Source organism: Neovison vison, chromosome 12 (genome assembly GCF_020171115.1).
Source record: "Neovison vison isolate M4711 chromosome 12, ASM_NN_V1, whole genome shotgun sequence".
NCBI lineage: Eukaryota > Metazoa > Chordata > Mammalia > Carnivora > Mustelidae > Neogale > Neogale vison.
Window position 1 is genome coordinate 34,000,392 of NC_058102.1, and position 288,358 is coordinate 34,288,749.

The 288,358-nt window shown below is 34.8% G+C and overlaps 2 protein-coding genes, 2 non-coding genes and 1 pseudogene across 6 annotated transcripts; 2 read left to right on the top strand and 3 right to left on the bottom strand.

Moving 5' to 3' along the window:
• Nucleotides 1-13,783: 13,783 nt before the first annotated feature.
• On the bottom strand, nt 13,784-209,103 carry LRRIQ1 (leucine rich repeats and IQ motif containing 1). Its single transcript, XM_044228184.1, has 25 exons — nt 208,957-209,103; nt 207,534-207,645; nt 202,793-202,884; nt 201,070-201,187; nt 200,032-200,255; nt 195,122-195,196; nt 189,931-191,529; nt 183,007-183,159; nt 180,850-181,000; nt 164,497-164,690; nt 163,867-163,994; nt 157,825-157,898; nt 151,554-151,647; nt 134,178-134,357; nt 131,562-132,008; nt 129,611-129,821; nt 122,914-123,033; nt 110,376-110,465; nt 109,604-109,725; nt 108,988-109,083; nt 108,679-108,761; nt 99,538-99,639; nt 25,827-25,959; nt 23,882-23,942; nt 13,784-13,936 (listed from the first exon to the last, which is right to left on the bottom strand). Exons 1-25 carry the CDS (start codon nt 209,101-209,103, stop codon nt 13,784-13,786), a joined length of 4,959 nt encoding a protein of 1,652 aa, XP_044084119.1.
• On the bottom strand, nt 35,860-35,965 carry LOC122892798. The gene has a single exon (XR_006381484.1). It is a non-coding gene; the product is annotated as a U6 spliceosomal RNA (small nuclear RNA).
• On the top strand, nt 49,223-49,328 carry LOC122892824. The gene has a single exon (XR_006381503.1). It is a non-coding gene; the product is annotated as a U6 spliceosomal RNA (small nuclear RNA).
• A 3,948-nt stretch (nt 209,104-213,051) lies between the features above and the next one.
• Nucleotides 213,052-237,718, top strand: TSPAN19 (tetraspanin 19). Of its 3 annotated transcripts, none has more exons than XM_044226799.1 (9): nt 213,052-213,150; nt 221,089-221,181; nt 221,265-221,337; nt 223,974-224,098; nt 227,614-227,688; nt 232,236-232,346; nt 234,327-234,470; nt 235,703-235,786; nt 237,049-237,718. In XM_044226799.1, the coding sequence occupies exons 2-9, from the start codon at nt 221,116-221,118 to the stop codon at nt 237,115-237,117; spliced, it is 747 nt and encodes a 248-aa protein (XP_044082734.1). In that variant the 5' UTR covers nt 213,052-213,150; nt 221,089-221,115; the 3' UTR covers nt 237,118-237,718. The 3 variants fall into 3 exon arrangements, with proteins under 3 accessions (XP_044082734.1, XP_044082735.1, XP_044082736.1); XM_044226800.1 differs by lacking the exon at nt 237,049-237,718 and adding an exon at nt 236,278-236,526; XM_044226801.1 differs by lacking the exon at nt 237,049-237,718 and adding an exon at nt 235,897-235,926.
• A 408-nt stretch (nt 237,719-238,126) lies between these two features.
• LOC122892700 lies at nt 238,127-238,281 on the bottom strand (annotated as a pseudogene).
• Between the last annotated feature and the right edge of the window lie 50,077 nt (nt 238,282-288,358).

Genomic DNA, 288,358 nt, shown 5'->3' on the forward strand with positions numbered 1-288,358 from the left:
TTAGAGCTAGACCTACTGATGGGCTCCTGGAATAAAAAAATGACTAAAGGACCTTTAACAGTTTTTGTCTCTTTCCTGCAACATTATTGTTATAGATTTTATGTTTCTTTAACAACAGTCTGCTGCATATTTGCAGGTGATCATACAAATTATCCAATCCATTTCTTACATATATGCTGAAAGTATGTCTTGATAAGTATACTCTATCTTCCAATAAGTCACTTCTTTGCCACATAATCTGTGTTCTGCTAAAGATTTGTTCTGGTTTTTAAAAAAATTTTTTTGGTTAAATCCTTGGTTCTTTAACAAATGTCAAGGTCTATATATGCTGTGTTTTGATAAGTAATTTAATATGTAAAATGCTTTGAATGACTCTTCTGGTATGTATAAAAAAAACTTCGTTAAACCGGTCAAAATAGAAATTTCATGATGTATAGTAATACGTCATTGGATTTTCATCAATACACCCAACACTGTGTGTCTGGATATAGAAATCCTTTCAAAGTCCTTCCCATATTGTACTGCTTAACAGCAGATCCAGCACAAGTAAAGCATGGAGAAAAAAAATTCAGCATTTTAATGAAAGTGACCAGAACAAATTTTTAGCAGCAAAGCGTTTACATCACTTTAAGTGCTATGAATGAGTTACACTGGGTAAGTTTGAGGTTGAAGTAGTTACCACAGTGTTCAAATAACAGTTGCTTCTTAAGGTCATTGCTATGTCCAACCTTGAATTACAATGACCACTTACAGTAAACTTCAGTTAGTTTGAAGTCTAATGCTGAGAATGAAAACAAAACAAATAACAAGTTTTCTGTATTATATTCAGATTTCCTCAATAAATCATGGTGATTTTGCTTGTTTCTCAAATTGTTTTCAAGCTTTTTCAGTGACTATAATTTTTTTCTATAACTTATAAAACTATTAATAAAATTTCTGTTTCTCAGTATTTCAATTGGACAATGACATTTACAATTATTCATCTTACCCAATATTTAAGTGACACATATGTCACAAAGAAAATCAGTTAAGTCTGGTACATTTGATAGAAAATAACCACATTATTTGTTATTATTGGTAAAAATCATGATGCCTACTATTTCTTTTTTTTTTTTTTTAGGTTTTTTTTTCCCAATTTATTTATTTTCAGAAAAACAGTATTCATTATTTTTTCACCACACCCAGTGCTCCATGCAAGCCGTGCCCTCTATAATACCCACCACCTGGTACCCCAACCTCCCACCCCCCAAACAGTCTGAGGGGTTTGAAGTGGCGGGGGGGATGCCTACTATTTCTAAATCAGACACATATAATTTGCCTTGGCTATATGTATTTATTAAAAAACAGTTCTTAATGAGCATCGAAGCTAGTACATATCAAATAGAGTGAGGAATTTTATTTTGATAGATACTGTATAGATTTTTACTTTTGTATTTTGCCTATTTCTTAATTTTGTAGTAGCTATGCTTCATATTTGATCTAGAATTTTTAAGCCCTCCTTATTGTACGCACTGTCTGCCAGGTTTTACTATTTGTAACACACTATTGTGTTGATTTCTTCTTGAAGATACCTAATGGCTGTCTCTACACACACAAAGATGGATACAATGTGCTAAATATATTGTCTTATTTCTATAACTTCTGTGGTTCTCATACTAATATTGTTCAATATTATTTTTTTCTAGAGGAATGTTTTTGAGTGATTTATTTTTGGTTGTAAAATACAAATAGATTTTGTGATTTTTTTTTTCAGAACTGGGTTTGCTTTCTGACATGTGGCCTTTAAGTTAACTTAAACTCTTCTTTCCATTGTAACTATTCTATGTAGCTTTGATTAATGCAACTTTATGGCTTCCTACTACACTGTAGATACTTATTGTTTAAATTTCTAAACTGACTAGGAAATAAAAATTGTAACTCATTGAGGACTTAACAATTTAAAAGCTACCCAACTATCCACTTTCTACTGCACACTGTTTCTTCTAAAAATCTTCTATAAGTCATACTAACAAGGGACATATGATTGGACATATGACAAGGGACAAATTGACTCTTGTCAATTCAGGTAAGGTCTATTCCCAACTCCTTTAATAGTTCTTTTTATTGCTCTCTTCAGGACTTTATTCAATTTTATTATATTTACAACCAAGTGTCCATGGTTCTTTGTAATTAAAGTACAATGGCATAAATGATGCTAATAATTGAGAGTAATTTCTAGCCTTAATTGATATGTATACTCCTTTGAAATAACCTAGTTCTTATGTAACACTATTTTAGTTTCTAATAATCTTTTCTTACCTCTCACTTTTTCGTGTTAATTAACTTAGCCAAAGTAAACTTTTAGCAAGAATATGCATTTTAGGGGCACCTGGGGGCCTCAGTGGGTTGCGACCTCTGCCTTTGGCTCCAGTCATGATCTCAGTGTCCTGGGATTGAGTCCTGCATCAGGCTCTCTGCTGGGTGGGGAGCCTGCTTCCTCCTCTCTCTCTCTCTCTCTCTCTCTGCCTGCCTCTCTGCCTACTTGTGATCTCTGTCAAATAAATAAATAAAATCTTTTTAAAAAATGTATTTTAAGTAAATCTTCAAATGTTTATCAGTAAGCAGTTATCCTTTGGAATTTAAACCTTTAAAACCCAAATAAGATTTTTGAGATCACTTGGGGTCTTTGAAAGTTTTAATTTAAAATCTTTGTTTTAGGGGCACCCAGGTGGCTCAAACGGTCAAGTGTCCGACTCCTGATTTTGGTTCAGGTCATAATCTCAGGGTCCTGGGATCCAGCCCCACCTAAGGCTTGGCACTCAGCGGGGAATCTGCTTGGATTCTCTCCCTCTCCCTCTGCCCTTCCACCCTGCCCCCTTACAGAGCTCTCTCACTCTCTCTCAAATAAATAAATAAATCTTAACGTTGTCCTTTTATTTACACAGTCATTCTACATGTCTTTATTAGGTGCCCACTATATAGCACGTATTGTTCTCTTCTGTCTTACAGTGGACCTTCCCTGTCAATTTTCTTCCATGTGCCAAATCATATTAGTAACTATCACACTGTAGCTGCTTTCCATTTTACTCTATTCTAATAATTTCATCTTTACAGTCCTCATATGGAACTTGTATAAAACAAATACTTATTTCCACATTCCCAGATAGTGAAGACTTGTGGATAGATTTCCCAAAAACTTTTCATGGAAACTTTCATTATCCCTTTTCATGCTTATTAGTTCTTAGCAGCGAGACATTTGGCAACAATAAACATGACTAGCCTGAGGATTTATTGTATTATGGCACTTCAGTTTCATTCATTTGACAAATGCATTTCACATTTGACCATACCCATTTATTTACTCACCAATTTAGCTAGTGTAAGAAATTGGTTTGAAAGCAACAATAATAACAACCCCCCCAAATTCAGAGTATCGCAGTTTATTTTAAAAAAGGAAATGAACATAAAGGAAAGGCATAAGAACTATAATAGTACAGTTAGAAACATGATGCTTTAATCTAATATCAATAGAGCATACATGGATCCTGTCCTCAAAAATATTAAAAATGTATGTTTTTTATTTGTTTTTTTTTTACAACAAATAAATGTAATTGACATATGTACAACTAGTTTTCTCACACAAGTAGAGTTGAAATTTGTCATTCTCTGGATAATGTCAGATGCTGGTGAAACTACTGTTGTAGATCTGTAAACACTGTTCTGTGGTTACTAACTGTGTAACTGTGGAATCTTTGTTGACTGTTTCATTAAATTGTCTTAGGTTTGGAAATACTCAGTATCAAGCTGTTGAAGGACATTAAATAAAGTTATTTATTATGTGCCTACTTTGTACTAGACTTTTAATACATATGTATTAGATGATCACCAACCATGTAAATATGGTCTTGGTATAATTGAATTTGATTATTAGTTCAGGTTGTGGCAATGTTTTAAGAGTTAAAGTGTTTAAGTGTTTGATTTATTGTCAAAGTTCAGGAACAACAACAACAAAAAGACCTATAAAATTTGAATTTTTAAAGCTTCTGTCAAAAAACTTGAGACCAAGAAAAGTCAGAGTTAATGGTTTAAGCAATAATAAAAAGAACCTTAAAATTTGCAACCTTACATTGTTAGAGACCAACTCTTGCTGAACAAAAATTTTTTAAAATTCTATGTGATATATCTCTAGCTTTTTTATTGACATATTACTTTAAAGCAAACACTTCAGATTAAAAAGAAAAGAAGAAGATAAGCAAATCCAGATTTTGTATATAGAACCAAAAAAGCTTAACTTGGTCATAATTGTTTATAAAGTCTTATCTTCACCTTCTTTTTATCTGGAAAATATATATCATCTATAGTGGGATGGAAGGTTGAATAATTTAAATGGACAATATGATAGTTTTAAGTTCTTTTACAATGAATTTTTGCAATAATCAGCATAGACAGTGGTATCATGGAATTATTTTATTAGAAGATTTTGTAGATAGAACACTATCACTTATGCCATTTTTTGTATAGCAGATAATTAAAAGTGCACATATTTAACAGCTCTTCATTATGCATTTAGCCTAATAATTTTTTTTGCTTGAGCACAGTTATATTACTTTTTCTTCTCAAAATTATTATGAGTATTAGGTAGCCAATGTGAGATACATATCTGTTTTTTTAATGCCTTGGAATGGAAAAAACTGTCCATTACCTGGAAATAAGATCTATAAAACTAAAAATGAATAAAATGTATCAATGAAAAACAATATGATCTTCAATTTCTGTAAGTGAGGAAATACAAGAGAAAGATATTTCTATACATGTATCCATATCTATGCCCACCTATATTTTTATATGATTTCATAAACCCTAACATGCTTTTTAAATTTAAGAATTACCGAAAGTTTTTTCAGACTTTCTTATCCTTTACTTATGCTACTGTCTCTCTGTTTACCCCTCAAGGCATTGTAGATGAGTTGTTACCAGAAGTTTTGAAGTTGCTCAAAGAATACTCCCATATTTGAGTTTTTTTGGCTTTACATGAACACATATGTTAATAAAGTAATATTAATGAGTAGTGTCTCCTTCGAACTTAGCAAAATTTGATATGTAATACTAGAGACTACATTTTTTTTTCAAGATAGTATATGAAGAAATATATCAGAATGATGTAACTATCTAGATTTTTTTAAAGGCCAGGTACAAGTAAAACCAACATGCTAATTAATGGACAATTGAACCAAAACTCAATTTATTCTTTTTATGTATAATTTCAGCTTATGCTGAAAAATATACAAATATGTACATGATTAAATGTAACTTTTGCTCACCTTTGACCACTCTAGGTGACAGAAAATAAGTTACGTGTAAAACATTTCTAGACATCCAGTGAGAAAATCCACTGATTTGTAAATTTAAGTGACACAATGTAAGGGATCAGTAGGAAGTAGCAGGGCTGTCAAAGACGTCAAAATGTGAATTAGAGAAGAAGATGTGGTATATACTACAATGGAATATTACTCAGCCATAAAAAAGAATGAAACCTTGCCATTTGCAATGATGTGGATGGAGCTAGAAAGTATTATGCTAAGTGAAATAAGTCAGTCAGAGAAAGACAAATACCACATGATTTTATTCATATGTGGAATTTAACCTACACTTTTTAAAGCATTTGCTATATCAAGTATAATTCTAAGGTAGAGAGGCTGACCTGCATTTTTAAAAAGTTCAGAATTTTGATATTTAATTTGAATTAAATTAAATTTGAAATTATACCTAAATAGCATCCTACCTAATATATATTAAGTACTCAATAAATGTTCATTGACTAAGACTGCCACAAATCACTTCCAAGGTACAATTCATTCAAAGTTAAAATAAAATATTATTAATATTAACCTCATCTTCAAAAACAGAACCCTTAAAAAAAAAGATACTGCCTCTTTCCTTCTAGTTCTGGACTATAAATATACTAGAGTTATCTTCAAAACATACTTCAGAAGGGACTACAGCCCTGGTTCTCTCATATTCTGCATGAAAACAATCAGATTTAAAAACAAGGCCACAGTCTTATAAATGAAAAAATTGACATTTTTCCTATAAAGGACAGCTGCCTAACATGTTATTCCTTTGTTTTTCCTATCATAACATTTTACATTGGTACAAAACATCATAGATTTTATTAATTACTTTCAGGATAACCTATTCATTAAATTATCTTGTAGCTGTATGTCTATACCTAGTTTCCTCTTTAGTGTCTTCAATATTAAATTAAATTTACAAACAACTTCTTTCTAAAAAGTAAATATCTAGCTAAGGATTAAGCTAAAAATCATTTCCAAGTACACCCTATGAAATGCTGTCCGGGTCCTTATTAGGAATTTTTTTTTGTCTTTTCTCACATTAAAAAAAAAAAAAAAGGTAGTAGGACATCAAGATACCCACTACTAAGTATTTATAGCACAATATCCTTAAGCCAAATTTTTACAATAGGCATGTTGAGTTTCAGAATCACTTCTAGCTTTTTAAGATTCAACTTGACTTTATGAAATAGCTGTCATTTCTTATAAATGATGGGGTTTTCTGATCTTTCTTGGAAAACATTCAAAGGAAAACATTTTTTTTCCCATCTCAGTTGAGTATACTTAGCTAAACTAATAGGGACAATTTGAAAACATTTGAAAACATTTGAAATCAGAGTCATAAGTATTATGGTGTGGAGAAAATTTTCAGTTGCAAACATGATTTTCATACTACAAAATACCAGAAATAATAGCTTTTGTTGTTTTTTAACTGGGAAATTGTCACAAAGTTTTATCATTCTATTTGTGAAATTATGGAATTCTAAAGCTATCAGGACTCTTGGGTCTCTTTTATATTTGTTTTTTCTTTTTCCATCTTTTTTCAAGTGAGGGCAAAAATACATAAGAATATATTTATCTAATTTTTCATGATATTTTCTAAATGGACAAACCGAACCTGAAATATCTCATCCAAGCTCACAAAAACAAAAGTGTGAGAAATGGAATTCAGATTCAGATCTGGCATACTCCAAATTTCTTTCCTTTATCCCAGGCTGCCTTTTACCTACTAGATTTACAAAGGAGTTGTAAAGGACTTAACTAAGGTCACAATCTGGTAAGGAGCCATGACAGGATTAGAAGTCCGTTTCCCTGTCTCTTAAAATATACTCTTATCAATGCCACATTCTCTCTCGCTGTGTTTAAAAATGCAACTGGAATATTAATGTTTTTTACTCTGGACTTCATCCTTCTAGTTTAGCAAGGGCTATGTTACACTTTATTAAAGTGCCTGGGGTGCCTGGGTGGCTCTGTTGGTTCAGGGTCAGACTCTTGGTTTCTACTCTGCTTGTGATCTCATGGGTGGTGAGATGGAGCCCCACATGGGGCTCTGCCCCTTAGCAGGGAGTCTGCTTCAAGATTCTCTCCCTCTGTCCCTCCCCCATGGTCTCTCTTTCTCTGTCTCTCTCTCTCACACAAATAAATAAAAAATCTTAAAAAAAAAATAAAGTCATTCCTTAGTTAATTATTTTCCCTAGTTAATGACATAGTTTTACAGGCTGGAAGTAGCCTCTAAAATTTAGCAGAAAGAAAAAAAGAATGATGGAATGACATTCTCTTAACAACTTGAGGTCTTCTTATGCTTTTCCTCAATTCTTCTCAATTGTGAAAATTTTTTACGATTTTCCTCACCCAAGCATATTTCCTAGCCTAAGATGCCATGAGTAAAATAATACTAGGCCATAATTTGGTCCAAGCTGTGATTGTTTTAAAGAGAAGAACAGTGAGTCCAATTTTCTTTTGTAAAGATTTTTTATACATATAAAATATATAAAATTCACACAATTATATATGATACATTTGCATATATAAATACATATTTGTATATATAATTATATATAATAATTTATATCCTATAATTAATAAAATATGGATAATTCATATACCTATATAAGTTATTATATTCAGAAAGTAGTAATTTAGTGCATGCATATATGTCCATTATCAATTTAAAAGCAATGAATACACCTTTCATTATGTTTTGTGATAAAAGAATTTAAGCATTTCTCCTTTAAAGTGAGAAAAAATGTTACGCTTTCTCAATAGAGGGTGCTGAAGAAACACTACTAGAAGAAGGGTTTTGTAATTTCTGGCATAGATGGGGATGGAGTTGGCCTTGTGGGTTCAGGACTTCTGATGCAGCTTTCCTGAGCCACTGTCCCAGAACATGATTCCTCTACAACTCCCCAGCTTCATCTGAGCAATAATCAGCATGCTCTCCTCTCCACAGGGAAATCGAAGGGAAACCACCTTCTGCCTTATCAGTACCATTCTCCTTGCATGCCTATGCTCCCATTTGCTCATTACTTACTCCCCCTCCCCTATTCCAGAGAATTGCCTATTGTTTGCCCAGTAACTCCAGACCATCTTTGGTCTAGCCAAACTAGGGGACTTGTCTGCTATCTGGTGGCTGAACCACACCTTCTCCAATGAAGTCTGAACCCCTTCCAAGTTTGTCCTTCCTTGGGTGCTCTTCCTCAGCCCTAGGGTACCATATATTTCTTTGTATTTCATAGCCGAAATCGATAATACTTCAGTACAGATAATAAGACTTAAACTTGCCCTGTTTAACCTACTGTATGATAGCTGTCTTCTGACTGGACCCAGACTCTTATAGCATATGTTTATATAAATCATAAACTCCATGAAGGCCAGAGATATACATGCACTCTCTCACCTGTGTGATGCACTGAGACTTCAAGAGCATTCATAAATATTTTTGATTGAACAGATGACAGGATTTACTTCAAGTCGGTTGGATCCATGGGAATCTGAATCTCATGATCGGTTGTTTGAAAGACTTACTTGCAAGAGATCCCTTAGTGTTTGATAGATTGTACATACCAGGATCAGGTGCTTTTAGAAGCTTTGGCAGATACTGTTGAGGTCTACCAAACAGTTAATCTTTTACTCTCCTTTGTCAGAACAGCCTGCCTCTTGCTATGGAGTAGTAAAATGTCAAATACTCTCTTTCTAGCAGTTATCTGACATTTCCTGCTTCACAGTGGAGCATATTCATTCATTCAGTCAGTCAGTCAGTCAGTCATCCATCCATTAATTCATTCATTACATACATATTATGGGCCTGCATGCCAGGGAGCTGTTCTAGGTACCTAGGATTCTACATTAAATTCCCTGCCTCCTGGAACACACACATGCTAGCAGGGGAGAAGGAGAATAAACAATAAACATAAAAAAAATCAGTATGATACTGCTGTGGCCAATAAAATCTGAAAGGAAGTCTGATTAGTACTGCTGAGAGAGATTTTTGTCCCTGCAAGAGAACAAGCCCTTCAAAATTCTACTTTACTTTCAAGCTTACCTGAAACTAGGTTTCATCTTTAATTAAATCTTAGTTTGTGTTACTTCAGTGTATACAAGCTCTGGTCCAGACATACTATTCAATGTTCAACAAACATATATTCATATTTTATCCTTTGCTTTTGTTAAGATGGCTTTCTTCTACTTCTTTCCTTACTTACATCCCAAATGTCATTCCAGGTACAAATCAAATATTTTTTCCTCTGAGAAGACTTTCTCATGCACTTTAACTACATTAGCCGCTTCGCTTGTAAAATAAATACATTTTTCCATACTCAGAAAACTTAGTACCATATTAAAAGGTATTATATTCAAGAGAATTTAGATACACTTAAAGAAAAAATTGACTTTGGGATGATTATGAACTATTACAGGAGTACTGTAGATTCTCAATCCCTAGCTAACTCTGGAAATGGAGTTCGTCCTAGAATATGCAGAAATTATTGGGAGGAGACAACCGGGAACCTAAACTAGGTATATAGTGAGCAGTGATCATTTAGTAAATGTGTAAGAATTACATTAATTATGTTCTATTGTTACAGTTAAGCTATTATATGTTAGTGCATGGAAGAAAGATAGCACTAGCTTTGGAATAAGAAAACATAGGTTCAAGTTGTGGCTTTTCCTTGCTAAATTTTTTGGGCCAAAGGCAGAGTAAATAAACTCTTGAGACTTATTTATATTAGCTGTCAAAGAAAAATAATTAGTATAAATAAGAAAAGCTCATTAAAATAAATGTGTAAAGCTATAAATTATTATAGCAGTAAAATTATTATTATTATTATGCATCCTTTAAGTATAAAAATGGAAAAATTAGTTGAGAAAACCAAAGTCATTTAAGGAAATCAAATATTTTGTCTAAATATTGTCTAAATGAGGAACTTATTTGCATACTAATTTTGTAAATGGCATTTTAAAAATAAGAATGTGACCTCTTCTAACTTTTAGATTAGAAGGCCATATAGCAGAAGACTGTCTTGGCCTTTTATAAGAAAGCAGAAAGACCTAAAAGAAAAGGAAGAGAACTTAGGAAATTCTCTAAGACAATTTTGCTTGAGATGACTGGCGTGATGCTGAAAGTATGCTGTTCGGGTGTTATCTGACACATAGAGAAGACAGACCATTCTACTTTAAAGTTGTTTAAAATTATGCAACAGCAACATAATACATGTAAACAAGTACTTATTATATTCTAGGCAATATATCACATACTTTGTCTATATTTTTACTCATTTCTTCCTCACCCAAACTCAATGAGATAGACATTATTATCCATTTTCCCAAGTTAGTTTGTTCTTAGAATTAAGGTCACACAACTTATGTGTGATAAAGGAACTGAGAGTTTAAACCTGACTTTATCTGATTCTATAGAATACCTGATACAAATATTATAACAATAGAGAAAGAGAAATATCTAGAAAAGTTCAGAGGTCGAAAGAGTTTTATAGCTGCAGTCCATAAACTACTCTCTAGATTTGGCTTGGAAAGCTAAAAGAAATACTTGAGTTTTAATAAGGTGACAAGTTTTTTAAGAGAGAGAAAAAGCTGGAGGAAAAAGAGCTTTCAAAATACCAAAGCTGTACAGGGTTGGCCCAGGGCCATGGAGGCCTAGGAACCAAGGATATTGATGGTTAAAGTTTTCTGTGGATAATAGGCTATCCAAAGTTTTTTAGTTAAGTAACTATTAAGAGTAGGTTTCTTATAAGGTGAGCTAGTTAGGCCATGCACTTAGATAGTAGTGACTTTAATATCTTACTTCAGATTATTCTTCTTTATGCCTGTGTGTAAGTGGCAATTATAAAGACTATTAAGTTGTGCCAGATATTGTTTTAAATGCTCAACATTTTATCCCAACAACAACTCTTCAAGGTAGGTACAGTACTTGACTTAGCATTCTTGTTTTAAGGATGAGGAAATTGTCATGGTACAAGTCCAAGCAAACTGATGTCAGGGCCCACACTTTACCATTATATTTATGTAGATGTTGTAGTAAACTAGTAACTATAATAATTCAGTAAGTGGTATTTTATTCATAATCATTCTTTTATTGGATAAAAACTCTGTTTTTCTAAAATCGTTTATCTTAAAATGTCACTTAGTGAGCAGATTTAATGATTAGTAGTGTTTGTTATAATGTCATTTAGTGACAACCAGTTGGAATCAGTGAGGATAACCATATTACAGTTCCTTAGAGAATGTGTTGTTGAATCACTATATTGTATGTCTGAAACTAATATAAAACTCTATGGTAATTATACTGGAATTAAAATTTAAAAAGAAAATAAGACTTTAAAATATTAATTCCATATAATCTTGTATTCTCTAAAATCTGTAATTTGATATCACGTGAGAGATAAAGCTTGTACATTTTAGCATGGTTGCTGATTTATTGAGCTATTGATTTTTTTTAAAGACTTTATTTATTTATTTGACAGAGAGCACAAGAAGGCAGAGAGACAGGCAGAGAGAGAAGAGGAAGCAGGCTCCCTGCTGAGCAGAGAGCCCGATGTGGGGCTCTATCCCAGGACCCTGACATTATGACCTGAGCCAAAGGCAGAGGCTTAACCCACTGAGCCACCCAGGCGCCCCTGAGGTGTTGATGTTTTAATAGTCATATGATACATTATATATAGAAACTTTGATATTCTGTAATGTGACAGGGCAATTCCTTTGTTTTATACAGTGCTCCAAAGTGATATGAGTTCATAATATACAATTCTTAAAATGGAAATAACATTATTCATTATTATGTGTAACACAGCTTGATCACTTCTGAATATAATATATATTTTAAAAGTTGATATAATTAATAAATTATATTAATAATGAAAAATTTTTATATTAGATCAATAATTAGTGAATTAACCTAAAACATAAAATGTTTCTTTCTTAACCATATTGACTAGGGCAAAATTTTGTGATCAGATTCTGTAACCAAGTAAAGAAAATTCAAGCATTCTAAGAACTTTGAAGCTTGGAAATATTTTTAAATTAGATATATTAAAATCATTATTTCAAGACCAAATTAAAATTTATCAAAATCACCTGGTATATATTAATTGATTTAAATGACTAGACTTTTTTTAAATTTTATTTATTTGTTTGACAGAGAGAGAGAGATCACAAGTAGGCAGAGAAGCAGGCAGAGAGAGAGGGAAGGAAGCAGGCTCCAGGCGGAGCAGAGAGCCCAATGCGGGACTCGATCCCAGGACCTTGGAACCATGACCTGAGCCGAAGGCAGAGACTTTAACCCACTGAGCCACCCAGGCACCCCATGACTAGACTTTAATAATGCCACATGTCTGGATAAAAAGTGAAAGGCAATCATTTTTTAAGTTTTCATTTACCTGTAGAGCACCCATTTGGATAATTTGAATTTCTCATAATGAATCAAGTATTAACTTTGTGGGGTGTCTGGGTGGCTCAATTGGTTAAGTGTCTGCCTTTGGCTTGGGTCATGATCCCAGGGTCCTAGCTAGGGTCAAGCCCCACCTCAGGCTCCCTGCTCAGTGAGGAGCCTGCTTCTCCGTCTCCTGGCCCCTGCCCCTGGCTGTGCTCTGTCTCTCTCTCTCTCTGTCAAATAAATAAATAAAATCTCAAAAAAAAAAAAAAAGTAAGTGAGTAATAACATTTTTTTCAAAAAAAACCTTAATACCTAGAGCAAAGTGTAAGTTAATATGTGGATTTTTGAGGTTCACTATACTTTGGGGAAAGTTAAAAAAATATGATAGCAAATAAAGCATCTTTTATACTAATATACCAAAACATTTTAGCAGATATTTCAAAATCTCTAGGGTATATGAAAAGTTTGAAAAAATTAGACTCTATATACAAGTATTTTCAAATGTTTATTTTTTTTCAGAGTTAATAACCGCAATGCAATTCTTATTGAAATCATATTAAGGATAATAGATGTGTGTGACAAGTTTACAAGTGTAAAAAGTCATCATTAATAAATATAAACTGCCATCTACTTAGCAGAAATAGTATTTAAAGCAGGGTTTTGACAGTATAGTATTATTATCTAAAATCTGCTATTTTAAAAGTTTCCTTTAAAAGTTAAGGTTACCTACAATTAAATCGATGAAAAAAGGCCAAAATATACTAGTCTGATATATAAGTCCAGTCCAATTTACAATTAGCCAAAAAGTTCCTTTAGAATTAAATGATCATATGATTCAATATAATTCATGGCTGGTAGGGAAGTAGAACACTGAGTTACAGAATATAATTTTAAAAATTGATGCTGTTAGTTTTGTAGATAATTTAATTTGGTTTATATCAAAAGAAGACATTTAAAGAAAAAAAAATTCAAACACACACTTTGAGGCAGTTCTGGTTGCTGGCATCCTACCCCTTATCTATAAAAGAATGCTTGTTGGCATTATGTTCCATCAATTCGTTTGTGATTTCTAAATTAATTCTGAAGGAAACCACAACTTACTTGAAGATCCCGCTGAGTGTCTGTGTGCCTGATTTTTTTTCTCTCTCTTCACAGACAAAGCACTTCCACTGGTCATGGAAAAAAGGTCTAAATCCGTGTCTTCTCTGCTTACAAGTCTTGCCTGGGAGCAATGGGAGAGAATGTATACAATCATGAAACAAAATATGGCATTTTCTGAATGCAGCTCACATTACCCCAAATAAACAAACAGGCTCTGTCAAACAACCTTCTTCAAAATGATACCACAATCCTTTACTGCTGCCCAGGCAGAACAAATGCACTATGTCAAAGCATTTTTTGCAAATAAGAGCCGATTTTAAAATTGAGGTTTGCGATTTGAGTGTGTACAACAAAAGAAAACCTTTTACTACAGCAATTTTGATGAAAATCAATCTTAAAGGCAACTGATGAAACTTTAAACAGCTTAACATTATTTATTTACCAAGAATATTATTTAACTCTTAATTGAATGTTAGAAATGTCATATTGGATTATTTTCTGCAAAATTTATATTTTTACCAGTGACAAGTATTAGTCTTCTCAACAATATTCCTCAAAGGGCCTTTCATCTCATGTTTATATACTACAAAGTCACAAAAGATCTCTACCTTCTCATTAAAACCATTTTTAATATAAAGTATTATACATTAAGTCTAATTTAAGGGTGATTATAAATATAAAAAAATTTCAAGATATATTATTTTAAGAACATAGGATTAAATAATTGATCACGTCTAAAATTACTATCTGAACTTTTTTTTTTAAAGATTTTATTTATTTATTTGACAGAGAGAGATCACAAGTAGGCAGAGAGGCAGGCAGAGAGAGAGAGAGGAGGAAGCAGGCTCCCTGCTGAGCAGAGAACCCGATGCGGGACTCGATCCCAGGATCCTGAGATCATGACCTGAGCCGAAGGCAGCAGCTTAACCCACTGAGCCACCCAGGTGCCCCTATCTGAACTTTTATTACTACATGGGACTGAATTTAACAGTTGAAGAATCACTTCTTGCTTATAAAATATTATTTTACTTAATGTTTAATATCATTAAGTACTAATTTATCAGGATTCAACCCTGAAGTAAGGGAAAATGTCATGATGGAAAGCAAAGCAGCCTTAAAATAACTGGGATTTAACCCAAACCACAGGATGCTTGAAATCCTGTGAGAAAACACTGTCCTAATGTTTGATGTGAGAAAAATTTAAGTAGGGCAAAATAAAGCCATAAAACCATCACTGTACTTAAAAAGCTATCTCCATATGATGGGCTACAAAATCCCATGAAAACAGAATCTAAAAATCATTCTTTTTCAAATTCAGATCTTTGCCCTTCTCCTTTACGTTCCCCTTCCCAAATTCTTCTCACTGTCACAAGCATGGACTTCTCATTGTTTTGTTTTTTTTTTTTTCCAATTTATTTATTTTCAGAAAAACAGTATTCATTATATTTTCACCACACCCAGTGCTCCATGCAAGCCGTGCCCTCTATAATACCCACCACCTGGTACCCCAACCTCCCACCCAGCCTCCACTTCAAACCCCTCAGACTGTTTTTCAGAGTCCATAGTCTCTCATGGTTCACCTCCCCTTCCAATTTACCCAAATTCCCTACTCCTCTCTAACGCCCCTTGTCCTCCATGCTATTTGTTATGCTCCACAAATAAGTGAAACCATATGATAATTGACTCTCTCTGCTTGACTTATTTCACTCAGCATAATCTCTTCCAGTCCCGTCCATGTTGCTACAAAAGTTGGGTATTCATCCTTTCTGATGGAGGCATAATACTCCATAGTGTATATGGACCACATCTTGCACTCCTGGGTATTTACCCCAAAGATACAGATGTCGTGAAAAGAAGGGCCATCTGTACCCCAATGTTTATAGCAGCAATGGCCACAGTCGCCAAACTATGGAAAGAACCAAGATGCCCTTCAACGGATGAATGGATAAGGAAGATGTGGACTTCTCATTGTTAAGTAAGCAAGTTGGCTATTGCTGAATTCAGAATAGAAACCATTTTATGCCAGTCGTTTGTTTGTTTGTTTGTTTGTTTATCAGTCAATTGATGTACCCGGCTAAGTGATACAAAAAAGACCTCAGTAGAAAACTTGTAAAAATGAAATAAAAAAACAGTTGGCTTCCACTTTATACTTGTGATTGGTATGAAAAATATTATACATTTTTTCTGAACTTTATTTCAATTAGTGTACAAAAGCACATATCTATTATTTCTATTACAATAGCTCCATCAATACTAAGACTTAATAAGAGCCAGTCAAGAATAAGGGGGATATACTTATTCTTGTAGTGATACTACAGTTTTGGTGAGATCAGTTACAAAACAATGAAAAACAAGGTAACAACACAGGGACCCTCCTGCTAGCTAAAGAGGCTTTAACTACAAGACTCAAGATTTGAAAATCAATAAAACTACTGTGAACATTTGTGTGCAGGTTTGTGAGTGAACATAAGTTTATTTCTCTAAGAAAAATGGCCAGGAGCCGAATTGTTGAGTCATAAAAGTGTATATTTAACTTTATAAGAAATTGACGGGTTTTTTTCAAGTGGCTGTACCATTCTCAGCAAATGTATGAGAAATCCAGCTGTCCCACATATTTGTCAGCACTTGGTACGGTATTTTATTTTAATCACTCTAATAGGTGTATAGTGATATTATATAGTGGCATTAACAATTTTCCTAGTGATTCATAATATTTAACATCTTCTCATATGCTTATTTCTATATGGATAATCTCTTTGTTCATTTTGTTCATTTTCTAATTTCACTGTCCAATTTAGTTATTTTTTACAGATGGCTACTGTGATAATTAATTTTCTGTGTTGACTTGATTGGGTCACAGGATACGGAGATATTTGGTTAAACATTATTTCTGGATGTGTTTTCTAGGGTGTTTCTGATGAAATTAGCATGTGAATCGGCAAACTAAGTATACCAGATGGCCCTCTCATGCATCATCTAACCCACTGAGATACTAAATAGAACAAAAAGATGGAGGAAGGGAGAATTCACGTTTCTGCTTGACAGATGAAGCTGGAACATAGGTCTTCTCCTGTTTTGAGACTGGAACTTAACACAATCAGCACTTCTGGTTCTCGGGCCTTCATAGCCGGACTGGATCTTAAGCTATCAGCTGTCTTGATTATCAGGCATTTAGACTTAGACTAGAACATATACCATTGGTCTCCTGGTTCTCAGGCCTTCGGAGTCAGACTGGAGCTACACCACCAGGGTAGCTCCAGGGTCTCCAGGGTCTCCTGGGTCTCCAGCTTGCAAATCATGGGACTTCTTAGCCTCCATAATCAAATGAGCCAATTCCTTATAGTAAATAATACATAATTTCTTATAATAAATACATAAATCTATAAAATCTCTTTATACATATGTATATACATCTCTCTCTCTTTCCCTCTCTCTCTCTCTGTCTCACACTCTCTCTCCTCTTTCTCTCGATTCTACAGAGAGATAGACCAAAGGGCCAATGGTGTAAGTTTCAGGCCAAGTCTGAACGTCTTGAAATCAGGTAGTATGACTCTTCTTTGTTGTTTTTCAAGGTTACACTGGCTATTATAAGTTCTGTTTTCATATACAAAGAGATTTTGTATAAGATTTTATATATTAGATATAGATAAATACAGTTATAGCTCTCCTGCTGATTCTGTTTCTCTAGTGACCCCTGCCTAATATAACTAGCAGATGATTCCTTTGTACCTCTTTCTAGTAATTTATCCTCAGAAGCAACAACTGTTCTGATTTCTTTTACCACAGAGAAGTTAGTTTTTTCTGCTCTTGAACTTAACATAAATACAATCATACAGTATTTTCACTCACTCTATTGTTTTTGGTATTCAATTATGTTGCTGTATGTAGCAGGAGTTCATTTCTTTCCATTTCTGAGTAAGTATGCCATTGTAAGAATATACCACAGTTTATCCATTCTGCTGTTGATAAACATTTATGTTGTTTGCATTTTTTTTGTTTTTATCAATAGAACTTCTATATAATTTTCATATAGGTTTTTATGAAGACATGTGTTTTCATTTCCTTTCAGTAAACATCTAGGAGTAGATAATGGGTCATAGAGTAGAAGTATCTATAACTTTATAAAGTGCCTATTTTCCTAAATGGTTTTATCATTTTTCACTACACCAGTAATGCATGAGAATTCTAGTTATTCCATATCTTTGCCTACATTTGTGCTTTCTGGCTTTTAACTTTTAACAGTTCTAGTGTTGTGTAGTAGGGTTTCATTTTGTTTTAAATTAGTGTGCATATTAACCATTCAATTATATTCCCTTGTGAAGTCTCTCAAAGCTTCGCCATTTTAAAATAGCTTGAAGTATTTGTCTTTACATTGTTGATTTGTGGGACTTTTTTCTACATATTCTGGATACAAGACCTTTATTAGATGTGTATATGTGGGGGAGATGTTTGTATGCAGAGGGCTGTGGAGGGCAGAGAGAGGGAGGGAGAGAGAGAGAAAGAAAAAGAGGAGAGAAAGAAAATAAAAATTTTTCTCCCAGGATGTGATTTGACTTTCATTTCTTTTTATTTTCTGAATTATGACTAAGTATAAATACTTTAAATCTAAAGTACAATTTATCTTTTTTGATTTATGCTTTTTGCGTTCTATTTAAAAAAAAATCTTTGCCTTCCCCAGGTTTTTGAAAATATCTTATTTTCTTGGAGAAATTTTGGAATTTTAGCAGTTACATTTAGGCCCATAATTCATCTCAAATTCATTTTTAGGATGCAAGGTAGGAATCAAGATTCACTTTTTTCCATGTATATAGTTGCCCAGCACTATTTGTTGAGAAAAAAAAAATTATTCTTTTCCTCTTTTGTTTTAGTACCTTTAAGGAAAATCAATGAACCTTATAAGTGTGGTATTTTCTGTACTCTCTATTATGTTCCATTAATTCATTTTTCTGTCTTTCTGCACATAACAAATAGTTTTGGTTACTGACTGGGGCTTTATAGTAAGTCTTGAGATCAGGTAGTGTGAGTCGTTTTTTTCAAGATTATATTGACTATTCTAGATCTTTTACATTTCCATACACATTTTAAAATTTGTCCATTTCATGAGGTGCCTGGGTGGCTCAGTGGGTTAAAGCCTCTGCCTTCGGCTCAGTCATAATCCAAGGGTCCTGGGATCGAGCCCCACATCGGGCTCCCTGCTCAGCGGAGAGCCTGCTTCCCCCTCTCTCTCTCTGCCTGCCTCTCTGCCTACTTGTGATCTCTGCCTGTCAAATAAATAAATAAAATCTTTAAAATAAAATAAAATAAAATTTGTCCATTTCTGCTAAAATGCTTTCTAAGGGTCTATTGAATTTACAGATCATTGAGAATTGGCATCTTACAATTTGAGTCTTTATACTCATGAGTATGATATATCTCTTTGATTTATTTATTTTTCTAATTTTAATTTTTTTAAAGATTTTATTTATTTGTTTGACAGAGAGACACACAGGGAGAGAGCGAACACAAGCAGAGAGAGTGGGAGAGGGAGAAGCAGGCTTCCCGCTGAGCAGGGAGCTCAGATGAGGGGCTAGATCCCAGAACCCTGGAATCATGACCGGAGCCAGAGGCAGATGCTTAAGGACTGAACCACCTGGGAACCCCTCTTTGATTTTTTTAAAGCAACATTTGATAGTTATCATTATAGGAGCCTTGCACAACTTAATGTTAACATAATCCTTAAATATTTTAATTTTTTTACGTTGAAGTGAATAGAATATTTTAAATTAAAGTTTGTTGCTAATACATAATAGGGTGTACAAAGGCCTATTTTAATTAATTATGACACATTTCTTTCCAGAATGACTGTACCAGCTTTTACTTTGGCCATACATCAGTGTTTCCACATTATTGATAGCACTTTGCATTACCCAGTTTTCTAATTTTTTCTGTTCTGACGAGGATAGTCACGCAACTTCTTAGTTTTAATTTTTATTTCTCTGGTCATATAACTGAGCATCTCTTTACATTCTTTTATGCATTAATCATAATCCCTGTAAAATGTCTATGTATATTTTTTCTTTTTTTTTGTATATTTTTTCTATTGTATTTGTATTTCTTTTTCATTAGGTTACCTGACTTTATATTATTTATTTTCAGAAGTTGTTTCTATATCCTGATATTAAGCTATTTTTGGCTTTAGGCACTGAAAATAATTTGTTCATGTCTGTAATCTGTCTGTTAACCTTTGCTATAAAATTCTTCATAGGAAGTAATAACTAATTTAAAACAGTCGAGTCAATCAAAAAGTTTTTGCAATATAACATATCTTTTAAGAGAGTATTTCTTTACTGTGAATTTGCAAATATATTCTCAATTATTTTAGTTGATCAATTTTATAACTTTACGTTTCACACTTGAGTCTTCAAATCTTGTAAATTCCACTTGATTATTATAGTGTGTATGGGTTATATACAGCCCTGCTTTTCAATGCAAGTTTACTGAATTCTATTTACCAATTTGACCTTTCCCACCTTTGTTATATACCTTATTCCAATATAGTCACAGGTCTATTTCCAAACTAACTAATCATATCCATTGGTCTATTTATCTGTACCACAAAGTTTAGTTTTATACTGTCTTTATATCTTATGATGCAAGTCAGCTCTTCTTTTTCAAAGGACTTGTATAATATTGTTCTTATTCAACAATACACATTTTAGAATGAGATTTTTCAGTTTCCTAAAAAAGAAGCTATAATTTTAGTTCAAATTGATTTTACTTTATAGATTTATTTGGAGATAGTTGACACATTTTATATGCTAAGTTGTATCTATGAACAATAAGCTTAATGAATATAGTGGATATTATCATATGCCACTCAGATCACTTTAAACAAATGAGTCAGATTCTCCCAGCTGCTGAAAAGTATGGCTCTTAACTGAATATCTCTCTGAAAACTGTCCTTAGCTAAAGATGGCTGTCTTGCCCAAACCATACACTCTCCTGAGGAGATGCAGGAGAATAGGAGCCCGATCCTCTTGCCTCAAGCTGGGACAGCTTAGAAGGGCTTTCACACCACTGGAGCTCACTTCCTCTTCTGCAACTCTATTGAATTTTACCTTTTCCCTCTGCTCAATTATGCTTCTTTCACCCCTCAAAGGAGTTGTTCCTGAATGCCTTCTCCAACAAATGTTCTGCACTCAAGTATAAGAATCTCAGAATATGTTTCCTGGAGAACCTGAACTAGGACTGTCTTCTACAGAAAAATCCTGGAGTTTTGGGGGATAAAGTTAATCAGCAATACAACTGTATGGCTCTATGGCATGTCTTCTGATAATATATTTGGATATAAGTAAAATGATATCTTATTTTCATTTTTCTTATTCCAATCTGCCACACAAAATACTTTGATCTTACACAGAGATGTTATTTACTAGCTTCTTTAAAACCCAGAATTTGAATGTTTTATTATATCTTATTCTTACTCTTGAAGGTTAGTGGAGAGTATTCTGGATAATATTTATATCTATCTCTGTTATTAAGAAGTGACTCCACTCTTTTTTGGTATGCATTGTTTCTGCTATAATGTCAGCTGTCAATATAATTATTATTCCTTTGTAGATAATGTTTCAATTCACGATGTCTCTCTTTTATGATGCCCAGTCCATAGTTTATTTCAATGGTAATATTTTATATAGATAGAATTTTTTTTAAAGATTTTATTTATTTATTTGAAAGAGAATGAGTGAGAGAGAGCATGAGAGAGGAGAAGGTCAGAGGGAGAAACAGACTCCCCAAGGAGCTGGGAGCTCGATGCGGACTTGATCCTGGAAGTCCGTGATCATGACCTGAGCTGAAGGCAGTCGCTCAACCAACTGAGCCACCCAGGCGCCCTAGATAGAATTTTTAGTAGGCTTATTAAAATATTCATAATTGTTTTAATTAAAATGTGATCATTTTTGTTTCATGATTTTTTGTCCTTTATTATGGGTGTTTTCCTTATGTCTTGGAGGAAAAGTGGCAGCAGTTGCAGATTTTTTTTCTTTAATTTTACTTTTAGTTATGGCCTGGTCCCAAATGTGCAATTATCTGCCTCCAGTTTCCCAACACATTCCCACGACTCTGCAAGATATCTATTTTGGGCATTCAATTAGTCCAGTATCCTTTTGACATAAGTCTTTAATCCCTTCTCCTAACTCCATTTACATGAAAACAGAAACAAACAAAAAACTATTTCTGTTCTACTATCATTTACTTTGTTTTTGTATTCACCTGTATCTCTTCAATATCAAAAAAGCATTTATCATTGCTATGTCATTGTAATATATTTGGATATAGTATAATACAGTGGAATACAGAAGAAGGAGATGGATGTCAAAGCATTAATCTCATAGAACCATCTTTTTTTTTTTTTTTTTTTTTTTTAAAGTAGGCTCCATGGCCAGCATAGAGCCCATTGTGGGGCTTGAACTCATCACCTGAGATCAAGGCCTGAGCTGAGATCACGAGTAGGATGCTTAACCAACTGAGCCACCCAGGCACCCCTCTCATAGAACCACTTCAATTAGAAATCTACCCAGTCTGTTTGCATTCAGTTTTGGAAGTATAATCATTCAATGTTAATATCAGTTTCTTTATCCTGGCATTCCTTGGGACTTTTATATTCCCCATTCTTGCTCCAAAGTGGCAACTCAACACTCTGTGTGCAATTGTTAGTAATATGCATGGTGTTCATTGCTTGAAATATCAATTTTCCTAGGGCAATCTACATGCCACTCTGCCAGAGGAGCCTGCATTAAAATGCAAGGAAATATTTGTTTAATGATTATTTCAAACTTGTGCATAGGTTCTATAAATATTTTCATAAACACATTAATTTTAGCTATTGCTCTAGTTTTGCTCCCTTTTCAGGAAGATACATTAATATTAGCTACTGCCCTAATTTTGCTCTTTTTTCCCGGAAAATTCCTTGAATGAATTGTTCATGAGAATTATGAATATAACTGCTCTGGATACCATCATACTAGATGTATTAGAAAGTGTATTATCTTTTTATGCTAAATTCTACTTGGCAACCTAAATTAAAATCAGTTTTTTGGTGAATGTAGAATCTGAGCAAGGAGTATTAATTGGTTGATATAAAGGGAAGGTATCATACAGTTAGGGTCACCTGAGGCATCTATTTTCAACTGCTAAGGAGGCTGTACACTTCTATCATTGGTTAGGGTACCCTCTTCTCTGGAAATTTCTGGAAACACACTGAAAATTTCTTGCTTTGTGGACTCCATTTCTCTAGACTCCACACTGGCCATTGTTCTTCTATTAACATAGTCTTCCTTCTAATAGCCTACAGTACAATTGACTTTAACAATGCACATACAGTTATATTGTCTAGAGTTTTACACTCTGGTCACCACGTTTAGAACTTGGTTGTTCCTAAAGCTTCAGTAATTTACACTTTATTACTTAGAGTGGTTGAGTTTATAATTACTTGTTAATTTTTATCTGCTTTGATTTTCTAAGTTGTGAGAGTGTATTTCTCTCAGTATCCTACTCTTTTAAAATATTCAAGTAAATAAGTTCATTATGCAATTCCTGTTCAGAGTCACGTTATTTTAAATATGGTAGCAAGTTAATATTTTTAAATCTACCATATAGAATCAATATTTTAAAGTAATAGCAGATTTTAAAGTTACATTACAAATCAAAAGAACATGTTATTATTACAGGTTATTATTTTAATATATAGTATTTTGAGATTACCCCAAAAAGATTGAGTTGTGATATATTTTTTTAAGATTTTATTTATTTATTTGACAGACAGAGATCACAAGTAGGTAGAGAGGCAGGCAGAGAGAGAGGAGGAAGCAGGCTCCCTGCTGAGCAGAGAGCCTGATGTGGGGCTTGATCCCGGGACCCTGAGACCAGGACCCGAGCTGAAGGCAGAGGCTTAACCCACTGAGCCACCCAGGCGCCCCCAGTTGTGATATTTTTGTAATTTACACTAATTATGGACATATTTTAAAGTGTCAGTTACTGAGGACGAGCGTGTACAACATTTTTCTGTAACTTTAAGCATATTTCTTACCACAAGCTGGACTCTTCCACCATTACGTACATCTGGGTCTAACTCAGGCAAGAAGTGATTGCTGCAGAGTGAGAAAAACAGAGATTATATTATTATATAAATGTAAAAGAAGAATATGAAAGAAATGCCCACCGAAAAGTTTGGGAGAAACTTGTAATCTATAAAATGGAAATAATAGTTTTATTAAATATATAAAATAAATATACTAAAGTATAGGCAAAGATATATACCAATTTCCATGTTTTCATTTGTTTATAGTTCTAAGGATTTCATCTTATGAATTATACTAAAATGATTTATACCAACATAAAAGAAATTGTGCTTGTATTAATTGGAGTACTTAGTAAAATAAAAGTTCACAAATGCTGATTGCTTTACTCCTACTTTCTTTGCTCACAATTAAATAATACAAAGTAATCCAGATTATAAAATGTTTTAATTTCACTTTCATTCTTCACTTCCTTTTCCATATTTTTAAAGGAATTACATGGATGGAATTGACCACATATGAAAAATCTCAATATATATATATATATATATATATACTATAAAAAGAGATTTCATTTTTTACATATTTTAAACTGCTTCTAAATTAAGTTTTAACCTTCATAATTGTTGTATCTTATTTGTTAGTCATTTAAATTGTTATTACATTACATCATACGTATTGGAGATCATATTCTATAGAATGCCCGGAAACATTCCAAAGCATTATCTACATTTAGATTCAATATTGATTTATATATGTAGTTAGTGTTTATAATAGCACTTTTTAATTTTTATTTTATTTTTATTTTTTATTATTTTATGGATATATGTAGATAAAATGAAAGTTTTGAAAATTTATGCCAAAAATATTATTATTTCCAGACTTTTATTTCCCTAAAACTTTGGTTCAGTGGTTATGCATATATATTATACCACATTATGCTGATTTTTAGCTTTTATGCATTTTTAGCATTATGTATTATACCACATTGCTGTGGGCTGAATTTCGTTTCATCAGAATTGATATGCTAAAGTCCTAACTCTCAATACCTCATAATGTGATGTATTTGGAGATAGAACCATAAAAGAGATAATTAAAGTAAAATAAGGTCATATGGGTAAGCTCTAATTCAATATAACTAGTGTCTTTATAAGAAGAGGAGATTAAAACAGAAAACAGAGATGGAAGGATGATTGTGTGAGGGCACAGTGAGAAGGTGGCCCTCTGCAAACCATGAAGACAGACCTTCAAAGAACCAAACTTGCTAACTCCATCTTGAACTTGTACTCTCCAAAACTGTGAGAAAATAAATCTCTGTTATTTAAGCCACACAATCTATGGTATTTTGTTATGTGGTAGCAAACTAGTACAAACATTAATGTAACAAAAATTAATTGATTACCTATTATATTCATGTTTCCTTGTTTGTTACTAAGGGATATAAACATTTGACATCCTCAACCTTGTGATCGTACCTCTACCTTGTGAGATAGATAAGATACTACCATCTCACTATAAAGGAGAGGAAACTGAAGCATGGAGACATCATTGGAAATTAGTTACATGACTGGTAAAGTGGAAGCACAGTGCTGAATTATAAATTTAACTGTCAAATGTAAATGATAGAAATGACACAAAACAAAATATAACCTCCCATATGTACTATGTTTATAAACAGTTTATTGATACCACGCATTTTACTTTATAAAATAGAATCATTTGTGCGTTTCATCTGTTGGTTTTAAGCATTACAGAAACAGAACTCTCAAACATTTTAAGATGAAAAATATAAAGAGTGATTAAATCTATTCCAAAGAAGAGGCCTTTTATAACCTGGCAATGGGTGTATTGGCCTTAGGCTATAAAGTCATGTTTGTTTTAGCACAATTAACCTAGGTTTCATTTTTCAAGGTATGTTTGCAATACAAAAATCTAATTTAAAGGAAATGACCTCACCATTTCATATTTCTCGAATTAGTTGTTTCATGAATCCCAACCTGTGTGTGAAGCCATTGGTATGTGTATTCTTTACTCCTTTCTAATTTTTCATTCGGAGTGGCATCCTTGTAGATAAGTTCTTCTTTCTTACCTGGGGAAAAATATGGAAATTCTATTTGTTATTTAAAAGAGATCAAATTTTGGCTAAGTAGATCAGTCTAGGCAAACAATTTCATCAAAAGAAAAACAAACTAATTCATGAGAGCATAATCATCTGTAAGAAAAATGTCTGTCACTTAAAGATTAAGTAATTTTTCTGCTTGAGTTTCAAAATCACCTATTTTTAAAAATGAAGACAATGGTTCAATGTAGCCAACATCTTTCAGGACTTGCTTTTTTTTTAGCTTTTAAATTAAAAATTCAAAGAATTATTTTTGGTAGATAGTAAAATTCTAGTATAAAAAGAGTATCTGTCCACTATGATGTCTTTTGACTGACTGATGGTACACCATAGACAGGCTCCTCTTGAAAACTAATGCATGGTAATCAAACTAAACAAGAATCCTATAATTCAAAACCTAATATTTTATATGTTAATTTATTAATTCTTTCACTATAGATCTTTGTACACTGCGTACTTTCAAGTTGTTTGGAAAACCAATGAAGCGTGGTGCAAGGCCTGCTTCGAATGCTTGGTGCATGTCCACACACAGTCATACATATCCTTACAAGGTTAGCATTTGTCATTCTGAACATGCCAGGGGTGCTACATCTACCATGTAGATTTTTTCCTTAAAAATTGCTGCTGAAATTAATAAAATGACTCTAGTTCAGAGATATTGTAGCCAATTCTTAGAAAAGCTAAAAATCAGCATGTTTTTTTCTCTAGACTCCGTGTTACTTAGCAAAGTTAACTTGCTGTTGCTTCTCATGCCACCTTATGTTTCTAAGATGGCCATATCCTTTGTATCCTGAGCTTAAGCCAATCCCTCCATACCTGCTATATTGAAGGAACAATTACTTCACATGCAAAGGCTGACCATTGAATCCATGAGCAGACACCATTCTGGTAAGTGGCCAAAAAGGTTTACAGAAACTATAAGGAATCCAACAGAGGGAACCTTTGGCATTGTCGCTCCCCATTACTGCACATCATTAAGTCTTTTCCCTGGCAGAGTCCCAGTCTTTTACCCATCTTTCTTGGTTGACCAGACCAAATGTTGGACCCATAAGTGCAATGACAGAAAAAAGTGAGTGGCCACTGATAATCAACTGAGCCCATAGCTAGAAACTTTACTCTTGGTAAGTAGAGAATCCTTTCATAACGATTTTACTCTCTGATAACACTCCATAAACCTTAAGTGGTTTTACATCAGAGTTCATCTAAGGTTCTAAAAAACAATCCCTGAGTAAAGATGAGAGATTTCACTGTAAGGATCCAGTTCATATTAACCATTTTCACCCTAAGGCATAGATTGGTAGATTGGCATGTGCTCAAGTGTAATAACAGAACAAGCATATTGGTAAAGTCGGCTGGATGCACTTGAAGATGCTGTAATTTACATACTGAAGAAATTGATTCCATTTTGGCTAAACCATTTCAGGATTACTCCTGTCATTGAGAAGAGGAAAATAAGATTAACTCTTAAACTTGTATAAGAAGTTCTGTTTTTAGCATCTCACATAGGAAGAATAATGGCAATTTGGATTACTTAATGGGCGCTTGTCATTACTTGGGCTGTCCAGTAAAAGAGGCACCATTTTACCTGCAGAACTCAAACCACTTTACTTCCTGTCCTTTCCTACTTTTCTGAGTCTTGCTTCATGAATTTCTGGAATCATAACAGAAGGAAAAGTTTCTTTCCTTTGATTCCTGCTGTTAGCCTAGTTACTGCTCTCTACATTTGCTCCTTTTCTTCAAAACACAAATTTGAGTAATTTTATTTAAACAAATTGTTAAGCTTTTCTTTATAAAATTAATACATTCTTATTACAGATAATTTAGAAAATTCAGAAAAGTAAAAAGTCAAAAAAAAAAGGAAAGAAAATCCACAAAAATCCCACTATCCAAAGATAATCACTGAATAATATTTTTAAGGCATTTACTCATAGTTCTTTAATAGATTTTTTGGGTTTTGTTTATATAAAATTATGTGTATTCTATGCATTCTATTTTTCTATTAGTATATATCAAATGTATTCTATGTAATGGAAATCTCATCCTAAACATAATATTAGTGTTTATACACTATGATGTACCAGCCTTTTACATGATAGTTTTCTAATTATCTATTTAATTGACCTGTTTTTCAGGTGGAATTAAAGATAACATCTCTAAAACTAGAAATATTTTGAGAAACTTCATATAATCTATATGGTCAAATAGTTGTAAAAGCTTTCACCAATTTACCATAGATTATATGAGATTACTCATTTCACTGAGTCCTTGGTGAACACTGGGATGTTAAATATTTTAAAGTTCTTGATAATATGACACAAATATTGTCCAATGTGGCCTTAATTTATACACTTGTTACTGCTAGTGAGATTGAATGTTATTCCACAATTACTTATTAATTATAAATCAAATAATGTAAACTACTTTCTTTTTTTAATATATATTTTTTTATTTATTTTCAGCATAACAGTATTCATTATTTTCTCACCACACCCAGTGCTCCATGCAATCCGTGCCCTCTATAATACCCACCACCTGGTACCCCAACCTCCCATCCCCCTGCCACTTCAAACCCCTCAGATTGTTTCTCAGAGTCCATAGTCTCTCGTGATTCACCTCCCCTTCCAATTTCCCCCAACTCCCTTTTCCTCTCTAACACCCCATGTCCTCCATGCTATTTGTTATGCTCCACAAATAGGTGAAACCATATGATAATTGACTCTCTCTGCTTGACTTATTTCACTCAGCATCATCTCTTCCAGTCCTGTCCATGTTGCTACAAAAGTTGGGTATTCATCCTTTCTGATGGAGGCATAATACTCCATAGTGTATATGGACCACATTTTCCTTATCCATTCGTCCGTTGAAGGGCATCTTGGTTCTTTCCACAGTTTGGAGACCGTGGCCATTGCTGCTATAAACACTGGGGTATAGATGGCCCTTCTTTTCACGACATCTGTATCTTTGGGGTAAATACCCAGGAGTGCAATTGTAGGGTCATAGGGAAGTTCTATTTTTCTTATTCACCCCAGTTCCTAGCATTTCAATTTCCATTTTTAACTGACTGTTCATAATCCTTTATCTATTATCACTGGTGCACATATTTTCTTCTGCTATTGTTTGATTTCAGTTCCTATTGTAGTTTCAAAAGGGGGAACTTTCTCTCTAGGCATACAAATTTATTGTTAAATATCTTCTAAACTACAAGTCATTTTCCCCTAGGTTCATATCTCCCATTTAATAAACTCATAAAATAAGATATAAGTTTTTGGGACAAATTCTGTACTCTTTTAAAACTTCCCCTTTCACACTAAAAGCTATTGGTTAACAAAATTCTTTTAAAAGAAGTCTACTCCTTGTTTTTACTTCTTCACTTTCCAAATCCACCTTAATTTAATCCAATTGAAATTGTCCTTACTAAGAACTGTCTTAATCTAACAAACACAATTATTTCATCTTAATTGACCTCTCTGCTGAATTCAACTACATGGGTCATTTCTTTTGTCTTAAAACTCTCAAATTTCCCTTTCATGCTTCTTTATAGGACCCTCACCGCCACCCCACTCTTTGCCTGGCACTGTGCTGACTTCTGATGATAGTCAGCCAGATAGACATTGTGTATTACCTGATGGGACTGGCAGCTCAGAGGACTAAATACCAGCAGCCTCTATTTTATTCCTATTCTCATATTAAGCTGAACTTCAGAATCACAACTTGTGTTTAACCATCATAATTCTACTAAGTAAATTTTGCCTCCTGAATTCCCAAGTCATCCAGACCAGGTATTCTGGAGTCAACCTTGGCTGCTCACTCCCTACAGTACCAACTTCTAATCAGAAACTAGATCTAGTCTACCTGCTGGGTATGTTGCTAATAACTGGCTCCTCCTTTCCATCCCCACTATCCACTTTACTTCAGGCTCCATTTTGAAAGGAGTGAACAGGCTTCTTTGTGGTGATGTAAATGCAAATGTACCTTTCTCACCTACCACAGTGGAAGAAGCACACTTTCTCCTAAGCACAGTGCTTTCAACTCTGCTCTGAATCTCAAACTTTTTATAGAATCTAGGATCTCTTATCCCTCAGTACTTTCTTTTCCTCTGTATTTCTAGTATCTGTCAAAATGGCTTTTAGCTTCCCCTTTAGCTACTCTTCTCTCTCCTTCCCTAATCAGACAAACTTCTTGAAATGGTAGACAAAGACCAGTTTCTGTTGATTTGTTACAATTCATGCTTCAGCTCATTGCAAGATGCCTCCTCTTTCACACCATTTCACTGGAACTGTTCACACCAAGATCATTAGTATTGCTAAATCTTTGGGACTTTTTGAAGTTATTATCTTACTGACTCCTCTTTAATATTATTATGCATTGTTGTCCACTCCTTCCTCCTTAAAAGTCTTATTTCTTTTGGATTTTGTTTCATTGCACTCTTCTTGGTTTTTCTGTTTGTTTTTTCTTTTTACACCTTTTGTCTAAACCTGTCTCCTTCAGGGTCTCCTTTCCCCTTGCTATCCCTTCTAATCTCGTGATTCTTTTCTAGGGTTCAAACCTGGCTTCATTTACTCTTGGGCTATACTTTTCCCGTATGAGGATATTCATTCAATTTCTTCAATCACTTCCATTATTTCCTTTTGAAATATGTATCCAACCAAAGCTTTGCCACTTAGACATCCCACACGTAATTTAAACTGAGTTTTTAAAAAAGCTGCACTCGTGTATTATCCTACCTTTTCCAAGGTCCCATAATGCCACCACCATTGTCAATGTGTAAGTCAGAAACCAGAGTCTTGTATGAACCAGCATTCATCCTCACCTTACGACTGCATACTTTTCCTCCTAAATTCTTTTCAATCTCATATTTCCTGGATTTCCTTTGTCACTAATTTATGTCAGACAACCATCATTTTTTCTAAATTACTGTAAGAGCCCTCTCACTGTTTTTTGTTTTTGGGATTTTTTGTTTTTGTTTTCCTTTGGTCTTGTTTCCATGGATATATCTCCATACTGCAAATGGCCTTGCTAAAATACAAATCTCATTACACTGCTTCATATGCTAAATTCTGGATCTCCATTTCCTCTGGATAATGTTCATTTTTTTGTAATAACTTCAGACACATTTGTTAGGTTCTTGCCTCAGTCATTCAGATATGTTAGAATTACTCAAAATGGTCTCTTCTGCCTATAGGCTTATGCTTTAGATTACTCACTTTGCCAATGGTGTTTTTTTTCTTCATATCTTCATGACATGAGAGTTTGGAAATTATGTTCTTTGTGTTAAGTCATTGATTTCCCAACACTGCATTCCTTACTCAAATTAAGTTGCAGATGCCCTCTAAAAGTTCCTATAGAGACTCTGTATAGCATTTATTACATTATATTTTATTTTCCTATTCATGTGTCAGTTTTACCTAGTATAAATAAGCTCTTTAAGGTGTATAAGTAGGATGGTGTTCAAAAATATTTGTGAAATAATGGAATAATTGTCATAATTGGTTAATGGTCTGTCAGTGCCCTGACAAATGTAGAGCTAGTAATTTAGATTTTTAGTGTGTAGACAGACCTGTGCATTATGGAGAGTAATACATTCCTATTTATAATTAACTTAATCATTATAATAGAAACTTCAGCTCTGAAAGTCAGAACTAGTTTGGGATAAAAATTGACAACCAAAGATGGCAAATTAAAACAACAACAACAAAACTACTCCATCATATAAGGCTACTTTATAAAATGTTCACAGTATACACAATCCTAGAGGAAAGCAGTTCAGCTTTAAGAAGTTCACTAAAAGAGATGAAGTCTCTTTTGAAATTAATGGAAATATTATTCTTTTCTTCATGAAAAACAAAATAAGTGTTCATTAAACCCATATGCATCAAATAAATGTTTTCTAAAATTTCAGTATAGTATAAATATCCTACACAGAGGGAGATTAGGATTCAATTATCATTTGGGACACACACAAAAAGCTAATTATTTATATTTTAAATACATATGGCAATTTTCCCATGACTATTTTCTTTTCCCTTAATGGCCTTTCTTAGTAATATAATAAAAATGTATCCTTGGTTTCACAGATAAAGATGAGTTCATCTTTTTACCAAAAGCTTTTGGAGGACATAGTTGCATCATGAGCAAAATGCTATGTGCAATGGAAATATTTTTGGTAACTTTGATAAAGGGCTGATTCTATGTATCTCATGCTGGAAACACTAAAAATATGTTTCCATTTTAAAGTATAAGCAGTCTGTACATGTTTATTAAAAGAAGTTATTGCATCATACCTCACAAATAAAGCACAAATAAAATTGGAGTTTGGCATAAATGTTACACTAACAGAATTTTAAATTCATTAACATCTGTATAAATACTTGTTGATAGGGTGTTTATGGCTTCTTCCTTAACCAATCCAATCTGTTGCTGGGAAGTTGATGGCCTTGGCATGGAACCAGTAACTCTCTAAGATCCATTTGTGTGTGACAAGCTACATTCCTATTCTTTTAAAATATATCTAAATATATATGTAATTGATCATTAAGGAAAATGACTTCATGAATAAAGAAGATTGTTGTTACAAAACTCTAAAAACAGAAATTTTGGGAATAGAGCCAAAGCTGTATGTAAGGGTCAAAGGCTAAATGCAGCACTAATCACTCCTTTACATATTTCATTATATTTTATGGTAGAGAGGCTTTTAAAAAAAGTACTAGAATGAAAAATACTTGCTAGTTTCTGACATTTAAATTAATTCTCAAAATTTGTCAATTTGGGGGTTGGGTGATACATAAATTATATGAATGACCTTTAGGAAAGCAAAGAAGAAGTTAGTTACTAAATTGTCTTTTAAAATCTATAGATTTTGCAGATACAATTTTCAGTATTATCGAATTGCTCTATTTAAGTGACTCCCTCTGGAATAACAGAAACATTCTTTCACAAAGTTGATGTAGTTGTGTGTATTAACCAATTATAACAAGCCTTTTGTATTCAACTTGCATATAATTCTACTTGAAAGGATATGCTTTGCCATTTGTATTGGCCAGTTGAATTGAATCTCCTCACTATCTTTACAGTGGAGCACCATATAGTACATAAAGAGTGGTTCCTTAATTTCTTCTGTGAAAGCCACATAAGTCAAGAAAATTGCAGGTTGTTAAAGTGATATAGTCATACGTATAGTCATATTAATGCATAATGTGTCTCCATGTTTACTGTTAACCAAGACCAGGACTAAGGTAAGTCAAGTGGGGCAAATGAAACATTTTACTTTGGGCATAAAATTTAAGCGGGTGACAAAAATCTCAGGAATCAAGGTAAATAATATTTGATGTAATATTTTAAAATAAAAATTAATGCAAAAGATCCATGATAAACAAAATGTAAACGTTTTAAATGACAGGATCAGTAACACTGCTATACCAAGCTGTATTGGAACCTGAGATAAAAGGAAAAATCTATAATACTCATCCTTCACTGTCATGACATTGGAAGATTTACCCATTTCGAAGTTATTAATAAGTGTTAACAGAATATTGCTTTTAGAACTACCTGGTAGCCATTGTCTAAGATTGCTTTCTACATTTCTGATGAATCTAGCACACCACTTAGTTTTTCACTAGAAAAGCCTCTAAAATTGTGACATACAAGAAGTTAATCCTAGGATAAATCAATTCAGCTTGTATTAAAGAGTCTACACTTTAGTCATTTACTTGCCTAACATCTATCTTGCACATAGTAAGTTGGTGTTTTCACTTAACTGTGCAAAGTTGAGCAAATTATCTACCTTCTCTTTGCCTCAGTTTTTTTCTCCTAAAATGTGTATGATAAAATAAAGTAACAGAACACATATCATACCTGACATGTATTAAGGATTTAATAACTCTAGCAATTTTGCTATTTTTTAAGTTAAATGAACCTAATTATATATCGCCTTAATGCTATCTCAGTTGCCATGGGCCAAGACTTAGCTATCCTGGAGGTGAGACTATCTTTAAGAGTCTGTAAATCCAGGACAAGATCAAGGTTCCAGGGAGTCACTGGAAGGATCCCAGGATTAACCACAAAACTAGACAGAACAATTTTCTGGGGGAGTCCAGGAAGTCCTTGTTCAAAGAATTCTAAATCTATAACAGGTATTTTTTAATGTATTCTATTTCATAATATATGAGGATTTTAGTGTGTCTTTAATAAAGAAAAGTTAATTTTCAAAAGATAACAAGGACACATAGTCCTAATTGATTTCAAGTTATTTCAAATAATTTTTAGCAATTGCTCAGTAATAACCATGAAGGAGGTTCCATTAACATGATTCTCTCCTGTTTCACTCTCTTGATTTAATTACTCTTGGAAAATATTCCCCTATCCAACCTGGACTCCCTTAGGGAGTGTTAATACAGTAGGTCATCCAAACTCGGGCCCACCCAAAAGAATAATGCATAGGCTGGTGATGTAAGCAGGTTGGCTTTCAAAATAACATGGTCATAGTGGCCAAATAAATATTACTGTGACATGTTTTCTGTTTGTTTGTTTGTATAGTTGGACTTCAGGTTCTTGCCATATATAAAAGCTTCTGCTCTGGTAAAAAGATACCACTAATTCTATTCATTTATGTATATTTATTGATCATGGTCCAATATATGGTTGAGTTCCTTTACTAGTTTTATTTCAAAAGAACCCAGTAAGTGGTATTATATGGATATACTAATGATAGAGGCTTGATGGATACGATTAAATACTTTTTGTATCATTGTAATCATTTTTATAGCTATAAAACAGAAATACTTATCATATATATGTTTATACTTTCATAATGCATTTCTCACTGACTTAATTTCTGCCTCTAATGATTTCTCTACCTGTCAAATAGGAATACAGATATGCTTCTGTTACAGACAGAGCTAACATCACATAAAATACTGAATATATATTAAAATATTGCTTGCTCTATAACAAAACTAGTAAATATAAGTACAAATAATTTTTCTTCACAATCATTTTTAGAGAGAGAGAGAGAGAAGGCGGGGAAGGGCAGATAGGGAGAGAAGAGAGAAAAAGAGAGAGAATCTTAATCAGGCTCCACAACCAGCATGGAACCCAACTCCATGCTCAATCTCACAACACTCAGGGCAAAGCCTAAATCAAGAGTTGAATGCTGGAGCACCTGGGTGGCTTAGTGGGTTAAAGCCTCTGCCTTCGGCTCAGGTCATGATCCCAGGGTCCTGGGATCGAGCCCCACATCGGGCTCTCTGCTCAGTGGGGAGCCTGCTTCCTCCTCTCTCTCTGCCTGTCAAATAAATAAATAAATAAATCTTAAAGAAAAAAAAAAAAGAGTCGAATGCTTAAGGGACTGAGCCACCAAAGTGCCCCTCTTTCACAATCTGAATGACAAACATATTAGAGACTAATAATCCTGGCTCCAAACATATTGTTTTCCATAGGTAATCACTTAAACAAGTAGGCCTATAGACTGAATATTTTAGAGTCTTCTAAGTGTATACTTTATTAATGCAGAATTTTTATCTTTCATTATATTTTGTTTAAAAAGATAGATTTTTATTTTATGTAGCAGAAATTCATTTGTAAATGAATCAGGGCCTCCATTCATTGATTTCACTTTCAATTGGAAAGATAGGTTAAGTATTATTGATCTATTTCTACTCTAGTGAGGAAAAAAAGTCAAGATAGGCATTACCAGTCTTCCCTACATAATTAAATTTTGGCTTTAACCTACTTATATAAATATCGAATTGGGGAAGATTTTTTTTAAGGGAAAAAAAAAGGGGGTGGGATTTGCAGCTGGAAGGGACTTCAGTTGGTTAAGTCACTTTGCTTATTAGAGACAGTTTTGTCATTGCTCTACATTAGAAAGGAAAGCAAAATATGGAACACTTTATGAATCTGCATTTTGTCCTGGTGCAGAGGCCATGCTAATTTTCTCTGTATTATTCCATTTTTAGTATATGTGTTGTCAAGTGAGCACAGAAAGCTCTTTTTATCATTTTTATTTTGTTATGAGATATACAATGTACCCAAATATTGCATATAGCAGGTGTTTAGAATTTCAAGCTTTATAAGTTATTTAAAACATGTAAAGATTATATATTATATAAATTATGCATACATTGTTTAAAATTATTACATAAATACACATATAAACACATGTTCCATGTAACCTCTGATCATTCAAAAAGCAAAACAAAACAAAACAAAACAGAACAAAGCTTGCACATGAGAAGTCCTGTTCAAAGTTCTCTTCTCTTAGGGATAACCAATATGCTGAATTTTATAACATTGATTTTCTTGACTTCCTTTATAAATTTTCCTACCTATATATTAAGCAAGCTTTGCTTGCTACAATTCTGCAGGTATTCTCTTGTGTTCATTTGTTCAGTATTGTTTGTGAGATTCATCTATGTTGCTGTGTATTCATGCAGCTCATTATTTTTCAGAATCATACTGTATCCCACAGCACAGATGTACTAGAATTTATTCATTCCATTGTTGTTGGGCACATGGGCTGTTTCCAGTTTTGGACTATTAAGAAAAACGCTACTCTATCCTTGTACAAGTTTCTGTAGGGCAAGCATTTAGGAATGTAATTGAAGGATCATATGAAATGCATATCTTCAAATCCACCACATGCTTTCCAAATGGTAGTACCAAAATGTAGTTCCAAATGCTGCTTTCCAAATGGTAGTACCAAAATGTAGTTCAATCAGCAAAATATGAGTCTTATTGGCTATGTGTTTTCCAACAATTAGGTTTTTGAGGCTTTTTTTTTGTACTTTTCAGATTTAATTTGCATTTCTGTGCTACAAAATGAGATTAAGCACCTTTTTATATGTTCACAAGTTACTTGGATTATCTTCTTTGGTGAAAAATATGTTAGAGCTTCTTGGTTTTTTTTTTTTCTATTAGGTTATTATTTATTTTTTTAAACAAATTTTAAAAATTTAATTTTTTTTTAAAAATTTAAAAAAATATTTATTCTATTAGGCTATATTTTATTGACTTTCAGGAATTATTTATATATTTTGGATATGAGACCTTTGTTGGATATATGTAACAAATACCTTTTCCATCTCTATAGGCTATTGTTTCACTATTATATTTTTGGATTTATAGTGCAGAAGTTTTTGGTCTTGATGAAGTCCCAAAAGTTCATTTTTGCTTTTGTTCCCTTTGCTTTTGGAGACAGATCTTGAAAGAAGTTGCTGTGGCCGATGTCAAAGAGGATACTGCCTATGTTCTCCTCTAGGATTTTAATAGATTCCTGCCTCACATTGAGTTCCTTTAACCATTTCGAGTTTATCTTTGTGTATGGTGTAAGGGAATGGTCAAGTTTCATTCTTCTGCACATAGATGTCCAATTTTCCCAGCATCATGTATTGAAGCAACTGTCTTTTTTCCACTGTATATTTTTTCCTGCGTTATTAAAGATTATTTGACCATAGAGTTGAGGGTCCATATTTGGGCTCTGTATTCTGTTCCACTGGTCTATGTGTCTGTTTTTGTGCCAGTACCATGCTGTCTTGGTGATCACAGCTTTGTAGTAAAGCTTGTAATCAGGCAACATGATGCCCCCAGTTTTTTTCTTTTTCAACATTTCCTTAGCAATTCAGGGTCTTTTCTGGTTCCATACAAATGTAAGGATTGTTTGTTCCAGTTCTTTGAAAAGTGTCAGTGGAATTTTGATTGGGATGGCATTGAAAGTATAGATTGCTCTAGGCAGTATAGACATTTTAACAATGTTTATTCTTCTGATCCATGAGCATGGAATGGTCTTCCATCTTTTTGTGTCTTCTTCAATATCTTTCATGAGTGTTCTGTAGTTCCTGGAGTACAGATCCTTTACCTCTTTGGTTAGGTTTATTCCCAGGTATTTTATGGTTCTTGGTGCTATAGTAAATGGAATCGATTCTCTCATTTCCTGTTCTATATTTTCATTGTTAGTGTATAAGAAAGAAACTGATTTCTGTGCATTGATTTTGTATTCTGCCACATTACTGAATTGCTGAATGAGTTCTAGTAGTTTGGGGGTGGTCTCTCTTAGGTTTTCCATATAAAGTATTATGTCATCTGTGATGAGAAAGAGTTTGACTTCTTCTTTGCCAATTTGAATAACTTTTATTTCTTTTTGTTGTCTGATTGCTGTTGCTAGGAATTCTAGTACTATGTTGAACAAGAGTGGTGAGAGTGGGCATCCTTGTTGTGTTCCTGATTTCAAAGGGAAGGCTGTCAGCTTTTCCCCATTGAGGATGATATCTGCTGTGGGTTTTTCATAGATAGATTTTATGAAGTTGAGGAATGTTCCCTCTCTCCCTATACTTTGCATTGTTTTAATCAGGACCATTTTGGTTATCTTGTCAAATGCTTTTCTGCATCAATTGAGAGAACCATGTGGTTCTTCTCTCTTATCTTATTGATTTGTTCTATTCACATTGATTAATTTGCAAATGTTGAACCACCCTTGCATCCCATGGATAAATCCCACCTGGTCATGGTGGATAATCTTTTTAATGTACTGTTGGATCCTATTAGCTAGGATCTTGCTGAGAATCTTGGCATCCATATTTCATCTGGGATATTGGTCTGAAATTCTTTTTTTTGATGGGGTGTTTGCCTGGTTTGAGGATAAGGGTAATGCTGGCTTCATAAAAAGAGTATGGAAGTTTTCCTTCTGTTTCTATTTTTTGAAACCGCTTCAGTAGAATGGGTATTATTTCTTCTTTGTATGTTTGGTAGAATTCTCCAGGGAATCCATCAGGTCCTGGGTCTTGTTTTTTGGGAGGTTTTTGATCACTGCTTCAATATTGTTAGTGATTCTCATATCAGATAAATTATATTTTAAACTAAAGACTGCAGTCAGAGATAAAGAAGGGCACTACATCATTCTTAAAGGGTCTATCCACCAAGAAGGCCTAACAATTGTAAATATTTATACCTCCAATACGGGAGCAGCCAACTACATAAGACAACTGTTAATCAAGATAAAGAGTCACATTGATATGAATACATTAATAGTAGGGGACCTTAACACACTACTCTCAGTAATAGATCATCCAAGCAGAAAATCAATAAATCAGTAATTAATAAATCAATAAAAAATAAACAAGAGCTTTGAATGACACATTGGACCAAATGGACCTAAAGATATATACAGAATATTCCACCCTATAACAGCAGAGTACCCATTCTTCTCAAGTGCACATGGAACTTTCTCCAGAATAGGCCACATACTGGGTCACAAATCAGGGCTCAACCAACACCAAAAGACTGAGATTATTCCCTGCATATTTGCAGACCACAATGCTTTGAAACTGGAACTCAACCACAGGAAAAAGTTTGGAAGGAACTGGGAAGAAACTGGAACTCAACCACAGGAAAAAGTTTGGAACACTGGGAAGCTAAGACCACCCTGCTTAAGAATGTTTAGACCAACCAGGAAATCAAAGAAGAACTTAAACAATTCATGGAAACCAATGAGAATGAAGACACATTTGTCCAAAACCTATGGCATACAGCAAAAGTGGTCCTAAGGGGGAAATACATAGCCATCCAAACCTCTCTCAAAAAAACTAAAAAATCCAGAATACACCAGCTCTCTTTACACCTTAAGGAACTGGAGAAACAACAACAAATTAAGCCAACCCCACAGAAGAAGGGAAATAATCAAGATTAGAGCAGAGATACTAGAGATACATTAAAACACATCAACGAAGCTAGAAGCTGCTTTTTTGAAAGAATCGATAAGATCCATAAACCACTGGCCAAACTAATCCAAAAGAAAAGAAAGAGGTCCAAAATTAATAAAATTATGAATGAAAAGGGAGAGATCATGACTAACACCGAGAAAATAGAAATAATCATCAGAAATTATTATCAACAATTATATGCCAATAAGTTAAGCAACCTAAATGAAATGGATGCATTCTTGGAAACTTACAAACTTCCAAAACAGAATCAGGAAGAAACTGACAACCTGAATATTGCCCACTGATTTAGAATACGATCTGTCTTATAGTACCAATGAAGCATATATGCCACTATCAGTTTTCATTTTCTCTACTATTTTACTTTACCCTACCCTGCCCTATCTTAGAATTACTACCATTCCATCCTATCTCATGTCATCCTATCCATATATAGCATCCACACCATACTATACCATACTACACTACAATATATTCACTGTCTTATTTGCATCAGCTCTATAATTAGAGTTTATTAATAATAAATTATGGTGTTTGACAAGTTCTCCCAATTTATTCACCCTGTTGAGTGTCTCTTGGCTATTTGCAGATTTTGACTTTCTATAAAAATCATAGATTCTGCTTGTCAATACCCATAAATACTTCTTGTGATTTAACTGTTAATTTTGGAACAATTTAAACCTTTGAAATTTAGTCTTTCAATTCATAATTTATTTAGTTTTTCTTTAACATTCTTGATAGAGTTTTACAATTTTCCTGATAAGGTCTTGCACATTTTTTGTGAGACACATTCTGATTTTAAAAATACTGTCACTAAAAAAAATAAATAAAATAAATAAAAATACTGTCACTTCTAGGGGCAACTGGGTGGCTCAGTGTGTTAAAGCCTCTGCCTTCGGCTCAGGTCATGATCCCAGGGTCTTGGGATGGAGCCCTGCATTGGGTTCTGCTCAGGAGGGAGCCTGCTTCCTCCTCTCTCTCTCTCTCTCTCTGTCTGCCTGCCTCTCTGCCTACTTGTAATCTCTGTCTATTAAATAAATAAATAATATCTTAAATAAATAAATAAATAAAAATACTGTCACTTCTTTACCCATTCATCAGTTGATGGACATTTGGGAGAGAGGTAAAAGCCATAATGACTCTTTTTTTTTTTTTTTAAGATTTTATTTATTTATTTGACAGAGAGAGATCACAAGTAGGCAGAGAGACAGACAGAGAGAGAGAGAGGAGGCAGCAGACTCCCTGTTGAGCAGAAAGCCTGATGAGGGACTCAATCCCAGGACATTGAGATCATGATCTGAGCTGAAGGCACTGATCCACCCAGAGCCACCCACTGACCCACTGAGCCACCCAGGCACCCCATAGTGACTCTTAATGATAGAGAACAAACTGAGGGTGGATGGAGAGAGATAGGTGGGGTGGATGTTAAAGAGGGCACTTTTGATAAGCACTGTGGAATCACTGAATTCTACTCCAGAAACCAATATTGCTCTGTATGTTAACTAGCAAAGTTAAAATTTAAAAAATACTGTCACAGGTCAAAAATTTTTTCCTTCCTGGTTGCTTGCCTATAATGTTAGGTTTAAGGGTAATTTCAGTAACATATTTTTCTAGGAATTGACCATTTTCCCCAAATTTTCAAATATACTGTTGTAGGGTTGTTCACAATATTCCCTTACTATAGTTTTAGGCTGTATCATTTGTCATTCTGCCTCATTTTCATTCCTGATACTGGTTATTTGTGCTTTCCATTCTATTTTCATAATCAGATTTGCCAGGAATTCATAAAATTTCTTTCAAAAAATTTACCTTTTTGATGAATTTTTTTACTTTAAAAAGATTCATTGCCTATTGCTTTTATATTATAATATATAGATTTTTATTATTCAATTATTTTAAAAAATATTTATGATTGACTCATGAATTTTTCAGATATTTCCTAATTTCCAAGAGGGTAAAGATTATCTAGTTATCTTCATTTATCATTCATTTACAGCTTATTAGTATCATTACTAGTACTACTATTGTTAGTATTATTGATATCATTCATTTATAGTTTATTAGCATTATATTCAGAAAATATACTTACATGATTTTTTTTTTTCACTCACATGATTTTAATCCTGAAGTTATTTTTGAGATCTGACTTAAGGCCAGCAGAAGTTAAAGTTCTATAAATGTCCTGTGTGTGCTTCCTCTAGTTGAGTGTTTTATTTATGTCCTTTAAGCAAGTGTTATTAAATCAATTTATCAAACCATGTTCTTAACTGATTTTTTGAGTGCTTGTTCTATAAATTACTAAGAAAGATATAGTAACTCTCAATATAGTTCACAATTTTTGACTTCTCTTTGGTACTTCTTTAGTGTTTGCTTTATATTATTTAAATTTACATCTTTGCTTTATATTATTTAAAAAATAATAAAATTCATTTTTAGAGCAGTTTTAGGTTTAAAATAAAATTTTATCTTATAGAAATTTCTCTATATACTCTCATTCTTTATATATTCAAAGTCTCTCCCATTATTGACATACTTCCACTCCCCACCACAGTAGTACATTTGTTATAATCTATGAACCTACATTGAGACTTCATAATTATCCAAAGTCCATAGTGTACATCAGGGTTCACTCTTGGTGTTATACTTTGTTAGTCTGGACACATGTATAATGACATGTATCCAACATTATGGTAACATATAGAGTAGTTGTCACTGCTCTAAAAATCCTCTGTGCTCTGCGTCTTGACCCCTTCCCCCAACCCTGGCCCCTGGCAATACTGACCATTTTACTATCCCCATAGTTTTGCCTTTTCCAGAATATTACATAGTTGGAATCATACAAATAGCATTTTCAGGTTAACTTCTTTCACTTAGTAATATGCATTTAATGTTCCCCCATGTCTTTTCATGGCTTATCTCATCTGCTTTCCTTGTTGAATAGTATTCCTTTGTCTGATGTGCTGCTGTTTATTCATTGATCTGTTCAAGGATGTCTTGGTTGCTTTCAAATTTTGGCAATTATTAATAAAGATGCTATAAATATTTGTGTGCCAATTTCTGTGTGGATGTAAGTTTTCAATTCATTCTTTTAAAAGATTTTATTTATGTATTTGAGAGAAAGAGTGTGAGCGAGAAAGAGCACAAGCATGGGGAGGGGGAGAGGGAGAAGCAGACTTCCTGTTGAGCAGGGAGTTCATTGTGATTCCAAGACCCTGGGTTCATGACCTGAGGTGAAGGTAGATGCTTAACTGACTGAGACACCCAGGCACCCCAAGTTTTCAATTCATTTGAATAAATACCAAAGAATGAGATTGCTGGATCATTTAGTAAAAATATTTCTAGTTTTATGAGAAAGTTCCAAACTGTCTTCCAAAGTGACTGAATATTTTGCACTCCTATCAGCAATGAATGAAAGTTCTGTTGCACCATGTCCTTGTCAGAATATGGTATTGTCATCATTTTAGATTTTAGCTCTTATCATAGTTACGTAGTGATATCTTGCTGTTGTAATTTGCATTTCCTTGAGGACATAGAATGGTACATCTTTTCATATACTTATTTGCCATTTGTATATTATCTTTGGTGAAGTGTCATTAAGGTCATTGGCCTATTTTTTAAACTGGGTTACTTATTTTCTTTTTGTTGAGATTTAAGAGTTCTTTATTTATTTTTGATAGTAACCATTAATTAGGTAAATGTTTTGCAAATATTTTTGTCAGCCTGTCTTTTCATTCTCTTGACATTGTCTTCAGCAGAACACAAATTTTTACTTTTATTGAAGTCCAACTTACCAATTATGTCTCCTGCATCTTGCCACTGGTATTGTACCTAAAAAGTCATAGCTATGCCTAAGGTCACCTAGATCTATATTTTCTTCTATATTACATTCCAGGAGTCTAGGAGTTTTCCATTTTATATTTAGGTATGCAATACATTATGAGTTAAATTTTGTGAGTGGTAAAGTGTCTGTGTCTAGATTCATTTTTTTTTAATTATGAGGATAACCACTCTGTTCTAGCACCATATGTTGAAAAGACAGTCTTAATCTGTTTTTATTATCTTTGCTCCTTTGTCAAAGATCAGTTGGCCATATTTGTATGGGTCTGTTTCTGGGCTGTCTATATTCTGTTCCATTGACCTATTTGTCCCATTGACCTATTCTTTTGCCAATAGCACAGTCTTTACTGTTAATATTGAAGTTACTGTAGGTTATAGCAAATCTTGAAGTCAAATATTGTTGGTCCTTTAAATTTGTTCTTTTCCTTCAATATTGTGTTGGCTACACTGGGCATTTTGCCTCTTTATATAAATTTTAGAATCAGTTTGTTAATATTCACAAAATGACTTGCTGGGATTTCATTTAACCTATAGATCAAGTTAAGAAGCACTGAAATCGTGCTAGTATTGAGTTTTTCTAACCATGAACATGGTATATTATCAATTTATTGAGGAGGAGGGGCAGGACAGAGGGAGAAGAAGACTCTCCACTGAGCAGGAAGCCCAATGTGGGGCTCAATCCCAGGCCCCCAGGATCATGACCTGAGCAAAGGCAGACACTTAACTGAAAGTCACCCAGGTGCCCCAAGATTTTGAACGTTTAACCAGCTTTACATACATGGGATAGATCCCTATTGGTCATTAGATAATGTATAATGTGCATGATTCTCTTTATAAATTGTTGGATTTGATTTACTAATTTTTTTGAGGATTTTCTGTATCATGTTATTGGAAGTCTGTAGTTTTCTTGTATAGTCTTTGTCTGTCTTTAGTATTGCTTAATTCTGTCCTTACAGAATGAATTAGAAAGTATCCCATCTGCTTCTATCCTTTGAAAGAGATCACAAAGAATTCGTATAATTTCTTTCCCAAATGGTTCATAGAATTCACCAGGAACAATTTTAGGCCTGGCCCTTTCCATTTTTGAAGCTGATTATTTTTGGTTTCATTGATACTCTATTTAATTTCCATTTACAATTTTATTGATTTCTTCTCTAATTCTTTTTTTTTTCTTCTGCTTATTTTTTTATTTAATTTACTCTACTTTTCCAAGTTTCCTAAGGTAGAAACTTAAATGATAGATTTTATATCTTTCTTCTTTTCTAACGTATGCAGTTTTTGCTATAAATTTCTCTCTAAGCACTGCTTTTGCAGCATCCCACACGTTTTTATGAGTGGTGTTTTCATTTTAATTTCATTGAATTCAAAACTTCTATTAAGTTAAAAATATTTTTAAATTTCTCTTAGTTTAGTAAAGCTTTCATTTCTCCCTAGAGACTGTGTTTTTCTCTTACCTAAATATAAGGATTCCAGCTTTATTTTGGTGTTTTTGTGATCTATTTTTCCTATCATTTTGCTTTCAAGCTCACTGCACCTTTAGAATTTAAGTTTGGCTTTGGTGAATTAAAAAAAAAATCTAGAAGAAACTATTATTTGCTAACTAAGTTATTTAAGTACATGTAACGTAAGTACTGGTATATTTGAATTTGTATATATACAGATGTATCTTATATATACATACTTAAATGTGTGTGTGTGTGTGTGTGTCTTATTTTGTGCTTTCTATTTGCCTGAATACACTGTATTCTTTTCTTTCTTTTTTTCCTTTTTTTTTTTTTTTTTTTTTTTGAGAGGGAGAGAAGTGGGGGAGGGATGGAAAGAGAGGGAGAGAGAATCTTAAACAACTGTCAGAGTCTTAAGGGTCAAGACCCAGAGATCATGACCTGGACCAAAATCAAGATTCAGACACTTCACCAACTGAGCGACCCAGGCACCCCTGGATACACTATATTCTTTTTCTTTACTTTCTTGGCTTCATTTTGGATTCAGTGCTTCTTTTATTTTATTGTTCTGTTTTGTTTTTTTCTTGCTAGTGTGGAAATAGCATTGTTAATATATATTCATTTTAGTTTTTCTCCTGGAAATCATAATACACACGGTTACCATAATCTAAAATTAACCAATTTTTCCTTCCTGCTAGGGAATACAAGAGTCATAGAATATTTTAACTCAATTTTACTCCATTTTGATTTATATGTAAATTTTCTCTGATTTGACTTGTGACATTTAATTTCACAAGATGTGATTATTGCTATTCGTATTGTCAACTTATATTTGATTTTACCAACATATTTCCTATTTCTTATTTTTTCTTTCTTCTTGCCACATGGATATTTCATCTGGGATTTTCTTGAGAAAAGGACTGTGCCCTTAAATAAGTTTGTTTAATAACTGCCTACTAGTAGCAAACTCAGTTTTTGTTAATATGAAAATGTCTATGGTGAGGTCAGCTGGGAAGATGGCAGAGTAGGAGGACCCTAAGCCCACCTCCTATCATGGATACAACTAGATAACAATAATAATCGGCATAAATAATCTGGAAAACGACCCAAAGACTGGCAGAACAAACTCCAAAACTAAAGGAAGAGTGAAGACACAGTGAGAATGAAACTGACTGTGGATGTCCTCATTGGAAAGGAAGCTGGTGGCATAGAGAAGGGTAGAAAACAGACTCTTGCACCAGAGAGCCCACAACACAAGGAAGACCAATCTCCGTAATTTTGCCTTTGAAAGTGAAAGGGGCTGAAATTTTGAGGGTTCCTAAAATGAGTGGGACCTAAATCTTGGAAATTTAAAAATCACTGGGCTTGGCTCTGGGAAAGTACAGATAGCCTTAGAAAGGGGAGTCCCCACACTTAAAAAGATAGCATGACAAACAGTCCATGCAGTTACAGTGTAGACCCAGCATTTGAGAAACACCAGGGGCAGATGGGAGGGAAAGTGATTTGCTCATCTCAAGGTGTGGCCCAGAAAGACAGGGACCATGGGGACACCTCTCCAGGAAAAAAAGAGCTGGCAGGTGCCATTTCCCTCCCCTCTCCTCCAGCATAAACAACAGTCACCTGTGGAAATCAGCATGGTGCTAACACTCAATACATACCTTATTTGCACCAGGCCTTGACCCCTGTGCTTAAGTGGATCAGCCCTTCCCAGTCATGCTCCCTTCAGCCCCAGTGCTACAGGTCCCATCTTCAGAAGACCAGTGCAAACCCTATTAACCATTTATCCTGACCCACATGTTGTGCAGGACCTCGTTTCCAAAGATGGCAGGGGCAGATCTTTCATAGACAGACCACCTCACACCCTGCTGGCCATAAGAGGCAAAAAGAGTCTCTATAGACCACTGACTTGAAGAAAAAAAGGGGCCAAGACTCAACAGCAGAGCACATGCAACACAGAAAGGAGACACTCCATGCAACACCAGGCCCTGGGGAACAGGGAACACTGTACTACTACAGGGCACTATGGGACCTCTTCTTCATAAGGGTGTTATCAATAAGAACAAGAGAAATGGCTGGCTTTCCTAACACATAGAAATAGAAAAAGAAAGTCAGGCAAAATGAGGAGATACCTGCAGATTGAAAGTGAAGGGATGGAGAAATATTTTCATGCAAATGGATGCCAAAATAAAGCCAGTGTAGCAATACTTATGTTGGACAAAATACATTTTTAAAAAAAGACTGTAATAAGAAACAAAGGACACTATATAATAATAAAGTGGACAATCCGAGAACAGGATATAACAAAGGTAAATATTTATGCACCCACCATGGAAGCACCCAGATACATAAAACAATTAGTAACATAAAAAATAATTGATAGTAATACAATAATACTAGGGGACTTCAACACCCCACTTACATTGATGGTTGGATCATCCAAGTAGAAAATCAATAAGGAAACAATGGCTCTAAATGACACAGTGGACCAGATGAATTTGACAGACATATTCAGAACATTCCAACCTAAATCAGTAGAACACATATTCTCTTCAAGTGCACAAGAAACATTCTCCAGAACAGGTCAAATATTGGGCCAAAAATAAGTTTCAACAAATTTAAAATATTGAAGTCGTACCACACATCCTTCCTGACCACAATGATATGAAACTAGAATTCAACCACAAGAAAAAATCTGGAAAGAGCACAAACACACTAAGGTTAAATAACATGCTACTAAACAACCAACGGGTCAACCAAGAAATCAAAGAAATAAAAAATTACATGAAAACAAATGAAAATGAGAACACAATGATCCAAAATCTTTGGGATGCAGCAAAAGTGGTTCTAAGTGGGAAGTTTATAGCAATACAGGCCTAACTCAAGAAGCAAGAAAAATCTCAAACAAGCTAACCTTACACCTAAAAGAACTAGAAAAAGAACACAAAAAACCCAACCCAGCAAAAGGAAGAAAATAATCAAGATTAGAGCAGAAATAAATGATAGAGCAACTAAAACAAAACCAACCAAACAAACCAAAAAAAAAAAAAAAAAAAACAATACAACAGGTCAAGGAAACCAGGAGCTGGTTCTTTGAAAAGATCAATAAAATTGATAAACTTCTAGTGAGACTGATCAGAAAGAAAAAAGAGAGAGACAGAGAGAGAGAGAGGACCCAAATAATCAAAATTACCAATGAAAGATAAGAAATAGCAAACAAGACCACAGAAATACAATTGTATTTCAATATTGTAACAATATTATGAAAACCTATATGTCAACAAATTGGAAAACCTAGAAGAAATGGATAAATTCCTAGAAACATATTCTCTACCAAAACTAAAGCAGGAAGAAATACAAAATTTAAACAGCCCAATAACTAACAATGATTGAATCAGTAATCAAAAAGTTCCCAACAAACAAAAATCCAGGACCATATGGCTTCACAGGCAAATTCTACCAAATATTTAAAGTAGTTAACACCCATTCTTCTCAAAATATTCCAAAAAATAGAAGAGAAAAAAACCCCTCCAAATTCTGAGGCCTATATCAAATACCAAAACCAAATAAAGACACAACAACAACAACAACAACAACAACAAAAAGAGTACTATAGGCCAATATATCTCATGAATATAGATGCAAAAACCCTTAGCCAAATATTAGCAAACCAAATCCAATAATATGTTAAAAAAATTATACTCCACAATCAAGTAGTATTTATTCCCAGGATGCAAGAATGGTTCAATATTCACAAATCAGTGTGATATGTCACATCAATAAAAGAAAGAATGAAAACTATACGATCACTTTGCTACTTTATCTGTTTACCAGGGACAGGGAAATTTATATTTAGTTTTAGATCTTATATGATGAGAATAGACATTAATCTTTGCAGTAAACACACCTCTTACTTAGGGTTTTCTAAATCCCACAGTTGGCAATTGCAGGATAAATTATATCTATAAACAATCATTTGCTGAATAACAGCTACAAGGTGAAATATAGTCTCTTAAAGAATCCAGTTCTAAAAGATTTTATTTATTAATGTGACAGAGAGAAATCACAAGTAGACGGAGAGGCAGCCAGAGAGAGAGAGATAGGGAAGCAGGCTCCCTGCTGAGCAGAGAGCCTGATGCGGGACTCGATCCCAGGACCCTGCGATCATGACCTGAGCTGAAGGCAGAGGCTTAACCCACTGAGCCACCCAGGCGCCCCAAGAATCCAGTTCTAAATGCTATGTTAATAGTGCTTGCTTCAGCAGCATATATATACCAAAATTGGAATGATATAGCGATTAGCATGGTCCCCACACAAGGATGACACTAAATTATTAAAAATTCACAAATTAATACTGATTTTTTATTTTTTTATTTATTTTTAATACTGATTTTAATAACAATCAAATATGATTTGACATAAACCACAGCCATGCATTTTGCCTTACTAATGGATGTGCCCCCCCAAAAAAAAAATATTTGGTAAAATAAAATTCTGTAAGCCAAGCATTTTTTTTCATTTTTATCAGTTTTTGGACAAAAATAAGGCATAAAGTCCTAAATCTTAAATTAATAAAATTTTGTTATATTATTATTTCAGAGTTATCATTTCCTCCAAACTGTCTTTAATTATCTGTAGTTTCTAGCACTTCTAATTTCTCTGCCCCCACAGAGATTTATAAACCAACAGTTAGCAGACACCCTCTCGGTTAACTGCTAGCCTCTCCTTTCTGGGTCTTCCCCCTTCCCTCCATATGCACATCGTAAAGAGAATTCCAGTGGGCATGTTTACTAAAGAGTCACTGGGACTCTGGGACTCTGGATGGGAAGCATACTTGCCAAAAAAGTTATATAAGGTAACCCAATCTTCTGGAATGGGTAGAGTTGGAACCGGAATCAGAATTGATTCCTTCTGTTGCTCTGATGGCTGGAGCATTGACATCTCTAAATCTGGAACTGTTGGGAATAGTATTTTTGACCCTGGGGCCTGGGAAGCAGAGAGTCAGTCAACAGTGAGAGGGAAGAGTAAAGCTGAGACAAGTGAGAAAGAAATCCTGAGGTATAGAAGGCTCTAACTCTCTTGCTTCCTTAAGTTCAGTTGCAGCGCTAATAACCCTCCCCCCATTTTTAATTATGCTAGTTCAAAAAGGTACCATAATTGCAGCTCCAAAATTCCCAAGTTTGTATTATTAGGGAGATGATGCATATAGCTCTGGCATTCAGTTATCTATAATTTCTAGCACCTGAATTTCTGCTCCCTAAAAGTTAAGATTTAAATATAGTTATAGAGACCTGTAGTAGAGTAGTATAAAATTTTCATCCCTCAGATTACTGCTGATGTTATGAAGCTTCACTTAGATATGTTGACTATTTGTATAAAGAGATGAAATCTGTCACCCACCCAGTAACATTCTAAAGCCCTGACCATGTGTCAGGCTTTCACCTAAATATGTTAAATGCATTATCTCGGTTAATCTTCACAAACACTCAGTGAAGTAGATACAGTTATAACCAGGGATGAGAAAAGGGAGGCACAGCAAGAGTTTGGTGACTTGCTCACAGGTAGTAATGCCGGGTCAGGCACTCAGACCTAGTAGTCTGACCAAGGCATTTTGTTTTTTGGGTTTTTATGGAACAGCAAATTTCTCCCATATATGTATTTAATTATTTTTAGTTGAAGTATAGCTGACATATAATATTATATAAGTTTCTGATGCATAACATAGTAATTCAACAATTATATGCATTATAAAATGCTCACCATAGTAAGTGAAGTTACCATCTGTCACCATAAAACTTCTTACAATCTTATTGACTACATGCTCTATGCTGTACTTTACATCTTCGTGACTTTTTACTGTATAACTAGAAATTTGTACCTCTTAATAGCTTTAACCTATTTTATGTATTCCCCCTCTGGCAACCATCAGTTTGTTCTCTGTATTTATGAATCTGTCTCTGTTTTATTTTGTTTATTTGTTTGTTCATTTGTTCTGTTTTTTATATTCACACATAAATGAAATTATATAGTAATTGTATTTCTCTAACTTATTTCACTTGGCATAATGCCTTTTCGGTCCACCCATATCATTACGAGTGGCAAGGTTTCATTGCTTTTTATGACTGAGTAATATTGCATTGTATATATGTATTTATATATACTTTCTTTATACATTTATCTATCAGTGGACACTTGGGTTGCTTCTATATCTTGGCTATTATAAATAATGGTATAGTAAACACTGGGGTACATATTTATGTAAAAAAAACTCCATATGATCATTCCAATAGCTGCAGAAAAATATTAGACAAAGTACAACATCCATTCATGATAAAAATGCATTGCAAAGTAGGTCTAGAGGGAATATATCTCAACATAATAAAAGCCTTATATGAAAAACCCACAGCCAACACCATACTCTATGGTGAAAAACTGAGGGCATTTCCTCTAAGGTCAGGAACAAGACAAGCATGCCTTCTTTAACAACTTTCATTCATCATAGTACTGGCAATTCTAGCCACAGCAATTAGACAATATAAAGAAATAAATGACATCCAAATTGGTAAGGAAGAAGGAAAACTCTCAGTATATACAGATGACATGATATTCTATATAGGAAATCCTAAAGACTCCTCTACTAACTATTAGAACTGGTAAATGAAATTAGTAAAGTCGCAGGATACAAAATCAATGTGCAAAAATATGTTGCATTCCTATACACTAATAAGGAATAGTAGAAAGTGAAATTAAGAAAACTATCCTATTTACAATAGCCCCCAAATAATAAAATATCTAGGAAAAAATTTAACTAAAAAGGGAAAGATTTGTACTCTGAAAATTATAAGATACTGATGAAAGAAATTCAAGATGACTCAAAGAAATGGAAAGATATTCCGTGCTCATGGATTGGAATAACAAATACTGTTAAAATGTCCATACTACCCCAGGCCTCCCGACTGCCTTCGGCTTAGGGCGTGATCCTGGAGTTCCGGGATCGAGTCCCGCATCGGGCTCCCAGCTCCATGGGGAGTCTGCTTCGCTCTCTGACCTTCTCCTCGCTCGTGCTCTCTCTCACTGTCTCTCTCTCTCAGATGAATAAATAAAATCTTTAAAAAAAAATGTCCATACTACCCAAAGCCATCTACACAATTATTGCAATCCCTTTAAAAACACCAATAGCATTTTTCACAGGACTAGAAAAAACAATCCTAAAATCTATGGAGCCACAAAAGACCTCAAATAGCCAAACAATCTTGAAGTGAAACACAAAACTGGAGGCATTACAATTTCAGAATTGAAGTTATATTATAAAGCAGTACTAATTAAAACAGTAGAGTGCTGGCACAAAAATAGACTTATAGATCAATAGAACCAAGTAGAGAGCCCCAAAATAAGGCTACAGTTATATGGTCAATTAATCTTTGATAAAGGAGGAATTAAGACACAATGGGAAAAAGACAGTCTCTTCAACAAATGATGTGGGGAATACTGAACAACCACATACAAAAGAATCAAACCAGACCACTTTGACTACACACAAAGATAAACTCAAAATGGAATAAAGGGTTAAATGAGAGACCTGAAACAATAAAAATCCTTAAAGAGAGCACAGGCAGTAATCTCTCTGACATCAGCCATAGCAACATTTTTTAGATAGGTCTCCTAAGTCAAGGGAAATAAAAGTAAAAATAAATTATTGGGACCACATCAAAAATAAAACGTTTCTGCACAGCAAAAGAAACAACAAAACCAAAAAGCAACCTACTAAATGGGAGATGATATTTTCAAGTGACATATCTGATAAAGTGAAAGTATTCAAAATATATAAAGAAGTGATACAACTCAACACCCCAAAACCAAATAATTCACTTAAAAATGCACAGGAGACATCAACTGATATTTCTCTGAAGAATATATACAGATGGTCAACAAAAACATGAAATGATGCTCAACATTATTTATCATCAGGGATATACTAATCAAAACTAAATGCAATATCACTTCACACTTGTCAGAATGACTGAAATCAAAAAGACAAGAGACAAGAAGTGTTGACGGAGGTGGAGAAAAAGGAACTTTTTGTACTGATAGTGGGAAAGCAAAATGGGGCAGCCACTATGGAAAACAGCATGGAGGTACTTCAAAAAATTAAAAATAGAACCACTATATGATCCAGGAATCACACTAATGGGTATTTACTCTAGAAATACAAAAGCACTGAATCAAAGGAACACTTGCACACTTATGTTTATTGTAGCATTATTTATAATAGCCAAACTATGGAAGCATCCCAAGTGTCCACCAATAGATGAATGGAGAAAGAAATTATTGTATATACACACAATGGAACATTACTCAGCTATAGAAAAGAATAAAATCTTGCCATTTGCAACAACACAGATACAGGCAGAGTGGATAATACTAAATGAAAGAAGCCAGAGAAGACAGATACCATATGATCTCACTTATATATGTAATTTAAGAAACAAAAACAAATGAGCAAAGGGAAAAAAGAGAGAGAGAGAGAGAGACAAACCAAGAAACAGACTCTTAACTATAGAGAACAAACTGGTGGTTACCAGAGGGGAGGTTTGTGGGATGGGGAGAGATGAGGGAAACAGGGTATGGGGACTAAAGAACATATTTATGGTGAAAAAAATGAAAAATAAGTAAAAATATACAATCGTGATTGAAAACAACAACAAAAAAAGTAAATATTAAAAAATAAAAAATAAATAAATAAATAAAAATTTTAAAAAAAAGTAAATATTTAAACTTGTAACTCAAGAAAGAAAGAAAGAAAGAAAGAAAGAAAGGAAGGAAGGAAGGAAGGATAGATGGACGGAAGGGAGGGAGGGAGGGAGGGAGGATGAAGGAAGGAAGGAAGAAAGAAAAAGAAAGAAAGAAAATGTCTCTGTTTGCTCTTATTCTGGTGAATTTCAGTTTGACAGTAAATTTCATTCATACAACTTTCAGATCCTTGAAGATACCCTACTCTCTCCTAACTTCTCATGTTGGTTTTAAGACATTAGCCGTCAGTCTATCTGCAACTTCACTGCTAATGTGTGTCCTCTTTTTCTCAGTAAGATTTTTTTTGTGTTATGTAAAATTTTACACTGATGAGTAGCTCTGGATTTTTTTTTTAATTTATCCTGCTTATGACTCAATTTCTTGAATGTGTCAATGATGTTTGTTATCCATTTCATTAAATTGTTCAGTCATTATCTTACTGGATATGGCCATTGCCTCATTCTATCTTGCCTATATTCCAGAATTCTATTTAGGCATAATGAAACCTCCTCTAACTTTCTCTCTGTATTTTTATTTCCTAATTTTTTTTCATATATTGACTTCTCTGCACTAGATTCTAGATAATGTTTTCTCACATATTTTCAAGTTCATTATTTCTTCAGCTTTGTTTGATCTGCAAGTAAACCCATATTATAGATCCTAATTTCAATTATTTTATTTTTCATTTCTAAAATTTATATTGTTTTCTCAAATCTGCTCTCCTTTGCAGGTATTCCTGCAAGATAGCTTCTATTGCTTAAAGTAAGTATATTTATCTTATAATCAGTGCCTAATAAAACAAATATAAATTATTTGTACATTTTTTGTGATGTCTATTTTTCTATTGGTTTGACTCATAGTGCCTTATTTTATTATAAATAAAAATATTTTTTCCAGAGATTATATGATTTCAATTCTATCAGCTATGTAGAGATACTATCAGGTTGCCATCATGTTACAATAAATTTATATGTAAGATTGTTCTTAAATTAAATTATGAATTTATGTTTGTTTCAGAAAAAAAATTATCTATCCTTCTTTATTCCCCCGCATGCAAGTTTTTTACCATTTGTTAGCCCTCTAATTCTTTCACTTTTTATTTATTCCAAATTTATTCCTCTATTCCAATATCATAAAACTCATATAATGCTGCTTCATCCAAAAACATTTCTGCACCTTAAGTTTTAACAATTCTTTATCTTTTGTTTTCTATGAACTCACTGTTAAGTACAAGTCAAGGCATCACATACAACTAAAGGATTCTCAGTCTATATACAAGAAATATTAACCATAGATGGCTTTTAGTGTATTTCACTAAGTTGGAAAAATAGATTATTAAAATACTGCTCATCTTTTTTGAATGATGCAAATTTAATATAGTTTGGTGTGGTGGAGAGAGAATTGAATTACAAATACAAATCACTCCAAATCTTAGTTTCATCAATTATAAAGTGGGACTAATACATGTCTTGCCAATCTGTGAGGAAAACTTATGAAATTATTTATGTACTGTAAATAAGAAACTACTATCATTTTCTTGTTTCTGGTGGATAAAAACCTTAGAAATGACAATTTTGGTTTTTGAGCCAAGGTTTGCATGATTTCAAGACTTTTTCCTCTCTCTGTAAAAGAATATTACATGTTTCCTGGGATAAAAAGTTTGTGCTAATTCACATAACACCTCAGTTCTAAAATATTTTATGTTAGTGTTTTTTTTCCATTTTATTATTTTTTTCAGTGTTCCAGCATTCATTGTTTATGCACCACACCCAGTGCTCCATGCAATATGTGCCCTCCATAATACTCACCACCAGGCTCACCCAATCCCCCACCTTCTCCCCTCCAAAACCCTCAGTTTGTTTCTCAGAGTCCACAGTCTCTCATGGTTTGTCTCCCCCTCCAATTTTCCCCAACTCACTCCATCTCCCCATGTCCTCTGTGTTATTCCTTATGCTCCACAAGTAAATGAAACCATATGATACTTGACTCTCTCTGCTTGACTTATTTCACTTAGCATAATCTCTTGCAGTCCCGTCCATGTTGGTACAAAAGTTGGGTATTCACCCTTTCTGATGGAGACATAATACTCCATTGTATATATGGACCATATCTCCTTTATCCATTCATCCGCTGAAGGGCATCTTGGTTCCTTCCACAGTTTGGTGACTGGCTATTGCTGTTGTGAACACTGGGGTACAGATGGCCCTTCTTTTCACTACATCAGTATCTTTGGGGTAAATACCTACTAGTGCCATTACAGGTCATAGGGTAACTCTATTTTTGTTTGAGGAATCTCCACATTGTTTTCCAAAGTGGCTGCACCAACTTGCATTCCCACCAACAGTGTAAAAGCGTTCTCCTTTCTCCACATCCTCTCCAACACTTGTTTACTGTCTTGTTGATTTGGGCCATTCTAACTGGTGTATGGTGGTATCTCAATGTGGTTTTGATTTGAGTCTCCCTGATGGCTAATAATGATGTACATTTTTTCATATGCCTGTTGTCCATTTGTATGTTTCTTTGGAAAAGTGTCTGTTCATGTCTTCTGCCCATTTTTTTGATGTGATTATCTGTTTTTTGTGTGTTGAGTTTGAGGAGTTCTTTATAGATCTTGGATATCAGCCCTTTGTCTGTAGTGTCATTTGCGAATAACTTCTCCTATTCCCTGTGTTGTCTCTTTGTTTTGTTGACTGTTTCCTTTGCTGTGCAGAAGCTTTTTGTCTAGATGAAGTCCCAAAAGTTCATTTTCACTTTTGTTTCCTTTGCCTTTGGAGACATATCTTGAAAGAAGTTGCTGTGGCTGATGTTGAAGAGATTACTGCCTATGTTCTCCTCTAGGATTTTGATAGATTCCTGCATCACATTGAAGTCTTTTATCCATTTCAAGTTTATCTTTGTGTATGGTGTTGTTAGTGTTTTTTAAAACTACTCTATAGTTGATAAGCAGTAAGTAGACACTCATGGTTACTGACAGCATTCCTCAACACAAATCAATCAAGAAGGTGGGATAATGTTTGCAATTCATTTCTTTCTTAAATTGAAAAATTAATGTTTTCCTATTTCCAGAACTCTGAGGGTTTTGCAATTTGATCACACTTTCAGGTAGAAGACTAGCCTGATACTGTTTTATGAATATTGCCACACGGTACAAGACTCCTGGGTCAGGGACAAAGGGCTTTATTATTCAGAGAATAGCAAGCAACCTGAGTATCAGCACATTTCTGGTGGTTCCCTTTGATCCTTAATTTCCACAAGCGTGAAGTGAAGGAAGTCCAGGTAGATACTAAGCTCAAGGTAGGTTTGTGTCACAGCTGAACTGTCCTAAGTATAGGGAGCTCAAGTATCTTATAATGGGTTATAAATTAGCTGCTTTTGTACTGGTGAGAAAACATTACCTCTGTTCTATTGGACAGCAAGCAAATCAGCCATTTGCTTCAGAGTAGATATCAACTTAATCTCATAAGGCTGTTTAATGTATAAACATTTTTTAAAAGGTAGTTAGTGCCACACTTCCAGAACATTTAGAAATGCCAGAGAATTGTCTCATGACATTACCCCTGGTCAATTTTGAATGTGAAGCCAGTAACACCTCTCCTTTCCTTCTATTAGAATTCAGACTAAAGTAACCCTATAGAAATAGTTAATCTATCAAATACCTCTTCTTAATATCTATGATTGAGTATTCAATTTGTAAAATTTTACTCTTTACAAAAGTTTTCTTAATTTGAAAAACAAATAACTAAGCCAAACCACTTATACTTAAGTTTTAAAAGGAGAAAACAAAAAAGGGAAAGAATAAAATCAACAAGTTCTACTATCTTCAGGTTAAAATATGCTGTTTTGTCTTTTTTTGGAGGGGGGCAGCACAGAAAGATAAGTAGCTAAAAATTATTTGAGTTTTTCAGTAAGCATAGATAAGAAGTATGCTTTTATCATAAATTTACTCATTCTCCAAGTATATGAAAAAGCTATTATTCAGAAAGTATTTCCCATAATAAAGTACAGCATTACAAAATTCTGTGAGGTTTTCTTTTTTTAACAACTCATACATAATTTTTATGGCAAGCATGCTCATTGTGCTTTTCCATAATTTAATATCTGAATAGGTTTAGTAGAAATTTATAAATTCCTCCGAGACAAAATATGGAAAACTTTATTTCAAAATTATTCCTTATTTTCCAAAAGCTATCCACAAGAGAAAAAGAAACTCTGTGTTTTCTATTACAGCTGGTATATTAAGAACATTTGAAAATGTCATTCATTTCCATATTCAGAAATATGACATTAAGAAGTATTTTGTGGGAAAATATGGCTTCCTGATAAAGAGAAGAAATACTGTGGCTGACTGTGGAGTCAGCCAGATATAGGTTCAAATTCATACTATTCTTATATAAGTTCAAAACCTTAGCTTCATTCTCTAAAATAAATAAATAAGGGGATAATTAAATTTTTCTTACAAGGATGTGTGAATATACAATGAAATACATAAACTCCCTAGAGAGTATTCTGGTTGTTCAACAAATAACATTCTATTCTCCTTTCTCCTGAAGCTGCTATCTCAAAATATGAAGACTGAATCTTAGACATTAATTCCTTGGGTACAGATATTTATTAGAGCTCCTTATCATATTGTCCAATTACTAACCTAAGGATAGGGAATTAGTCTTTATGTATTTACTTAGTTGTACTCCAAGATAAATTCATAAATGAAAATGTATTTCTTTCTTAATAATGAGAAAACAATCACTTTATTTCAAATAAGAAAACTAAGATTCAGAAAAGTTAAGTGATTTACTCAGGATGCAACAGCTGGTTAGTGACAAATCAGGAACCTTCTTCTAAGTCTTATACTTGTGCCCTTTTCCTTGTATTGTGAATACCAAGGCAATTGGTGAGTTTTGAGTTGTTTGAGACCACGGCTGAGTGTGTTCCACATTTATATAGGTCAAGAACACTCACTAATATATTTTGAGTTGCAGAGCCAGAAGACAGAAAGAATTTCTTAAGCAAGTTTATAACATTAGATGACAATCCAAAATAGGGGTGCCTGGATGGCACAGTCAGTTAAGCTTTCAGCTCAGGTCATGAACTCAGAATCCTGAGATTGAGCCCCCAGTCCAGCTCGCCATTAGTGTGAGTCTGCTTAAGATTCTCTCACCCTCTCTCTTCTCCAACCCCCACTTTCTCTCTCTTTCACTTCCTCTCTCCATCTCTAAAAACAAACAAAAAAATTGAGTGTGCTATCTTTGAAAATTTTTAAAGATTTTATTTATTTGAAAGATAGGGAGCACACATGAGTTGGGGTGGGGCAGAGGGAGAAGACTTCTCCCAGAACACGGAGCCTGACACAGGGCTGAATCTCAGGACCCTGGAATCATGACCTGGACCTAATGGCAGCTTAACCAACTGAGCTACCCAGGCACCCCTTGTCTTTAGAATTTAATAGCTAATTGTATAGATCATGCATAACAACAGTACACCATGTTCAACAATTTTTTCCTCAGTTCATCTAATTTTATGTTCTATCCACCTATTAAATTTACATCAATTTTAGTTAATTTTTATGATTTTATCATATTTCATCTAGAATTCCTACTCAGGTTTTTCAAAACCTCCTAATTTTACCAATCTTTTGTTGATTCATTATGCTTTCAAATCCGTTTTTAGTCATAGAAAGACCAATTATTGTATGTATTTCATCAAATTAAAGATGGCTATTTTTATTTATTTCTATATCTGATAAATCTACTACCTGCCTGGATCAATGGACTAATTTTGTTGTTTGCTTTTTTTGTTCATTTTCACTCTAGTAACTTGTATTCCAAGGAGTTTAGTGATTTTGTTATTGTTTTAGTTTATGTTCTTTAAATCTATATTAATGAAAAGTTTTAGAGGTCAGAAAGATTTCCCACTCAGAAAGATTTCTGACTGCTTCTGCCAATTTCTGAAGGATACATATCCCTCACCCTGGAAAGATAACTGTAGCAATTACTTGCTACATCTATATATTTGTGTTTTCTTTCCTTTTATCACTTTTTATAACTTTTAACATTTTTTATTTTATTTTTAATAATAATTATTTATATATAATTAAGGTGTACAACTTGGTGATTTAATATACATATATGAAGTGAAATGATTACTAGAGACAATTAATGTATATCTTCACACATTTATCATTTTTTGTGTGTGTGATGAAAGCACCTGAAATCTACTTTCTCAGCAAATTTTCAGTATTCAATTCAGCATTATTATCTATAGTTATCATGCTGTACATTAGATATCTAGACTTATTCATCCTTTGTCTTTTCTGACTTCTGAGGAATTTTCTACCTTTTTTGCCAGCTTATACTTTATTTCAAAATACCTTTTGGAGAATTGATGCTACCGTAACTTCAAAACCTACTATAAAGCTACAATAACCAAGATAGTGTGGTATTGATAAAAGAACAGAAAAATAGATCAATGGAACAGAATAGACAGCCTCCAAACAGACCCCACACAATACAGCCAATGGAACAAAGGCAATACAATGGAGGAAAAAAAAAATCTTTTTAACTATTTGGGCTAGAAAAACTGGACATCCATATGAATGAGGGGGGGAGTGGGGAGAGACAGAGACAGAGAATCGTAACACAGACCTTACACCTTCATAAAAATTAACTCAAAAAGGATCATAGACCTAAATGCAAAACACAGTGGAACAGAGTAGAGAGCCCAGATATGGACCCTCAACTCTATGGTCAATTAATCTTTGACAAAACAGGAAAAAATATACAGTGGAAAAAAGACAGTCTCTTCAATAAATGGTGCTGGGAAAACTGGACAGCTATATGTAGAAGAATGAAACTCGACCATTCTCTTACACCGTACACAAAGATAAACTCAAAATGGATAAAAGACCTCAACATGAGACAGGAATCCATCAGAATCCTAGAGGAGAACATAGGCAGTAATCTCTTTAATATCAGCCACAGCAACTTCTTTCAAGATACGTCTCCAAAGGCAAAGGAAACAAAAGCGAAAATAAACTTTTGGGACTTCATCAAAATCAAAAGCTTCTGCACAGCAAAGGAAACAGTCAAAAAAACAAAGAGGCAACCCACGGAATGGGAGAAGATATTTGCAAATGACAGTACAGACAAAAGGTTGATATCCAGGATCTATAATGAACTCCTCAAACTCAACCCACACGAAACAGACAAACACATCAAAAAATGGGCAGAAGATATGAACAGACACTTCTCCAATCAAGACATACAAATGGCTATCAGACGCATGAAAAAATGCTCATCATCATTAGCCCTCAGGGAGATTCAAATGAAAACCACATTGATATATCACCTTACACCAGTTAGAATGGCCAAAATTAACAAAACAGGAAACAACATGTGTTGGAGAGGATGTGGAGAAAGGGGAACCCTCTTACACTGTTGGTGGGAATGCAAGTTGGTGCAGCCTCTTTGGAGAACAGTGTGGAGATTCCTCAAGAAATTAAAAATAGAGCTTCCCTATGACCCTGCAATTGCACTCCTGGGTATTTACCCCAAAGATACAGATGTCGTGAAAAGAAGGGCCATCTGTACCCCAATGTTTATAGCAGCAATGGCCACAGTCGACAAACTATGGAAAGAACCAAGATGCCCTTCAACGGATGAATGGATAAGGAAGATGTGGTCCATATACACTATGGAGTATTATGCCTCCATCAGAAAGGATGAATACCCAACTTTTGTAGCAACATGGACGGGACTGGAAGAGATTATGCTGAGTGAAATCAGTCAAGCAGAGAGAGTCAATTATCATATGGTTTCACTTATTTGTGGAGCATAACAAATAGCATGGAGGACAAGGGGCGTTAGAGAGGAGTAGGGAATTTGGGTAAATTGGAAGGGGAGGTGAACCATGAGAGACTATGGACTCTGAAAAACAATCTGAGGGGTTTGAAGTGGCGGGGGGTGGGAGGTTGGGGTACCAGGTGGTGGGTATTATAGAGGGCACGGCTTGCATGGAGCACTGGGTGTGGTGAAAAAATAATGAATAATGTTTTTCTGAAAATAAATAAATTGAAAAAAAAAACACAAATTTTAAAAATTCTAGGGAGTGACAGAGTAAAAAGTCTAGGTGATCTTGGGTTTGGTTTGGGTGATGACCGTTCACATACAAAATAATGCAGAAAATAAATAATTAAAAACTTCTGCTTTGTGAAAGACACTGTCAGAAGCATAAGAAGACGAGCCACAGACTGGGAGAAGATATTTGCAAAAGACACGTCTAATAAAGGACTTTTACCTGAAATATAAAAAAAAAAAACCTCCTAAAACTCAACAAGAAAACCACCTGATTTTAAAAATGGTTATGAATTTATAACATTGAGATATCACTATATTCCAATTAGAACTAAAAATATGAAAAATCCTATTAAAAATTCAGAATATTGACAACATCAAATGCTGGTAAGAATGTGGAACAACAGAAGTCTTATTCATTGCTTGACAAGAATGTAAAATGGCAGACACTTTGGAAGACAGTTTGGCAAAACTGTCTTTTTCTTACAAAATTGAAGAGGCTCCTACCATATGATTCAGCAATCACTCTCTCTGGCATTTATTCCAGAAGTTGAAAGCTTATGTCTAAAACCTGCACATGGCTGTTTACAGCAGTTTTACCGATAATTGCCAAAACTTGGAAGCAACCAAGATGACCTTTAGTAGGTGAATGGCATGTATTCTGTTTGTTTCCAACTATGTGACATTCTGGAACAGTTAAAAATTTTATAAAGTAAAAAGATCAGTAGTTGCCTGAAGTTAAGGTGGAGGGAAAACAGGTGGAGCCCAGAGAACTTTTAGAACCTTGGAACTGTCCTGTAGGATACCATACTGATAGATACATGTAAAAATACAGATTTTGTTTCTACATTTCATGCTGCCTTTCTGAGGCTACATAGTATTGGAAAGACATACATTTACACTTCTCCATAACCATAATCATAAACCATATAATTGTGGCATTTTGCTTTTCAGTATTTTTCTTCATTCTTCAATTACGTCCTACTTTGTCTTTACTCATTTTCTATTTTCACCCCACCTTTACTTCAACTGTCTCTATTCTCTTCTACATTTTTCTCAGTGCTCATATTATGGCACGAATACAGACAACATCTCTGGCAGCAGGGAAAGATGCTGAGGTACAGCTTACAAAGTCATTTCTTGAAAGGGTAATTCCTTTTAGAGAGCAAATGTCAGAACCATCAGGAGTGTGCTGATATTCAGTGTGTCTCCTCACTCCTACTGAATCTAGACATTTGCTTTATCTTAGCTTCATTTGTAGGACCCAAGCTAACTATTCCTGAGTATGAGCTACTTCACTAACAGGAAGCATACACCGGCATTCTGTGGTGATGGAATACCTTTGAATTAGTTGTCTGTTTATCATTTACTGAGATTTTGCCTATTTTAACTTGATCTTTCAATCTCACAAATTTTGAGCCTGTGCTTGCTTGGTTTGGAGATTAGCCACCTTGTTCTGTCTCTATTTCTTAAGGCATCAGCTCCAAATAAGGTTTGCTATGCTGAGTCTCATTTCTCCATATATAAAATTTGGGGATCACAACAATTCCTTTGTCTTGTTCTCAGGGTTGATACGTATTTTTAAAAAAGATGTATAATTGGTATGATAGTAACAATTTTTAAACTTTATGCTATGGGCACTGATAATTAGAAAGGAGACTAGCTTTGAACTGGAGCAGAGTACAGGAGAGTCCCTACTACACAGGCAATTAATTCTATATTTGTTAAATATCATAAGCTTCGGAGAGGATTTCCAGGGAAAAAGCGAAAGCCGCAGTGGGGTGGGTGGCATTAGTGAGAAGAGGCTCAAGGAAGTAGCTTTTTACCAACTGGTTAAGAATGTATTTCAGTATTTTAACAACTGCTTCATACTTGCATATGCCAGTCTTATTTTATGTCAGCTATTAAAAGGCTCTCCAAATTTTAGAGCACTATATTACTTCATCATACGTATCATGCTTTGATCTTGATCTTGCTGGAAAATGACAATTAAAGATATTCACATCACGTGTCAGCCGACACCTGGCTAACAGCAACTTTTAAACTTCCATTTATTATGAGATGCATTCTAAGTTCAGAGACTTTAAAATGCAAAAAAAAAAGATATGTTGGAATCAATGAAATGCTGAATAAATTATTAATATTTTTGTTAGCACACTGTATTCTATGACATGAAATGTAATTTTCCATAACAGTCAATATTGGATTATTAAATTGTCCTACCCAGAACAAGAATGATGTTACATGATTTTTGATTACTACTCTAATATAAACTTGTACATTTTATGTGAATTGCTTAATGCTTTTATTGTCTACTATTGCCAGGCATTATTCTAAGAGCTGAGGATCTAGTAGCAAACCAACAGTCTTGAGCTTCAGCATACAGTATAAAGACATTTTAATTATAGTTATTAAATATATACTCCCACTGAGAACAAGTCAGTCAGTCTTAGGTTCAGCGGGAAGGGAATTAATCTTTGGTAAAAGGTACATTTCTTTATAGTGTGATCTGAAAAGCCTTTTAGGCTTTTCAAATGCATCTCAGTGGCTGCTATGGGAAGTAGCCAAGAGATCAGACCCACTTCCTAAACCGGAGCAGATGTACTTTTAGCTGTTTTACACACTATATTGAATTTAGAGTAATATTTCATTTGAAGAAAGAGGTTTTCTGCTAAAATATAAAGTTTGAAAACCATTGATCTGGTGGACAAAGTACTAGTCTCAGCATGAAAATGTTTAAATTAAATTTCCAACTACACTGCCCATTTATAATTTGACTTCAAGTAACCAAACCACGTCTAAACACTTGACTGACAAACAAATGATTCCGAATGATTCTGATCCTAGCTTTCATTTAAACTGTGAAGAAAGCTATGCAAATTATTCTATTTGGGCTGCTGTACATGGGACAGCCTTTATCCCATGCTGTTATTACAAGAATTCTGAAACTATCCTTTGTCTCTTATGTGTAGGGATAACCATGTTTCTCTCTCCTTTGGGGGGCATATTAAAAAAATATATCACCATAATAACAATGATAATATGTGCTGAGATTATGACATGCCCTTCACATTACATTAATTTTCATTTAATCCTTATAAAACTCTTGAGGGATGCTCCCCATTTTCAAAGTGATAAAAAGGAGGTTCAGAGAATTAAGTAGTTTGCCCATGGTGACAATGATGAAACTATAACTTAAAGTCAGTGGTCTGTCTTTTCTAATCCTTATTCTCACCACACTATACCATGCTTCTTTGCTACATCAATTTTCTCTACCCTACCTATGGTTAGAGGAGGGAGATGGGGGATGAGAAGCAGTTTGTACTTCTCGGACCTGGGCAAAGGTATAGACATAAAACTAGAACAGTAAACCTGCTTGAAAATAAATGAGCATTTGTTCTAAAAAACTAATACATCATATGGACTTCTTATTTGGAAAAAATGTTTTTCATTTTGCATATTTCACTAGTTGTGAAACACCCCAATTAAAATACTCAGGTATATATACTCAAAATAGTAGTTATATATCATGGGTGGATAGACAGCATAATGTAACTCAGAATAAAGGGCTGACATGCAGGCAGATCAACCTTCCTGGCTAAGAACCAGGAGTTACGCTTGTTACATAGAACTCTCAAGAGTACCGTGCAATCAGAGGTCACAATCGAGGCAACAGAAGCAATGTCACCATATCAGAGAATGGGCCAATTCAGATCTGCTCCTTGACAGTCACTGAGGTCAAGGCTTGCGGCAAATAATTGTATTAAACAGGAGTATTCCCTGCACACTTTTAGAATTGTCATCTGAACAAACAACTCCAGGTCATCTCCAGGTTAAATCTGAGTTCTTTTTCCTGGTACTTATAGCGTACTTTCTAGGCTTAATCCCTTACAGTTTTTAAATTTACAACTGTAATTTTCTTTAGATCAAGTAAATCCTTAATATTTTTTTGTTTTCTGACCTTACTTAACAACAACAAACCTTCATTTAAATGCATGCATTTGTCATTTAATTCATTTTGTTATTTGCTCTCAAATGCAATTTTCAAATTTTGACTATAATAATAAATTTAAATTTCATATTGTTAATGTATAAAGTCCATTGCATTTAAATAACAAGGAAAATAGCCTCACATTCAAATTAAATAATTTCAAATTTTATCAGCTAATTACCATTTAGTTATCTATCATGGCATGTACCTTACACAAAAGCAAGTAAATTCAGAATAGTAATTTTGGATAAAAGATGCAAAATTTACAAATAGTAATTAATATATAACAAAAGGTATATTTGTAAATAAGTAGCTAAAACATGCATTTAAATCAAATATGATAAATAAAATATATATAGGATAGAGTTGCAGTCAGGTTTATATGAGATACATGGTGTCCAATAGTAGTTCATATTTTCCAGCAATTTAGAATTTATGAATTATTACTACTACAACCTAAGTAAAATCAAATCATAATTGAAAATTTACTTGATTTTTAATTTTAGTCATTTCTAATTTAATAATGTTTAAAACATCTTAATCATGCTACCATTTTAGTTATTGCTTAATTTAAATAAAAGTTTTGAGAGAATATTTTTACTATAAGTTTTACTTCTTTACATATTTCCCACAAATCATGCTTGAAAAATCATACATTCTTTGGATTTCTTTTGTTCACATAAATTCCAAGAAATAAGAAAATCAAGGGCTTGATGATTGGCTTTATTTTATGTTAATTTATATTTCACTCTTGAAAACTCTTATATCTAATACTCAAATTATATACACGCAGACACAACATCCACACAATTCCTACACATACACATACACACAACTCCTTGACATGGTTCCAAATAAAACATACAATAAAACAAATTATAAAACTGAAAGATTAAAACTGGCAATCGTTCAACATTCAACTGAATAAGTGAAACTCGGTTTTTTCATGGCTGTATGATTAGTATATTAACAATACAAAAGTGTGTTCCTTAAGGATAATGTGACACATCACATTCTAAAACAAGATCTGAGATAATACTTTTCTGTTTAATAAACCCTATAGCATTTAGTTGGTTAATTTATAATGATTCTTCAGAATGTGTGAGATCAAAACTTAAAATTTATATTGTCTGATAACTTGTATGATCCCTGTGAGAAGTGTAAATCTCAGTTTAAATAGCTCAGACTGAGTGTCAGTTTCAGAGACTTTTCTCAATATTTACTTGTTAGAAATCATATTTTTAAGTTTAGTTCTAATATATTTTTAATTCATAAGTTTATTAACTGTACAAGGGGAAAAGTATCAAATGTATGTTAAACATTAAAACTGTTATTTTAAGGAAACACTTCTTGACCTCATTAAAATAATTAACGTTTCATAACATTATATTTTACATCCAACTTATGGAAAAGCAAAAAAAAAAATTATCAAAACAAACTATAGTCAATTACATTTTCAGATCAGCAAAATGCACTTGTAAGAGTCTTCCTTCCCCTAATCCAATTGCCAAAGGCATTTTAGCAGCTCAGATAGGTGAATAGAAACATTCCTGCCATACTTTCTGAAATGTACTTGGTTTTTGTTGTTGTTAATCTTTTATGATTTTCTCCTTTCTGTAGCTTTAAATCCTAATAAAAACAGAAGATTACATTCATATATACACATACACATACACACACACACACATACATACTCCACACATATACATCTAACTGGAGTTAATTTTTAATGTCACCCTTCTCAAACTATTCTGGTGAGGTACTGAAATAATATTATTTGCATTTTATTTACTTAATTACTTATTTTATAATCTGAACAACTTAAAGGAATAGAAAGTGAAATTATACTATAATCTTATAGAAACAGCTCATGATTTTCCATCCTAATGGCAATAAAATCAATGGTTTTGGTAGTTTTAAATATGATGAACAAATAGAAGGTAATATATTTCATTTTGATTCTTTCATATTCAAGATACCTAACTCCACTTTAAAAGGAAGAATTTTAGTTAAACTGTCTTCTACTCCTTTAATTCTATGGCATTTGACTTGTTTCTAAAATTATCTGAGTTTCGCACTCTAAGACCTGGGTCACAACCTTATTTAGGGACAGGAAATAGTTATCAGGTCACTGAGTGGTCAAATGAAAAAGGATTTGAAATGCTTCAGCACTTAGGACCCTATTCACTGAAATGATTGACTCCTATGTTGTTTAAAGGTTGAAGTTTCTTTACTGGAATTAGTCAGCTTATGCCTATATGATTACAACAATTTTAAGAAAAAAATCTACAGAGTATAAACAGAAAGATTATAAAAGCATAAGAGTGTACATGAACAGTCTTATACATTCACAAAAAAGGAATAGTCTTTAGGATATGCACAGATATTTTATTTAACAACTAACCTGAGTCCAGGGCTAATATAACTCCTTGGCAGTAGGGTGCTATAAAATGGAGGAGGGTGGCAAAAGCAAAGGGAACATAAAAGTTGCTCCTCTATATTATTTTTCTTCTAAAGCACACTTAAAGCTTGCCATCCAAGTTTGCAGCACATTTTACTATCATACAGGACAAAATTGTATAATTACTCCTATGTAATAATGTTCAACCCAAGCCCATGACACACTTTCTGTTTTTATATTCACCTGATATTATTTCAAATGAATGCAATGTACCTCTGATGATGGAAATAGACAAAATAGGAGGAGGTTGATGCAAAATGAGTAAATATTGGATTTGAGTCATTTAGCATTAGATCAGTTTCCCTAGAGTCGATGATCATTACTTGAAATCAAAATTATCATTTTGCACAGTTTCCAAAGCCGTTAGTATTAGGGATTTTAGGCAAAGAGAAGCTTGTGGTTGGAAAAAACATATATTTTAAAAATGGATGAAAACTGGTAGAAGAGAATGGAGCCAAAGTATTGCTTGAAAACCCCACTTTCTAACGTTCAGAAGCCTAAGAATAGGACATTATGAAAATTGCACCAGATAAAGGTATTCCATATTTACATAACTTTTATATATGATCACTAAAACTAGAGAAGTCGATGTTTTCTTCCACAAATGTTAAAGGAAGCAATCCTATCACTGACAGACAGAAAGTTGGAAAATTAGGCACAGATTTTATTTTTAAGTTTTATTTTATAATAAGAAACCGGGCTATTAAAACTATGTAACCAAAGCTGGAGTGCGTGCACTGAAGGCCCCTGCAGTCTTTTACAACTTTTCAGAGGCCTCGGTTGTGAACTGGGTTTGCACTCTGCCAGCAGAGCAGCTCTGACCCATGGAGAGCACTCCTTCAGATCAACACTGCCTCAGGCCTTTCTGCTTTCTCCAAGAAGTCTTACATTTCAGGCATCAAGTTGAATTTCTTCTGGAGATGATTAACCCAAACCCATGACAGATTTTTTCCAAGATATCCAACCCCTTATGTTTATTTTATCCTGGCTCTTTTTTGGATGTACTGGACACAAGTAACTTACTCATTTTACATGTTAAAGGGCTGGTGGAGAGCCATTAATTCCCTTAAAAAATGAGAAAATACTTCAGTGCACTGGGCTCTATTGTGAGAACGCACATTAAATACATGATTTAAAATTTTAAGAAAGGTGTTTCTCCTCTACTGTAGAATTTTTAAAAGCATTTCATCACATCCCAAGATAGGGATCTTAGACTTTTCGGGAAATGCATTCTCGTGGTGTATTAAAAAACATAATGTTAGAAGGATCAGTTACTGTTTCCATAAGCCCGTTTGTAGGGGGTTTCAACTAACCTAAATCTTGGCACACACAAATTTAGTTAATAGTCAAATAAAAAGATATAAAAAGGGTCTATTCTCCTTCGTATACACCAACCCCTGTCATTGTTTCTATTTCTACATTTTCTTATTATTATGGGTGAGATGAGTTAGAGGAAAATAATTCAGGTGTTTTTACATACTTCTCACAGGAAAATATTTTAAACTCAGAGGTGACTCGATGACATTTTTAGAGATGACTACTAGTATTTTTTTAAAGAGGAACATTTTTTCTTCTTTGAAGAAACAGTGAGAAAGAGTAAGATTTTTATAGATTTTTTTTGAGAACACATGCAACTCTCTTTGGACCTAAGTTTCCAAATGCAATGGCATTTATGAACATTCAAGTTAAAATTAAAATATTTTAAACATTAAAATGTTCAAATGTATAAATTATTAACACATACACATAGCAATAGAAAAGCTTACTCAGTAATATATTTAAACATTTACTCTCCTAAAATTGATAGAAATATCAAAGAAAAAACACATAAAGTTAAATTTAAGGGATATAGTATCTGTTAAGACAATTTAAGGAAAAATGTATAAATTCCAATTTAACATTGCATGCTAAAAATAAAAACTTATTTTATCTGATGGAAGTCTGTATATATGAACATGTACAAATATATGAGAATGGAAACAAGTACAACATGAAATTGGAAAGCTTCAAGGTACACACCAGCACAAACACAAATAATCCATTTAAACATAAGCATCTCATTCATAAGTGGCAATTTTGAGAGATCTTTGAGAGAGTGGCAACTTTGAGCTTGATAAAAACTTTGAGTTTAGCATTTGGATGGTGATAAAATGCTGGCTCTACAGTAAATAAGTTTTAATTTCTTAAAATTAAGTTAGATGTTATTTACCATAGTAATTTATCTAATTAATTTGTAAATAGTACTTGATATGATCTTTTCTCCTTACATAGGAAAATCTCATATAGAACTTAAGGTCACTGATACAAAGAATTACAGCATATAGTTTAGAAAACTATGAGGGATAACTTATTTCTATGTAATATTGATAACACCTCAAATTTGTGAAAAATTATAAATCTTAGGATCACAATAATTACAGAAAATCAATTCATTGTTTCAGTTCAGCAATTCTGTTTCTTCTATTCTTCTTGAATAAAATTGCAAAATAAATTTTATCTTTATAAAGCATGTATCAATACCTGAATCAAAATATTTGATCTCCAAGTGGGGGATAAAAACTAAGTTAATTTTTATAATTAGATTTATTACTGGAATGTTTAAAGATATCAGTTTCTTCTTTAATTCATGCTTCAATAGGCTACCTAAGTTCAAGACCTTATACAGAGTGAAGAAAAGAAATGACAAGAGATAGCATATACATTGGGGGTGGGAGGTTAATGCCAGAAGTGTGACTGATTGATTGATTGACATCACTTGAAAAATCTGGATTAAAGCTGCCTATCAAGTCTGTCCAGCTAAAACTTAAGAGTAAAATGAATCATTGCCCAGAATCTGTACCTTGTCTGTTCACTCAAGTATATGTGTTTACCTTCACCTGGAAAATCCCTGTCCACCTAAAAGTGATCAGCTAAGCAGAATAATACATTTCCCCTATACATATACCCCATATATTAAAGTATAATGTTTCAAAATGTATCCAGTTACTATAATCAAATTCTAACTTGTACAAATTTCATTGTAATGGCTACTGTTCTTGATAATAACAGCAGTTAAAATGTATTGAGCTTACTATACATTAGGTACTATTTCCAGCATTTTACATGTACTGATCAATTTGCTCAACTCTCAGCGATAGGCATAATTTAAATCATTATGCCAATTTCATAAAGGAAAGAGACATAGAAAAGTTAAGTGGATGACAGTCATACCTCTGGCAAGGGGTGGAGTTGGGGTTTAAACCTAGATAGTCTGGCCCTACTCTCTTAACCATTAGGTTGAGTATCATTTTATAATTAAAATAAAGATTTGTAAAAATCCTGCAGAAGGTAGTGAAGCTTTGGGGAAAACTCATGGGAACTCACAATTCTATTAAACTACTATAAAATCTTGATGGAAAATAGAATTATTTAGTTTTCTAGAAACATTAAAAACATACCTTGACTTTAATATATTACTCATCTCTATCCTTCCAGAAAATGTTAAAAAAAAAAAACCTATGAACCTTAAAAATGAAGGGATACTGTTTATAATGATGAAATTTTTCAAGATCCAAAGCCTCACAGCTGGTGAAGCTTAAGTAGGAAATGATTAAATGAATTCCAAAGTTTGCTAAATAGACCCAAAGGGTGGCTGAGGCAGTGGGACCTAAAGCTTGAATGTGAACACTGAATGAGTTGTAAGTTTAAGTTGGGAACAGGCCAATATCTGACTTTGAGTAATAGCAATTGGCAGGAAGAGTGTTTCTGAGAATCCAAAGATATTTTTTTAAAGTCAGAACTGTTTATTAATTCAACAAATACTTACTGAGTGCCTAGTATAGTTGAATCTAATACTGCTGCTACATTTTGGGGATGGGAGGAAACAGAAATATGACTAAGACTGGATCCCTGACCTTGGAAAGATTTATAGTCAGGGGAGGAAATAGATAAAAACATATAGTTATAGGACAGTATTAAAGAAACATAGGCAAAGGCCTACAGAAGGTGGCATTAGGAATGATGTGCAGATGAAATGACATTTATCTGAGTCATGAAGGATAAGAAGTCTGAAGCTGCAAAGGTGATAAAAAAAATCCAAGTTATATAGTAGAGATACAGTACAGAAACAGTTCAATATGTTTAGAGAATATTTTAGGGAGTATGGAGATGATACAAGGTAGTGCTGGCGAGGTAGACTGGGACCTGTATATAAAGGGCACTGTATGCTTCAGATTTTGGAATTTGTTCTAGAGGAAACAGAAAGGCATTGTAAGATTTTAAACAGAGGCGTGCTCTAGCAGAATTGTAGTTTTTTTTTTTTTTAAGCAGAATTGCAATTTAGAAAGACATTGCAATACAAACTGATGACAGCATTTACAATACTGAAAGATTGTGTGGATATTAAAAAACGGGCTATCACAATATTTCAAGGCAAGAGACACTGAAGACAGTAGCTGATGTGGGGTGGTGTTCATATTCAACAAATAAGAAGGATAACAGAATTAAAAATGATTCTGATTTTTCTAAGTTGAGTAATTCTAGGTAGAGTGGAATGAATACACACACTTCGTATTAGACCTGCTAGGTTTGAAAATCAACAGGGGGAAGGATAGAGATAGACATTTAGTTGTTACTGCCTCTAAACATTATAATGTACATGAGAGGATTAGGTGTTATATCTTTTTTTTTAACTTTATTTTTTTGTGAGTGTGTTCCTTAAAATTCATTGTTTATGCATCTCACCCAGTTCTCCATGCAATACATGCCCTCTATAATACCCACCACCAGGCTCAACCAACCCCTCACCCCTCTCCCCTCCAAAACCCTCAGATTGTTTCTCAGAGTCCACAGTCTCTCAGGGTTTGTCTCCCCCTCCGATTTCCCCCATCTCACTCCTCCTCTCCATCTCCCAATGTCCTCCGTGTTATTCATTATATCTTGTTCATTTCATTATGCCATTGGACTAGGTCTGATTTATACTTTGATGATGTTTGATTTTGCATATTTATGGAAGTATAATATCTGACAAAGTATACATAGGCTATAGAAGTAAATACATATGTGGCTTGAATATATGGTAAGGTCAGAGACAAAATTTCATGAGATACTGATACTTATGGAACAGGAAGAGACACGGAAGACAACTAAAAAGGAGTGGCCGAATAAACGGGAGATCCAGGAGAGAGTGGGGATGAAGATGAGAGGGGAAAAGAGAAGCTCCAGGGAGAGAAATTCTGGAAGAAAGGCCTAGTAAAGTGAGGGCAGAAAAAAGGTCCTGAGGTTAATAATTGAGAGGTAAACATTGATTAATGTATGGAATGTAGTTTGAGGGGGAATGTTGAAGATGTATAGTCTGCATAACTTTATAAAAGTATCGTTGGTATATGAGATGATACATTTCAGTTTATTCACTATGCTTGTGTCTCTCACTAGACTGGCCTTCCAAAGCAGGAACTGAGTTTTACTTGTGCCTCCAGTCTGTACAATGAAAGAAAATAGAAGCTCAAAGATGCTTATTGAATAAATGAAAAATGCAGAATGACTACAAGGTGGGGAATAAAGTCCCTGACTAGAACTGTCTATGGAGGCTGCTAAGTTAGAAAGAGAGATGGGTGGGGTAGTAGCTTGAAAAGGGTAGAGTCACATTTTTGGTGGCAGACATGCAGCTTGTTCATATGTTGATTTTGAAGAAGTTGGTGGATACAGTAGTAGACAGAAATCTAAGAAACAAAAGACAGGAGATAAATAAACAGAGTATCATGGGATCAGGCAGAATAATATCCAAAGCAGGGGCGAAAATTTTAGCCTTGGAAAAGATGTAGGAAACCACTTATTGAGAGAAAGAGAGAGAGAGAGAGTTATAGTGTTGAAGTTTGAAATTGCTAATTGAAATAAAAATAATGACCTGCCGCATACTGAGGACTGTGCTAAGCAGTGATTTCACTCCTCACAACTACTCTATGAGATAGGTGTTATTCTTCCCATTCAATAGATAAGAGGTTAAACTTACCCATACCTTGTGGCCACTATTTCTTTGCCTTTTCTCCCTACCTTACCGTGTCCACTGTATTTACTCCAGTCTAAGCTACTGTCTCCATGCTGCACTACTGCAGTGACCTTTTAACTGGTCTTACCATGTTCACTTTATTTCCTTTCTGTCTGTTCTCCACAACGCATGGTTCACAACCACTACTTAAAGAACAAATCTGACCATTCCATCTTTTGCTTGCATTGACTGTTGTTCTTGGAATATGGAAAGCCAAATCCTCAACGTGGACCAGATGGGACAGACTAAAATTGCTCTGTGCCCTGCCAGCTTCATCTCATTCCTTGTTCTCTGGCCATACCAGCCTTTGTTCAGTTTCCTGATGGCATAGGCTATTTTTGTCTTCAAAGTCTTTTAGTAGGCCTATACCTTGGCCTGGACGACTTGTTATATACAACTTCTCCATTTGCCTAGTCGCTCCTACTTGAACTTCAAATTCAGTGTCACTTCTTCCCTTAGATGATTGGGCTAGTTTCATAAAGAGTACCCCTTACTTTCCCTCATAGAACTTTATTCAGTTTGTCATTATATATGTACAGGGATATTTATTAATAAACCTTACTCCCATCTCTGCCAGATAGTGAACTCTATTACCCATTGTCTGTGTTTATTTCGTTCACTACCATATCTTCATCTCTTTGTACAATGCCAACCTCATGGTGGATATTCAGTAAATATATATTGGTGGATTAAATAGGGAATATAAGGAATTTAGTCTTAGTCCACACATTCTAAAATCTAGGATATTCTTACATCTTCCAAGCATTTTTATTCAATGTATCTAATGACTTATGTGGTATATATTATTTGCTCCAATTAATGAATGAGAAAATTTAGTATAGTAAGTTAAATATCTTCACCAAAATTACATGGGTTTGGACAGGATCCAAACTTAGTTCTACCTAATTCCAAGCTAGAGTATGTGTTTCTGCTGGGATGGAGAAAACAAAAAGAAACAGATGAATTAAAGACTCATAAAACAAACAAACAAAACTAGGCAAATGATTTGATACAGAGTCATGAAAAACAAAGCATAAATATTATTTGTGACCCATCTATGAATATTTCAAACTAACCAGAAATTACTGTCATTGTTAGATCTCCTGGTCTAAGTCAATGTTCCTTTAGATTTACCTACATATTCATCCTACCTCACTCCTCATTACTTCTTATATCTCCAAGATTTCAGCTGGAATCCTTTTCCTGTTGCTTGAAGAATATCCTTTAGTATTTATTTGGGCTTGGTGTATCAGTGAAGAATTCTGCTTTGCTTGTTTAAAAATTCTTGTTTTACTTTAATATGTTTTCATTTATTAGCTTTTCATTAAAAACCAGACCCTTTAATATATGATTTAAAAAATATCTCACTTAATCATTAGGAAAAAGCATCAAGGTTATATATGACATGTTTTTAAGAATGGAAAATGGTTACCCCAGTTCTGCTCCTCTCCATCCTCAATTTACACTCTTAGAGACAAACCTATGCAACCATCTTTGTCATTTCTTTCACTACGGGCTTGCATGAATTTTGATGTCCTTATTTTTGTGTTTTCATATTACCTATTGACTTCACAGTAGGAAAGAGGAAGATTAAGCACTTTTACATGTCTACTATACACATATATACCTTTTCTTACCATTTCCTAAAAATCTCGTAATTTTTGTTTAGAACATGATTCAGTGTTTATCTTTTTACAACATGTAAATACATTTACAGCTCAGCCATAGATGGTACTGGAAAAGAAGGGTTAATAGCTTGTACTATGGTTTTCCTCTAGGTAGGTATGAGGATTTGAACCTCATGTCAAGAAATTATTAGAATTTAATCAATGCAACATGAAAGATCAATGGGAATGCAGCTGTATCAGACCAAGGACTTTTACCTCACATCTGAGATTGTTTACTGAGCAAAAGCAAGTAGTATGAATGAGATGCAACTGAACCAGAGAACGGGGAGCTAGCTATATATCCCTAAGTGGACTAGGTTATTAGTTGAGAAGACTATATGACTGATTATAAAAACTGTTAGGAGAGCTGATGGCTTCCCTTAACTGAAGCGTCCACAGATTTACAGCCTCATCATTCATGCCCACGTGTTTCCTAAGTGAAGGCGTAGGACACTAGATGCTCTGCCAAGGTGTCACAATGTCCTCTTTATATTAACCATGCTTTGTGGTTTCCTCTCCTTTGTCCTTCCTTAAAGCTAAGTAAATTTAGTGTTGCGTGAAGCCTATTGTGTTTCACGAATTTAAGTGTTCACTTGAACTCAAACAGCTGCTCATAGAAAAAAGTAGCACAGCAGTTACAGATAACATCTTACATCTTGTACAAATTATTTTTTGTTTTCTCACATTTAGTTATCTCATTTTTTTTCCCAATTTATTTATTTTCAGAAAAACAGTATTCATTATTTTTTCACCACACCCAGTGCTCCATGCAAGCTGTGCCCTCTATAATACCCACCACCTGGTACCCCAACCTCCCACCCCCCCGCCACTTCAAACCCCTCAGACTGTTTTTCAGAGTCCATAGTCTCTCATGGTTCACCTCCCCTTCCAATTTACCCAAATTCCCTACTCCTCTCTAACGCCCCTTGTCCCATTTTTTTTACATTTAATTAGTCTTCTATGTGTACTATCATTTCCAAATTCCCTATTAGAAGGCTACAACTACTATACTTTCATGCATTAGTATTCTATACACTTATCCATAGGTTACTCCCAAACTCTCTTCCTGAAGTATATATCTCCTTTCAAATACATTTCAGCACATAGACAATCAGAAAGATTTTTTTTTCTCTGAGACATGGTACATGATGTTTTCTTTCATCTTGGAATATTTATTCTCTAAACCTGTATAAGTTGTCATCCCGAATCTCTCCTCCCATCACTGTAAATAGTCCCTTGTCTCTTTCTTTGCTAGATTTCATGAATTCCTTTTTCATGGTTGACCTCTTCATTTTTATGGAGTAGTTCCTCCAGTACTTACTGAGCAAGTTTGCAAGGGAGATAAATTAAGACTTGGCATGTTTTATATTTTTAAATTTATTAATAGTTTGTATGTTTACAGAATTCTAGGTTGGAAATAACTTTTTCTAAGAATGTTGAACATACTGTTCTATTATCTTCTGGATTCTGAGGTTAACTTTGGGAATCCAATGCCTTTTAGATAACTCATTCATTGCATGTTCTCTTTTTCTTTCTGGAGGACTTTTTGGCTCTTACCTTTGTCCTCAGTTTTATGACGTTTTTCAAAGACATTCTGGAAGGATGGGTTTATTATCCTTCATTTTCCTAACATGCAATGGGCTCTCTTGTTATAGAAACTGGTATCCTTTAGTTTGGGGAATTTTTTGGAATGATTTCTCTGATTTCTTTCAATCTATTTGTTGTTGAATGTTCTCTCTTTTTGGATCTCCTATTATTTATCAAGTGTTGGACCTCCTGGAATAAGTCTCTTCTCTACATTTTCTCTCATGTTTCACATCACTTTGTATTTTTGCTCCAGTTTCTGGGAAATTTCTTTTAACACTATCTTCTAATCTTCTGCCAAGTCTTCATTTCTGATATCATGTTTTTATTTTCAAAAAGATATTTTTGGTTCTCTAACCTCTCTTTCTTATTATAGCATCTCATACTTATTTCATGCATGCAATCTTTTTTTATGTCAGTGACAGTATTCATGGTGTATCTGAAGAATTTTTCACCTGGTACATGTCTGCTCAAGTTATTACATTTATTAGCTTTTTCTCTATCTTTCATGTTTTAAATTTGCTTCAGACCCTCATTTGTGTGCTTATATTTTAGAGTGGTGGTCTATAAAGTTGATAGGAAACTCTGTACTAGTAAATGAGAACTCTTCTGACTTTCACCTTAAGATGACTTACCCGAGTCTTATATTGGAAATACCTAATGTCAATATTTAGATGTTTCCTCTTGGACTTATAAGAATCTCCAGAAACACTCTTGCAATCTCTTTCTTGGAGGTTAAAAGCATGGTGCTATGGAATGAATGCTGTGTCTCCCCAAAATGTCTATGTTGAAACCCAATTCCCAATGTGATGGTATTTGGAGTGGGGTCTTTGGTAGGTAATTCAGGCTAGATTAAGTCAAGAGAATGGAGCATGATGGGATTAGTGGTCCTGTAAGAAGAGGAAGAAAGAGATCTCCTCTCTCCAAGGGGAAGCCTTATGTGTACATAAGAAAGTGGCCATATGTAAGCCAGAAAGAGAGCTCTCAGTAGGAACTGTATCAGCTGGTATCTCGATTTTGGACTTCCCAGCCTCCAGAACTATGAGAAATAAACTTTTGTTTTTTTAATCCACCCAGAGTATGGTATTTTGTTATAGCCACTTGAACTGACTACAAAACATGATTATCAGAATTTTGAGAGCTGAGTAGGGGAAAGGGCTTTAGTACTTAACATGTATAACTACACTTTTGCTTCTTAGTTTTAGCAAGGTGTCAAGGATGTTCCTGAGTTACAGATTCTGTTTTATTCTACATAAAAAATTTAACTTCAAGAATTTTGCACAGGTAACCCAGGTCTCTTCACACTACTTCCATTGAGCCTGATATCGTCAATTCCTAAACTTTTGAGTCTAAAATAGTTCTCATATTTTATTGCTGCTTTGAGTTTTTGTTATTTATTACTCATATATTTATGTTCTGATCTAAAAAAATTATATTGCTGCTGCACCTTCCTTATATTCCTATATTTGTTAGTATGCATCATAAAAATTATCTTTGCTGAAGTTTTAGTGAGGGCTTTCAGATCCATCACTTTTAGCTAGAAAGCCTTATATTGTCATTTAATTCTCAAAATATCATGAGAAGTAAAGACTGGTGTTCCCAGTTACAGATGAGAAACAAAGATATGGATCATACAGCTAGTATCTACACACAATTCAAACCTGACTTCTCAGTCCAAATCCATTGCTAATCTCATGAAGCCTTCTTTAGATAGAAGATGAATCTTCTTAATGATGAACTTTCTAAGGTATTGTAATACTTCTTTGAAACTTTGAAACTATCTCCAAAATATAGAAATTTTCCTATGTAGCAAGTACGTCGATATCCAATACAGATGGGCGGAGATCCCCCTCCCCCCCACCGCCATGGAGCAAGGGACAATACAGATTTAAAAAAAAAAAAGAAGAAGAAGAAGAAGGAAAGAAAGAAAGAAAAGGTTGCCATGGGCCTCCTCTCCCAGAACCATTACTGTTGTCCACTTTTTTGTGAAGTTATTTATTTATTTATTTATTTAATTTTTTAAAGATCTTATTTATTTATTTGTCAGAGAGAGAGAGCACACAAGCAGAAGGAGCTGCAAGCAGAGGCAGAAGCAGGCTCCCAGCTGAGCAAGGAGCCCGATGTGGGACAATCCCAGGACCCTGGGATCATCACCTGAGCCGAAGGCAGACTGAACCAAGCGAGCCACCCATGTGTCCCTCTTTGTGAAGCTTAGCTCAGGAATCCAAGTGTTTTCCTCCTCCTTCCTTGTGGCTATACAAAGAAACAGCAGGTGGGGAACTGGGTGTCATGAGTGCATTACTTTCATTTTTGAAGATAAAAGTTTTGCTGGGTATAGACCTTTATGGTGGAACTTACTTTCTTTCTTCTTCCTTTTTTTTTTTTAAATAACATTTTTTTTTAAATTTATTTGACAGACAGATCACAAGTAGGCAGAGAGGCAGGCAGAGAGAGAGGAGGAGGAGGCAGGCACCCTGCTGAGCAGAGAACCCAATGTGAGGCTTGATCCCAGGACCCTGGGATCATGACCTGAGCCAAAGGCAGAGGCTTTAACCACTGAGCCACCCAGGTGCCTCAGAACTTTCTTTCAGTACTTTGAGGATATCATTACACTTATATTAGTCAGCCTAGGCTGCCATAACAAAATACCACAGACTAGATGCTTAAACAACAGAAATTTATTTTCTCACAGTTCTGAAGGCTAGAAGTCTGAGAACAAAGTGCCAGCCAGTTTAATCTCTCAGATGCCTTTCCTTGGCTTGCAGATGGCCACCTTTTCACTGCATTTGCACTTACCCTTTTCTCTGTGAGCATACACTCTTCATGTCTCTTCCTCTTTTGATAAGTATACCAGTCCTACTAGATTAGGGACCCACTCACCTGACCTCATTTAACCTTATTTATCTCCTTAAAAACCTTATCTCCAAATATAATCAGAGGTTTACGTCTTTCAACCCCTGAATTTGGGGAGGGGCACAACACAATTGTGGGGCAGAACAACAATTGTCTTCTGGGTTTCATTGTTTCTATTTAGAAACCAGTTTAATTATTCATTATGATTGCTCCTTTGAATGATAATAAGTATTTTTCTCTGGCTCCTTAAAGAAAGAAATGTTCTCTCCCCCCTCCCTTTTTTTTTAGCAATTTTACTATGACGTGCTGTAGTGTGGTTTTCTTTGTATGTATACATGTTCTGAGGTTCATGGAGTTTCTTAAATCCACAACTTGAAGTTTTTCATCACTTTCAGTAAATTCTCAACCATTAACTTTTCAGATATTACTTCTACACCATTCTCTCTCACTACGGCTCCTTGGACGGTAATTACACATGTATGAGACATTTTTGATGTATTTCACATGTCTCTTCTCTTTTCCCTATCAATTATTCTCTTTCATTTCATGCTTCTATTCAGATATTTCTATCAGAGCTATTTTCCCATCTAGCAGCTCTCTTCTCAGTTTTTATTAATCTGTAGTTCAATCTAATTAGTGAGTTCTTAATTTCAGTTGTTGTGATTTTAAGTTATAGACTTTCCTCTTGAATATTTTTATAGGCTTAATATCTATTGAAGTTCTCAATTTCTTCCATATCCCTAACATTATTATGTATATTTCTTTAAAAATCTCCATTATCTGAAATCTTGTTGGCTCTATTTTTGTTTATTATTACTCAATTATGACATCTCATATCCTTCCATACCTATTTTTTTAATTGTGTGCCAAATATTGCATAGGAAGAAATGTAGAGATAAATGTAAGTGTGGGTTGATGTTATCTATTTTTGGAGATGGCTTATGTTTGTTTCTGGCAAGAGGCTACTAGAAAGTCTATTTGCAACTCACCTATACTGATGACATTATCAAAAGCTTTGCTCAGCTTCTCACCTCTATGTATTTCTTCCTTGACTTACAATTCTCTACTTACTTGTTAGTTCTCCAATGACTTCAATTAGATTCTTTAAAAATAATTTTTCCAGCTTTTTAAGTTATTCTCTTCAGGAGGATTGGTTTGGATTTCGTAGTTTCCTATTAGTAGAAGTGGAAGTCCTCTTGTATTTTTTGAATGGAAAATACTAACATCTCATAGCCTACATATCATGGTTCATTTCAAAGAACGCTACGAGCTCTTTGAGAACTCCCTTCCCAATTCTTTTATTTTCTTGAAGATTTTATCTATTTATTTATTTTAGATAGATAGAACAGGAATCCTTGCAAGCAGAATGGGGGAGGGAGGGAGTGACAAGCAGACTCCCCACAGAGACCAAGCAGGACCTGGAGCTTTATCTCACAACCCTGAGATCACGCCCTGAACAGAAATTAAGAGTCCAAGGCCTAACCAACTGAGCCAACCAGGCACCTCTCCCATTTTTTAATTATATATCCAATATCTATCTCTCTATATAGTATGGCAAATATTGCATTGGAAGAAATGTAGAGATCATTTGAGATAGACAGATAGATAGATAGAATATATATACACACACGAAACATATATAACGTGTATACATACATGTAAATGATATATACATTAGATATGTGTGTGTCTATACACACACACAAACACACACTCACACACCCCCCAACCAACACACACACTGTAGAATATAGAATAAATATTCTCTTTTGGCTGAATTTGGGGGGAAGCAGAAAATAGAAACCATTCATAACTAATTGTATAAAGAAGAATTTAATCAGCTTCTCTCTGACCCTGGATGACTACTTCCTGAATCCACCTTATCCATAAGGTAATTATGGTAATTTTGAAAATTTTAATAATTTTTTTAAAATTACATAATTTTTAAATTTTTACAGTTTGTTTCATGCTTTACTGGACTGAATTCCTAATCAAATTTTTTTTCCATAAAAATTAAAATAATTCTGAACCTTATATTTAAAAATAGCATGATAGTATCTAGAATACATTTAGGGAGTTTTAATTACAAGCATGTCACATACACATATTTTCTTTTTTATTGAAATATTTATTGACTACTAAATATATACTTGGCTATATTCTAAGTGCTGAGGATAAAACTGTGAAATGTCTGCCTGACATAGTTCTCCCTTCATGGAAATTACATTCTATTAGTGGAAAAAACAACATATAAGTAACTTTTTTTCAAAGATTTTATTTATTTATTTGAGGTTAGGGGGAGAGGGAGAAACAGACTCCCACTAAGCAAAGAGCCTGATGCAGGGCTTGATCCCAGGACCGTGAGATCATGACCTGAACCAAAGGTAGATGCTTAACCAAGTGAGCTACCCAGGTACACTATATGTAACAGTTTAAATTAATAAATAGGACAATAGCATATAAACGCCATAAATGGAGCAGGTGCTGTGTGAGAGAGTAACTGGGTAGAGAGGAAAAGGCTACTTGGGCAGCGTTGTAAGAGAAAGCTCTCTTATGGGAGTGGAAACATAAACTAAACAATGAGAGAGTCATTTGTGCAAAGTGTGGAGGGCAGAGTTTCTAGGCAAAACAATGAAATACAAAGCTTCAAAGTAAAAAGTTTCTTATCATATTTGAGGAACTGAATTAAGGGTCTGACATTTACAGTCAGGTGGGCCATGATATGGAAGATTGCTTTTGTTCTAAGAGCAATGAGAGGTCATGGAAAGATTTCAGATGCTTAGTTATATAAAAAGGTACCATATTAAATTTTTTAAAAGGAGGTTAAAATTGATCTACAATTATCTCCAAGTTGGGCCTCCCACCTACTTTTCAATTTTATTTTATTGCTTTTGACTTTACCCAAATCCTCTTCCATTAGTCATCTTAAGAAATTTTTTTTAAAAAGTTCATACAAGGGGCGCCTGGGTGGCTCAGTGGGTTAAAGCCTCTGCCTTTGGCTCAGGTCATGATCTCAGGGTCCTGGGATCGAGCCCCACATTGGGTTCTCCACTCAGCAGGGAGCCTGCCTCCCCCTCTCTCTCTGCCTGCCTAACTGCCTACTTGTGATCTCTCTCTGTCAAATAAATAAATAAAATCTTTTTTAAAAAAGTTCATACAAAAATTAGACAAGATGTTTCTAGATAATCTTTATCTGTAAGTCCAGAAAGATTTTCACTTTTCTAATAAGAATAAAGTTATAAAGTTTTATTTCCTACCTCAAAATGTTGTTGTGAGGATTTCATTACTTGTTATAGACAAAGCACATAGAATAATGCCTCATATAAGCAGTAAGTGATAAGCAAAAGTAAAGAGGCTATTATATCATATTACATATTATATCATATTACATTTTATATCATATTAAATTTTATTCAGGATATTGTGGGAACACAAAGAGTGGTGTTCTAAGCTGAAATCAAAAAAAGTTTTCTTAAAAGATTAATGTTTGAAACCCACTGCAAATATCATTCTCAATGGAAAAAACAGAGCTTTTCCCCTAAGGTCAGGAACACGGCAGGGCTGTCCATTATCACCACTGCTATTCAACATAGTACTAGAAGTCCTAGTCTCAGCAATCAGACAACAAAAAGAAATTAAAGGCATCCAAATTAGCAAAGAAGAAGTCAAACTATCACTACCGCAGATGATATGATACTATATGTGGAAAACCCAAAAGACTCCACTCCAAATCTGCTAAAACTTGTACAGGAATTCAGTGAAGTGTCAGGATATAAAATCAATGCACAGAAATAAGTTGCATTTCTTTACACCAACAACAAGACAGAAGAAAGAGAAATTAAGGAGTCAATCCCATTTATAATCGCACCCAAAACTATAAGATACCTAGGAATAAACTTAACCAAAAAGGCAAAGAATCTATTCTTGGAAAACTATAAAGTACTCATGAAAGAAATTGAGGAAGACACAAAGAAATGAAAAAATGTTCCATGTTCATGGATTGGAAGAACAAATATTGTGAAAATGTCTATGCTACCTAAAGCAATCTACACATTTAATGCAATCCCTATCAAAATACCATCAACTTTTTCCAAAAAAAAAAAAGGAACAAATAATCCTAAAATTTATATGGAACCAGAAAAGACCTCGAATAGCCAAAGGAATATTGAAAAAGAAAGCCAAAGGTGGCGGCATCACAATTCCGGACTTCAAGCTCTATTACAAAGCTGTCATCATCAAGACAGTATGGTACTGGCACAAAAACAGCCACATAGATCAATGGAACAGAATGGAGTCCAGAAATAGACCCTCAACTCTATGGTCAACTAATCTTCGACAAAGCAGGAAAGAATGTTCAATGGAAAAAAGACAGCCTCTTCAACAAATGGTGTTGGGAAAATTAGACAGCCACATGCAGAAAAATGAAATTGGACCATTTCCTTACACCACACACGAAAATAGACTCAAAATGGATGAAGGACCTCAATGTGAGAAAGGAATCTATCAAAATCCTTGAGGAGAACACAGGCAGCGACCTCTTCGACCTCAGCTGCAGCAAATTCCTCCTAGAACATCACCAAAAGCAAGGGAATCAAGGGCAAAAATGAACGTTGGGACTTCATCAAGATCAAAAGCTTTTGCACAGCAAAGGAAACAGTTAACAAAACCAAAAGACAACGGACAGAATGGGAGAAGATATTTGTAAACGACATATCAGATAAAGGGCTAGTATCCAAAATCTATAAAGAGCTTAGCAAACTCGACACCTAAAGAACAAATAATCCAATCAAGAAATGGGCAGAGGACATGAACAGACATTTCTGCAAAGAAGACATCGAGATGGCCAACAGACACATGAAAAAGTGCTCTACATCACTCGGCATCAGGGAAATACAAATCAAAACCACAATGAGATACCACCTCACACCAGTCAGAATGGCTAAAATTAACAAGTCAGGAAATGACAGATGCTGACGAGGATGCGGAGAAAGGGGAACCCTCCAACACTGTTGGTGGGAATGCAAGCTGGTGCAACCACTCTGGAAAACAGAATGGAGGTTCCTCAAAAAGTTGAAAATAGAGCTACCTTACGACCCAGCAATTGCACTACTGGTATTTACCCTCAGGATACAAACAGTGATCCGAAGGGGCATGTGCACCCAAATGCTTATAGCAGCCATGTCCACAATAGCCAAACTATGGAAAGAACCTAGATGTCCATCAACAGATGAATGGATAAAGAAGATGTGATACACGCACACACACACACACACACACACACACACAGAATACTATGCAGCCATCAAAAGAAATTAAATCTTGCCTTTTGCAACAACGTGGATGGAATTAGAGGATATTATGCTTAGCAAAATAAGTCAATTGGAGAAAGACAACTATCATATGAGTTCCCTGATATAAGGAAGTGGAGATGCAACGTGGGGGTTTTGGGGGTAGGAAGGGAGGGAGACAAACCATAAGTGACTCTTAATCTCACAAAACAAACTGAGGGTTGCTGGGGGGAGGGGGGTTTGGGAGAGGGTGGTGGGGTTATGGACATTGGGGAGGTATGTGCTATGGTGAGTGCTATGAAGTGTGTAAACCTGGCGATTCACAGACCTGTACCCCTGGGGCTAATAATACATTATATGTTAATTTAAAAAAAAGAAAGAAAGAAATGTAAAATGCCTAAGCACATTGATTGGTCATATTTGAGCATCACTAATACATACTATTAAAGTGAAAAAAAAAGATTAATGTTTGAGATGATAAGAATTAGCCAAGTGAAGAGATTTCCTGCAATGCACAGGACAGTGAATCTAGCCCATCAAAGGAAGCAGCACATTCAAGGACATTATATAAGCATCCTTCAGTTCCATCTATATTTGAAGCAATTTAAAGGACCTTTATGTTTTTATTCATCAAAAAAGTTTATAAAGCATCAATTATGCATAAGCTAAGGGCCATGAATACTACAGAGCTTAAAATTTAGTAGGAAAATAGTAATTCAAAGAATAGTCATTGTTGCAAACTGAGATATTCATAGACAGATCAGATTTTAATGAATATTCATACCCTTGTCTACTTTGACTAATATTGAGTCTTGCTTAGCAGAAATAAGATTACAAGCATCTCTTCTTTAGAGCATGACTTTCAGGTATTCTTTGGTTGCTTGCATTTATTCCACCATTCTTAATGTTTAATCACATTGGCACTTTTAGCAAGTACTCTATACAGGGTTGGAAATACAAGACCTACATTTTTTTTCCCAATTTATTTATTTTCAGAAAAACAGTATTCATTATTTTTTCACCACACCCAGTGCTCCATGCAATCCGTGCCCTCTATAATACCCACCACCTGGTACCCCAACCTCCCACCCCCCCCGCCACTTCAAACCCCTCAGACTGTTTTTCAGAGTCCATAGTCTCTCATGGTTCACCTCCCCTTCCAATTTACCCAAATTCCCTACTCCTCTCTAACGCCCCTTGTCCTCCATGCTATTGGTTATGCTCCACAAATGAGTGAAACCATATCATAATTGACTCTCTCTGCTTGACTGATTTCACTCAGCATAATCTCTTCCAGTCCCGTCCATGTTGCTACAAAAGTTGGATATTCGTCCTTTCTGATGGAGGCATAATACTCCATAGTGTAGACCTACTTTTAAACAATCGACATCATGTACCTCTGTGCCCTAAGCTGGTATTAAAAGGAAGAAAGCTGGAGAAGAAAATGCTTGTAATCATACAATAAAAAATACCACAAAGGAAGATGGATTAGAAATGCTCTGAAGTAAAAATTATAGAAGTTAAAGGCTTTTAATGTCTTCAATGCTCAAAAATTTAATACAAAAATATTTGAACATCTATGATGTAAAAGGACATATGGTATGTGTAAATCTCCAGTTTTATAAGAGGAGAAATAGAAAGCATGCCAGTGATGACAGCATCAGACGGGGAATTAAGAAAACCTGACATTAAGATCAAGTAAAATGTCCCAGGGAATGGAGGACCTAAGAGAAAAATTTGCCTTTCTGAGAAGGTTGTTGGTCCAGATCTAATTCTTTTCCTGACTTGTCTAGCTTCTTTCCTTGGCTAAAGCCCAAGTCTGAATTTGGCATTGATTTAAAAGTAGCAAATTTTAAAATTTCAGCAGAATAGGGAAAGAAATCATTTAATTTATGTATAAATAAGAAGAGTAAATGAAGCAAAAATATAGGTTTATTTTGGGGCTATTTGGAGATGTCCTCATCCATCTGAAAATTAAAATGGGTGATTAAAAGTATGATCACTCTTAGAGCCTAATAGATTTGGTCCTTAACAATGCTGGGTTATCATAATAACATTAAAATAATATTAGGTAAGACAGGAGCTAATTACAAGGCACAAATCAGATATATATCACCATGTTGGTACTAAACTGTTTCTTAATTTATATTAATACAAGCTATGAGAAACCACTAAAGAACAAAATTGATTATTTGTTTTCCAGAGTTTTACCTAATTTAATAATTAGTCTTTATTTTTTTCCTAAATATTTTTATTCTAAGTTTGTATATACATTTTAGGGTTATCCAAGAACCTTCGCCCTTCAGTGTCTGCATCTTATTTGATTTTCGCTAGCACTGTTTTGATAAAGAGATTATCTCCATTCCCTTCCAGCCACTTACTCTCTGTATGACCTTGGGCAAATCACTTCTCAAACTCTAAAAGCCAGTTTCCTCATATTGACAGTTTTAATACATTCTTCAGAGTTTCTGAGAAGATTGAATCAGAGAATTTAAGTAAAACTCTTAGCACAGTACTTGGCAAGAAATACAATCCTACCAATCGCAAACAAGACAAAAAAAATAAAGTTATACTTTTAAAACGACTGTTCCCTTTGATTACAAGTTTTGAGCATTTACCTATGTATTTATACTGTGGATTCAAACATTTCACAAGTAGGAACTCATGTAATACTCTCCAACAATCAGGTACTATTAGTATCCAATTTTACTTGTGAAAAACAATTCTAAACAAGGAAGTTAAATGATGTCCTCAAGGCCAGAAACCAATAAATGGTGGAACCAAGATTCAGACTGTGTTAGACTAACTTAGAAATCTAGATTTACATCCATTAAGCTAGGCTTCTTTTTATACCAGTGATAGCTATAGAAGAGTGATGTCAGGTTCTAAATTGAGCATTTTAACATAGAAAAGGAAACTTGTGGGATATCTTTAAGGTAATAATCAGGAACGTGTTTCAAATTCTAAGGTAGGATCAGATATTGAAACCTAACTAGAGATTATGGGTGATACAGAGTAAACCAAAACAGTTATCCAACATTTAATAAATTATAAATAAACAAATAAATCAAGTAAAACAATGCTGAATCTGTAAAACCCTCAGGCTCTTAGTCATGTCTCACAGGAATAACTGACTGATACCTAACACCCAGCACATGTATGATGTTACCTGGGGAACAGGTGTTGTCAAAGGTTCCTTAGCCTTCATTAGGCTAAAGCTCTAAATTTGGCAGCTAGACAAAAACTGTCAATATTTCATGAATGTAAAATATTCAAGATTATTTGTATAGTTTAGAGTTTAAATAAGACCAACTAATAAAAATCTTATAGTAAGCTTTATGTCTTCTTCATAAATAATCACAAGTTATATAATTTAAGTGAATAAACAGAAAAACATGGACAAAAATATAGTATTAATTAATATCACCTAAGATTATTAACAAGGATAGAATTACAATTAAGACGGAAATGATTAATCTGTTGAATTAAACTTAAAAAATATATTCACAGAGCTAGAAAAAAGAATCCTAAAATGTGTATGGCACCACAAAAAGTGCTGAATAGCCAAAACAATCTTGGAAAAGAAAGTTAAACCTGAAGGTATCACAATTCTGGACTTTGAGCTATATTACATAGCTGCAGTCATCAAGATAGTATGGTACTGGTATGACAACAGAACAGACACATAGACCAATAGTACAGAAAAGGAAACCTAGAAATGGACCCACAACTATACAGTCAACTAATCTTCAACAAAGCAGGACAGAATATCCAGTGCAAGAAAGACAGCCTCTTCAAAAACTGGGGTTGGGAAAACTGGACAGCAACATCCAGAAGAATGAAATTGGACTACTTTTTCACACCATATACAAAAATAAATTCACAACGGATGAAAGACCTAAATGCAAGACAAGAAACCATCAAAATCCAAGAGGAAAACACAGACGTCTTTGACATTGGTCATAGCAACCTCTTACTTAACAAGTCTTTTGAAGCAAGGGAAACAAAAGCAAAAATAAACTATTGGGACTTCATCAAAATAAAAAGCTTCTGCACAGTGAAGGAAACAACCAACAAAACTTAAAAAACAACCTATGAATGGAAGAAGATATTTGCAAATGCATATCTGATAAAGGGCTAGTGCCCCAAATCTATATGGGGCACCTTGGTGGCCTAGTCGGTTAAACGTCCACCTTTAGCTCCAGTCATAATCCTGGATCCTGGGATCCAGCACCAAGTGGAGCCCCACATGGACTCCTGGATCAGCAAGGAGTATGCTTCTCCCTCTCCATCTGCCCCTGCCCCCACCGGGCTCGTGCCTGTGCTTTCACTCTCTCACTCTCAAGTAACACCGTAAAAAAAAAAAAAAAAAAATCTATAAAGAACCTTATCAAACAACACCTAAAAAATGAATAATCCGTTAAGAATGGACAGAAGACATGAATCGATATTTTTTCCAAAAAAGACAAACAGTTGGCCAACAGACACACAAAAAGATGCTCAACATCACTCATCATCAGGGAAATACAAATCAAAACCATGATGAGATACCACCGCACACCTGTCAGAATGGCTAAAATTAATAACACAGGAAACAACAGATGCTGGTGAGGATGGGGAGAAAGGGGAACCCTTTTACACATCTGGTGGGATTCCAAACTGGTGCAGCCACTGTGGAAAATAGTATGGAGTTTCCTCAAAAATTTAAAAATTGAACTACCCTATGACCCAGCAATTGCACTACTAGGTATTTATTCAAAGGATACAAAAATATTGATTTGAAGGGACACAAGCACCCCAATGTCTATAGCAACATTATCAACAACAGCCAAGTTGTGGGAAGACCCCAAATGTCCATCAACTGATGAATGAATAAAGATGTGGTATACATACAACAGATTATTACTCCGTCATCAGAAAGAATGAATTCTTGCCAATTTGCAACTAGGTGGATGCAGCTAGGGTATATTATGCTAAGTCAAACAAGTCAGTCAGAGAAAGACAAATAGCATATGATGTCACTCATATGTGGAATTTAAGAAACAAAACAGGTGAACATAGGGAAAGTGTGGGGGAAGAGAGGAAAGCAAACCATAAGAGATTTAACTAGAGAACAAACTGAGTGTTGCTGGAAGGAGGTGAGTGTGATGGGGTAAATGGGTGATGAGTATTAAGGTGGGCACTTGTGATGAGCACTGGGTATTACATGTAAGTGATGAATCACTAAATTCTACTCCTGAAACCAATATTATGCTATATGTTAACTAACTAAAAATTAAATAAAAACTTGAAACAAAATGAAAGGAGATATTTTGTAAGGCATGGTCTATTAAAAGGGAATAATTCTTAACCTTACATCATTTAATATAATTTGATATTTCATTAAGTATTCCTTAAATTTAAGTGGTTTTTTTTTTTTTTTTTTTGCCTACTACAGGATGTGCACCATCCTTTTTGTTCTGCTGGTGACATTCAGAAAAAAGCAGCAATAATAAGTAAAGAATTTTAGTACTGTTTATAAGAAAAATCATGGAAACTCCTATAGATAATATTGCAAAGTAGAGAAGAAAGGGTTTTTAAGTTCAGCTTTTATTTTTTTAAGTTCAGTTTTTAAAAAATCAGATACTGTTATTATAAAATGGGAATAGAGAAAAATAGTCAAATAATACTATCATCTAATTTCAACAAAACAAAAGGGAATAATACTACATTGCTGGCATGCCTTTGTGCTGAGATACTGTGCCACATAGACTCATTCAGTCTATGATTATCATTCAATCTAAACCTACAGTCAAGTTTAGTTCTGATCTCCCTCACTTTGGCGGGGAGTAGGGAAGATATCCAGCTATTAATTTTACTTGAATTTTTTTTAAATTTTTCCAATTTATTTATTTTCAGAAAAACAGTATTCATTATTTTTTCACCACACCCAGTGCTCCATGCAATCCATGCCCTCTATAATAACCACCACCTGGTACCCCAACCTCCCACCCCCCCCACCACTTCAAACCCCTCAGATTGTTTTTCACAGTCCATAGTCTCTTATGATTCACCTCCCCTTCCAATTTACCCCAACTCCTATCTCCTCTCTAACGCCCCTTGTCCTCCATGATATTTGTTATGCTCCACAAATGAGTGAAACCATATGATAATTGACTCTCTCTGCTTGACTTATTTTACTCAGCATAATCTCTTCCAGTCCCATCCATGTTGCTACAAAAGTTGGTATTCATCCTTTCTGATGGAGGCATAATACTCCATAGTGTATATGGACCACATCTTCCTTACCCATTCGTCCATTGAAGGGCATCTTGGTTCTTTCCATAGTTTGGCGACCGTGGCCATTGCTGCTATAAACATTGGGGTACAGATGGCCCTTCTTTTCACGACATCTGTATCCTTGGGGTAAATACCCAGGAGTGCAATTGCAGGGTCATAGGGAAGCTCTATTTTTAATTTCTTGAGGAATCTCCACACTGTTCTCCAAAGAGGCTGCACCAACTTGCATTCCCACCAACAGTGTAAGAGGGTTCCCCTTTCTCCACACCCTCTCCAACACATATATGGAAGACCCAAAAGACTCCACCCCCAAACTACTAGAACTCATACAGCAATTCACCAACGTGGCAGGATACAAAGTCAATGTGCAGAAATCAGTGGCTTTCCTATGCACTAACAATGAAAATACAGAAAGGGAAATCAGAGAATTGATTCCATTTACTATAGCACCAAGAACCATAAGATACCTGGAAATAAACCTAACCAAAGAGGTAAAGGATCTGTATTTGAGGAACTACAGAACACTCATGAAAGAAATTGAAGAAGACACAAATAGATGGAAGACCATTCCATGCTCTTGGATTGGAAGAATAAACATTGTTAAAATGTCTATACTGTCTAGAGCAATCTATACTTTTAATGCCATTCCGATCAAAATTCCACCAGTATTCTTCAAAGAGCTGGAGCAAATAATCCTAAAATTTGTATGGAATCAGAAGAGACCCTGAATCGCTAAGGAAATGTTGAAAAACAAAAATAAAGCTGGGGGCATCATGTTACCTGATTTCAAGCTTTATTACAAAGCTGTGATCACCAAGACAGCATGGTACTGGCATAAAAACAGACACATAGACCAGTGGAACAGAGTAGAGAGCCTAGATATGCACCCTCAACTCTATGGTCAATTAATCTTCGACAAAGCAGGAAAAAATATACAGTGGAAAAAAGACAGTCTCTTCAATAAATGGTGCTGGGAAAACTGGGCAGCTATATGTAGAAGAATGAAACTCGACCATTCTCTTACACCATACACAAAGATCAACTCAAAATGGATAAAAGACCTCAACGTGAGACAGGAATCCATCAGAATCCTAGAGGAGAACATAGGCAGTAATCTCTTCGATATCAGCCACAGCAACTTCTTTCAAGATATGTCTCCAAAGGCAAAGGAAACTAAAGTGAAAATAAACTTTTGGGACTTCTTTTGATGGCTGCATAGTATTCCATTGTGTATATATACCACATCTTCTTGATCCATTCATCTGTTGATGGACATCTAGAGAAACGAAATCTTGCCATTTGCGACAACATGGATGGAACTAGAGCGTATCATGCTTAGCGAAATAAGTCAAGCGGAGAAAGACAACTATCATATGATCTCCCTGATATGAGGGAGTGGTGATGCAACATGGGGGCTTAAGTGGGTAGAGAAGAATCCATGAAACAAGATGGGATAGGGAGGGAGACAAACCATAAGTGACTCTTAATCTCACGAAACAAACTGTGGGTTGCTGGGGGGAGGGGGGTTGGGAGAAGGGGGGAAGGTTATGGACATTGGGGAGGGTTATGTGCTTTTGGGTAAATTGGAAGGGGAGATGAACCATGAGAGACTATGGACTCTGAAAAACAGTCTGAGGGGTTTGAAGTGGCGGGGGGGTGGGAGGTTGGGGTACCAGGTGGTGGGTATTATAGAGGGCACAGCTTGCATGGAGCACTGGGTGTGGTGAAAAAATAATGAATACTGTTTTTCTGAAAATAAATAAATTGGAAAAAAAAAAGAATACAAACAAACAAACAAAAAAAAAATAAACCCTTTTATCTCTGAAAAAAAAAAAAAAACTTTTGGGACTTCATCAAAATCAAAAGCTTCTGCACAGCAAAGGAAACAGTCAAAAAAACAAAGAGGCAACCCGCGGAATGGGAGAAGATATTTGCAAATGACAGTACAGACAAAAGGTTGATATCCAGGATCTATAATGAACTCCTCAAACTCAACCCACACGAAACAGGCAAACATATCAAAAAATGGGAAGAAGATATGAACAAACACTTCTCCAATGGCTATCAGACACATGAAACAATGTTCATCATCATTAGCCCTCAAGGAGATTCAAATTAAAACCACATTGAGATATCACCTTACACCAGTTAGAATGGCCAAAATTACTTGAATTTTTTAAGGAAAAGTCCCTCCAATACTCTAAAATGAAATTGTGGTGATAGTTGTATAATTGAAAATATATTGAAATGGATTGTACTCTAAAATTATGTAAAATGTGCATTTTATATAATTGATATTGTATCTCAAAAGACCTAATTTTAAAATGTACCCTCTACTGGGAAACTCGAGTGAATCAAGCTACTAATGTGGAAGATGACTGGCTTTCCTGGCCAGTTAGGAAATGGTGTGAATCTAGAAGGCTTGTGAGCCACAGCAGCAGGTAAAGATACCATGGGATTCAACCTGGCCAGCAATGATCAAATAACCTTTGCCTCACTCCTCTTACCTCTTCAAAAAAAAAAAAAGCGACAGAAATAAACATACTGGTTGAAGAAAAAAAGTTCTTCTGTGTACAACTGTTTTTGCCAAGCCATTCCTTCAAAAACAACAACCCTGAAAATAACTATCAGTCACTAGAATATCTGGTATACACATAATGACCATTAAGTGAAATTAATGAAATGCCAAATGTACTTGAGGTTTCAAAAAAAAAGTAAACTAAACACATTTCGTATGGAGAAAAGTAAATAAAAAACATACAACTTCATATTATGAAGTACAGATAGAAATGTTCCATGTTCTATCAGGCCACTTTCTTTCTATTGGTATTTGAACTATTCCTCATATATTTTATATTAGTACACAAATCTGTAAGTAAACCATACATTCATATATACTATTCTAGATGATAACATGTCTTCACATGTCACAGAACAAGAGATAATGCAGTAGAATATGCTGGGATAGATTTCTCCCTTCTGATTCTGAGATACATGCTAATTTAAAGGGCAAAAAATGCCAATTATTTTTCTTCCTAGGCACTGCCTTTCTAAAGTAAAAATGCTTTTTATTTAACAGGTAATAGCTGTGCAATTGTTTTTGATTTAGTAGACTTACTGTTCTTCTTTTTATAGTGAAATGATGAAATTAAAATTATAATGAGATAATTGTTTAAAACCCAAGCTATATCTTCTATTGAAAACATATTTTAATTGTATTAAAATACTAATTGACAAGTGTTTTTTTTGAAATATTAGTTTTTGACACCTTTAATGTCCATCAAATTTTTAAAATGTTTTTCCAAGGAAAAATTTTAATATTAAAAAAGTAGAATGGTAGAACAAATCTCCATATACCATCATCTATTGATCCAACAGTTTCAATACTTTGCTACACTTGTTTTTTATCTTTTACATACATATTTATTGTTAATACTTTGAAGAAAATTCTAGACCCCATGTCTCTCACTGCTACATATTTAATAGGCATCTATAGAATTGTATAAAATTGGTGTTAATCAATTTTTTCTTTAGTTTGAGACATTACTGAATAGAAATGTTAAAGTGTCTACTTGCAACCATGCTATAATAATGCATAAATTTTAAGATTTATTTAAAACGTACAGAAGACAAAATATTAAAAATTCCAATTGGTCCACTTCCATTCAAATATATTTTTCTTATTAGAAATTATAATCCAAAAGTATAGATAAAATGATGGACATTTTAACATTAAAGAGAAAGCAATTGCAAACTTATGTCATGTTTATTTCTGTGATACATTTAAATATTTGTTTGATAATATAAGTCCATAATTCTTCCAAATGCTGAAATCAGAAATATAATCTTCTATTTGTTTTTTTTTTATTAACATATAATGTATTGTTTTAGGGGTACAGGTCTGTGAATCATCAGTCTTACACAATTCACAGCACTCACCATGGCACATACCCTCCCCAATGTCCATCATCCAGCCACCCCAACCCTCTCATCCCCCTCCACTCCAGCAACCCTCAGCTGGTTTCCTGAGATTAAGAGTCTCTTACGGTTTGTCTCCCTCTCTGGTTTCATCCCGTTTCATTTTTTCCTCTCTTTCCCCATGATCCTGATCTTCTGCTTTGTTTCTCAAATTCCACATATCAGCAAGATCATGTGAAAATTTCCTTTCTCTGATTGACTTATTTCGCTTAGCATAATATTCTCTAGTTCCATCCATGTTGTAAAAGGCAATAGTTCATTTTTTGATGGCTGAATAATATTTTATTGTATATGTATACATCACATCATCTTTATCCATTCTTCTGTCGATGGACATCTGGGCTCTTTCCATAATTTGGCTATTGTGGACAATGCTGCTATAAACATTGGGGTGAACATGTCCCTTTGGACCACTACATTTATATCTTTGGATATAATACCCAGTAGTGCAATTGCTGAGTCATAGGGTAGCTCTATTTTCAACTTTTTGAGGAAGCCCCGTATCTATAGTGGCTGCACCAGCTTGCATTCCCACCAACAGCGTAGGAGGGTTCCCCTTTCTTCTCATCCTCGCCAACATCTGTTGTTTCCTGACTGGTTAATTTTAGCCATTTTGACTGGTGTGACGTGGTACCTCATTGTGGTTTTGTTTGTATTTCCGTGATGCCGAGTGATGTTGAGCACTTTTTCATATGTCTGTTGGCCTTGGATGTCTTCTTTGCAGAAATGTCTGTTCATGCCTTCGGCCATTTCTTGATTGAGTTATTTGTTCTTTGGGTCTTGAGTTTGATAAGTTCTTTATAGATTTTTGGATACTAGCCTTTTATCTGATACGTTATTTGCAAATATCTTCTCCCATTCTGTCGGTTGTCTTTTGGCTTTGTTGACTGTTTGCTTTGCTGTGCAAAAGCTTTTGATCTTAATGAAGTCCCAGTAGTTCATTTTTGCCCTTGCATCCCTTGCTTTGGCAATGTATCTAGGAATAAGTTGCTGTGGCTAAGGTCAAAGAGGTTGCTGCCTGGGTTCTGCTCAAGGATTTTGATGGATTTCTGCCTCACATTGAGGTCTTTCATCTATTTTGAGTCTATTTTTGTGTGTGGTATAAGGAAATGGTCCAGTTTCATTCTTCTGCATGTAGCTGTTTCTCAACATCATTTGTTGAAGAAACTGTCTTTTTGCCAGTGGACATTCTTTCCTGCTTTGCTGAAGATTAGTTGATCATAGAATTGAGGGTCTATTTCTGGGCTCTCTATTCTGTTCCATTGATCTATGTGGCTGTTTTTGTGCCAGTCCCATACCATCTTGATGATTACAGCTTTATAATAGAGGCTGAAGTCTGGAATTGTGATGCCAGAAGCATTGCTTTTCTTTTTCAATATTCCTCTGGCTATTTGGGGTCTTTTCTGGTTCCATATAAATTTTAGGATTATTTGTTCCATTTTTTTGGAAAAAGTTGATGGTATTTTGATAGGGATTGCATTAAATGTGTAGATTGCTCTAGGTAGTATAGACATTTTCACAGTATTTGTTCTTCCAATCCATGAGTATGGAATGTTTTTCATTTCTTTGTGTCTTCCTCATTTTCTTTCATGAGTACTCTGTAGTTTTCTGAGTACAGATTCTTTGTCTCTTTGGTTAGATTTATTCCGAGATATCTTATGGTTTGGGGTGCCATTATAATGGGATCAACTGTTTAATTTCTCTTCCTTCTATCTTGTTTTTGGTGTACAGAAATGCAACTTATTTCTGTGCATTGATTTTGTATCCTGACACTTCACTGAATTCTCGTATGAGTTCTAGAAGTTTTGGGGTGGAGTCTTTTGGGTTTTCCACATAAAGTATCATATCATCTGCAAAGATGAGAGTTTGACTTCTTCTTTGCCAAATCAGATGCCTTTTATTTCTTTTTGTTGTCTGATTGCTGAGGCTAGAACTTCTAGTACTATGTTGCATAGCAGTGGAGATAGTGGGCAGCAATGCCATGTTCCTGACCTTAGGGTAAAAGCCCTCATTTTTTCCGCATTGAGAATGATATTCACTATGGGTTTTCCATAGATGGATTTGATGATATTGATGTACAAGGCTGTACTTTCTCAAATGCTTTTTCTGCATCTATTGAGAGTATCATGGCTCTTTTCCTTTTTTTTATTATTATTGTAGTGTATGACACGGATTTGCAGATATTGAGCCAACCTTGTAGCCCAGGAATAAATTCCACTTGATTGTGGTGAATAATCCCTTTAATGTACCATTGGATCCTATTAGCTAGTATTTTGGTGAGAATTTTTGCTTCTGTGTTCATCAGGGATATTGGTCTGTAATTCTCCTTTTTGTTGGGGTCTTTTTGGTTTTGTGATCAAGGTAATTTGGGCCCCATAAAATGAGTTTGAAAGTGTTCCTTCCACTTCTATTTTTTGGAAGAGAAAAAGTATTAATTTTTCCTTAAATGTTTGGCAGAATTACTCTGGGAAGCCATCTGGCCCTGGACTCTTGTTTGTTGGGAGATTTTTGACTACTGCTTCAATTTCCTTGCCGGTTATGAGTTTAATCTGCCCTTTTGATGTGTAAATCCTTTGCCCCAAAAGTAAGTAGGACAGGCTTCAAATATAGTAAAGTATTTAAAATTCAAGTTTAATTTATAATATATAATGCAATTTGTATATATTGGCAGTGAAGTAAATATATTAGACTATCCTTTCCACATGAGTTCACTTCTACTGATAGTATAAAATTTAAATACAATTAGTTATATGATGAAACAGCTTTATAAGACTTTCACATAAAAATGTAAGAAATTTAAAGTTATATAAGCACTGATACAAATACTAAACTACTATGTGAATGAATCAATGCACTAAATTAGTATTTTAGCTCCAAGAACTGCATTTTGACTTTTATTAATTATATTTTATATATAATTTTTTCATGTGTACTTTAGGACTATTGAGGATTTAAAAATTTTATTTTTTTTTAAAGATTTTATTTATTTGACACAGAGAGAGAGAGAGATCACAAGTAGGCAGAGAGGCAGGGGGGAAGAGGGGGAGGCAGGCTCCCTGCTGAGCAGAGAACCCGATGTGGGGCTTGATCCCAGGACCCTGAGATCATGACCTGAACCGAAGGCAGAGGCTTAACCCACTGAGCCACCTAGGCGCCCCCCAAAAATTTTATTTTAAATATAATTTTTCATCTTCATCTTTTAATCCTATAAATCTCTTTATTTTTTTACTTGTTTTGAGATTTTATTAATTAATTTATTTATTTGTCAGAGAGAGAGAGAGCAAGATCATCAGGCAGAGTGGCAGGCAGAGGCAGAGGGAGAAGCAGACTCCCCACTGAGCAAGAAGCCCGATGTAGGACTCGATCCCAAGACCCTGGGATCATGACCTGAGCCAAAGGCAGCTGATAAACTGATTGAGCCACCCAGGTATCCCTTATTTTTTTAAAGCCTTTTGTTTTAATCCCAGTTAGTTAAAATACAGTGTTACATTAGTTTCAGGTGTATAATATTGTGATTCAACAATTCCATACTCCATTTTCATCTAAAACCTTTCTACATATCTATGATTATACCATACCTTCAAAGTAACCATCTCTTCTGGGTTGTGCCATCTTTGGTGATTTTGTAACAGAAACTTTATTTTCATTGTTTTTTAATAATGCTAGGCAAACCATGGGATCTAGACAAAAAGCAAGATAAGACAAAAGTTCAGCTATGGCTAATTCCTTCTCTGAAGTGGCTATAAATTTTTATGATACTAAATAGTAATAAATCATTCATACACTTTTGGTTATCTGATTAAGTACATAGCTAATACTTAATATAAAGAACAGAAATACTAGTAATGTGAAAAAATTACAATAAAATTTTCTAGTTATGGCATTTTTATTTGAAAAATTGCTTTACTATTTATTATTATAGCTCCTTTCTTTAATTCTTAAATATATCTGCTGGAATAAAGAAAAATTTCCATAAATGCATAGTAGGTAAAAGGTATTATTACAGGAAAAATCATATACTCTACTTTTCTCTCCTCTGCATTTGAGGAGCTGGAAAGAAGATGTAAGCAAGACAAATGATAAGACAAGAAATAGAAAAAAGATCATTTCACTAATTCTACAAATAAATTAATGGTTTCTCTTTTGCCTTAAAATCTTATATAACAAAGAAGTTGTTCTATATACATTTTATAGCCAAGAGCATTCTAAATCTATTAATTTTATGAAATTAATAGGATGATTGTAAACACAGAACCCTATGATTTATTGGTAATGGGGGATTGGTGCAGTTGCAGTTTGTGTTTGTTGAAGAACTGTAAGAAAAGAAAATAGTGATGTACATAACAGGGGATAGAAGAAAAAGCAGAAAGTTATGCATTTAAAGTAGGTTAACATGAAACCACTAGTTAAGGCAGCATACATTTTCTTAATATCTTACATTATCTTGCAAAAGGAGACTTTAAGAATCTTTGCTTAACTAGTATCTAATGCAATATATAATTGAATATGCTAAATGGAAAATTTAAATTTAAATTAAATTTTAATTTAATTTAAATAGTATAAATCCCAAATTATATATTTTAATTAAATGCTAAGGTAGTATATTTTTAGAATGTTAATTAGAAAAGCAGAATAGTAGTCAAAAAGTTATTTTTCAAGCATGAGGATACCTAATATTTCCATTAGTCTAGCAACAATTTATCATTATTAAGCATGATTTACATGGTTCACAGAGATTATATTTCTCAAGATTAGGGAAAATAGTTGTCAATATTTGGGCATACCTCATAATTATATGTGACCTAAGGTATTTTAAGAGTTGGGTAGTTCTATATGAATTCAACATGACATCAATAAAAATAACAAATATTTTAAAGATTTTTTTTATTTATTCATTTGAGAGAGATACAGAGACAGAGAGAGCACAAGCAGGAGGAGAGGCAGAGTGAGAGGGAGAAGCAGACTCCCCACTGAGCTTTCCTCATTATTATCAAGATTAGATAATATATATAAAATATTTAGGAGAGTTATCTAGCTCAATTCACACAAAAAGATAATTTTATTCATCAGGGGCACATAAAGAGTGCTACATTTTCAATATCCTTTCATTCTAAAACATTGTGATTGCAACCTTAAATTTATTAAAACTTACAGTAATGCAAGTTGCAAAGGGATAATAATAAGAAGCAAGAAAAATAGTAATTCTAGATGGGGAAAAAAAATCACTTGATTTTGATAGTCCCTGGAAATATCACTGTGAAATAAGATCTACGCTAACCCCCAAAAATATAGTCAAGTAGACATGTCAAGGGACAAGTTTATTGTAAAGAGTACAGCCTGTGGTAGTTTTTTATTGCATTACAAAATCAGTTTTATACATTTAAATCTACTCCTTTGATTTCTTTCATGAGTGTTCTATAGTTCCTCAAGTATAGATCCTTTACCTCTTTAGTTAGGTTTATTCCCAGGTATCTTATGGTTCTTGGTGCTATAGTAAATGGAATCAATTCTCTAATTTCCCTTTCTGTATTTTCATTGTTAGTGTATAAGAAAGCCACTGATTTCTGCACATTGACTTTGTATCCTGCCACGCTGCTGAATTGCTGTATGAGTTCTAGTAGTTTGGGGGTGGAGTCTTTGGGTTTTCCATATAAAGAATCATGTCATCTGCGAAGAGAGAGAGTTTGACTTCTTCATTACCAATTTGGATACCTTTTATTTCTCTCTGTTGTCTGATTGCTGTTGCTAGGACTTCTAATAGTATGTTGAACAAGAGTGGTGAAAGTGGGCATCCTTGTCTTGTTCCTGATCTCAATGGGAAGGCTGCAAGCTTTTTCCCATTGAGGATGATATTTGCTGTGGGTCTTTCATAGACAGATTTGATGAGGTTCAGGAATGTTCCCTCTATCCCTATACTTTGAAGCGTTTTAATCAGGAACGGATGTTGGATTTTGTCAAATGCTTTTGACTCTATGGTCAATTAATCTTCGACAAAACAGGAAAAAATATACAGTGGAAAAAAGACAGTCTCTTCAATAAATGGTGCTGGGAAAACTGGACAGCTATATGTAGAAGAATGAAACTCGACCATTCTCTTACACCATACACAAAGATCAACTCAAAATGGATAAAAGACCTCAACGTGAGACAGGAATCTATCAGAATCTTAGAGGAGAACATAGGCAGTAATCTCTTTGATATCAGCCACAGCAATTTCTTTCAAGATACGTCTCCAAAGGCAAAGGAAACAAAAGCGAAAATAAACTTCTGGGACTTCATCAAAATCAAAAGCTTCTGCACAGCAAAGGAAACAGTCAAAAAAACAAAGAGGCAACCCGTGGAATGGGAGAAGATATTTGCAAATGACAGTACAGACAAAAGGTTGATATCCAGGATCTATAATGAACTCCTCAAACTCAACCCACATGAAAAAGACAAACACATCAAAAAATGGGCAGAAGATATGAACAGACACTTCTCCAATCAAGACATACAAATGGCTATCAGACACATGAAAAAATGCTCATCATCATTAGCCCTCAGGGAGATTCAAATTAAAACCACATTGAGATATCACCTTACACCAGTTAGAATGGCCAAAATTAACAAAACAGGAAACAACATGTGTTGGAGAGGATGTGGAGAAAGGGGAACCCTCTTACACTGTTGGTGGGAATGCAAGTTGGTGCAGCCTCTTTGGAGAACAGTGTGGAGATTCCTCAAGAAATTAAAAATAGAGCTTCCCTGGGACGCCTGGGTGGCGCAGTTGGTTGGACGACTGCCTCGGCTCAGGGCGTGATCCTGGAGTCCCGGGATCGAGTCCCGCATCGGGCTCCCAGCTCCATGGGGAGTCTGCTTCGCTCTCTGACCTTCTCCTCGCTCATGCTCTCTCTCACTGTCTCTCTCTCTCAAATAAATAAATAAAATCTTTAAAAAAAAAAAATAGAGCTTCCCTACGACCCTGCAATTGCACTCCTGGGTATTTACCCCAAAGATACAGATGTCGTGAAAAGAAGGGCCATCTGTACCCCAATGTTTATAGCAGCAATGGCCACAGTCGACAAACTATGGAAAGAACCAAGATGCCCTTCAACGGATGAATGGATAAGGAAGATGTGGTCCATATACACTATGGAGTATTATGCCTCCATCAGAAAGGACGAATATCCAACTTTTGTAGCAACATGGACGGGACTGGAAGAGATTATGCTGAGTGAAATCAGTCAAGCAGAGAGAGTCAATTATCATATGGTTTCACTCATTTGTGGAGCATAACCAATAGCATGGAGGACAAGGGGCGTTAGAGAGGAGTAGGGAATTTGGGTAAATTGGAAGGGGAGATGAATCATGAGAGACTATGGACTCTGAAAAACAGTCTGAGGGGTTTGAAGTGGCGGGGGGTGGGAGGTTGGGGTACCAGGTGGTGGGTATTATAGAGGGCACAGCTTGCATGGAGCACTGGGTGTGGTGAAAAAATAATGAATACTGTTTTTCTGAAAATAAATAAATTGGGGGAAAAAAAAATCTACTCCTTTGAGATCATCAATGGGAGGATGGTGTTGCAGTTTTTAAAATCTTTTATTTCCCAGTATGACTTGCTCAGTGTCTGGGAAATAGGTTTTAAATACATTTTTATAAAATATTTAAAGAAACCCATAAGGAAGCTGAGTTTCTATTACACATATGACTCTGTACTTCATTATCTCATTTAAGTAACATAACCTATATAGGCATTAGAATATTCTTAAAATTATTTCATCCCCTGTATAATCCCTTTTCAGTTTCTAGAGTCCTAATATTAGCTCACTGGTTGATACTCTTGTTAACTTCATACATAAAAACCTTATTATCCATTTTTGTATGTATAAGTACATACAAGTACAGTAGTGCTGTAAAATAAGTTATAAGTCAAGGCTGGATGACTAGATGTACTTCATCATTTTATTTATTTATTTATTTATTTTTGAATTTTTTTTTTTTAAGACTTTATTTATTTGTCAGAGAGAGAGGGAGAGAGAGCAAGCATAGGCAGACAGAGGCAGAGGGAGAAGCAGGCTCCCTGCCGAGCAAGGAGCCCGATGTGGGACTCGATCCCTGGACGCTGGGATCATGACCTGAGCCGAAGGCAGGGGGAGGGCCAGAAAGGGAGGGGCAGAGGGAATCTTAAGCAGGTTCCACGCCGTGTGGATCCCAAAGCGGGGCTTAATCTCACAACCCTGAAATCATGACCTGAGCTGAAATCTGGAGTTGGACACTTAACCAACTGAGGCACCTAGGCATCCCATATTCCATTTTTCTAAGGAGTGCTATTTACTAATTTAAATTTGTCTTGCCAAATAGAAACAAAGACTTAAATGACTGCAATACACACACCCAGTCATACACGTACACACAACCAAAAGCATTTAGTGACTTTTATCTAATTTACTGCTGACTTAGTTAATAGTTATTTATTGAACATCTACTATATGGCAGGCATGGTATCTCTCAGGTTCTGGGAATTCAGTGGGGAATAAGGAGAGTCTTAGCCCTCCAGGATCTTACTATTTAAATCGCCTTTATTATTGTTTTGTTGAAAGCACATATGATCAAAATTCTTATTAATTATTTTTGGAAATCACTGAAATAAACAAAATAAATCATCAACAAACTTTATTTTGCCACAGTTTTGTCTATACTCTTCCCTTTCGATCCTTAACACTCATTGTTTAGTTATCCTATCATTTTGCAACCTGATCTCTTTGCTATAGCTCATGAAGTACTCAATTCATATTAAAAAGTTAGCCTAACTTATTTTCTACTTGGCTTCATTCTGGACTATAACTCAATGTTAACATCATAGTCTCAAGCTATTTTCATCACTGAAATAAAATAAACAAGTATTTATTAAATGCTTAATATGTATTGAGTGTATTTTAGATATTATAAACAGCTGCAAGATAATTCTTATCCCTAGTTGTGGTCCTACCTTTATAACTAAATTAACCTTGTTTGCTTCATTCTACTCTTTCTTCACTGTCTGAAATTTGAAATGTAACATGTATAAATATGATAAATGTTGGAAAATCATATTGTGTTTTTGTCCTTATATTCTTACCCCTCAAACTTCTTATCATTGCTCTCTACCCAAACCCCTATACTCAGAATTCATCCTAAGGAGAGTTCCACATACACCCCAAGCATCTATTCTCTTCCCCATCCTGTTCCTCTCCATCTTTCTACCAGTTATGTTCACTACTTTTAGGTTATTGACTCGTGTTTTCAATAAACCAGCAATGCTCTCCACTGCAGTTATAAACCTTAAACTTCCCTAGGTATCTGCTAAATTCTAACACAGATCACCAGGTTCTAAAATTATTTCTGTTCATGAGGCAACAGTAAAAACAAAAAGACAAAATAAAACCCCATAAAAACAAGACCAGTCATTACCTGTTTATGCTTATGTCCATCATATTTATTAAGCAATAACTTACTAAGGATAACAACAGTCAGAACACAAACTCAAACTGAGTAAATATAACTCCCCACAAATTTAGATTTCATCCTATGGCTTCCAAGCAATTCCTCTTCCCACTTCCTGTCCTCCTCCTGTTTTTTTCTGTTTAAAGCAGATGGCCTCATTTATCCCAATAGAAGTCATCAATACTGAGTCTCCCCTGATGATTGCCTATACCATATGTCTCCCTGGCCCCCTTCTTCTTCACTAATCAGCAAACTCAGTCGTATTTTTCCTCTATCTGCAGCTTTCTTAAATAATTAACCCTCTGCCTTTGTCCTGTTTTTATTCTCATCTTAAATCAAATATTGCTATGCGGACTCATACCCCTTGGCTAATAAATACATGTGTAAGATACAAACAGGAAGTATGTGTTTGCAACTAAGCAACTTGTGCTAAAGTTTTTCATGGGAGAAATCTGAATTAAAGCTTCCATGATATGTGTAATTATGCCCCACCCCCACAAGCCTTGTTAGACTGGAGATCTTAACTGATTCCACTTAATTAAGTTTCTCTTCTCTGATGCTCCACCCTCCCTACCCCCTACCCCCAGAGATGGCTAGTCTCCAGCAGTTTTAAGGACAATGTTGCCCTCTGGTGGCTTACGATTTTCAAGTTGGCAGGTTAGCCATACAAGATATAGATAGATCAATCGATCTATCTCCATGTATATTACTAGCAAATTTTTAAGGTTTAAGTATCTAAAATATCATTTTAATTTATTAGTAAGTAAAAGTTTAAAATTATGGCCATTATTTTAGGCAGATTTAAGTAAGTTCACATATTGAAATGTAAACAGGAAAGATACTAGAAAGTTCTTTTTCTGTAAGAAGAAAACCAGAAGTACAGAGTCTTAAATGATTCAGTCACAGATACAAAGTGACATAAGTGCTACATTATTAGCCCAATAGAAATTAAAGTATCATAATTGGAGAGGATCCTACTGATTTTCTTTATCATGACTTCATCCTTAACCTTACTTTGGATATTTCTATTCTGAATATATGTTGTGAGGGGGCAGTAGAGAAAAAGAATGAGAAGAATTTAAAAGGTCATCATTAAGTTTGACATTTCAGAATTCAAATTTTAAAGAAAAAATTTGCTTTTATTTTATCAATCTAATATTTTGATCAAACAAAAGTAAAACAAAAACGTAACAGAGACATAAAACCTCCCACAGCAGTAAGAATGCAATTTGGTTTACAATCATGTAATTAAAGTAATGATCCCTATAAAAAATTATACAGCTGCCATTTTGGATTTTTACCCAACAGATACACATAATGACTATTGTCAAAATGTTAAATTTAAGATGTGGTTGTTAACTTGTATGTCTGCTTGTCCTTTTACATTTGTTACCCTACCATGCCACCTTGTGACAGATAAAAATGGGCTTAATTTTTGCCTGATGATGATTATGTCTAACTTTTGTCCATTAAAACAATGATTTGGTTTTTATGTATGAACATAAATTCCTTATTAAAATTTTTGCTAAAATCTATTATTTATTGTGCTGATTTATTAAAAATGAGCTCAACAACAACGAAAATCCCTTAGTTATAAGAATTAGCAAAAAAGACCTATATATTTCAAGAGACAGAGTTTAACAAAATAAACTTTGCTTTAGCTTCATTATCAGAAACTATTACAAACATTGTAAATATCTTTAAAAAATAACTATTGAACATAAATAAGTAATAATTATTTGTTGAACTTCGGCTGAATCAGTACTTAAGCCACTTCTGATATTTGAACTTCCCCCAGGAGCTTCAGAAACTTTCGTTGTTCTCAAAACAGCTACTTATAGAATGTTTGTTGCACCCACTATTGTTAAGAGTTTGGAGTTACTATTTCCCTTGTTACTACTCCCTGAGATAGTACTCAGTTAACTGAGTTCTGATTAACTTAACAGGAGTTTACATCACAGGAGTATGGGAAGCACAAAGAAAGTTGAATAGAGCACATATTCACATTTTCTTTAAAAATGCCTAAAATTTCACTCTCTCAAACCTGACATATGCAGTGAAAAATACCACATTATCTCAAAAGATAAGGGGTGTCACTAATATAACACTAAAAAAGTAAAGTTGAACATTTGTGAATATAAAATTAAATCATCAAGAATTTATCAATAAAGTGCTATGTCAAAAAATATCAGCTATTTCTTGGAAACCAGTGGTATTTTGGTTATTTTTATTTTTGTTTTTAAAAAAAATATATATATATACATTTTTTAAATTCTATGGATTAATGATTAAAATAATAAGTGGGAAAATTAATAAAGAAAAATTAATCTTCTGAATGCTTCTTTGAATAATTATATAAGCTAGAACTATAAAATAGATTCTCTGTTTTTCTCAAGACTAATGGTACTTTTATGAAAACATTTTACTGATGTCAAAATCATTGTAAATTAAGAAGCTGTTGAACAAGAAAAACTCAAAACAGCTTTTAAAAAGAGGTCACATTACTTATATTAAACCTATGAGTCCATGAGTAAATATAAAATTACAAGTAAATGCTAAGTTATATACAATATGCAAATAATTTTAAGTAGTTTTAATCATAGACATAAAGTCATAATGGCGAGCTATTTTATGCCCTGAGACTATAAACTACTCTGCTATTAAGTAATGATACTAAAATGATTACAGGTATCCAAAGAAGCAAATGATTTGAAGAATCAAATGGGATAGAAAAAAGGATACTTCTGAACATTTCCCAAGTTCAGCATAATCCTGAATATATACATTGTATTTCTTTCAAAAAGTGAAGCTGTGAAGCCCTCACAGCTAATATTCATGAAGCTAACAAGTTTATAGAAATAATTTATCAAACAATCAAGCAATTTAAAAACACAGAAAGGAATAAGCACATGAAGCACTCTTTAGAATCAACATTTGTCAAAGTGAACCAATTTAGAAATAAATTACACCATAATCCTCAGTGCACAATAGACAGAATTATCAATAACAAAATAAATAAGAAATAGGGGGAAGTGAAGATAAGAATTTAAGTGCATAACCAATCATTTAATGTAATAACATAATTCTTGTTACGTTTTAAGTTTTCAGAATTATTACCTTATATATACTCATATCTGTAAATTTTATTTCTGTTCTTATTAAGTATTATTAAATATGATTTGGGAAATAATATTTTAAAAGAATTTATCTTCAATATCAGACACAAAATTATTATTCAAAGAGCATTCATCACCCACCTAATTTTTTCCTTAATTTCTTTGACTTCATCTTCTGTGCTCTCTTCAACATTTGCTGAGCAGTAGCAATATCCTTAAAGCCCCTATTAAAAGATTAAATTTAATAAAGGCAAAACAACTATCCAGACCATATTAATATATCTATATGCATATAAACATACATATCTGAACTATATAGGTTCCCATTTAAGAATCTGTAACATGCATAGTTTCTTAAAAAATAATTCATAAAGTCTTGAAAAATAACTGCCCTGAACACTTAAAAGTCTCTCAATTTCTTCATATTTTAGTGTAAAATAGACCACATACCATTCTTTTGAAATTTTTTCTTCTTTTTCAGTTTTTAGCAAACTCTTTCTGCTGGTCTTTGATTCAGGAGTCCAGGATAAAGTCCCATTTTGTGATCTGGCAATAGAAAAAAACTATACTAACTGAATCAACACAAGTATATCAGCACTTTTTAAAACTACAAGCTGTTTATGTTGTCTCAAACTTGGAAATAAAATCCATTTAACTTACAGAAAAACTTTATCTTGAAAAGTAATAAAAGTCTGCCATTAATTTAAAATGTTTACATTTCAATTACTTGAAGCATATTTCAATCCTTTTGTCGAAAGAAATGCGGCACTGGAATTTTTATTCTAATCCTTATCTCTACCTATATAGTAGTATTTAAAAGTTCACTTGTTTACAACCATTAATGACATTATTTCACTGACACTTTTGTTGTTGCTTTAAGGAAACTACCTCACACTTTTTTTTTTTTTACTGAAAACCCTATAAAATGATTACACTTTTAACATTAAATGCCCTTCCATCTTCTATACAAGCAAATTTGTGCCTACTTTTCATCATTTTACTACTTTTGTAGTAAGTGTAATACCCTACTCATGGGTTGATCCTCTAAAAGAGTACTGTAGCTTACCTGCTATTAAACTGTGCATGTTCTGATGAAAACAAATCTTCTTTCTTATTACATAGCCATGCTTGAGCTGGATGACTTCGTAAATTCAGTGAAGTATCATCATATTTTAAGGTTCCAGAGAACTTATCAGGAGAGTAATGTATATTAAGTATAAAATAAATTGAAAAATTCCAGCACTTATATATTACTTTACATGCATATTGTTGAGCAGTCTCCCAAGGAAAACACATATAAAAATTGAAAATTATAATAAATTTATGTAATACACATAAAAATGTACTTTATTGTAGTGGTGGGCGATATGATTTTTGGTATTGTTTGCATATACATAATGATTAATTGCAAAGATCTTAAAAAATATCAGAAAACAAAAACTTCAAAGATTATCAAATAAATAACAGATATTGCAGTCCATTGACCTCTGACTGAGAATCTTCAGCTGTTGCCCTCTTAATGCATATTTTTGTATTTTTAAAGTGCTGTCAACTAGTGATTTTAGTCTACTGCCAAATATGCAGCTGAAGTATATCTTTTTTTTTTTTTGCTACTGTGAAATAAAGTGTTGAAAGAAATCCAAAATAAAGAAAAAAATAGGAGCAAATGAAAGAAAAGCTATATGAAAAATTACATCTGGGGATGAGGAGGAAGTCAGAGGCTTCTAAAAGTAATTGTGTTTTTCAAGTCAATAAATTGCATTATTAATCACTGCAGCACAGCATAACCTTAAAAATGAGAAAAGATGGAGCACTAAGAGATTTCCATGACATGTTACCTTTGGCCAGTGCAGCTGGTTTGGGACAAGCAGTGTTTGTGAAGGAAAGCGGGTGGAATCTAAAGTTAGCCATTCTTTCTCTAAGGCAGCCTGCACAAATAATAAACAATGTATATAATTCAGTTGCATCATGTTTACAAAGAGCCTTTTAAATTGTCTTTTATACGACAAATGTTAAGAGAATATGTCGGAGTTTTTATTTACAGGAAAATATGCTACTTGCTATTGTGGGATGTTATACACCTGTTTAATGCAAACATTGTAAAAAAATAAAAAACTTCTCAACCCTAAGTGGGATAAAGTGAGAATGTGAGTACTTAAGTGTTCCAAAAAATAAGAGGTGCAGATTGTTCAGTGTATTTAACTATTTCATAACCATGATTCTGAGCCAACTCCGGATGTCACTGAGGGAAATAATCTTTAATCTCTTTATAATGCAAATTTTAATATTTTCCACCAAACCTCACTATTGAGAGTTTATGGTATTTTAACACGTTAGTATCAGTTTTTCCATAAACAGTGTCTATATGATAGCTTTTACTTAATTTCTTCAAAAATTTCACAAATTTTCTGAAGAGGTGGAAAACAAATTTTGTGGCAACATAAAAATCATGGATCCTAATATTAGAGTCTCTAAATCAAGTGTGTGAATGATAAAAAATGTAAATTTAAACTTTGAAATGATACTTTTGTAAGTCCCTTCACTTTTTAATCTTAAAATATCTTTATTCCATTTATGTAATTTATTTTACCTTTTGACAGAGGACCTATACTAAGTATGCTATTGTTACAGCATTTAGGATATAATTATCTAAATTTCATTGCCTGTATTAGCTAATATGGTTTAAAATAAACTTCTCTGGTTCTATGAAGTTTTTTGAATCTTTACAAAAAAGATCAGAATGCCCATGAACTTGTTTTTTTTTAAGCTCTAAAAAAATCAGATATTTGTCACTTTTATTTTTAAAGATTTTTAAATTTTATTTATTTAGATTGTATTTATTTATGAAAGAGAGAGAGAGAAATTATGAGCATGAGCCAGAGAGGGGCAGAGAGAGAAGGGAAGGAGACTCCCACTGAGCAAGGAACCCTATGTGGAGCTTGATCCCAGAACCCTGGGATCATGACCTGAGCCAAAAGCAGATGCTTAGTAGACTGAGCCACCCAGGTGCCCCTTTTTTAAATATTTATTTATTTATTTATTTATTTTGGAGAGAGGGAGAGCAAGAGGAAAGGGGCAGAGGGAGAGGGACAGGGAATCTCAAGCTGACTCTGTGCTGAGCAGGAGCACTACATGGGGCTCAATCACATGGCCCTGAGATCATAACCTGAGCCAAAACCAAGATTTGGTCACTTACCTGACTGCACCTCTCAGATGCCCCAATAGTCAAATATTTATGATTTAAAAACTAGAATGATTATATTTTGAGGAGAACTAAATGTTATTTTCCATTTATACAATTTTCAGTGTTTCTTGATTATGCAGTTGTTTGACAAGTACAATGTCCAATTTTTTCCAGGCAGACATTATTAACATACATATCACAGTTATATATTTTTAAGAATAAATATATGGTTTAAACTGTGCTATTTGATGCAAACAGGATCCAAGGCTCCGATTTTTTAATTCTTTATTTTATGTGGCAAATAAAGAAAAATCCAGTTCAATCCCAGGAAAGACTAAGGCCCATGGCATAGCAATGATCATCAAACTCATATTCTTACTCTGATGAAAACTATTAAAGTGAAGAGAGAATGTGAAAATGTGGAGACAATACAATGAAAGGCAATGTGGCAGAGGATTCTGGGAAAATGGTGGAGGAGGAAGAACAGGGACCCTGTCTCCCAACCTAGAAAATGATTGCACTTGCAGAATCCATCTGATGTAACTATTTTGGAACTCTGGAATTTACTGATGGCTTATAACTTCCAGGGAAAAACTTGGATGGTAAATTGGGGTTAATTTTAGTCAATTTCAGCTTTTGGCACAGCTGCCAGCTCTACCCTTTGGCCCTGAGTTAGGCAGCTATTCAGGAGTAGCCTGTACATAGCTTGTACAGCCAGGGTGGACAATAAGGACCCTGTCCTCCAAATGTGATGATCTGTGCACTAATCACTGATTACTTCCGATACAGAGGTGCAAAGACGTGGGTGTCCTTATACTTCCCGTCTTGTTGCAAGCCCCTGCCCTGCCAGCGAAGTGATTTCCAGGGGTTTTAATGGGTTGGTGTCCTTCCCTTACCCCTTTACTTTTCTCTTTTTCATCTTTTGGGAGTGAGATATCTAAGACTAGGATGCTCTTTTTTTTTTTAAGGCAAGAATGGGGTACCTGGGTGGCTCAGTTATTAAGCATCTGCCTTTCAGCTCAGGCCATGATCCCACGGTTCTGTGATCAAGCCCCACATTGGGCTCCCTCCTTGGTGAGAAGCCTGCTTCTCCCTCTGCCACTCCCCCTGCTTGTGCTCTTGTTCTCGCTGTGTCTCTCTCTGTCAAATAAATAAATAAAATCTCAAAAAAAAATTTAAAAAAGACTAGAATATTCAAAAGCATCTGCATATATGTGGGAAATTAGATTGTCAACAAATATATATAGGGGAAGGCACAGGCTCAGAAAAGACCTGAAGAGACCTTAAGTTTATATAAAACTCAGGCTGATACTCAGCACAGAGACACACTACAATAATATAGAAACAAACATAATAAAAGCAAAAACAAAATCCCAGCAAACCCTGCGAAGAGAATCTAATTTCTAGAGTCACCATAATCATTACATTCAATATCCAATTGTAAATTTTAAGATTTTTTATTTATTTATTTGAGAGAGAGAGAGACAGTGAGAGAGAGCATGAGCGAGGAGAAGGTCAGAGAGCGAAGCAGACTCCCCATGGAGCTGGGAGCCTGATGTGGGACTCGATCCCGGGACTCCAGGATCACGCCCTGAGCCGAAGGCAGTCATCCAACCAACTGAGCCACCCAGGCGTCCCTCCAATTGTAAATTTTAAAAAAGTCACAAAGCATTCAAAGAAACAGAAGTTTATGGCACACTCAAAGAAAAAATAAATAAATCAACCAAAACTATCCTTAAATAAAGACCTCATGGCAGATTTACCAGACAAAGATCTTTAAATAATTGTTTTAAAGATATTTAAAGAACTAAAAGGAGGGGAAATGATGTATAAACAAAACAGAAATATCAATTAAGAGACAGAAAATCTACAGAGAAATCAAGAAGAAATTTTGGAGTTCTTAAGTGCAGTAGCTGAAATGAAATATTCCCTAGTGGGATTCACTAGAGAGATATGTCTCTGAGTAGGCAGATAAAAAATTAGTGAGCTTGAAGATAGAACAATATAATTACCCGTTTGAGGAATAGCAAAAAAAAAAAAAAAAAGATTGAAGAAAAGTGAATAGAACCTAAGGGACCTGTGAGATACCATCAAGCAGACCAACATATATACCATGGAAGTCATAGAAGGAACAGAGAAAGAAAGAAGCAGAGTGCATATTTGAAGAAATAATGACCAAAATTTTCCCAAATTCAATGACAAGCCTGAATATAAACATCCAAGCAACTCAAAGAACTTGAAATACAATGAACTCAGAACCCACACTGAGACACATAATCAAACTTTGAGAAGCCAAAGACAGAGAATCTTGAAAGAAGCCAATGAGAAGTAACTTATCACATATAAGGAATCCTTAATAAGACAGCTAGCAGATTTCTTACCAGAACCTTGAAGCCCTAAGGCAGTGAGCTGATGTATTCAAAGTGCTAAAAGTTAAAACAAAAAACAAAAAAACAAATAACTGTCAACCAAAATTCCTGTACTGTCAAAACTGTCCTTCAAAATCAAGAGAGAAATTAAAATAGTCCTAGTCAAACAAATGCTGATAGAGTTCATTACCTTTAGGTCTTCCTGAAAGAAATGCTAAAGAGAGTGCTGCAGGTGGAAATGAAGACACAAGAGGCAATTGGAAGTCGTGTGAAAAAAAAAAAAAGTGAAGATCCCAGTAAAGATAAATACATGGGAAATTATAAAATCCAATATTATTGTAACAACAGTTTGTAACCCTACTTTTTGTTTCTACATGATTTAAAGAGACTAATAGAGGAAAAAAGAAACAACTATAGCTTTAAAAACTAGTATTATTGTGACTTTGGTTTATAACTCCTCATTTAGTTTCCTACATAATTTAAGGTATAATGCATTTAAAGGAATTATTGGTTTAGTATATAAAGAGGTAATTTTGTGATGTCAACAACTGAAAAGGGTCGAGAATGGAGCTGTACAGGAACAAGTTTTGGGGATGCTATTGAAGTTAAGAGGGCATAAATTCAAACTGCAGTGTTACAACTTTAAAATGTTAAGAAAGATTGAGAAGTTACTGTTTAATAGCTATATAGTTTCAGTTTTACAGGATGAAGAGAGTTCTGAATATGGATTAAATGGCAGTGATAGTAAAACAACTTTATGAATGTATTTAATACTATTGAATACACACAAAAATTAAGACAGTAAATTTTATACGTATCTTACTAAAATTTAAAATATTGGAAGAAAAATTTGAAAGGTAATGAGGACTAATTGTGGGAAGGACCAGTATTGCCAGGTAAGGAGCCTTATTTATACACTGTTGTGTACACACACACACACACACACACACACACACCTTTTCTTCTTTTAAACACCTGCCAACCATCTCCTGTTTTATATTCTCTGGGACTCAAGTTGTTTTCTTTCTACAGCAGGCTAAAGACTCACAAAGAGTGATTTCTCTGTCATAGCACATAGATGTTGATGAAGTCTCTTTCTTAAGCTATACAAAGTCTAGGGAAAAAAACTTAGTCTTTAAATTGATATCTAAAAGTGCAGAAAACATTGAAAATAGTTTTTCTTGGTTTTTAATGCAAGGTCACAAACTTTTGTAAGATTCCTGAACAGGGGCACCTTGGTGGTTCAGTGGGTTAAAACCTCTGCCTTCAGCTCAGGTCATGATCCCAGGGTCCTGGGATTGAGCCCCACATCAGTGCTTTCTGCTCAGCAGGGAGCCTGCTTCCTCCTCTTTCTCTGCCTGCCTCTCTGCCTACTTGTGATCTCTGTCTGTCAAATAAGTAAATAAAATCTTAAAAAAAAAAAAAAAGATTACAGAACAATTCTTTAACCACTATCTCAGAAATTTGTAGAAGCATAAAGAGAGGGCTTAGTATAAAATGCTAAAGATAATTTTAGTGATTATGTAATCACAACCAAAATTGTTACTAAGACTACTGATTTATGGGAGTTCAAGCTTATTAATATCTAGTATATTTGGCAGTACTTTGTTGAAAAATAAAACCTCAAAATGTCAAGAGAAATTGGCCAAGATTATAAATATACTACTGTTTTAAAAATGTATATTAATATATCATGCTTACCACTGGACATTTATATAAATTTCAGTTATTGCTTAAGAAAACCTTCTGTTCAGATATTCTTTAACTTACAACTGAGGATCTGGAAAACTTCCTGGTTATCAGAAGACTACTAGCAAATTTACTAGCATATTAAAAATGAACCTGAATTTAGATAGATCTGTAACTTTGTGTTCAAAATTGAATGTTTGAAGTGGCGGGGGGGTGGGAGGTTGGGGTACCAGGTGGTGGGTATTATAGAGGGCACGGATTGCATGGAGCACTGGGTGTGGTGAAAAAATAATGAATACTGTTTTTCTAAAAATAAATAAATTGGAAAAAAAATTGAATGTTTGATCAGATATATATGTATTTGGCTTTTGACCAGAGAAGAAATCATTCTACAATTCAACTTTGAGAATCTAGAATATAAAGCTATCATGGAGAAGAGCTACAAATAACATTCATGTCTATTTGGGTATGTATATGCAAAATTTTTCAGGCCATCTACTATAATATTTTCATTTGATGCATGAAACTAGTATCAGACTTGCCCTAAGTCACAAGTCAGTGAAAACTGAACAAGTCCTAGAAATCCTAAAAGCCATGACTTGATATTTTTCTTTCTCCCTTAACTATCCCCTCCCCTGTCCCAACACTTTCCTCTTCTTCTGCCCAAGTTGCCTCTTACTATCCCCAAAGTAATTCTTTCTAATACTTCCTGATAACTTTTGGAGCATCTTAGGATCCTTACAGTTTGAAAAATTGACCCATTATTAATCTCAAATCTCACTCTCTAAACCTTCTCCTCTGGGGTGCCTGTATGGCTCAGTTGGTTAAGTGTCTGACTTCAGTTCAGGTCATGATCTCAGAGTCCTGGGATTGAGCCCCATATGGGACTCTATGCTCAGTGGAGAGTCTATAGATTCTCCTTCCCTTTCTGTCTGCCCCACCGCTGGCTTGTGCTGTCTCTCGCTCTCAAATATATATATATATACCTTTTCTTCCATCTTCAGTGAAAAATCATGGTGGCTCATATTCTTGGAGACTGTTATACTCCATGCATACCTACTAAATTGATATCTAAAAGTGCAGAAAACATTGAAAATAGTTTTTCTTGGTTTTTAATGCAAGGTTTTTCATCAAACAAAATATCACTTAAGTCTTTTTCTTTGCCTGTAATTTAGGTTGCATTTGTTTACTTTGCCATAATGTACTGGTGTATGTAACACTCTGTGAAGTTAATTTGAGATCGGGATCAAACATGAACTCCAGAACTGAAAGTTGTCCAGCTTGACACATGTGTCTCCTCAAAAATTATTCCTGAAAACTTACTGAATTTTACTTTGGTCTGAGAAAAAAAAAATCCAAATTTGTTGTGGTTTTCTATATTTATATTATATTAGCTTTTCTCATCTTCTCTAGGTTTAGGGACTCTTAAGAGGACTTGTAATGTTTAAATTTAAAGATAACTATTTTTTTCATATATTGTCTTCTATGTAGTATACTTTAAGTAACAGAGAAAATAAACCTTGTTAAATTAAGTCAACAATTAAAAGTATTATCTAAAATTACCTTATAATTTAAAGGTACAAATAAAAGTGCAACTGTAGATCACTATGCCATATTAGATTTAACATATCTATTATTTAGATATTTATTTGTTATTGCATATACTTTATGGCAAGGTGGCAAAAATCTCCCCTAAAGGAAATTGAGACCTAAGTTTATTAAAACTTCTGCTAAAATAATTCTTTTAAAAAGGTTATTCACCTTGAATTGTGAACTCAAAGCCCACAAAAATGCCTTATTCATAACTGCTTCCAAGGTTTATTATGAGTAATATATAATAGTTGCTTAATGCCAGGAGACAATACTCCATGGGTCTCAATTTCTGCATGTCTTGTGACAACTCTCTTTCCAGACTATCTTTTCAAGGATCTTTATATAGTTAACACCCTGGGAAGACAGAGATAGTGTTTTCCCCCATGTTGGAGGGCACTATGCTTACCCAGGACTCATGTAGCGTGAGTCACGTTGATTCAATTGATAGGGTTTGGACATTGTTCACAGTGGAGGAAAATGCTAAAGTTATTTTGTGAGTAGGACATTTTAGGCTAGTTCAAAGTACTGTTGTTGTTGCTTCTATATCTAAATTGTAAAGTAGAAACTGATGTATTACATGTTTCACTTTTCTACCCCTAAGTGCCAGAGAGGCTTATCCCAAAGGGGAAGAGTTGCAGGTAGAGAAGTGTTGGTGTGAAAAACTCCTGTAATTTGATACTAGTTGGATGATCAATGGGTCAGGATTTAGTCTGAGTACCTCTACCCTGTGATGTTTTAAAATGTGAACACAAAATCATGTAATAAATTTTCCTTCAGGTGTTTTCCAAGTCCATGTGGAATATGTGTAGGAGAGATACCTAGAATCAAAAGACAATAAGAACACCTGGAGTGTTATAAAGCTAAGAAGAAACTTTATCAGTCACTAGATCCTGTGGATAAAGGGATTAAAATTGAGGGATAAACAAGGTGAGGATAACCTGGTACACGTGCCACTTTTAGATGAGAAACCATTTTAGCTCAGCCTATAAGAGGAAATAACAGCATAAAGCTTGAAATAATAAAGCTTTGAAATAAGCCTCTAAAGAATGTCTGCTCATATGCTATCTGCCAACAAGATTAATTAAAATTCAATACTTTTTAGAGAAAGAAAACATCTTGCAGGGTCTTTACATTTTTTTCCATATATTTTTGATACTTCATCAAAGGTTAAATGCTGAAAGAGAGAACTGACTGACTCGAAATGCAAGAAACATACAGTCAATAGAAATAAACCTACAAGTGATCCAGGTATTGCAATTAACTGAGAAAGCTTTGAAAATATCATATGTGGTATGATCAAGAAAATATAGGAAGTGATAGAAAACTTCAAGATAAATGGAATTTATAATAAATAATCAAACAAAAATTCTAGAACTAAAAAATAGAATAACTAAAATTAAGAATTCAAAATATGGGCTAAAAATAATTAGGTAACATAAGAGAGATGGTTAATAAACTATAAGATGTGTCAGTAGGAAACAACCATATTAAAAGACAGAAGAAAAAAAAAGAACAATTCAAAAGAGAGTCTAAGAGACACATGTGAAATGGTGAGAAATTCTAACATACACAATTTTGGAACCACTTTACATCAAAGAAGAGAAATAATGAAAAAGATTAAATTTTTGAAATAAATGGCTAAGAAATTTCTAAAACTGATGAAAGACATAAGCCACATATTCAAGAAGCCATGTGGTCTCCTTAATATAAGCAGAGCAAATACAAATAAAATTACACCTTTACAGAAAAACACAGAAAATGAACCTTAAAAGTAGGCAGGGGAATGGGGGTGAGATGATATCTTTAGAGAGGAAAAAGAAAAACTTTTTACTGACTTTTCATCAGAATCCATGAAAGTCAGAAGCTAATGAAAAAGCATCTTTAAACACCAAAATCTTACCTAGAATTCTATACCTAGAGAAGATATCCTCCAAAATTTAAAGTAGGAGAAATGTTCAAGCAATAAAAAAGACTCAACCTGAATTAAATAATTACTAAAGAAAATCCTCAGGGAAAATAAAATGAATCCAGATGGAAGCATGTTAATGTAGGGAGAAAAAAGTACATGGAAAAACAACCACAACTTAATAAGCTAATGAAGGGGGAAAAAGAAAAAACAAACAAAAAACTTAATTCATGCACCGAAGGCAATAAAAAACTAAAAGGGAATATAGAACACATGAACAAACAAAAAGCAAATACAAAGATGGCATTTATAAACCTAATTATACTCTTATTAAAATAGTCTGAATATATTAATGAAAAAATGTCAGAGTAGAATATAAAAATAAGCAAATCCAATTATATGCTCTTATAAGAGTCATACTTTAAATATAAAACAGAGAAATGTTAAATGGGAATGTTTAGAAAAACATATACTACTATAAAATTACTAGCCAAAAGAAGCCTATAGGTATGAAAATATTGGAGGAAGTAGCATTTAGTTAAAGAGGAAAACTATATGAAAGAAGGGAATTTTATTATGATGAAAGGGTCAATGACACAATGTCTTAACTATTGTCTTAACTATACAAAATATGTATGACCTAATAATGTAGCCTCAAAGTACAAAGCAAAATTTGACAGACTAAAAGCTCATTTAGAAAAACCCACATAGTAAGAGATTCTAGCATTTTTCTGTCAATAACTGATAGAATTCCTCCCCCCCAAATCACTAAGCATTAAGAAGATTTTTAAAAACAATAAACCTGAAGTATCTGAGATTTTAATAATAAAATACATATATTCCTTTCAAGTGCACATGGAACATTTCTCCAAATAGATTATATGCTGAGACACACTTTTTTTTTTTTTTAAATCTCACATCAAACTCTTCCAGAAAACGGAAACAGGGGAAATACTTCCCAATCAAATGTATAAGGCTAACATAACCTTGACACCAAAATCTAGATTAGGAGTTTTATAAAAAAGAAAATTTACACATCCAACTTCTCTAATATAAATGCTAATCCTAAACAAGTATTAGTAAATCAAATTCAGAGATATGTAAAAAAGATAATACATTATAGCTAAGTTGGTTTATTTGAATATGAGATTTAGTGTTTGGAAAATCAATGTTATATTCATAAAAAGTATTTGATAAAATCCAACTCATTTATAAAATCATCATCATCATCATCATCATATTAGTATCTTGGAATGGTAAAAATGTGTTAAGGAAGGTAACTTCCTGAATCAAATATAGAGTTACTATAAGAAACCTATATTAAACATCTATTTAGTGAAAGCTTATTTATTGAAAGCTTTCGCTCACAGACAAAAAGCTAGAAAATGATGTCCACTATCACAACTACTCAACACTTTACTGGAAATAATAAGGCAAGAAAAACAAAAGGCTTAAGAATTGGAAAAAAAGAAATAAAATTATAATTATTTTCAGATTACATGATTGTATATACAAAATACAAAATCCCTGAGAGATAACCTACTAAAATTAATAAGTGATTTCAGCAAAGTGGCTGAATATAAGGTCAACATACAAAAATAAATACAATATTAGAAAACATAAAATATCTAGAAATAAATCTAACCAAAAATGTACAAGACCACTGTGAAGAAAACTACAGAGCATTGTGGACAGAAATTTTAAATGGCTTACATAAGTGATAGGACAGTCTGTGTTCATGGATTTAAAAAAGTAATAGTCTAAAAACATCAGTTCTTCCAAATTGATTTATAGATTCACTTGACCCAAGGGAACATGACCCCTTCTTCACACTATACACATAAAAATCAATTCTAGATGCACCCAGACTTAAATGCTGAAAGTTAATAAGGTTTCTAAAATATCTTAATGATCTAAGAGTAAGAAAAGATTTTTCATATGTCACAATTAAAATTATTTGTAATTTGAAATTAGAAACATTCTGTTCATTAAAATTATCCATAAAGACACTGAAAAGGTAAGCTCCAGAAGATATTTGCAAGGAAAAACAGGGTAGTATTCATAATATATAAAGAAGTTCTACAAATCAACAAGAAAAAAAGATGTACAACCCAATGGAAAAATATGCCAACCCTTGATTATATCACAAAAGTGGCTAAATGGTCAATAAGCATGCTAAAAGGTATTCAACTATTAATTATGACAGAAATGTAAATTAAAATAATAAGATAACACCACAAACTTACTGAAATGTAAGAAAAAGACATGAAAGTACATTGGTGTACATAGAGCTTCCTCTGAAACCCTCATATTCTGCTGATAGGACTATATCCTGATACATTCACTTTGAAATAAGATTAGGCATTATCAACTAAACATAGGTAAATGTTAAGGCTCAGAAATTCTCTTCCTAAAAGAAGTATGAATATCCACACCAAAAGATATGCATAAAAATGTTCATAACATTTGGTCATAAAAGGCAATACTAGAATAATTCAACAAAAAAATATCTTCCAAGTAGTATATACTTTTAAAAAGTGGTATATTTAAGGGGCACCTGGGTAACTCAGTGGGTTAAATCCTCTGCCTTCGGCTCAGGCCATGACTCTAGAGTCCTGGGATCAAGTCCCACATCAGGTTCTCTGCTCAGTAGCGAGCCTGCTTCCTCCCCCCCCACCTCCCTCTCTGCCTACTTGTGATCTCTGTCTGTCAAATAAATAAAATCTTTTTAAAAAGTGGTATATTCAACCTGGTACCAGGTTGTGGGTATTATAGAGGGCACAGCTTGCATGGAGCACTGGGTGTGGTGAAAAAATAATGAATACTGTTTTTCTGAAAATAAATAAATTGGGAAAAAAAAGTGGTATATTCAAATAATAGATAAAAAGTGGTACTGACAAAAGAGCGATATATTTACACTCAATAACACAGATAAATCTCACAGAATATTATTACATGAAAGAAGAGTACATGCTATAGGATTCCACTTACAGCAAGTTCAAAATTAGGGAAAACTACTCTATGATGATGGAGGTATGAATACTAGAGAGGCATGAGGAAGTCTGGAGGTGTTCATATGTTCTATATCTTCATCTGAGTGGTGTTTATGTGGGTGTAACTGCCTAGAGAAGAGGAAGTATGGGGAGTAAAACCAGAATGTGAAAGGTAAGTGCTTTATACAATAAAATCGAGCTCAATTTGGTTGGAGCATATAGAAGCCATAGGAAAGAAGTGGCATAGATGTCTGGAGAGTGTGCTACCTTACTATGGAATACTTAAATAGCAATTTAGAGAAGATGCTCTCATTTCCTAGGCAACAAAGAACTACAAAATGCTGTTAAGCAGGGCATGAATTAAGCTCAGAGTTATATTTAGTGAAGGGTAACTGATAAACAAAACATGGCATAAATTTGGTCAAAGAACATACAGAAACTCTTGTAAATAATCTATGACTACGTTCTGCACACATCTGTAGAGTACAAAAAGAAGATACTAAGAAATTAGAAGCATACTTTTTCAAAGGTTATTTTTTAAAAATCCGTAACATAGTGTGAATCTTAGAAGCTGAGTTAGCTCCAAAGTAGTATGCTAAAAAAAATTAAAACCAATATTTATATTTTGTAGTTGGTACTTACTTCATCAAATGTAAAATCCTCTAAGTTTATTTCTTCATATTCTTCTTCAGATTCTTCATTCTTAATAGCCTCTAAAGCTGTTGTCAGTTTCTTTCTCAAAAGAAAGCCCTTCCAAACTGCCTAAACAAAAATTTAAAGCATGTTATACAAGGTTATAGATCAAACTACAAACCAGATTCTCTGTGTTATCCCATTAGGAAGATAAAACATCTAAGACCTTAGTTTAATGGCTCAATAATCTGTTTTTTGAACTTTATGTGACACTTAAAACTGTAAGATAAATTAAACAACTGCATGTGTCTAAAGTTCTGAATCTCAGGAGACTTTCCTTGTGGTAAGCAGAAAAGAATCTCTAAAACTCCCTCAAATGCACATGTAGGTCAACCAATCAATTATCTGACAATTCCACCCGGACCCATTCTAAACTAAGAAGAAAGAGATACAAATGAAAAAACAATTTTTCTAATTTTCAAATAATTAGTTATAAAATAAATGAACACACATTTAGGAAAATTTCAACATATACAAATGGCCATATTAGAAAGGTACTATCCTGGCCCATAACTATTAACTAATTTCATTTTAAAATAAACTAAGCACGTATAATAGAATTAAATCCATTTAGGTTTCTCAATAATATTGGAGTAGAGAAGCTTTTCTAACTATATCTCCAAGAACAAAGGAACTTTTAAAGAATAATTGTATGAGGGAGTGAGTTCCAGGATACATTAACTGTAAAAAAAACAAGATAGAATTAAGTGTGTTTTGCATGCTACCATTTATCTATAAATGACTGTATATAAATACATAATAAACAAATACATTATATGAACATATATTTAAATATATATGTGTTTGCTAATATTTAAAAAGTAAAAGTGTAACTTGTAAAATTAATTTTAAAAATTAAGTATAGAGGTAGAAAATAGAAGACTCAGCTACAGAAGCCAGACTTCTCTGGATATACCTTTCTTAGATTTGACTTGGGAAATGTGCACATGCTTAAGATAATCATAAAATAAACATGAAATAAAAAGAAATTCCTGAAGAAATAGAAAAACTATGTTTCATGCTATGCACACAGAATTTTTCTAAAGTGACTTTAAAATAGATTTATTTGACTATCTTCCTAGTGAAATATACTCAAAAGAAAAATTTCATTACAAAAGATACCTTCAAAATGTTTTCATATTCATATTGTTAGTAATAATATAGGTATTGTTATTACAGAAAATATATATATTAAGAAGTAGAATATGTAAGACAATAGCCAGATCATATATAACAATAGAAGTCACTCACAATCCCTATAGCAATCAACCTAGAAAGCTAAACCACAACCTTGGCAACAATGAGCTAAGAATGGTCAAGCCTTGGTTAATCAATGACTGTCAGCCTCCCTATTTTTGTCCTTACTTCTAATTCAGGACCAATCAGAGTTACAGATATACTTCCCAACCAATCACAGAAAACCCCACTTCTGGCTGCCCGCTTTCTACCTTCCCCATACAAAAACCTCTAAATAGACCATATCTGGAGACCTCTCTTTCCACTCTAAAGATCTCCTGCTCCCCTCCCTGCCTTTGAGCTTTATGCCAAAGGCAAGTTGATGGTGGCTGACTCCGTTGCCACAGCACTCTCTGAATAAATAACCTAGTTTGTTTTATCTCCTCATCTGTACGGTCCTTGTTTACTTCCACTATGTATGCACATGTAAACACAGGCACGGACACACAGAGACACACACATACACACAGAAGGTGAAGTGAAAAGGAGGGGCAAAAAAAAGAACAATTATGTTAATGTCGTTCATTGGAATCAGAACTTTCCATAGAAGAAAAGAAATGTAAATATAAATCAAATAAATAAAAGTCTTATCGTCCTAAATTTAACTTTAAAATATCATCATGAACTCATGGCACATTTTTTTCTTAAAAATATGTATTTGTGGGGCGCCTGGGTGGCTCCGTGGGTTAAAGCCTCTGCCTTCAGCTCAGGTCATGATCCCAGGGTCCTGGGATCCAGCCCCGCATCCGGCTCTCTGCTCATGGGTGAGCCTGCTTCCTCCTCTCTCTCTGCCTGCCTCTCTGCCTACTTGTGATCTCTGTCTGTCAAATAAATGAATAAAATCTTTAAAAAATATGTATTTGTAAGCTCATCACTACAATGAAAAAATTTTAAAAACAATGACTTTACCAGTCATTTACCATACCAACAACATTCCTAAAATCCTAATGCATTCCTAAAACCCAGACTGGTCTCTAAATATTCCCACTAAAGGAATCAAAGATCTTCAGAGCAATGACTGGGCTCAGGCTTGAGTCAAAAATATATACAAAATGAACCTGAAACATCATGGCACATTAAAAAGCAAGAGAAATTTTAAAAATGAATGAATTGTGTCACAAAAGCTTAACTTGAAGCTAACTTGGCCAAACGGGACAATTTGAACATCAGTAAGAATGAAACTACAATGGAATTTAATACATCATATATTTTAAAAATTTATGTGTACATTATGATAGACCATATTATGGTGACCTCTGGAGGATGCTAGGAAACCTCATTAATCTAAAAATTGGTAAAATGGCATTAAGCATTTAACCTACCTTTCCAGTATGAGCTGTACCTCAAGGTAACTAAATAGTCCGTTAAACTAAGTTGCTCTTTACTGACGTATTTTAGTTAATAAAAGAAGAAATTATATGTAGAGTATCAATATTTTACAAACTGTTAATACAAGAATCGATCTAGGCAATGATTATCAATGGTCATTAGTATTCCGAAAAGAGAGGCGACTAGACATTATGTTACCTCCTCACTGTAATACATACCACCACTTAACGAGATATTCTTGACAAAAAGCCAAAACCAAATCATATGAAATTTTAGAATCTAATGTCAGCTTACAAAAAACAAGGGAACAAGAAATATGTAAGTGACACCATGGGAAAGCATCTGGCAAAATTCAGAAAGTAGAAAACTATAGAACAGAGATCTGGTTTCCTTAATAAATAAATTGCAAGGAAAAAAAGACGTTACTATATATTTAAAAGACTTAACATTTAAACTGAAGGCAAGGTAATGACCTTATTTATATTTTGATCAAGAAAGATCTATGAACAAAAAAAAAAAAGAAAGAAAGATCTATGAACAAATATTTATAAAAGAGAGAAATTTGAATATTGATATTTGGTGATAATGAAAAATAATTTTTAATCTCTAGGTTGATACTATAGTTATACTTAAAACAATAGGCCTTACAGAAATTCATACTTAAATATTTATAAAGGAAGTGATATCTGGAATTTATTTCAAATAATCTGGTGATGAGTGGGGAGAAGTGGGTTGGTTATGAAGAGTTGGTTATAGAAGATAACAAGGTGATGTGCAGACCTCAGAAAAAGAGGGTCTAAAGGGAACTCTTTAATCAGGCCTTCAACAAAGATTGGCTCCCTAAGGTTCACAATGGATCCAGCATGACTCCTCAGGCATAGGACTTCTACAAAGCTCTAGAATGCAATACACAGTGTATGTCATTCTAGTGTGATCCATATAGATACTTCCCTCCTAAATCTGCAATAGGGTCAAGAATTCAAGTTCTAGTCATCTCTATTCAGTTTATGAGAAATAATGGTAATATATAATATGTTCAAATTCTTCTTCTAGTTTATTTGTTTCTGTCGAGGTTTCAACTTTTCACCAGTAATCCATCTACAATTAATTCATCCTTCTCCTGCATTCAAATTAATTCCCTGGCCAGGCAATTCTACCTATATTAGACATATCTGACATCTTTTTTTTTTCTCCAACTATCAACCCCCACATCCAGAACATACCATATATCTGTTCCCTGTTAAAATCCTTCACATATCTCCAGCCATGTTCATTCTATATTTTCCAGCTGTTATGGTAGTCCAGTTTCACTGTAACTTCTTATTATTCCAATAATATAAAATTCTAGGTTCTTTTATTTCCACTATCCTTTATACCTAGAATTCCATTCTTACATATTTATAATGAACCCTATCTATGTTTCAAGGTGTATCCTATATCCTTTATATTAGTTGGGGCAAGCTAAGTATGATAACAAAAATATCCAAAAATGTATAACAACTCAAAAAATAATAGCTTATTTCTTAATTACCTAATAAATATGGAGAGTCTGTAAAGGCAATGGGGCAGCATTTTAAGATAAAGTGATTCTGGTATCTAGACTTTCCCAACAGACAGCTTCCAATGATGCCTCAGAAGCTGTCTTCATTTCAACTAGCCAGAAAGAATAAAGAATATTAAGGAATGTCTGTGGTACATTTAATGAGCCAGCTATGGAAGTGGTGCATGTATCTTTCATTCATCTTGTATTGACTGGAACTCAGAAAAAGGGCCATGTTAAAGTGCAAGGGAAGGTCGGATATCTAATCTGGCTGTATACTTGAAAGAAGAGAAGAATATGAGGTTTGGTGAGCAGAGAGCATTTTCTGTGACATCCACCATAAAATTTCTATTTTGCTCCTTCTAAAGTCCAGGTTCTTTCTATCGTATCATGCTCTGCTCTCCAGGATAATCGAGCAGTCTAGAATTCATATTTTAATATGAATGGTTTAAGAAACTAGATGATTATACTCAGGAAACAAGAAAATAAAATTGAGATGACTTCAATAATTTTAAGTACCACATTGTACAACATAAAGACTCATTCTAAGTCTCAGACAAGGGCTGGATTATGCTTACTTTTGTTACAGATACACAGAAGATCAACAAAAGAACATTTTGCAGAGATATTAGTCACAGAACTAGACTGTTTCACAAAGTAGTGAACTTTTCTTTACTGAACAGAATGAAGCAAAAGTTGAACATCCAGGTACCATCAAGGCTGAAAAAAGTGTAACACCTGATAACAGTAGGGAGTTTGGTCTGCATGATATATTCATTCCTCGTGTAGCAGAATAATATCTTGAAATGGTAACTGGGGTTCTTTCTTTTCTTCAGAGTTTCCTTGAATCCATTGCCCTACCCTGACTCCCACTACCATTCAGGCGCCAGTAAAACCTTTGCCTATGCTTTGCCTTTAGGAGTACTGTTCAGACAAATTAAGTCAACTGAAATACTCAGTCTGATTCTAATATTCATTAGAACCACAGCAAAGATAATTTTGAAAACTATGCTTTTAATAGTGAAAGCCAGCAACTTAATTTGAGGGCTCTTCTACTTGCATATGCCAATGCCTTGGAAGCACCCATGACTTCTAGCTCTCATATAGCACATCCCCATGAACTGATATCATCACTTCTATTTTCAAAGGAAGTATGCCTGAAAATAAACCAAAATATACTTTGGAATGTGATTTTCTTACCACTTCTACTTCAACACTCTGATCCTAGCTACCATTATCCCTTGTCTGAATTACTGTAATAGCTCCTAACTGATTTTTCTGCTTCTACTCCTGCCTTCCTACAGTATAATCACAACATAAAGTAAACTTGATCATGTGAGTCCATTGCTCAGATTCCTGTCATATCTTCCCATGTCATTCAGAGTAAAAACCAAAATCTCTACCATGACTTATGATTTGTAAGTGTCACCCTTCTCCCTTCCATCACTGTCCAGTCATACTGGCTTCTCGCTGCTCTTTAAACACTGTAGTTTGCTCCTAAATCAGATATTCCATGGTCTGGAATGTTTTTCTCCCAGGCATCCAATGACTTAATCTCTCATTGCAATGTCACCTTTTCCGGTCTTCCCTCTCCATCATATCTGAAATGAAAAACTTTCCCTTGACACTACTATCCTGCTTTTCCTACTTGATTTTTCCTTTTAAGACTTATCACTATCTAACATACTTATTTACTTAACTGCTCATTCCAACAGAATACAAGCTAGTAAGATTTTTGTATTAAGAAATATTTATTCAAAAAAAGAAATATTTATTCAATGAATGAATAAAGGGAAATGCTAAATTGTTGGTTACTATCTTTCAATTCAAGCACAGTACCATGAATTTCCACAGACCTTATTTTATGTATTTATTTAGTTTATATTATATTTATGTATTTATTTGATTCTGCATCTCCCATCAGTATGAAAACTCCATGATGGCAGAGAACTTGAATGGTTTGTTTAGAGTTAGGGTTCCTGAGCCCAGAACAGTCCTTGACAAATACTAGGTTCTAAAAAATATCTTACAAATAAATAAATAAAAGGATGAATGTGATGTTGGAACTTCATTTCAAAAGCTGATCTTGGTGACTCTTTGGTTGAATCAAGTCTATTCACTTCTTGATTTCTAAATTTTTAATTTGAATGTTTATTTGAAGGCCTTTAACAATTACTTTAGTAGATTTTTAAACATTCTTCTAAAAAGAGCTGTAGATTAGGCCAAATGAGAGTTGCTATGGCTAATAAAAATGTTAGCAGATGTGGCAAACGACATATCTGAGCAGAAGCTTTAAATATGATTGTGTGGTTCAGTTTGGCCCTTGATCACGAGAATAGTATTTCTAAACTACGACTACTCCTTCAGCCTAGATACTAAGCAGAGGCAGCCAACCTGCAGCCTTACATATCACCTGAGTAAGAAATACATCCAGTAGTTGTAAATCACTAAGATTTGGCGGTTGTCTGTTATACAGAATAACCCGGTGAAAGATGAGAAATACATCTCTCAGAACTATTTCACCAAAAGATTAAAACTAACCTGAATAAGAATAGCAGCCTTCTCCCTCTGTTCTTGGATATTCACAGTGTTTTCTCTTTTTTCTTTCTTTAAAATAGTTTTATTCTTGATGCAGTAATTTGGCTTGGATATCAGGGGTCCTATTGCAGCGGGTTGTAGCTTTGTAGAGAAAAGAATATGTCTGCGCACGATGTAACCACGCCAGTATGCCTGGATTACCATAGCTGCCATACTGTTAAGAAGAGAAAATACACGTTTAGTAATCCATGAAAACACAGCTGTAGGTGAGAGGTCCTCATAAACTATTTTTGTAAACAGGAAATATGTAAGGTATTGGTTAAAAAAAAAAACTTTTGGCTTAACTATAGGCATATATGTAAAAAAGGAAAACCTTCAAATCTGAAGGAGAGAAATGCGCCAATAACTTAGCGAAAAGAAGCATTCTTATCTGAAGATGAAAGGATGACAAGAAGAATCTGAATAAACAGGCCTTGCTAAATTTACCCCAGTTTACTATGCTTAGCTCATACTCTTTGCCCTAATCATATTTTCCACGACCTTCTACTTTTCAACAAACTTAATATAAAAGTGCTCAGGTTTAACTATTTCTTCAGGTCTTTATTTCTTTATGAAGATTCCCATGTCATGTAAAACTTATATTAAATACATTTCTTTTTTTCTGTTTTATTTTTTATTATTGTGTTCAAGTAGCCAGCATATAGTACATTTCTATATTTTTCTCATATTAATCTACCTTTTGTTACAGGGATTCCAGCTGAGAACTTAGAAGGGTGAAGTAAAACCTATTTTTCCTCCCCTACAGAGCAAAAGTAATCAATTAAATAAATTAATGAAATATAAATTAGGAAGTGTTAGAACTACTTTCAGCAAAACTTTTTAAAATGTTTTTGCCTTAGGGAATACATACAAGTTTCAGCATATCAAACTTTTTAACATGACTTTCAGAAAAGAAATCACCATTCATACAGACAACTTCTAAAAGAATAAAGACTAGGAAAAATAAGATTAGCTACCGTGATACTCTGCATTCTGCCCTATTCAGCACCTGTTACTGTACGAGAAGCTGAGTTTAACCAATTTTAATTTTGTTGGCTTGACATTGAGGCCAAAAGTAAAAAAAGAAAAAGATTTTGACAAGCCAAAGTAAAAAGTAATCTTTGCTGGCTCAATAAAAAATTAAAGCCATTAGCTTTATAGTTTTTTAGAAGATTTATCTAATTTTAGAGAGAGAGAAGGATGGCATGTGAGCAGGTAGAGGGCAGAGGAAGAGTGATAAAGGGAGAATCTTCTAATAGACTCCCATTGAGCAGGGAGCCAGCCCTGTGCAGGGTTAGATCCCAGGACCCTGAGATTGAGATCAAGATCATGACCTGAGCCAAAGTCAAGAGTCAGATGTTCGTAGCAAACTGTGAAACAGACAACTATAAAGAACAAACTGAGGGTTGCTAGAGGGGAGGTGGGCAGGGGGATGGGTTAAATCAGTGATGGGGATTAAGGCAATGGGGTGCCTAGGTGGCTCAGTCAATTAAGTGTCTGTTTTCAGTTCAGGTCATGATCCCGGGGTCCTGGGATTGAGCCCCACATTAAGATCCCTGCTCAGCGGGAACTCTGCTTCTCTCTCTCCCTTCTCCCCACTCCCACTTGCGCTCTTTCTTGCTACTTCTCTCAAATAAAAAAATAGAATCTTTTTTAAAAAAGAAAAAAATAATTTTACATGTTCTCATTTTTTAATAAAATACTAGTCAATTAAATCAGAGTCTGCCAAAGTTCAGTAAAGTTAATCTGTACTATAATTAATGATTTGTACACGTCATATTATTAAGAGAATTAGCATAACGTACAATCGTTATTTAAATCCTTCACCAAATAAGCATTTAGAAAATTACCTAAGACTATCCATTAAAAATAAAAGATATACAAGTGTAAAAGAAAAATGTTCTATAAATCTTACATTTTTTTATGATGTTCAGTATTTTGGCAATTCCACAGCAGAGAACTTGTCATTACTGTTTCCATGAATGGGATTCTTTCCATGGAGATACTGTTTGATTTGCTGTCTTCTCTTTTCAGGTCTACTATTTCTTCCTGATTTCTTCCTTCTATATCTTCACATAAGGAGTTGGTAAATGTGGAATGACTAGAGCCAGAGTTCATCCATTTCTCAGAGGTGTCTAGTGAGTCCAGTTTGTATTTGTCTGCACAGGAGTGGAGAACTCTATTTTGCAGTATGCTATCACTATTTGTAGGGGTCAAATGATTTTGCTGGGTGTTAGAGTCTTCTCTCTGGGTGACACTTACGTTCCCATGTTCATGTGAATATCGGCATTCATTACTAAGTGTCATTAATTTATTAAAATAATGGCAGAGATTTTCTGCAGCATCCAAGGTGACAAAATTTCTAAACAACCAAAACATTTAATAAGAATTATATCAGCAAATATTAAAATTTGTGTAGGTTCTGGAAATTTCCCTTGTGTTTACAGTAAACATGAAAATTAAGCTTTATTACAATATTCATTAAAACCTTATTTCTGGTTGTTTATGTAAAAATGTATCTCATTTCTAACAAATCTGAAAATATTTGTTTAGCTAATTTAGATTTGTTAATCCAGACAAAATGTCTGGATGTTTTAGAACCATTTTTATTCTAGGTATTTTTGGTACAATTGAATGAGAAAAAATCCATGCTTTTACTACCATAAACATGAGAAATCATGGCTGCCTAAATTTGGAGAAGTTATTTATGAAACACAGTTAAAAGTGCTTTCTACATTGACTCTTGCCATGCAAAATATTTGTATTGGACTTTTGAACAAAGAACTTATATTATGGGAAAGTTTTTATTCCCATTTTTCGCTGGAAAAATTATCCATTGCGAAGAGAATTCAAATAGTTGAAGGTATAAATGGTTGTGATCCTCTTAAACAACTGTTGAATTTCTATCTTATTGAGGTTATAGTTTTCATAATTAATCAAACTTTCTGTTTGCCAGATTTGGGGATCTTAATAGCAAATGTAAAAGACTCTGCACCTATATGAGCCTTTTTCTTGGTACATTTTACTTATCTTCCCTTGTTTTATTTTTAAGAATTTACTTACTTCAAATCTATATTTTCTGACAGTATTTAATATACAGCTACAAGCTGCCTTATTTTTTTTTCTGAAACATGCAGCATATAAATAAACATAAAATTTTTGACCATATATATATAAGCATATATATAAATATAAAACTTTTAACCATACAAAATGAAAGTAAACTATGGAGATAAACAGTCCTGTGTTCAGAGAAGTAATATTAGACATTAGCATAGGCTCCTCCAATGTACTTTCAATATTTTGTATTTTATTCATTTTGGTGGCTAATAATGCAGAAAAGGTTCAACTTGATATTAGAATATTTAATGTGTAGGATTGGTGTTGAATTCACCACCATTTATTATTAATGTAAAATATAGTCTATTTTCCATGATCAATGCCAAAATGAAACATGTTGCAATGACAAGAGATTATACAAAGGAATTGAGGAATCTATGTTTCAACATGAGGGATATTAGGGTCATCTTTACACAAAAAAATTCTACATTACCACACATATACAAAGAAATGTAAGTTTAGTTTTTCCACAAAGATAAATGTAAATAATCTTAGTATTTGTTAAAAGCAAACATTAATTATATATAACAATTGGCATTATTTTTAAAGCTGTGAGATTTGTTTTTAATCTGAATAGATTATATTAAAAACATTTAAATGGAAAACAAATCTTATATAGATGAACAAATATAAATATGTGAAGAGCAATATTAAAGACTGCAATTTAAGATTAAGTTTAGGTATTTGGAAGGACATATTACAGTTACAATTCAGTTATAATGAAGGGTCACCATAAGTGAAATATGAAATTAATTTCTTTTTTTATTTGTGTTTTCTGGAGTAATGCAAATTAGAAAATACAGTTAGAGAAAGATCACCTGTAATTCTTTCACACTAACACATTCCTAATTTGGGATGGGGAGTGGGAAGTTCTCTTTCTTTTATATCTGATTAGGTCTCTACTCTTAGCTTCTGCTCCTCTGAGTATGTGCATCTGTTGACTGCTTTTCTCTACTGTGCTCACCTAATATTTTAATATATAAATATAATATTTACAATATATCTTAATATGTAATAAATGTTATACTTATAAAATTTGCCTTGCTCCATTGTAACTGTTTGTCTAATTTTCTCTTATGTTAATCTGTGAATTAAAGATAATGTGCAATACTTAGCTTATTTTTGTGTCTTGCCTACAGTAATTGTCAAATTTATGACTGATTAATTGAATGAATGACTGAATGGATGTTTGATTCTTGTCTTGAAATTATCCTTATGACTTCACTTATTCTAACTAATACTTTGGCATTTAAACTATAATTTAAATTATGATTTTAAGGGAGAATATCCCTAAAACACACAGCCTTAATCCAAAAAAATGTGTCATTGTGTTAATCAGAGTATTTTTAAATTATATACATATATTGAATTATTTCTTTAAATTATGACTTGGAGAAGTTAACAGTCTTACCCTTTTCCATTAATATAGCTTTCAACCAGTGAGTTGAATTCTTGAATCTGAGAATGACAAAGTATCACAAAACGTCCTAATTCTGGCTCATAGTGTTCTTCAGTGTGCCTTTCTGAATAAGAGTTTAGCATTTCGCCATTGAGGATTCTTAGAGCTGGTAACACTTTAAGTAGAAAATCTCTATTGAAAGCAGGAAAAAAATTAATCATCTTGGAAAGGAGAGTTTATACCTAAAATAACCATGTACCTATTACTTAAACAATATAAGAACCGGGTATATCTCAGAAAATGCTGTTAACTTTGTAGAGAAAATTATACTCTTAAACTTGTTTAAAAAATTTTATAGTATCATATCATGTATAAAGTTAGGGTTTAGAGATTTAACAAACATTTAACAATTTTCTTCTTAACACAAATGAAAAATTTAAGCAGCTGGAAACTGGGGCTGGGAGTAAATAAAGGTTTACACTATATAAAGAATAATATCAGATACACTCTTTTAAAAAAAATGGTAATATAATAATCTAACTGAAATTTGATGTTTATTTTAGAAGTAGAAGAAAATTCTGATTGTTTCTCTTGGTAAAATATACTTAAGAATAGGGCTAAAACGAGATCAGTAAGAGATCACCCTGTTTATCATGACTGAAAAATATAAACTTATATTCCTTCCTGAGTCTTGCTAAGGATTATAATAATACAAATCTTTGCGGTATCAGCAAAAGTCTGTTCAACTTAAAAGCCTAATTCTGTGAAAAAACAAGTCAGATAGCAAAAGCTGTCCACCAAACCTAGCCATTTATAAGTACTTGCCAAACCTTTCACAAGGGTACTGCGGGCCTCTTTTACAAGGCCACTAATGATCACAGGGGTAAAATGGAATTCTTAAATGAATAAAACCCCTCAGTTAAAAACTTTCATTTTCTAAAAGGAAAAGTAAAAACCGATGAAAGATATAAAAGAAGTAAATAAATGGAAAATATCCAGTGACGATATTTTCAGAGATAAGAAGTTCAATATTGTCAAGAAATCAATTCTTCTCAACTTGATCTATAGACTCAATGTAATTCCACTAAAAAACTAGTAAGGTAATATTTTGCATATCAACAGACTGATCCTAAAGTTTATAAAAAGAGGCAAAAAAAAAAAAAAAAACCAGAATAGCCAATTCTATATTTAAGAAAAAAGAACAAAGCTGGAAGACTAACACTTTTTTTTTAATTAATTTATTTATTTTCAGAAAAACAGTATTCATTATTTTTTCACCACACCCAGTGCTCCATGCAAGCTGTGCCCTCTATAATACCCACCACCTGGTACCCCAACCTCCCACCCCCCTGCCACTTCAAACCCCTCAGATTGTTTTTCAGAGTCCATAGTCTCTCATGATTCACCTCCCCTTCCAATTTACCCCAACTCCCTTCTCCTCTCTAACACCCCTTGTCCTCCATGATATTTGTTATGCTCCACAAATAAGTGAAACCATATGATAGTTGACTCCCTCTGCTTGACTTATTTCACTCAGCAAAAATAAAGCTGGGGGCATCACGTTACCTGATTTCAAGCTTTATTACAAAGCTGTGATCACCAAGACAGCATGGTACTGGCATAAAAACAGACACATATACCAGTGGAACAGAGTAGAGAGCCTAGATATGGACCCTCAACTCTATGGTCAATTAATCTTCGACAAAGCAGGAAAAAATATACAGTGGAAAAAAGACAGTCTCTTCAATAAATGGTGCTGGGAAAACTGGGCAGCTATATGTAGAAGAATGAAACTCGACCATTCTCTTACACCATACACAAAGATAAACTCAAAATGGTTAAAAGACCTAAATGTGAGACAGGAATCCATCAGAATCCTAGAGGAGAACATAGGCAGTAATCTCTTCGATATCAGCCACAGCAACTTCTTTCAAGATATGTCTCCAAAGGCAAAGGAAACAAAAGTGAAAGTAAACTTTTGGGACTTCATTAAAATCAAAAGCTTCTGCACAGCAAAGGAAACAGTCAAGAAAACCAAGAGGCAACCCACGGAATGGGAGAAGATATTTGCAAATGACAGTACAGACTAAAGGTTGATATCCAGGATCTATAATGAACTCCTCAAACTCAACACACACGAAACAGGCAAACATATCAAAAAATGGGCAGAAGATATGAACAGACACTTCTCCAATCAAGACATACAAATGGCTATCAGACACATGAAAAAATGCTCATCATCACTAGCCCTCAGGGAGATTCAAATTAAAACCACATTGAGATATCACCTTACACCCGTTAGAATGGCCAAAATTAACAAAACAGAAAACAACATGTGTTGGAGAGGATGTGGAGAAAGGGGAACCCTCTTACACTGTTGGTGGGAAAGCAAGTTGGTGCACATTGTTCTCTTTGGAGAACAGTGTGGAGATTCCTCAAGAAATTAAAAATAGAACTTCCCTATGACCCTGCAATTGCACTCCTGGGTATTTACCCCAAGGATACAGATGTCGTGAAAAGAAGGGCCATCTGTACCCCAATGTTTATAGCAGCAATGGCCACGGTCACCAAACTATGGAAAGAACCAAGATGCCCTTCAACGGACGAATGAATAAGGAAGATGTGGTCCATATACACTATGGAGTATTATGCCTCCATCAGAAAGGATGAATACCCAACTTTTGTAGCAACATGGATGGGACTGGAAGACTAACACTTTTGACTTCAGACTTCTTGTGAAGCCACAGTACTCAAGACAGTATGGTATTGACAAAAGAATAGACAAACAGATGAGTGGAACAGAAGAGAGAGCCCAGAAGCAGATCCCCATGAACAGACTAGTTGCAACTAATCTTTGACAAAGATGCAAAGGCAATACAATACAAGATAAATGATTCTGGGACAATTAGACATCTATATGCCAATAAATACATACATATATAGACAGACAGACACAGACTCTGTACTCTTCAGAAAATTTTACTCAAAATGGGTGACAGTCTTAAACATAAAATGCAAAACTATAAAACTTCTAGAGGATAACACAGGAGAAAATCTAGATGACACTGGTATAATGATGAAATTTTAGATATAACACCTAAGACACAATTCAAGAAAGAAATAATTGATAAGCTGGATTTCTTTAAACTTAAACTTGTGAAAGACAGTGTCAAGAGAATGTGAAGACAAGCCAAATATTAGGAAAAAATATGTGATAAAGGGGTTGTTATCCAAAAATATAAAAAGATTTTTTAAAACTCAACAATAAGAAAGGTGCCTAGGTGGCTCAGTTGGTTAAGCATCTGTCTTAAGCCCCACATGGGGCTCTCTGCTCACTAGGAATCTGCTTCTCCCTCTCCGTCTGTTCATGCTCTCTCTCTCTCTCCCTCAAATAAATAAATAAAATTGTAAAAAAAAACCTCAACAATAATAAAATAAATATACCAATTAAAAAATGGGCCCAAAACCTTAACACCTCACCAAGGAAGATATACAGATGGCAAATAAGCATATAAAAGATGTTCAACATCATTTGTCATTAGACAACTATGAATTAAAATAAGATATTAATAAAAAATAAAATAAAATAATAAGATACTATTATCTACATATTAGAATGTCCAATCCAAAATGCTCATACCACCAAATGCTGGTGAGGATGTGAAGAAACAGAAACTCATTCACTACTAGTGGAAATGCAGAACCAGTGTAGCTACATTGAAAGACAGTTTGGTGGTTTCTTACTTTTACTTTAATCCAGCAATGTGCTCCTTGGATATACCCAAATTAATTAAAAATTATGTCTGCTCCAAAATCTCTGCACAGACATTTATAGCAGCTTTACCTGAAATTGCCCAAACCTGGAAATACCCAAGATGTCCTTCAGTAGGTGAAAGAATAAATAAACTTTTACATCCCTATGAAGGAATATTACTTAGCGCTAAAAAGAAATGAGCTATCAAGCCATGAATACACATGGAGGAATCTTAAATGCATATTACTAAATGAAAGGAGACAATCTGATAGTTCACATGCTGTACAATTCCAACTATGTGAAATTCTTAAAAGAAGCAAAACTATAGAGACATCCCTAGTAGTTGCCAGGGATTAAGGTGGAGGGTGGGATGAATAAGCAAAGCACCAACCATTTTTAGGAGAGTAAAACTATTCTATATAATACTGCAACATAGTGGATACATGTCATTATACATTTGTCAAAACCCATAGAATACACAGCCCCAAGAATAAACTCTAATGTAAAGTATGGACTTCAGGTGATAATGATGTGTTGGTGTGGGTTCAGCAATTATAATAAGTATACAAATTTGGTGCAGGATGTTGATAGTGGGGGATGTTGTCCATCTGTGGGGACAGGGTGTATGTGGGTATTCTCTATATTTTTTGTTTAATTTTGATAACTTGACCTTCTCTAAAAAATAAAGATTTTTAGGGGTGCCTCAGTGGCTCAGTCGGTTAAGTGTTTGCCTTCAGCTTGGGTCGTGATCCCAGGGTCCTGAGATGGAGCCCCACATTGGGCTCCCCACTCAGAGGGGATCCTGCTTCTCCCTCTTCCACTGCCTGCTGCTCTCCCCTGCTTGTGCATTCTCTCTCTCTTTCTCTGCCAAATAAATAAATGAAATCTTAAAAAAAAAAAAAAGGTTTCTAATTAAAACAAAACAAAACAAAATAAGCTTACAGTTTCTAAAAACTAAATGAAGGATGGCAAGATAAGATTACTAAAATGCTAAGGTTTGGGGCGCCTGGGTGGTTCAGTGGGTTAAAGCCTCTGCCTTCGCCTCAGGTCATGATCTCAGGGTCCTGGGATCGAGCCCCACATCGGGCTCTCTACTCAGCGGGGAACCTGCTTCCCTCTCTCTACCTGCCTCTCAGTCTACTTGTGGTCTCTGACTGTCAAATAAAAAATAAAATCTTTAAAAAATAAATAAATAAATAAATAAAAATAAAATGCTAAGGTTTGAGAAGGAAAGCTCCAGTCAGTTAATCCTTCAACCTAGATGGTATAGTAAAGATGGACATATCCATTTATATAAACACAGTTGTAAAACATAATTTTATATATCTATATAGATAATTCATATATAATTTACATTTTGATATATTTATGTATAATTTATATATAAATGAAGGATGTAGTCCACTAAAGGCACAAATTCGAAAAGTTGACTAAAGTCATAACACATCGCTACATATAGTTACAATCTTGCTAGTGCTTAATAAAAGATAATCACAAGAAAGGTATAAATATATCTCCTTAAATTAAAGCAAAAAGAGAGAAGAAAAACAGCACAGTTTTTCATTTACTGGGGACGCATGATTAATTTCACACCTTCACCTCCCTTCACTCTCTGAGAAATAAGACCTTTTATTCTTACAGATATTTAAATAAGGAAAGAGGGAACACAAATAGATTTTGTTCTTCAAGGTAATTATTAGACATTTTACAATGTTAAAGAGGTTAAGCTAGTTATGAAAACTTGGGTCCATCATTTCCTGGCCTCTTGACTAAGATCGAGTGAAAATTTGGGTCTGTATATTTTGAACTTTTTAATGCTTTTTTTAGGCTTGAAGCTATCAATATTTCTCCTATCATAAGCTACCACACTTACCACAAAGGGTTAAATAAGCAACATATATTATATTTCTGTTTCAATTCATTTTAAGATGTTGTTCAAAAGAAGAATGCTCATTAAGATAATAGCTATTCACCGCAGAGGTAATGAAGTAATCAGAGGTAATAAAATAGGTATAACATTAAATATAACAAAGTCTTTGACTGAAGTTATCATTAATGCAAGAAAGGTTAATCTCTAAAACTGAAGCTGATAGGGGCGCCTGGGTGGCTCAGTGGATTAAAGCCTCTGCCTTCAGCGTAGGTCATGATCTCAGGGTCCTGGGATCAAGCCCCGCGTCCGTCTGTCGGGCTCTCTGCTCAGCAGGAAACCTGCTTCCCTTCCTCTCTCTCTGCCTGCCTCTCTGCCTACTTGTGATGTATGTCAAATAAATAAATAAAATCCTTAAAAAAAAACACCTCAATCTGATAATAATTAAAATATAGAGAGATTAACTATCCATATTCTATCCTACCAAATTATTTATTACATTACTAATGAAACTACATTGCATTCTAAATCTCCCTCAAAGTACCCAATCAAGTTTTCTTCAAAACATGATTATAATGTCAAACTTATTTAAAGCTATAAAATGCCAGGTATTAAGTAAAGATGCTTTAGAAATGTGGTAATAAAGGGTATTAAAAATTAAAACTATATAGGTATTCATGACAGTTTTAAAAAGATGCTCCAATCCTATTAATGATCTTATTTCTTTAGATCATATCTCCTCAAATACAGAAAGCAAACATAAACCTTCAATAATTTGATGGAACTAGCCCTAGACAATAACCAACAGTTCTAATTCTTTGTGTACCAATCAAATTTCTGTCTGATACCTTGGTCTCCAGAATGGACCCAGCCAGCAAAGGAATGAGGTATGCTAATAGCGGGCTTTGGTCTTTGAATAGGTATATCTTACAAGGAAAATTAGATAAGGCAGATTTCCTTACTGTAAATTGAATTTTTTAAGAGTTAGTTAAACCTGATTTGTTTATTTCTTTTGTTCAGTCATTTCTGGTTAAATAGCAGTAAGCTGTTGGACCTATAAAACTTTTCAACAGGACCCTGGGCCCACAGTGATTATACAGATGAAGTAACACTAAGACCCTCTTGAACAGCCATCTTTCAGGTCTTACTTTGCCTATTTAATGAGGTGTCAACAAAAGGAAGAAAATATTCCTGCTGTTTTCATGAGAGCCACAGGGTCTCAAACATTTATTTTTTATCTTAGTCACTCTCTAGTTCCACTAGAATGGGAATTCAAGGCTAGATCCCTCTGTGTATCTTCAACCCTGCAGGGCAGTGTCTCTGAAAAGACTCTCCTTCAACTACTGTATTAGTGGTATCTGGGATGCTTTTTTAGATTCAGTTATGCTCAAAGACCTCTGCTGGTGGGATCTGGGGAATTTGCATTTTTAAAATATAGCCTTTCTTATGTACCTTAAAGAATTAAGAACCATTGCATTGGGAGGAAAATAGACTACAAGGAGTTGTGCTAAAATCAGAGATGCTCAGGGCGCCTGGATGGCTGAGGGGATTAAGTTAAGCATGTGACTTGGTTTGGTTCAGATCAGGTCATGGTTTGAGATTCAGCCCCACATCAGGCTCTGCACTCAGCAGAAGTCTGCTTCCCCTCTCCCTTTTCCTCTGTTTCCCTCAACCCGCCCTTTCATGTGCATATGTGTGCATGTTCTCTCTCAAATAAATAAATAAATAAATAAATCTTTTAAAAAATAATGAAATCAGAGATGCTCCAGGTTGAACTGAAGTTCTAATCATTCATAATTGTTTTAAATTTTCAAGAAAAATATAGCTTACTTGAAAACTTGTAGCATGTCCTATATGTCAGAGAATTTACTAAAATAAGAGATATTGTGGACCTGGACAGTTATATTCCAATAATTTGCTTACTGATCAACATTGCCATTAGTTTTGTGTAAATGATATGAAACTGTCTTGGAAAAGTATTCTTGTGACACTACAGTTACAGAGTATGTATCACATATACAGAGAAATCAGCTTTCTATTCAGAAATAATTGCTGACAAAATAAGGAGTCATTTTAACTAAATAATCTAATATAATCTTAGAAGCAAAAATATAATAATTTGCTTTATCAGATTAATGGAAACATCAATATTTTACTACCAGCATATTGTATTTAATACAACTGTTTGTGCTCTGGACAATTAAAATAATGAAAAATAAGTAAATCCAAAGGCAATATAGGACATTAGGTTTGTTTCTAGATATTACAAATGGCATTATGTGGAAGCTGTTTGAATGTTAACTAACCAGATCAACAAGGGGAAAAAATGATAATTTTGCCATCAAATACTATATTTTAGATATGGCTATTGATATAGATATCATTATGTACAATATTATAGCTATAGGAAATAATTATAGAGAAGTGGCTCAACAGGACTTGAATTTTCACATCGAAAATATTTTGATGTTATAATTCATCACCTTTATATAAAAATGTTCCCAGTTTGAGTCAGAATATTTGAAATTTCTTTGGATGTAAAAATTTAGCTTGTTTAGATATTCAAGACTATGACAATATCTTGAAATTTGTGATTTATATGATAAATATAAACATTTGACTTAGTGTTTCATGTTCAACATATTTTTTTAAATAATTTATTTTTTTTAAAGATTAGTTCTCAGATCTGTATAAATTAGTAGTGCCATGGGTTGGCCTTAAGTTCAAATGTAGCCTTATAAGAGTCTATGATGAATATATTAGAAAGTGCTGTAAAAAGTTGACTCATATTGGAAATGAAGTATAAGAATACTGTGAGATCTCAACATTAGTTTTTCCAGCTGGGCTCCTCCTAGCAAAGGGCTGAATCAATATTTCATTTAGTGAAAACTTCCTGGTGAATACTCTGTCACTTAAGAGACTCTATTCATCATTAATGAACGAAACACATTCCCAAAGGAGATTCCAAACTAAGTCTGTAGATTAAGTTTTAAAAAGAGAATTTTTTAGTACATCAGTTTTGTCCATGTTATCACTGGCCAGACATAAAAGTAAGAAGCCAATTGGAAAAATCTATAACTAATCCTTTTGTTGGTATCAAGGGGTTATGTAAAGTTCATTGGAACATACTGCTTAAAGTTTGACTCGATCCTTTCATTAACAAATCCATATTTTATGGATTACTGGATTTTATACCCTTTAGATAACTAAATCTCTTCTTGAAATTATGAAAGCTGTATTAGGCCAACTGATCAAAGTGAAATTTGATAAGCAAAATTTTCAAGTTGGTATGAGTCTAGTCTAATAAAGTTCATTTAAACATAAAAATTCTAATACTTAAATAATTGTACATCTATAAGTACTAATTTTTTCTTTCAATATTATTTCTAACTAAATATTTTCTTTAAAACTGTAAAGTATATATATTTAGTTAGTATATTATGTATTAGTTTAGTACTAAGTGTGTATATATATATATATTTAGTAGTATAGTAGTAAAATGTGCATATTTATCTTTAAAATATAAATAGATTTATATCAATATATTTCTCTATCAGCCTATTTGATTCAACAAACTGTTTATTCTTGATGCAAAAAAATAAATAAATTCAAAGATTATTCAGGATATATAGGTTTGTTTCTAGTTACTGCAACTGACAACATGGCAGCTGTTTAAATGGAACTGATATCAAATCAGCAAGAAAATTCATGTTCTATTTGCTCAACGCCTAATAGAAAAACCATGCTCCCCCGCAAAACAACTTGCTCTGAATAATGGGCACAACCACTTATTTCTGTTTGTCATCGTAGATTTGGTCTATATAGCTACTGAGGGAAATTAAGACATATACTAAAAACAACCCACCAGGTATTTTCATTATAAATAAAATGGCCTGCCAAGCAGAGACTTTTGAACATAGTTACACCCACTTTTTGTAAGGGAAGTTTCACTCTAAGGTTTGCTATCTAAAAATGAGGACCCAAAGGGGCACCTGGGTAGTTCAGTTGGCTAAGCATCTGACTCTTGATTTCAACTCGGGCATGATCTCAGTGTCCTGGGATCAAGTCCCATGTTAGGTTTGGTGCTCTGCCTGATCCTCTCCCTCTGCTCACTCCCCTCGAGCATTCTCTCTCTTTCTCTCTCTCTTGCTCTCACTTTTTTTTTTTTAGATTTTTTTTTAATTTTATTTTTTTAGTGTTCCAAGATTCATTGTTTATGTACCACTCTACCTCTCAAATAAATAAGTAAAATCTTAAAAAATAAAATAAAATAATAAAAATAAATGAAAATGAGGAGGTCTAAACCTGGGGATTAGGGTTTTAAACCCTAATGTAAGAAAAACACAGCCCCAGAACTTGAGCTAGTATATCTAGATGGAGATCTTTACTACTTCTATGCCAAATGAGAGAGTCCTTTTCCCAGCTGGCAATAGAAACATATTTAGGGGGCCCTTAGTAATTTGTCCTGAGATCAGTTTTTCAGGAAACATGAGAAACTTGACAAACATTATAGATCCCTAAAAGTCAAAGAACCCTAGCTGTAGAACTGACATTGATAATTACTACAAATCAATAATAAAATCAATTGTCAATTTATAGGTAATAACACTTTCAATCACTAAAGTGAAATTTAAAAAATTCAATAGAAAAATGAGAGGGTCTTAAACATGCATTTTTTTTCAAGTTTTTACACATTATAGTGTAAACTTCTGTAATGTATTCCTTCAATAAATAATTTTGGTCATCTATGACATATATATGTCATATATATGTATATCATATACATATATATTATACATACATATACTATACACACACACACACACATATATAGTTACCTAGGAAAATAAAAATATCTATGTAAAAATAAACCATCAGATACTTTCATTATAAATAAAACCACCTGCCAAGCAGATTATTTAGTAATTATTTAGACACAATTACTCTTCCTTGTGCATGGAAATTTTCACTCTAAGGTCACTCTTCTAGCTCTAAACTAGAAGAATCTGTACAATAATCTGTGACCACTTCCACTACTTAATTTTAGCCCTCCTTTTTTTTTTAAGATTTTATTTTTATTTATTTATTTTTCCTAGATCATTATTATTATTTTTTTAATTTCTTTTCGGCGTAACAGAATTCATTGTTTATGCACCACACCCAGTGCTCCATGCCATATGTGCCCTCCATATTACCCACCACCTGGCTCCCCCAACCTCCCACCTCTTGCCCCTTCAAAACTCTCAGATTGTTTTTCAGAGTCTATAGTCTCTCATGGTTCATCTGCCCCTCCAATTTCCCTCAACTCCCTTCTCTCCATCTCCCCATGTCCTCCATGTTATTTGTTAAGCTCCACAAATAAGTGAAACCATAGCCCTCTTTTAATGCCTGGACTCTCTAACAACATTTAATTTGGCTACTTTCCCTAATCTCTTATCACTTTGTTGCTGAAAAAAAAATCTTCCCCAAGCACTATTTTCCTTTTCAAACAACTATTCAAAATTTCTCTATAGGTCCTTAAAAACAGTGGCTAACATTTGCCAACTGTGTTTATGCTAGGCACTACTATAAATTGCTTTTATGCAGCAACATATTTAGTCCTCACAAAGACTACTGGCATACTCTGGTGGCTGTGTTCTTCTCTACATTTTCTGGCCTCTTCTGCAGTTAGTTAGACCTTATGACTGGTTACAGCTAGTAGAATATGAGAGGAGAGATCGACGCCACTTTTGAGAGCAGACTGGTTAAATGTCCATTATTCTTTCTTTGTGGCCTCTTTCCCCTCCCTCACCAGAATCTACTACCTAAAAAAGTCAGATTACATTGAAGTTACAGGACACAGAGCCACAAAATGGAAGTATTCTAAATTTCCAAGTCTGCTTAGATTAGAGAAGCCAAACTTACATCAGATACAATATAAGCAATAAATAAGCTCCTATTTATGAAACCACATAAATCTCTGGGTTCGTTGTTGTGTGGTACAACATATATTACCTTAATGGATAAATCCTGAGGTAGCTACTATTATTATGATTATGAAGACACTGAGACACAGCTAGATTAAGTAATTTGTGCAAGGCAAACAGCTAGGAAGTGGTGGAACTAGATGCACCTGACCAGTTTATTCGCAAGGCCCATACATATTTCTAGTATGCTACAGGCTCTCTACATGACCACTGGATAAAGGAGACTTGTTCACAATCTAGTGGCAATATATCATGTGGCACAGTAAAGTATTTAAATTTCAGGCTTTAGAACTCAGATCCCTTCCCTGACACTTACGTCACAGCTGGGCAAATCACAAGGAATCCAAGCTTCAGTAAATACCTCTGTAAAATCGGAATAATAATTACAGAATCCAACTCAGAGTTGCTGTGGAGTAATATGTCTAGATAGTAGGCCATTCTCTGACCTACTGTAAATGCACGCACTTGATTTCTTATTTCCTTCCAAAGATATTTCCCCCTATGTCTGTCTCCTTTACAACTGAATAGACCACAGCCTAACCTTGCCCTTTGCATTCCCTCCTTTTCATTGATATTTCCTCTATCGGAAGTGGAGTTTTTTTTTCCTTTTGAATTTGATTTTTAAATCTTATCAAACTTTTGATGTTTAACCCAAAGTCTGACTCTGCAGCAAAGATATTTTTTTCTTCATCACAGTAAATTAAAGTGGGATTTCTAAAGCATATGTGTTGCCTACAATAATCATCTGACTTTGGTGTTAGGTACTGAAATGTAAGAGTCAAAGAGCACAAACTGAAGTCAGATTTCATGGGTTTGAATTCTGGTTCTTCCATTAGCTAGCTGTGAGCATGTTATTTAGCCTTTTCATGACTCTGTTTCCCCTGTAAAATGGGAATACTACCTAGCTACTTTATCAGGCATATTGTAAATATTAAATGAGAACAGTGCTGGGCACAAGGTAAACACTATGACAGGGTTTGCTGTCACTATTAGTTTTCATGGCTATCATTTGTCACATACATTTTATATCCTATCAAGATTATAAACATGGTTTAAAATCATGGAGTGCACAGAATTTCCTTTATAGTGTCCAAAATGTTGGGACAATGGCTGGATATAGTAGGCATACACTGAATATTTGGTGATTTAATAAGAGCCTATATAGTGTGGTTAGCCTTTGCATGGAAAATAGATTTCTGAATGTTTACCATGTTCCAGGAATTGTGCCCAACAAAATATGTGTCTTATCCCATTCAATTATCATAACTACCCCCATAAGATAGGTACTATTATTATTTCATTTTACCAGTGAGGTTCAGAGACATAGTTAAGTTGCTACTTGTCCAGGATCACACAGTATATGGAAGGAATAGGATGTCCTTGTTTAAAAACACAGTGATTTCCAAACTTTAGTGTGCATCAAATCATCCAAAGGGCTTATTTAAACACCCATTACTGGGACACCTTGGTGGGCCAGTCATTAACTGTCTGCCTTCAACTCAGATCATGATCCCAAGGTCCTGGGATCAAGCTCCCTGCTCAGAGGGAAGCCTGCCTCTTCCTCTCCCACTCACCCTGCTTGTGTTCCCTCTCTCATTGTCTCTTTCTGTCATATAAATAGAATTTTTAAAAAAGAAGAAGAAGAAGAAACACAGATTACTAAACATCATCCCTAGTTTCTGATTAAATGAGTATGGACAATGTCCAAGATTTTGCATTTCTAACAAGTGTCCAAGTGATGATGATGAAGCTTGTCTAGAGATACACTTTTGAAAACCACTTCACTAGGTGATAGTCTTTCCTCTATACTACACAACTTAAATGGCACCTAGAAGCAAATGTTTCTAAAGTAGAAGTTGACAAGTTCCATTTAAAACATGTAAAAACACACCAGGTTTCCCTAAAAAATAGTGTAACTTTAGAAATTTATGTAGAAACTGAGCTTTAAAGAAAACAGAAAAACCTTTTCTGGCAAAGATAATAACTCTACACAAGCTATCAAAAAGTAGCAAATTACACAAGTATTTGACTTGGTATAAAAATGCTATTTTCTTTAAAAAAAAACTGTTTTCTTAATGAAAGACCAATTAACAAATTCAGGAAATCAATACTTATGGAAAGAGAGTGTCAGAGGTTTGCAGTGGCCTCAGAAAAGGGAAGGAAAGAGACTACTTCCTAGACTCTCTTATCTTGTTCTACAAGTGGATTAAGTCAGATATAGGAATTTTAAACATGACCAGATCATTGGCTCTACCATAACATACATTCCTTTGGAAGTCTTCAGAAAGGCAAAGGAAACAAAAGCGAAAATAAACTTTTGGGACTTCATCAAAATCAAAAGCTTCTGCACAGCAAAGGAAACAGTCAAAAAAACAAAGAGGCAACCCACAGAATGGGAGAAGATACTTGCAAATGACAGTACAGACTAAAAGTTAATATCCAGGATCTATAATGAACTCCTCAAACTCAACACACACGAAACAGGCAAACATATCAAAAAGTGGGCAGAAGATATGAACAGACACTTCTCCAATCAAGACATACAAATGGCTATCAGACACATGAAAAAATGGTCATCATCACTAGCCCTCAGGGAGATTCAAATTAAAACCACATTGAGATATCACCTTACACCAGTTAGAATGGCCAAAATTAACAAAACAGGAAACAACATGTGTTGGAGAGGATGTGGAGAAAGGGGAACCCTCTTACACTGTTGGTGGGAATGCAAGTTGGTGCAGCCTCTTTGGAGAACAGTGTGGAGATTCCTCAAGAAATTAAAAATAGAACTTCCCTATGACCCTGCAATTGCACTCCTGGGTATTTACCCCAAGGATACAGATGTCGTGAAAAGAAGGGCCATCTGTACCCCAATGTTTATAGCAGCAATGGCCACGGTCGCCAAACTATGGAAAGAACCAAGATGCCCTTTAACGGACGAATGGATAAGGAAGATGTGGTCCATATACACTATGGAGTATTATGCCTCCATCAGAAAGGATGAATACCCAACTTTTGTAGCAACATGGACGGGCCTGGAAGAGATTATGCTGAGTGAAATAAGTCAAGCAGAGAGAGTCAATTATCATATGGTTTCACTTATTTGTGGAGCATAACAAATAGCATGGAGGACAAGGGGTGTTAGAGAGGAGAAGGGAGTTGGGGTAAATTGGAAGGGGAGGTGAATCACGAGAGACTATGAACTCTGAAAAACAATCTGAGGGGTTTGAAGTGGCGGGGGGTGGGAGGTTGGGGTACCAGGTGGTGGGTATTATAGAGGGCACGGATTGCATGGAGCGCTGGGTGTGGTGAAAAAATAATGAATACGGTTTTTCTGAAAATAAATAAATTAAAAAAATTTAAAAAAAGAAACAGGCTCTTCCTGCCTGTGGCCACATATCATAGAAAAACCAATTCAGGACAAAGAATCAACTGCTTCGGCCCTAGGATCAGATATCACAACTTTCTTTTCAATGATGTATCCTTCCTTGTCTATATTTTATTCATAAATGTCTTATTTTTACTACCTGATCAAACTGATAAGAGTAACAGATTTGATCCGAACTCTGAGGATTCTGAAACAGGTTTTCCACCTGAATTTCAGTACATATTTGCCTTTCACTATACTTAGTGTGTTACCAAACTTATCTTGCTAAATTAGGTTGTAAGTCCTGTCTATTCTTGACTTCTTCTGTCTTCATGTACCCATAACTTTATATGATACAAATGTCAAATGTATAATAAATCATGTTAAACTGTTTTACAAATGAATGCTGCTAGACATAAAAAGAGAGAAGATCAGATCAGAATCATCAGTAGTACTAGAGGAGGGGACATATGCAAGGTCTTTCAGAATTCTGGGATTTAATTCATCTGGACCTGGGTAAATGAGTAACGTTCTGAGGATGTATAAGAGAAAACCACATAAGGCCAAGGACAAGAACCAGAGAGAAGCAAGAGGTAGAAAATTAACAGGAATCTATATAGGGCCGGGAATAATTCTTACCAGCCAAAGATGAAAGGATATCTATAAGAGGCACCAGGGAGTCAGTTCCAGAGCAGAAAAGCTAAACTGGCACTAGTCTAAAGATTTCTTTGAGACTTCCCTAACAGAACTTAAAAACAAGCTTTAAAAGCATCTCACTAATTTCAAGTAACTTAGCTGCTGTACATCAGAAGCAAAATAGATGTTGCCTAAAGAAAAAGAACAAAATTAAGAAACCAACAGTACCAAATTTAAGGTGTCCAGAATACAATCATAATTGACTAAGCATGCAAGAAGCAGAGCAACATGAGCCAGAATTGGGGGGAAAAAATCAACAAAACTAGACGCCAAACGATACAGATAATGAAACCAGCAGACAAGGATTTTGAAACAGCTATTACAAATATTCTTCATATGTTCAAGGTGATTCAGGAAAACATGAGCATGATTAGGAGAAAAACTGCAGATATTAAAAAAATAAATAAATAAAATTTTTACATGAAAAACAGTAACTGAACTCTGAACGTATTAAGTTTAACAACAAAATAAATATGTTAGAGGAAAATATCAGGAAGTTTGAAGATACAGCAATAACTGTCTAGAGTGAACTACAGGCAGAAAAAAAGGCATAATATATAGAAGAACAGAACAATAGCAACTTCTAGAATATATCAAGTGGTCTGATATTGGTGAAATTGGCATCCTAGTTGTACAAGAGAGGAAGGAGGCAGGAAAAATGTGTGAAAAAATAATGGGTGAAAAATTTCTAAATTTTATGGAAATGACAAATTCCTCAGATTCAAGGGTTCAATAGATCTTAAGAAGAGTAAATCTATATAAAACCACAGCAAAACACATTATAATCAAAGTGCTGAAAACCACTGATAAGATAAACTTTCGAAGTCTCCAAAGAGAATGTCAGCAGACTTCTCATCAGAAACAATGAAATCCATTAAGGAGCAGGGAGATACTTTTAAAGTCTGAGGGACCCAACTGACTGCAAAGGGGCATGACATAATTTTTTTAAGGTGGTACAAATGTTAATATCTTACTTGTGGTGGTTTATATACCATATTCATACTCATAAATAAAACTGACAAAGTTTGTTTTATGAAAGTTATCTCAAAAATGCTCATCAGGAAAAAAAGATGCTGGTCAATTTGGGGGAAAATGATGTTAGCACAGTATGAGAATTTCAGTTTAGAAACATTTTTTAAAGAAGAAAATTCATCTAAAATATTACAAAACATTTTATTTTCTATTACGACTAAGCACTGCAACATTTCAAAGAGAGGCATGGATTCACATAACCTTACAAGTCATACTTTAATAGACATCAAGTCTCTTTTGAGTTACAGAGAGAAAAAAATAATTTTAATCACATAGTGAGCTATGTGATTTAGATAACATGTAAAAAGTAATTCCCAATAAATGCATTTTCTATAAATACAAGCCCCAAGTTAACCTTATACTAAAATTGTCACATAATCAATGGTATGGATCAAAATAATCATTTTAAATTTGCATAGCTCATACATTTGCAAAAATTATTTTAGGTTGAAGATATTTTTAAAAGTAATATTGCATGGAGCACTGGGTGTGGTGAAAAAATAATGAATACTGTTTTTCTGAAAATAAATAAATTGGAAAAAAATACAAAAAAAAGTAATATTGCAAAAATTTCTCATTTTGAGTAACTTTTAAATTATTTTTGTTACCTTTTCCCAAGCAATGAATATACATGAACAATTTTCATCAAACTGTGTTCTCTGCAACTATAATAAAGTATATAATAGGGTGCAACAATATTTCTCACCTCCAGTTTATTTCTTGAAGAAGTGGGTTTCCAGTGATAGACAATTCATGGAGAGAATAGCATGCATCAAACCACCTAATGGCACTTGTAAGATCTATAGAAAATAAACAATAAAAATCATTATAGAGGGTAATTACAGAGAAAGAAAAATAATCATAAATCAATGACCACTTATTTACTGGCTAGGTATTAAAGTTATAAAAAATATTTATTTTGCAGAATACAATATGCTTTTAAAAAGAGACTATGCTAAGAACACAGATTCTGGGGGCACCTGGGTGGTTCAGCCATTAAGTGTCTGCCTTTGACTTAGGTCATGATCCCAGGGTTCTGGGATCCAGCCCTACATGGGGCTCCCTGTTCCGTGGGAAGCCTGCTTCTCCCTCTGTCACTCTCCGTGCTTGTGTTCCCTCTTTCATTATGTCTCTCTCTTTTTCAAATAGATAAATAAAATCTTTAAAATTACATATATTTTTTAAAAAATTAAAAATTAAAATAAAAGAGCACAGACTCAGCTGTTAGAATATATATTTCTCCCATTTAGCAGCTTTGTGAACCTATGCAAACCATACAATTGCTTTGTAATTCAGGCTCATACCTATCTTATTGGATAAGGGTTAAATGAGGTAATGTGTGTAGGGCTTAGAAGAGTTTTTGCCAGAGTTAGCATGAAATCTGAAAAAGTGAAATCTGAAGTAATAAGTGGTAAAACTGAACACATACTTAGAGTTACATGGACCTATTTTACTTTCAAAAGTAAGAATAGTGGGTCAATCTAGGGTACAATACAGAGTAATTTATAATAAATTGTTCTTCCACAGAAAAATATCATAAAACTAGACAATACATAGGAAGCACTTGTTTTTAAACCTTACTCTGAGAGAAGGGAAACATACCTGGTGAGCCTACAATCACAGGGGTTTTCTGTCTGAATGCAGTTTACCACTTCAGAGCAGTGAGACCAAATAAAGAATCTCTTTTGCTGACTGAGGAGGCAAATATTAGAACAAGCGGGAATTGATAAGGAAAAGTACTGACAAGAAGCTGTGTATATGTATATTGTGAGGAGGGAATTGGGGAAGAAGTCTATGTGAAGATTCACCACAGGTCCACAGACAAGTGTGAGGTGTCACACACACAGGGAAAGGTCGAAAAACTGAGCAGAAATCACCAGCTGTAAGGCTGAAGGCTGAATGATGACAATAAGTTCAAGTAGTAGTAGAAGGCACTGGAGTCTCAGCCTAGCCGAAATGAGACCTAATTGAGTATCTCACAGATTGAGCTACAATCCAGAAAGACTATGCAGTAGGAGTGAACACTTTGCCTTGGGGTAGGGGCATGAACTGAGTTAAAAACTAAAATGGCTTGTCCTAAGAGTGAATGAAATTAAAGAAGACAGGAAAAAAAAAAAAAAAACAATACCCATAAATGCTTTAACTGCCTGCCAGAACTGAACATAACTACCTTTAAAAGGAAGACAACAATTTCTACTCACTAAACTGTATTATATGCAACGTTCAATAGATAGTTAAAAACTACTAGACATATCAGGGCACCTGAGTGGCTCAGTTGGTTAAGCATCTGCCTTTGGCTCAGGTCATGATCTCAGGGGACCTGGGATGGAGCCCTCCACTGGGCTCCCTATTTAGTCAGGGTCCTGTTTCATGTGGGCTCCCTGTTCAGCTTCTCCCTTTCCTTTTGCCCATCCCCTGTGCTTGTGCTTTCTCTTTCTCAAATAAATAAATAAAGTCTTTTTAAAAATTACTAGACATATCATACAAAATGGATTTTACTTCAGACAAAACACACTTTAAAACAAAGACCGTAATAAGAGACAAAGAAGAATGTTACATAATGATAAAAGGGGTCAATCCAACATGAGGATATAACATTGTAAACATTATGTACCCAATGCAGGAACATCTAAATATTCAAGGTGAATATTAAACAGCCTTAAAGGGAGAAATAGAGAGCAACACAATAATCATAGGGGACTTTAATATTCCACTTACATCAATGAATAGATTATCCAGACAGAAAGTCAAGAAGGAAACATCAGTCTTAAACAACATGTTAGACCAGATGGACTTAAGAAATCATGTCAATGAACAGACATTTCTGCAAAGAAGACATCCAGATGGCCAACAGACACATGAAAAAAGTGCTCCACATCACTCTACAAATCAAAACTACAATGAGATACCACCTCACACCAGTAAGAATGACTAAAATTAACAAGTCAGGAAATGACAGATGCTGGCAAGGATGCGGAGAAAGAGGAACCCTCCTACACTGTTAGTGAAAATGCAAGCTGGTGCAACCACCCTGGAAAACAGCATGGAGGTTCCTCAAAAAATTGAAAATAGAGCTACCCTATGACCCAGCAATTGCACTACTGGGTATTTACCCTAAATACAAACATCGTGGTCTGAAGGGGCACATGCACCCAAATGTTTATAGCAGCAATGTCCACAATAGCCAAACTATGGGAAGAACCTAGATGTCCATCACCAGATGAATGGATAAAGAAGATGTGAGATAGATACACACACACACACACACACACACACACACACATACACACAATGGAATACTATGCAGCCATCAAAAGAAATGAAATCTTGCCATCTGCAATGACATGGATGGAACTAGAGGGTATTATGCTTAGCGAAATAAGTCAATTGGAGAAAGACAACTATCATATGATCTCCCTGATATGAGAAAGTGGAGAAGCAATGTGGGGGGCTTGGGAGGTAGGAAAAGAATAAATGAAACAAGATGGGAATGGGAGGGAGACAAACCATGAGACTTAATCTCACTAAATAAACTGAGGGTTGCGGGGGGGAGGTGGGGAGGGAGAGGGTGGTGGGGTTATAGACATTGGGGAGGATAGGTGCTATGGTGAGTGCTGTGAAGTGTGTAAACCTGGTGATTCACAGACCTGTACCCCTGGGGCTAATAATACATTATATGTTTATAAAAAATTTTTTAAAAAGACTAAAAATGACCACTTGCTAAGAAAATAGAAAGTATCAGTTTAAAAAAAAATCATGTCAAGCATCTTTTCCAACACAATGATATGAAACTAGAAATCAATTAAGAAGAAAATGAAAATTCACCAATATGTGGAGATTAGACAATATACTATCAAACAACCAATCCTTCAAAGAAGAAATCAAGAGGAATTAGAAAAGATACCTTGAGGCAAATGAAAATGGCAATGTAATATACCAAAATGTATGGGATGCAGCAAAAGCAGTTCTAAGAAGGAAGTTCACAGTGATAAATGCCTTCCTCTAAAAATAAGAAACATCTCAAATAAACAATCTAACTTTACACTTCAAGGAACCAGAAAAAGAACAAAGCCCAAAGTTATTAGAAGGAAGAAATAGTAAATATTGGAGCAAAAATAAATTCAATGAAGACTAAAAAGACAAAAAGATCTATAAAGCTAAGAGCTGGTTCTTTGAAAAGATAACAGAAACGACAGACATTAACCAGACATAGGGGGAAAAAAAAGACTCAAATAAATAGAATTAAAAATCAAAGAAATGGTACAAGTTTTACCACAGAAATACAAAGGATCATAAAAGACTACTAGGAAAAATTATATGCGAAAAAATTGGAACAACTACCTGAACAGATCAATTACTGAAGATGATTGAACCATCTTAATCAAAAACCTCCTAAGGAACAAAAGTCCAAGATCAGACAGCTTCACTGGTGAATTCTATAAAACATTCACAGAAGGATTAACACTAATCCTTCTCAATCTCTTCCAAAAAATAAGAGAGCAAGAACTCTTCTAAACCCATATTATGAAGTCAGGATTACCCTGATACCAAAACTAGACAAGAACACCACAAGAAAATTATAAGCCAATATTCCTGACAAACATAGATACAAAAAAATCTTCAGTAAAATATTAGCAAACTAAATTCAATTATATATTAAAAACATATCACCATGATCAAGTAGGACTTATCAACATCCACAAATCAGTCAATGTAATTTATCACATTAACAAAACAGAAGATAAAAATCATATTATTATCTCAGGCAATACAGAAAAAGCATTTGATAAAATTCAGCATCCACTTATGATAAAAAATGCTCAGTGAAGTGGGTATAGGCAGAATGTACCTGAACATAATAAAAGCCATATTTGACAACCCCACACTAACCAGCTATTATCATCCTTAATGGTGAAAAGGTAAAGCTTTTCCTCTAAGATCAGGAATAAGACAAGGATATCCACTCTCACTTTATTCAACACAGTTTTGGAAGTCTTAGCTAGAGCAGTTATGTTTTAGAAAATAAAATAGAAGTTATCCAAATCGGAAAGGAAGAAGCAAAACTGTAGCTATATGGAGATGACATAATATATAGAAAATCCTAAAAACCCAATCAAGAAACTTTTAGACATATAAGAAAATTCACTGAAGTTGAAGGATACACAATTAATACACAAAAATTTATTGGGTTTCTTTACACAAATGAGCCATCAGACAAAGAAGTTAAGAAAACAATCCTATTTATAATTGCATCAAAAAATAAGATACCTAGGAATAAATTTAACCAAAGAGGTGAAAGACCTATATATTTAAAACTAAAAGATACTAATGAAAAGAACTGAAGAAGACAAATAAATGGAGAGCTATGTCATGTGCTAGATTGGAAAAATACTGTTAAAATGTCCATACTGCCCAAAGCAATATATATATTCAATGTAGCCCCATCAAAATCCCAATAGCATTTTTCACAGAAATAGAACGAGCCTAAAATTTATATAGAACCACAAAAGACTCTGAGTATGCAAAGCAATCTTGAGAAAGAACAAAGTTGGAGGCATCATGCTCCTTGATTTCAAACTATATTACAAAGCCATAGGCACTAAAATGGTATGGTATTGGCGTAAAAAGAGACATAGAAATCAATAAACAGAGACCCAAGAATAAACCTACACATATATGTTTAATTAATTTATGACAAAGGAGTCAAGAATATACAATGGGGAAAGAATAGTCTCTTCAATAAGTGATGTTGGGAAAACTGCATAATCACATACAAAACATGAAACTTGACCATTGTCTTACACCATATACAAAAATTAACTCAAAATGAGTTGAAGACTTGAACATAAGACCTGAAACCATAAAACTCAGAGAAGAAAACACAGGTGGTAAACTGATGATTTTTTTTAAATCTAACACCGAAAGAAGCAACAAAAGCAAAATATGAAGTTAACCTATGGTGACAAATTTAGAACTATGATTGTTTCCATGAGGGGACTGACTGAAAACTGAGATGTGTAAATTTAGGGAGGGACTGGCCAGTTAAATCAGTTGATCGTTCTTTAAGTTAATAAACTTTTAATGGGTGTTTGTACATGTTAGGAGCCAACAAGTTAGACAAATTAATTTACTCCTCTTCATTAGGCTATTTACTTCACAGGTAAAACATACATGAATTCAAATGAAAATATAATTGTTGTATTTGCCCAGGTATACCAGAAAGATATGGAAATAATATGATTTTATTTTATTTCTTTTAAAGATTTTATTTAGGGCACCTGGGTGGCTCAGCTGGTTCAGTGACTGCCTTCGGCCAAGGTCATGATCCTGGAGTCCCGGGATCAAGTCCTGCGTCAGGCTCCCACCTCCATGGAGAGTCTGCTTCTTTCTCTGACCTTCCCCCCTTCTCATGCTCTCTCTCACTCTCTTTCTCAAATAAATAAACAAAATCTTAAAAAAAAAAAAAGATTTTATTTATTTGTTTGTTTGTTTATTTGACACTGAGAGAGGGAGAGAGAGAGTGCAAGCAAGGGGAGCAGCAGAGGGAGTGGGAGAAGCAGGCAGGACCCTGGGATCGTGACCTGAGCTGAAGGCAGACACTTAACTGACTGAGCCACCCAGGTGCCCCAATAATACGATTTTAAAAGTGGAAAGAAATTTAATGGGACAATTTTACCATGCCTTTGAAGGAAGTAGAGGGCAAGAAAAATATATACAAACAAACCTGCGGAGAAAAAAAAATAACAAGTATTCTTTTTTTCTAAATCTGTGTTGTATCAGTTTAATTCTTAGGCCTAGTCTAATATCTTAAGAGTGTGCAGGATAAATTTTTCCTCATCTATGCCTTATTGTATGGATATGTTATTTGTAAATGCCATTAACACATCTATCCAAAACAACTCCCTTACCACATTTGGAAAAGAAACTCAAAAGCTCATTATATACTTATTAAAAATTATCTATTTTTCTAAACTTACCAGAAAGACAATTGTTGCTGACATCTAGTTTTTCCAAAGAAACAAAATGAAAAAGCGGTATGATTTTGGTCAAGCTGAAAACAAAGAAATAAAATTCATAAAAATTTTAAATAGGGATGTCCTTATTATGATGTAAATACATAATAACATATTTACACAAGCATGTGATAATATTCAATTGTATGTAATTATATACATATATAATTATACAATAAAATACAATTATGACATTAATAGTACTAATTAAAAATGTAGTCATTATAAAATTCCAAGTATTTATTCTATAATGGAAGATTTATATTCATTTTTAAAAGGAAATTACCATGGACTTTCAATTTCAATGACCAATATCATTGAGTTTAATGTTTACTGGCTATTTAAATAAAAATAAATATATTTTTATTGTTATTGATTTTGTTTTGCTTTTATAAAAGGCCTAATTTATAGAGAATTTATATTATCTTAATAATGTTTCCTGGCTCAAGCACAAAACTTAAACCATTAAGAGATAAAAATTTTAAAAAATATATTTTTCACTTTTTGACAGTTAACAGCTTAGAGTTACTAGTTTTATTTTTAATTAAAAATTTTTTTTGTTTACCAGATTGAAAGTATTTTAAGTACTACAAGTATCCAAAGTTACACTAAGATTATTTCTAAGTTAGAAATATGCTTCCAGGGCCACCTGGCTGGTTCAATGTGTTAAGCCTCTGTCTTTGGCTCAGGTCATGATCGCAGGATCCTGAGATTGAGTCCCACATCAGGCTCTCTGCTCATCAGGGAGCCTGCTTACCCCCCTCCTCTCTCTCTCTGCCTGCCTCTCTGCCTACTTGTGATCTCTGTCAAATAAATAAATAAAATCTTTAAAAAAAAAAAAAAGAAATAAGCTTCCAAGGAATGTAACAATAGAAAATACTTTATATAGATAGAATAAGCAAGTTTGGCAGAAATATGCTAATATTTTAAAATAAAACTTATTGTTAATGCATATATATTTAAATTCTAGTAATACTGACTTTTCCTCCTACTTTTTAAAAGTTTCTAACATTTTCTAAGATATAATTGTCATTAAGAACCCAAATACAAGCAAGGAATGTAAGTGATATTCAAAATATTCACATCATTGGGAATAAAAGCCATGAAGAAAAAATTAATTTAGTTTGATGTGCATTTCCAACTAAGACAAGTCTACACTTATTCTGTAATATAATATCCCATTACCATAGCTATTTGGAAATAAAAATTAAGCCAAGCCTTCTAAATCTTTAAACAACAGAAAAATTCCTTTGCTTCAAATATAATCTCATAACGATCACACATCTCTTGAATCAACCCCACCCCTCTAAATGTTGGAACTCCATACAGTTCAAAATATGCCTCAACTACAGAATATTTCTGGTACCAAAGGAAAAAAAAAGTATGCATTAATTTCTACTTCTTTTGTTTTCTTGTTTTTTATGCTGTCCTTCTAGTTGTCCTGGCAGATATTTTTACATCTTTATTTCTAGCATCTCCCTGTCATGAAAAAAGAAAATCTATTATTCTGAGGTCAGAAGCTTATAGAATAATACTGTGACTGGGAAGCCTCATGGGGTCTGGCACAAAACTAACCCTGGTTCTAACCTTGACTCCTTTCTTGTACTATCCTGCTCTGCATTAGCAGAGAGATAGAACTACCCATGAAAACCAGACCAAATAATGAGACTGGAAAAAGTTCTCTCTGACTGTAGTTAAACCTAAATACAATATTACTATTTATATCAAACCTATACAACACCACTTTGTAAATACAATTTCTAGGAGGAAAACACCCAAGGTAATAAAAGAAAAATGATAAAATATTGGCGTTACATTTTTTCATTATTTTTATATATACTACCAAATAGTAAAATTTACTGAAATGTCACATGTACACTGAAAAAGAAAGAAGGAAGGAAGTGAGGGAGGCAAGGAGGGATGGAAGGGAGGAAAGTAGAAAGGAAAGAAGGGAGGAAGGAAAATTAAAATTTTGTTGATACATAATTAATGAATTTAAGTCCTAGTTTTATGATTTTCCTACTCGGGCATACTTTGGATCATTATTATTATAAGTAAGAAATTTAAGTTTTTCAATATAATTCTAATACATTTATCAAGAAGAAAATTCTTACTTGTTTTGTAGCTTTAATTAATTAATTTTCTAATACTAAATCTGTGTCCTTCTACTAAAAAGGTTTTGAAAGATAAACAGGTCAAGAGTTTTCCTCTTTTTTTCAGATGATTTCATGGTTTTAACCAGTAAGTTATATATGGCAAAGTATAGGTAACATATAGGTTATATGAAGACAACCAGTAAAATAACCAGTAAGATAACCAGTGAAATTCTCTTTTCAACAATCAATCCAAGTAAAGAAATATTTGGTTTGACAAAATATTTTACATTAAAATTTTATCTTTTCAGATAACCCTTCTTTTAGAATCATGTTCTTTTTCTTTTTAATAAAATTTTGATCTAGAAAACTGGCTATTCATTCACCTTTATGACTATTCATTAGGAAGGTAGAAACCTAATAGTAGCATTCCTTTTTTTAAATCTCTAAAACTTCCTTTTACTGACAATCTGTGTATATTTTTTTCCAAGAAAATTCAAACCAGAAAGACAAAGGACATTAGTGAAAACCTAATACCATTTGACCTTGTCACATTAGCCCTGGGCATAAAAAAGATATAAATTTCAAAGACGACAAAAAGCAAAAGATTTGTACAATGAGCAGCCAATGGGTAATAGTTTCCACTTTCTGCTCCTACTTAGACTACTTAGAGTCTCACTGGAAGTAGAAAGACATAAAGCCAAGAGTCTTCCAGTTAGGACTCCGCGGAGTCAAACTTAAAACAGTCATATGTCCTAATGAAAATTTAAAACAGAAGTCAAGATGAAACATGGATTTCAAACAATATGTACTTAGTATCATTCTTTATTATATTTCACTTTGAGGGGAAAAAGCATATGGACACATAATTTCTTTCTTGTGACGAAAGTATCAGAAATTAAAAGAAAAATATATACAATTTAAAAGACACACCAATCACAAATCCAAATATCACATTTATAAAACTCATCTGAGGTTTGCAAAATGTATTGACATATATTTTCCTTTTGGATCAATATTTGGTATTCCATCAAATAGATAAGATATGTGTTACCACCCCTTTTACATGTAAATAAAAAACCCAGGCTCTGGTGGTACGAAGAGAGTTATTCAAGGTCAAGTGACTGGTAAGTTGTAGATTCAGCATTCAGAGTTGCTGATCCTGAGTTTTACCAAAGCTGATATAGTTGTGAAAAAGTCAATGCACATGTAAAATCTTAATGTACATTGGATAATTCCTATAGTTAATGGTATTAGCTTATTGTGAAAAATCCCAAGGTTGAAGATCATTTTTACACTATGATTTCAAGAAATGATTTTACTACTCTCTATGTCCATTTCTATCAATCATATTTCCCTGCTCAGCAGGGAGCCTGCTTCCCTCTCTCTCTCTCTCTCTCTCTGCCTGCCTCCTCTGCCTACATGTGATCTCTCTCTGTCAAATAAATATATAAAATCTTAAAAGAAATGATAGAAAATTAAATGTGCAAAGAACTATGAGAGACCATAAAGAATATATTTAAATGACAGTATTCTTAAAAAATTTAGTGTTTATAGCAGCAATGTCCACAATAGCCAAACTATGGAAAGAACCTAGCTGTCCATCAACAGATGAATGGATAAAGAAGATGTGGTGTGTATATATAATGGAATACAATGCGGCCATCAAAAGAAATGAAATCCTGCCATTTGCAACAACGTGAATGGAACCAGAGGGTATTATGCTTATTGAAATAAGTGAATCAGAGAAAGACAACTATCATAAGATCTCCCTGATATGAGGAAGTGGAGAAGCAACGTGGGGGGCTTGGCGGGTAGGAAAAGAATAAATGAAACGAGATGGGATCAGGAGGGAGACAAACCATAAGAGACTCTTACTGTCACAAAACAAACTGAGGGTTGCTGGGAGGAAGGGGGGGGAGAGGGGGAGGAGAGGGGAGGAATAAGGGGGGAAGTGTGTAAACCTGGCAATTCAGAGACTTGTTACCCCTGGGGCTAATAATACATTATATGTTTATTAAAAAATTAAAAATTTTTAAAAATTTAAAAAAATTTAAAACACCATATATTATTATATAATAAACTGACTCCTTTTTTGCATAGTAAAATTCAAAAGATTAAGTTCTTTCATTCTTGCATTTTTTAATAATTTTTTAATGATTTATTTATTCAACTGAGAGGGAGAGAGAGAGAAAAAGCAGGGATGGGAATGGGCACAGGGAGAGAGAGTCTCAAGCAGACTCACCCTTGAGCATGGAGCTCCATGCAGGCCTCGATCTTAAGGCCCTGAGATCACGACCTGCGCCGAAACCAAGAGTCGAATGTTGAATCCACTGCACCATCCAGGCAACCCTTAAAGAGTCTTTTTATGCTAAGGACATATATTACTTAGTTCTATGCCCCCCAAATAGAAAACATGACATCAATATCCAAATGTTACAAGGTTAAGCAAATGTCAACTTACAAATAAGGATTATTTGGATTAAGTACCCCAAAGAAATGTCTAGTGATCTAGTTGATCTAATTCTTAGTCGTATCAGATTGATATGAGAAATAAGTCCTATCAGACTGATAGGGCAAAAGCCTATCAACTAGTATTAATTTTAACTATTAAAAGATTTCTTTGATAGTTTAAATTGTCCAAAGAAATTAAAGGCATTATTTCTCCAAAAAAAAAATGGTATTGATTTGAATATTTTCAAATCTCTTTTAATATTATTTTTGCTCAGTAATGTGGCTTGAGATCCACTTCTATAAAATGTATGAGGTATGTCAGTTACTGAGTGATTTATTGCATATTTCCAAACCATAGCTAAGCATTTCTATTGAAATTGTGTTTCGTACCTGGAAAATACTGTAAAAAGATCCAATAGGTTTGTGGATGCCCAAATTATTTAAAGTGTTATCTGATAGAGCTGCCTCTACAATAAATACCCCTTTTAAAACCAAATCAACTTTCATATGTTAGATCATTGAAATAACTAGAGGGAATTTTTGAATACAGTTGCAGTTTTTGCTTTGTCAAATAGTGGAATAGTTTAATAGGTGGAAGTTAAATCATTTGGCCCATACCTGCTCAATGGATGAGCACTACTGTGGAGAGACTGTGAGAAAATTTTATGGTTCTTTTAGGAAAAAAAAAGTATGCATTAAAATCAGTTTATACTTGTTCACTTGTTCTGTAAGAGTTGTATAACTCAAAAAATCAATTTCTTGTTAAAGGTGGTTTCTTTCCTCTACTCCATGTGCCTTTGATGAACAAATTAATCATATTAGAGTGAATAGGTTTCAATAAAATATTAAGCAGAGGGAGACATACACATATTGTGCTCCTGTTTTGGTTTTAGACAGTTATTCTCTGCAAAGATCCAGATGTTTGGTGGTTTCAAATGAATCTTCTGTGTCAGGTACCCATCTCAGTTTAACATTAAGGTATTTTTTTAAGTGTTACTTTATATCCTTAGGGAAATCGAATTTAAATCAATCTTAACAGTTACAAAGACATGCAAGTTGAGAGCAGATTAAAAATCGTTCTTCCAGGACTTAATAAATACCACTTGAGAGAATGAGACATCCTTCTGAATTAAATTAACTACCTCCTGCATTTTCCAAGGACTATATTCTTTACAAATATAAACAAACCAGCTCTGGGAGATTTCTACAAGTATGTCTTTGAGAAGTAACAAAATGAGTAGGATAAGTAACAGTTAAAATTCTACTAAAATTTGAGGGTTTGCCAATATACTACTTTTTCAAATCCTATAAAAATATTTTTTTAATTTATGTACTAATTTATTGTGATGCACTTCCACTGAATTGCTGGTAAAATCTAATAACCGTTCTACTTGTTATGAAGATCAAGCATTTACTTCAGTCATTCAACGCATTTAGTGCTTATGCAGTTTGTTTTTACCTGTTTTGAGAGATAGTCAGTTTCTGTAGTAAAGGCAGCCAATAGGAAGAAAGTGCTTCCACAGTTGAAATGCTGTTATCATCCAAGTGCAATTCTCTTAGTAGAACATGATTCTCCAAGGATGGAAGCTATATTTAAATTTGGGTCATTAGCTTATAATATTTTTGTCATTCAACAAAATTTAAAAACATAAAATCTATTAAAACTAACAAAAGGTATAGTCTGTTAAACTGTATATCTAAATCAACGTATAATGTTATGAGAATTTTAGGATGAATAAAATTTATAAGAATTAACTTTATAATTAGAATTTTTTAAATAAAAGTTACTTCATGGTAAATTTTATTTAGAATTTCATTACAGATACATTTGGCTCCACTTACATATGAAAATATAACTGAAAATTGTGATTTATTTTAGTGTTGTGAAAAACTTACATTAAATTAGTTTTTTACAAAATATTCTATGTTGAACTTTTTTTAACAGAGATATGTGACAGTTTTAAGTAAACTGGAAGTCACATACAGATGAGAAACAAAAAACAAAGAAAAATTAAAGTTCCTTTTAATTTTTTCTATCAAAAGAAAAATGTTGTATTAATCACAGAAGCCAATAATTCAAAGAAATTACCTCACTTAGATAATTTCCCTGTAACTTCAGTACCTGGAGCAATCCACAGTTTTCAATACCTTCAACTTTAGTTAGATGATTATGTGAGCAGTCCAGGTATATAATGGTAGGAGTATCACAAAGACCTTTTGTACTAATTAACTGATTGTGATCCACAATTAGTTGTTGAAGATTCCTCAAAGATTCTAAACCACCTGGAATAAAAATTTTCTAAGATCACTTATATCAAACATTCTTCTAGAATCTAAGATGCAATTTCTAATTAATTGTACCTATTTTCCAATCTTTCTAATTACAAATAAAGATTTAGCCCCTATTCTTGTGAAAAATGTGTAAGTGTAAAAAGTATTCCTTTTTAAACTTGTACCTAAGATATATTTTTGAATGACATTATTATATAACAATTGAAAACTGAACAAAATACTACAAGGTATACATTGGGCGGGCACTAAATGTTATATTTTCAAAAGGCAACAGAACAAGGAAGAAACAGAAGGACTTGTTTTCTTTAAAAAAAAAAAAAATGTTTCCAATTCAGTTTCAGGGTCTTTGAAGTTTGATTACTTCCTTAAAGTTGAATATATAATGTTGGAATGCTATTTTCCTACCATCCCATCAAGATAGCTATCTTAAATTCCCAAGTGAAGAAGGTGCAACCATATTAACAACAATGAAATATTAACATATTCTTCAGGTATTTCAAGATTGACACATGTATCCTCCTTATTGCCCAGATAAGGTTAAAACCAATATGATAGTATATAAAAAATATAAAATACCAGAGGAATCTTCGTCTATAGCTCAGCACTTATAAGGAAAAAACTGAGAAGGTTGTTCAAGTAAGCCATCAGGAATTAGCACTGGAAAGAAATGCTGAGCAAGTCTGTAAATATTTCATGAAAGATATTAAAAATCTAGAAAATGTTACTTAGATTGAATATTGGACTAGATATGATACCTTTAGGTACCACACTATTACATGAAATAGGCAGTTCTAGAAACTGGAAATAAGGTTTAAGTTCTAAGGTAGGTACTGGTAAGCAGACTGTCTTCAGTGAGTATTGTACATATGGGAGTCATTGAGCCTGACCTTGGAGAATCAAGCTTCATTGTGATTTTCTTGTTGAGCCCCAAAATATTTTACTCAATTAAATGTTGGAATAAATAGGAGTTTTTTGGCCAAAAAAAGTTATTTGAAAAAAACTGAAAGATAATCTTGAAAGAAACATATTAATGTATAAAAACAATATCTAGAACTTATGTAATGAATTTATCCTGGAGAAATTTAAGGCATTAACTCAAGGCTTGTTCTTTTGATTATACATTGTAACTTACAGAAGGAAAGGGCAAACAGTTGGCTTATATGAAAATGGAGAAATAAAAAGAAGAATCAAGTAATATTACCAAGATTTCACAAGAAAACTTATTGCTGTATCACATTTTAAAAGTTTAGATAATAGAATTGAGCATATTGTATCAATATTTCATAGAGATACATTGAAGAAAAATTATATTTCAAAATTTCAGTGTTTCTAATAGTTTGAGTCAAAAGAACTTAATATTATGGATGCTTATTCTGTACAAAAAGGAATACATTTTTATGCTAAAGAGTTAATTTTCTTTTAATGATAAATCACACATTATCTAGGAAAATACATAGAAAGATCCATAGAAGAGAGGGACTTAAATTTAAATTTAGGATGTAATTTTACATTTTTTAAGTTCTTGTCTAGGATTGATGTCCTGGTATTTTCCTGTAATGTAAAATAGCAAGTGACTTAGAAAAAAGTGACTTAGAAAAAAAGCAAATGACTTAGAAAAAAATTGTCATCTGTAATTATTCAAGGAGTGAATAGTTCTGCCCAATAAGATAGTTGACTAAGTTTAAATAACAGAATCAACTGTCTTATATATATTATATATTATACATTATCAATTCCAAGTTATTAAAAATAGAATATTACATACAATAGTATATATTAGCTAATCCTGGATGACAGCTTGACTGCAACCTCTGGAGAGATCCTGAGACATAACCATCCCGTTAAGCCACCAAAGATTCCTGATCCAAAGAAAATATGCAAAGTGTTTGTGATTTTAGATTGCTGTTTTAGGGTACTTTGCTTCACAACAATATATAACTAATACAGTAAAGATTCAATTTGAAAGAAAATATGAGAAAGAAGAAAATATGTTGAAAATGCTTTGGGCAATAGAAGGATAATTAAAGAAATTTAATGTAACAAGAATTCAAAGATATTAAAATAACAGATATAGGTAAACAAATGGACCAAAATAACACCATGACAGAACTAATAAATAATTTAGAAACAACATTGTACATTAACAGAGAGCTACAGCTTGGATTGCCTACAAAAAAAGAGATCATCACACTGAGAATAAAATATGAAGAAAACCAAAAATAAAAAGACATAGATTAAATTAATTAAATAATAATAGACATGAAAGACAAACTCAACCAAAATATGGATCATCTATGATTGAAAAATAGAACCAAAACAAAAAAGTTTTCAAATATATGAAAACCAAAATTTTCCAGAAACAAGAAATAACTTAATCTGTAGTTTGAAAGGTACATTATATTCCAAAGCAATTTTATGTGGATTTATTGACTATAAGATGTTTCTTGGTTAAGTTACTGACTAAGGACAAGGAGTATTATTCAGGTATCTTCATAGAAATCAGTTTTAAGGACAGAAAATCAAGTTAGCCTCTTACTTGCAATAGCAATACATATCATGTATGCAGTGAAGCAAGGTCACAAAGTACCAAGTGAAGTATTACCTAAAAATAGAACACAAGTTGGGAGAAGGGGGGTAGGGTTATGGACATTGGGGAGGGTATGTGCTTTTGGGTAAATTGGAAGGGGAGATGAACCATGAGAGACTATGAACTCTGAAAAACAATCTGAGGAGTTTGAAGTGGCGGGGGGGTGGAAGGTTGGGGTACCAGGTGGTGGGTATTATAGAGGGCACAGCTTGCATGGAGCACTGGGTGTGGTGAAAAAATAATGAATACTGTTTTTCTGAAAATAAATAAATTGGAAAAAAAAAATTCTAAAAAAAAAAAAAATAGAACACACAGCTTTCTTCTCATCCAAGAATGAAGGCAACTGACAGATGTTCTCAAATGTGAAAGAATTCAGAGATAATAGGATCCATCTTTCTTTGAAAAATAAGATTTAAAAAGAGCTAATGAACTAGGTAATCCAGATAAGCAGAGGATGAAAGGAACAGTTGTAAAAAGCACTGGCACTGGTACTAACCCATTGTCATATAGATCTAATGCCACTAAAGGATATGTACATAAAGTCATAAATCCCTATGTGAATAATAATTGTGGGAGGAAAAGGAGATTGTGAAAAGTATAAATATTCTAATTTATTTTATTTTCTTAAAAAGAGTTAATATTGTCTAAAATACATGAATCAAAAGCACATGTTTTAAAAATTTACTAAGCAAGAATATAACTGGCAACTGGAAGGTGGAGATGGTAGTATAAAGGAGATAATTTTATCATCTTTAGCTTGAGAAGCCAGTCTAAAATTCTAAAGTCAAAACAGTTTCATATACACTCTTGCTCTATTGTTTAACAATGCTTTTGAGTTTTTAAGTATGTCCCATCTTAGTAAACTGTTTGTAGAAAAATTGACTGAAAAGGAGTGTTCCCAACCAGTAATTCACATAGGGATGATTTTTGTTTTTGTTCATAAGATTATTTTACATATGTTAATATATTTCAACAAATGCTCATTTTATAAATCATGGTACTTTTTTTTTAAACATTCTTATTTAAGATTTTATTTATTTATTTGACAGACAGCGATCATAAGTAGACAGAGAGTCAAGCAGAGAAGAGGAAACAGGCTCACCGCTGAGCAGAGAGCCCAATGTGGGACTCGATCCCAGGACCCTGGGATCATGACCTGAGTCGAAGGCAGAGGCTTTAACCCACTGAGCCACCCAGGCGCCCCTAAATCATGGTACTTTTTGTTAATAAAAATTACATGCCTAGAGCTTATCTCTTTATATGTACTGTAATAATGACAGGTACTATTAAAGTTTATCTACTGTTTAGTTAAACTTTACTTAGTTAACTACCTAAACTTTTTTTAATTAAACTTTACCCTAAATACACTTATTTATATAGGAAAAGTAAGCACAATGGCTGAAGAGTTACCACATTTATTTCAAGTGATTTCTTATTTTGATTACTTTGTTCTTTCAAATAAATTCATCTTATATATAGAAGGACATTTTGTTTACCATTTTATATTTGTTATTCCTCAAAGATTTTTGTATTTCTATTTAGGCGTGAGCTGTTTTTTACAGTTTTATTTTCTTAATACAGGTATATGACAAAATTTTCTATGATTTTTTTGAAATAAACAGAGTAGCTTACATAAACACATATAAATCATTTATATTTTCCACATTTCTATTATTTTTGCAAAACAAACTTTACTCGTAATATAAAATTCATCAGAGATCCATTCTATTAGTTTCAGCCCTGTGTTTATGTCCACATGGAAGTAGAAAAATAATATAGACAGAATTTCTCCTCAAATATCTCTTAGTTTATCTACTCAACTACTATTTTTTAAATTATAACATGTAAAAATGTTAACAATTTATCGTGAACTGAATAAATTACAAAACAATATTATTACAGTAGAGTTCTTTTAAATGGCAGAAAACAATCTGAAAGGACAGCAACTATGCAAGAAATTTTTTTAAAAATCCCATTTATAACTGCATCAAAAAATAAAATAAAATTCCAAAGAATAAATTTAATCAAGGAGGTGAAAGATCTATATATTGAAAACTATAAGACACTAATGAAAGGAATTTATGAAGACAAATAATTGGAAAGACATTCTGTACTCATGAATTAAAAATTTAATATCATTAGAATGACCATATCCAGAGCAATCCACAGGTCCAATGCAATCCCTTTCAAAATCCCAATGGCATTTTTCACTGAAATAGGACAAATAATTGTAATATTTATATGGAACCACAAAAGACTCTGAATAGTCAATGCAATTTCAAGAAAAAAACAAAATTGGAGGTATCACACTCCCTGATTTCAAACTATACACCAAACGTATAGTAATCAAAACAATATGGTATTGGCATAAAAACAGACACATAGGTCAGGAAAACAGACTAAAGACCCCAGAAATAAACCAATTAGTTTATTGAAATTAGTTTATGACAAAGAGGCCAAGAATACAAAATGGGGGAAGAACAGTCTCTTCAATAATTAATATTGCGAAAATAGACAGCCACGTGCAAAAAATGAAGCTTGACCACTGTCTTACAACATACACAAAAATCAACTCAAAATGAATTGAAGACTTGAACATAGGACCTGAAACCATAAAGCTCAGAGAAGAAAACATAGGTGGTAAACTCCTTGACATGGGTCTTTGGATGATTTTTTAAAAATCTAACACCAAAAGAAAAAGCAACAAAAGCAAAATAAACAAGATAAAAGCTACTGCAGCAAAGGAAACCATGAGGGGCACCTGGGTGGCTCAGTGGGTTAAGGCCTCTGCTTTCGGCTCAGGTCATGAACCCAGGGTCATGGGATCGAGCCCCACATCGGGCTCTCTGCTCTGCAGGGAGCCTGCTTCCTCCTCTCTCTCTGCCTGCCTCTCTGCCTGCTTGTGATCTCTCTCTGTCAAAAAAATAAATAAAATCTTAAAAAAAAAAAAAAAAAGGAAACCATGAACAAATTGAAAAGGCAACCTACTGAATGGGATAAAATATTTGCAAATCACATGTCTGATAAAGGTCTAATATCCAAAATTTATAAACAACTTCAACTCAATAGTGAAAATCCTATTTGATTAAAAAATGGGCAGAAGGTCTGAATAGACTTTTTTCCAAAGAAGACATACAGATGGCCAACAGGCACATGAAAAGATTCTCAACATCATTAGTCATCAGGGAAATGAAAATCAAAATCACTATGGGCTATCACTTCACATTTGTTAAAATACCTATTCTCAAAAAGACAAGAAATTAACAAATGTTGGCAAGAATATGGAGAGAAGAGAACACTCTCACAACTGTTGGTGGGAATGTAATTGGTCCAGCCATTATGGAAAATAGAGGGGGGGTCCTCAAAAAATTAAAAATAGAACTACCTTATGGCCTACCATTTCCACTTTAGGATATTTAGTTAAAGAAAAAAATGCTCCTGACATGAAAATATATATTCATCCCCATGTTTATTTGTTACAGCATTATTTCCGCGTTGGGTTCCCTGCTTGGTGGAAAGCCTGCTTCTCTCTCTCCTACTCCTTCCCTCTCTCGCTGTGCCTCTGTCAAATAAATAAATAAAATCTTTAAAAAAAAAAAAAGACAAATGTTATATTATCTCTCTTATGTGGAATTTAGAAAAACCAAACGAACAAACCAAAACAAAACCCATATATGCAGAGAACAGATGGAAGGTTATCAGAGAGAAAGGGGGTAGGAGGGCAAATTGGGTAATGGGGGTCAATTGTATAATGGCAGATGATAACTAGATGTACTATGGTGATCACTCGTAGAGTATATATACAAAAATCAAATGATGTACCCCTGAAAGAAATATAATGTATCGATTTCATCTCAAAAAAGAGAAATATTTCCAAACACAAACACACCAAAAAAGGGTGGCTTAAAAAGTGGGTGAATCTTTATGATATGATATTATAAAATAATACTGTCTTAAGCCATTCCAAATACACACACATACAATAAAATGCATGACAATAATAGCATATTAATTTGGGAGTGAGTAAATAAAGTTTCTAGGACCCTAAACTACTTTGAAAAAATACCAAATAAATTTATATTTAGTAAATCAGGAAGGCATGCCATATTTATAGTAAACAAAAAGAATAGTAAAATAATATATAACTGATAATAGAAAGGAAAAAGGGAATAATTTAAAACCTCAACTAAACCAAAAAGAGGCAAGAAAAGAGAAAAAATAAAACAGGCAAAACAAATAGAATCAAATAGTAACATAATAGATTCAAACTCAAATATATTAATAATTGCACTTAAACTTAATTCGTTATTAGAGACCAAAGGCTAGAAACGAAGCTAAAATTTGTCAGGCAGCCCAGATAAAACAATAACAAAAGCAACACATTTTTACATTACATAAAGAAGCCAAAAATAGAACATATAGAAATACTGTAAGTAAAAGGATAGAAAAAGATATGTTACGGGCGCCTGGGTGGCTCAGTCATTAAGTGTCTGCCTTCGGCTGGGGTCATGATCTCGGGGTCCTGGGACCGAGTCCCATATTGGGCTCCCTACTTGGCGGGACGCCTGCTTCTTCCTCTCCCACTCCCCCTGCCTGTGTTCCCTCTCCCTCTCTTGCTGTGTCTCTGTCAAGTAAATGAATAAATTCTTAAAAAAAAAAAAGATACGTATACACTAAAGTAGTGATTCTCAAAGTGTGGTCTAGAAACCAATCTCATACAGGCACTTTTAAAGGTTCCATGGAGTCAACACTATTTCATAATAATTCTAAGATGTTATTTGCCTTTTCACTCTCATTTGCTCAAGAGCTTATAGTGGTGTTTTCCAGAGGCTACATGAGGTGTGATATTGTAGCAAATTGAATGCAGAAGGAAATACGGAAATCCAGCTGTCTTGCGTTAAGCTAGACATTAAAGAGATTTGCAAATACGTGTAACAATAACCCTCTTCTCACTATATCTTTTAGGTAAAAACTACGTTTGTTATTTATAAAACTACTACTAAAGGAAAAACTTTATTATCATAAGCTCTGAATTACTAAATAAGAATCAATTTTTTCTCATTTTTTTTCTATAGAGTAAATACTGACAGCATAAATGAAAGGTGTTTGAGGGCAGGTACTCAATAATTTTTAGGAGCGTAAAAGGATCCTGAGTCCAAAGGAAACCTGGTTAGGGTAATAATCAGACACAGAAGACTAAGGCAGAAAGCTTTACTACAGATGAAAAGGGACATTTAAAAGTGATAAAATAGGTCAATTCAAAAGAAATATATAACAATTTTAAATTTATATAAAACAAATAGCATGGCCTCAAAAATATTTAAAGCGAAAAAAAAATGGGCTCTAAGAATAAAGATCTACAACCTACAATCATCTTGGGAGTCATGTATATAGCTTTTTTCTACGACTATGCTAATAACATGGTCAGTGGCACATGTTGATTATAGGCAGTACGGTATAATAAAAACACAAATAGGCTCTAAGGCAGACAATCCATGAATTTCAGGTCTATTCCAAAACTAGCTGTATGAATATAAACACATTACCTAACTTCTCTGAGTCTTTGGTCCTTTATTTGGAGTGAGGGTGATTGGGAGGATTAAAAATAATATTTGAACGCAGCTTGTACAACGCTTTCACATATTGGCTACTAAAAATTGTTTCCTAACAATTATCCTCAATGAAAGGAGTTAATAACTGTTGTGACCAAATAAGACTTCAAAGACAAATATTTGAGCTAAACTTTGAAGAAGAAATAGGATATTAATACACACTTTCAAAAAAGTCTATATACAATTGATTAAACAGTAATTTGATCCAGTCAATGCATTTGGCTCAAAAGGGGGAATCTAGATGGGAAGGAAGTTAGAATAAGTTGCCCTTTCCTCCTTTAATCTTACAAGTTCTTTGCTATCAAGTGAAGGAAAAATAACCGAGCAAAATAGACTTAGAGCAAGCCTTACCTTAGAATACCATTACTTTCTCAACATCTCAAAGAAAATGATTCTCTCCCAGTCAACTTTTCTATTTTGTCCATTCCCCATCCCAAACAAAACAAAACAGTAGCCACAAAAATATTCAAGAGCTTCTTGCAAATTATGTAAATATAACAAATATAAAGTATCACTTAAATATTGAGTCCACTGCTTCAATATATTCTTTATTAACTCTTTAAAAGTTTCCTACATCCCACAAAATAGAACTGAAGCCAAGTGTGTTTATCCCTCAAAGGGCCCTTGCCTGTGGCAAAATTAGCATTTGGCTATACTTGCTACAAATATCTATTTCAAAGAATTCCTCCCACAGAAATGAGCCAATGGTCTAATAAAACATTCCTGTCACAGTGGGGGGAAAACCTCTCCTGAAAGGAACAGCAAAACTAAAAATGTTAAATTAGGCTGGAGGTTTTCACTAAATAAGTGTTTGGGAAAGGTCTACCTCCTTTAGCTACTCAATGATTGCTATGTTTGACAGTTACTACAAATATGCAGAGCTGCTCTTAAGATTTTTAATTTCAATGCAAAAGTTCCTCAGAATCATACATGTCGTGTGGAAACAGGAATGGCGAAACAGGAATCAGAAAACTTGGATTCTAGCCCCACCTCTGGTCGGAGTTTGAGGAAAATTATGTGAGTCTGTTTTTTCATCTGTAAACTTAAGAAGCCTAAATTGGCAGATCTGTAAAATCCCTTTCAGCTTTGTACTGGGCATTGTTGCACTTCAAAACTGTAGAGTAAGCTAGCACCATCTAGTGGAATACAAGAAATTCACTAAGTATACAGCCGTGAAAAGCATTGCTACAAGCAAAATATCCAGAGCTTTATTTTATTTTACTTTATTATTTTTTTTCTACTGTTCCAAAGACAACATTGGGTAACAATAATTAAGCCAAGAAGATTTCCCCTATGAGTCAAGACAGCAAATAACCTTATGTGGAAAGGCTGCATTATTTCAGTATCTTTCATACTTTTATTAGTGTCACTTTTCCAGAAAATGGTATTATCTGAAAATAAAGCATCGGGGGAAAAAAGTCTCCTAATACTTCTACCTATTTATAATAGTTTCTAGGAATGTATCACCTGAAATTTATAAATTAACAAATTAATTGCTGGCATTAAAGAAACATGTTTTTCCAGATAAAACTTTTCTTCACGTAGCAGAGATAGAAGCTTCATGAATGAGAAGATAAAAAATAATTATTTGTTCTTGGGGCACCTGGGTGGCTCAGTGGGTTAAAGCCTCTCTGCTCGACGGGGAGCCTTCTTCCTCCTCTCTCTCTGCCTATCTCTTTTGCCTACTTGTAATCTCTGTCTGTCAAATAAATAAATAAATCTTTTAAAAAAAATAATTATTTGTTCTTACACATTAATCATACTTATTTTCGTTTTTACTCAATAGTCAATAAATGAAATATAGCAATTTATTCCGATTCTCTTTTCTTTATATAAATATCACTAGATAATCTTGGTGAAAGTCAGGATACTCATTTGTTTTGTTTATTGCTGCATCCTCAGCAATATTCTAGTACTGTGTTCTAGTGACTGGAAAAGTGCTTATACATAGTAGGTGCTCAATAAATTTGTTCATTATCAAATTTATTAATCAATAAACCTTAAAATGTTTACTTATTTCAGCATAAAGAGTTTTAATATGCTCTAATAAAATAGTAATAATCTTAAATGTTAAATGCATATTTATTGCAGAGGCAGTGGAATGAGGCAATTAAAAAATAAGATACTAGAAATAGACTTGAGTTTCAAATCCTGACTCTATCATTTACTAACTATATGATCTTAGATAATTTATTTAACCTCTCTGTGCCTCAATTATTACCTGGGGTGTGGGAGAAGCATTTAATAGTAACTAACTCATTGCAGTTATATGAAAAGCAAATGAATTAAATGTATAAAGCACATAAATATATGGTGGTTAAAAAAGTAATCTATTACTGTATTTATCATGTTAAGTTGTATTTTTTTCTATAAATAAGATTCATAAAACAATTCATCATAAGGCATGAATTTTTTTCAAATTAATTCACTTTTTTTTTTAAGATTTTATTTATTTATTTGACAGAGAGAAATCACAAGTAAACGGAGAGGCAGGCAGAGAGAGAGGGAAGCAGGCTCCCTGCTGAGCAGAGAGCCCGATGCGGGACTCGATCCCAGGACCCTGAGATCATGACCTGAGCCGAGGCAGCGGCTTAACCCACTGAACCACCCAGGCGCCCCTCAAATTAATTCACTTTCACGTTTCTCTTAGAAAGTCAATAAAATCCAACATAAAAACAGAAAAAAAAAACAAAAAAAATAGATAAGTTATAAATCACCTATTTTTCTTTCTTTTTTTTTTTTTAAAGATTTTATTTATTTATTTGACAGAGAGAGATCACAAGCAGGCTGAGAGGCAGGCAGAGAGAGAGGAGGAAGCAGGCTCCCTGCTGAGCAAAGAGCCCGATGCGGGCCTCGATCCCAGGACCCTGAGATCATGACCTGAGCCGAAGGCAGCGGCTTAACCCACTGAGCCACCCAGGCGCCCCATAAATCACCTATTTTTCATTTGTTTTGTTTATTTGTTTAAAAACGAAGTCAAAAAATACTATCTCAAAATATGAAGAATTTCTCACAGATATTCAACATCCATTCAAGGTATGTTTTTCCATATTATTTTGGAAAACAAAATGTCTTACCAATTTTACCTGAAATTTACTTATAGGAAATTTCAGGCAAAAAAAAGCATGAAATATCATAATGATATCATAATTTGAAATCAAATCAAATTTGAAATTTAAACTGCACATCACCCAAATTAAATTGTGTTACAAAAGACAGTACAGGAAAAAAAACATTCCAGAGGAAAAAAAATAAATAAAACATTTTAGATTAATAAAAAGTATGAAGAAATCTGTTGTCTGATTAAAATAAATCATCAACTAAAGTGAGCTTAATAAATTAAAATTAAGCAAATATTTTGACATTCAAAATATGTAATAACTCCAGATCAAATAAAAATATTCTATAATAAAAAACATGCTATGCAATTAGAACCAATTATAGAAAATAATATTAAAATGTTATACGGTAGTCTTTTAAATTAGCCAGAGTACACAATACACTTAAACATTAAATCAAACATACTTAATTTTTGTTAAATTAAAAATACACAATTAACTTTACATAAATTTCAATTTATAGAATTATATTTTAAGTCATTATTTTTAAAAAAGTATACTTTACATTGCGTTTCTATTTCTGTAATTAGGCAGTTTCATTAGAACAGAAAACATTTAGCATAAATAATTTCAAATGAATTGCCTTAAACAAACTGACAGTTCCTATTCTCATTCACTTAAATGCAATGAAATTCAAATAAAAATGTGTATTCATTAATACACAATTCATTAATAGCTTTCTAATAAAAAGAGTAATTAAAGTTAATCTTACATATTAACTACTGCAATAATTACAGCTTAGTAGGAATTAGGAACAAATTAAACTTGAAACTACAAATGCAGAATACATGGTATTGCTTCCAATTTTATTTCACCTCCTTAAGAAATATTATAGCATGGAATAGTAACCTATTAACTTATAAACACAAATCTATCTTTGTGTCCCTTCATAAGAGTTCTTAGCATCAATACATCATTGAAAGACAAAATCTATGCTTTTCCCTTAGCTCAACCAGAATCTCTGTAAGCAGTTCCTGAAGATGAAAAACAGACTCCAAACAGTCCTCAGAAAATCTACTTTTTCATGTATACTCTTCTCACACTCAATAAATACAGTGTTTTCATTGTACTCAACAGACAGCAAAGATGTCTTTTACCTTGTTTGCTCTGTACTACATAAAGATACCTCAAGTACATCAATTAATACTATGGCAGTTTCCACATAAATCTTGCAGATATCCTATCCCAGGAAATCCACTGGTTACAAGAAATCCCATACAGCCCTGCTGGCAATGAAAATGAAGTGAATGGGAGTCAAAGCATTTCTTCTCACAAACAGCCTTTTTCTTTTTTTTAAGCTTGCTTCAGTGTGTGCCAATATAGCAACATACATTATCAATGCACTTGTCTTCATTCCAACAACAACAAAATTATTTCTGTCTTTTAAACTGAAATTTTGAAATAAAAAAAATTGTATCAGAAATATCACTATTTCCATATAGGAGAAAATATGAGTAGTCCCAAAGCAAGCAGCACAGACACACTGGCAAATAAACACATTGAAGAGTATTATACATTTTATTCTCAAAAATGTGCCTTGAAATGTCTGTAAAAGTTGGCTTTGTGAAAACAACTGTATTTTTTCCCATATTAAAAAAAAAAATCAGAGATGACGGTGACTGCCTTCATCCAACTTTCTCCATACCTCCTCTAGAAATTCATAAAAAACAACAAGTAAATAAAAATACCCCAACCTATCTTTCCAGTGTAAATGGGAGATGAAGAAATTACAACCTGAATTTTTCTAAGTTGGGTAGTAAGTATCTGTAACCAACACAATCCAGGCTAAATCTACACTGGTACAGAGGGAATACTATGGAAACTGGGCAGATATGTAAGAAATGGAGATGCTCCAGTGGTAGAAGAACCTATGTATTATCAACAAGGCCTCCTTCCAGAAAGGGAGCATCATCCCAAGTGGGATAACAATACTAACACCAAGGATATAAGTTGAATTACAAGTGCAAATGGCCATGCTCTATATGAAACAAAAACATTTAAAACTGGATCAAAAAATAAAACTCAAATCTAAGCTGTGTATAAGTACACACCAAAACAAAGGGTTTCTAAAGTTTTGTGGGGTTTTTTAATGACCAAGAAGACAAATACAAATAAAAAGAAAATGTCAGGCAAGATAGAATTTAGTCTCAAAACATTAAAGAGACAAAGAAGGAAACATAAATATCAAGACTAAAATTCACAATAAAGATAACACAGTTAAGAATATCTACAAAACAGCATGGAGCAACACTCAAAAAAATGGAAACCAAAGGATATACAAAAAGAAATAGGCTAATTAATAATAAATATATTTATACTAGCTCAACTCAGTCTATAGTGGGTCAAGTAGATAAAGAAGATCCAAAACAAATGATCAGCAAGCCAGATCATAAAGATAAAAATATAAACTCTATATTCCAATTAGAAACACAATGACCTCTTTTCACGTGCACATGAAACATTCCTGAAAATTGACCACATACTAGAAAATCACAATAAGTTCCAAAAAGTAGAAATGGCACAAAGATAATTCTCTCACTATATATAATGCAATAAAACTAAACAGAATAACAGCAACAACACAAAATGGTCTTACCATATAGAAATTTTAAATCTTAGCTAAAAGGCAAAATACGTCATAAAATTGTAGACCTGATGAAAACAGAGAAGTTATGGACCAAGCAGTGCTCATAGAAAAAATTATAGACTGAAGTATTTATGTTAACAAGAGTGAAAAGAATAAAAATAAAAAAGAATTAATTATTTAACTCAGAAATAGAAGGAATAAAATAATAGAAGAAAGGTGGAAGGAACTGATATTAATGTGTATTAGTGGTAGGAGTGCAAAATTGTATAACCCATAAAGTGTGGATGGCACTATTTTCCTAAATTACAGATGTCCTTTGCACCAGCAATATACATCACAGAAAATTAATCTAAAGATATAACTGGTAAAGTATAAAATGATATAAGTATCAGATTAGTTATTATGGCAAATGTGGAAGACTGGAAACCATCAGTGTCAATCAAACAGAAACCAATGGAATAAAACCTAATCAATCTACAAAATTGAAGACTATGAAACCATGGAAAAAGAATGCTCTGAACTCCATAACACGTTTTTAAGTGAAAGCAAGATAAAGAACAGTACTTAAAATATTCTATATTTTAATCCTAGAATTAGGGTTAATATACACACATATATCTCTTGGATATATATGTGTATATATGCATATTTAAATGTACATACATACACTTATAAATGGTACACATATTATTAAATGCATACAGATGTTATATGTGCTTATGTACAAAAACATCTATATATAAAAATATATTGGAGAACAGAGTAAAAAGGACAGGGATGAAAGATCAATCTCTTTGAGTATGCCTTTTTAAATGTAGCTTGGCTTTAAAACATATATTTGTTTTATACATCAAACATAAAATTAAATCAAATGAGAAAAGTGAACTTATTCCTACTACCCCATCTACTCCCATCCCACTCCCTGAAATTTCAGTCCAGACCATATTTCCTAATGATTTTAGGATGAGGAGGTGGAAAAGATAGTACCTTTTAGGTGTCCAAAATTTAAGTTATTAGTACTGTACCATAAAAATTTTTTATCTAGTTTCTGACTTTTTAGCAATCCTTCATTATTCATTAACCATTATTTAAGCCCCTATCAAGTCCCTTCAGAATCTCACAAGTTTAAATTTAAAAAAAAAAAACAGAACAGAATTTTAAGGCAGGTAGTAAAAAATACAATATTTTTATTTTAGAATTATCACACTGCTAACAGTATAGAATTAAGTTCTTCCTTTCAGTAGAAAAAAGAGGGAAGTTGGGTAGTAAAAAGTGAAAGAATAAACAGAACACTTTCACAAAATTTGACACGAAGGGTAAGAGAGATGAGGCAATGGTAGAAATAAGTGGCAAAAGGAACTGTTTGACAAATGACAGGTGATAAAAGATACAGTATCAGAGGACACTGACAATTATATTTATAAACAATAGAAGGACTGGCCTTAAGAAGGCATTCTCATTGCTGAACCGTATGGACTATAAAGTATGAGGGTGGAAACAGATATAGATAAATAGGGATACAGATATACAGCTGGAGAGATGAAAAAGATTAGGGAGATTCAAACCGATGGATTTGTTTCATGTGATGGTTGTTTTACCTAAAAAAGGCAAGGTTAGGACAAGTGGTGTGGAAAGCAAGGAAGGGAGTAATGACAGGGATTTTTAGGGAACAGTTATGGCAGTTGCTAAGTACAGAAAGCATAGAATCCATAAAAATATGATGGTACTGATCCAGGGTATCATATTCTTCAGTAGAGCTCAGATCACCACTAGTTAGAAAAAAAGGAAGGGGCGCCTGGGTGACTCAGTGGGTTAAAGCCTCTGCCTTCAGCTCAGGTCATGGTCTCAGGGTCTTGGGATCGAGCCCTGCATCGGGCTCTCTGCTCAGCAGGGAGCCTGCTTCCCTCTCTCTCTTTCTCTGCCTGCCTCTCTGCCTACTTGTGATCTGTCAAATAAATAAATAAATAAATAAATAAATAAATAAAATCTTAAAAAAAAAAAAAGGAATATGTAAGTGAATATACTAATTTAAGGAGCCACTGATAACTAGCCATTTGCCACTGGTGGGAGCATATTTCCTTTATATATATTAAAAATAGTCTTATTATCTTGGATAAAAGATTAAGTATGGCATAAATAAAATTAAAAAATTAGTAATGGTGGCCTATTCTTGAAAAGGAATAAATGAAACAAAATGTAATCATGAGAAATAAATGTCAATAAATTCAAATTCCCTTGTTCTTACCAATTCGAGTGATTTTATTATGTGAGAGTTCAAGATTTTGGATATTAGTGCAGCCATCCAAACCATGAAAAGAAGTCAGTTGATTTTTATTAAGAAGAACAACACAGAGATTGTCCAAATTTTCACAATTGATAGTCTCAATATGGTTTTCCTAAAACAAAGAAAAATGTAATTAATTGTAGTTCAATGGCTTATTAGTGGAACATTAAAGCTAACAAAAAGAGGAAGAATGAGATATGATCTGCAAGTAAATAACTGAATCTCCGACTTTTACGATAAACATACAGAATGTTATATAATCTAGATGAAAATGTTAAGTGACCTAACTAAATAATTAACTGATTTTATATTTATTAATCTCTGAAAATACAGAGAATCATAATAAAATATTTCAAGCAATCTAAATGAACAAAAATGAACACTAGGTCATGGTTCCTTTAAAACTGTTAAAGAAACCAAACATTGAAAAAGTTGATATCTCCCTACTTCCCCCTTCTCGGTCCCTTTTGCTCCCTTCCTCTCCAAAGAACACCAATATTGTGAGTTAGATATGTATCTCATGTACAGGTTTATACTTTTACTACACATACATATCTCTGCAATATATAATGTTGGTTTCAGTGTCAAGATCATGTGTCTAGAATGTAACAACAATTTTATTTTTTAAGACCTCAGAAAAATAACTGAGCTTTTAAGAATCTTAAGTGTGTAGTCCCACAGCATCCCTCTCAAATATATTTATAAGCATAGCCTTTGTCTAATGAAGGAAACTTAATAAGAAGCATAAGAAATCCACAAAGTTTTCAAAGAAAATCACATTGGTGGAAGCACTGTGTGAAGTGAGAAGAATGTAAGTCAAATGAAAAGAAGCTTCTAGCCTACCACCCACACCCCTTCTTCTATGGGAAAGAAACAGGCTCAGGAAACTTCTCAGCTGCGACTAGCACTTCTTGTGGAAAAAGAAGTATGCCTTGAGAAGGTCAAAACCCCAGTGGGCAGAACCAGGGGTCATAGAAAACCATCTTCATTGAGCAGAACCAAGTCCTTATTAAGGAAATGAGGATATGTGCTCAGCTATGGAATAGGGACATATGGGCTTCTTGTTTACTTTCATTTTGAATGGAATAGCTATTGTAATTAATCAAACCTATCTCACCACTGTATGTGAGTGTGGGAAGGGGGGACAGGAGAAGAGAAGATACTTTTCATTGTATCTCACAGATCTCTGAGTTGAAAGAGGTCTACCTGAGCAAATCACTTCCACCTGGATCTGATATAGATGAGAAAATTTTGTGCTTCAAGTCTAAGTCTGAGGCCACAAGACTGATGACATTTAGGGTTCTCTTGGACATGAGTGTATTTTGAATGTGGGATGGACGTGACTCCTTAGGATCAAGGGTAGACTGTGGTAGACTGTTACTTTGCCCTAATAAACTTCACATCCCAACATTTACAAATCCACCCAGCTCCCCCCCCCATACAAATTTAGGTTTGGCCAGTAGAACATTAGCTAGTGTAAAAAAAAAAAAAAAAAAAAAGAACATTAGCTAGTGTAATGCCAGCAGATGCCTGAAAAACACCTGCATATTGGAGCTTGTTTTTTTTGGAATGCTCAGTCTTGCAATTGGGCCACTCTATAGAGAACGCCCAAAATGAAAGAGACAGAAACACAGATACACAGAGAGAGAAGAAAAGAAAGAGAAATTGAAATTCTAACCTCCCAAGACACCAGACAAGGCATTTTGGACATTCCAGCCCCCACTCCAAATTACATAAATGACCCAGGCAACAAGACAAAAATCAGAAGAAATACCCAGACAAGCCTGGCCTCAATTCATGGCTGGCCCACAGAACCATGAGTAAATAAAATGGTGGTTGTGATAATTTACTATAATAAAATAGAAAATGGATTTATGTTTATATTTCAGCAATGACAATTTTGAAGAAATAGTTACTATATAAACAATAACCGATAACTTAGGTTCTAAAGTTGTCAAGGATCAAACAAAAAGTAATAAAAACAATAACTATATCATCTGCAAATAGAGATAAGTGATTTTCAGGCCATACTTCCTAATCTTCTTTCCTCAATGGTTCTCACAAATTTTGTTTTCGATCTTATTATAGGATAAATAATGAGGAGAACAGAGGACATACCTGGGCATCAATGTGCTTCAGTTTTTTGCAGTTACTCAGGCTGTGCAAAGAAATTAATCCACAGCGTCGAAGAGACAAAAACTGAAGATTTGGACACTCTGCTAGTGTGGAGAGACTACAACCTGGCAAATCTTGAAATGTAACTGTTGTAACCTAGAGAATTCAAGAAAATTGGATTACATAACCTCATCTAACAATAATGAATATAAACTATATCAGCCCTGCAATTTTAAAAATTCATTAAGGGATGCCTGGGTGGCTCGGTTGGTTAAGCGTCTGCCTTTGACTCAGTTCATGATCCCAGCATTGTGGGATCAAGTCCCACATCAGTTTCCTTGCTCAGGTTGCAGCCTGCTTCTCCCTCTCCCTCTGCCTGCCACTCTACCTTGTGGAGTGCTCTCTCTCTGTGTCAAATAAATAAATATTTATTTTAAAAATCTTTTTTTAAAAAGTCATCAAAAAAACTAATGATATATGTCAAAATTGCATTTGTTAACAATTCACTTTCAATTAAGCTATCTGGTTCTCCTTTGTTCCTCACATAGAAAGGCAAAATAATGCAATCATCTATGACCAACTCAAGTTCAAAAGTCATATGCATAGAAGCAATAATAAAATCATCTATTAGCTCATTTGCTGATATTTCACCAAATTCACTTACTGTGTGAATTATTTTGGCACTATTTTCAAGATTGTACTACACAAATGTGTACTACACAAATGCTTATTGTACCAAACAAATGCTTGATACTATCAAACACAGGATACTATGTTTGACAGTATCCTAGGGATACCTGGATAGAAATAGTAACAGGAGCCACAATATGTCAGGGGATAGATTCTCTGTCCAACCTGCCATGATTCAATTAAAATGACTCAACTACCTTCCAAAAACAAAGAAAGTCTGAGAAACTATAGGACCTGTAATAAATAGCACCATGCAATAATAATTAAACCATGTAATAAAAATAGCTTTCTATTACAAGTTCACTGGTATGAGTCATTCCTTACTGGCACAAATCATTCCTTACTGTTGAATAATGTAATATACTCAGAGCAGATAGTATCTCTGATGTAACATAGCAAGAATAGCATTTTTTCTGGTATTTTCAAACATTTTGAAGACCATGTTATGAAATTTCTTATTATTGAAATATCATTGTGGACTCAGTAATTCACAAAGGTTTTTCTTAAAGAATTTTTCTGTCATTTTGGTTTTAGTCTTCTTAACTAAAGAAAATTCAGTATCAAAGAATGTACTCAACTTTATGGTATATATACTAAGAACTACACTTATAGTGGCACAGGAATATGTCAGATAATGGGAATATTTTCATATTACTGAAAAGCACTCTTCTTATTAAACTCAAGAGCTCTCACATAAAGAAAATGGCAGAGAAATAAGTATAGCATGTTGGTTCTTCACTATAATTAAGTACATGAATGGAAATAACTATATATGTTAAATTTTTTATAGTAAGAATTATTTCATATTGTCATATCAAAAATCCTAAGGCTAGGTTTCTCATGTACTGAAAAACAACTTTAACATTATTAGCTTTATAGGAAGAGTCTAGTATATATCATACTGAATCAGAAATTTTTAAAATGCACTATTGTAATTTAAAGCATTATTGCTTCAGAAAAAGCTATAAGAGTCTTAAGAACAGTAACCCCTCTTCATTCGGAACATTTCCTGTGCATTAAATTAAACTAAAAGTTTTAAATTTACGTATTTATGTAAGTGAATGGGAAGACCATATGTTCGTGGAGATATAAAGAAGGGATTAAGTCCACTCCTTGCTTTGAGTAGCAAAAGTTACAAACAATATTTTTCAACTTCAGGTGAATAAGTTTCTCATTTCATAATTATTTCAGGAATATCTCAGTTATTCATAATCTAAAATGACTTTTGAAACAAATTTATATTTTATGGTTTTTTCAGAAAGAAAAATATTCATCCATTTGTGGGGAAAAAAAAAAAACCTGCTGTGTATTACCCATTATATTTGTCCATAAAGAAAACTTTCAAATTCTGTAACTGGGAAGCTACCTATATACTAACAAGTAAACACACAATTTAGAACTAAGCATTTAAAAACCAAAAACTCCACAACTGTAGTTTTATAGTATCAAATGGTTCTCTACCTTCTTATTTATATTATTCTGCCTGACATAATCATACACTGCTTAAAATCACCTACGGAAATGGTTAGATTCCAGTTTTTATGGTGGTAATGTCTCTAGTTAATTTAATTACAGTACAGGAGTGACAACTGTTGCAGAGTCTTTATTAATGGTATCTACTTTTGAATATAAGATATTTCATAATATTTCCTCCTCCCTTTTATGGAAGATTTTTAAAATTTCCTTATGATATAGTAATTTTTTAAAAGATTTTATTTATTTATTTGACAGACAGAGATCACAAGTAGACAGAGAGGCAGGCAGAGAAAAGAAGGGAAGCAGGCTCCCTGCTGAGCAGAGAGACCAATGCGGGGCTTCATCCCAGGACCCTGAGATCATGACCTGAGCCGAAGGCAGAGGCTTCATAACCCAGTGAGCCACCCACGCACCCTAACGATAATAATCTATCCTATCTTAGGTTTTTCCAAACATATGAGATCAAAATAAATTTTTGTATTATTTGTTGATATATGCATGGCAATAATCATATAAATAACTGCTTTATGCTCCAAATAGTAAGGTCAATATAGAATTAGTACTTACAGGTGTTCATCACTGCATGGTCTATTGAAAAAGAGCAACTGGAGCATAGTGGATGTTCATTAAATGTTTCAGAAATAAATGAATAATAAACTGCCCTATGGCAAAACTAAAATACAGCATTCATAGTTTCTTTCCTTAATAAAGGGTAATATAAAGTATTTCAAAAACTAGTATTTTCAGGTTCTCATAACTTTAACTATTCTCCCTCAGAACTTATGACTCATTCATTTTATCTTAATAAAAAATAATAAATCAATTTATTACTTAATCATCCATATTTCCCTAAATCCTTAACAGATCATGGTACATAAAATGACCGAAAATAGCTATTTAATTTTAGAGATTTCACTTTCAATTATTCTTGAATTCGATGCAAGGAGTGCCAGTCATTTATGGTAGACTATCATACAAAAATAGTGAAAGCAATAACTCTTGGTTTTTCTTTTTGCAGAACATCTGTTCAGAGATAAAATTTTAAATCGCTTCAATCTAAAGAAATAACATTTAAAAAATAAGCTGCAAGAGACTGAATCTGAGGTATGATAACCGGATTAAATGAAGCAGACTCTAACTTCTAGTAGCTCATGTACCAATACAACACCAGTTTATTAGAATTTGCCTTGTATAAAATGTGAGACATTCAGATCTAAAAGCTAGTAACAGCTAAAATGTTATTCTTCATGTCATGCTATAAAGCCATATAAAAATATCCTTAAATTCAGCACCCTCTCTTTATGATTATTTAAATCATGTAATCATTAGTAGCAAGACACCAAAAATAAAAGAAAAATAAATTAGAACACTAAAACTAGAAAACAATATATATATTAGTTGTGCATAATCTCTGCTTGAGATCCAAGTTTGATAATGACTATTACATATACTAGGAGCCCTAGACTATATTCTTTGTATATGTTATTTTATTTATTTATTTTTTAAAGATTTTATTTATTTATTTGTCAGAGAGAGAGAGAGAGAGAGAGCACAAGCAGGCAGAGTGCCAGGCAGAGGCAGAGAGAGAAGCAGGCTCCCCTCTGAGCAAGGAGTCCGATGCGGGACTTGATCCCAGGACACTGGGATCATGACCTGAGCCGAAGGCAGCGGCTTAACCCACTGAGCCACCCAGGCATCCCCATATATGTTATTTTAAAGTTCAACAATCTTATCCAATAGATATTGCTCTTCCCAGTTTATAGAAGACAAAACAGAGGCTCAAAAAGGTCAAGCACCTTGCCCAACATGACACAACCAATAAATGGCAGAAATAAAATCAGGACACTGATCTTACTTGACAGAGGGCTTATTAGTACTTTATTGAATTATACTCAAATAATTTTTACATTAATTCCCTTTTTAATTAATATACTCTATCTAAATTGTGAAGCTAGCAGTAATACAGAGATAAGATTAAGATTCAGTCGGATTATTTATTCATCCACTTGTCCATCTTCCCACTTAACCACCCCACAGTCAAGTAATGAAAACCACTATTGTCTAACAAATTGTAAAGAAACATAGACAAGAGTCAGACTGAATTTCATGTGCTGAAAGCTGAAAGTGAGAAATTAATATAAGCAAAATGAATTAATCACTGGGTGAAATTCTAGAAGAGTAAACTTTTCTAAAGGTCTTCTCTAGAAGGACCTTCCAAAGATGGCAGTGGGTGATCAAGGTACAGATAAAGATGTGAAGCCTTAGCAAATCAAAGTAAGAGACTTATGGAGACTTATGGTCATTACAAAATGGCATTTTATAACACTTCTGTATTTATAGACATATTCATAAATACTTTTCAACTTTATACTGTACACTTGATGCCTCAAAGAAAAATAAAATGTCCAAAATAATTGCTTGAGCAGTAGTCAGAGAATTACAGTGCCTTTTACAACATTTCTAATCATATTATTCCATGGGCCAGCACCAACAGCATCATCCAGGAGCACTGCAAAAACGCAGAACATTGGGAACCTGGGTGGCTCAGTCAGTTAAGCCTCTGCCTTTGGCTCAAGTCATGATTTCAGGGTTCTGGAATGGAGCCCCACATCGAGCCCCCTATGGGGTTCCTGCTCAGTGGGGATTCTGCTTCTCCCTCTCCCCCTGTTGCTCTCTCTCTCTCAAATAAATAAAATCTTTTTTTAAAAAGTGGAGAACATTGAGACTGATCACCAGACCCAATGAATCAAAATTAGCATTTTAACAAATTCCCAGGAGATCTGTATATACATTCCAGTTTGTGGCTACCTGCCCTAAGATGCAAAAGGAGTAATCCTTACTTTATGTATATTGACAAGAGTTTCACAAAAGGAACAGAGTGGATAGGAGAAGAAACACCAAGGCGACAGGTTCACACATCTTAACTTCCTCAGCGTTCTTCTCATTGAACAGAGCAGAGACCCACAATGAAAAAGAGCACTGCTATTTTTCCTAACTTCAGTTTACTCTAGAAACAAGCACACGGTGAATATGAAGCTGTCACATGCCTGGCTCAAACAGATACGTATAGGAAAATTATCCAAAATAAAAGTAAGTAGTTAATGTTACCAATTCAGAAAGCCTACACCAACATCTTAGGGAAAGTAGAAAAAGAATGATTTCAGAGATAACATAGCCAAAGAAAATAATTAATAGAAGACCTAATGAGAGATTCTATATGTAGCTCTATAGATCTGATGGATATGAAAATACATTGCCTAGGAAACAGATGAACTTCAAAGTAGTTCCTGTTCCTCATACCGCTTTTTCACATCCCAGAGATCTCTTTAACGTCCACTATCTTATTATCCTTCTAAAGAATACCATGAAATCTTATTTACAGCAATTACCAAAATCTATAGTAATGTAATTGGTATTTTGTTTGTTTGTTTGTTTAAAGCCTTTGTGTATACCAGAGTCACCTCCATAATGTCAACGACTGGGGTTTCTTTCTGTCCCAACAATAAATATTGATCCTTCATATTGGACAGATAAATATTTGCTGAGTGAATAAATAAAAAATTCATATATATATTAACTTGAGTGTTTCCTTTCCTAGGCATCTCTCCATATCAAAAAACTAAATACATTTTATTGAATACATTTCGGTTTCAGGCCTTAGTCAGATACATGTATTTTAATCCTAAATCCTTTCTAGTGTTGTACTATTTGAAATATTCTTTCCTGGTTTTCTATACATTTGTTAGTTTCTGATTTTTTTAAAAAATATTTTGTTGGGGCACTTGGGTGGCTCAAGTGGGTTAAGCCTCTGCCTTTAGCTGGGGTCATGATCTCAGGGCCCCACATTGGGCTCTCTGCTCAGCAGGGAGCTTATTTACCTCCCCCCCCACCCGCCCCGCCATATGCTGTTCTGCCTACTTGTGATCTCTGTCAAACAAATAAAATCTTTAAAAAAAAATTTTATTTATTAGGATGAGAGAAAGAGAGAACATGCGCATGAGCACACATGAGTGGGGGGAGGGGCAGGAGGGAGAGAGACAAGCAGACTCCCTGATGAGCAGAGAGTCCAATGCAGGGCTTACCCCAGGACCCTGGGATCATGACCTAAGCCTAAGGCAGACACTTAACCGAATGAGCCACCCAGGCGCCCATTAGTATTTGTCTTAATTTTGGTTGAAAATATGGGCTTTATAAACATATAAAATTCACAGCGGTTGGTGATGATTACTTAAATTTCAGACATATATGCACTGTGCTTATATAGCACATGACTAAATATGTTTCCATATGGAAATTCTAGAGTCTTCTATTATAAGCCCTTGTTTCACAGCCCTTGTCAGATACAGAGAAATCCACTTCATTCCAAAAGGAGCCAGTAGGTGGTGGCGTGCCCAAGACTACAGCAAACTAACTGAACGTCAATTTAGGAATTTCCTTCTCTAATTCAACACTAAATTCCCAGATACTTCCACTCTTAGAAGCTTAATAATGGCTATAGGACCCTTGAACATAGCTTCAAAATATAAATCAAAACTTTTTGTAATGCTACACTGAGGGAGAAGATGCCTTGAAGAATTTTAATCAAGAAGATCTTTTAAATAAATACATCCCCTCTCAAATGGGTCAATATTTCATTACCAATTTCACCAATTAAGAGACAAAATTCTTGGATACAATGCCTTCTACTGATATTTTTAAAGTCACATTTCAGAGGATCAATTGTAGTTAAATATGAAAAAGTATTATAAAGTTATAAAATACCTGCTGTAAAGTCTTCCAAGGGCCACATCGAAGAATTTCTAGCGTATTCAAAGGGGGCATCATGCTGGCTGGGCATTTTACAGGTCTCTTCCTCTGAACAATTTTTTTTTGCTGGTTTTGTTTGAAAATTTCAAACCAAGGTTTATGTGATTTTATCCAAGCTAGCCTCTTTTCTTCAATAGAAGATAGAAGTGTTGGCTTTGATAAAGAACAGGTCACAGTACTTTCACATTCAGCTCTATTTTCATGACATTCTTCTGGGATTTCTTTAAGTTGAGATTTAAGAGAGTTTATTTCTTTAAAAATTAAGGAGCTTTTTGCATTATAGCTACCCAAGTCTTCACAATGACCATTTCTACCGAAAATATAATCTTGCTCATTTATTTTGCCTTCTATAGTTACCATGGAATCATTGCTGTTAAACATCACATCACTATTCAGACTATTGCCTTTTGGGACCTCCTTGGTTTCCTTGGATTTTAAATCAATTTCTTTTTCTTGTATTGTTATATTTTCCCCTGTAACTTCAGAATTTTCTAATTTTAGTGCTTGCTGCTTCATTGAAACTACTGAAATATTATTCTCTTCATATAATGTTCCATTCTGTTCTGTTAGCTCTTCTTTTTCTACTTTTTGTATCTTATTCTGTTGATTATCTTGGATTATTTTCCATGCTTCATTGTTTTTCACCTTGTTGATTTTTTCATTATGTCCTAATATTATTTGGGTGTCTTGTCTCATATTCTCATTTATGGCAGTTTTCATATGTTCCCCTTTTTGTATTTGAAGCTTTAATTCTTGCATCTGAAACTGCTCTTTCACGTTTTCTTTTAGACCTGCCTTTTCCAATTCAGTTTTTTTGTCTGTATTTTCACATTTTCTTTCTTCCTTTACAATTTTTTCAGAACATTGTTGTTTTGCCAGGTTTTCATTTTTTACTTTAAATTCTGCGAAAATTGCCTGGTTTATAATAGGATCTTTTGATTGCACTTGTATTGATTCTTTTAATACAAGCTGTCTATCTACATTCTCTGTCCTATTTGATTTTTCAAGTAGCCAGAGGGGAACATCTTCCCATTTCTTTGACTTTTCATCCTTATTCTTTGATGTATCTTTAACAGTCAAATTCTTGATATTATATTCATCTTTCTTTAATGCTCTACTTATTATTAGCTGTTTGTGTGCATCTTCTCTTAATCTTAATCTTTCCTTGTTTAGTAGTTGCTCTTTTTCTCTTCTTATGATGGTCTTTTTTTCTTCATATTCTTTTTCTCTCTTCCTCCTTTCCTCCTGCTTCTGCTTTTTTCTCTCTTCTTCTACCTTTTGTTCTTCCTCCAATCTTTTTAGTTTTTCTTCTTCCATCTGACGTATTTTTGCTTCCTTTTCTTTCCACTCTTGTGCTTTTCTTTTCTTACTTTCTAATTGTTCTTTTATGATGGGGTTATATTTTTGGTAGGCCACAAAGGCTTTATATTTAGCCTGAATTGTTACAGCTGCATTATGCTGCCGTTTTAACAAACGCATTTTTTCTTTTTCTTGTAGATCTTTAAATCTTGTTCTTTCTTCCTCCATTTGTAAATGCAAGCTTTTAATAAACTCCTGAAGTAAAGTAAGATAAATAGTAATCAGCATAAACTAAAGATATTAAAATATCATCTAAAATACAGGCTGAAAACAAATAGCAAAATTGAAATCACAAGGAAGTTGCTATAAAATTCACTTAAAAGAACTAAAACCATTTAAAGGGAAATAATCTTCTAAAATACTTAGGAGTTTTAATCATGTTAGTAAGTTGATATTCTAATAGTATAGCTATACTAAGCCACCCAAATATAAACTGAGGAATTCCTTGAAGATAGAGAGCATATGAAATCAGAATGACAGAGAAAAAGCAAGAGAAACCACAAGCCAAAATTTGTGTAGAAGAGGACTTCAAACTTTCTGAGATGGTAGGTCTGATAAAGGAGACTCTCAGAGCTAGCACAGACTGCAGAAGCAGGGGATTATTGGGTGAGATTTATGATACCAGGAAGGCAAGGTAGAACATACATATAAGCAAAATAAAGAACTAGCCTTGTCACATATTTTATCCTTTCTCAACTATGGAGAGAGCTGATAAGCACATATTGCATTAAATGAGATCGTTTGGAGTTAGGTGAGGGAAATGTCATTGTCACTATAGAGCCCTAAAACAAAAGTAAACCAATCAACATTAAGCAAATATTTGAGGAAAACTAACATAAAGGATGTGAGGCAATCAAAATAGTTCAATAAACAGAAGGAAGTACTAGTTTCTGAGAAAAGAGAGCTATTAAACTAAATAAAAAATTTACAAAAAAATTTTTAGGAAAAATATGTTTAAATAAAAATAACTTCACATAAAAATAAAAATGCACGTGATCAAATAAAAAAATATGACTCACTCAAACAAAAATTCAAAATAGAATGGCTTAAATAGGTGTTGGCTAAATAAAAACTTCCAAATTGCACACTTTTCTGGAACAACATACAAAATAACAAAGATATGAAATCTATGACACAGACTTTCAGGTATAAAGGCAATGAACACAGAAACTCCAATATGACTAAGTAGGGGTTACAACTAAAGACCTGAGAAAAAGGAAAAAAAATATTTTAGAAAAATATTTTCGGGACACGGGTGGCTCAGTGGGGTTCAGTGTCTGACTCTTGATTTAGGCTCAGATCATGACCTCAGGATCCTGGGATTGAGCCCTACATTGGCCTCTGCACTCATCAGGGCGTCTGCTTCAGGATTCTTTCACCCTCTGCCCTCCTCCCACCCTGGCACTCTCTTGCTCTCTAAAATAAATAAATACGTCTTAAAAAAAAAGAAAAATGTTTTCTAAACCAAAAAAGGTTGTAAGATAAAGAGTAAACTTTTCATGCATGCATATAGATAAGCACACTGATACACTCACATGGAAGCTAGCAATATTTCAGAACCCTAAGGAATTAAGCTCCATGAAGGCAGTATTTTCCATTCTATCCACTGCTATACCTTGAACACTCAGAAGTGCCTGGCACAAAATAAGATATCAATAAATATGTATGATAAATGTAAAATGTGAAAAATCTAAAGCCTTCAAAAGAATGTAAGGAATGAGTATCGAATTTAAAATGATAATAAGCAAAAATATACAAATATGCAATGGAGTTTTATCTTTAAATCCTTAAAAGCAAATGGTAATAAATCTGGATTCTATATGCCAGGAAAGGAATCGTTTGGTTGTTAAAGCAAAATAAAAAAAATATTTTCAAGTGTGCAAAGACTGAGAAAAGTTGTTATCCAAAAATGTTTTCAACAAGTATTTAGGCATACAGGAAATGAAAACTGAGACCAGAAATCAGGGGATGACTCAGGATTCAAAGAACACTAATGATCAAAGAAACCATTAACACTTAACACTTAAATTGTTTTGTTCTATTATCTTCTTTCCATCATTTCACTTGAGAAGTCAGCTATTGGGGCACCTGGGTGGCTCAGTGGGTTAAGCCTCTGCCTTCTACTCAGGTCATGATACCAGGATCCCGGGGTCGAGCCCCTCCAGGGAGCCTGCTTCCCTGCCCCCTCTCTGCTTCCCGCTCTGCCTACTTGTGATCTCTGTCTGTCAAATAAATAAATAAAACCTTAAAAAAAAAAAAAAGTCAGCTATTGGTTTACTGTTGGTCCTTTTAGGTAATGTGTTTTTTTGCTTCAGCAGCTTTTATAACTTCTCCCCCTTTGTCTTGAATTTCAATAATTATACTATTCAATTCCCAGGTGTGATTTTCTCTGTATTGATTCTGTTTGGAGATCATTAATCAACTTTGAGTGTTCAGCCTGAATTTCTTTTAAACTATCTCAACTATTATTTCTTTACCCATTGTTTTTACTTCATTCTCTTTCTCCTATCCTTCCAAGATTACTATTATATACATTTTATCTTTTCACTATATATCACATTATTTCTTGTACTCTCTTCTGCTTTCCAATTTTTTTGTCCTCTTTGTACTTTAATTTGGATATTTTCTATTGACCTTGCTTGTTTCAGTAATGCTGTCATCAAACAGATGCACTGAATCTTTAATTTTATATGTTAAACTTTTCAACTCTATAATGTACATTTGATACTTCATTGTAGATTCTACTTCTCTTTTCCTATCACCTCTCTGTTAAGTATCTTGCTATTGTATGACAGTTATAGGTATTTTAATGGCTCTCCTAACTCCAACATTTGGGTTTACCTGTAGGTAAGCTACTATTGTCTTTTTTTTGTCCCTTGTCATTCATCTGAACTGTCTGTTTACATGCCTAACCAGCATTTTAATTTAAATATGCAGAGTAGAGAAAATCATACTATAATATATAACATTATTAAATCAATACACTGTACCCTTTAAATTTGCACAGTGTTAAATATCAAGTATATATTTTTTCAAAAAGATGGGTAGTAAGCTTTTTTTTTTTAGAAAAAGATGGATAGTAAAAGTGTGTTTATATAAAGAAAAGACTTGAAAGACTAAGAAAGATAATGTGCTTAGTCAGATAACAGGATTATAAGAAATTGTATCTAATTCATGCTTATACTTAAAATTTTATATAAAATCTTTGAGGCAGGGGCACCTGGGTTCAGTGGGTTAAAGCCTCTGCCTTCAGCTCAGGTCATGATCCCAGGATCTTGGGATAGCCCTGCATCCCTGCTCAGTGGGGAGCCTGCTTCCCCCTCTCTGTGCCTTTGCCTGCCTCTCTGCCTACTTGTGATCTCTGTCTGTCGAATAAATAAATAAAATATTTTTAAAAAATCTTTGAGGTAAATAACCTTATAATTTAATAAATGTGTCATCAGAATGATCTTAAATTCAAAGGCATTATTTAACATATTCAATTGTGTTCAAGAAATGACCTTTCACAACCATATTCAATCATAGTGAAATATTTATAATAGTATTTTCCTCAAACCTTAAAAAAATTATAGAATTACAATTTTATATAGACATGTTCATTCACTAAACCAGTTTATTTTAATATTTAGGAAATTATATTTCAAGGAGAATATCTGATGATTAATATTTAAAGCTTTAGCAAATTAAATCCTATATCAGACGGGCAATATTATGTCCATTTCAAGTATAATAATCTATTTCAAATGAAGAATGATTATTGTAATGATTAAGAACAAGAAATAGTTACCTCGTGCTTTTTAAACTTCTCTTTCCACATTTTCTCTTCTTTATGGAGTTCATCATTCATCTTGTCCTGTTCTTGCTGAACATATGGTAATACTGAGTTATTATATTCAAATATCAAAAAATATTATGTTCATTATATTTGATTCTGACAACCAATATTTAAAAATAATAGTTAAAGATAACAACTCACCCAATGATACTCTGTTATTAGTACTGGGACAACAACCTTAATCTCAACCTAAAGTATCACATAAATGATACCTAGGGTTCCCATTTTAAGCACATAAAGATGTTTGTAACCTGGGTAAGTTGTTTTATTTATCTGAGTATGTTTATTCACATAATAAAATGCATTGGCTAGATATGCTCTTGGATAATGCAAAACCCACAAATAATAGTGTTTGCAAGATGAGTTTTATATTACAATTTTTTTTCTCCATACCACCCCATTTAATTCACATAATCTATCAGTTCAGTGGATAATGATTTTCTTGATTAGCATCTATTTTGTTAAGGCTCTGTAGAATAAGGGGCGCCTGGGTGGCTCAGTGGGTTAAGCCGCTGCCTTCGGCTCAGGTCATGATCTCAGGGTCCTGGGATCGAGTCCCGCGTCGGGCTCTCTGCTCAGCGGGGGCCTGCTTCCCTTCCCCTCTCTCTGCCTGCCTCTCTGCCTACTGTGATCTCTCTCTGTCAAATAAATAAATAAAATCTTAAAAAAAAAAAAAAAGGCTCTGTAGAATAAGCAAGATCAGTAAAATAGAATCCCTTTCCTCTAAAATTTTACCTTTAATATGGGAATGCAATTGTAAGTTCACATATTACCTCAAATTTAGCAGAATAAATTTATCAAGAGAAGACTATAAAGGACCACTGTAGAAATAGGCATTATAATTAAAAAGAAGATTATGAAGAGTTTCATATAGAAGACTGATATATGAAGGCATTTATTAAATGTTTTCCAATTAGGAAAATGTAGCTCTGATTTTAGGAAAATTAAAAGGTTACATTAAAGACAAAAAGCCAAGGAGTCACTAAAGAGATCAAAGAGGTAGGTATTAGAGAAGTCCATGTAAGCAGCAAGGAGGGCCTTCTGTAGAGGGTGATGGAAGTGAGAAAAATACAAAAACAATGTAAACATGAAATTGCTACAAACTGCCAAGTGTCCAGAAATAAAGGAACTGGGAATCTTTCTTTGGATATAATCTTTACAATGAGAATTAGGCAGAGAAATAACTTTAAAAAGCCCTCCTGGCAGCACTATGGTGAATGGGTTTGTGGAATACAAGACCAAAAGTACAGAGATAATTGGCAAATTTAGTGAATATGCCAAGCTAGACATTAGGACACCCTGGACTACAGAGTAACAGCAGATAGGTGGGTGGATGAGAAAATGGATAATATAACTATTAGAGGGAAGAGGATAATAAAGAGAAGGAAGAGTCAAAGATGATCCTTATCTTTCTAGCTTAGACTATGTTGACAGTCTAGATCATCAAAATGATGAATACAAGAGGAGAAGCACAACTTAGAGATAATGCCTTCAGTTTCAGACACATTAAGCTCTGAGTGTAAAGTATCTGTAGGAGAGTTACATAGTTCATTTTTCTTTTTTGTTATGAATATAAATTTGTTTCTGAACAGTTATGAATGACATTATCAAGAGAGAATGTATAGAAAAAAAAAAAAAAGGACAAAGGAAGAAATCCTTGGTCGTACTATATTCAAGAAGAGAGAGAAAGAGACAGAGAAGGCTAACACGCACATAAAGGAGGAATTGCCAAACATGTAAGAATAGATTCAAGGAGGTGTGATCCCACGGAAGTCAAGGAAGAGAGAAATGGTCAACAATCAGGAGTGCCTGGGTGGCTCAGTGGGTTAAAGCCTCTGCCTTCAGCTCAGGTCCTGGTCCCAGGGTCCTGGGGTCAAGCCCCACATCTAGCTCTCTGCTCAACAGGGAGCCTGCTTCTCTCCCTCTCTCTCTGCCTGCCTCTGCCTACTTGTGATCTCTGTCTGTCAAATAAATAAATAAAATCTTAAAAAAAAAAAAGAAGAAGAAGAAAGAAAGAAAGAAATGGTCAACAATCAAATTTTTACTGGCATAAAATGCTACAGAGGCCATTATAAGAACTGAAAATCAAACTGTGAATATGGAAACTTAGAAGTCATTGGTTATTGGGCACCTGGGTGGCTCAGTGGGTTAAGCCTCTGCCTTCGGCTCAGGTCATGATTTCAGGGTCCTGGGATAGAGCCCCACATCAGGCTCTCTGTTCAGCAAGAAGCCTGGTTCCCCCTCTCTCTCTATCTGCCTCTCTGCCTACTTGTGATTTCTGACTGTCAAATAAATAAATAAATAAATAATCTTTTTTTTTTTTTTTAATTTAAAAAAAAAAGTCATTGGTTATTTTTGTTGCAAGTCGTTTTATTTGATGGGGTGATGGTGATATACGCCTCGTAGTTTTAGGATTCAGTGAGAGATGAAGACATAAATATAACAAGACTACTCTTTAAGAAGCCTTACCATGATAAGTAGAGCTAAAGAGAAGCTAAAATGAGACATATGAACAAAAGTGATCTTGTAGTTTTTCTTTTGTTTTATTTCTAAGATGGGAGAAAACTGAACATGCTTATAAACAATAAGAAAGGAGGAAGTTGATGGGGTGTTTCAGCATACAAGGTAAAACTATAAAACAAAAAAGCAGGGGTAAACTGAAAAATATTATAGAGCAGAGCAGGGAAACCTAACTTTTAGTGAAGAAATATTTCCTACTGAGTGTAGAGAAAAGACAAGGAAAAAAGGTAGGATGAATACAGAGGTTGGTACAAACTAGATATAGGATTAGGAAGAGGAAGTTTGTAATTCATGCAAAAATATAATGTGATCATTTGCCCATAATGAGGAAGGAGAAACTGGGTGGAACTCTTAAGGAAAGAAATTTACAATAGCTTCCTATTTCATTCCCCCAACAGCTAACAAAGGACACAGAAAACAACTACTCAAAGTAAGTAAATTACATATTTACAATGCATCTTTTTAAAATTATGGCATGGTCTCATTGGAAAAGTTTTAAGCCCCAAGGCATAACAAAGTATACATTTGGGAATTCATTAAAATATTTTAAACTATAATCTTATGATAAAGCACAAATTACTTTCAGAAACTAAGCTGGAATTCTTTGAAGGTGGGGGCCCAGATGTCAGATCTCTTTTGTGTCATTGAAGTACATAGCTGAATGCTTTCCCATTGAGGCAGTCAATAAATTTTTTGTTTTAAAACAATTAAATATGACAATTTGGGTAAACAGAATTTAAAAGTCAGATGTTTTCTAAATCTGAAAACACCACTAACAATCAACAGCAATGATGCATTTCAACATAAGATTACAAACACTACTCCTATAATCTAAATTATACTAAAGCCTATCCTAGAATAAAGATACTGACTTTTGGAAATGACCCAAAAAAATTCTGTGCAAAGGAAAGCTAAGGATCCATAGTTCACATTATTAGAAAAAGCCACAGCCATACTGAGTATACATTATAATTGCTTTAAATTTATTTTCTATAATCAGGAAATGCAGTGTACTCAACATGGAAGGCTAGAACACACTGAACTGCCCAAGTGACCACATATCAACATTCTCTATATGTAACTCTCAAAATCAGTAAGTATGGTAATATGCAGGTCAATTTTAGTAATGTAAGACAGAGAAGTCAGTTCTGATTATTATCTATACATTCTAACGATCCTGATGGTCATAAAGTAGGGTCCTAAAAATTCTCCAGTTTCTCAATATACCACTACCATGACCTAAGCATACGGATCTCCTGGGGTGGGGTTAGGAGGAAACAGACAACAAAACAAAAACAACACAAAACTCCTTCACACCAAAAAATTTCTAATCTCAGGAATTAGCTCAGTTATGGGAACAAGGCACAGACTATTACCTACATGGATGAACCACTATAACCAAATATGTTTTATATAATTGTTATACAGTAGACCCCATAGCAAAGACATTTCATGATCAGGAAAATTTTGTTGCTTTCTTGCATGATTAGTATATGAAAAAGCAACATTTATGTTGTAAATATCAACCCTTCTAGGACAATCTGTAACTTCATTGACCCCAGGGGGCTCCCAAGATCCAAAGCAGCATCTGAGATTTCAATTAATTTTAATAAATTTTTAAATAAATTAAATTAACGTATATAATAAACTATTTTTTAAATTTTGAATGCATAAATTTAAGGAAAACTAATCAAGAAGTCCATAGTAAATACTGTTACCACAGTCAATGGCTTCAATTATCAAGAACACCTAAATCCCATAGAACAGAGCTCAATCCACACCATAATCTAAAAGGATCAGTACTATTCAGAAGTAGTTACTGATTCAAAAAATGTATCAAGAGCCCAGATATCCATCGACTGATGAATGGATAAAGAAGATGAGATATAAATACATATATAAAAGAATATTACTCAACCTTGGAAAAGAATGAAATCTTGCCATTTGCAACAACATGCATGGAACTAGAGGGTATTATACTAAGTGAAATAAGTCAATCAGAGAAAGACAAATACCATATGATTTAACTCATATGTGGAATTTAAGAAACAAAACAGATGAATATAGGAGAAGGGAAGGAAAAATAAAATAAGATGAAAACAGAGAGAAAGGAAAGCCATAAAATCCTCTTAACTATAGGAAAAAACTGCTAGAGGGTAGGTGGGGGGCAGAAGAGGTCATTGGGTGACGGGCATTAGCACTGGGTGTTATGCAACTGATGAATCACTAAATTCTACCTCTGAAACTAATAATACAGTGTATGTTAATTGGATTTAAATTTTAAAAAGTTAAAAAGAAAGAATGTATGAAAAACAAAAACAAAACTTTAAAAAATACTTTACCTTCTGAATATTTTCTAATTTCTTTTTTTCAACTTCAAATTGTTTCATCCAGCAATGTCTCTTTTCTTCTTCTTCTTGAAATTGCTTTTTTTCTCTATCCCTTTGAGCTTTGAGAGTTTCTTTCTCCTGGTCTTCCAGTTCTTTCTGTTTCTCTTGCCAAGCCTCAAAAGACTGCCTACATCTTTCTTCCACTTCACAGTATCCAAAATTTATATCAGCATCATCTGTATTCATGAAGAGAAACATTATTATTCTTAAAAGCAAGCCCCTCAAAACTGACCTAACATAGAATATGAAAGTAGTTTTGAAATGAAGAAATAAGGTCAATGTATTACGAAAATAAAAGGGATAATATCCAAAAATAGGTATTTTAGACTATACATTAAAAATCCTATTGCTGTCATATGCAAGGAAGTTCCATTTCAGTTAATAAAGAAATCACAAAACTTGCCTTAACTATACCACAAAACTTAATATAAAAACATAATGTATATGTGTGTGTGTGTGTGCATGTATGTGTGTACACCAGTTAAAAGAATATAGTTAAAGGATACTTAAAAATCCAAGGCTGGGGGCACCTGGGTGGATCGGTCCATTAAGCTTCCGACTCTTTGATTTGGGGCTCATGTCATAATCTCAGGGTCCTAGGATCAAGCCCCACATTGGGTTTCCCACTCAGCAGGGAGTCTGCTTCTCTCTCTCTCTCCCCCTGCTGCTCCCCCTACTCACTCTCTCTCTCTCTCTCTGACTTTCTCTAAAATAAATAAATAAATTTAAAAAAAAAATCAAGGCTGGATATATCTATTTCAGTCAAATATATAGATGGAAAATTTAAATATGTTTAAATCAAGTTAATTTAGGAGGCATAAAAAACTATGAAAATATGAAATTAAGTAAGTACAGTAAAGGCATAATAATTTTCAAATAGCATGATTGTACTTTTCTAAATGTCAAAAGAAAACTGTCTAAATTTTCTTCAGAGAACTATGGTCAATCACATAAAAATTATCAAAAATATCATTGAGCAATTTAGCATACCTGGCAAAACATGTTTATCCACAGGTAAATCATGAGGATCAGGCTCTGGAATAGAATCAGGACCACCACAATGGGTTTTATTCCTCAGAAATTCTTCTTTTTCTATTTCAGACAACATCTAAAAGGTTAAAGAATACCAATAATTAAAGAAAAAGTAAAGCAATCATTTTTAACAATTTATCAAGCTATATATACACAAATCCAGAACTTTATTTACTTTCAATCTCTCTCAAATACAATCCTACAGCACACTAAAAATTGTATTCCCATGCAAGCAGACTGTATTTTATCCTCCTTGTTTTTCAGAATTCTAATCATTCTCCTCTATTTATCCACAATACTCAAATAAACTCCTTGAAAATCTGTGGAATGAATAAATCATGGGAATAAAAGGTACAACATTAGGAACATAGTCAATGAGACTGTAATAGCTTTGTATGGTGACAGATGGCAGATACACTTGTAGTGAGCAGAGAATGATACATAGAGATGTTTTATTATCATGCTGTGTAGTTGAAGCTAATGTAACACTGTGTGTCAACTACACTCGAAAGCAAAAAAATTTCTTGAAAATTATTTCCCAATGTTTCTTCTAATGTTTACTTTCTTCTTAATGAATTTCTATATTTCTTAACTACAGTGAATGCTCACATCTACAAACAGCTAATACTTTCAGCATGTTTAAAAAATGGAACTATTCTCCACTTTAACCTGAATTATGCAAAAGTCATAATGTTTATGAATACTTTACCATAATTAGCCTTCTACCATATTCTAGTTGGAAAGATATAGGATATCTATTTCAATGAAGTAGCAGTATGATAATTCAAAATTAATATTTCAAGTTAATTACCAAAAAAGAGAGTAAGAGACACATATATATATGAGCAATTTTCAAATTACATTAAACATCTTAGGGAGCAGATTAGAGTTAGGTAAAATCAGAGATAGTTAGGTAAAATAAGCATTCAAAATGCTAAAACTGTAGAAGAAATTTCTCAAATGTATTTCTGGAGTTTTTAATCAAAATTGCCAGGCTCTCCCCTAAAAAATTTAGGAAATTTTTATATTTTATCTTTTTTTTAAAACTAACATAAGATGTTCCACATTTAAAATTTCCATTGGATATATAAAGTCTCTGCTGGAACACAGTACATTCCTAAGCAGAATAATCAACATTATATTCATTGTTTTTCTTGGAGTTTTTAGGGAAAAAATATCACATAGTATGGTTCTACTGTTTTAGCTACATGCATTTTAAATTCCCAATTACTGATGATTCAAATTACTATTTCTAATATTTTTTTAAAATTGAAATTTGAATTTTTATATATTATAAGCAAGAAGAAAACATAAAGCCAAAAACAATTAAATTTTTAAGTTCTAATTGGCAGATTACATCTTTACTTTTTTTAAAAGATTTATTTAATTGAGAGAGAGGGAGAGAGAGAGAGTGCACACACTATAGGGACAGGCAGAAGGAGAGGGAAAAAGAATCTTAAGTAGACTCTGTGCTGACGTGGGCCTTGATCCCAAAACCCTGAAATCATGACCTAGGCCAAAACCAAGAGTCACCAAGAGTTGGACGCTTAAAGGACTGTGCCACCCAGGTTTCCCTACCACTGAACTTTAAATCAGTGAACTATCGTCCTTCGTAAGAAGGAAAGGTAAAAAATATCTAACTGTAATATTGAGTACTTTCAGTCAAATATTGATCAGATACCTTTATTAACTGTTCTGGATGTTCTTTATGTTCAGTTGATAATTCTATCCTTAAATGCATGTGATTACTAGGAACCACTCCATAACTATAGCCTAGAGAAAGAAAAAATATTATAAATTTAAATATTAGAGCAGGACAAAACACGTTTAAATCTCAAACCCATTTTATTATCCTTTAATCTCAAATTCCATCATAGTATATTCTTGATCAGTGACTCAAAACAATAGGAAAATAATGAAAAATAAAGAACAGAGGGAATCTGTAATTTTTGTTCTAAAAATAAAAGTAATAAATTTATAAAACCCTCTCTTTCTAGACTGAAGTCTGTTTTCTATGTACACAGTGTAATGCTGAGTTTGATGCTGCAGTGACACCTTGATTAGAAATCAATAAAGTTTCGATTCTACTGCCACAAACTAGCACTATAACCTTACAGAAGATACTAAACACACTTTAAGAAAGGTATTAGTTTAAAAGATTATAGGGGCGCCTAGGTGGCTCAGTGGGTTAAAGCCTCTGCCTTTGGCTCGGGTCCTGGTCCTGGGGTCCTGGAGTCCTGGGGTCCTGGGATCCAGCCCCGCATCAGGCTCTCTGCTCCACGGGGAGCCTGCTTTCTCCTGTCTCTGCCTGCCTGTCTGCCTACTTGTGATCTCTGTCTGTCAAATAAATGAATAAAATCTACTAAATAAATAAATAAAAATAAAATTAAAAGATTATAATTACTGATATGAGTGAAGTGAGCTTTCATTTCTGACTTTGTGAGTTTTTTTAATTTTATTGTCCTTTTATCATCTGTACAGATGCAGTTAATTTTTTGTCCTTTTTCAGCTAATATGTTCTATCGTGGTACACTTTATTAATAGTAAACTATTGTTCACAAATGATTGTTTTGCTGGTTAACTAACTACTCACACCTATTTTGCCAGACATTACAAATTTTCTTCTTCAACACTTATTCAGTCTCAGCAGCCTGCTTTCCCATGTGAGGGGCTAACAAAGCAAAAATAACATTCTCCAGATTCCTTTGAAGCGGGTTTCTGAGGGTGATTAAGGTTCTGTCAATTGATATATTTGCATGTCTTTATTTCCATAAAAATACCATGTGTGAAGAGAGACAAGGAGCAAGATTTTCATTTTTCTGGATGAGACTATGATAGAGGGAGCTCTGGGTTGAAGATAGGAGTGTGTAGTAGAAGATCAACATCTCCAAATATCTTTTTTTTTTAATTTTTTTTATTTTTTATAACATCTCCAAATACCTTAATTATATCATACAGCAGTCTTTCTGCAACCCAGTTTAACGATACGTGTGTGTGTGTGTGTGTGTGTATTTTTTACACTTTGGATGCTCGGACTAGAGTGTCTTTCTTCAATTCTATTAACAATTCTGTTATTCATTAGAACAGCTAGTCTTCAAAGATGTCTCTTTCACACTTCCTGGTGTGCATATAGTGTTTAGTTCCCTCCCACACTGGGCTGACCCTGAGTAACCACTAGGATGTGGTAGAAATGATGTTGTGTGATATATGAAACTAGGTTATAAGAAGTCTTACAAGGTTCCACATTAGTCTATTGGAATTTTGTTCGTGGAACTCCTCAGAATCCAGGTGCCACGCAAGTCATAGAGAGATACTACAGGTAGGCGCCTCCAGCTGCCCTCCAGGTGCCGCAGCTGAACTCCCACCCAACAATTAGAATCAGTCAACAAGCATCTCAGTGAACCACCCTTGGAATTCTAATCCACTAAAAACTTCAGATGACAGTGTCCCTATTCAACACCCAACTGTGAATGCACACAGAAATCCAAGCAAGAATTGCCTAGCTAAGTTCAGTCAACCCACAGAACCATAAGAGATAATAACATATTGTTATTTTAAACCACTCAGTTTGTTTTGCAGCAATAAATAACCAAAATGTCTAACTTCTACCCATAAAAACAAAGACAAAAACACCCCCAAAACCCTTCTGGCCTAAAGCAGCTCAAGTAGTTTGTGTCTACAACTGAGAGCCCCAACTATTATATCTACATTCATAAGTGAAATTAGCCTCTAGTTTCGTGTGTGTGTGTGTGTTATGCTTTGTATTTGAAGTATGGAGGTTTTTATAAATGAAATATTATTATTTAACCTGCAGATTTGTTGATCCTTGATGGATTGTAAGGATTCAACTGTAAAATCATACTCATTTCTTTTTTCTTCTTTTTTTAATCATACTAATTTCTAATGACATTTAAGAAGAAAACTTTTTCCTCCTTCTTGCCAGATTATTGATTTAATCATGTTTTCAAGCAATTTTGATCATCTGAATTTTCTTGGAAAAACATCCTATTCATTGAGACTATCATACTTATTTGATCAGGACTATACGTTAGATCTCATAATTTTCTAAACCACTGCTATAATTATAGTTACACAACCTTTCATGTAACTGATTTTCTATAATTGTGTTTCATTTCTTTAATTAAACTATATAATTGCCAATATAGTTACATTTCCATTGTATAAATTTTAATAAATATACATAAACAAACCATTAATATTCCCTATAACTCAAATACAAATAATCACTGACAAAATTTGAAGCATCTACATAGAGTAAGTCTTTACATATCCATTCACCCACTCAGGACAAAAATCTTGCAGTCAGTTTCCTCTCCTGCTCTCATTCCAATCCATCAATAAATACTTTTGGTTCTTTTTACCTTAAAAATGATTTCTAGAGCGTTGTCTGGGTGGCACAGTCATTAAGCAACTGCCTTCAGCTCAGGTCCTAATCCCAGGGTCCTAAGATGGAGTCCAGCATCAGGCTCCCTGCTCAGAGAGAAGCCTGTTTCTCCCTCTCCCACTTTCCTGCTTGTCTTCTCTCTCTCGCTGTCTCTACCTCTGTCAAATACATAAATGAAATCTTTTTAAAAAATAATTTCTAGAATGTGACTCTTTTTCATTTCTACTCCAATCACTCTAATTCCTAACTATAGTATTTTTTTTAAGATTTTATTTATTTATCAGAGAGAGTGAGAGAGAGCACAAGCAGGGGGAGCGGCAGGCAGAGGAAGAAGCAGGCTCCATGCTGAGCAAGGAGCCCAAAGTGGGACTCCATCCCAGGACCCTGGGATCATGATCTGAACCAAATGCAGTTGCTTAACTGACTGAGCCACCAAGACATCCCTCTAACCACACTATGGCAACAGTCTTGTAGTAGATACTCTTGCTACCTCAGGTTATCTTCTCTACACAATCACCTGAATGAATACCTCAAAAATGTGTCAGAAATTGTCACTCTTTACTCAAAAACCTTCACATACACAGAGTAGAATCCAAAGACCAGACCATGATTTATAAGAGCCCTCTATGATCTGACCCCCATACAATCAATGCCTTGACCTTTACAGAGCCTTCTTTCTAGAACACTGGCTCTCTAGATATCCATGTGGCTCACCTCATTCACTGAGATATCCATGTGGCTTTCCTTCTTAGTCATTGCTCGAATATCACCTCCTCAGAGAGGCCTTGCTTGACTTATCCTATCTAAAAGAGCAACCTCCAATCTCTATGACCTATCTTAAATTTTTTACTTTATTGAAGTTATCAGTATTAAAATATGACATATTAATTTGTTTCTAGTCTGTCTCCCTACACTGGAGCATTAGAATAGGAAAGCAGAACCTTTGCCTATTTTGTTCTCTGTAATATTCTTAGTGGCTGAAACAGATCCTTTCACACAGTAATATTTGTTGAATGACTATCTATTAATATCTACATTGTAATATATACTAATATTTGCATAAATAGAACTGAACTTTATAATAATCTTATATATTATATCATGGAAACTTTTATTCCATTAAATATTATCTAAGCCATCTTTTTCAGTGGGTGTTGCTGGATACACTGAGGTCTGTTGAACATTTAGGCTGTTGCTATTTTTCATAATAAACCAAGCCATGGTTAATTCTAGTTAAATCCTTGATCATTCTATTATTCTTAGAATTCCAACAAGTAATTTTGCTCAGTTGAAGCAAATAAAAATTGTTAGGCTTCTGATGTAAATTGTGTTTTTCTCCCCCCAAAATGTATAAACTGATACTTCTAAAATATCCTGTGACTCATTTTCTTTTCTTAATGCAAAGTAAAGATGACCCTTGAACAACATGGGGATTAAGAGTGACAAGCCCCCATGCAGTCAAAAATCTGCATATAACTTTTGATCCCCCAAAACACACCTACTAATAGCCTACTATAGACCAGAATGCTTACTAATAATATAAATGGCCTATTAATGCATATTTTATATATTATACATATTATATACTGTATTCATACAATAAAGTTAGCAAATGAAAATGCTATTAAGAAAACCATAAGAAAGAGAAAATCCATTTATAATACTGTACTGTAAAAAATCTGCACATAAATGACGTATGCAGTTCAAACCTGTGTTGTTCAAGAATCAACTGTAATAGTGTCTGGATTTAATTAGGACCAGTAAAACAAACTGTTGGTGGCTAATATTTATTGGACATATAAAGGAAATAGTCAGGAAAAAAAATTAATGGACTAAATTAAACAATCCAGCATATTACAGATATTATAGTAGAGAGAAATGCACATATATGTATATAACAAACAGCTAAGAACTTCAAGTCGCATATTTTTCTAAATTATAAATTAATCATGACTACAGAAAACTTATCTGCCAAGCAGATAAAAGCTATTCTTTAAAAAAAAAAAAAACTACTTACTTAAAACATCAGTATCTTCCAAGTCCTGAAGAATGAGCTCTTCTGCAGTTTTGCTCTTATTCTTTATGATGTTAATACAGTGAAGAACAGACTCAGGTAATTCATCCAAATCCTAAAATTTTTTTAAAAATGAAAGTAACTGTTAAATCATTTATTAAAACTATGTATCAAAAATTTCATAAAAGTTTTCATACACCAAAACTTTGAACAAGATGTGTAAATCAGTTCAAACAAGTATATTTGATTAAAATTTGCTTTTTCTTTTCAGGTGACTATGAAGTACATCCATGATTCTGTTGTCTTTCGTATCTAAATGAAGAATTTCAAAATTCTCACTTGAATTAGCTATGGATAAGAAGACATATTAATATACAAATTATAACTTTCCAAAAGTAACATATAGGTTATTGTATCCTAATTAAAAATGAAAGTATAATTATCCTTCAAAACTTAATGAATGAAGTTTCTTTGGGAAAAAGTTTAGTGGAGAAAATTTTGAAAAAGCAAAGCCAGGAATTTGACCTGTTTGATACTTAATAATAAAAAAACTACAATAGGAGAAAAAGTAACAGAATAATGGAAAAGAATAGAGTGCCTTGGATAGATTATATGTATAACAACTAAACATATACAAAAAATAAGACAAATCAATTAAGAAGAGGTAGATTATTCATCAAATGACATTAATAATATTAACTAAATATATGCAGGAAAATTTCTATTTAGATCTACATTATATATTTGAAAATAAATTCCCATTAGTTTAAGGATTTTGATGCAAAAGAATGAATCTGTGAATACATTTTTTTAAGATTTTATTTATTTATTTGACAGACAGAGATCACAAGTAGGCAGAGAGGCAGGCAGAGAGAGAGGTGGAAGCAGGCTCCCCGCGGAGCAGAGAGCCCAATGCGGGGCTCGATCCCAGGATCCTGAGATCATGAAAAGGTAGTGACCTGAGCCGAAGCAGAGGCTTTAACCCACTGAGCCACCCAGGTGCTCCTGTGAATAAATTTTCTAATCATATAAACATTGGGGGAAATACACAAGTGAAAAGATAATAAATTTGATTTCCAAAAAATAAGTATTTCTATAGGTATAAAGACTCCACATAAACTTTGCTTTTCATGTATCTCTAATAACATTAAAAAACTCGTGATTTAAGTTTAAAAAGGATACAAATAAATAGTTCTATGTATAATACCAATATTGCAAAAAATGCACATATATACATGTGAAATTATAAGTGACTTGTATCTTCAATGTACTTTTTATTTTTAAATATCTAACAATGCACATTGCTTAAAAGTGATCCTAAAGTTAAAAAATGAGATAACAATGTCAAGAAAACTGAGCAAAGTAATATTTCTCCTACAAAGTTTACTCCAGTCAGGATCTTAAAAGCCCAGCATTTAACACTTACTGTATCACTATCATCACTCTGGATGTCTGATTTTGAATCACTATCAACATCATCTTTTTCTAATGAAGAAATGCTGATTTTATCCAATTCAGCTTCTATTTCTTCCTTGAGCTTTGTATCATCATCATCACCATCGTTTTCCATCATCCTTTGTAATAAACACAGAGCCATTTAAAGAAAAATGAAGAGGATAAAATGAGTAAAATCTATGGGTTGTTTAATGGGCCATACCAATCTAACATGTTCTGTGTAAATATGTTTTCATCTAGGATACCTTCATCATATCTTAAAATGGTCGTACCATATATTAAAGAACGTTTTTTCCCCCTCTCCATTAATTCATTAGTTCTTTAATGTTTGATACAAAATGGCCAACTCTAATAGTACTCTCTTAATTCTCTAAAGGAAAAGTCACGTGGAATGGACTGTCTTAGCTTCCTGAACCAAGAAATGTCACAGTAAAATTCATCCTCATGGAAATAATTGAGGGTGAAGTATCTCTGAATAGCTTGAGTATTCAGAGAATAGGATACTCGTTAAAAAAAAAAAAAAAAGAAGAATACTCATAGAAAACAACCTAAGTCTATATATGGGGCAATACATGGTTAGTTTCTACTCATTAATTGACAGTTGTTAATTTACTATAGATAGCCACATGTTTTTAACAACAATAATATGTTGTAATAATATGTAATAATATAAGACCAATATTTATATTTAAACTTTAATGCTTGTGATGGATATGGATCAAGCAGCACATTAGAGTATATCTTCCTGTAATCACCACCATCGTCAACCACCATTAGCTTCCATGTATTGCATATTAGTGACAAGCCAGGCACTAAAAGACACTGTGTGAGTGATAATCATCAGAGCATTGGAACAGATATAAGGCCATTATAGTCATTGTACTGATAAGAAAACCAAGGTTTAAGGAGTGTAATTAACTTAGTATAGTCATTATGCTAATCAGTAATGATGATATGGCCCTAATTGAGAGATCCTGAATTCAAACCCAGTGCTTTTCCCACTATGAAATGGTCTCCAAACTTAGTCAAACTCCTCATCTGCCCAGCAATCCTTCTGAATATCCCCTAGTCCAAGAGTCTTCAAACTGCAGATAACTCTTTAGTGGATCAAGACATTAAATCAGTGGCTCTTCATCATAAAGTTTTAATGATGGAATAGGATAGGGAAAATTAGGGTAGATAAGAAAATAGACAATAAGTGTACTATATATGTTAAAGATAAAAACTTTTTTTAAAAAACTGTTTTTTTTTTATTGTAGGTGGGTATATATGTAGGCATGTGCGCATGACCTGCAGTGTAAAGTGTAATTCATTTCTTTTACTGTGGTTTAAGAAAAAAAATTTGAAAAATACTCTACTCCTCAACTATTATTTTATTTTCCAGACTATTCCAAACTTTCATCTTTTCCTCAAGTCCCTGATCTTTCCAGTGCTACTTTCTTGACTCACCCTCCCTTCCTTCCTTCCCTCTTTTCTTTCTTTCGCTCATCTCAAAATCAACTTTTTGGGAGCCCACCAGGTACATTAACAACAGTGCTAGGTGCTATGCTGATTAAATAAGACAAGTAGCTTATGTCCAAAGTTTACAGTCTAGTTAATAAAGAAAATGAAATGCCTTCATTTTCCTTTTTCCTGAAACCTTTTCATATTCCTCTTACTTGGAGAAGAATCCCTTCCTAATAAAGTGTAATCATCTGCCTATTCTCTGAATCTGACATTTTTTCACCTACTCAACTATGTTCCATCCACTAGCTTTTCTCTTTACTGCCTCGCCATACATTTTTATTCTGCTTGCCTCTCTTCCCTACATAAACACAATTAATTCACTCCTCTCCAAAACAAAACAAAACGAACAAAAAACCCTGTGCCTGTCTTTCCTCTAGTTATACATTATCACAGACCTTTCTTTCATATATAAATGATTTAATTGGACTGATTTCCATGTGTTGGCTATACTCTTAGGCACTTTTCCCAGAAAAATGAAATTTGATGTTCCTACTAAAACTTGTACATGAATATTCACAACAGTTTTATTCATGACAGCCTCAATCTGGAGACAACCAAAATGTCCCTCAATAGGTGAATGGTTAAACCAATTCTACTACCTCCATACCAGGTAATACTACTCAACAATAAAAGGGATACCGACAAATCTCCATGAATCTCTAGGGAACTATGTTGAGCAAGAAGCTCAAGGTAATATACTACATGATTGCATTCATATAACATTTTTGAAGTGACAAAATGACAAAATTTTATAGTGGAGAACAGATTAGTGATTCCCAGGAATCAGGGGTGGATGGAATTGGAGGAACGTGGTTATGGTAATAAAAGGGCAACATGAAAGATTCTTGTAGCATTGGAGCTATTCACTATCTTGACTGGAGTAGTAGATAAGTGCACATATTCAGATGATAAAAACTGTATATAATACACACAAATGATTACAAATAAAATGGAGGAAATCTGAGTAAGATTAGCAAACTGTACCAATAAAAGTGTTACCATTGGGAGATACTGGAGAGTGTACAAGGGCTATTTACACATTATTTCTTAAAACTACATTTTTATCTACAATTATCTCAATAAAAGATTTAAAAAATAATAAACACTAAGAAAAGTTAAATAGATTATGATGGATTCATAGAATGGAATACTATATAAGTCTTTTTAAAAATGGGTATATTTACTGTGCTGTGGAAAGGTAGCAAAGAAGAAATAATTGAAAAAAGACACATGGTAGAAAAATATGCAGAGTAAGTATCCACACATACACAGTTTTTTGAAACACAGAAATTTTCTGGGAGAATTGGGGATCTTTTTAATTTTCATTTCAGACCTTTATGTTGAGTGATTTTTTTAAACCATGAATTCTAAAAGCTAGTTTAATTTTACCCATCAGCTTCCTCCTTCAAAGGAAAACAAAACCATAAACCGAAGCAGTATAAAATACTATCCTGTTATCAAACTTATTTAAAGTGCAATGCAAAAGATTTGCTAGCTAGGAAAATTACATTTTTTAAAAATGTAGCTATAAAGCAGAATGCACAGGTACACAAAACTTTATGTAGAGAGCAGAGTAAAGTTAAGAGTCATTTCCTTTGTGTCCCTTTTTGCTCACCAACTGGCTCTCTAGATCAGCCCAGTCCAATTACATATCTAAGCACATATGTGATTTTAAACTTGCCAGTTAGCAATTTTTTTAAAGTAAAGAATAACAGGTGAAATTAGTTTTAGTAATATATTTTATTTAACTCATTATATCCAAACTATTATTTAAACATGTAGTCAAAATAATTTATTATTAAGATCAACGTAAAAAGCTTATATCTTTGTTTTGCCTAGTAATTCTTCGAAGTGTGATGTGTATTTTACACCTACAATACGTTCCCATTTGGACTAGCTGTATTTCAAGTGTTCAGCGGCCACCTAGTGGTTTGGGTACAGGATAGGGCAGTGCAGCCCTAGACGCATCCCAACGTAAATGGTCTACAGTAAACTTCTTCAAATTGATCAAACATCACCTGGAGTTGGCTAAAGCTGCCCAAAGTCGGAAATCTTAAAGACGCTCCTCTCAACTGTAGTTTTTCAATTATAAATAAAGGGAAGGAAATCTACTTTAAAAGGTAACTATAAATCATTTTAAAAGGAAATAAAGGAGGGGAGTGCAGGGAGGGAGGGATGAAAGGAACTTTCATTTAGAGAGGGGGAAAAACCAATTATCGAAAGCTCCCTAGATCCTAAGGTGGCTCTCTAAGTTTTGGGTGAGCTACAAAACTTCCAAAATCTAAAGGAGCCTAGGACTCCGCGGACTTCAACAGCCGCCCCCTCAGCCCGCGGTCCCCGCACCGTTTGCCTAAAGCCCTGCCTTGGCAGAGAAGGGTCTGGCTCCGTCTGCGCTCCCTTAGCCCGGTCTCGCCTCCCGCGCCACCACCCCCGATAGGCTTGAGGAGCCCCGGCTCACCCACCAGGCGGCTATATCCCGAGGCTTGGTTGGAAGACAGCGCCCAGAGCCTCCAAACAAAGCGTAACCACGACAACAGCCAATCCCAAGGAAGATGGACGGGTCTTTTCTTACCGGTGCCCCAGTAGGACAAACTATCTCCACTCGAAATTGGCCCGAACGCGGTACCTCAGGAGCTGAACGAGGAACGTTTTTTTCCAGGTAGATTTTAATATTTAAATAATTTGGGAAAGTATTTAATAAAAAAACGACATTTTGCTCCAGTTACCCAAGTAAAGGTAGCCTGACCTTTAAATTGTTTTTGATCTATCTGTATTTATTACTTGCAACTAGTGAATGTCCAGTTGCCCACGTATAAACTGTTCATTCCACCAAATCTTAATCTTGAATAGTGATTTGTGGGGCCTGAAATATGGAAAAGAAGCCAATAAATTGCTTTCCATGACAGCAATTTATTTTTAAAAAGACAAATAAATCAATTATCACTCAATGCCCATCAAAAAACCTCCAAGGGTGTGGGGTGAAATATGGTTTACTGTAAAATATTGACAGTGACTCCCACTGTTTTAACATAAAATTTGAGGCTTAAGTATATATCATGCTGTTTAATTTTAACTTAAAAATTCATCAAAGTTGGGGCGCCTGAGTGGCAGCCTCTGTCTTCAGCTGAGGTCATGATCCCAGGGTCCTGGGATCAAGCCCCACCTGGGGCTCCCTGCTTATCCGGGAGGCTGCTTCTCCCTCTCCCTCTGCCTGCTTGTGCTCTCTCTCCTTCAAATAATTAAATCTTTTAAAAAATTCATCTAAGTTCCTTTTACTGTGGGGCAAATACGTAGTGTACAAAATGTGCGATTTATTTTAGTTAATAATAGATATTTCTGTTCAATTTTTTTAAGTTTGCAAAGTATTAAATTCCAAGAGGAAGTGGCTAAGCTTAATTGTAAAAGATATCTGACACACAGTATACTAAAAGCAAACATTTCCTTTGAGCCTTTAAAGAAAACAGACTATTTCCTGGTAACAACATCGCATCAACATAAGAACTGATAATATAGAGTGAGAAATAGGTAGATCTTTGATATTAAAAGAAACACGTGTTAGTACCTCACTCAAAGACAATGGTTTTCAAAAACCAACTAGTTCTGGTTTCAAATTAGGATATTTTCATTATCAAAGTCCATGCTCATGTGTTATGTTTTTTTTTCGTTTTCTTTTTTCTTTTCTTTTCTTTTTTTTTTTTGTTTAGTTTTGTTGCAAATTTAAGAACTATTCAAATTCTTCATTTAAAATACTCAGGCTAGGGGCATCTGGGTGGCTCAGTCTGTTAAGGGTCCCACTCTTTGTTTTGGCTCAGGTCATGATCTCAGGGTGGTGTGATGCATCCCCCCACCACCAAGTCTGCTTGAGATTATGAAACAATTCAGGCTTTTCCTACAGAATATCAAATCCATTAGTAATCAATTAATTTCCATGACTAATTTTTTTTAGAGATTTTATTCATTTATTTGAGAGCGATTGAGAGCAGGAGCAGGGAGGAGGGGCAGAGGGAGAGAGAGAAGCAAACTCCCCCCTGAGCAGGGAGCCCAATATGGGACTTGATTCCTGGACCCTGGGATCCTGACTTGAGCCAAAAGCAGATGCTTAACAGACTGAGCCATCCAGGCGCTCTCCAGAAATAATTTTAAATTAGCTAAATCAGTAATCAACTTTTTTGAAGATGAAGTCTAAATTGCTTTTTTTTTCTTAAATCTTACCTTGTCAAATAAATTGATAGCAAAAAAAAATATATTGAAAGTTCTGAAGATAGTTTATTGTGCATGCTACTACATCTCTTATATTGTTATTTTTTACTGTGGAGGAAAACTGATAATTCTATCAATTAGTCATAACATAGCTATCACTAATTAATATTACTACATAAGGAACAAAATACTACAATTATCTCATAAAGTTACAGATTATAAATCAATTTAACTTGAAACTGTTGTTTAACTATGCAGCATTTAGCATAAGTTTATTTAGTTGAAAATTCCTAGATATTATAGCCTAAAATTGAGTATATCAGTTTGTCCATAACATTTTAACCTGAGTAGGTTTTTTTTTTACTTTTTAATAAGCAGTTTTCTTTTCATTAAATTTTTTAAAAGATTTTCTTTGTTCATGAGGGGCAAAAGGAGAGAGAGAGAGGGAGGCAGAAGAAGAGGGAGAAGCAGGCTCCCAGAAGAACAGGGAGCCTAATGCAGAACTCCATCCCAGCACCCCAAGATCATGACATGAGCTGAAGGCAGACACTGAACCAACTGAACCACCCAGGCGCCCCTCTTTTCATTAAATTTTGATAATATTTTGAAAATTATCTGCAGGTCTGGTTAGTTTATAACCTGTTGACCTAACACAACATACTTCTCTCAGAGAGCACATAATATTTATTGAGGACGTGAAAGGAGGAAAGATAACTGTTCGTTCCTCTGACATCTGACAAGAATAAGATTTCTTTGAAAATGCTAGTTAGGTGGTGAGATGACTTTAATTTAAAAACATTGTTCAACAGTTGTCTTATTTTTTATATGGCAGTGATAATTTAAAGATCCCAGAATATCACTGTGAAGCTCAAATAACTGCCTAACAGATGTTTGTTTTATTTTCTTGAGGATGACTGTTGTGTAATAATATTTTTAATATGTGACCTACAGTGTTGGATTCTTAAGACTTCTGCTTCTCTTTCTCCCTTTAAAGACTGTCGCAAACTCTCAAGGTCCCTCTCTAATCCTCTTTGTGATCTCTGCAGCTGCCAATGACCAACTTATGTCCATCACTTTGCTACAGTTCCCATTCCCATTTCCCAACCTCTTGTGCTCCTCCTTTACGTACAATTACTATACTATCACAGGATTAATAGGTAACATTTAGCCAGATACTGGACTAAGTGTGTTCCAACATAATCTTGTTTGATTTTCACAGTATCCCTTTGAGGTGTGTGTTCTTCTCCTCTGCATTTACAGTTGATGACACTGGAGACTTGGGAAGAGTAGCAAGAGAATGGTTTATATCTATGGATTTGAATCTCAACCCTGCCACAGGTTAATTAGTTGAACTCAAGAGCATTATTTTGCCTTCCTTAATCTCTTTTGTCATTGGTAATACTGGGGATAATAACACAATAGTACCTAATTTGCAAAACTTTGATAGTCAAGACAACCAATGTAAATGACATATTGTAGAATATGCCATAATCGTAATAGCCCAAGTAGTTAAACTCTATAGACCTGAGTTCAAGTTTTATTCTGGTTTCTTTCTAACAACCCATCGCTGGCAATTCTACTTCCTACTATATCTCTCATGTCCTGGTTATCCCCATAACTGTCTTGTAGTTTAGATGACATCATTTGTTATGAACTAATACGTTAGCTTTGTAAAGTAGCTGCCTCTCTTAGGTGTCTTTTCTAATTTGACTTCCACTCTGATGGCAGAAATATGGTTCTCTATTACCTGCAGAAGAACAAAAGCAAATTCTTAGCAAAGCATATCTGATCTTTCAAAATCTTTACTGAGTCTATTTATCTAGCCTTATTTTTCATCTCTTACCATTCTGACCCACTCCCCCATGCCCTTCACTATAAAGCTTGTGAGCACAGTATTCCATCTGCCATGAAATCTTCATTGTTGTCTGACTAGGACCTTCTTAATCAACCATCAAGGAATATCTCAACTTTGTTTTCTCTCTGAAATTTCCCAGTTCCCTTTACTCCCTTTCCCTACACCCTCAACACATAATTCAGAGTGGACCACATGTTTTAATATTTGTCTTCTTGACAGGTTATTTATTCATTTCTGTGCTCCCATCTCCCAGCAGTGAGAAGGAATTTACAAAACAATAACAAAAAGTAATTAGGCTATTATTTAACTAGTGAAAAATGACACCTGTGAATAGGTGAATTATTATAAATTGTCCTTTTCTATATCACTTATACTACTAAAAATATCTTTGTTGTTGGACCATTAATTACCTAATCAGGGATGATCCAAAAAAAAAAAAAAAATGCCACACCAGGACCTTATCTGATTAAGTTAAAAACAAATTCTTTATCTATAACAAAAACAAACTAAAACAAAATATAGTTCTTCCTCACTACAAATATTTACATAGGAACTGCACTAACTTATTGTGTATCTTTGTGTTAGCACCTCTGTATTTTCATTGACGTTGTTTCCAGTATGTAGTGCTTGTGACTGGAAAGATGAGCACATGACCAACTCCTCTTCTCATCCTGTGCAAATATGGGTATGCACTTCCTTGACTTATTGCTTAGACACCCTGTTTGTTGTGTTCTAACTCTTTAACCTGAACTGCTTCCTCTGGTCTGAATGTTTGTATTACCTCAAAATTCACATGTTGGAATCCTTATATCCAATGAGATGGCATTAGAAGATGGGACTTTTAGGGGGTGATTAGGTCATTGGGGGGATCCTTCTTGCATGGGATTAGTGCTCATAAATGAGACCGATGGAGCTCCTTAGGTTTCATCACAGGAAGATACAAGAAGAAGCTTGAAACCTGGAAGAGGGTTCTCACCCATGAATGCTGGTGCCCTGATTTCAGACTTCTAGCCTCCAGAACTATGAGAAACAAATTTCTGTTGTTGTTGTTGTTTTCTCGAGATTTTATTTATTTATTTGACAGAGAGAGAAAGAGCATAAGAACAAACAGGGGGAGGGGCAGGCAGAGAGAGAGGGAGAAGCAGGCTCCCTGCTCAGCAGGAAGCCAGATGGGGGGCTTGATCCCAGGACCCTGGGATCATGACCAGATGCTTAACTGACTGAGGCTCCCCATTTCTATTGTTTATAAGCATCCTAGTCTGTGGTATTTTAGTATAGCAGCTCAAATGAATTAAAACACTGCTGTTTTGAAGTTGCCATGAACAACTTTCTTACCAAGTTGGCTGACTTTAAGAGTATGGTATTCTTACCCTTTTTGACCTCTATATCATGCAACGCTATTTTAGAAAATTATTTCTCTACTGATTTCCATGAGATCATGCTTTGATTACATTCTCATTTTGTAAGAGTCTGCATTAAAAAATTCATTCTTTATGTCATTCTTTACTATCAAGCATCTGCTCACTTTTTTTTTTTTAAAGATTTTATTTATTTGATAGAGAGATCACAAGTAGGCAGAGAGGCAGGCAGAGAGAAAGAGAGGAGAAAGCAGGCTCCCTGCCAAGTAGAGAGCCCGATGCGGGGCTCGATCCCAGGACCCTGGGATCATGACCTGAGCCGAAGGCAGAGGCTTAACCCACTGAGCCAGCCAGGCGCCCCAACATCTGCTCACTTTTATCTGCAGTCAGTCCCCTCTTCCCCTCTCTTCTATTCTTTTCCATGACATTAGCTCCTTGTGGATAATTCCCAAATCTGCATAACTTATGCTATCTATTTACTTGCACTCCATTTCTAGTGCTTAACCACAAAGGTATCTTCTACAAACTCAAATTCATTTTTTTTAAGATTTTATTTATTTATTTCACAGAGAGAGAGATCACAAGTAGGCAGAGAGGCAGGCAGAGAGAGGAGGGGAAACAGGCTCCCTGACGAGCAGAGAGCCCAATACGGGACTTGATCCCAGGACTCTGGGATGAGGACCCGAGCCAAAGGCAGAGGCTTAACCCACTGAGCCACCCAGGCGCCCTCAAACTCATTTATTAAACATGAAATATGAGTGATACCTGGGTAGCTCAGTCAGTTAAGCATCTGCCTTCAGCTCAGGTCCTGATCCCAGGGTCATGTGATCAAGTCCCACACTGGGCTCCTTGCTCAGTGCTTTTCCCTCTGCTTGCTGCTCCTCCTACTTATTCTCTCTCTCTCTCTCTCTTTCTTTCTCACAAATAAATAAATAAAATATTTTTAAAAATAAAAAATAAACATGAAATATATGTTTTTTTCAATTTTCTGATTTTTTCTATTATCACTTTCTTTCCTTAATTTTTCCATCCTACAGGAATCCTTCTGATTATCTTTACTTCTTTCTTTTCTATAATAAGGCATATTGAAACTATATCTGAGCCCTCTTTTTCTCCTCTATCTCTTACAATGCACTTTCTCAACTGTTGGGCATTTTGTTTGGCTCTTCTCACCCTACTTCACTTCTTTCCTTCATCTTGGGCACATCATTGATTCCATCCCCGGCTGAGACCTGCCATGTGACTTAGTATGTGTCGATGGACTATGAGCAGAAGAGAAGTGGGCAACTTTCATCTCACTTGCTTAAAAGATGCTTCCCCGGGTTTATTCAAACTCCTTTCCTTTCTGCTGACTATACAGGATGACACCCTGAGGAAATTTGGGAGCCAGACATGGAATAGGCGGAAGCAAGCCCCAAGACCCTAAGATGCTCTCCTAGAAGAGAGCCACCTTGGACTGAAAGAGAAATAGGCTTCAGTTTATTTTTGTAGGTGGCTCCTTTAATAAAGCATGTTAGCCCTGATTCTAACATGCTAATTATTACCAAATCAACAGTCAAGTCTATGCCTCTCAGTACTTCACCAGAGTTCTTGCCATGTTCTTGTTCATTACTCTACTTTCTCATTCTCGTTCACGGAGGCCCAGGACTTTGGCCCTGAGAACTTGTTTTGGCAATAGGAGAGGGTCACAACTTTCTTATAGGCTGAAGTAAATAGATTTGAAGCCAAAATTATATATCTACCATATCTTAGGGAGAAATTGAAATAAAAATCAGGCAGTCTTGTTCTATCCAAACAGGCCAGACACTAGAAGAATCTAAGAATAAGGCTGGAGACGGAAACTGGAGAAACCAAATGGCAGTAGGGGACTTCAAGGCAAAGGGTGGAAGACAAAGCCTGGAGAGACTCCTTCAGCTGGGAAGGAGAACCATGGTGTTTCAGGGGAGGAATGTGGCTTTGGGTCAGACTAGGGAGGGGAAGTGCATAGATTCTAACCTAGGTATCTCTTACTTCTTCACTTTCCAGGGCGTACTTCGGTTCAACAAACAGAGGTCTTCCCAACTAGAGACAAAGGGCTTCAAATTAATCTTATTAAATCTGCTTTCATCATGTCAATTATGCACTGCATGATTAAAACACTATAAACTATGGGACACCTGGATAGCTAAGTCAGTCAGGCATCTGCCTTCTGCTCAGTTCATGATCCCAGAGTCCTGGGATCAAGTCCTGAATCAGACTTCTTGCTCAGTGGGGAGCCTGCTTCTCCCTCTGCCTGCTGCTCTCCCTGCTTATGCTCTCTTCTCTCTCTGACAAATAAATAAATAAAACCTTAAAAAAATAAAACACTATGAACTATAATATATATTTGTATTTGTAAAATATGGTACTAGCCTGAACTGAAACAATGAAGGAAAAGAGAAAACCCAGAAACATGCCCAAGAAAATTTAAAACCTTCATATCTAATAAAACACCAAACACCAATGATCTAAGTGTTGATTTTCCCATAAAAGTTTTAGGAAACTAAACTATATACTGTTTAATTAACACAACCTTAATTAACAACCTTAAGTTGGTTTGTTCCCTTCCATTGTATGCCAAATTACTCCCTAATTAAATAATCTGATTCACCTACTCATTTATTAATTCAACAAATATCTAGTGAGTAGCTACTGTGCCCTACACTTTGGGATTATAATTTTTATAAGACCTACTCTGTTCACTAATAGACCTCAGAGTCTACATGGGAAGAAGAGACAAGTAAAGAGAAAATAGAGGGGGCAACAACAAATTGAGGTTAGGCAAAGGCTTCCAAGGTGAGACCTCAGTGAGGAATCAATATTAGTCTGGGAAAGAGGAGGCCAGCAAGGGGAACAAGGTATGTTAAGACTAGAAACACAATAATATATTTTACTTTCTGAAAATTAAAAAAAGTTTAGGAAGGTGGCTATTGACATGCTATTCAAACGCCTTCTTGGTCTCAACTGCCTAGTGCAGATGGAGAAGACAGGCCCAGTCTCAAGATATCTTCAACATGTCATTATATTCGGGAGGGTGGAGGGGAATGTTATACTGACAACTGGTATCAGAAGAAAAATGTGCAAATAAATGACATGAGCAGGCAGAATTATTTAAAGTTGTTAACTTGTTGACTATTTATAGTAAAAGTTGTGGTTATCTTTTCAGGAACACCAATATCCGGGGAGAAAAAGAATGTTAAGAAAAAACAAAACGTTAATTTTTAAATACTTTCTTAATCTCACTAACGGAGCTTTCTTGGTAAGAGTCTTTATAATTATTTCATAAAGAAAATGTAATGCATTTTTATTGGCAAATATAAGCACTGACTCTCTTTTCTATAGGTTCTTGGACTTTTACTCATGGGATTTGGTACATGGCTCTTACTAGATAGAAATAATATTTTCACAGCTTTGGGTATGTATCTATTTTTCTTTTGCTCTCTGAGTGAAGCCACACATTCCGTTTTAAATAATTGCACACACAATTTATTCAGCAGGTGGCACTATTTCTCCAAAATCCATTAAGCATTATCCAAGAATGGAAGATTATGGATTGTTCTAATACACTCTGAAAGAAAAGAATGTGGAGACCAACCTAGTGCTCAAGTTAAATCATTTCTTTTAAAACTCAATTACTCACACCATCATGTTACAAATAAAATATAATGTTATTCAAATATAAATGAAATAGTTGAATGTGTTTAACTGAGTTTAGAAACCCTTAACTTTACGATTTTGTGGTGTGATGTGGTCACTATGGACTGAAGTTTAACAGTGGTATTTTCGTACGCTTATCCTTGGTGGTTGGAAAGGAAGCCATATTTCAAGTGCTCGGTAGTCCTATGTGGCTATTGGGTATTGGCTATCTTATTAGGCCGTGCAGATTTAGATTCTTTCCACTCGTCAGTAAGTTCTATTAGACAACACTGTTATCATTAAATGCATGACAAAAAGCATGCATACTGTAGAACAAACATTCCTTTGTGGACTTCAAGTAAGAAAAAAATACATTTGTGGGAAAACAAAAACTAAATAAAAAGACTTAATGGGTAATAGAGTGTTATAAAATATTGAATAATTTAGTTAAACTTCACCTACACCTAAGTGCCTGGTATCTTTATTCTCTTCTGTTCATATGCTTTACTTATGGCAAAGTATTCATGATGTCGAAGTGCACACCTGTTTTGCTCAGAGTACATGGGTGTGTGGAGATATTACGACAGCCTTTCTGTCTTCCTTTCCTTACCCAGAAGAATGGCAATGATAGTTTCCACTTCTTTAGTGTTCCCATACAGTATCTATTTTAATAATGTAGTAGTTAAGGTAGAGCAAAAGTCATTTTCTTTTCTTTTCCTCCATTATGGAATTGAAAGATAATTGTTATTAGCCTTAACCTTAATTCACCTTAACCTTAACCTTAAATCACCTTAATGTACTTGAATGTGGGGGGGGGGGACCCTAAACAGTCAGAGACTTATCCTTTAATTTCTGTTTCTTTTTTTAAAAATTATGTATTTAAACATTTAGTGACATCTCAGCTAAGATTTTAAGATATGGAACTGAAAATAATCAGTTTGTGACAAGACACTGGTTGGCTCCTCCCCTCTCTTTTATCTGCAACTTCCAGTGAACTTACCTCTTCTTAAAAATGATTCTGCCTTCACCTCTCCATTTGTAGTAACACCAGGCCACCTGTGATCCCTATCTTCCTTCCCTTTGCCACGATAATAATGTCCAATAGCCTTGTGCTCTGATCTCCATTCTCAGCCATCCTCCAAATGCCACCGAAATAATTTAAGATGAAAATCTACCCATATAACATGAAAGCTTTTTTCTGGTTCCCCACTGCTATTTTTTATTCATAGGACAAATACTTACAGAGTCTATTCTACATGTTAAGCACAATTCCGTGAGCAGAGGACAAGACAGATTTTTGTCTTCGTGGAGCTTAATTCCAGTGATGAAGACTGATAAGAGCCTAAAAGTGTGCATAATTTGGCCCCAGCAAACCTTCCCAGTTTCACCTACTTCCGACCCTAAGGGCCAGCAAAGCTGAATTTCCAATGCATACTGTGCGGTTCTGTGTCCCAGAAGGCCTCTGTCATTCCAACCGAGATCTTTCCAGTTCTCACTTGAAACCAAACACAGTGTTGCCTTCACCAGGCATCTTACCTAACTACACTCCCCAGTCTCCTCCCTCTACTGGCTTAGGGGCTCCTGTACCCAGGGGTGTGCTGGTACACATTTAACAACTGGCTCTGGGATAGAAAGTCTTGGTTTATGGTATTTACTGATTTCTGTGGTTTGAAGATATAATGCCACGATGGCTGATTTCACAGTGCCAACATGAACGGAGTTGGCTGATGAATTTTGTGAAAATTGAACAGTTGGCGTTTATGAGCCAGAACAGGCTGGCTCCAACAACTGTTCTCCCATAAAACCTGGGGCATATTTAATTTATTTTTTCTTCTTCTTCTTCTTCTTTTTTTTTTTTTAACAAATATTTGTTAGGCACTTAGTGATCTACAGTCTGTGTCATAACACGAAGCATTTAACAGTTAGTCTGTTGACTATATAAATATATACATAGTCTCTAGCAGAGAGAGCCCAATATAGATGGAGAGAGAATAAAGTATAGTTTTAATGGGGTCATATTACCAATAAACTCAGACTTTCATATAAGAAAAACTTAACCCACATGTGTGTAGATGCCCCCCAAATTTTTATGAATAAATTCATAAAAGTTTAGATGTTCATTAAACATAGAAGAGTTCACCCAAGGAAAAAATTTCTGCTTTCATAGAAGACAATGAAGATAAGGCAAAGGGAAAGAGATCTTTTGAGATTGAAGAAATTTTCTATTATATCATTAATGGAAGAAAAATTGTTGCCAAGACTAAGTAAGAGGGTGCTAGAAAGAAGTTTAAAAAAAAGAGATGGAGAATCCTACAGGTTTGGCAGAAACTGCTTGGGGAAATCTTGGGTTACTACATATATTATTAAATAGAACACAACATTACTTGATAATAATTTATTTTGCGGTTTCCACAGATGAAAATAACCACTTGATAGTATATATTTTTCAAATTTTGATGGGAACTGGATCTGCTATTGTTCTTCTTTGTCTCTTGGGTTATTTGGGAATTCACAACGAAATCAGATGGCTCCTACTTCTGGTATGTATTTCATTTTAATAACCTGAACTAATTTGTATCTTCGATTTTGAGTGTCTGTGTCTCACATATGAGAAATAATGATTTACATCACCGTAACACTGCAGCATAGGGAATAAGGTAAATGAAGCCCTCCCTTTCGAGAAACTTCTAGGTAGAATGTTCTCGGAGAACTCTCCATGGATCAGATCTGGACTTCTGCACTTAACACTTAGATATTACTTTTTAACAGAGTCAATAGGAATCCATCTCCTAGGATAAACTATAATTAACCAAAATTAAGAATCTGAAGACTAAAATCCAAATAAACTATTAAGACCAACAAGCAATGGGACCCAGCAAGGAAAAGAAAACATTTTCTGTACTCAGCATGTTTTCTCCCTGTGGGAATGCCATGTGGGAAGCTAACTTATAACTGAGATCACAATTTATTATTTAACAAAGAGAAATGAAACTGCTGAGAGGCCAGACTCTGGCATCTGGCTAGCACACTATGTCTCCCTAACCATATAATGTGAAGAGATAAACTATAATTAGGAATATAGACATGAACATGAGCCATTTACCATAGGTGTGGCAGGTATGGGTCACAATTCACACACTCAGATGAAACATAGCTTTTTAACATTTTATTTTAATCAAATCAGTTTTGATTCGCAGGCACTCTCTTGTCCAACAAAATGAAATTCAACTGCAGACATTGTGTCTCTTACCAAGAAGAATGAGGGAAGATTTCGCTTTTATGCAGCACTGAAAGTCTGGGTGGTCGGTCACTGTGGCATTGGTTATCAGTCTTCACTGGTTACCATGAAAACTCTCACTTCCCCAGCTCGCAGGATGCCTTCCAGTCTACTCATTCTGCTGTTTGAATGGCCTAGGGTGGCAAAGGCAGAGCAGCTCTTCATGCAGTTTACAGTATATCATCCAGAATACCATATAGTTTACCGTACAGTACAGCAGTGAAACCTTCTGCAAAAGACTGGTAGAGAGCCATGACCTCAGCTCCTTCTCCACAGTATGCTTCCCCTGAAACATTCACCCTCCCAGTGACACAGCAATTAAAGGACTAACGCCTGACACGGGGATTAGTTATTTCCCAATAATTGATAGCTCTTCTAATTTGAATATTCCCCCAGCAGAGGCTTTTTGGGCAAAGCTGGAAACCACACTTCCTTTTCCCTCTGTGGTCTGACCACTCACCTGGGGAACTCCAGGAAGCCCAGTGAGAGACTCTTGTTCTGGGAATGAATAAGCCTCCACAATCAGTCTCAGACTCTTTTTAGTCTAAAGAGAGACTTCACTCTCTCTTCTCAAATCCCACCTTTCTCTTCTTCCATGATACTGAGCACAATTTTCTCACTGGGCTTCTAATTTTGGATCTGGAGACCAGGACAGAAATGACCTACAGGAAAGTTTTGATTTGCTCCTTGCCATAAATTTCCATTTAGACAAAGAAAACACAGAGCTTGGTACTAGTGTGAGACGGGGTCAGTAAGGAAAGGGGAAACCACAGGGAGAAAAACAGACATCTAAGTTTCTCCCTTATGGAATTCAAGTATTAATGGGCTGTGACTGAGAAGTCTGACAGACCTCATCATAAGGAATGTACATAAGACTAGGTCCAGGAGCCAAGACACCACACTCTTCTCTCGATGCCCCAAGTAAGGGCACTGCTACATTTGGCCATTAGGCCACTTTTGCTCTTCTCCTCTGAATTTACCAATACTTTTCTGATGGATACATTTTTCCTTTAACCACTTTAATTCACACAGTCAGGTTATGGTCAAATTTTATAGGCCTAAGTACTATACTTTGGCTTAATGGTGACTTTGCACATGCCTATTCCAATTGAATAGATACTAGTTTTACAGTCTAAACTTTGTTTTTGGCTCTGTTTGGGGTTTTGTTTTGTTTTGTTTTTTGTTTTGTTTTGTTTTTAGGATTTTCTTTTCTTGAGAGAGAGCATGACTTGGGGGAGGGGGGCAGAAGAAGAGTGAGCTCAGACTCCCCACCAAGCAGGGAGCCCCATACAGGGCTCCATTCCAGGACCCTGAAAACATGACCTGAGCGAAAGGCAGACGCTTAACTGACGGAGCCACCCAGGCGCCGCTTTGGGACAGTTCTACTTCCTTTTTTAAAAGTTCTTGGGCAGTATCTCATTGTACTCTCTAAGTACTAATAACACATAAATACACTGAATTTTTCTTATTATGATAAACATCTAACTACTGTTAAAAGGGAATCTTCAAAGGTAAAAATCATGCCTTAAAAATAAGCCACATGAACATGTGTCAGAGACTTGATTTAAATCATCAGTAAGGGAACCAGTAAAAAGTAAAAACTGGTAGAAGGAGAATTAGAGATTTATATTCGCTATAGACTATATTCATTTGCCTTTCCATGAATAGGAATCATTTTGCATTGCTATGGACAGGGAACTTTTGTATTACTATCAGAATTCTGTAAGTTAACTGTATAAAGAATTGAACAGTAGGATTCATCAAAGGTAATATTGCATACACCCACAGGATCAGAAACCTGGGAATGTTCATTAGACCACAACCAGCTTGCCAGTAAAAAGAAACCGAGTAATATTCTTTTATTGTTTTACACAATTTTTCCTGCCTCTAACAATTTTCTTTTAGTGAAGATTAACAAATAACATATTTAGAAGTATTAAAAATCTGAACTTCTAAACAGATCTAAAGATCATATTTTTGTCTCTGAAATGTTTGTCTCTGAAATAGGAAGTATAATTTATATCAACCAACAAATTTTAGTTAACTTTTTAAAGTAGTAATGTTTAAAATATGTGAAATTAAGAATACTAACAGTAAGTCATTCTTATATTTTAGTTAGTTAAATATTCATACTGCTAATTTTAAAAAATCATTATAAATTCTAGATAATATGTGCTACTATGTGCTCATATCATGAAGAAGATTGCAGTGACCATAAGTTTAAAAAATATAGTTACATAAGTGTGGAAATAATTTCACTTGACTTGGATAGAAGTATTTTCAGTTTTCAAAGGAACAGTTTAAATGTATATACAGACTTAATTTTACTCTAGCAGATGCTTTTGTTATTTTCTGGGGGGGTTATTGTTATTGTTACTTTGCACCTGATGGATTTGTGTAGTAAGTCTCAATTCATTGAGATTTCTAGGGTTAGCAGACTGGATGTTAAGGGAAGGTCCAGATAAGTGAGTTCCCTGCTATGACAGTTTTGGATTTGAATGAAGAAAATCATCAACAACTTTGTTAGACCAAGTGGTCTATAGCGTGCTCACTGAACACTATCACTTCTCTCTTAATTCTTATCCAAATGCTCAGTGAATTTTATTCTTTGCCTTTTTCTTTGAATAACTTCACTCATGTATTTGAAAGCAGGGGACCATCAATACCTGTGTGTATTTTAAGACTGTGTATTTCCTAGACATGTGTTTTGCCATCCCTAAAGCATCTAAGACACATATTAGAAGTACAGTTGCCATCTCTGTTTTTCTTTTGTTTCAGTACACAGCACTGTTAATGTGGGCCTTTGGTGTTCAGGTTGTGATTTCAACATTCTTCTTCATAAAGAAAAAGGAGGTATGGAAAGATCATCTTTTTATTTTAAATCTAAAGAAAAGTAGATATCTTAAATTATTGAGAGCTATGAGCCTATATTAAGAGTGAAAGGTAAATGGCTTTGGCAGTGGGGGGGGGGCAGATTCATTGGAAGTACTATACAATTCTCTAAGGAAAGGGCCAGGGGTCAGATCTGAAAGGGGGCTAGGAAAATTTATCTTCAACTCAGCAGAAGACTGAGAAAAATATAAATAACAAAGAATATGGGGGAAGAGGGGGTGATACTGAGTGCAGGAAATCCAAAGTTGGCTCCCACCCAACTGTGGCTGCCATGACTGACCCAATTCTATTTTTCTATATAGACTGACCATACTCTATTTTTAATAAAGAAATACCTTTAGATTTGTACAAATTTGAAATTTAGTGACTTTACATAAATTAGATAAACTGGAAGCACCTAGGTGGCTCAGTTCATTAAATATCCAACTCTTGGTTTCAGCTCAGGTCATGATCATGGGTTGTGAGATCAAGCCCTGTGTCAGGCTTCCTGCTGAGCAGAGAGTCTGCTTGAAGATTCTCTTCCTCTACCCCTCCCTACGCACCCCCTCAATTAAATTTTTTTAAAAATCTTTAAAATAACAAATGAATAAATAAATAAATATGAACTGAATAATTCATGTATTTTGCACAGGTGTGGGTCATGAGTGATATGATTAATCACAATAAGATTTACATGCATCAAATTAACATAAAACATAATAAATTATCTGGAAAAAAAAAACTTTTGGAAACAACACTTGTAATTTTTAAAGACATTTCATGGTTTCAGTGCAATCATGGTCTATATTTGTGTTCTGGGAGATTGTCCTGCAGGGAAAGAACACGGACTTGAAGTCATACAGATCTGCAGATGGCGAGTGCTCAAGAAGCTACTTCACAGCCCTGAGCCTATGTCTTCATCTGTATATATGCTTCATTCCCACTTCCCATATAGAGTGACCATCAACTAACAACTTAAAGTTTCTGTTACAGAGTAGCTACTTAAGGACTCTCTTCCTTTCCTTAATTAATTTCCAAAGAAGCCCCTGACTCATTCCTGTGCTTCTTAGCCTTCAAATTCTCTCTGATGTAGAATCCCAAACAATGACCAAACCCCCCAAAAATCTTCCGTACATAACACCATTGCCCTCCAGCTTCATTTGCTCTCCTGTGCTTGCTGTCTATCCTGGATATCTAACCACCCAGGACTTCTTGCTAATGACCTAACACTTATTACTAAAATTTCTTCTCATGTGTGTGAGAGTGTGTGTGTGAGTGTGAGTGTGAGTGTGTGTGTGTGTGTGTGTGTGTGTGTATGCAGCATGTGAGTTCTGTAAAGCTGTTTTTGTGGCACACCACTACATCCTAGCTGATCAGCCTCTCACTTTGGGATCTGGTGATAACAACTTAAATATAACACTTCGGGATCCTTTGCACATAAATTGAATTCATCAACGTTGTCCATAGTCACTTAGCTATTATTCATATACGCATTTCTACTTAAGAATCAGAAAGGCCGGCGTACATGGGTGGGTCAGTGGGTTAAAGCCTCTGCCTTTGGGGGCGCCTGGGTGGCTCAGTGGGTTAAAGCCTCTGCCTTTGGCTCAGGTCATGATCTCAGGGTTCTGGGATCGAGCCCCGCATCGGGCTCTCTGCTCAGCAAGGAGCCTGCTTCCCCCTCTCTCTCTGCCTGCCTCTCTGCCTACTTGTGATTTCTGTCTGTCAAAAAAAAATAAATAAAATCTTAAAAAAAAAAAAAAAGCCTCTGCCTTTGGCCCAGGTCATGGTCTCAGGGTCCAGGGATTGGGACCCGGATCGGGCTCTCTGCTTGGTGGGGACCTGCTTCCTCGGCTCTCCCTCTCTGCCTGCCTCTCTGCCTACTTGTGATCTCTGTCTGTCAAATGAATAAATAAAATCTTTAAAGAAAAAAAAGACTAAAAAAAAAAATCAGAAAGGCCATTTGAGAATAATTACCATGTGCCAGAAATTGGGATAACCACTTTATAGGCAATATAGTTTTGATCCTCACAATCCCCAGAGATGCACTGTTAGTCCTACTTTCTAGAACAGGAGACTGAGGCTTTGAGAGGAGAAATACTTGCTAAAATACATCATGGCCAGATGATAGTGCCTGGATTCAAACACTTATTAACTGAGTCTAGAGCTAACAGCTTTGTTTACATTGATTTTTCTTCTATATTCATATTAGATTAAGCTCTTAGGAGCCTCTAAATCTTTTATGCCACTTACAGCACCCAACAGTGTTGAAGGTACAGTAGGGCTTCAATGGATGTTTGTCAAAATAAGTATGAGTGAGGGAGTTTTATTTATATAGTAGTCACAGAGATCATATGTGATACTCTTATGTACTAAGATGTGATTTTTATACACTCTGGATCTCCCAAATAATGCTTTAGAGGGTAAATAAGGGCTTAAGTCTGCTCCTTCCCCACAACAATATAAAACGGAAAAATATTTTCTATTCTAAATAAAACTTGGGTGCCTGGGTGGCTCCGTTGGTTAAGTGACTGCCTTCGGTTCAGGTCATGATCCTGGAGTCTCAGGATCTAGTCTCACATCAGGCTCCCTGCTCAGCAGGGAGTCTGCTTCTCCCTCTGACCCTCCCCCTTCTCATGCTCTCTTTCACTCTTTCTCTCTCAAATAAATAAATAAAACCTTTAAAACATAAACTTAGAAAATAAGTTCAATAAATAACTCAGAGATCTTGTACACATGGTTTAATTGTTGTGGTACTCCCACCAGTAATTTTATTGTCATTACTCAAAGACAGCATAATACAATGGGAAATCATTAGACTAGAATTCAAATGAACCATATTTAAAAATCTCAGCTCCTCATCACTATTCATGTAAACAAAGCAAATATCTAAATTCTCTGAGTATCTATCCCCTTGTTCACAAAACGGAAATACTATCTCTGCTTTCTACCTTATATCTTAGCTACAAAAGTCATATAACCTTTTAAATATTTAAGTAAGTTACTATTAAAATTTACTTCCACAATATATAGATTTTGAAATAGTAGATCCCCCCAAACCTTCAAATCTGATTTTTTTGTTATAGTATTTTGAAAGGATAATTTTTTCAATTAAAAAACATAATTCTTCTACTACCCCCTTAAGCCCCCATGTTGCATCACCACTTCCTCATATCAGGGAGATCATATGATAGTTGTCTTTCTCCACTTGACTTATTTCGCTAAGCATGATACGCTCTCACAAGTGACTCTTAATCTCACAAAACAAACTGAGGGTTGCTGGGGGGAGGGGGGTTTTGAGAAGGGGAGTGGGGTTATGGATACTGGGGAGGGTATCTGCTTTGGTGAGTGCTGTGAAGTGTGTAAACCTGGCGATTCACAGACCTGTACCCCTGGGGATAAAAATATATTATATGTTTATTAAAAATTAAAAATTAAAAAAACATAATTCTTGAATAAATATACAGTAGGCACAAGTCAATGATTTTATTTAACATCTGGATTAATGTGAGAACCGGTAAGAAGTAAAAACCAGTTTGAGGGAGAGTCCAAAGAGAAGACAGTTATAAAGATCATATCTTAATATATACAAAACATGGTTGAGGGGCGATACCAGTTACATGCCACCAGGAAAAATTCATTTGTATTTCTCTGACAAAGAATCAATTGTCTAACAATAGCTTACTACGACTTACAAAAGTTGTAAAGTAAGTTAAAAACTGAGAAAGGTACAGACCCCCCCCCATAGGAAGACCCTGAAGTTATGCTAAAGAAAGCCTATTCCTGGGGCACCTGGGTGGTTGGGCGACTGCCTTCGGCTAAGGTCATGATCTCAGAGTCCTGGGATCGAGCCCTACATCAGGCTGCCAGCTCCATGGGAAGTCTGCTTCTCCCTCTGACCTCCCCTCTCATGCTCTCTCACTCTGTCTCTCTCTCAAATAAATAAAATTAAATTAAAAAAAAAAAAAAAGGAAAGCCTATTCCATTGGGAAAATACTCAGCAATTCTTTTGGGTCATTTCAAGGTGTTTCACAATTTTTTTCTGAGGGTACAAGAAGAAAGGCAGAATCCTTCAACATTCAGAAGAATGGCACATAACTTACTCCCTAATCATAAAACAAATCTCATATATTCCTCTCATAGATCACAATGCAAAAAACCAAACGCCTCCACACTCACATGACATTGTTAAAAAAGAGAATAAAGAAGAAAAAGAAAATGCTTAGGAATAAGCAGAAAACAGCAAACTGACTAGAATATTCGCTTATTAGGAACCATGAAGAAAGTTTCTTTCAGATTTTAACCTTTTTTCTTTCCAGGTTTTTATTTAAATTCCAGTTAGTTTATAATTTCAGGCATAGAATTCGTGATTATATATACATGGGATATTACTCAGCCATAAAAAGAATGAAATCCTGCCATTTGCAACAATATGGATGGAGCTAGAGTGTTATGCTAAGCGAAATAAGTCAGTCAGAAAAAGAAAAATATCATATAACTTCAGATTTTGACTTTTGTTCAATTTTCAACAGGTTCACCAAGTATTGCATGATAAAATTGACTTAATCATTATTGAGTATGGATCTAAAGATATGCCTGAAGATATACCCAAATGGATTATTCTGAATTCTCTACAGAAAACAGTAAGAAAAAGTGACCATAAAACTAAAAAAAATGAATGTCAAACATGATCACCATAGTGTCAATGGAGGAAGGTAAGGGCAGGACATAGGGACAGAGAAGCGAAAGGTTTTTGTATTTCTTTTCCCCAGAACTGGCTTAATAACACTGTTCCCACTTACAAATCTTGAGTTTTATCCTTCTTTTTGTAACTTATATCTCCTATTCTTGGTTAACTGATGTGTATTTTAACCTGGTTTCACCTGTAGAAGACTTGGCGGTCTTCTGCCAAGTGGGGTAGTCTGCCCTGCGGCACCTGTGAGACAGAAGTCCCAGGACAGTCGTTGCCAGCTGCAAGGAAGCATGTTGGTTAACATCTGAGCCAGAATGCCAGGTTTGCCGCATAGCTTTTTGACCCTGGACAAGTAAACCTATTAATTTCAAGTTTCATATTAGTAAAATGGACAGAATAATCCTTGCCTCTGGTTGGCAGGAATCAATGAAGTCATATATAGAATTTATAGGGAACCTTGGATCTGGAACATAATAAGTAACTAATACTTGTTAGCTAACATTATTAGGATTATTTCACAGCTCGAATATATCTAGGCAGGGTACAGGAATGGATGTTGTCTCCCAGATGGTTTACAGGAATAGATCAACAGCTGGAAGACCATAAATGCTTGATAAAGAAAATAGCAAGCATTGACAAAGCCCCAGACCTTTTTGTAAGTGTTTTGCATGTATCAACTCATCTAATCCTTCCAACCCAATGAAGTAAGAACTATTATCCTCATTTTATAGACAGTAACATACCCAGAGTTACACAGCTAATTAAGTGGAAAAGCCAAGATTTAATTCCTGATAAACAGGAAAACAGTTCTCTGTATGACATCACTATTATTTTTTTTTTAAGATTTTATTTATTTGTTTGACAGAGACCACAAGCAGGCAGAGAGGCAGACAGAGAGAGAGGAGGAAGCAGGCTCCCCACCGAGCAGAGAGCCCGACGCGGGGCTCGATCCCAAGACCCTGAGACCACGATCCGAGCCTAAGGCAGAGGCTCAACCCTCTGAACCAGCCAGGCACCCCTGACATCACTATTATTAATGAGAATTAAGCTTATGGTTCCTGTCATGAGTGTAGTTGAGATAGTACATAAAGATTCGATCAAGCTCATTTTCAATACCCAAACTCTAAAGCATTATTTTAGTCATTCATTTCCAAGATTGTTGGTGCATATTGTGACATAGGCAGGACTGATGTCATAACTTTCAATAACAAGGTTAGAAAACAATGAAATATTCACTCCAACTTTGTCTCTTATTCTTGGTGATAAATACATGAGCTGATTCTTTCACATCCTTTCAATTCAACTTTATAGGATTGGAAATGAGATATTTTTTAATCGACTGAGCCACCCAGGCATCCCGGAAATGAGATATTTCTTAAATATCTTATCATTTCTATGGCTGTTTGCTTTATCATCCTTTTTGGTTCTCTGTGGTTACTTTCACACAATACAAAATTGAAAGTTAATACCTTACATTAATCCTAAGAGAATAAAAAGAACCCTGAATCTATGTATATTACATACATATGGCAGCATTTTGGGGATAAATATAAAGAGACTGCTACAGTGGGAAGGGAGCTATGGCTACAACGATTTCCTCTTCTATATTCTGGTCCAGGCATAATTTGTAGCTTCAGTAAGGCAGGTTCACCTTCCATCCTGGGTTACTTTATGCTAAGTTCAGACCTAACAATTTTATGCAAACATAGCCCACTTATATTTAAAGGTCTTTAGTTCTGGTTAGCATCAACAACAGTAGCAACAAAGTATGGATTAAACCAACAAAACTATGCTTATATTTGTAATTCACTACATTCCAATGGAGAAGAATACATCTCCTTCACAAAAACTACTTTATTGTGCCTGGGAATCATAAATAACTGCATTCTGAATACTTTATAGTAAAATTCATAGATTTTTTTTTTTTTAGTTGCAGTGTTGTGGCCAGTACAATTACACAGATTGGATAAAGAATAAAAATAAAGAAACTCCAGAACAGGTGCCATGTTCTTGCACAAATTCTACATTAAGAAAGTGGTTTTGTGATGAGCCACTGAATGCAACTTACCTAGAGGTAAGGATAAGATTCTCCAAGAGTTTACAGTGCCTTCTTTATTGTTTTTTCTTTCCAAGTCAATTTAGAATTCTGAGCAAAGTTTTATATAAAAACAATTTTATTCACAATGAATAGGTTCTCCAGTTACTTTATGAAACTAAACTCATAATTAGATGAATAATTATTTCAGGTATATAATAAATAAATTAAACTTTCTGGAATTATGCCATGTAAGTGCTCCTAGAACTTAGGATACCATCAACCTTTCTCTCCAATCCATGTTCTCAAATCCCTGCAAAGAGAGGAGGCACTTTTGGTAAATCTCTGGTGTATAGGGTTGGTAAGGGAGTTGCAGTACCAGAAGCAAAGAGGTATGAGGGTTGGCAAAAACTGAAGGGAGGGGAGCCCAGCAATGACACAAGCAGTGTTCAGGTAAATGTAGCAGAAGCAAGAGTAGGGGTTCATCTGCTACTTACAGTTAGAGGTTACTGATAAATGGGATTTTCATCCCAAGAACTTCTAATATTTTATATAGTTTGTATGCTGATGTTATTCTAACTGTAAGATTTATTTTTCAATTACATAATTCATTCATAGATAAATAGAGCCTTATGTTGTTTTAAAAAGCTTTTCCTGGGACGCCTGGGTGGCTCAGTGATTAAGCGGCTGCCTTCAGCTCAGGTCATGATACCAGGGTCCTGGGATGGAGCCCCACATCCGCCTGCTTGGTGGGAATAAACTGTTTTTAAAAATAACAAAATACATTTTAAAAATAAATAAATAAATAAAAAGCTTTTCCTGTTTGAAAATAATAAAATAATCATTTTAGGTTGAAGTATATACCTTGCTGAATTACAGTAATCTGCAGAAAATTAAATCACTCTCTAGATTTAATACATTTCTGATTTCAGGGCACCTGGCAGGCTCAGTCAGTGGAGTGTGCAACTCTTGATCTCAAGGTTATATGTTCAAGTCCTACATTGGGTGTAGAGAGTACTTAGAGATAAAATCTTTTAAAAAATTTTCTGTGTTTAAGTACATGACATCTTAGCAACTTTAAAAGTAGTAACTGAGATGTTGTGCTATCATATGAAGTTCTCTGGGCTAAAAAGTCTGGTCTCCAGTTACATATTTACTTGCTTTTTAGACTTTGGTAAATTATTATCTCTATGTTTCTTCTTCTTTGTAATAGAATTATATATAAGACCATTTCCATCTCCAAGTCAATCCAAATAATTTTTTTTCCTTAGGGTTGTGAAAATAAGATCGACACATGGTATAGTGGTAATGCTTTAACATTAATCGGAATTAACTTTGGACTTTTGGCTTCAGAGGTAAGCTTTTGTTCATATGTTTAAAGGCAAAAAAATATTAAGTAGAAACCATACATTACAAACTACAGAACAACCAACTGGAGCCCTAATCAGACAAATTAATACACTAGGAGTCAGGATCTTGAGACTATCCACATCCAGGAGAGATACACATCCTAACTGGAAGTGATATCCCCAAATCAACCAAGAGGGATGATCAGTTAACAAATGGCCATCCAGGAAGGTACTAATTTCATTGCTTTGTGAGATAAAAAAAAATACTTCACATCTCAGCAGCAAGAGCCCATGCCAGACAGTCTTCATGTTGGCAAACTGGAAATCTAGACCGATGTTTGTTTGATATTAATAAATCTACTATTCACTCATACACTCATTCATTCATTCATTCATTCATTCAGTTTGGAAGGGGGAGAACATCTACTATGTCAGGTACTGTGCTAGCTGTTAGAGATACAGCGGAAAGCAAAACAGACACATTCCGTGACCTGCAGGGTGCCAGCTGCAGGATCCAGATTCAGAAGCAGAACCTCCTTCTCCAGCCTCTGTGAAGACCAATGAAAGCAGGGAAAGACTGTGAATTTGAAGAAACTGTGAGAGTGAATACATTATTACAGTGTAGACTGTAACATTGCAATGAATATATAGCACATGTTTTGGTCAGAACAGGATACAGCATTTAATTTTATGTTGATCCACTAAGGCATTGACCTAAGGTTCCATAAATTCTCTTCAACTGGTAACGGTTATAGTCTCAGAATGGTGATTAAGACACTCTTTTAAGCAACAATACCGTTTTTTTGAAATGTGTATTCTCTATTGTGTTCATGCTGCAGTATTTAAGACAAGACTGAATGGGAGATGGTACCTGTGGTCCATTTTATCATCTACCCTTTGCACACCATCTTTAATGATCCTATCACAAAAAGAAGCAACTTGGTAGGACTGAGGACATAGAGAGATGATGAACAAGAACCAGATCAGCAATTCGAGATATCTAGCCCAATGAGAGCCCATGTAATTAAAAGTGAACCGTCTATTACTTAGTCCCTCCATAAATGAACTTGGTGGCAGCAGGGTTGCTGTAGAAGACTCACTTTGCAGATTTCTTATTTGCAACCATATGTACCTTACTCCAAAATTTTCCCACCCTCTTTGATCCCCTTTCCCTATACAGCATGCATTTAGGTGATTCTAAGTGTTAGCTTTGCAAATCACCGCTTATTGATTACATTTTGATCTCCTATCACTTCCTTTTCTTCCAGGTTTTGCAAATCTCATTAACTATTTCTTTCTTCAGACACATCAAGAATAGAATATATTCAGGAGTGTGATCTTTGGATTTTAATTTGCCCAGAAGAAACCAGCTAATTCTCAAAATAATCACATCATGTTCTTTTACTCCTCGCTCTGCACCCACCAAAACAGTTTTGAATTATATTAGTTGAGTTTAGGACTTATTCAAGTCATTGGTTACATGTAACATAGAATTATTGAATAGTATAATAAATCACTCTGTGAAATTATTATTAATTTTATTTTTCAAAATATCAAATTCTGCAGTTCAGAACTTTACCTTGAGTTTTCTGAATTCAGAGGATATCATCATATATACTGAATTCAAAATGTGATGAAGTATCACCATATTTCAAGTTCCTTTTGTAGAAAAAATACTTACATTACGTTCAGAAAACATTAATTAAGTAAGCAATAATGTCATGCACCTTACATTTCCAGATTTTAACAAAACAACACTGATCTGTGGGAGATTTGAAAGAAAGATTGAAAACCGTAACACTGACCTCTGTGCTGAATTAATCATTTATTTCTGTCTTCTGTTTAATGCTTCAAAGTGGATAATAAAATTTTACAGACCTGGGTGTATGTCAATGGCAGTAATAAAATATTAAAATCACACTGAATTTTGAACTGTAATGAAAATGTCTTAAATGATCACCGAATTCCCATACCCAACTTGCTCCTCATTTTCTCTTTCTTTAAAAAATTTTGTTCAGTGCATGCATACACAATTCTCTGAAGGATAGAAAAATAACCTACCTGTTCTATTTTCCTGAAAATGATTTTGTGAGAACAGAAAAAAAAAAATCCTTTGACAAATAAGAAGTGCTATGTAAATGTGAGGCAATCATATCATTGTTCCTTATAGCAAAAAAACTGCCTTGACCTTGACGAAGAAAGGATAAATTAACCAAAGATCTGCATTGCTCTCACTCCTATAGAAGGCTCACTGTAATTTACTAATTCAATCACATGTCTTTCATCCATCTGTTCAGTACACTGCAGATTTCGGAGATCTATGAACTTTTTAAAAGTCAGTGCAAGAGAAAATAGAATAACGATTTTCTCTAAAGCATCCTGTAAACACACATGCCTTCATTTCTTTAAGAAAGATTATTTGGATAGAGGACGTATCAGATATTAAACTGATAAGAACAGATACTACACTTGATCTTAGCCAAAAGTGCCTGGGTGGCTCAGTGGGTTAAGCCGCTACCTTCGGCTCAGGTCATGATCTCGGGATCCTGGGATCGAGTCCCGCATCGGGCTCTCTGCTCGGCGGGGAGCCTGCTTCCCTCTCTCTCTCTCTCTCTCTGCCTGCCTCTCCATCTACTTGTTGATTTCTCTCTGTCAAATAAATAAACAAAATCTTAAAAAAAAAAAAAAGAAAGATTATTTGGGGCATTTTTTACACTATTATTTTATAATTTTTGTAAATTTTTTTTTCATTTTAATTCCAGTACAATTAATATACTAACTAATATAGAACTAATATATTAGTTTCAGGTATATAATACAGTGATTCAACACTCTGTACATTACTAAGTGCTCGCCAGGATAAGTGTAGTCGCTATCTGTCACCAAGCCCTCTTTGCCACTCCAGAGCCTCACTCAGCACTTGACTATGTAGGTGGCCACCAAATGTCAGTGAACTTTAATAAGTCAGATTATTCAGTATGCTATCAGATAAAACTCAATTGCCCTCTTGAGATAAAACTCAATTGTCTCACTCCTACTGTATTCAATGGTTTTGATTTCTTTTGGCCATCATGAGTATAATCTGTCCAAACTTGTCTGGTCAACAGTAGCTGCCAGTTCAATTAGTCACTGCCACACACATCTCCTTTCACCAGGAAATGAATACGAGATGTTGGCAGAGCAAAAACTTCTCTAAAAGGATTTCATTGAAACACATTTTTAATAGAATATTGCAACAGAAATACTGCCAGGCAACCCTAAGTGTTTGCTTAATGTTTGCAACATCTGTGTAATATTTTTATACCTTTGTTTTCTTTTTCTGATCTTAAAGGAGTAGTTCTTCAGCATAAGAGTCACTGGCAAAAGAAAAACACAAAAATCTAATCTTTCTTGGCCATGATATAAGGCTGAAAAAAATAAATAAAAATAAATTTTAAAAAAACTATTTCACACCACCTGTTATTTATCATTGTTTAGCCTCTGTTAAATATTTATCATCTGTATCCCTTTTTATTTTTGAAGTCATCCATTAGATGAAAGAGAATAATTCCAGGAAATCTATAAATGTTTACTGAATAATAATGGATTTTAGCCCTATACCAATGATAAAACCTGGGAGAGCAGAAGTTATTCCTTGACAAATTAAATTATAGAGATTAAGCATTTGCTTGTATTCAGAGTATTTGGAAGAGTAAAAGGAAGTATTTCTGTACAGAAAACTTTGTAATATGAAAACAAAGTGTATAACCATTTTTTAAAAATGGTTATTATTCATTGCATTCCAGGACAGTAGATGTTTTTCTGCATTTCTGAAAAAATTCATGGAATGAAACATACAGAACTGCTGATTTCCTTAATTGATATTTCGATACAGTTCTTTAACAGTTGTAACAGTTCATTACAGCTATAGGTTATTTTATATCAGGGAAAGAGTGTGAGAGATACTAGACAATAGCTTATATCTGTAATCATCTCTACAATATTTTAAGAAAATTCAAAATTTGTTTAATATTTGTATAAATAGCATTTAAATTATCCTATGCATTGGAATTGGAAAGAAGATATTGCCTGAAAAATATTAGTCACTTTATGATTAATTTTCTAAGGTCTAGATACAGAAAAATGCAAGCAAATCAGATTTTACAACTGATATTCAAATGTAAGTTGTTTACTATTTATTCACTTATTTTATTTCACTCAGGAGGTAATAGTAATTTTTTTTTCATTTTGTAACATAATTGCTATAACTATTAAGATTCCAAAAAGTAGGGCACCTGGGTGGCTCAGTGGGTTAAGCCGCTGCCTTCGGCTCAGGTCATGATCTCGGGGTCCTGGGATCGAGGCCCGCATCGGGCTCTCTGCTCAGTGGGGAGCCTGCTTCCTCCTCTCTCTCTGCCTGCCTCTCAGCCTACTTGTGATCTCTCTCTGTCAAATAAATAAATAAAATCTTTAAAAAAAAAAAAAAAGATTCCAAAAAGTAGAAAGTATCAGAAATATTTAAACAACAAAATCAGATTTAACCACAAAATCAGCAGTTTTCATATTGCATTAAGTATACCACTATCTAGTTTTTCTAAATACTAGTAAATGAAAAATGTAGCATGGCACAGACTGCAATTTAAACCAATTGAGATTATAAGATCTTCTGTGTTAAAAAATGCAACATGCTTTAAAAGGGCTAGAATGATTCTGCAACAAAGTTTAGCAAACATTACCAACAACTTCAAAGTGAATTATAAACAAAACATTCAAAGCATTGGGAAGGTTATTTTTTAAGTCTGTATGATAAAGTTCTGATTTTTAGTGTTTATTTGTATGTCTATTGGTGTTTGGCTTTTCAGGTATAAAATTTTTCTTTTCAATCCAATCTCCTTGGAATACTATGAAATGCCTGAAACTGCATTAGTAATTCTTACTAAATACAAGAAACAGATAACACTGAATCCCATCATACCAATTTAGTATACATTTATATTATAAATTTACAGTATCTTGTAGTCATCCATATTCATTAAAAATATTACCAGCATATTTTTTCCATCTTTCGGTTTTAGACTGTTTCAAAGGCAATTCTTTTTCTACAATATCTCTGCTATTTCCTTCAATTGGCCATCAGAAAATTCAGGCTTTCAGAAACATTACTTATCTTTGTTTTGTCTAAATTAAATCCATGACCCCCAGTATCACAACCACTTCTAGGTGGTCTCTCCTTTTCCCCAGGTGGTTCCCCCCTTTCTCCAGGCCTCTTCAGGGAGATTTGTGTGTTGTCCAAAGGATGAAAAAGAACATCCAGGTCTCATCAAGCTCTGTACTGCACCCTCTCTTGCACTCCATAAACATTTAAGATGGGGATAGGCTAAAGTTTACCCAATTCACTTGAGCTACCATCTTTCATATGTATATGAAATATATGTGTATTTTATTAACATAAAATATATTATTTGTTTCAGAGGTACAGGTCTGTGATTCATCAGTCTTATTCAATTCACAGAGCTCACCATAGCATATACCTTCCCCAGTGTCCATCACCGAGCCACCCCATCCCTTCCACCCCTTTCCACTCCAGCAACCCTCAGTTGGTTTCCTGAGATTAAGAGTCTCTTATAGTTTGTCTTCCTCTCTGGTTTTGTCCCATTTCATTTTTTCCTCTCTTCCCCTATGATCCTCTGCCTTGTTTCTCAAATTCCACATATCAGCAAGATCATATGATAATTGTCTTTCTCTGACTGCATCATACCCTCTAGTTCCATCTGCATCCTTACAAATGAACAAGATTTAATATTTTGATGGCTGTACATTATTCAATTGTATATATATATATACCACATCTTCTTTATCCATTCATCTGCTGATGGACATCTAGGCTCTTTCCATAGTTTGGCTATTGTGGACATTGCTGCTATAAACATTGGGGTAAACGTGTCCCTTCCATCACTACATTTTTATCTTTAGGGTAAATACCCAATAGTGTGATTGCTGGGTCATAGAGTAGGTTTATTTTCAACTTTTTGAAGAATCTCCATACTGTTTTCCAGAGTGGCTGCACCAGCCTGCATTCCCACCAACAGTGTAGGAGTGCTCCCCTTTTATTCTTTTTTCTTTTTTCTTTTTTATTTATTTTCAGCATAACAGTATTCATTATTTTTGCACCACACCCAGTGCTCCATGCAATCCGTGCCCTCTATAATACCCACCACCTGGTACCCCAACCTCCCACCCACCCCCAATTCAAACCCCTCAGATTGTTTTTCAGCGTCCATAGTCTCTCATGGTTCACCTCCCCTTCCAATTCCCCCAACTCCCTTCTCCTAACTCCCCATGTCCTCCATGCTATTTGTTATGCTCCACAAATCAGTGAAACCATATGATAATTGACACTCTCTGCTTGACTTATTTCACTCAGCATAATCTCTTCCAGTCCTGTCCATGTTGCTACAAAAGTTGGGTATTCATCCTTTCTGATGGATGCATAATACTCCATAGTGTATATGGACCTTTCTTTGCATCCTCACCAACACCTGTTTCCTGACTTGTTAATTTTAGCCATTCTGACTGGTGTGAGGTGGTATCTCATTGTGGTTTTGATTTGTATTTCCCGGATGCTGAGTGATGTGGAGTACTTTTTCATGTGTCTGTTGAGCCACCCTCTCTTGCAACACCTGCAAGAATGTCTTGGATTATACTTTTAAATGTAAGGTTGCTTTACAGATATTTGTTCTTCTCCACTTGAGGTCTTGGTCTACATGTAGGCCAGCTTTGTGACCCAGCATCTCTATAATTTCACAAGCATAAATCAAATAAATGGACTTATTTTAAAAATATGGATGCCTCTTTCACTTGGGATCTCAGACTTAGAATAAAAGGCAATATTCTTTACTTATAAAGAACATTCTTCTAGAGATCCTCTGTGCAGAAAAGAGTTACCATAACAAGCCTGAGACCGCCTGTCCTTAGAAAATCCCACTTGCAAGGTTATGCTTGGCTTGCACCTGGGGACTTGGCTGATAGAGTTTCCTACACCGATATAAAGTTTTCTTTAAATGATAAGAGCGGCTCATTGTTTGTGTAAATAATATGGTTTATGCTGAACACCTGCTTTCCCTCTGGGATTCTAGAATTTAGATACATGTGAGGTAGAATGTGCCTGTGTGACCAGTCCCCAGTTTAAACCTTGGATGCTGAGCATCTGATTAGCTTCCCTGGTAAAAAAACAAACAAACAAACAAACAACAACAGCAACAACAACAACAACAACAAAACCCTTCATTTATGTTGTCATAATCCAATGCTGAAAAGAAACTATGTGTGCCCTTTGTGACTCCTCAGGTAGGGGTTGCCAGAAATCTGGTGCTTGGTTTCCTCCATACTTATGTCTCATGCCCCTTTTCCCTTTGATAATTTTGCTTTGTATCCTCTTCATGGTAACAAAGTGTTGCTGTGGGTATAATTAAACTGAGTCTCCTGTGAGGTCATTTATTGAACCACTGAACCTAGATTGGTCTTGGTGAACCTCAACCCACTCCATGAAAAAGAGAATTCTATTTTACCAAAGGGTTTGAGGCCAACTGAGATTCAGGAAGGATGTTGCCAATAGGCAGAAATGTATTACCTTCATCTAAAATATTTGCTTTGTATATTTATTCTGGCAACTGAGGTCATTACTACCATACAACTATTTTTAATTACCAGTCTTATTTTATACCACTATCAAATAAGTCACTAAATCAGCCTGAGCACACTGCATTTTTCCAGGAAGTTCTTCTGTTCCTCTTCAAGTCGTTGTTCATTCTGTCCTTATCACCTTAAGTGCCTCCTCCAACTCTCTGGTTCTCAGAAACCTAAGGTCCTTAAGGACCATGGAGAGACAGAAGTGGAGTAGTTAAGGCACGGTTTCGGAACCAGATGGTCTAGGCTCAAATCACGCCAGGTACTAGCTATAACCTTGAGCAAGTTACTTTTCCCTTCTGTAGCTCAGTTTCCTTATTTGAACGGATATAATAAAAAAGCAAACCTACAAAGAAGTGGTACTAACAACTAGGATTAAATAATTCAACATTTGTAGAGTCTTCAAAACTGTATGCAACATACTGTAAATGAACATTATTTATGTGTTTGTAACATAAATGAATGACAGTGGCTTCATAATTACTCTGAAGAATATATTCTACTGGCTTCCTAATTCCTCTGAGGAATGTGCATGGTATGCCACTGGCTGAGACCCATGGGGCTGGGGTGACAGGGTCGACTTTGAGAAAAAGGAGTGTTTTCATATTTCATTGATAAGTCACTGAACTGACTTCCTGGTCTCCTGCAGCGGCGGGTAGAATGAAGTGAATTATTCGGCGCCTGATTTCAGGAAGGCCTCAGGGGGGCACTGTTTTAAAAGCTCCAGAATAATTTTACATGAAAATCTAACACGACCATTAACTCCACAGCTGTGAAAAAAACAGTCCTAGAATTAAGAAGTTTGCCTCTCAAGTTTGAAAGATATTGAAAATAAACTGAGTTTTAGTGGTTTTTTTGGGGGGCTATCCGTGTTGTGACTTTGAGTTATAATTTTTTTCTCCTAAATGCAACCAACTAGGGTGGTCGGCCCTCTGGGCCCTCTGACCTCAGAAGACTTAAGGGGCCACTAGAAAAATATCTTGGCCTCTGTCCCACATTTCTTGGCACTCTGCCCATGTGTCCCATAAAATCAGTTCTTCTACCTTTGTATTTCTCTAGTCTCTTGATCCCTTCATGTTCCCACAAATCACAGCCTCCTCCTGTCTTCACTGCCTTTTTCAATTTATTTAGATTCGTAATTCATTGGTAACTTCTTTACAATCATCCTTATCTCTCCCTTAATCTCAGTACCCAAGTCTATGCTGGCTTCAGTGTAATAGAAGTTTACCAGAGAAAGTATTAAAGCAGCACCAAACATTATCAAATCTTGAGGTCTGGTATCAAATCAGCACTCAGTACTTGCTGGTAATGCCAGTGGTTTTCTGGTAAAGTCTCTCTCTCTCATGGGGAATAAGATCGTGGGGGGGGTCTTACTGATTGGAGAAGTAAGCAAGTACTCTTTCAGTAACTATAAAATAAATGACCATAAACGATGAACCTGTAAATACATGTTCCTTGTTTACGACTTGAGCACAAACTCATCTTCATTTCTAGACCAGTATGTTATGACAGACAAAAACACAGCCTTAAGAATTAAATCACCAGAAATTGAGTCCTGGATCTCTCCACATAGACTGGAGTCACACAGTCACTTGAACCTCGCTCGTGCCTTTCCCACCCCACATACCTCCCCTGACTTTGACAGCAGGTGAAATACCTTGAACGCCCTCTGTCCCTGTTACAGAATGAGGTGCAGAAGGGAATTCACGGCCCGCTGCCTTAAGGGGACACTGTTATTCTCTTGTCTGTCTCTCTTCCACCAACTATATAAACTATATAAACAAGGAACATGTATTTACAGAGTCATTGTTTATGATCATTTATTTTATAGTTACTGAAAGAGTACTTGCTCACTTCTCCAATCAGTAAGACCCCCCACACCATCTTATTCCCCATGAGAGAGAGAGACTTTACCAGAAAACCACTAGCATTACCAGCAAATACAGATTGCTGATTTGATACCAGACCTCAACAGTCATTCCAACTTAGAAGCTCTTCTTCTAAGCTTAGATGCCTCTTCACAAGTCTTTCATTGAATTATCTCTCAAAGCTTCCAGGCATTCGCTAAGTGTCCTCTGGAATTCCAGCTATGCCTTATTGAAGAAAAAATTAAGGGAACATTTTTTTTTCATTATATACTAATGTATTAAACTTCTGTTTCAGGTACACTATTTTCTGAGTGTTTGTAAAGGCCCTGAAATTTCATCGTGGTGTTATGTTATTATTCCATTTCAACCGAATTGGTCAAAAACTAAGTCAAAGTACTGTAATTCATTGGTGTCGTAGCTACCTAAAGTTAGCAAAGACCCCCCACAGGTTAAAGGGCATGGTCTCGCCAAAGATTGATCTTACCTCAGATGCCAGCCACACTTAAAGGATCACCAGGAGCCTCCCACACTTTTGACTGAATTCTTATAAATTTGGAAGTTCCCATAAACCCCCCTGAGGTTCAGTAATTTGCTTGAATGACTCACAGAACTCACAAAAGTACTGTACTTATGGTTAGGTTTTATTATGAAAGATACAAATTGGGAGCACCGGTCAATGCATCTGCACAAAGGGTAAGGTCTGGGGAAGGAACTGTATCCTCTCCTTGTGGAATCAGGGTGCAGTCACCCTACTAGCATATCACTTTTGTCACAGAATAGAAACCACAGAATTTCCAGAATTTTTGTTGCAGTTTCAGAACTTAGGCATGGTTGATTAAATCATTGGCCACCGGGTTAAACTCAAACTGCAGCCTCCCTCACATTCCTGGAGGTCAAGGGCTTTGTCTGATAACCTGTGACTCACTGTTCCAGCCCTTAAATCACATGGTTGGTCCTTCTTGAGTAGCTTGCCCTATCTTAAATCATCTTGTTAGCATAAACCAACTAGGGGCCCCTGTGAACCACCTCATTATTATAACTATCAGGGTCCACTATGAATAACAAAGAACACCTCTCCCAAGGATTTAGTTCCCCTTTTAGGAACCAGAGACAAAAATCAGTCAAAATCTTTCTAACAACAGTTATGCTGTTTTTATTACTAATAGATACATCAATAAACAGATGGAATATGTGGATGTATGATTTTAATATAGACAGCACATAATATTCACTACTATTTGCTGGCTGGCAATCTGTATACATCAAAGTGCCTTGGTTCACAGCTCCATCCCTCATGAGTTCTGTCACCTCTTGATAGACTGAAAGAAAGCCGACTTCAAAGCAGATTAGTTAGCTTTATTTGCTGTCATGCTGAAGACTAGAGCCCAGAAAACAGTCTTTCAGATTGCTCTGAAGAACCACTTAGAAGCTTGTTAGCAACAGGGGATTATATATACAAGAAGGGAAAGGGGGTATTCATGCTTACAAGCAGTTGCCCAAACACTTGTGTGTTGCAAGGTGTAATTTGTTTGGCTGTTAAAATTAAGGTTTACTGATTTCCACATAGGTGAAAGACCTTTAGGCTATCTTTATACATTATGTTTCTATCCTTTCTGATTGTTCAAAATATTGCCTGCATGCCTCTGCTTAACTGGTTTTCCAGTTCTTCCTGTTTTTGATATTTCCTTGAGGTCATCTGAGATGGTCACAGAAGACTGAAATCAGCCATCCACTGTATTTTAGTGCACATCCTGAGGCAATTACTTAAATTCTGTGCCTCAATTTTCTCATTTATAAATGATAAAAATAAAATATCTACCTCATTGCTAAGTCTATATTATCTATTCTAGTTCCCTGCTCATTTTTATGCTCTGCATGTCAGACTTTGTCTTGCTCATTTTTATATCCTATCTAGTGCCTTGCACGTGGGAGGTCACCAATGCATGTTCCAGGGATTTCCATGGATTCTGAAGCCAAGGATATAACAACTATTTTGTGCTTTAGTTACTTCAGTTATCTCCATTTGGCTCCAAGGAGAGAAAACACTTGAGAATTATGGGAAATTTCATCAGAATTCTGTCCCAAAAGCAAAAAATGGACAATCAAATTCAAACTGACCTAGACAAAATCAAGCATGTAACTGCCCCAGTAACTGAGCAGTCCCTGTACAGTTCTGTCTTCTGTTGTGCTTTGGTTCAATGTTGGAATGTCACTTAGTCCATACCTTGGTTCATCTTCCCCTTGAGGTATCTCTAACCCCAGCTTCCACTGATGGCTTCTGCTAGCTTTAAGCTTTTCCTAGTGGTCCCAAGATGGCTGCAGAGAGAATTCAAGTCTTCAGATTACCACTGCAGGAGAAGGTTGAAAGAGCTTTTCTTTTTTAGAGACTTCAAAGAATATGTAAGTACTGGCTCAGACTGGATCATCTGCCCATCCTGGAATTAATTACTTAGTTCCATGGAGAATGGGATATTTTTAGTTTAAGCCAATCAGACGCTACCCTTAGAACTGGGCATACAAGTTAACCTTATCCAAATCATATTCAGTAAAACGGCAAAGTGTGAATTCCTTCAGAAAAGACATGGTTGAGTAAGACACAGGGAGTATTGGTGAAGAGAGATAAATAGGGAGTTGTGTGATCAGGCTCCCAGAAATCCCCATAATGTGGAGGTGTGGGAAAACCAGAGCTAAGGGAACAAACAGGATCAGCCTGCCCTAGCATCACTAGCCAGTCCTAGCATCACTCTGTCCTAAGACCACCCTGCCCTAGGACCACCCTGCCCAAGGTGCTCATTGGCAACCCTGTCAGGACTCCTCTCACTTGCGGAAAGCTTTTTCTGTATCTTCACCTAATAAACTTCTATCTCTTTACTCACTCTCCCTTGCCTGTGAGACTCATTCTTCCTGAGACAAAAACAAAGCTCTCCAGCTTCATTATACTGTGAAAACTGATGTATACTGTGAAGGCAGTCTACAAATTTCCATTTCAACCACTCTCTTGCAAATGCTAAATTCATCATTTTATCAGGGAGATTTTAATACTTCCCAGTTTTCTTTTCTTCTTCCCTCCCTTCTTTCCTTCTTTCTTTCTTTCTTTTGTTATTTATTTATTTTTCCTGACTCTGGGTTATCAACTAACTTTGCTTTATTTCTTCCTGCATCTTTCACCCTTATTTCCTCCTTCCCCTTTAGTTATATCTTGCTTCAGTTGCATTTCAGAAATTTTGGTTATTAATGAGGGTACAGGTAATCAGGGTACAGAACAAAAAACCAACAGATAATTATTGATCATAGAATTGATCCTTCTTGCCCAGGAGTAATTCACTGTGAGAAGAGTTGCCTGCCGGGAGAGTATATATTTCTATTTCAAGGAACACAGGTGAAACCGGTAGCAAAAAGTTCTATCGCGGCCGCCATTTTTTTTTAAATTGAACTGCCAATATACAGGAAAGAGAGTATTCTCAATCTTAAATGCCCAATGTCTCACAGCACAGCTTACAACATCTTCCCATAGATGAATCTGTCTTTAGTAGCACGAAACTAGGATTCACCGTTCTCCTTTGACATATGACATTTACGAAAGCATTTAATTTTAATATGCAGTTGTTTTTCAGTGTAAACACTTTCTGACCAATATCCTTTCTTTTTTTTTTTTTTTTTAAGATTTTATTTATTTAACAGACAGAGATCACAAGTAGGCAGAGAGAGAGGAACGGAAGCAGTCTCCCTGCTGAGGGAGGGCCCCATGCGGGGCTCGATCTCAAGACCCTGAGATCATGACCTGAGCGGAAGGCAGAGGCTTTAATCCACTGAGCCACCCAGGCGCCCCACCAATATCCTTTCTTTACAGCTTCCTCAGCTGGGGAGGAAATGCTACCTTGGCAACACGTCCGCTCTTTATGGTTTAAATTGTCTACTCAAAAGCATTTAAAATTTTCAAACCAAATTACACTGAAGTTCAATGGCAATGCAGGTATACTCAGCATCTTGTTGTCTCATGGAATTATTTGTAGAAACTCATGAGTTTCTTTTCAATTTAAGTGTAGCCTCACATGGAAAGTAACCACATTTTAAATATCACTGAAAGTTCTATCTTGACATCTTTTGCAAGGAAACAAACCCTCTCTGAAACAGTTTTATGAATCTTGTCCAAATGAAGTGACATTTGATACATCATTCTTCAAACTTAAATTTTCTAGCTAAAAGGCATTAGCTTCTTCGGCCTCTTCACTTTGATTTTATGTTTATCAGTGACCTTAGGAATTGTCTTCTTTCCTTGTTCATTTATTTTTCACAAAGAGATGCAGTTTTGTTTCATTTTGTTTAGTTTGAGGGGGGAGGGGCAGGGGAGGGAGAGAGAGAGAGAGAGAGAGAGAAAGAGAAAGAATCCCAAGCAAGCTCCACACCCAGCACAGAGCCTGATGTGGCAATTGATCTCAGGATCCTGAGATCATGACCTGAGCTGAAATCAAGAGTCAAATGCTTAACCACCTGAAGCACCCATGTGCCCAAGAAATGCAGTTTTATGATTTCATATAAATTAAAGTATATTCTGAGATATGTTTAGATATGCTTGGCTTACCTGCTCATGAGCTAAATGCTTTAGCCATACTATATCCCATACACTTCTATTACTATCCTCTATGTTTTGGGGAGGGATTTAAAACTAATTTTTAAAACATTATATTATTGTTTCTTGGTGCCTTCTGAAATAACTATTCAATCTGACATTCCAGCTCACTAATTCTTTCTTGCGTGGCATCTGTTTTATTATCTTTCACACAGAATGGGTTCCTCACTTTGATTACTGGTTCTGCTCTTTTCTATGTACACATTTCATTTAGATAAATATCTTCCCTTTCACTACTGAAGTTGGATGTAATGACCTGGACCAGAGATTGTCCAAGGTGATAAATCAGGAAGCACAGAGATTAGCTGTATAAGATATCAAGAACAAGGAATGAAAAACAGTTGTTCTTTGCATTCTACTCTGGGTGCCATCCACTTTAATCTCATTAAAGTCACGAGGGCAGACAGAGATTAGGGCCTGACTTTTGACCCTTTCCCTTACTAATTACCAAACAGTAACTGATGCCTTTTTGAAAAACATGACTTCATAGGCAAAAAAAATAAAACAGAAGCCAAAAAAAGTACAATTACTACAGTGAAGAGGAAAACAAAGAAAAACAAAACAAAACAAAAGCTGAACAATTTTTGCCACCTGAGGAAGTACTATGAGAACAGAGAAATCAAGAATTTTAAAATAAGTTTAATAAATATCTTTAAGGAGACATAAATATAAGGGCAACTTGAAACCAAGAGGAAATATCCTTCCAAAATTCCAAGTTAAGATAGATTACATTAAGTGTGAAAAATACTGTCTCAGAAATAAATAGAATCAATTGAAGAAAAAACAAGATACATGCTACTGAGGAATTAAGCAGAGAACTGGAAAATTAAGATTCAAGAACTCCCTGAAGAAGGAGCAGGGAAGAATACTGTATGAGAGAAAAGCTGAGAGATATGGCAGGTAAGACCAGAAGTGCCAACATCAGAAAGTAGACAGCTCCAGGGGCGCCTGGGTGGCTCAGTAGGTTAAAGCCTCTGCCTTCAGCTCAGGTCATGATCCCAGGGTCCTAGGATTAAGCCCCACATCAGGCTCTCTGCTCAGTGGGGAGCCTTCTTCCTCCTCTCTCTCTGCCTGCCTCTCTGCCTACTTGTGATCTCTGTCTGTCAAATAAATAAATAAAATCTTTAAAAAAAAAAAAAAAGTAGACAGCTCCAGAAACACAAAAGAAGAAACTAAACAGTAAAATATCTAAAATTTGAAGTGTTTGGTGGGTGCCAAACACAAATGTAGCAATTGAAAGGGTTGAGATAAACTTTCATAATTTTCAGAAGATATAATCACCTACTTAAAAAATAAAATAAGGGACACCTTGGTGGCTCAGAGGGCTAAGCCTCTGCCTTTGTCTTTGTCAGGTCATGATCCCAGAGTCCTGGGATTGAGCCTCCCATCGGGCTCTCTGCTCAGCAGGGAGCCTGCTTCCCCCTCTCTCTCTCTCTGCCTGCCTCTCTGCCTACTTGTGATCTCTGTCTGTCAAATAAATAAATAAATAAAATATTATAAAAAACCAAAATAAAATAAAATAAAAACACACAATAAGACCAATAGCAATACTTTTAGAATAAGAAAGTAGAGGTAATTTTCTAGATGTAAAATTGGTATATTTGCTTCACCAGTAATAATAAGTTAGAAAACCTAATAAAAATGAAATACCCTATACAATACCAAAAATAATTATAAAGCATAATTCAAATAAAATAATTCAGAATGCACAAAAACTCTATGAAGAAAATGTAAAATTATTTTTAAAAAGAGGACATAGGAGATGAGTTGAGAATTAGAAAGAATTACATGTTCATGACCAGAGTAATATTATATCAATTCTTTACAATTGGATTAAAACACTTAACACAATTTCAATAAAAAATTCAGTTGAATAATTTGAAGACCAAAATTAACTTCAAAAATTATATGGAACAATATAGGTTAATGAATGCCTAAGTTAACCACACACAAAAAAGAAAAGACTGAGGGTATACATTTACAAATGCTTAAATCATTAAAAAGCCCAAAATAGAGCAGATAGTTGTAGTATAATCAGAAAAAAATAGCACGCTATAGAACCGAGTGCTCAGAAGCAAATCTATGTTTATATGGACCTTAAATAAGTGATCAATTTAGCACCATATGTCAAAATCGAATATAAGAATATTTAGTGGAGATCCTGGGAAAAACAACTGGTTAGATGGTGAAAAATAAAGGGATCCTTAACTAACTCTACATACAAAGGTGAAAGTCAGATTAAATAATATCTTAGTTATGAAAAATAAGTCTGTAAATTAATAAAATAAAATAAAGTATCTTTATGACGTAAGAGTTAAGGAAGATTTCTTAAACACAAACCATCTGGGAAAAATTGACTACATAAAAAATTAATTTTTCTGATTAACAAGGACTTTATAGACAGAGTTAACATATAACAGGTGGAAGAAGATATTTGTAATGTTTGAAACTAACAAGGGTTTAAGAGCTATAAAGAAAACTCTGACAAATTTACAATTAAAAAAGAGAAATCCTGATATAAAACAACAGACAAAAATATGTCCAGGTAATAGAAAAGGTAATTCCAAGGGCCATCAGCATATGCAGAGATGTTCAAACTCATTACACAAACACACACACACACACACACACACACACACACACGGAATGTACATTTAAACAGCAACAAGAGACCATTTCCTAACACCATACACAAAAATAGACTCAGAATGGATGAAAGACCTAAATGTGAGACAAGAATCCATCAAAACCCTAGAGCAGAACACAGGGAGCAACCTCTTCATTCTTGGCTGCAGCAAATTCTTGCTAGATACATCTCCAAAAGGCAAGGGAAACAAAGGCAAAAATGAACTGTTGGGACTTCATCAAGATAAAAAGCTTTTACACAGCAAAGGAAACAGTCAAGAAAATTGACAGAATGGGAGAAGATATTTGCAAAAGACATATCAGATAAAGGGCTAGTATCCAAAATCTATAAAGAACTTACCAAACTCCACAACCAAAGAACAAATAATCCAATCAAGAAATAGGCAGAAAACTTGAACAGATATTTCTCCAAAGAAGACATCCAAATGACCAATAGACACATGAAAAAGTGCACCCCATCACTTGGCATCAAGGAACTAAAAATCAAAACCACAGTGAGATACAAACTCACACCAGTCAGAATGGCTAAAATTAACCAGTCAGGAAACGACAGATGTTGGCAAAGATGTGGAGAAAGGAGAACCCTCCTACACTGTTGGTGGGAATGCCAGCTGGTGCAGCCAATTTGAAAAATAGTGTGGAGGTTTCTCAAAAAGTTGAAAATAGAGCTACCCTATGACCCAGCAATCGCACTACTGGGTATTTACCCCAAAGATACAAATGTAGTGGTCGGAAGGAGCACGTGCACTCCAATGTTTATAGCAGCAATGTCCACAATAGCCAAACTATGGAAAGAGTCCAGATATTCATCAACAGATGAATGGATAAAGAAGATGTGATAGATATATAGAGAGAGATATCTATCTATCTATCTATGACTATTAGTCAGCCATCAAAAAATGAAATCTTGGGGCCCCTGGGTGGCTCAGTGGGTTAAGCCTCTGCCTTCAGCTCAGGTCATGATCTCACGGTCCTGGGATCGAGCCCTGCATTGGGATCCCTGCTCAGTGGGGAGCTTGCTTCCCCCTCCCTCTCTGCCTGCCTTTCTGCCTACTTGTGATCTCTGTCAAATAAATAAATAAAATCTTTTAAAAAAATGAAATCTTGCCATTTTCAATGCTATGGATGGAACTAGACAGTATTATGCTAAGCAAAATAAGTCAGCCAGACTAAGGTAATTATCCTATGACCGTACTGATCCATGGAATCTAAGGAACAAAACAGAGAATCATTGGGGAAGAGAGGAATAAGTAAAACAAGATGAAACCAGAGAGGGAGACAAACCATAAGAGACTCTTAATCATAGGAAACAAACTGAGGGTTGCTGGATGGGACGGGGGTGGAAGGATGAGCTAAATGGGTGATGGACATTAAGGAGGGCATGTGATATAATGAGCACAAGGTATTAGGTAAGACTGATGAATCACAGACCTGTACCCCTGAAACTAGTAATACATTATATGTTAATTAATTGAATTTAAATTTGAAAATGTTTAAATGATAAATAAACAGCAGCAAGATATTTAAACAGTACCAAGATATGACATTGGCATATTGGCCTAGTGGAAAGTGAAGGATGGATAAGGGCCAAGTCAGTGCTAATATAAAGTACTGTTCCTAGAGTACAGACTAGTGTAGACTTTCTCAAGAACAGTCTGGCAGTACCTAAGCAAATGAGCTATACATATACCCTATCACTCTGCAGTTCTATAAATATTCCAGGGAAATTCACATGTCACTAGGCTATTTCTAGAACTTCAAAGTCATATTGTATGTATATAGTTCACAAATGCACCGGGGGACATTAGCAAGATGTCCCAACTCAGCATGGATTGGGTCTCTAGAGAGTTAGAGAGAAGCTAAGTGTCCATGATTTGAGAACGGAGAGACAAATGTGCTCGATACACACCTGGGAATACTATGTAGCAGTTAAAAATAACATAGTAAATAAAGCATTCACAATCCTCTCAGGCCCAATACCTCTTTTTATAACAAATGTTTGTAACACTTCAGGCAGGCAGACAAGAAGGAGGGAAGAAAGGGAGGGAGGGAGAGAGGGAGGAAAGGAACCCATCTACACTCAGTGAAAATTATATATTATGTCTTAGTTGCAAAATAAAGAAGAAATAACAGGAAAGTAATTATGATAAAATAATATGTATTTTAATGTGAAAATGCTTATGCACGAAACCAAGAGAAGACATAACAAAGTAGTCAGATGCTTGCAATTACCGTGAAGTTGATAGATATAAATACATACTGATAGGCTGGTGGCATTGGTAACTCAAACACCATGGCCAGCACGGACATGAGAGAGAATTTTACAAAATGGTGACCAAATCTTAGTAAATTCTAATCAACATAATTACAGACTTCCTTTGATTTGCATGGTAGTAGCATTCCAGAAAAAAAAAAAAATCCATTTATATTAAAACTGCTTATTTCAAGCTTTTATAAAAACTCCATTATTTTCTACCTCAGATAATTCTAAGCATGGGACATTCAAAAGTAGTACAGGATCCAGTTTCTATGCATTGTCCTCACATTATATGGTATCGGTCGTCCCTGAATACTATCTGCTAAAAGCCACCACAGTCCTGTCTACTAGGATAGTCACAGGTTTTCCAAGAGTTTCTAAGAGGTAGAACACCACCATTGAGAATCATGGTTAGAACCTAAAAATACAATGTTGAATTAAAAAAAAAAAATTAAGCAGAATGGGGTGTATAACATACTACTTACGTAAACTGCAAATAGATGCTCACAAAACACACACAAGAACCCACAAATTTTTTTTTCAGAAACAAACAACTACAAACTACATAGATAGAAATAAGACTGAGGACAGAGAATGGAATGAATGAAAGAATGAATGAATGATAGATAGATAGATAGATATACATACATATACATCTGTATACAGTGCTTTATAAAAATTTAGTTCAGAGTAAGGGCAATATGCTTACAATAGAGGTTATAAAACCAGCAATATTTCCATTTATTCAGCCTGAAAGAAAAGGAAAAATAGAATGTTAAAATAAAGAAATATTATATATATATATATATATATATATATATATACACACACACACACTAATATATGTATTAGTCACATTTACGGACCAAATCGTGTGCCCTCCAAATTCATAAAATGAAGCCTTAATCCCTAAAGTGACTATATTTGTAGAGAAGGTCTTTAAAGAAATAATTAAGGTAATAATAGGTTTTAAGAGTGGAGCCCTAATCCAATTTCTTAGTCCATTTGAACAAAAGACTGTAACAAAAGACCCCAAACTGGATGGCTTATAAACAATAGAAATTCATCTCTCACAATTCTAGAGGTGGGAAAGTCCAAGATGAAGACATTAAAATAAAAATCAACTGTACAATTTTTTGTAACATTCAAGTCCTAAAGAAACACGACAGCCTTTTCAAAAACTTTGAAAAGGTTAACCTTATTTCGTTTTAGTCTGTCAAATATTAGAAATCCAGGGTCTGGATTAATGTCAGAAACTCTGTTAATCAAAAGTCTCATGCTTTTTAAAAGCACCACAATTTTTTTTTTTTTTTTTAAACCAGGGAGAAAAGGGGGGGATTGAATTTTCCTCACGGCGGGGGGGGGGCGGCGGGACACAAAATATCTACTATATTTGCCTCTGTCCATGTTCTTTTGTATCTTTTTATCTGTATCTTATTTTTCACTATGTTTCTCTTGACATATTCTTAGGAAAGAGAGCAAGATATCATACACAACATATTTTTTGTGGATTCTTATCAATACTGAAAAGACACTGAGAATTATTTCGTATTTCCTTTTCCTTAAGCCCTTAATCAACTTTTGCTATCCCTGCCTCTGGATCTTCCCAGGCCAAACCCTCAAACTGAGCTTTGTTTATGCTTTGTTCCCCATTTGAAGCAAAAAGTTGGTATACGGCATTAAAAGATATTTGAAAGGATAAAATCCAAAATATTTTTTCTCTATCATAATCCATCATTCCGTGCACAATCCCCAGTTTTCAGAATAAATGAAAGGTGGGCAAACAGCTACAGATTATCAGAAACTTTAGAACCGGTGGATTTCAAATGAATTGGGCTTTGCCAAATTACAGTAGAGACCAACGTTAGCGCCTCCACTGCTTTTCCTTACTTCTCATAAGTTTTAGCTGGCTAATTTGGAAGAAATGAAATGAAGAAATAGCACATGTAAGGACTGTTTCACACTTACAACAGCAATGAGTAATATCAATGGACATTAATATTTTAAAAGCTTAAACTGTGATAAAGATACGGTAGTGCTCAGGTGTAGCATACAATTATCATTTTATATATGAAATTTCAGCTTCCTACATATTTTAAAATCTGTTCCTAAGATCTTAGGGGTTTATTTCATGTTTTCTTTTTTTTTAAATTATTTTTTTATTTTATTATTTTTTTTTATTTCATGTTTTCAAAGGTGCTTTTATTTTTGTTGGAGAAATTCATTTTATTTTATTTTTAAAGATTTTATTTATTTATCTGAGAGAGAGAGAGAGAGCATAGTTGGGGAGGGGAGCAGAGGGAGAGGGAGAAGCTGACTCCCTGCTGAGCAGGGATTCCCAATGCTGAGCTCTATCCCAGGACCCTGAGAACATGACCTGAGCTGAAGGCAGACACTTAACCATCTGAACCACCCAGGTACCCCTGAAAGGTGTTTTTAACAGTATTTCCTAATTTGCAAATTTTGTTAATAACAGTGTAATATTAGTGAGTTAATATTTATTCTTATGGAAAAAAACAAATATCTAGATTGAGTAATGACTGTATATGTGTAAACGGAGTGCAAAAAATTTAGGATAAATTTGCCACTCTATTTCTTAAATATTCTTCAACTATAATTATATAAATTATCTTGTTTAACTTTTACAACAATCTTTTCTGGTGGGTACCCTGTCCATATGTGGAAACTGAGGGAGAGAGACATGAAATAACTTGCACAACCACTTGCAATTAGGTAGAGAAAAGATCTGGGATTTGAGCGAGCAGTCTTGGCTTTGGGGGTAAGCTATTTGCTTCCTCCATTCTCTGGAGACTGTATCCAGCCAGACACTGGTCATGGGATTAGTAAGTAGCCACTAAAATTTGAGAATCACTGTAGCAAACTGTCAAGTGTACAAAAACTTATGTCTTATGAACAAGGTAAATGAAAGGTTATAAAATGTTACATCTAAATTCATTTGTTTCTAATGCCATAGAAATACTATACTAGTGAGTGCTAATGCTGTTTATCTGGGACAGGCAGAGATGACATACTTTTGTTGGAAAGACTATATTCCCATTTATGCAAGTTTGCGAGTTGGAGAAATTTGTTCAAAAAAAAAAGCTTCTGATTATGACTTTTTAAAAAGATGTATATATTTATTTATTTGAGGGGGAGCAGAGAGTGCATGAGCATGGGGGAGGGGCAGAGGAAGAGGAGAGAATCTCAAGAAGAGTCCCCACTAAGAGTGAGCCCCACGCAGGGCTTGATCTCAGGACCCCAGGTGAAATCAAGAGTTGGATGCTTAACTGAGCCACCCAGGCACCCCTGATTTATGATATTTTTAAAGAAAAATTTAGAGGCTGATGGTTAGGGCAACACATCAAGCAAGGAAAACAATTAGATTTGGGACTTGGACTTAAGTCAGGGTCATATTTAATCAGAATTCACTGTAATTGTCGCTTAGCAAGTACATTGAAAGAGAAATGATTACTCTGAGTCCTGTGCACTGGAATATAGAGAGGCCCAAGGTGCTGCTCTACCCAGGTTGGCCAAGAAGTGCAGGCGTGGAGGGGAAGCTGGAATGCAGTGGACTCTCTGTTTTATTATGGTAGAATGCGAAGAATGCGGAAACAAAGAAAAAACAAGTCAGGAGAACAATCACATGAGGGGCAGCATGGAACTGTGCTTGTGACTATCAGCATGGGTCCTCGTGAGGCATTATTTATGGCGCTACAGGAGATGGAAGAGCAGACCTCAGTAGGCTTAACTCTCTTATCCATCATCATTGCTGTTTTCAGCATGTACCATTTTCAGCACGGAGTGATGGGGGAATGGTTGGACTTTGCCACACGCATAGGGCTTTTGCCATATATGTGTGTTTCTGTTCTTATTGCTTCCTTTACCCACTGAGGTCTTGCTCTCCACCCATAATCACAAGCATGAGATAGCATAAGCAAGCCTTTATAAATTGGTTTTCCATTAACATATTCCTTTGAACTACTTCTTTTTTTTTAACTACTTCTTAATAGTAGACTAGATATTTGAGTTAGATCTTTGATTCAAGAAAATAGATATTTGAATTAGCATTCAAATAAGTTGAGTATCTTAATTTTTTATTAAGGATAAAGCCTTAAATTTTTTTGCTAATTCTTATCAAAAGTTAGTAAGAAAAAGATGCAAGCAGGGCTCCTGGGTGGCTCAGTCAGTTAGGCGTCTGCCTTTGGCTCAGGTCATGACCCAAGGTCATGGAATCAACTTCCACACTGGGGGGGGGGGTCCCTGATCAGCAGGGACCCTCTGTCTCTGCTTCCCCCTCTGCCTCTGCTTCCCCCTCTGCCTCTGCTTCCCCCTCTGCCTCTGCCTGCTGCTCCCTCCACTTGTTCTCTGTGTGTGTGTGTCAAATAATGAATAAAGTTTTTGAAAAAAAAATCCAATCACCTGTGTCTCTACATATTCCAAATATATGTCAATATCAAGCCAGATCATCAAAGATGACTTTTATCAATTTGCAACCTCACAGAGTAATAGTTATAAAATAGGATTTTGTTTTTGTTTTATTTATTTATTTCATTTATTTGAGAAAGAGTGAGAATGAAATAGAGCATGAGAGGGAAGAGGTCAGAGGGAGAAGCAGACTCCCTGCTGAGCAGGGAGCTGGATATGGGACTTGTTCCTGGGACTCCAGGATCATGACCTAAGCCAAAGGCAGTTGCTTAACCAACTGAGCCACCCAGGTGACCCTATTAAATAGGGTTTTGACATTAGTTCATATATAAGCACAAGAAACACTCATTAAGCAGTTGTATGCAAATGTGTATTTTATAATGCTTTTTAATATCTTGAAGATCTGAAGATTCCAAAAAAATTTCTCTGAAGTGTTAGAGACAGAAAAGATATATATAGACATAGATATAGATTAGATATAGATAGATAAATATGTATCTTTATGTGTGCATGTGTATATATGTATACTCATATGGTAATATACAGTAATTACAGTGTTATTCTTACTTCTTTCTGTTTGTTTGTTTTTAAGATTTTATTTATTTATTTGACAGACAGAGATCTCAGGTAGGCAGAGAGGCAGACAGAGAGAGAGAGGGGGAAGCAGGCTCCTTGCTGAGCAGAGAGCCCGATGCAGGGCTCGATCCCAAGACCCTGGGATCATGACCTGAGCCGAAGGCAGAGGCTTTAACCCACTGAGCCACCCAGGCTCCCCTAAAATTTTAATTCTTATAACTTCTTATGAATCTTACATACTTCTTTTCACTATGGTCCCTCTAACTTCTCCCTCTTCACTAAATCCATGTAGGATATGCATCTAGGAAAAAGAGACTCCAAAATAAAGAGGTACAATAAGATAAATGCTTATTTTTCTCTTATCTAATTTGTCTGGAGCTCAACGGCAGAGTGTTTCTGATCCATTATAAAATACACATTTGCATACAATCTGATCCATTCATGGGCCTGGGTTCCCCTTCTTCCTGTTCTCTTTCATATGGTTGAATTAAGTCACCACAGCTTCCGCATTCCATCCTGTAGGAAGGATAAAAGGAAGAACAGACGTGGAAAGAACAGAATTCCATTTTAAGTAAGACTTACAGAGAAGGAGGTTGCAAAAATCCTTTCCACTCAGCTTAGTCACATGACAACCCTTGGCTGCAAGGGAAGTTGAGAAATGTGGTCTTCAGCTGAGTAGCCATGTGCTCAGTGAAAACTATGTCTGTGGGAAAAGAGAATTAACTTTTGAAGGCCAGTTAGTGGTCTGCCACATTTTCATCAACACTTAAACCTGTTCAAGTTTATCCTACCTTAAAAATCACAACAAAGCAAAACTAAACAGAAACATTTAAAACCCTTGCTTTGTCTCTAACTTCTAGCTATGCTCTCCCTTCATTGTTCTTCCCATTATAGCCAAACATCTCAAGTGTTGTTTCCAATCAGTCTCCATTTTCATACCTTTCTCATTCCTAATGCTGTCTGACATTGCCCACATCCTACTACTTTATAAAACCAAAATGTCTCCTCCCATAGTTTATAATGATATCGTTGAGTGTGGTTTTACTTTAACCATTCATTGAAAGGTAATTATGGGGTCAGGCAGCGTTCTAGGCAGTGAATTATAGCAATGGTGTTTTTATTGGGGAGACAGAAAATAAAATACTTGATTAATGTTTTGTTTCACCATCTCCATGAGGACTAAGAGGGCAGGGCATGGTAATTCCACGAAGCCATGATTACATGATGCAAGGCTAGAATATAGAAGGTTTGATGTTTGATTTAATTTGTCAGTTTGGCCACGGGATGCTAGATATCTGGTTAAGTGTTATTTCTGGGTATATCTGTGATAGTGTTTCTGGAAAATATTAGCATTTTAATTGGTGATCTAAATAAAGTAAATGTCTCCTAGTATGCCCACTGTGTATGGGCATCCTGAAATCTCTTGAGGGCCTGAATAGAACAAAAAGGAGGAGAGAGGTTGAATTTGCTCTCTGACTGTTGAACTGAGACATGATGTTCTCCTGTACCCAGTGCTCCTGGTTCTCAAATTGGAATCCATAGATTCCAACTGGGTTGGATTGGAATCTATATGAGATTCAGATTGGAATCTATATCACTAGCTCTTCTGGTCCTCAGCATGCAAAGCAAAAATTGTGGCACATCTGAACTGATAGATGAAGATAGATAGATAACTAGATCGATCTCCTTTGACTTTGCTTCTCCAGAGAATCCTGATTAGTATATAAGGCAGCAACTAGGTTTGCTGTCCCTTCATTGCATGTCTAATGCCTAGTACCATGTCTATACACACAGAAGAGGTACTGAATAAATATCTGCTGAAAAAAATAGAGAATGATAACCGATGATGTATTTATCTTATTGGTTTGACTTTTTGGAAGCTCAGAGTTAAAACGTACTGCCCACCTCTTGCAATCGTACAAGGCCTTATGATACTGAATGTGATGCGCACAGACGTCCTTCTGTCTAAGAGGCTTAGTGGCAAGCAAGTGTGATGTATAAGGCTTGAGTGAAAATACAGACTCAATTCTTTAATAATAGCCTTGGGAGGGTCACTTAAGCTATTAAAATTTCAGCTTTCTCACCTATAAAATGGGAATAATACCATGAACTTCATACTGCTTTTGCAGTATGAGATCATATCCAGAAACCTAAATATCACAAGTGCTCAGTAGTTGTTGGTTCTCTATCAGTTGAACTATTTTTTTAAAGATTTTTTTAAGTTTATTTATTTGACAGACAGAGATCACAAGTAGGCAGAGAGGCAGGCAGAGAGAGAGGAGGAAGCAGGCTCCCCATGGAGCAGAGAGCCCGATGTGGGGCTCGATGCCAGGACCCTGGGATCATGATCCGAGCTGAAGGCAGAGGCTTTAACCCACGGAGCCACCCAGGGGCCCCAGATGAACTATTTTTTTAAGTGTAAAGCTCATGTATTTCCTCTCCTCTTTACAAGAGTAAACTTAAGGTGGTAAAAGTGAAGGTATTTTCCCTTTTGCTATTGGGTCTTTTCACCATAGTTCTCTTCACAATATCATTCTCCTTACAGTAGAATATTAAAAGTATTGAAACTTACATGAAAGGATTATAAGGCACAGAGGACTACTTGTCTACATGATAAGGGCATCTAACATTTGCCCTTATGTTGTTACAGCTGCATTTTTTTTCTTTCTGATTAAAGACACATAGCCAGGGGCGCCTGGGTGGCTCCGTGGGTTAAAGCCTCTGCCTTCGGCTCAGGTGATGATCTCAGGGTCCTGGGATGGAGCCCCACATCGGGCTCTCTGCTCAGCAGGGAGCCTGCTTCCCTCTCTTTCCATCTGCCTCTCTGCCTACTTGTGATCTCTGTCTGTCAAATAAACAAACAAACAAACAAAAAAAGACACATAGAGTTTCTTAATAGAGTAAACCAAGCTTATCATAGAATCTTCCTTCTCATAGTTTCATTATTGTTTCAAATTCAAAAAAATATTACACTTGAAACATCTTATAGTTTTGCATTTGGCATGATTATAATATATATATTATAATTATATATGTAACATATATATATATAACATTATATATGTTATCCCTTTTTTGTGATCTCATAATTCAATTCCATTTAAGCTGTTCTATGAACTTCAGAAAAAGAATTTCCTCTGAAAATATATTCCTCTAGACTTCTTCAAATGAGCCTGGTTTTTGTTAATAGAATCCCCAATCTTATTCTTAACTGTGGTGGTAACAGAGGAAGGTGTTTGTGATTCTAGAACTATCCCTTCTCATATGAAGCAGCAGAATACCGTTGAGCCTTCTTTACTAAGTATAAATTATACAATGATGGGGACAAAGAAATGAAACGATCACATTTGTTCTACATGCACACAATTTTTTTTCATGAACATAATTTAAATTCAACTTTATAGTAACCTCTGGAAAACATGTCCCTTTACGTCGCCCTAGTGTCTCTCTCCAGCTTTCCGTGCTTGTTTTCTTTGCTTCTTACTTCTCTTAACAGTCTGCTTTATCATTGCAATAACACATGAAAACTCCAGTCGTCTGGATCAATATTTCTGTCTGTTTCATTTTGCTTAAATCCTTCCCCACACTGTTGCTGGCCAGGAGAGTCAGAGAAGCACTGTCACATGCTTTTCTGTTGCTAAGGGCAACACTACAGATGGCAAAAACTGGCTATTGTACGTCACATGTTACACACACAAACACATGATGGCTTGAAACAGCTTAAACCATTCAAGGGCAGTTTGCGTTTAAATATTAGGATTTTATATGCTATGTGATTACACGACCTTTCAAATACGGAACTGAAACCAGTTAAATAAAATGATTTCCTCCCTTGTTATTATGGAATCAATTAATTGCCTCTATGATTAGGCTGAACCTTATTTCAAAGACAATAAGAAAAATATAAAAAAACATAAAATTCAAGGTCATGTATAAAAACGATATGGTCAAGTTTATATTACATTTGAATTTCTAATTTCTGTATCTCTGCCTCGTCCATTGTACATCCTGTCTTTCTTCTGATTTTGCTTTGAGTAAATGTGTTTCAGTCTTGAGGATCTCACATATCTTTAAAATATACTCACTAATTAAGATCCAGAAATAGATATATATACATATAAGTATACATACAGGCAAGAGATTAGACTTGATATAAAGTCTATAAATATACACAATAATATAAAATATTAATAAATCACAAATCTGGATTTTTGTTTCCCAGGGAGGGGGAACGTTATTTCATGGATCAGTGATTCTCAGTGCTTGGCTTTGTCTGGATTTTGTTCTTTCAGAACAGCTGTCAATCATTGCAGTGAACCAAATTGAACAAATTATCTTTGAAAAATCTGAACGTGATTTTCATGCAATGAAAGTTGAGTCTCAAGTCTCTGTGGACAAAGAATTGAAAAGCTGAAGCAATTATTCAGCTAATTAAAGTGAGAGTGATGGAGCACATGACCTGATCTAACTCAGGGAGGTGTTACTCAGCTTTTCACATGGCTGTTGCCAATAGGTGCTTCTAATGCTATGAAAATGCGAATCAACTGAACTCTCTGAATATTTGGGGACACAAAAAGTGACTTTGCTTTTTGGTGTTTTATATCTCTATCTCTATTACCTATGGTTTCTCCATTTCTTGGTAGAGTGAAAAGAAAACGAATTTAAGTTAGAAATCAAGATTTGAATTTCTACTCTCCCACTGACAGCGATACCTCTCTGAGTTTCAGTTTCCTTGGATGTAAATTTAAAAATACATATTACATTTACATGTAAATATATTCTTTAAGTAATGCATTTTCACATATACCTGTGTTATGGTTAGGTACTCGCTTACTATTCTAGGACTTGAACAGAGGTACTGCACGTTCAGAGAAAATGGTGTCAGATCAAAATGAAAAAAAAAAGCAGAAAATAAAAAATGAACAACAATGTAATCTAGGTTTTGAAATAAAAGTATTGCCTAATGGCCTAATTTGAAATATTATGTAACATATAAATTTGCACATTTATTTGCTGCCATATATAGTTGAAGGATTTATCCCAAAATATAGCAAAGATATTTCAAATAAGGATAGAATAAATTTTTCAATTATCCATTTATGGAAAATAATATCATTGAGACTCTCTTAGAACACATGTTTTTATTTTCCCTTGCCTACCCAGATATCAGTTGTCATGAGTCCTTTATTAAAATTAAGAAAATTAACTATTTAAGGATATTCATTTTACTAATCAGTATGTCTGGTTTTAGCTAACTGAATCACTAGTAATGGGAACAAAATATATATTTAAATATTCAGTTCAGTTATGCAAATAAGGGTATTTCTGAGAAATATAATAGTCTCAGGAGATCACCTAGTGCTTTACAGGCTACAAATATTTTTGATCACATGTTACAAATAAGACATTCTGAACAAGATTGTAAAGTGACTTGGTTCAAGATAAAACCTTTAATGGAAGAAATAGGACTTAATTTTTATTTTTATAATTTGCATAATATTTCAATGAAGTACTGATTTTTTTCATAGGATTGTTTTCCCTTAAAAATAGCTCAGATGAATTTAACTTGCTTCTTTGTGTGGTTTCTTTGTTATTTTAATTAACTTACCTTTAATGTCAATACAGCTCTCTGTGTTTTCCTTAAGAAATAATCTTGCCTTTCCACAAAGACAAAGAAACACAGATTTCAGTTAGGAGTGTTGGTTTTAGATATCTGGCTTGTGTGCAACTAACTAAATTGAGTGTAAGCTATGGAGGTTCAAAAAGTTTACCACACTCTCTTCTCAGTAATCAGCCTTCAGAGATTCTTGCTTTGGCCAGGGACTCTGTCTCTTTTGGCTCCCCTGTTTTATCTCAGACTAACTTAGACATCAATCTTAGCCACTTCAATAGTTTGCATAATCAGTTCATTTAAACTACATATATTATGGGCTTTAGTGCACTCAACTAGAGATTTGGGAGATGTCGTGGTTGGAGCGGACAGTCTTCCTTCCCTCTCCTCAATCTGCTTCCAAGAAACACATACATACTCTACCCTCCCAAAGGCTAGCGTGGCTGTTCTCTCTTACTCCTGAAGTTCCCTCTTAAAGTGCTTAATTCTTCTTCAATTCTGAAAAGCAAACCAGTTCTCTTTGGCTCCTAAACTCAAATTTGCATTCTGACACTTCACAAGGAATTCAGCAACTAGAGCCAGGAATTCATATGACTACACTGTTTCAAAAGAAAGACTCATAAGGAATAGTGCAGAGGACCACAGAGGAAGGGAAGGAAAACTGAATGGTAAGAAATCAGAGCAGGAGACAAACCATGAAAGACTCCGGACTCCAGGAAACAGAGTTACAGAAGGAAGGGGGTTGAGGTGGATGGAATAATAGGATGATGGGTATTAAGGAGAGCATGTATGGTACGAGCACTGGGTGTTATATGGAACTAATGAATCATTGAACACTACATCAAAAACTAATAATGTATTATATGTGGGCTAATTGAATATAATAAAAAAAGAGAGAAAAAAGAAGACATAGTCCCTATATACAATGGAATGTTACTCAGCCATCAGAAAGGATGAACACCCACCATTTGCATTGACATGGATGGAACTGGAGGGGATTATGCTAAGTGAAATAAGTAAAGCAGAGGAAGACAATTATCATTTGGTTTCATTTATGTGTGGAACATAGGAGTAGAGCAGAGGACCAGAGGGGAAGGGAGGGAAACCTAAATGGGAAGAAATCAGAGAGGGAGACAAACCATGAAAGATTCTGGACTCCAGGAAACAAACTGAGGGTTACAGAAGGGAGGGGGGGTTAGGGACGGGGTAACCAGGAGATAGGTATTAAATGGGCATGTGTTGGGATGAACACTAAGTGTCATATGCAACTAAGGAACTGTTGAACACTACAACAAAAACTTATGATGTACTATATGCTGGCTAACTGAACATAATTTAAAAAAGAAAGAAAGATTCACATGTTTCTATATATTACAAAGAAATTCTTCCTCATGAGGTAGATGTGGATGGCAGGAATTAAGGGCAAGCTCTAATCTGAGACACAGGAGAACCTAGGATAAATACACACAGCAGAGATAATGAATAATTTGGCAGTGGTTAACTGATGCTGAGTTTATGTTCCACTCAGGATCTGAGGAAATGAGACTAAACCCTGGCATTTCTGTTCTAAAAGAAGATAATGCCTTGAGCTGCCACCTATGCTTAATTATGGCAGTGAGAAGGTACTAGATCTGACATGTGTCCTAACTGGGTTAGGTTGCAACTAAATAATTCAGATTTAACTATGTTTTTGTTTCAAAATTTGATTTTGGATTTTCCTTGACTTTATTACCTACTCTTCAATAATTCTTTATCTGATTGAGCTGCTCCATAAAAGAATCATTTGATAGGACAATAAAAAAAGCTAATAATATTTACCATTATATAAGAGAAAATGGCAATTATTGAATTAATTCAATTTCTTAGCTTGAATTTCATTCAAGCAAATTAATATTTCTGCATTAACAGATTTCTGGAAAGAAATTATCTTGCTTTTTCTCAAAGAAAAAGAAACAAAGATTTCAGTTAGCAGTGTTAGTTTTAGATACCTGGCAACTAGTTACCTAGATACTTGGCAACTAGTTACCTAGATACCTGGCAACTAGTTACTAGATACCTGGAAACCTGAGAACATCATCAATACTAATAATTTGATTATTAATCAATCCCCAGTTGACCAGTATAGATGTTTTTATCCCCTTTCCTTTGTTTCCCCTCAGTACCAAATTTTGCTTTGACTACCTGTCCTTCAATTTCTCTGGAAAAGGTCAGTGTTTTGCCTATTAAACCACACATTTATCTCAACTGCTATATATTTAACGTCTGCTGTTTTGCAAAACTGCTCTCTGCTATGGGAATTCTAGAGAAGAGTAGAGGGGCGCCTGGGTGGCTCAGTCAGTTAAGTGGTCCTGGGATAGAGCCCGGCATCAGGCTCCCTGCTCACAAATCTGTTTCTCCCGCTGCCTGCTGCTCTGCTTACTTGTACACTCTATCTGTCAAAATAAAATAAATAAAATATTTTTTAAAATTTTTTTAAAAAGAGAAGAGTAGAGTAGAGCATGGTCTTTGACTTGAAAAAGATGAAAGCCACCTAGGGAATTAAAAAATTAACCCCAGGGATAATTTGGAGAATAACAAGTAAGTACTGTTGTCATAGAAGAAATCAGGTTTTCATTTTTTTTTCCAGGCCAGAAGATGTTTTTCTTTTATTTGCAAGGCATTCTTCCTGATACTTGGCATCCAATGCTGAAAAATACGGACATGGCCCTTGTGAAAAAAATAACCAGAAGAATGGGGCAGTTTTAATAAATAGCATAGTTATATACATAAGCTCAGCAAGAATGATTGACTGCATTGATCTCTGAGAAGTTTCCACTTGGCTGGAAATTTTTATAAGGAATCTCTAGGTCAAACTTCTAGTAGCATCCCCAGGCCAGAAGCCACGCCAAATACTTGCCATCAGACATGCCTGTAGTACTTGTAGATTTGGGTGTATTCCTCTTCATAAGGTCCCCAAAGTATCCTGAGGTTCCTGCACCTGCCAGGAAGTGACATTCTTTACTCACCTGGTGAGACTGCTGGGAACTCTGTAGGCAAGGTACCAGGCCAATATTTCTCAGGGCCTTTATAGCTCCAGGTTTCATAAAGTCAACCTTAGTTCCTTAAAGCTGTTTGGTCTTATCTGAGTCCATGCATGTCTCTCTCAAATATGACATTCCAGTCAAAGTCTTGGTAAAATAACCAATGTTTCCAATGGTGTCATGTTAGAAGGAGAACAGATTCTTATTGAACTTAAGCAAATGACTATGATTGCCATGGAAGAAAGAATATTTAATGACATCTTTTGAATTTTAGAGGGTTCAGATTGAAAGAAAAGTTAAATGCTTTAATTTGTTTACAAATGAATAATCTTTCATACTTTTATAAGTCAAAGATATCTTACGAGAAAATTTCTTTAATCTGGGATAGCAAACAATAGAGAACTGGTGTTAAAACCAAGAGTTACAAAAATCCATAATAATCTTTATTCCCAATTCACTTAGTCCCAAGTTACTATTCTTGTTTAAAATGCAACTTTAGTTAGTTTTGGAAGTTTTTACCCATTTTAGTTTTGATCTTAAAGATACTGAATACCTGTGTTTGTCCTAAAAGTCCTTTTTATGAACCTCCTTGAAGATGCAACTTGTTTTTTAAGAGAGTAAGTACAATTATAAATCGCAAAAACTCAGAAATGGATGTTATTTAATGATCTGATGGGAGAGCTCACTATGATGCAATTGGCAAAGAAACTCAGTTATTTCTGTGTCACATAACACCTCAATAGCCAGAATATTGAGTGATGATGACTTTATACCAGAATATAACATACCAAATAATTATGCTGTGTATTAAAACTGACTTGTTTTTTCAAACAAATTAGTCTTATTTAGTTATCTCTGGAAATGAGGGCTGTTATAGAGAAAATATATTTGAATAAGACACCTTTGTGGATACTAAATTTTAGTTCTGATTGTCTTTGAATGTTGTTTGCCTACACTAGACAACTTGAGGTAAACTTCAGAGAAATTACCACAACAGCTCATGTATAAACAATCTCCTTGCTTGGCATACTGTGGGGACAACAGCTCATGTATAAACAATCTCCTTGCTTGGCATTCTGTGGGGATAACAATCTTGCTTGGCACATGATTACTTGAACAACTGGGAAATGGGATAGATTCCCCAACAATTGTATAACTCAGCTATCACCTTAACCAATTCTATGTGGCTGGAATGACAAAATTGCTCTTTAAAAGCCAGAGCGTACCCCAAGGAGAAAATGGATAGCCCCAGTTTTCATGATTCCAATCTTCATGATTAGATTGATTGATGCACTTGAGGAGGCCCTTATCTCCTGAGACAAGTCTTCTCCCATTTGCCAGTGATCCCTTGTAATTAGGACATTATTTAAGCTGGACTTCAAACAAAAAGGGCTTAATCCTCTGCCTTCCAATCCAGTCCCACATTGGGTTCCCCGCTCAGCAGGGAGCCTCCTTCTCCCTCTGCCTGCCCATCCTCCTGCTTTACTCTCCCTGAAGTAAGTCTTCTCCCATTTGCCAGTGATCCTTTGTAGTTAGGATAGTGTTAAAGCTGGACCTCAAACAAAAAGGGCTTCTTGACGGTTTCATCCCTCATAGTCTTTTATCCTAGAAGCCACCTCTACTGACAATACAATTGCAAACAAAGGTTTTCACCAAGCATACAAGAGCTCTCCTGGTAAAAACAGCTTCAAAGCTCACTATGGGACTTCCAAGACTTATGACAGGACGGTGACATAAAATAAGCAAAACAGTATGCTTGCTCAGCAGGACTTTAAATGATACATCCTACGCACTGGATGCATTCAGCCAAGAACTAAATGAAGTCAGAGAAGAACTTCCCGAAAACTGTGCCACTATAAACTCTCTACTATTGCTACCCCATGTGGGGCATGAGCAATTTCCTCACATGTATTGTTTTAACATTACAGTTAACTCCTGCAAGGTGTCCCAATTCATAGGGTACATTTGTGATCAATCAAAGAAGATCAAGGGATCCACTGATCTATTTGTCAAAATTGATAATTGGGGATCTTATCTAAGGGATGTGATCATAATTTGGGGCCTAATATTTGTTTTATGTTCATGCTTTTGCATGTGCTGATGCATGTACCGTTTGCTGCCCATCATGACCCTCCAGAGTCATACCACAAGCCCCTGGACCAACCCCTGCCTAGATTCTAACTGCCATACAGCCCACAACCCCATGTCAGCAGGAAGCAGCCAGAGCTGTCATCGCTCTTGGCAGTTAGGGTTACTGTTCCAGGGGGAGGAGTGAGGAAGGGCTAGGTAGGGAAGATAGGTAAGGGCGATGTGATCAGGCTCACAGAAATCCCCAAAATGTGGAGGTGTGGGGAAAACCAGAGCTAAGGGGACAAATCAGACCACCTTAACCTTGGCAGGTGGGTGGGTCATGTGGGGTGGGTGTCTTTATGATAATCACCTGTGACCAACAAAGAATAATCAGACCCAAAAAAGGAAGTAAGCCATTGAAGGTGTTATCAGTAGAGATGTTAAAAGGATTTAAGTTCCTTGGGGGCTTTCTATAAAAGGCCAACCCTAAAGGCCCTCCTTGGCAGCCCTGTCCTGACCCCTCTCACACTTGAGAGTTCTTTCTGTACCTTCACTTAATAAAATTTTATCATTTTACTCAAAAAAAAAAAAAAGAAAAGAAAAGAATGGGGCAGTGATTAAAATTATCATAAGCACTGTAGAGGGAAGATATGCTGTAAACCTCAGTAATAAAGAAACTTAATCTAGTCTGGAGAGTTGAGAAGTATATCCTAAGGAAATTACATTTAAGTTGGCAACTGCAGGAGGAATAGGATATGGGTGCAGGGAAAAGAGAAACACAGAGGAAGAAAGGTATAGGAAAATGCTGATGAAAACAAAGGAAGTTGGAAAAAATTTTTTTTTTTTAAAGATTTTATTTATTTATTTGACAGAGAGAAATCACAAGTAGATGGAGAGGCAGGCAGAGAGAGAGAGGGAAGCAGGCTCCCTGCTGAGCAGAGAGCCTGATGTGGGACTCGATCCCAGGACCCTGAGATCATGACCTGAGCCAAAGGCAGCGGCTTAACCCACTGAGCCACCCAGGCGCCCCAGTTGGAGGGTATTTGAGGATGATAGTGACCAAGGCTATGGGCAGGGGAAGTAGTGAAAGATGACGAAAAGCATTCAGATCCTGCAGGATATTGTAGCCAAGGCAAACAATTTTGGATTCCATCCTAAATGCAATAAAAATCTGTTAGAGTTTTAAGCAAGGGAACGAATGTGATCAAATTTGGCTTTTAAAAGTGTCCCTATGACTACTGAAAGACAACGGATGATAGGTAGTGAAGGGACTATTCATAGTCTAGGTAGTACAGGATTAAGAAGTGGTCTGGAACAGTGGCAGTGTTGGTTCAGATAAGTAAGAGAATTTAAATTGTACTTATGAAATAAAATTAAGAGTACAGTTGACTCTTGAGGTACCTGGGTGGCTCAGTCAGTTAAGCTTCTGACTCTTGATTTCTGCTCAGGGCGTGATCTCAGGGTCCTGGGATGTAGCCTCATCTTTGGCTCAGCACTGGGCAGAGTGTGCTTAGCATTCTGTCTCCTTCTCCCTCTCCCTCTGTCTCTCCCAACAATCTCTCCAACCCCCCTCTCCCACCCCCCACACTTTCCTTCTTCTCTCTCTCTCTCTGGGGGAGGAGGGTGTGGAGAGACTACATTTGACTCTTAAACAATGTACTGAGCTTCCTGAAGTGGAAAATCTGCATATAATTTTTGGTTTCCCAAAAATTTAACTACTAATAGCCTACTATTAATCTGGAAGCCTACCAATAACATAAACAGTCGATGATTACATTTTTTGCATGTTATATGAATTATACACTATGTTCTTACAAAAAAATTAATTTAGAGAAAAGGAAAAGTTATGAAAATCATAAAAAAGAGAAAAAAACATTGATGGTACTCTATTGTTCACAAATCTGCTTATAGGGGCACCTGGGTGGCTCAGTGGGTTAAAGCCTCTGCCTTCAGCTCAGGTCATGATCCCAGGGTCCTGGGATGGAGCCCCACATTGGGCTCTCTGCTCTTTGGGAAGCCTGCTTCCTCCTCTCTCTCTGCCTACTTGTGATCTCTGTCTGTCTAATAAATAATTTTTTTTTAAATCTGCATATAGTGGACTCCCCCAATTCAAATCCATGCTGCTCAAGGGCCAACTGTACTTGGTTATGGATCAACTATGGGAGGTGAAGAAGAGAAGAGTATCAGCAAATGTTCCCAGATTTCTGACAGGAGCATGTAAGTAGAATAATGAAAAAGTAAATAGAAACTACACCAGGAAAGATTCATATGAGCTGGGGTAACTGGATAAGATTTGTGCAGGGTATGAGTCAGGAGTGATAGGTTTCAGATGAATAAGAGAGGGAGGAGCCATTAGGGAAGAATATCTTTGGATAGCCTTGGTAAGGGTGGGCACATCATTGGTGTTGAAGATGGTGATACTTATTGATAGGTTTAAGTAGAGAAATTGGAATCCTCAAATGTCAGTCTTGATTCTGTAAGGGGAATGAAGAGCCATTTACAATTCAGACCAGCAAATGGTGTATTAATTATCCTTCTCTTGAAATAAAGCAGGGGTTATTTGGAATTGGGAGAAGCTGGAGACAGAAACACTAATTATAAAACTATGCCAAAATGAATAAGCAAAAGACAAAGCTTCCAGTAAGAAAATAAACTGAAGACATGAGTTGGTAATTCCCAAAATGGAGTATAAATGGTCAATAAAGAAATTTTTCTTATTAAAAAAAATGAACCTTATCAGGTTCCAAATAAGTCTGAGAATTAAGATACTATTTTAAGCTATACACTGATCACTTTAAAATGGTAATGCTGATTTTTGTTTGAAAGGAGGCAGAACAAATACTCATACACAGCTGGAGGTAAGTTAAAAGAACATTTGGAAAGATTATTTTTTAAGTTTTGGTAACTGATATTATATAAGTCACTCCACCTCTTAGCATTTATCTAGCGGAGATAATCAGAGATTCACAAAAATGTATGTACATAGATGCCCATATTAGTGCTATTTATGAAAAGAAGAAATTAGTCATGAAGTAAATACGCAAATGTAGGGATTAAGTGCATAAAGTTTGATGTATTTTTGAAAAAGTAATATACCTAATGAAAAATCATGTTTTTGAAGAAACGTGAAAGCAACCAGAAGTGTGTACAATAAAATGTGGATAGTTGTTTTAACTAGCTCATAGTGATGAGGGAACAAATGGCTGGCTGAGGACAAAGCGAAAGGCTGACATGTTGCAATCTTTCCCCATCCCCATTCCTGGGTGGGACATATATGACATTCTTTTGGATTCTCTCAATTATCCTAATGTTAATAGCTTGCTAATAGGGAAAAACAACCTTGAGGATGGCAAGGCCTCTGGTATCCCAGTATCTTGTAGACCCTCTTTAGTATATGAAAGTTCTATTGAAACTTTCCTTTTCCTTACCTCCCCCAACTCCATGATACATAACCTGCCACCCCTCACAACCCTGGGGCAGCATCTCTTCCTGCCCATGGGTCTTGTCCCCATGCTTTAGTAAATCACCTTTTTGCACCAGAAATGTCTTAAGAATTCTTTCTTGGCCTTAGGCTCCGGACCTCGTCCCACTGAATCTCACCTATATTCTAGAACTTCATCAATAGCAGCACCAAAAATTATGCTTTGGGGGTGCCTGGGTGGCACAGTCATTTAAGCACCAGACTCTTGGTGCTGGCTCAGGTTATGATCTCAGTATATTGAGATCAAGCCCAGTATCAGGCTCCTCACTCAGTGTGGAGTCTGCTTAAGTCTCTCTCCCTCTCCCTCTGCCCCTCCTCCCTGCACTCTCTCTCTTTCTAAAAATAAATAAATCTTTTTTAAAAATTTACTTTTTAAAATTTATTTTGTCTGTTTTTTTTAATAATTAGAGAAAGCACAACAATAAATTCTACTTTTAAAAGCTATTACAATAGCTCAGTACAAGATCATTGGACGAGGCCAGTGAGAATGAGAATAAAGAGAAAAAAAGAGATGAGAAATTTTTGAGAGGAAAAACTAGATTAAGAGAATTGATTAGATTTAGAATGTGGATGATGAGAAAATAGTAGAGCTATGATTGGAAATAGGAAAGTTGCCTGACTTTTTGAAAAATTTGGTGTTGGGAATGTTTAAAGAAAGTATTCAGTACTCTATAGGAGAAATAAGATTACTGGCAAGGAAAAAGGTCAGTTGGGTAAATTCACAGAAGAAAAGAACAGAAAGAAGACTGGGAACTGGATCCAAGGTTTTACTGGTCCAGTGCTTCTTTTAGCATTTCAATAATAGAGATAATAGGATTTGCATTTAAAGTCAGTAACTAGAAGAATAATGCTTTTTGACAGCTGCATATACACTCACTGGATGAGATTATAAATTAACTTGCTTAAAGCTATTTACTTTAGTTATGTCTGGGCACTGTGGTTTTAGTCAGGAGACATGCCAGATGTAATTTACATTATGTAGGTATTAAGGAAAAATCTTGTGATGCTGCTGGCTTATGTTTCAAGGGGAAAAAAGAGAATTTTTTCAATAGCTACTTATTCAATTGGTTTTATTTTGGATTAATTAATTTCAGAAACTAATATTTTATGACTGTACTTTACATGAAAGACTTGATAAATAATAATTGGAGAAAATTTGCTAGCTCTTGGTTCAATATAGAAAGCACCATAAAATCTATCTCTAGAATTTGTTTTCACAAAGTTCATTCTTCTTTATTTAAAATATTTCAAATCATTTATAAGTAACATGTCTAAACCCAGCATTGAGGATTTTAGAGGAGAATTGTTTAAAATTAGTTCTATTATACATGCTATATTATTTATTAGCAGAAAAATAATAAATAAAGATCTGTTCTTCCTTTATTAGAAGAACTGCCATCCAGTTAAGCAATTCCACTCTTAGGTATTTATCCAAAGAAAACAAAAACACTAATTAAAAGACAAATGCACTCTTGTATTCATTGCCGCATTATTTACAGTAGACAAGATACAGAAGAAACCTAAATGCGCATAAATACTTGTACAGATAAAGAAGGTTGTGGAATATATATATTTATATATATATATTCCACAACCTTCTTTATCTGTATTAATATATATATTATATGTATAATATATATAATATATATATATCTGTTATATATATATGTATATGTATATATATATATAATTACTGAACCATTAAATAGAATGAAATCTTGCTGTTTGTGACAACACAGATGGGCCTAGAGGGGGTCATGCTAAGTGAAGGGGTCATGCTAAGTGAAATAAGTAAGACAGAGAAAGACCAATACTATATAATTTCATTTATATGTGGAATCTAAAACCCAAAACAAACAAACAAAATAAAACAGAAAGCAGACTCAAATACAGAGAAGAAATGGATGGTAGCCAGAGGGGAGGTAGGTGGGAGATGGACGAAATAGGTGAAAGCGATTAAAAGGTCCATTTTCCAGTTATAAAATTAGTAAGATACAGGGATGCAATGTACAGCATAGGGAGAATATAGTCAATAATATTCTAATAACCTGGTGTGGTGACCGATGGTAAATAGACTTATTGTCGGTACCATTTCATAATGTATGTAAATACTGCATTACTATTGTATGAATATAATATTGTATGCCAATTATTCTTCAGTAAAAAGGAAAAGAAAAAGACTACATATTTAGGATAAAATATCAGAAATAGATTTGAAAAAGAAAGAATATAAGGACAGGAACAGACTATGTTTTGCCTGTCCTTATGAAAGATTGATAACAAATTGCTGAGTAAATAATTGTTGAGTGAATGAATGTATGTCTTATCATCTTTGCCATCTCAATAGGTACTCAAGAGGTACATAGCAAAGCTATGAAATATTCATATTGTTTGAATTTTTACCATACATGAGGAATTATAATAAAATGTCATATTCCCACCTCGGAGTAGACTTTTTTCCCTAAACCATTCTTTTGAAAATTATCAGGCTTAAAGAAAATAAGTTTGGGCTCCTGGTGGCTCAGTTGTTAAGAGTCTGCTTTCTGCTCCGATCATGATCTCAGGGTCCGGGGATGGAGCCTGCTTCTCCCTGTCCCACTCTCCCTACTTGTGTTCCCTCTCTCCCTGTCTCTCCTTCTGTCAAATAAATAAATAAAATCTTTAAAAAAAAACCCAAAAAACAAAAAGTTTATAGTAAATAAATGTGTACCAACCACCTAGATTTTAAGAATAACTTTTTGGGGGCACCAGAGTGGCTCGGTGGGTTAAAGCCTCTGCTTTCAGCTCCGGTCATGATCCCAAGGTTCTGGGATCAAGCCCCACATTGGGCTCTCTGCTCAGCAGGGAGCTTGCTTCCTCCTCTCTCTCTTTGCCTGCCTCTCAGCCTACTTGTGATCTCTATCTCTCAAATAATTAAATAAAATATTTAAAAAAAAAAAAAAAGAATAACTTTTTGCTCTACTGGCTGGTAACATAATTATCTATTCATCCCACTACCCATTTATCAATCCATATTATTTTTTGATGTTTTTCCAAATATTTTGCAGATATCAGGACATTTCCCCAAATGTTTTTTTTCTAATTAATTATTTATTTATTTATTTATCAGAGAGAGAGAGAGAGTGCATGCAAGCAGAAAGAGGGGGAAAGAGAAGCAGGCTCCCTACTGAGCAAGGAGACCCGATGTGGGACTCAATCGCAGGATGCTGGGATCATGACCTGAGCTGAAGGCAGTGGCTTAACCGACTGAGCCACCCAGGCGTCCCTACATTTCCCCAAATGTTTAAGCATACATAATGCTAACAAGAGTTTAATATTTTACAGAATTATTTTTTCTTTTGAGCTAAATTTCACATACAATGAAAACCTTGAGTGTACCATGGTTCAGGAAGTTCAGATGCCTACTGTAATGTATGCAACTCTAAATTCCTATCAAGATACAGATTATTGAAACCCCAGAAATTTTGTTCATACCCCTTCACCGTCTGTTTTTGCTCCACATCCCAGAAACAATCACTTCTTTTTTTTCATAGATTAGTTTTTCCTATTCTAGATCCTCATCTAGATCATATAGTAGGTATTTTTTCATGTAAAGTTTCTTTCACTGAGTACTCTGTGTTTGAGATTTCTCCATGTTGTTGTGTTCCTTTTTATTATTGAGTAGTATTCCACCATAGGAGTAAGCCACAGGTGATTTATATATTCTCCTCCTGGTGGGCAACTGTGCTGTTTCTAGTTTTGAGCTATTATGAATAAGTTGCTATGAAGATTCTTATATCTGTTTGTGTGAACATATCCTTTCCCTCCTCATCAGTAAATTTTGTGCCACGGGGTGGGTGTATGCTTTATTTCAAAACTATTGCCAGACCATTTTTCAAAGTGATCGTACCACTTTCCACTTCCGCTAATAATATATGAGCCTTCAGTTGGGTCTATGTTCTCCTGCACATTTAATGTTGTTAGTCTTTTTTTAGTATTAGGCATTCTGATAAATAGAAGTTGGGTTTTGTTTTGTTTTGTTTTGTTTTTAATGATACTTGTGTTTCTAGGTTTTTCATTTGTAGATCACAGAAACAATGTTTCATTCTGGTTAGAAAGAATTCCAAAACACATAATTCTATGAAACTGATTTTTTTCTTCCTTTTCTTTGTGCCCTCATCTGCAAGATACCACAGCAAGTCCCAGAGATTTCTTGTTCAAAGAAACACACAGGAGCCTGAGATAAGGAGTTCTGGGTTAGACTGCCCCTTCTCAGCCTCTAGACTCAGTTGGGAGTCCAAAAGGGAGCCCAGAAGATTTGTGTGCTCCACTTAAGACCTCTCCCTTGCTGGCCTCAACATCAGCACTGTCCAGTAAAAGAGTGGGAGCCCAGATTTCTTCATGTTCCTGTCAAAAGCCTCCTTCTTCCTTTGCTGAATTCTGTTCACTGCCTTGCCATCACTATCTGCATGGAGGTGATAAGAAGTAATTTTTTTTTTAAGATTTTTATTTATTTACTTATTTATTTGACAGAGAGAGATCACAGTAGACAGAGAGGCAGGCAGAAAGAGATAGAGGGAAGCAGGTTCCCTGCTGAGCAGAGGGCCCCATGGGGGACTCCATCCCAAGACCCCAAAGATCATGACCTAAGCCGAAGCCAGCGGCTTAACCCACTGAGCCACCCAGGCACCCCGATAAGAAGTAATTTTATTATGTCCTGAACATGGGATTACTTTTGTCAAAGGATTTGAAGACATTCAGACCATCACTCTTCTACTGAGTTCAAGTCTCCCTACAGTTTTGTTGGCCATGGAATAATAAGATACTAATCCTATTTTATTGGTTTGGGCCCTACCACTAGAATATAAGCTCCAGGATGGCAGATATTTTTTTTTTTTCAGTTTTTATTCAATGCATATCCACAGTACTTAGGACACCTGGCACATAGTATATGCTTAATAATTATTTGTTGAGGAATAGATTTCCTTTGACAAGGAAGTTTCATGTCTTGAAATGGGAAAAACTGAATCCTTATATGTAAATGAGAGAAGCAAACTTACAAATTATTAAAGGACCCACTGTAGTTCATGTAAGTTACTAAGTTACTCACTAGCAGTATTGAACCTCTGGCCAATCTCCTGACTAATTGAATCTTAGTCTCAAAGCTGGAATATTCTTAGATATCTACTTTTCTACCTTATGTAGAAGTAAACTATCTAATGTATTTCATATGTCTCCTTTTGATTGATATTTCCAGGGATAAAGAAACAGTTGACAGGTTGTTAAAATAATATTCTTCTTGTCTTGACTTCCGGGCCCTTCTTTTCGGTGTCCTATACTATTCACTTACTTAATCATCACAATGAACTTAGCAACTAGGCATTATTGATATCAGCCAGGTAAGAACATTTCATAGAAGAGGAAATAGAAACTAGCAAGGTTAAGTGAGTTGAGATTTGAAGCTGAGGAATCTAGTTTCAGGGTCTTTAATTATTACAATATTCTGTTTACAGTAACTTATAACCAGTTATAAGAATTGTGAACCCCCTGGGACACCTGGGTGGCTCAGTGGGTTAAAGCCTCTGCCTTCGGCTCAGGTCATGATCCCGAGGTCCTGGGATTGAGCCCCGCTTCAGACTCTCTGCTCAGTGAGGAGTCAGCTTCCTCCTCTCTCTCATGAGAGGGCAGAGGTCAGTGGGAGAAGTAGACTCCCTGCCCAGCAGGGAGCCCAATGTGGGACTCCCAAGACTCCAGGATCATGACCTGAGCTGAAGGCAGTCACCCAACCAACTGCGCCACAAAGGCACCTGAGGAACTAGATCTTGACTAGAATCTTCCCCAGAGGAGTTGGGTGGAGCGCGCCTTTTTTTCAGTGGATTTCTCAGAAAACTTACTTGTCCCCTAAAGCTAGGAAAGTATAGTGAATTTGTTCCATACTCTCAGGTGTCAATCTAAATGCCAGAGATGGACCAGGCAGCTGCTCCAAAGGCAAGAATAAAAGGATTTTGCCACCTAGTTAACATCAACTTTCCCTCACCCTACTTGCAGGAGCAAAAATATTGGAATGTTTCTTGAGGTCACATGCATGGAGATAATCGTCAGCCTTAGCCTGTAAAATAGTTCTAGAGGAGCAAAAGAACCTTAGGATTGGGTAGCAAATATCACTATATTCTTAGGGGTTGCAAGGGTAAGCAAGAAGTCACAAGAGAGTAGAGAGAAGCATTAAGTGGAATGAGGGTGTTGCATATTCCTCCCTTTTGCGAGGAAGCCTCTGAAGAATGCCCAACCACAGTTAAAAGAAACATTGTCAGCTTTAAATACCTGGTATGCACATAAAGAATGAAGCCAGGATACAACAAGACCTGGCTTTCTCCCCTCACTTTCCTTCCTTCCCCTATTTCAACTCTGAAGAATCACAGCTTTAATAAAAGGAGAGCTAGAAGCCTAAGGCAAAAGGAGATTGGCTCTATCCTTGCATGGAATCAACAGCTTTGACTTGTAAATAGGACCAGATGTTCTCAATACTGAAGCGATGCTCTTTTGTGATTTAAAGAAGCCAAGGAAATTTTAATTACCTAAGAATAAGGTGTAAAATTGTAAGACTGCCCACATTTTTTTACCTAGAGGCAAGAAAGAACTCTCCAACAGAAGCAAAAGCAAATCTGCTTTTTGGTTACATTTCATGACACCCACTTATTCAATGTACCACTTACAAGGAAGGACCTAAAAGCCCGAGTGATTCCTGAGGCGATGGTCCCGTCCTTCATCGTGGTCTCGCGGTGTTCTATCACAGCCCCAAGATTTCAGAGCAGACTGGTAACTTTTTACCTTTCTCCTATAGAAATACAAGCTTGCTATTTTCTTCTCTAATATGATTTGAAGAGAGGATTGCACTTATGGATGTGTGGACTGACACCATATTTTTAAAGTAACTTTTGGATTATGTATTCTTGGTGGTTGTAAGGACCTATTTTATATTTTTATATTTTATCAAGAGGCTTTCATTGAGGTTAAACAAAAACCTTGTTGTTTAACCCTTAAACTGTCCCTGCTCCCCTTCCCACAGGGGATTCACTTAAAAACAAGTCCTGGAAACCAGCTCCAGGTAACAAAGCCCAGATACAAGGCTGGTTCAGGCTAGATGGAGAATTCAATCAGTGGGCGGTTGCATACTGTCTCCCTGGTTACCAAGGAGTATGGGCCTTGCCCTTTGAAAGCCTTTTGGGCGCCAATCCCAATCAAGGTGTAATAGGCTGGTTCAAATGTCTACTAGGGTAAATTGTAACTCAATTGGTCACCTAGCATCACTGTGGAGTTTCCTGTGTGTGTTACAATCTCATTGGCCACCTGTGCGTGGCCAGGCCCGACCGCATGGCCTTTGCCCTTAAAAGCTAGTCTGTGAAACAGAGAAGGGTCGACCTCTCTTGGAAGAGGTGCGGCCCCGAACGTTCGGTTAGATTCTTGATTCTTGGTGCAAAATAAAGCTTTGCTTGAACTTCGCTTTATATCAGTCTCGCTCCTTTAATCAAGGACCCATTATTGGGGCATAACAGTGGTTAGGATTTTTTTTTTTTAATATTTAATTTTTTAAGTAAAGCAGCTGTTGGGATATGCTTTTAGAGGTTTTTTTCCTCTACCAATATTTGTTATCTTTGGAAGATAGAGATAAAATTTGATGCTAATGATTAAGTATTAAATAATGAACATGATTTGCTTCAAAATGTGTTTTAAATTAGACAATTTTGTCAACTAAACCTCACAAGATGACTGCTCTGATTTATTAAACTTCTCTCCCTATGTATGAAGTGTGAGTTGAAAAAAATACAAAATATACCCAATATCTCCAAATTGGTCTCAGACAGAAGTAAACCTATGAAACAGGTAAAATCTGGATGGATGGATGGAGATGGGTAGATGGACAGATAGGGATAGAAATACTGAGTTTCTGATGGCATAGCCTTGATGAAAGAGGACCTTTTAGAGTAGATTTGATCTAATAAATAAGAACTACTAGGAGGGGCGCCTGGGTGGCTCAGTGGGTTAAAGCCTCTGCCTTCGGCTCAGGTCAAGATCCCAGTGTCCTGGGATCAAACCCCGCATCAGGCTGTCTGCTCTCCTCTCTCTCTGGCTGCCTCTCTGCTTACGTGTGATCTCTGCCTGTCAAATAAATAAATAAAATCTTTTTTTTAAAAAAAAAAAGAACTATATAACCTCCCTCCACAAATTAGGGCTGGTCTAATTATTCTTCCATCCATCTAGGATGGATGATCTCTCTCTCTCTCTCCCTCTCTCTCTCTCTCTTTTTTCTTTTTTTTAAGAGATTTTATTTATTTGAGAGAGAGGAAGAGAGATGACAAGTAGGCAGCGAGGCAGACAGAGAGTGGAGGGAAGCAGGCTCCCTGCTGAGCAGAGAGCCTGATACAGGGCTCGATCCCAGGACCCTGAGATCATGACCCGAGCCAAAAGCAGAGGCTTAACCCACTGAGCCACCCAGGTGCCCCAAGGATGGATGATCTCCTAATCTCCATTTTATTCCCATAACTCTTTCTATGGTGGAGATGATGATTTGGGTAAGTTTTTTCACATCCTATCTCTGTAAAGTGTATCAGTTCAAAGAGGAAGAATCCCTGTACCCAAAAGAATCTTCCGTTGCAAGATCAAGCAAAATTAGCAAGAGTTGGAGTTTGTTATCTATGTGGTAATGGGATTCCCAGCTTTTCTTGTTTACCTTCTCCACCCAAGCAATAAATGCTATTCTCCAATTTTTCTTGTGAAAATACACAGGCTAATATTGGATAGTGTAGTCTCACCACATACGTGGGCCACAGTGAGTTGCAATATCCTGTTTAAAAATCACAAGAAAGCATTTCAATTTCAGAAAGCATTCAACAACTATCCCCAAATCATCAATAATCTGTGTGTGCCAATATTTATGCGGAAGAACACAGAGTGAGGTGGCTAGTTTCCAAAGACAGCACAAAGCGATTCCACAGTAGCCTACAGTATATGAAGGAAGGGATGGATGGTCTGGGACTTGGGAACCCTATATATATATTTTTTAACTTAATTAATTAATTTATTTTTCAGAGAAAGAGAGAGAACACAAGCAGGCACGGGGTGGCAGGTAGAGGTAGAGAGAGAAGCAGGCTCCGTGCTGAGCAAGGAGCCCCATGCAGGACTCCATCCCAGCACCCTGGGATCAGGACATGAGCTGAAGGCAGCGGCTTAACTAACTGAGCCACCCAGGCATCCTGGGAATCTTATAATTTAAAAAGCTTGCCTTGCAACTTCACCATTTCTTCTCTTAGAGCACTGATTCCCACACCAAAGAAGTTTAGGTAAATCTGCTGAAAGAGAGAGGCCATATGGAAAAGTAGTGCAGAGCAGACATCCAGTAACAACCGCCTTTTCACTATAACTGTGTGAAAAGTCCAAGCAAGATCCATAGGCCAAGTTTACATCTGGACCCAAGTCAACCCACAGAATCTGGTATATAACAAAACTGTTATATTAAGCCACTATATTTTGGACTGGCTTATTACACAGCATAGATAATGGACAAAATAAGAATCCCCTAAATCTTGTCTCCTCTTGAACATGGTGAATTTCAGTTTCTTTTTGTGAAGCAACAAACAAATCTACCACAGCTAAGGCTTTGAAATTACCTTTTAAATTGGTTCTTGACTTTTTACCCCACACGACATGTCATCTATCCAGGAAGCATATCACATGAAAAATCCCATCCCTGATACACCTTGACAAAATGGACTATAATATTCCTTTTTCCTGAGAAGCGAATAATTAACTAAATATCCACCCCAGTTACAAATGTTGCTATCAAAGCAAGGCCTTGTAGAAAGCCAGGACAGTGACAAGAGATTGCCAAAAGAGACTTAGTGCATTTGTTTTAAGACTCTGTGCCAGAATTAAAATGTGATGTGGTGTGGTTCCATTTTGTGCAGGTTTGAATCTTACAAATGTGAGCTAGTGTGATTGATGTAAAATACTAAGTCTTACTTCATTATACAAAGCCCAGAAATAAAAAGGAATCTTAAGAATCACATGATTTTAGAGGTTCCTAGCTATTATTTGCAAACTGAATTTACATTTTTTAAAGATTTATTAATGTGAGAGAGAGAAAGAGAGGGAGAGAGCATGTGCTGGCACACAAACTGGGGAGAGCAGGGGAAGAAAGAAGGAACGAGAGGCTCCCAAGTCGACTCCCCACTGAACGGGTCTTGATCCAGGGACCCCTCAGACCATGGCCTGAGCCAAAAAATCACCCGCTGGATGCTTAACCCACTGAGCCATCCAGATGCCCCCAACAAACTGAATTTCCATTATTGTCACATGATAGAGTTACACTAGTTTGCAAACAGAAAGACTGACTACAATCTGGAATTATCTGTGCTTTCAACTATGCGGCCTGTGAGGAGTCAATTGTTTTGTATAAAATATCACCGCCCCAGGTATTTCAGTCTATGCTACCTAAGGTGGGAGTGGAGGTGAGTCAAGAGGAGAATCAGCTTTCAACACATTTTTGAAGACTTAAGAACCCTTTGTCTACAGAAGCAAAGCACCAGCATTTAAAGGGTTCTCTTAGGATTCAGGAGATCTGAATGGACTTCAAACTTAACCTGCCACTTACCCAGTGACTGATGTCAGATACCTTACTCAGTTTCTTCTTAAGCAGTTCAGTGATGGGATTCATTCATTCTATCCTATCTATTTATTCACTAGTGAACTTTTCTGAGTGTCTACAATGAGCCGGGCACTGTACAATGAGAATACAAGCATGAATACATTGTGATTTTTGGTATAATAGGCCTGATAACAGTTTATAGGGAACAGAAATGTGGGTAATAATCTCCAGAGGATACGTGAGCTCTAAAACTTTGTCATTTGGATTCCCCTTGATGTTCCAACACAAACTGAAATTCAAAACAAAAAACAAACAAAGCTACATACTAATTTTATTTCTGTTATAACCCTGAAGCTATTAAGAGAGTAACACTTTTGAAAAAGACGGCTTGTTTTCATAGCATAACAGCACCTCTGTATAGTTTTGTAATATTCAATGAAATGTTCCATAAACTACAATACAATCACCGTGCAAAGATATATTTATCTTGCAATACTCTGTTGACTTGCAGAAAATCCTTCATTTAAGTGGTTAAAAACTGAATGGATATGTTGAAACACTTTAATAATATCCAAATTCCTTGCAGTTTACCTTTGCAAATCAGTTCTCATTCTTTTCTATGGAATCTAAATGAAACAATGTCTTGGGGATTTATGAGAAGTGGGAGGAGCCTTGGAGAGAATTTGTCATATTTTCAGGATTTCACAGTGGGGTCTTCAGATTACCTGCTTCAAAAATCTCTAGGGGATTTTATTAAAAGTGAATTCAGAGACTTGCCCAGTCCTAGTGAAAGAGAGTTTTTAAAGCAGGTCTTGGGAATCGTCAACAAGTTCCTCATTTGGTTCATACACACCCCAGTTTGTGGGTCCCGTGTTTTAATCCTGCCACCTTATTTTGAAGGTAGGAAAACTGAGGCACTGAGAGATTTAGTGGCATATTATTATTAATAATAAAGTTCTTCCTAAAAACGAAAGGAACCGAGCAAGAGTGGTGTTTTTGAATAGCTTCTACAGTGGGAAGGAAGAAAAAGAAAAAGGTGTGAGGAAGACAGAGAACATTTTTCACAATCTTCTTTTTCCATGATTGGATTTATGATGAATAAATAAATAATTTATGGATTATTTATTGGATTTATATTCATTCCTTTCCATCCTACTCAGAAAATTCCTTCTCTGTTCACTATTCAACTGGAATTTTAAATGGTGTTGATCTAAAGTCTGCTTCAAATCATTTGACAAGCAAGACAAGTAAAGTCACAATAACTCTATTCTCTCAGAATCATGTCAAACTGAATACACATTCAAAACAGAGTAGAAAGGAGAAATACTCCCCCATACAAACAACTGAATATATTGAACATGACCTGGGTCTCAAAGATAGTCTGGGTGACAGAAAATGCACTTCTTAAAACGTGAGTAGATTTCATTCATAATTTTCCATCTTGTGAGATAGGTATTTTATTGTTTAGAAGCAATTATATAATTGAGTAAAATACCTTGGACTTTAAAACTTAAACTGTGAAGTCACCATCTACAGGAGATAAACTCACTAGGTTCTGCCTTTGTCTGTACTATCCTTGTGTTTAAGAAAGTGTATTTAAGAAAGAATTATGCACTTCACATTTTAGATAGATACATAACTAGTGTTTCATGACTGTTTAACCCCTAAGCCATGCTTTGTTCAAGGAGATTTTGAGTAGGTAAGAAACTTGCATAAATAAAATGTAATTTATTTATTATTATTTTTTTTAGATTTATTTATTCATTTGACAGACAGAGATCACAAGTAGGCAGAGAGGCAGGCAGAGAGAGAGGGAGGACGCAGGCTCCCTGCTGAGCAGAGAGCCCGATGCAGGACTCTACCCCAGGACCCTGAGACCATGACCTGAGCCAAAGGCAGAGGTTAACCCACTGAGCCACCCAAGTGCCCCTAAAATGTAATTTTAATATAGTTAATATATTTATTTTGATATTCCTAACTATTAATTTGTGAAGAACTAAGAGTATTTGGTGGTTATCTATGCATATGCTTTATTATCTCAAATCTATTCCCTTGTAGGAAAATAGAAATGTAGAAGTCTTGTTCTTTGGAAAACAATCTCTAGAGGATGCGGTACCAGATATTTATAACACTTGCTTTAAGAATGAAGAAAACAGACACTCATTTTTAAATTAGCTTTGGGGCAACTGTGACTTGGACAAAAAACGTTGGTGTTAGTAAGATGGTCCTGTCTGAATTAAAGTTTCATGCAACATTGCTGTAGAAATTAATTTTTATTTGATGTTGAATTCTTGATGAAGTTTTAACTTGTCAAGAGTTGTAAGCTTATAAATGTGTGTATATGGTGAAATTTTATTCAATTAAGCCTCATAATGCTCTAGGTATTTTACTGTTCTGAAAAGGAGATCTCTTGAACATGTTGTTTCCTGTACCCACAGGCTAATCCTCAAAGTGTACATTCATAACCGAACATTAGTCTACAATTTTAAAATAAATCCTGTGGCATTTACAAGTTAAACATGTATTATTTCCTGTACAACACAGCTTCTTTGTTGACATTTTTTGGGGGGTATAAAATGGAATTAAGGGCTTTTTATGTTCTTTTTCTTAAAGACGTGAAGAAATCTGACATTAAACAAGATTACCAATGGAAATAAACTAGAAGTGCACTGTTGTTGCATATGTACTCTTAAAGAACCAACGTTAAAAACAAAAAGCAAAAAAAAAAAAAAAAAACAAAAAAACCAATGGAATGATCTAGTATACCCCATACTATATGTTCAAGTAAATGTCTTATATTTAAAGACAAAATTACTTAGAGGTCTTTTATTTATCTGCCTTGAAATAAAAGCACGTCACTGCAACTTAATAAGGCAATAGGTGATCTTTTTATGCCACCCATTTATTTAACCATGAGATTTCACAGAAGCCTATTCAGGATATTGAACCATAAACCTTAACTAAATATGGGGGAATATTTGGCAGAAAGATTGCAAGAATAATAATTACATTATAATCCTTATGAGCATGGATATTATGCTATGCTGGGAACATACCTAGTATTTTAAGACTAAACTTGTTGATGAAGCCCTAAAGAAGTGTTATGACTACTTATATTTATTGAAAGGCTGCTACATTTCACACATTGTGCTAACACTTAAAATATCTTTGTTTGTTGGTTTGTTTGTCTTATTTATCCTCTCAGCTGCTCTGCAAGTTAGCTAAGTCACAGATGAAAAAAACTGTGCTCACAGGGATGAAAATAAGTAACTCCTGAAAAGAGGAAGACACAAATCTAAAGCTTTAAATCTGAGCCTGATTCCAAATTTCATAGAAGGAAAATGTAACTTTAAAATAGAGGCATTAACTTTGAAGGAAGTCGTTTTTGAAATGTAAACATCTGTTCTATGTAGGTGTCTCTCCAAGAAAAGGACCTTATTATTACACCCATGAGAATTGTGCGGCCTGAAAGTAAATCATAGTTTAAGTCACAGTATAAGAGTGAGGCAACTTAGTATCACAGTGGCTAGACCCTTGTGCTGGAATGTACATTTCAGGGTCTGATAAGCTAGATTAAACAGCCTTGCTGTTTACTAGCTATGTGACCTTGAGCACATTACTAGTATCTCTACACCTTAGTTGTAATATCTGTGAAATGGGCATATAAAGAATACCAGTCCTTATATGGAGGATCAAGTTCATGTATAT

Coding starts and splice junctions, on each gene's coding strand:
- LRRIQ1 (XM_044228184.1), bottom strand. CDS start 209,103: ATGATGGAAAACGATGGTGATGATGATGATACAAAGCTCAAGGAAGAA. Junction 195,197..200,031: donor AATTAGAAAATATTCAGAAG/GTAAAGTATTTT, acceptor CCATATGTTCAG/CAAGAACAGGACAAGATGAA. Junction 183,160..189,930: donor CTTGGAAGACTTTACAGCAG/GTATTTTATAAC, acceptor TGAATTCTCTAG/GTTACAACAGTTACATTTCA.
- TSPAN19 (XM_044226799.1), top strand. CDS start 221,116: ATGTTAAGAAAAAACAAAACGTTAATTTTTAAATACTTTCTTAATCTC. Junction 234,471..235,702: donor TGAATGCAACTTACCTAGAG/GTAAGGATAAGA, acceptor TTTTTTCCTTAG/GGTTGTGAAAATAAGATCGA. Junction 235,787..237,048: donor TTGGACTTTTGGCTTCAGAG/GTAAGCTTTTGT, acceptor CTTTTCTTCCAG/GTTTTGCAAATCTCATTAAC.